This window comes from Melanerpes formicivorus, unplaced genomic scaffold (assembly GCF_026170545.1).
Source record: "Melanerpes formicivorus ecotype bairdi unplaced genomic scaffold, bMelFor1.0.p_v2 SCAF_11, whole genome shotgun sequence".
NCBI lineage: Eukaryota > Metazoa > Chordata > Aves > Piciformes > Picidae > Melanerpes > Melanerpes formicivorus.
The window spans coordinates 17,860,702-18,112,347 of NW_027142363.1; the positions used below are offsets into that span (position 1 = coordinate 17,860,702).

The 251,646-nt window shown below is 51.9% G+C and overlaps 2 protein-coding genes across 10 annotated transcripts; one reads left to right on the plus strand and one right to left on the minus strand.

The window, feature by feature from the left end:
- Nucleotides 1–94,021: 94,021 nt before the first annotated feature.
- On the plus strand, nt 94,022–149,443 carry RAI2 (retinoic acid induced 2). The gene is made up of 2 exons (XM_068144730.1): nt 94,022–94,146; nt 147,623–149,443. The coding sequence occupies exon 2, from the start codon at nt 147,732–147,734 to the stop codon at nt 149,397–149,399; it is 1,668 nt and encodes a 555-aa protein (XP_068000831.1). The 5' UTR covers nt 94,022–94,146; nt 147,623–147,731; the 3' UTR covers nt 149,400–149,443.
- Nucleotides 103,108–235,476, minus strand: LOC137444239 (sex comb on midleg-like protein 2). Of its 9 annotated transcripts, none has more exons than XM_068144722.1 (15): nt 235,281–235,476; nt 220,564–220,659; nt 211,079–211,149; nt 207,177–207,411; nt 201,608–201,696; nt 198,223–198,466; nt 182,661–182,911; nt 179,851–179,986; nt 178,081–178,284; nt 175,565–175,747; nt 173,380–173,493; nt 167,519–167,800; nt 165,072–165,235; nt 162,810–162,958; nt 103,108–103,300 (listed from the first exon to the last, which is right to left on the minus strand). In XM_068144722.1, the coding sequence occupies exons 2-14, from the start codon at nt 220,583–220,585 to the stop codon at nt 162,833–162,835; spliced, it is 2,121 nt and encodes a 706-aa protein (XP_068000823.1). In that variant the 5' UTR covers nt 220,586–220,659; nt 235,281–235,476; the 3' UTR covers nt 103,108–103,300; nt 162,810–162,832. The 9 variants fall into 9 exon arrangements, 8 of the variants coding, with proteins under 8 accessions (XP_068000823.1, XP_068000822.1, XP_068000829.1 ...); XR_010988100.1 differs by lacking the exon at nt 103,108–103,300 and adding an exon at nt 159,327–160,938 and having other exon boundaries at nt 162,421–162,958; XM_068144721.1 differs by lacking the exon at nt 103,108–103,300 and having other exon boundaries at nt 162,240–162,958.
- Nucleotides 235,477–251,646: the final 16,170 nt, after the last annotated feature.

Below are 251,646 nucleotides of genomic sequence, written 5' to 3' on the forward strand. Positions count from 1 at the left end.
AGTGACTGCAAAGAAAGTGACTGAAGCTATCCTGATGTTTTTATGGGCTCATTAAAGGTCTTATTCATTTTTCTCTGTATTGGGGGGAAAAATAGGGGGGGGGGGGGGGAATCTAATTTTTGCCTTGTGCCACACTCCAAAGCAGTCCCTGGGTTCTCAGGGGTGAAGCAGTCACATTAACCTTTCTCCTGCTTTCTGCAGTCCTCCTGGTGAACTTAGAATCATAGAATTGTCAGGGTTGGAAAGGACCTCAAGTTCCAACCCCCCTGCCATGACCAGGGACACCTCACACTCCAGCACGTTGCTCACAGCCACAGCCAGCCTGGATGCAAACACCTCCAGGCAGGAGGCTTCCACCACCTCCCTGGGCAACCTCTGCCAGGCTCTCACCACCCTCATGGGAACAACTTCTTCCTCACATCCAATCTCAATCTCCCCACTTCTACTTTTGCTCCATCCCCCCAGTCCTATCACTCCCTGACACCCTCAAAAGTCCCTCCCCAGCTATCTTGGAGCTCCCCTTCAGATCCTGGAAGGCCACAAGAAGGTCTTCTGGGAGCCTTCTCCTCTCCAGGCTGAACAACCCCAATTAGCTGAACTAGAACTCCAAGGAAGGCTTTTAAAGGAGCCTCTTCTCTTCCCAACTGTGCTTCCACCCTCCCTTCACACTTGGAAACTGTTCATTTATGGATATGAGGTGACTTATGGAGAGGTGTAAGGCTAACAGCACTATACTCTGCCCTGCTGAGACCACTCCTGCAATCCTGTATCCAGTGCTGGGCTCCCCAGTTTGAGAGACAGAGACCTGATGGAGAGAGTCCAGCAGAGAGCCAGGAGGATGATTAGTGGACTTGAGCATCTCCCTTATGGAGAGAGACTGAGAGCCCTGGGGCTGTTTAGTCTGGAGAAGAGAAGGCTGAGAGGGGATCTGATCAATGCCTATCAATAGCTGAGGGCTGGGGGTCAAGTGGAGGGGGCCAAGCTCTTTTGGGTGGTGCACAGGGAACAAGGGTGACAAACTGGAACAGAGAAGGTTTCAGCTCAACATGAGGAGAAACTTCTTGTCAGTGAGGGTGTGAGAGGGCTGGAGCAGGCTGCCCAGAGAGGTTGTGGAGTCTCCTTGTGTGGAGGCATTGCAAAGCCAGCTGGATGTGTTGCTTTGTGAGCTGCCCTGGGTGCTCCTGCTCTGGCAGAGGGCTTGGACTGAATGCTCTCATTTCAACCCTTACATCCTCTAACACTCTATGATTGTATGATTCTGTGATTCTATACTCCCACTGACCCTGGGCTCCCTGTGTCCTGGATGGTCCCCTATGCCACCATGGGGCATTGCTATCAGAGCCATGACTGCTCACCAACGTCTGTGAGGCTCATATCCAGCTGCTGCTCCTTACTTGCTGGTGTGTTTTGCTTTCTGCTCGCTCTGGCAAGGTGGCAGCAGCCAGAAATAGGCTCTGGGCTGTACCCAGGGCTCAGAGTATCCTCAAAGGCGACATCTTGGAGTGTCCAGAGGAGGTCACAAAGATGATGCAAGGGCTGGAGCTGTGAGGACAGGCTGAGGGAGCTGGGGGTGTTCAGCCTGGAGAAGAGAAGGCTCCAGGGGCACCTCAGAGCTGCCTGCCAGGAGCTGAAGGCATCCTGCAGGAAGGCTGCAGAGAGACTTTTGCTGAGGGGGTCTGGAGCCAGGCCAAGGGGGAATGGTTTGGAGCTGAGGCAGAGCAGGGTCAGAGTGGAGCTGAGGCAGAAGTTGTTGAGTGTGAGGGTGGCGAGAGTCTGGCCCAGGCTGCCCAGGGAGGCTGTGGCTGCCTCCTTGCTGGGGGTGTTCAAAGCCAAGTTGGTGCAGCCTTGAGCAGCTGAGTGTAGCTGAGAGATGTCCCTGGGCACGGTGGGGAGGTTCAATTAAGATGATGTCTGAGGTCCCTTCTAAGTGAAGCTGTTCTGTGATCCCTCTCTCACCTGCTGCTCATTCAAGCAAGAATAATATAAATAAAATGAAGATTAAAAATATCTCTCATCTAAAACAAAACAAACCCCAACCAAAACAACAGACAGGATGAAAAGTGAGACAAGGACAAAGCAGGGCTAAAAGGAAGGATAGGGCTAAAAGGAAGGATAAACATTAGAGGGGGTGAGTGCAGAGGAGGCTACATTCCACTTAGGCTATTATGGAGGGCTTTAATTTCCTGCAAACGTTTTATTTAGGCCAGGCAGAGGCAGGAGTGGAAGGCAAATCACATTATCAGGCCTCTTATCAGTGGTGATTTTGCTCAGTCTTCCCTCAATGGATTATTCCCCCTCCCCCCCCCCCCCCCCCCCCAATAATTCAGTAACTAAATTAAAAATGAAAATAAACAAAGAATATAAACCCACCCCAAGCACACTTTGGCTGAGGGTGATGCCTTGTGTCAGGATTTCTCAGCTCAAGTGGATTTTAGAACAAAAAGAATCTGGGGTCAGAGCTGGGACCAGAGCTGTTCAACCAAGGACCTGGATGAGGGCAGAGAGGGCACTGCCAGCAAGTTTGGTGATGGCACCAAACACCTGATGGCTGAAACACCTGAAGGCTGTGCTGCCATTCAGTGAGACTTGGACAGGCTGAGAGTTGGGTGGGAAGAAATGGAGTGAAATTCAATAGGGTCTGGCACCTGGGAAAGAGCAACCCCATGGAGCAGGAGAGGCTGGGGACTGAGCAGTTGGAAAGCAGTGAAGGGGAAGGGGACCTGGGGGTGCTGGTGGGCAGGAGAATGCCCCTGAGCCAGCAATGTGCCCTGGTGGCCAAGAAGGCCAAGGGCATCCTGGGCTGCATTAGAAGGGCTGTGCTCAGGAGGTCAGAGAGGTTCTCCTGCCCCTCTGCTCTGCCCTGGGGAGGCCACAGCTGGAATCTTGGGTCCAGGTCTGGGCCCCTCAGGTCAAGAAGGAGCTGAGGGAAGTGCTGGAGAGAGTCGATGGCAGAGCCCCCAGGCTGCTGCAGGCAGTGGAAGATCTCCCTGTGAGGCCAGGCTGAGGCAGCTGGGGCTTGGAGCTTGGAGCAGAGGAGCCTGAGGGCTGCCCTCAGTGCTGGGGCTGAAGATGTGCAGGGCAGTGTGGGGAGGAGGCAGCCAGGCTCTGCTGAGGGATGGGCAAGGCCAGCCCAAGGGGCACTGGGTGTCAGCTGGAGCAGAGGAGGTGCCAGGGGAAGAGGAGGGAAAACTTTTTGGCTGTGAGGGCGTTGAGAGGGCTGGAGCAGGTTGCCCAGAGAGGTTGTGGAGTCTCCTTGTGTGGAGGCATTGCAAAGCCAGCTGGCTGTGTTGCTGTGTGAGCTGCCCTGGGTGCTCCTGCTCTGGCAGGGGGCTTGGCCTGGCTGCTCTCTGCAGCTCCCTTCCATCTCCCTGGCACTTTGTGATGATTTATTGTGAATCTTTCCAAACAAAACACCAAGGAAATACTGAGAAAGATCTCCATCCTCCATTTCTCTTCATTTCTCCCTTTAATCTCACTCCAGGCAGTGCAGAGTCCTCCCTGCAAAGTGAATTTTTCATCTGTTCTCCTTGCTATTCATAAAATCAAATCTTGCCTGCTTCTATTGTAGTTATTTAATACTCCCTGCCCTGCCATGGTGTCGCTGCAGTGATAAATCTTTCATCCTCTTTTATGGTGGCTCCTTAGGGGCCAGCAAGATACAAAAACAGTTGGGGTTTTGGTGTGGGTTTATGCTTGGTTTTGTTTTGTTTTGTTTTGTTTTGTTTTGTTTTGTTTTGTTTTGTTTTGAGGACCACTGTGAGGTGAATTTCTTGGGGGGTGTCAGGATGTGGAGGCTGAGGTCACTTAGGTGATGTTCACCTGGGAGTGCTGGACAGTAGCAGTGACATTGGCAGTGTTGCTGGAGGGACCAGCAGCAGCAGCTGCCTGCTTCTCACAGAGCCATTGAGGCTGAGACCTTTAAGATCATTGAGTCCAACCCTAACTCAGTTCCCATGGCCACTAAACCATATCCTGAAGCACCACAGCTACAGCTTCTTGAGCAACTCCAGGCATGGGGACTCCACCACCTCCCTGGGCAGCCTGTTCCAACCCCTCACCACTCTCTCACTGAAGTTTTTCTTCATGTCCAACCTGACCCTCCCCTGGCACAGCTTCAACTCATTGCCCCTCTCCAGTTACTTGAGACAAGAGACCAACCCCAGCCTCACTCCAGCCTCCTTTCCAGGAGCTGTGGAGAGCAGTAAGCTCTGCCCTCAGCCTTCTCTCCTCCACACTGAACACCCCCAGCTCTCTCAGCTGCTCCTTATATGATGCCCTCCTCTCCTGGCACCCTGCAAAGGCAGGGCTGGAGGGTGGGATCTGTGCCACTAGGGAGGGGTTTGCAGTATGGGACATGTGGAGGTGATGTACCAGGCACTGTTCATGGCTTCCACCCAGTTTCTATTAAAACACAGAATCATAGAGAGGCTTAGGTTGGAAGGGACCTCAGAGATCATCTACTCCAACCTCTTGCCATGAGCAGGGAGATCTCTCAGCTTTCAGCTGCTCAAGGCTGCACCCAACTTGGCTTTGAACACCCCCAGCAAGGAGGCAGCCACAGCCTCCCTGGGCAGCCTGGGCCAGACTCTCACCACCCTCACACTCAACAACTTCTGCCTCAGCTCCACTCTGACCCTGCTCTGCCTCAGCTCCAAACCATTGCCCCTTGGCCTGGCTCCAGACCCCCTCAGCAAAAGTCTCTCTGCAGCCTTCCTGCAGGATGCCTTCAGCTCCTGGCAGGCAGCTCTGAGGTGCCCCTGGAGCCTTCTCTTCTCCAGGCCGAGAACACTGCAGCTTTTCCAGGGAGAGATTTCACATTGCAGTAAAATCCACCTGGGGCTGTCTTCCTGGCCTGCTCTGTACTTTGTACCAGGCTTCAGCAATCAATAACCAGTTTTCACCAATGCTTCTTTTTCACACCCTTCCTCCCCCCCACCTCCTTTTACTTTTTGTTCCTTCTCCCCTTTCCCTTTCCCCAATCATTGCTGTGCCATCACCAGCTAACAGACCTAAATGATTGCTCTCCCTCCTGCTCTGATTTATGTCTAGGAGCAAACAGGGAGGGGGAAAAGGAAGGGAAGGAAGGGAGGAAGGGAGGAAGGGAGGAAGGGAGGAAGGGAGGAAGGAAGGAAGGAAGGAAGGAAGGAAGGAAGGAAGGAAGGAAGGAAGGAAGGAAGGAAGGAAGGAAGGAAGGAAGGAAGGAAGGAAGGAAGGAAGGAAGGAAGGAAGGAAGGAAGAAAGGAAGGAAGGAAGGAAGGAAGGAAGGAAGGGAGGAAGGAAGGAAGGGAGGAAGGAAGGAAGGGAGGAAGGAAGGAAGGGAGGAAGGAAGGAAGGAAGGAAGGAAGGAAGGGAAGGAAGGAAGGAAGGGAAGGAAGGAAGGGAGGGAAGGAAGGAAGGGAGGGAAGGAAGGAAGGGAAGGAAGGAAGGGAGGGAAGGAAGGAAGGGAGGAAGGCAGGGAGGGAGGGAGGGAAGGAAGGCAGGGAGGGAGGGAAGGAAGAGAGGGAAGGAAGGGAGGCAGGGAGGGAGGGAAGGAAGGAAGGCAGGGAGGGAGGGAAGGAAGGAAGGAAGGAAGGAAGGAAGTGAGGCAGGGAGGGAGGGAAGGAAGGAAGGAAGGAAGGAAGGAAGGAAGGAAGGAAGGAAGGAAGGAAGGAAGGAAGGAAGGAAGGAAGGAAGGAAGGAAGGAAGGAAGGAAGGAAGGAAGGAAGGAAGGAAGGAAGGAAGGAAGGAAGGAAGGAAGGAAGGAAGGAAGGAAGGGAAGAAGGAAGGAAGCCCCCCTTGAAGTCGCGGCCCTGCAGGAGTTATCCTTTCTCTTTGTTTCTTTTCTCTCGTTGTTATTTGTTTTTTCTTCCCTGCATTTGAAAGCAGGGAGCAGGAAAATAAACAAATAAATGGCAGTATATCTATCTTCAAAGTGTTGGGTGGGGGCGTGGAGGGATGATGGAGGGGTGTGGGGGGGGGTTTGTTTTTCTTTCACATGACTCACGTCGGCGCTAATGGGAGTCACACGCTCGGAAAGCTTTAAAGCACCAAAGCTTTGCGCAAGAGCCCCGCAAAGGACCAGCAACCGCCAAAAACAAAGCTGCTTGGTGTTTGCCTGCTTCCACAGGACTGCTTTGTGCAAATCACAGCCCCCCCACACCATTGGCAATGAGCCAGGACAGGGAAAACCCCGATCCTGCTGTTGGAAGGTGCCCTTGAATCCTGCCTGGCAGCTTGCCCCACCTGCTAGCAGGGCAGACAGGTGGAAGTGATGCTGCATCAGTGCTTGGCCTGAAAAACACAGGGGCAGGAGGAAGAGAGGTCTGGCATGGCGGTAATCACAGGGTCACAGCTTGTTAGAGGTCGGAAGGGAGCTGCAGAGAGCATCCAGGCCAAGCCCCCTGCCAGAGCAGGAGCACCCAGGGCAGCTCACAAAGGAACACATCCAGCTGGCTTTGCAATGCCTCCACACAAGGAGACTCCACAACCTCTCTGGGCAGCCTGCTCCAGCCCTCTCACACCCTCACTGACAAGAAGTTTCTCCTCATGTTGAGCTGAAACCTTCTCTGTTCCAGTTTGTCACCCTTGTTCCTTGTGCACTACCCAAAAGAGCTTGGCCCCCTCCACTTGACCCCCAGCCCTCAGCTATTGATAGGCATTGATCAGATCCCCTCTCAGCCTTCTCTTCTCCACACTAAACAGCCCCAGGGCTCTCAGTGTCTCTTCACAGGGGAGATGCTCAAGTCCCCTAATCACCCTCGTGGCTTGTCATCTGCTGTTACTCACTGCTGCCAGTTACCTTCCCTCTGTTTTGCAGGGTTACACAGGTTTTCAGTGGTGTCTGTCTCTCCCCTGATAGTTCCCACTGAAGTGTCTTCCCACTGAAGTGTCTCATTATGAATCACAGAATTGTCAGGGTTGGAAGGGACGCCCCCTCCCCTCCTGTACCACGTTAAACCCTGAGCAGAAGTTAATCTGCCTAACCCTAAGGGCATGAGGCAGGATGGCTTTGAATAACAGCAGCAAACACTCAACTATAACCCACCACAGCCCCCCAAGGTTTCATCCCTGCTAGAAGCAACTCTGCATGTCCAGGTCATAGAATCACAGAACTGTCAGGGTTGGAAGGGACCTCAAGGAGCAGCCAGTCCCAACCCCCTGCCATGGCCAGGGACACCTCACACTACAGCAGGTTGCTCACAGCCACAGCCAGCCTGGCTGCAAACACCTCCAGGCAGGAGGCTTCCACCACCTCCCTGGGCAACCTCTGCCAGGCTCTCACCACCCTCATGGCCAACAACTTCTTCCTCCAAGCTCAATCTCCCCACTTCTAGTTTGCTCCATTCCCCCCAGTCCTATCACTCCCTGACACCCTCAAAAGTCCCTCCCCAGCTTTCTTGGAGCCCCCTTCAGATCCTGGAAGGCCACAAGAAGGTCTCCTGGGAGCCTTCTCCTCTCCACACTGCACAACCCCAACTCCCTCAGTCTGTCCTCACAGCAGAGCAGCTCCAGCCCTCTGTTCATCCTCATGGCCCTTCTCCGGGCACCTTCCAGCACCTCCAGATCCCTCTTGGATGAAGGCCATCACCTTGGCATCCGAAAATCCAACAACTGCTGGGAAGGAATGGAACAAACACAAAGAAAAAAATTCCCCACAAGGGAAAAAAACACAAATGAAAACAAACACACACACACAAACCCCAAACCCAGCACTAGAACAAGAGGACACAGTCTCAAGATGTGCCAGAGGAAGTGTTTAGGCTGGAGGTGAGGAGAAAGTTCTTCCCAGAGAGAGTAATTGGCCATTGGGATGTGCTGCCCAGGGAGGTGGTGGAGTCACCATCCCTGGAGGTGTTCAAGAGGGGATTGGATGTGGCACTTGGAGCCATGCTTTAGTTGTCAGGAGGTGTTAGGTATTAGGTCATAGGTTGGACTTGATGATCTCTGAGGTCTTTTCCAACTTGGTTGATTCTGTGATTCTAAGGATTTGCTGCAGCAAGATGCAGGTAGAGTGGTTTTAGGGTTGGTTTGTTTGCCTGCCTGTGGGGTTTTGTTTGGTTTGGCTTTTTTGGTTGTGGCTTTCTTGTTGTTGCTGTTGGGGTTTTATTGGTTGCTTTAGCTGTTGTTTGGGTGGGGGGTTGGTTGCGTTTTGTTGTTGCGTTGTTTGGGCTTTTTTGGTCTTTTTGTTGTTGTTTGTTTGGGGGTTTTCTTTGGTGTGGTTTTTTGTTGGCTTTGTTTGGGGTGGGGTTGTGTTATTTGTAGTTGTTTGGTTTGGGGGTTTTGTGTGGTTTGTTGGTGTGGTTTTGTTGTTTGGGGGGGTTGTGTGGTTTGTTGGTGTGGTTTTGTTGTTTGGGGGGGTTGTGTGGTTTGTTGGTGTGGTTTTGTTGTTTGGGGGGGTTGTGTGGTTTGTTGGTGTGGTTTTGTTATTTGGGGGGTGTGTGGTTTGTTGGTGTGGTTTTGTTGTTGCTTAGGGGTTTTGTGTGGTTTGTTGGTGTGGTTTTGTTGTTGCTTGGGGGGTTGTGTGGTTTGTTGGTGTGGTTTTGTTGTTTGGGGGGTTGTGTGGTTTGTTGGTGTGGTTCTGTTGTTGCTTGGGGGGGTTATGTGGTTTGTTGGTGTGGTTTTGTTGTTTGGGGGGTTGTGTGGTTTGTTGGTGTGGTTTTGTTGTTGTTTGGGGGGTTGTGTGGTTTGTTGGTGTGGTTCTGTTGTTGCTTGGGGGGGTTGTGTGGTTTGTTGGTGTGGTTTGTTGGTGTGGTTTTGTTGTTGCTTGGGGGGTTGTGTGGTTTGTTGGTGTGGTTTTGTTGTTGCTTGGGGGTTTTGTGTGGTTTGTTGGTGTGGTTTTGTTGTTGCTTGGGGGGGTTGTGTGGTTTGTTGGTGTGGTTTTGTTGTTGTTTGGGGGTTTTGTGTGGTTTGTTGGTGTGGTTTTGTTGTTGTTTGGGGGGGTTGTGTGGTTTGTTGGTGTGGTGGTGTTTGGGGGGTTGTGTGGTTTGCTGGTGTGGTTTTGTTGTTGCTTGGGGGGTTGTGTGGTTTGTTGGTGTGGTTTTGTTGTTGTTTGGGGGGGTTGTGTGGTTTGTTGGTGTGGTTTTGTTGTTTGGTTTTTTTTTGGGGGGGGTTGTGTGATTTTTTGTTGTTTGTTTTGTTTTTTTTTTTGTGTGGGTTTTTGTTGCTGTTTGTTTTGGAGGGTTTGTGTTTTGTTGTCATTGCTGTTTCGGGGATGTGGGGTGCAGATTTCGTTGTTGGTTTGGTTTGGGGTTTTCTTTAATGTTCTGATGGAAGGGGGGGACAAAAAGGGCAAAATCTCCTTCCCTTCCCCACCCTTCACTCCCTAAACCAGGTCAGATCTTAGCCTGCTGTCAGGTCAAACGGTCGAGGCTGATTTAGAGAGAGGAAAAACCACGTCGAAGCCAAGCGAGAGCAGCCTGCCCCCAGCGAGCAAGCGGCTCAGCCAAGCTTAGGGAGCAGGCAGGTTGGGCACAGCCGGGAGGGAGGATTTTCCCCCCACCCCCGGCTTGCTTTGAAGTCAGAGCAAGTCTGTTATAAAGTGCGGGAGGAAAGCGCCGGCTCCTTCAGGTGGTGATTTGTGTTTATGGGCTGCGAGTTTTACGAGGCGGGGAGAGGAGGCGAGAAACGCCGGCCCCCGGTAATTGAAACGAACAGGGCTGGGTGGAAGAGGCTGTTTCAGCATCAAGGGAAGGTGAGAAAGCCCTTTCAGAGGAGTGGTTTGGTCTCCCTCCTTCCCCCCCCCCTCCCCCCGCACCTCCCAGCCTTCTCTAATGTTGCTGCGTAAAGGGTCCTGAGCGCTAATGCTGCTCTTAATGGGGTAAGTGCCGAGCCGTGAATCATCGGCCCCGGCGACTGCAGATCGCAATACATCCTCGGCCGCTCGGAGCCAGCACCCTGCAGCACTTTCAAACGCTTGCTTTGAAAACCCTTTCAGTGCTCCTCCCAAGCTCAGGTGCCACTGCTGCCTGCCAGGGCTCCCCCAGCCTGCTCCGTAATCTTGGGGGGGGTTGCCTGGTCCCAGTTAGGGAGGGAGGCAGAAGGCATGAGGAGGATAAAATCACAGAATTGTCAGGGTTGGAAGGGACCTCAAGGAGCAGCCAGTTCCAACCCCCCTGCCGTGGCCAGGGACACCTCACACTACAGCAGGTTGCTCACAGCCACAGCCAGCCTGGCTGCAAACACCTCCAGGCAGGAGGCTTCCACCACCTCCCTGGGCAACCTCTGCCAGGCTCTCACCACCCTCGTGGCCAACAACTTCTTCCTCACATCCAAGCTCAATCTCCCCACTTCTAGTTCTGCTCCATCCCCCCCAGTCCTATCACTCCCTGACACCCTCAGAAGTCCCTCCCCAGCATTCTTGGAGCCCCCTTCACATCCTGGAAGGCCACAATTAAGTCTCTTGGGAGCCTTCTCCTCTCCAGACTGCACAACCCCAACTCCCTCAGTCTGTCCTCACAGCAGAGCAGCTGCAGCCCTCTACTCATCCTTGTGGCTCTTCTCTGGACACCTTCCAGCACCTCCAGATCCTTCCTGGCACAGAGGCTCCAGACCTGGACCCAGAGCTGCAGCTGTGGTCTCAGCAGAGTGGAGCAGAGGGGCAGAATCCCCTCCCCGGCCCTGCTGGCCACATTTCTCTTGCTGCAGCCCAGGCTCTGCTTGGCTCTCTGGGCTGCAAGTGCTCACTGCTGGCTCCTGTTGAGCTTCTCCTCAGGGCTGCTCAGCAGCCAGTCCCTGCCCAGCCTGTATCAGTGTTTGGGATTGCCCCAACCCAGCTGCAGGAGTAAGAGCTGCCTGACCTTCTCAAGCCACCCTCACTAGTAAGTTATGCATGCCCTGGGCTGGGAAAGACAAAGCACATGGGATGTAAACCCAGCACGGAGGGACTCCAGTGAGGTCCCTCTGTAGCCTCCACAAGCCATTTATGCAAGCAGGAGATGTCAGAGTGGGTCCCTGCCACGCACCCTAGGGATGCAGGTGACAGCAGCACTGCAGTGGCTTTCCCTGCCTCTGCCTATTTTCCTGCCTGGAAGTGTTGCCTAGGTAGAACTGAAGCTTCTGGATGTTTTCTTCTTTCTCTGGCAGCCCTGCTGGCATGAGGTCTCTGCTGGGCATCCAGAGATGCTGGACAAAGTGCTGCTTGGCTGCAGATCAATCATCTCCAAGGTGCAGATGCAGCGAGGCCAGCGTGGCCAGGATGTTTATCACACAGGCACTCTCCTAGCCTGCAGATGGCCTGGGCAGATGCAGTAAATCAGCCCCATCCTGACGTGCCCCCATGCAGCACATCTGGGCAGCGCATGCTGGGAAGCCCAGCCCGGGAGCAGCCCCTCCCCACAGGTCACACACAGGCAGCCCCCACACATGCTGCTGGCCTGGCCAGCCCAGGGTTCAGCCTCACCCTCGAGGAAGCTGAGAGGAAGCTGCAAATCTCTTCACAGGATGTTAGGGGTTGGAAGTGACCTCTGAAGACCATCAAGTCCAACCCTCCTGCCAGAGCAGGAGCAGAGAATCCAGCACAGGTCACACAGGAACACATCAGATGGGGCTGGAAAGGCTCCAGAGAAGGAGACTCCACAACCTCTCTGGGGAGCCTGGGCTGCATCCAAAGCAGTGTGGCCAGAGCTGGAGAGAGGGGATCCTGCCCCTCTGCTCTGCTCTGCTCTGCTCTGGGGAGACCTCACCTGCAGGGCTGGGGCCAGCTCTAGAGCCCTAGCTCTAGAGCCCTCAGCATAGGAAGGGCATGGACCTGATGGAGAGGGTCTAGAGGAGGCCATGAAAATGATCAGGGGCTGGGGAAGCTCTGCTTTGAGCACAGGCTGAGGGAGCTGGGGGTGTTCAACCTGCAGAAGAGAAGGCTCCAGGCAGACCTCACAGCAGCCTGCCAGGACCTGAAGGGGCTCCAAGAAGGCTGCAGAGGAACTGTGCCCAAAGGCCTGCAGGGACAGCACCAGGGACAAGGGTTTGAAAGGAGAGCAGAGCAGATGGAGATTGGCTGTGAGGAACAAGTTCTGCCCCAGGAGGCTACTGCAACAGGTTGCCCAGGGAGGGAGCTGAGGCTCCATGGCTGGAGCTGTTGAAGGTGAGGCTGGAGAAGGCTGTGAGCAAGCTGCTCTGGTGGAGGATGTCCCTGCTGAGTGCGGGGGGATAGACTGGAGGAGCTTTGGAGCTCCCTTCCAATCCAAACCATTCTGTGATTCTATGAACAGGGGGTGGAGGGGGGGAAGTCATTACTCTTCTGTTGGTCACACCTAGTACCCTCCCAAGAGATATTTCCACGTGAGAGCAGAAGCTCCTTGGCTCAGCAGGGCTGTTTATGTCCCTTGCATAATGAAGCCATCAGTCAGCGTGGGAAGGGGCGAGAGGGAGAGGAGAGCCAAGTGCCTGGGAGAGAATTGATGTGTGGACAGTGCTGCATGGGGTTCATTTCGTTTTTCAGCATTGGCTGGAGTGTGAGGGCCACCAAGATACAGGCAGCCCCCACAGCCATCCACATGTGCTCTGATAATGCAGCCATTCATCCCAGCAGGCTGGCAGTGCTTGAGGGTGGCAGATTTATTGTGTGTACCTCAGGTTAAGGATCAGAGGTCAGTGTGCAAATATCCTTTTCAGGTGTCTGTAAATCCCTGTGAAAACACACACAAAGTGCAAGAACCCTCAGAAGAGCTGGCTGGTTTTATTTGATTTTGCCTTTTTATGAGCTGCCTGACTCAGAGCCCCAAATGACAGCAAGATAAAGGTGTCCTTACTGGGAACACTGGGAGCAAGGTAACCTCTCAAGGTGTGAGGGCTCTGCTGGCCTCCATGACTGCTACACCTGAAGCTGTCTCTTCCTTTAACTCTCTTTGACAAAATCACAGGCTCACAGGATGTTAGGGGTTGGAAGGGACCTCTGGAGAGCTTCCAGTCCAACCCCCTGCCAGAGCAGGACCACAGAATCCAGCACAGGTCACACAGGAACACATCCAGACAGGGATGGAAAGGCTCCAGGGAAGGAGACTCCACAACCTCTCTGGGCAGCCTGCTCCAGGGCTCTGGGAGCCTCACAGGGAAGAAGTTCCTCCTCATGTTGAGCTGGAACCTCCTGTGCTGGAGTTTATACCCATGGCCCCTTGGCCTATCCCAGGGTGCAACTGAGCAGAGCCTGTCCCTGTCCCCTCCCTCCTGCCCCCCAGCCTCAGCTATTGATAGACATTGATCAGATCTCCTCTCAGCCTTCTCCTCTCCAGACTAACCACCCCCAGGGCTCTCAGCCTCTCCTCAGCAGGCAGTCTCCAGTCCCTTCAGCATCCTCACAGCCCTCCCTTGGACCCTCTCCAGCAGATCCCTGTCCCTCCTGAACTGGGGAGCCCAGATCTGGATGCAATATTCCAGTGGAGATCTCAGCAGATCAGTGTAGAGGGGGAGGAGAACCTCCCTGGATCTGCTGGCCACACTCCTCCTAATGCCCCCCAGGACCCTATTGGCCTTCTTGACCCCCAGGGCACATTGCTGTCCCATGCAGAACTTGCTGCCCACCAGCACTCCCAGCTCCTTCTCCCTGGGGCTGCTCTCCAGCAGATCCCCTCCCAGCCTGTGCTGCTGCAGTTTGTTCTTCCTTCCCAGCTGCAGGACTCTGCACTCATCCTTGTTGGAGCTCATTAGGTTCCTGCTGCCCAGCTCTCAGCCTGTCCAAGTCTCTGAATGGCCTGATGCAGTGTTTCCCAGTGGCGTTCCCACTGCAATCCATTTGACAACTCCCAGTTCCTTTGCCAGTGCCATTCCCTCTCTGATTCCTACTGCCATCCACTTGGCAGCTCCCAGTTCCTTCACCATTGTCATTCCCACTGCAATCCACTTGGCAGCTCCCACTTCATTTGCCAGTGCTGTTCCCTCTGTGACTCTCACTGCAATCTACTTGGCAACTCCCAGTTCCTTCAACAGTGCCATTCCCACTGTGATTCCCACTGCCATCCGGTGCCATTCCCACTGCAATCCTCTTGGCAGCTCCCAGTTCCTTTGCCAGTGCCATTCCCACTGCAACCCAGTCACCAATTCCCACTGTGGCTCCTCAGTGTCATTCCCTCTGCAAGCGCCAGCAGGAGCTCGGGGCTGGCCCAGCCCCAGGCACGGAGCTGCCCTCAGCCTCTGCCAGCCCTGAGAGCCGACAGGGACCTGGTGACTTTGGAGTTTATTTTTCTTTATTATTATTATTATTTATTCCCTGTCAGCTTTGGCAGAGGAGGCAGCCAGGGGCATTCGTGGCACCCCATGAATAACAGCTTGTGACAGAAGGAGGTCACCCAGCCCCTTCCAGCCTCTCCACCCACGTGGGGGGAAAGCAGCAATGAGGAGGCAGGAATCCTGAGCTCTTGTCTGAGTGTTCCAGCTGTTAGCCACTGGAGATGCTCTGGAAGCCTCTCCATGTTCAGGTCATCTTCAGCACCACAGCTGGGAAGAGAGATTTTTTTCATTTTAACTGGTAAAATATGTTCCTTCTGCTTTAACCTAAAGGTGAATTTTTTAGTGTGGAGAGGAGAAGGCTGAGAAGGGAGCTGATCAATGTCTATCAATAGCTGAGGGGTGGGGTTCAGTTCTGGGCTCCCCAGTTCAGGAGGGACAGGGATCTGCTGCAGGGAGTCCAAGGGAGGGCTGCAAGGATACTGAAGGGACTGGAGACTGCCTGCTGAGGAGAGGCTGAGAGCCCTGGGGGTGGTTAGTCTGGAGAGGAGAAGGCTGAGAGGGGATCTGATCAACGTCTATCGATAGCTGAGGGCTGGGGGTCAGGAGGGAGGGGACAGGGACAGGCTCTGCTCAGTTGCACCCTGGGATAGGCCAAGGGGCCATGGGTATAAACTCCAGCACAGGAGGTTCCAGCTCAACATGAGGAGGAACTTCTTCCCTATGAGGCTGCCAGAGCCCTGGAGCAGGCTGCCCAGAGAGGTTGTGGAGTCTCCTTCTCTGGAGCCTTTCCAGCCCTGTCTGGATGTGTTCCTGTGTGACCTGTGCTGGATTCTGTGCTCCTGCTCTGGCAGGGGGGGCTTGGACTGGAAGCTCTCCAGAGGTCCCTTCCAACCCCTAACATCCTGTGGACCTAAGAAGGTGTCTCAGCTCCTTTCCAATATAAATTTTGGCTGTAATTGTGGAAATTCTCTCCTTTTATTTTTTTGAAGTAATTTGGATGCTACAAGAAATTATGAACAGCTCCATTTGAATTGTATTTATTCTGTTTATTACTATTTATTTGTGTATTCAGTTAGTTAATCACAGAATGGCTCAGGTTTGAAAGGACCTCAGAACTCCTCTGCTCCAACCTCCCCACCATGGGCAGGGACACCTCTAAGCTGAACTCAGCTGCCCAAGTCCTCAAATCAAAGTCCCAGCTTAGTTTCCCTCACTGGTATGGCTCTAGATTCAGCAGGAGCAATGGTGTTGGGCAATGACTTGCATTAACCATCAGTTAGATCATAGAGTCACAGAATGAGTTGGAAGGGAGCTCCAATGCTCCTCCAGTCCAACCCCCTGCACTCAGCAGGGACATCCTCCACCACAGCAGCTTGCTCACAGCCTTCTCCAGCCTCACCTTCAACAGCTCCAGCCAGGGAGCCTCAGCTCCCTCCCTGGGCAACCTGTTGCAGTCTTGAAACAGCCTCCTGGTGCAGAACTTGTTCCTCACAGCCAATCTCCATCTGCTCTGCTCTCCTTTCAAACCCTTGCCCCTGCTGCTGTCCCTGCAGGCCTTTGGGCACAGTCCCTCTGCAGCCTTCTTTTAGCCCCTTCAGGTCCTGGCAGGCTGCTGTGAGGTCTGCCTGGAGCCTTCTCTTCTGCAGGCTGAACACCTCCAGCTCCTTCAGCCTGTCCCTGTAGCAGAGGTTCTCCAGCCCTCTGATCATCTTTTGGTACCCTCCTCTGGACCTGCTCTATCAGTTTCACATCCCTCTTCTGCTGGGAGCACCAGAAGTGGATACAGTGCTCCAGGTGGAGGCTGCTCTGAGATCTGTCTAGAGCCTTCTCTTCTGCAGGCTGAACACCCCCAGCTCCCTCAGCCTGTCCTCTTTTACCATCTTTGAGCCCTGATCTCCCTGCACAAGGGCAGGGCTGTGAGTGGGAGGCAGCAAAGGGCATTTTCCTAACAGATGTGTGAGCATTGCCCCCTTCCCTGTTGCCCTGAAGCACTGCAAAGGGAGTTTGGAACATTGGAGTTCAGCATTAATGGCTGCACAATGTTCAGGAGAGTGGAAAAACCTTTCAGTGGAGAGAACCACTTCACTGCTCATCATTTATAAGACTTTCTATGTCAAAGCCTAAGGCCTAAGTGTACTTAGGAACAGGAATATTTGAGTCCTCTCACTCCATTCAGAATGAATCCTTGTTTCTAAAGGAAAATCCCTGCTGCAGCCAGGCTTCAGCATGTCCAATTCCATAGCTTGTTCCCACTTCTGCCACTCTTGGAGGAACAAGAAAGAGAGGTTGGGTTCTCAGAGTCTTGCTGTGATTCAGAATCTCCAGACTCTTAGAAAACACTCTTTATTTGCTGCTCCACTTCCTGCACTCCAGAAACAAACCAAACCAAGCAAAACCAAACCAAGTAAAACCAGACCCAAACCAAACCAAGCAAACCAAGCAAAACCAAACCAAACCAAACAAAGCAAAACCGAACTATACCAAGCAAAACCAAACCAACCAAGCAAAACCAAAACAAACCAACCAAGCAAAACCAAAGCAAGACCAAACCAAACCAACCAACACCGAACCAACCAAGCAAAACCAAACCAACCAAGACCAAACCAACCAAGCAAAACCAAACCAAACCAAACCAAATCAAGCAAACCAACCAAGCAAAACCAAACAAAGCAAGACCAAACCAACCAACCAACACCAAACCAAACCAAGCAAAACCAAATCAAATCAAGCAAACCAACCAAGCAAAACCAAACCAAACCAAATCAAACCAACCAAACCAATGAACCAAACCAAACTAAGTAAACCAAACCAAGCAAAACTAAACCAAGCAAAACCAAACCAAATCAAACCAACCAAACCAAACCAAGGAAACCAAACCAAACCAAGCAAAACCAACCAAGCCAATCCAACCAAACCAAACCAAGCAAAATCAAACCAACCAAGCAAAACCAAACCAAACCAAATCAAGCAAACCAACCAAGCAAAACCAAAACAATCAAGACCAAACCAACCAAGCAAAACCAAAACAAACCAAATCAAGAAACCAACCAAGCAAAACCAAAACAAACCAAACCAAATCAAACCAATCAAACCAACGAAGCAAACCAAACTAAGCAAACCAAACCAAGCAAAACCAAACCAAACCAAGCAAACCAAACCAAGCAAAACCAAACCAAACCAAGCAAACCAAACCAAATCAAACTAAACAAACCAAACCAAGCAAGACCAAACCAAATCAAACCAACCAAACCAAATAAAACTAAACAAACCAAAACAAATCAAACAAACCAAGCCAAACCAAGCAAAACCAAAGCAAACCAAGCAAAACCAAACCAAATCAAACTAAACCAAGCAAAACCAAACCAAACCAATAAAACCAAGCCATATCAAACAAAAACCAAATTAAACCAAACCAACCAACCATACCAAACCAAACCAACCATACCAAACCAAACCAAACCAAACCAAATCAACCAACCAAACCAAAAAGAACCAAAAACAACCCCTCCAACCACCCACCCAAAAACCCAAACCCACATCTCATTCATCTTCCTTTGCAGCTCTGTGCCTGCTTTCCCTTGGCAAGGAGGCAAGCACAGCCTGGCTCTCCCCACTCCAAAGTGATGCAGCAGTTTCTCAGCGCTCAGCATGTCCTTGGATTCACTTTGCCTGAGCAGCAGCCATTCCTCAGCCCAACTGCACCTCCTGGCACGGCAGAAAAAGAGTCAGGCTGGGAAAGAGCAAAGCCAAGGGAAGATCCTGCCTGCAGCCAGCACAGTGCCTGTTTCCCTAGCTACCAACGAGGAGGTGCCAGAAACCCGCGGCTGAAGTGAGAATTTTGTGGCTCAGCACCGAGGTCACTGTGACCTTCACAAAGATTACTTCATGCATTTTCATTTCAGGAGGTGTCAACGACTGACTCCGTGCTGAGAGAGCTCGGCTTGTGCCGCAGCCTGGAGAGGGGAGGGGGAAACCAGACACTTTGCCTTGGCTGGGGTTTTCAACGGGGAAAAAAGTCCTGCTGGCTTTTTGTTTGCTCAGCCTAAAGCAAACCTCCTCTTGCTTTTTATCTTCGTGTGACATTCCAATTCCAGAGCAGAGCAGAGGAGCTCAGGAGAGCAGCACTGCCTGAGTAGACTTCCATTTGCAACCTTCTGAGACTGCCCTGTCACTGCTGCCTCTTGGGTTTCGTCTAATAAATACACCCCCACACATACCCCCCAGGGTGCTTGTGGCAGCTCAGCCAGGGCATGGCTTTGCCCTCATCCTGGGCACCCCAGCCCAGCCAGCCCCTCCCCAATACACAGAATGAGAGAATGTCAGGGGCTGGAAGGGACTTCCAGAGAGCATCCAGTCCAACCCCCCTGCCAGAGCAGGAGCACCCAGGGCAGTTCACACTGCAACACATCCAGCTGGCTTTGCAATGGCTCCAGTGAGGGAGACTCCACAACCTCTCTGGGTAGCCTCACACTCCTCTGCCACCCTCACAGTGAAGAGATTTTCCCTTCTGATTCCATGGAACTTCCTCTGCCTCAGCTTCCACCACTGCCCCTGGTGCTGGCATTGGGCAGCACCCAGCAGAGCCTGGCTCCAGCTTCTGGGCACTCACCCTGCACATCTTTAACGACAGCAATGAGGTCACCCTCAGGCTCCTCTTCAAGCTACAGAGCCCTCAGCTCCCTCAGGCTCTCCTCATGAAGAAGATGTTGCACATCATCTTTGTGGCTCTGTGCTAGCCTCTTTCAAGTAGTTCTCTGAGGGGCCCAGGACTGGACACAGTACCCCTCCTGGCCACAGGATTCAGCACATGGATTCCCCAGCACTGATCTGCATCCTCCACAGAGGCAGAGGGGACATCCTAGGACCTGAAAGGACATTCCTGCTCTGGCAGGGGGCTTGGACTGGAAGCTCTCCAGAGGTCCCTTCCAACCCCTAGCACCCTATGAGCAAGCTCACCCTGAGTTATTTTTACAGTGATGCTGCAAGAGAGGGAAGCATCTGGTCCCTTTATCCTCCTTCATTTAAAGCAGAGCCTCTGATGGCTTCCCTGCCCCAGCCACAGTGCCAGGGTGCCAGGTGCTGTGGCTGATTGCCCCTCATTTTCCTTTCCCTGCAGAGGCAAACAGGCTCAGGGCTGCAGGATTCACAGGTAGGACATTAATCAAATCCACAGTGGGGGTCCAACAGCAGTTGCAGGAGCAGGAAAGCACTCACACAGTGTGCAAGATGCTGATGTTACCTCCTTGCTCAGTAAACACACCTGCAGGTGAGGACTTGGCAAGGAGGAAACCAGCACCAGGTTAACCAAACCCTAATGGTCACAGCAGCTCTCCATGAGAACTATGTTCCCTTGGGTTTGGCTGCTGTCCCCTTCTCTGCCAAGGCCAGGGGCTAAGCAAAGTGCCATGGACAGAGCTGTCAGGCACGTGGGCAGTAGCATTGAGAGCATCCTCAGAACGTTTGACAATGACACCCAGCTGTGAGCTGCCATAGACTCACTTGAGGGCAGGGATGGCATCCAGAGGGTCTTGACAGGCTTGAGAAGTGAGACAGAGCCAGCTGCATGAGGTGCAACAAGTCACAGTGCAAGGTCCTGCAGCTGGGCTGGGCCAGTCCCAGGCACAAATCCAGGCTGGGTGCAGAATGGGTTGAGAGCAGCTCTGAAGAGAGACCATGGGGGTGCTGTCTGCTGAGCAGCTCCCCAGGAGCCAGCAGTGCCCTCCTGCAGCCCAGCAGGCAGAGGAGTGTGTGCAGCAGGGTAGGAGAGGGGATTCTGGCCCTGGGCTCTGCTCTGCTCAGACCTCACCTCCAATCCTGCCTCCAGCTCTGGGGTCCCCAGCAGGAGAAGGACACAGAGCTGCTGGAGGGAGGCCAGAGGAGGCCACAAAGATGCTGCAAGGGCTGGAGCAGCTCTGCTGGGAGCACAGGCTGAGGGAGCTGGGGGTGTGCAGCCTGCAGAAGAGAAGGCTCCAGGGGCACCTCAGAGCTGCCTGCCAGGAGCTGAAGGCATCCTGCAGGAAGGCTGCAGAGAGACTTTTGCTGAGGGGGTCTGGAGCCAGGCCAAGGGGGAATGGTTTGGAGCTGAGGCAGAGCAGGGTCAGAGTGGAGCTGAGGAAGAAGTTGGTGAGTGTGAGGGTGGTGAGAGTGTGGCCCAGGCTGCCCAGGGAGGCTGTGGCTGCCTCCTTGCTGGGGGTGTTGAAGGCCAGGCTGGATGAGGCCTTGAGCAGCTGAGTGGAGCTGAGAGGTGTCCCTGGGCATGGTGAAGATGATCTGTGAGGTCCCTTCCATCCTGAGCCATTCTAGGATTCCAGGGAATAAAAAAACTCCTCACTGTCCACTCTGTGTTACTGCCTCCACAGTGTGCAGTGCAATGTGCTGTGTGCAATGCAAGCACAGACAGCAGCAACCCTTTACAAATGTATCCTTCCTGAGGCTCCCTAAACACCTTGGTGTGAGATGAAACATTTTCTTTAAGCCCTCATTTAAAAGGCTGCTCCTCCCCTGGGACCATTTCTTTTATTGTCCCAGCTCAGCCCACACTTCACTTCAGCCTGGAAACTCATTGAGCTTACTTTGTGGCTCCCAGCCAGAAAAGGGAACTCAGTAATTTGCAGTTCATTTGCCCTGGCTAATTCTTGGAAAGGCTGTCTGAGGTTGTCCCAGTCCTTTGCATTTGGGGACTGTGTGGAGCAGGAGCTGCAGTCAGGTCAAGCCTGGCAGATTTTGCCAGGGAAAGGATCTTAGAATCACAGAATCAACCAGCTTGGAAAAGACCTCAGAGATCATCAAGTCCAACCTATGACCTAATTACCTAACACCTCCTGACAACTAAAGCATGGCTCCAAGTGCCACATCCAATCCCCTCTTGAACACCTCCAGGGATGGGGACTCCACCACCTCCCTGGGCAGCACATCCCAATGGCCAATCTCTCTTGCTGGGAAGAACTTTCTCCTCACCTCCAGGCTAAACCTCCCCTGGCACAGATTGAGACTGTGTCCTCTTGTTCTGGTGCTGGGTACCTGGAAGAAGAGACCAACCCCCACCTGGCTACAACCTCCCTTCAGGGAGTTGGAGACAGCAAGAAGGTCTCCCCTGAGCCTCCTCTTCTCCAGGCTAAGCAACCCCAGCTCCCTCAGCCTCTCCTCACAGGGCTGTGCTCCAGACCCCTCCCCAGCTTTCTTGCCCTTCTCTGGACACCTTCCAGCAGCTCAACATCTTTCCTAAACTGAGGTGCCCAGAACTGGACACAGGACTCAAGGTGAGGCCTAAGCAGTGCTGAGCACAGGGCACAATGACCTCCCTGCTCCTGCTGGCCACACTCTTCATGATCTTGGGGGTGGTGGTTTTGCAGGCATGCAGTTTTGGGGATAATTGCTCCAGCCCCACAGAAGGGCTGCTGAGCACTCTGCAGCTCCAGGCTGGGGATGAGTTTAGTGAGAAGCCCATTTCCCAAGGAGGGGTTTAACCTGACTTAATTAGGGCACTGCCTTTATCCCATCCCAGACAAAGCCTGCCTCAGAGAAAGCATCTCTGAGATGAAGAGCATGCAAGGTCCTGCAGCTGGGTCAGGGCAATCCCAGGCACTGATATAGGCTGGGCAAGGACTGCATTGAGAGCAGCCCTGAAGGAAAGGCCTTGGGGGTGCTGGGGGAGGAGAAGCTCAACAGGAGCCAGCAGTGAGCACTTGCAGCCCAGAGAGCCAAGCAGAGCCTGGGCTGCAGCAAGAGAAGTGTGGTCAGCAGGGCCAGGGAGGGGATTCTGCCCCTCTGCTCCACTCTGCTGAGACCACAGCTGCAGCTCTGTGTCCAGGTCTGGAGCCTCTGTGCCAGGAAGGATCTGGAGGTGCTGGAAGGTGTCCAGAGAAGGGCCAGGAAGATGAGCAGAGGGCTGGAGCTGCTCTGCTGTGAGGACAGACTGAGGGAGTTGGAGTTGTGCAGTCTGGAGAGGAGAAGGCTCCCAGGAGACCTTCTTGTGGCCTTCCAGGATCTGCAGGGGGCTCCAAGAGAGCTGGGGAGGGACTTTTGAGGGTGTCAGGGAGTGATAGGACTGGGGGGGATGGAGCAAAAGTAGAAGTGGGGAGATTGAGCTTGGATGTGAGGAAGAAGTTGTTGGCCATGAGGGTGGTGAGAGCCTGGCAGAGGTTGCCCAGGGAGGTGGTGGAAGCCTCCTGCCTGGAGGTGTTTGCAGCCAGGCTGGATGTGGCTGTGAGCAAGCTGCTGTAGTGTGAGGTGTCCCTGGCCATGGCAGGGGGCTTGGAACTGGCTGAGCCTTGAGGTCCCTTCCAACCCTGACAATTCTGTGATTCTATGACCTGGACATGCAGAGTTGCTTCTAGCAGGGATGAAACCTTGGGGGGCTGTGGTGGGTTATAGTTGAGTGTTTGCTGCTGTTATTCAAAGCCATCCTGCCTCATGCCCTTAGGGTTAGGCAGATTAATTTCTGCTCAGGGTTTAACGTGGTACAGGAGGGGAGGGGGGGTGGAAAAGGAGTAAAAGATGTACAAGAATGACCTTCCTAACCTCCCCAGCTGCTAACAAGACGTGAGCCAGGTGTAAGCAGCATCTCTTACAAGCATTATATGCATTCCAGTGAGGGTGTCTAGGGACAAGGGGGAATGGTTTGGAGCTGAGGCAGAGCAGGGTTAGAGTGGAGCTGAGGAAGAAGTTGTTGAGTGTGAGGCTGGTGAGACTCTGGCCCAGGCTGCCCAGGGAGGCTGTGGCTGCCTCCTGCCTGGGGGTGTTGAAGGCCAGGCTGGCTGAGGTCTTGAGCAGCTGAGTGCAGCTGGGAGGTGTCCCTGGGCATGGTGGGGAGCTTGGAGGAGATATCTCTAAGGTTTCTTCCAAGACTTTCTAGGGTTCTATGATTCTTCCCTTGGGGAGCAGACTGAAGGGGGAGCATAGCAGGACTCCCTTAGAGCCCCGAGATCCCCATCCCAAAGCCTGGGAGCTGGGATGCAAGGAGCCAGGCCAGCCTGGCCCCAGCATCTTCCAAAGACCTGCCCTCTACCCCCCCATTGCATAGTTTGAGGCTGCTGTGGGCCCTTCCCACACCTCTACCCCCAGGCAAGTGTCTGCAAACAAGCACAGCCATCAGGGCAGATTTAAGTGGCCTCTGGGCAACCATCAGCTCTGCTCTGTTCTGCTCTTCGTGGGACCCACCCTGCCACTGCTCCAGTTCTGTCTCTCTATTCCTGGATAAATCATCCTTATTATTGGGCCTTGCAGGAATGATGAGAGGGGAGAGAGCTTTCACTTAGAAACCCAGCTCCAGCCCTAATGAAAGGGAGGAGATAAACCAGCCCTGTACAAATGAGATCTGAACACTAATGGCTTGTAACCAACCGACTGTAATTGGCCAGAAGGCAAATCACAGCCTGGGCTGCCTCAAAAGCTGCACTGCCAGCAGAGCCAGAGAGGTGATTCTGCCACTCTGCTCTGCTCTGCTCCGCTGAGCCCTCACCTGGAGTGCTGTGTGCAGATCTGCAGCCCTCAATACAGGAAGGACATGGACCTGATGCAGCAGGTCCAGAGGAGAGGCATGAGAAGGATCCGCTCTGCTACAAGGGCAGGCTGAGGCAGCTGAGGGTGTTAAGCCCAGAGGAGAGAAGGTTCTGGGGAGACCTAAATCTGCCCTTCTCTAGTTTGAGGTCATTGCCCCTGGTCCTGTCCCTGCAGACCTTTGGGCACAGTCCCTCTGCAGCCTCCTTGTAGCCCCTTCACATCCTGGCAGGCTGCTGTGAGGTGTCCCTGAGTCAGAAACCCGAGAGGAAACCCTTGTGGCCAAGGGAACTGTATCCCAGGGCAGAGGAAACATTCCTGTTGTCATCTGGCCAGAGCTTTTGCACAGGGGCAGCTGCCTGAACAAGGACCCGGTGGGGTCACCTGCTTAGGTTACCTGCTCAGCTTCTCCTAGCAATGTGCCTTGGCAGATAGGTATCTGATCTGCTCCAGCAGGAGGGTTTCTAGTTGCATGGCAAAGCACCAAGGGTGATGATACTGAACTGGGAGGCTTAGCTGAGATGCCTGCAGGCTGTGAGGCCATTCAGAGACTTGGACAGGCTGAGAGCTGGGCAGAGAGGAACCTAATGAGCTCCAACAAGGATGAGTGCAGAGTCCTGCAGCTGCGCAGGAAGAACAAACTGCAGCAGCACAGGCTGGGAGGGGATCTGCTGGAGAGCAGCCCCAGGGAGAAGGAGCTGGGAGTGCTGGTGGGCAGCAAGTTCTGCATGGGACAGCAATGTGCCCTGGGGGCCAAGAAGGCCAATGAGGTCCTGGGGGGAATTGGGAGGAGTGTGTCCAGCAGAGCTAGGTAGGTTCTGCTCCCCCTCTACACTGATCTGCTGAGATCTCCCCTGGAATATTGCATCCAGTTCTGGGCTCCCCAGTTCAGGAGGGACAGGGATCTGCTGCAGAGAGTCCAAGGGAGGGCTACAAGGATGCTGAAGGGACTGGAGACTGCCTGGTGAGGAGAGGCTGAGAGCCCTGGGGGTGGTTAGTCTGGAGAGGAGAAGGCTGAGAGGGGATCTGATCAATGTCTATCAATAGCTGAGGGCTGGGGGTCAGGAGGGAGGGGACAGGGACAGGCTCTGCTCAGCTGCACCCTGGGATAGGCCAAGGGGCAATGGCTATAAACTCCAGCACAGGAGATTCCAGCTCAACATGAGGAGGAACTTCTTCCCTGTGAGGCTCCCAGAGCCCTGGAGCAGGCTGCCCAGAGAGGTTGTGGAGTCTCCTTCTCTGGAGCCTTTCCAGCCCTGTCTGGATGTGTTGCTGTGTGACCTGTGCTGGATTCTGTGCTCCTGCTCTGGCAGGGGGCTTGGACTGGAAGCTCTCCAGAGGTCCCCTCCCACCCCTAACATCCTGTGAGCCTGTGTGTCCCTGTGATTTACATGCTCCTGACACATCCTCCAGCAGGAAATCTACTTTCTCTCAGCCTTCCTCTTTGCTGCCCTTAGTGCACCAGTGCTTCCCCTCAGGATTAATGTGCTGTGCACCTGTGCAACAAGGAATGGCTAAAGCTCAGTGGGTAGCAAGAGGTTCCAGGGTAATGCTGCACAGAGGATGAGCAAGAGGCCAGGAGCTTGTGGTGCTGAGCTACCAGAATTGCCTCCCTCCTTTTGACCTACCTTGTGTGACTGCCTGGGGAAAACCAAAACCAAACACCTAAAAGGTTCTTTTCCCTCTTAGGTGGATGGTGAGAGCACTGCAGTGCTTTGGCCACTTAAGGCAGGTGCTGACTGCTGCCTTCTCTTCATTTATGCTGACTTGCAGGAAACCTCAGCCTGCACATCTCCAGGCTCTGCTGGGATCAGGCCAAGAGCCATGTGTGCTCTCATGCCGCCCTGCATGCCATCTCCAAAGAGTAAGCACCCCCTGGGGAGCAGCAGCAGGCCTTGTTCCTTGGCACTGAGCGGGGAGCTGTGGCAGGAGGAGTATCTATTGCACTCATGCAGCACCCAGAGGAGGGTAAGAGGGGATTCAGTTTCTGACTTACATGCCCAGAAATTGCTCCCAGTGTGGGTGGCTGCTGGTGATCCTGGAGTTCAAGCTCCTGTGGCAGGCAAAGAGTACAGCTAGAGGATTATGGAACTAACCAGGTTGGAAAAGACTTTGGAGATCACCAAGCCAAAATTATCACCCAACACCTTCCAACCAACTAAACCATGGCACCAAGTGCCTCATCCAGGCTCTTCCTAAACACCTCCAGGCATGGTGACTCCACCACCTCCCTGGGCAGCACATTCCAGTGGCCAATCTCTCTTGCTGGGAAGAATTTCATCCTAACATCCAGCCTAAACCTCCCCTGGCACAGCTTGAGACTGTGTCCTCTTGTTCTGGTGCTGGGTGCCTGGCAGAAGAGACCAACCCCCACCTGGCTACAACCTCCCTTCAGGGAGTTGGAGACAGCAATGAGGTCTCCCCTGAGCCTCCTCTTCTCCAGACTAAGCAACCCCAGCTCCCTCAGCCTCTCCTCACAGGGCTGTGCTCTGGAGATTCTCTCCAGAGAATCACAGTCATAGAATCACCACTGTGGAGCTCAGTGATGGATTCAGCTGATTCATAGAATGGTTTAGGTTGGAAGGGACCCTGAAGATCATCCAGTTCCAGCCACCTGCCATGGGCAGAACACCTCCCACCAGCCCAGCTTGCTCAAAGCCTCATCCAGCTTGGCCTTGAACACCTCCAGGCAGGAGGCAGCCACAGCCTCCCTGGGCAACCTGTGCCAGTGTCACACCAGTGCACAAGCCACTGGGGTTCTTCGGTGGTGTGTTGCCTGTCTGCAGACCCCTGGAGTGCTCAGAGCTGCAGCAGGATGTCTCACCAAGGCACAACTCTCCCCCAACCCAGCTGCACAGCTGGCACAGCTGGCAGCCCAGCAGAGCACCCTCAGTGGCACCAGTGGGGCAGCTGCTTCTCCACACCCCCCTACTCCTTCCTCAAGTGCCTGACCTCAGCTCTGCAAATGTTGCCCCAGCCTGATCTTAAGGAGCAAAACTCTCAGGCTGCTGTTCAGAGGCTGCCACCTGACCTCTGTAGGCACTCTTTCTGTGCTGGCATATCATAAGCTACACACACTCCCCCCAAATAATTCATGAAGTGCCTTCCTTACCAAACTATTCCCTTACTCAGCAGTCTGCCTTGAAACTCAAGAGCTTGGGGATGGCCAAGGTGAGCCTCACACCCGCACACCATGACTTCTCCTACATCATTGATTGCAATGTGATGTTTTTTTTCCCTCTGTGGAGACAGAAAAAGCAAAAACTATTTGCTGCCTGGGTGCCTCAACTTGTGCAGTAAGGGCCAGTAAGGGGAGGGACTAGAGCTGGAGCTGCTCTGCTACAAGGACAGACTGAGAGAGTTTGGGCTGCTCAGTCTGGAGAGGGGAACGCTCTGAGGAGACCTAATTGTGGCTTGCAGTATCTGCAGGGTATCTGAAGTGTCTGATACTGGCTTCCAGTATCAAAAAGCATCTCTGAGATGAAGAGCATGCAAGGTCCTGCAGCTGGGTCAGGGCAATCCCAGGCACTGATACAGGCTGGGCAAGGACTGCATTGAGAGCAGCCCTGAAGGAAAGGCCTTGGGGGGGCTGGAGGAGGAGAAGCTCCACGGAAGTCAGCAGTGAGCATTTGCAGCCCAGAGAGCCAAGCAGAGCCTGGGCTGCAGCAAGAGAAGTGTGGCCAGCAGGGCCAGGGAGGGGATTCTGCCCCTCTGCTCCACTCTGCTGAGACCACAGCTGCAGCTCTGTGTCCAGGTCTGGAGTCTCTGTGCCAGGAAGGATCTGGAGGTGCTGGAAGGTGTCCAGAGAAGGGCCAGGAGGATGAGCAGAGAGCTGGAGCTGCTCTGCTGTGAGGAGAGACTGAGGGAGTTGGGGTTGTGCAGTCTGGAGAGGGGAAGGCTCTGAGGAGACCTTCTTGTGGCCTTCCAGGATGTGAAGGGGGCTCCAAGAAAGCTGGGGAGGGACTTTTGAGGGTGTCAGGGAGTGATAGGACTGGGGGGGATGGAGCAAAAGTAGAAGTGGGGAGATTGAGATTGGATGTGAGAGCCTGGCAGAGGTTGCCCAGGGAGGTGGTGGAAGCCTCCTGCCTGGAGGTTTTTGCAGCCAGGCTGGATGTGGCTGTGAGCAACCTGCTGTAGTGTGAGGTGTCCCTGGCCATGGCAGGGGGGTTGGGACTGGCTGCTCCCTGAGGTCCCTTCCAGACCTGACAATTCCAGCTGCTTGCTTTCCCTGTTGCAATTAACTGCCAGGCTTTAATGAGCTCAGGCAGTGCACTGTTATGAGGCTCAGAAGGTTTTACAAGAGGTCGGTGGCCTTAGCTGTTGGCGCTGTTACTCTTAGAGCTGACTTCGACATCACCCCAGACAAACACTCGGGCTGCTTTACTCAGGCCGGGACGGGGGCTGGGCAAGCTGCGCTGCTCTCCGATCTGGAGGCTGTCAGCTCAGCCTCTGCTGCCATCCTCTTCCACTCTTTCTTGTGGTGGTGTTTCCGCCCCCCCTCCCCCTGCGTGGTGCTGAAAGACAGCGTTTTGTTACCTCTTGGAGTGTCACTCTCGGCGGTGTTGTGAGGCGATTAAATTCTGCCGGCTCATCCTTTTGTGAGCCAGAGGGTGCTGACAGAGCCACGGCCCCATCCCTTCAGCTATTAGCTGCTGCTCAGTGTCCTCCAATTAGCATGCACAATAAATCCAGCCCCAGCCCCCCCACTGCTTTATGTCATTTCTGTATTAACCTCCCTGCTTCCCAACGTGTTCCTATTATTAAGCCATTTAAAGGCTTCCCTTCCCTCACTTCCCAGAGCCGCAGCTCCTTTGCCTTCTTCCATCGATTTGCATACATTTCCCAGGTGCAGCTCTCAGGACTTCACTTGGGTTGTTTTGGTTTGTTTCGTTTTATTTTGGTTTATTCTATTAAGTTTTATTTTATTTTGTTTTATTTTATTTTGTTTTGTTTTATTTTATTTTATTTTATTTTATTTTATTTTATTTTATTTTATTTTATTTTATTTTATTTTATTTTGTTTCATTTTGCTTTATTTTAATTTGGTTTGGCTTTGGTTTATTTTGGTTTATTTTGTTTTGGTTTGGTTTAATTTTTTTTATTATTTAATTTAATTTAATTTAATTTTGTTTTGTTTTATTTTATTTTGGGTTTTTTAAGTTTTATTTTGTTTTGTTTATTTTATTTTGGGTTATTTTATTTTATTTTGTTTTGTTTTATTTTATTTTATTTTACTTTATTTTGTTTTATTTCATTTTGGTTTTGTTTTATTTTATTTTGTTTCAATTTATTTTATTTAATTTGGTCTATTCTATTCTATTCTATTCTATTCTACCCTACCCTATCCTATGCTATCCTATGCTATTCTATGCTATCCTATCCTACTCTATCCTATCCTATCCTACCCTACCCTACCCTACCCTACCCTACCCTACCCTACCCTACCCTACCCTACCCTACCCTACCCTACCCTACCCTATCCTATCCTACCCTATTCTATTCTATTCTACTTTTAATTCAATATTATCACCAACATCTTTTCTTTCCTCCACCCCTCCATAGGTGTGTGTGATCCTCCTTACCTCTGAGAGGTGATGGTGCCATGGACAGTGGCACTGAGTGCACCCTCAGCTGGTTTGCTGATGGCACCAAGCTGTGTGGTGCAGCAGACAGGCAGGAGGGAAGGGATCCATCCAGAGGGACCTTGACAGGCTGCAGAGCTGGGCTCATGACAGCCTCATGAGGTTCAACAAGACCAAGGGCAAGGTCCTACATCTGAAACAGGGCAATCTCAGGCACTGATATAGGCTGGGCAGGGACTGGCTGGAGGGTAGCCCTGAAGAAAAGGACCTGGGGGTGCTGGGGGAGGAGAAGCTCCACAGGAGCCAGCAGTGAGCACTTGCAGCCCAGAGAGCCAAGCAGAGCCTGGGCTGCAGCAAGAGAAGTGTGGCCAGCAGGGCCAGGGAGGGGATTCTGCCCCTCTGCTCCACTCTGCTGAGACCACAGCTGCAGCTCTGTGTCCAGGTCTGGAGCCTCTGTGCCAGGCAGGATCTGGAGGTGCTGGAAGGTGTCCAGAGAAGGGCCACGAGGATGAGCAGAGGGCTGGAGCTGCTCTGCTGTGAGGAGAGACTGAGGGAGTTGGGGTTGTGCAGTGTGGAGAGGAGAAGGCTCCCAGGAGACCTTCTTGTGGCCTTCCAAGATGTGAAGGGGGCTCCAAGAAAGCTGGGGAGGGACTTTTGAGGGTGTCAGGGAGTGATAGGAGTGGGGGGGATGGAGCAAAAGTAGAAGTGGGGAGATTGAGCTTGGATGTGAGGAAGAAGTTGTTGCCCATGCAATCTCATTGCAGTAACACTACATGTCAGGCTACCACCTAAAAATATAGCAGTCCTCTCTGTATCTGGAAGCTGCAACTATCCCCCCTCCCAAATGTATTTGGGATTTATCTGTTATAAATTTATTGTCCTTTCACAGAAGCTCTCTGTGTGTGTTGCCTCCACCAAACACTGCCAGGCTGACTCTCAGCATCTCTTTCTGACAGCATAAATCCCTGTCTGTGCAGGTTGGATCCTGTTTGATCACAGAATTGTCAGGGTTGGAAGGGACCTCAAGGAGCAGCCAGTCCCAACCCCCCTGCCAAGGCCAGGGACACCTCACACTACAGCAGGTTGCTCACAGCCACATCCAGCCCGGCTGCAAAAACCTCCAGGGATGGACAGGAGCCTTACAGAGGAGCAAAGAAAAGCAAACCAGATGTCACAGCTGTTAGCCACAGTGCTGACTGCACCCCTGGCAGGAGGTCTGCCCAAAGGGCAGCCAGAGAACCTCTGCTGCAGGCAATGGTGATGCTCCATGCTGCTGGCCCATAGACAACTTGCAATTGTTAATTCTTCTGCTGTCAATCACAGTGTCACATCACAGTAGAGGCTGGAAAGGACCTCCAGAGAGCATTCAGGCCAAGCCCCCTGCCAGAGCAGGAGCACCCAGGGCAGCTCACACAGCAACACAGCCAGCTGGCTTTGCAATGCCTCCACACAAGGAGACTCCACAGCCTCTCTGGGCAGCCTGCTCCAGCCCTCTCACACCCTCACTCTAAGGAAGTTTCTCTTCATGTTCAGCTGAAAGCTTCTCTGTTCAAGTTTGTCTCCATTGTTCCTTGACTTATTGCTGTGCACCACCCAAAAGAGCTTGGCCCCCTCCACTTGACAACCACCCCTCAGCTATTGATAGACATTGATCAGATCCCCTCTCAGCCTTCTCTTCTCCAGACTAAACAGCCCCAGGGCTCTCAGTCTCTCTTCACAGGGGAGATGCTCAAGTCCCCTAAGCATCCTCCTGGCTCTCTTCTGGACTCTTTCCAACAGGTCTCTGTCTCTCTTGACCTGGGCAGCCCAGAACTGGACACAGCATTGCAGGAGTGGTCTCCATGTAAAGAGGAATTGATTTTCCAGATGATTATGATCATATTTCTGGGCAGAACCTCCTGCTTTTAGGTAGTACTCAGTCACTGGCTTGAGCACTCTCTGGCCACTGCCAGCAGGGTGCTTTTGTGCTGTGTGCCACACAGGGCCAGCAGTTTCCTGCCTTGCCTGATAACTCTGTGCAGGGAGGGCTGGATTTTGGTTGCTGCTGCTCTGTCAGGCTAATGCCACTGTTGCTATGGCAATGGGGAGGTTTGAGTCTGCTTTGTCACCTTTGTCCTGCTGGGTTGTTTTGGGGTTTTGTTCTTTTTTTTTTTAAGCACAAATTCGGGCTGCAGAGGCCTGAAAAACACAACCCAGAAGCAGTCAGAGGGTTTGGTGTGGGAGCTCAGCCTCATCTCCTGCTTGGTTATTTATTTATAACAGACTATAAAGCACAGATGAAGCAAGGTTAGGGCCAGCAGAGCTCATCAGATTTGCCCAACCAAGCTCCCAGATGGATGTCACTGGGTTATCCCTGGGTGGCAGACTGGGGTATCCAGGCTGGGAAAGACAGCAAAGCATCCTGGCTTCATTCAAAGACATCCAGAAGCATAGAACCATAGAAAGAGAGATTGGCCATTGGAATGTGCTGCCCTGGGAGGTGGTGGAGTCCCCATCCCTGGAGGAGTTTAGGAAGAGCCTGGATGAGGCACTTGGTGCCATGGGTTAGTTGATTAGATGGTGTTGGGTGATAAGTTGGGCTTGATGATCTCTGAGGTCTTTTCCAACCTGGTTTATTCTATTCTATTCTATTCTATTCTATTCTATTCTATTCTATTCTATTCTATTCTATTCTATTCTATTCTACTCTACTCTACTCTACTCTACTCTACTCTACTCTACTCTACTCTACTCTATAGATTTTGATCTGCTGGTTGATAGTAGGCTGATGCTGGTTGATGGTAGGCTGAACATGAGCCTGCAGTGTGCCCAGGCAGCCAAGAGGGCGAATGGCATCCTGGCCTGCATCAAGAACAGTGTGGCCAGCAGGAGCAGGGAGGTCATTCTGCCCCTGTACACTGCACTGGTTAGGCCACACCTCGAGTACTGTGTCCAGTTCTGGGCCCCTCAGTTTAGGAAGGAGGTTGACTTGCTGGAACGAGTCCAGAGAAGAGCAACAAAGTTGGTGAGGGGTTTGGAACACAAGCCCTATGAGGAGAGGCTGAGGGAGCTGGGGCTGCTTAGCCTGGGGAAGAGGAGACTCAGGGGTGACCTTATCACTCTCTACAACTACCTGAAGGGAGGTTGTAGACAGGCTGATGATGGTCTCTTCTCCCAGGCACCCAGCACCAGAACAAGAGGACACAGTCTCAGGCTGCGCCAGGGGAGGTTCAGGTTGGATGTTAGGAAGAAGTTCCATGCAGAAAGAGTGATTGCCCATTGGAATGGGCTGCCCGGGGAGGTGGTGGAGTCGCCGCCATTGAAGGTGTTCAGGAGGAGACTTGATGGGGTGCTTGGTGCCATGGGTTAGCTGTTTGGGTGGGTTGGATTGGTTGATGGGTTGGACACGATGATCTTGAAGGTCTCTTCCAACCTGGTTTGGTTTATTCTAATAAAGGTTTATTCTAATTTATTCTATCAGCATCACCATGGCCTCCAGCACTTCTTCAAAGTCATGTTTCCTGCCATACCTCCAGAGAGCATCCAGTCCAAGCCCCCTGCCAGAGGAGGAGCACCCAGGGCAGCTCACACAGGAACACATCCAGCTGGGTCTTGAATATCTCCAGAGAGGGAGACTCCACAACCCCCCTGGGCAGCCTGCTCCAGGGCTCTGGCACCCTCACAGGGAAAAAATTTTTCCTCCTCTTTCCATGGAACTTCCACTCCTTTCATCATTTTTGTGATTCTGTGCTGGAGTCTCCCAAGCAGTTCCCTGAGGTCCTTTTTGACCTGAGAGGCCCAGAACTGGACACAGTATCCCAGATGTGGCCTCAGCAGGGCAGAGCGGAGGGGCAGGAGGATGACTTTGTGGCAGAGGGTCAGGGTCTCCTATCCAGACTCTGCACCAGCAGGACCAAGCTGATTATGAGAGAGTCTTTATCATCCCTGAACAGTTGGTTTGGGGTGGATTGCACAACACAGCAATTACCCTGGAGGTGCCCAGGGACCATCCACTGCCTCTGGTGTGCACAGGATACAATAAAACCATTTAGGGCCAGGGGGAGTGGGGGGGGTGGGGGTGGGGGGAGTGAAGAGTATTTCCATCCCTTGCTATCACCAGGTCTTCTCTCTATCTCCAGGCTGCCTGGTTGCAGAGGTCTTTGATGTCTGCTGCAGGTGCACCAGCAGCACTGGAGGTGCTTGCTTCTACAGCACCAATACAATATTAACTGCAGCCACTTAAGGTAGCCTGGAAAGACATCTTGCACAACTGCTGATGTCTAGAGACAGTTCCCCTTGTTGCCTGATATCCTGTCCTACTGAGTTCAAGGCCATCCACTTGCTGTCTGATATTCTAATGGGATCAAGGCCAGGGTCTGAAATCTTCCTTGCCCCTTCCTACAATGCAGTTGGCAGATTTGAAGCAGGATTTGTTCTTCAAGGACACAAGAAGTCACCTTTGAAGAAGGGGAAAGACACAAAGCTTCTCCAGTCATTTCTGTGCCTTTTTAAAGCCTTCCAAGAAAAATCCTAAGAATCAATGAAAAATTCAGCAGCCCATCTAGGATCTGCTGAAACCTTCACCAACCCATCTAGGATCAGCTGAAACCTTCACCAACCCATCTGAAACATTCACCAAGCCATCTAGGATCAGCTGAAACCTTCACCAACCCATCTGAAACATTCACCAAGCCATATAGGATTTGCTGAAGCCTTCAGCAACCCATCTAGGTTCTGCTGAAACTTTCACCAACCCATCTAGGATCTGATGAAGCCTTCAGCAACCCATCCAGCCAGTCAGGAACTGGCTGGAGGGCCGGGCCCAGAGAGTGGTAGTGAACGGTGCCACATCCAGCTGGAGGCCAGTCACCAGTGGTGTCCCCCAGGGATCAGTGCTGGGCCCTGTCCTCTTCAACATATTCGTTGATGATCTGGATGAAGGGGTAGAGTCAGTCATCAGCAAGTTTGCAGATGACACAAAGTTAGGGGCAGATGTTAGTCATTTAGAGGGTAGAAAGGCTCTGCAGAGGGACCTCGACCGACTGGACAGATGGGCAGAGTCCAATGGGATGGCATTCAACAAGTCCAAGTGCCGAGTGCTGCACTTTGGCTACAGCAACCCCATGCAGAGCTACAGGCTGGGGTCGGAGTGGCTGTAGAGCTCCCAAACAGAGAGGGACCTGGGGGTGCTGATCGACAGCCACCTGAATATGAGCCAGCAGTGTGCCCAGGTGGCCAGGAGGGCCAATAGCATCCTGGCCTGCATTAGGAATAGTGTGGCCAGCAGGAGCAGGGAGGTCATTGTGCCCCTGTACTCTGCTTTGGTTAGGCTGCACCTTGAGTACTGTGTCCAGTTCTGGGCCCCTCAGTTTAAGAAGGACATTGAAACACTTGAGCGTGTCCAGAGAAGGGCAACAAGGCTGGGGAGAGGCCTTGAACACAAGCCCTATGAGGAGAGGCTGAGGGAGCTGGGATTGTTTAGCCTGGAGAAGAGGAGGCTCAGGGGTGACCTCATTGCCCTCTACAACTACCTGAAGGGTGGTTGTAGCCAGGAAGGGGTTGGCCTCTTCTCCCAGGCAACCAGCACCAGAACAAGGGGACACAGTTTCAAGCTGCGCCAGGGGAGGTTCAGACTCGAGGTGAGGAGGAAGTTCTTCACCGAGCGAGTCATTCGGCATTGGAATGTGCTGCCCAGGGAGGTGGTTGAGTCATCGACCCTGGAGGCGTTCAAGGGGAGATTGGACGTGGCACTTGGTGCCATGGTCTAGGCATGGGGTCTGTGTTGATAGGTTGGACTCGATGATCCTCGAGGTCCTTTCCAACCTAAGTGATACTGTGATACTGTGATCTGAAACCTTCAGCAATCCATCTAGGATCAGCTGAAACCTTCACCAACCCATCTAGGATCAGCCCAAACCTTCACCAACCCATCTAGGGTCTGCTGAAAGCTTCCCCATCCTTTTCCAAGCTTCAGGAACCAGGCAAGGCAGGAAAGACGCAAAACCAAAACCCAAAACCCCAAAAAGCCTCCCTGTCAGCCATGGCTTCAGCACTGCACACATGCCAAATATGTCAGCTCTGGTTTGTCTTCTCTGCCATTTCTGGAGAGCTGCCAGGCTCAGGAATATCAGAGCTGTTAATGCCACTACAGCCTTTGTTAGCTGCAGGCTGCCTGCATCTGAAAATCAGCATCATCTTCAAGAGAGAAACAACAAACAAATCTCCCTAAAATCCAGCAGGATGCTGCAGGATGCTGGGCTGCAGCCAGAGCAGTGTGTGCAGCAGGGCAGGAGAGAGGATTCTGCCCCTGGGCTCTGCTCTGCTCAGACCTCACCTCCAATCCTGCCTCCAGCTCTGGGGTCCCCAGCAGGAGAAGGACACAGAGCTGCTGGAGGGAGGCCAGAGGAGGCCACAAAGATGATCCAAAGGCTGGAGCAGCTCTGTTATGAGCACAGGCTGAAGGAGCTGGGGGTGTTCAGCCTGCAGAAGAGAAGGCTCCAGGGGCACCTCAGAGCTGCCTGCCAGGAGCTGAAGGCATCCTGCAGGAAGGCTGCAGAGAGACTTTTGCTGAGGGGGGCTGGAGCCAGGCCAAGGGGGAATGGTTTGGAGCTGAGGCAGAGCAGGGTCAGAGTGGAGCTGAGGCAGAAGTTGTTGAGTGTGAGGGTGGTGAGAGTCTGGCCCAGGCTGCCCAGGGAGGCTATGGCTGCCTCCTTGCTGGGGGTGTTGAAGGCCAGGCTGGATGAGGCCCTGAGCAGCTGAGTGGAGCTGAGAGGTGTCCCTGGGCATGGTAGGGAGCTTGGAGGAGATGAGCTCTGAGGTGCCTTCCACCCTGAGGCACTCTGTGATTCTATGACAACCCTCTGGGGAGCTTTCTCCCTACCCCAGCTGCAGCTGCCTCCTGGTCCAGCATAATCAGTGCAGACCTTGATTTCTCTGGATGGTTTGTTGAGGGTACAGAGCACCATCAGTGAGCAGAGCCTTCCAACCCTCCCAGCTGCACTGGTGCTGCTGGAAGTGTGCAGACTCCACGTCGGACAGGAGAAGGTGGCAGGGAAGGCCATGCTGAGAGCACTTTTCCACCAGACACATTGCAGCTGGTCACCCACCTCTGACCAGGTCCTCCTGAGCTGCCTTTCTCCAGCAGGGTTGGCAGGAGCAGAGGAGGCAGACATGCTGCCTGCAGACCATGCAACCACAAACCAGCATCCCTTTTGTCTCCAGGCTCCTGTTGCTGTCCATGTTTTTCAGATCCAGGAAGGAATAAGTCATAGTGGTTATTTAGTTCAGCTGTTCCTCCCTTACAAAGCAAACCAAAGAAAGGTCAATGATGTGATCTCACCCAGCTTGCTGCCATAGCACTGAAGTGGCCTTTTCCTGGCCTGGCATCCAGAGCAGCTCCCTGAGAGGTAGCCAAGAGTTTTTCTCCTGGAGGTTAGATGTGCTCTTGTCTACTGCAATGCTGTGTCCAGTTCTGGGCTCCCCAGGTCAAGAGAGACAGAGACCTGATGGAGAGAGTCCAGCAGAGAGCCAGGAGGATGCTTAGGGGACTTGAGCATCTCTCCTGTGAAGAAAGACTGAGAGCCCTGAGGCTGTTTAGTCTGGAGAAGAGAAGGCTGAGAGGGGATCTGATCAATGTCTATCAATAGCTGAGGGGTGGGGGTCAAGTGGAGGGGGCCAAGCTCTTTTGGGTGGTGCACAGCAATAAGCCAAGGAGCAATGGAGACAAACTTGAACAGAGAAGATTTCAGCTCAACATGAGGAGAAACTTCCTTAGAGTGAGGGTGTGAGAGGGCTGGAGCAGGCTGCCCAGGGAGGTTGTGGAGTGTCCTTGTGTGGAGGCATTGCAAAGCCAGCTGGCTGTGTTGCTGTGTGAGCTGCCCTGGGTGCTCCTGCTCTGGCAGGGGGCTTGGCCTGGCTGCTCTCTGGAGCTCCCTTCTAACCTCTGATGTGCTCTGATGCTCCCCTCTAATTTTTTTTTTTTTGGGGGGGGGCTGGGGGGTTATCATTTTTTCCTTCTCTTTCCAGAAGGGTGAGGGAATTCATTGTTTCCTTCCTTCCTTCCCTCCTTCCCTCCTTCCCTCCTTCCCTCCTTCCCTCCTTCCTTCCTTCCTTCCTTCCTTCCTTCCTTCCTTCCTTCCTTCCTTCCTTCCTTCCTTCCTTCCTTCCTTCCTTCCTTCCTTCCTTCCTTCCTTCCTTCCTTCCTTCCTTCCTTCCTTCCTTCCTTCCTTCCTTCCTTCCTTCCTTCCTTCCTTCCTTCCTTCCTTCCTTCCTTCCTTCCCTCCTCCCTTCCTCCCCTCCTCCCTTCCTCCCTTCCTTCCCTTTCCCTTCCTCCCTTCCTTCCCTTTCCCTTCCTCCCTTCCTTCCCTCCTTCCTTCCTCCCTCCCTCCTCTTCTCCTCCTCTTCCAAAGGCCATCTCAACCTTGCCCTCCCACTTGTGCATCCCAGACACTCCCAGGCAGGCTCTGAGTGGCAAAGGAGGTTTCCAAAGGCAGGGAGAGATTACAGTATTTTTCTTTTCCTTTTTAAATATGTCTTTTTTTCAGAGCCCATTGAATAGGTTGCAAATAGATGGTAATCAACAAACCTGTGGCTAGAGGGAAAGGGTAGGGTGGGGGGGTTAAAAAATATCCCTTTAACTTCCATTTTACTTCAATTACACCCAGGACAAAGCAGCCCCATTGCAGCCTGGGCATGAATAGCTGCTTTATTATTCCCAAGCAAGCTTCAAAGAGCAGTGCTTCCCCTATAGAAAATATGCAATCAGTGCTTAATTCAGCGGTGGGGGGATGCAAATGCCAAATTCCCATAAGGCAGAGGCTGTTAATGCCATTTAAATTGGTTGTAAATTACAGCTAATACACTTGAGAGCCGAATACAGATTAGCAGAGTGTTTGCTGCACTTCCACCCACCCCCCTCGGCTTGCTGGGGGTTTGTTTGTGGGCAGCAAGACAATGCAGCCTTGCTCACACCTTGGTTTTCTTATCAGCTGACACCCACAAGGCACATGGCACACGTGGGGGTATGTGTGATGGGTTAGGTGATGAGGTGGTGTTGGGCGGGAGGTTGGACTTGATGATCTCCAAGGTCTTTTCCAACCTGGTTAGTTCTGTATTCTGTAGCATGCAGGGGAGGAAAAAACAGCCCAAAAAACCCCAAAACAACAACAAAAACAACAACAAAGGAAAGAGTTTCATAGAACCATAGAACTGTTAGGGTTGGAAGGGACCTCAAGGCTCATCCAGTCCCAACCCCCCTGCCATGGCCAGGGACACCTCACACTACAGCAGGTTGCTCACAGCCACAGCCAGCCTGGCTGCAAACACCTCCAGGCAGGAGGCTTCCACCACCTCCCTGGGCAACCTCTGCCAGGCTCTCACCACCCTCATGGCCAACAACTTCTTCCTCACATCCAAGCTCAATCTCCCCACTTCTACTTTTGCTCCATCCCCCCCCCGCCCCAGTCCTATCACTCCCTGACCCCCTCAGAAGTCCCTCCCCAGCTTTCTTGGAGCCCCCTGCAGATCCTGGAAGGCCACAAGAAAGTCTCCTGGGAGCCTTCTCCTCTCCAGACAGAACAACCCCAACTCCCTCAGTCTGTCCTCACAGCAGAGCAGCTCCAGCCCTCTGCTCATCCTCGTGGCCCTTCTCTGGACACCTTCCAGCACCTCCAGATCCTTCCTGGCACAGAGGCTCCAGACCTGGACCCAGAGCTGCAGCTGTGGTCTCAGCAGAGTGGAGCAGAGGGGCAGAATCCCCTCCCTGGCCCTGCTGGCCACACTTCTCTTGCTGCAGCCCAGGCTCTGCTTGGCTCTCTGGGCTGCAAGTGCTCACTGCTGGCTCCTGTGGAGCTTCTCCTCCCCCAGCACCCCCAGGTCCTTTTCTTCAGGGCTGCTCTCAAGCCAGTTGCTTGCTGGAGAGGTGTGGGGGATACTGAAGCATACCCTTATGACCCTCAGCTGCCACACTGGGAAGGTGTCCCTCAGTGTATTTAAGGTCCCTTCCAACCCAAACCATTCTCTGAATCCACTCAACACTTCCTCTTGTGGAAGTGAGCGACTGTGAGCTCTAATTGGATGGTCCTGGGGAGGTGCTCTTCAGCTGCAACCATGGCTACTCCCCTCCTCGGTCCTCTCCAGCCTTGTGTTTCATTTGGAATCAGGCAGGAATTAGAGGAGAGGAATGGAAAATCCTGGCTCTGGAGTCTAAAGCCATCAATTACCAGATGCTTGCAGGGCCTGGGGGCTGCCACTCTCTTTGCTGGCTTTGGTACCTTGGGTGGGTGTTATTTTTTTTTCACTGCCTCTCTCCCCAAGCTCTCAGTAAGATATTTTTTTGGGGGGGAAGGATTTTTTCTGGCTGTTTGCAGAATAAATAAGGTTCTGTGGCTTCCCTCCTCTGAGCACCAAAAGCAGCATGAGAAGCAAAGGCTGCATGTGAAGCCCAGAGTGTTTTAAAGCAAGTTGGCATCAACCTCTGGCTGCTGTTACTTTGGGGCAGCCTATTTCTTGCCCATTCTTTCTCTTGGTGTTTTTTTGTTGGTGTTTTTTTGTTTTTTTTTTTGGGGGGGGAGGGGTTGTGTGGGTTTTTTTCTTCTTTATGTACAAGACAATAACTTGTAAACCCAAGAATTTGTGTTTTGTGAAAGGCAACCAAGAGAAGTCATGCAAGAAGCAGCTCTGCAAACCACTGCTGGCACGAAGGAGCCCCTCTGGGATGGATCCCATTAAGGCCAGGCCAGAAGTGCTTTCACAGAATCACGCAGAATCAACCAGGTTGGAAAAGACCTCAGAGATCATCAAGTCCAACCTCTGACCTAATACCTAACACCTCCTGACAGCTAAATCATGGCTCCAAGTGCCACATCGGGGGTCAGAGTGGCTGGAGAGCAGCCAGGCAGAAAGGAACCTGGGAGGAGCATGATCCTTAAGGTCCCTTCCAACACTGACCATTCTGTGATTCTGTTATTCTACTCCCTGGAACTCAGCTCTGCACTGAGCTCAACAGGAGTTGAGTCCTGGAATCATAGAATATAATCATCTGAACATGAGGCAGCAGTGTGCCCAGGGGCCCAAGAAGGCCAAGGGCATCCTGGCCTGCATCAGGAAGAGTGTGGCCAGCAGGAGCAGGGAAGTCATTGTGCCCTGTGCTCAGCACTGCTTAGGACACACCTGGAGTCCTGTGTCCAGTTCTGGGCTCCTCAGTTTAGGAAAGATGTTGAGCTGCTGGAAGGTGTCCAGAGAAGGGCAACAAAGCTGGGGAGGGGTCTGGAGCACAGCCCTGTGAGGAGAGGCTGAGGGAGCTGGGCTTGCTTAGCCTGGAGAGGAGGAGGCTCAGGGGAGACCTTCTTGCTGTCTCCAACTCCCTGAAGGGAGGTTGTAACCAGGTGGGGATTAGTCTCTTCTCCCAGGCAGCCAGCACCAGAACAAGAGGACACAGTCTCAAGCTGCACCAGGAGAGGCTTAGGCTGGATGTTAGGAAGAAATTCTACAGAGAGAGAGAGATTGGCCATTGGGATGTGCTGCCCAGGGAGGTGGTGGAGTCACCATCCCTGGAGGTGATTAGGAAGAGCCTGGATGAGGCACTTGGTGCCATGGTTTAGTTGATCAGATGGTGCTGGGTGCTGGGTTGGACCTGATGATCTCCAAGGTCTCTTCCAACCTGGTTAATTCTATTCTATTCTATTCTATTCTATTCTATTCTATTCTATTCTATTCTATTCTATTCTATTCTGTTCTGTTCTGTTCTGTTCTGTTCAATCCTTTTCTGAACACCTCCAGGGATGGTGACTCCTCCACCTCCCTGGGCAGCCCAACCCTTTGCTAGGCTTTTTGGAGCACATTTCTACAGACCCAGAGTGCCTTTTGGAAGCTCCCCCCCAGGTGTGTTTGGTATTACACCAGCACAGTGCAAGCTGAGGGAAGATGTTTCCCTGTAGCAAAAGCACCACACAGAACCACAGAGTGCTAGGAAGGGACCTCTGGAGAGTCACAGATACTGGAATGGCTTAGGCTGGAAGGGACCTTGAAAATCATCCAGATCCAACCCCCCTGACATAGGCAAGGACACCTTCCATTAGCCCAGGGTGCTCAAGGCCTCATCTCCTTCCCCCTTAGATATTTATAGATGTTGATATCGTCCCCTACCAGCCTTCTTCTTCCCACACTAAACAGCCTCAGGGCTCTCAGTCTGTCTTCACAGGGGAGATGCTCAAGTCCCCTAAGCATCCTCCTGGCTCTTTCCCTTGGACTCTCTCCATCAGGTTTCTGTCTCTCTTGAACTGGGGAGCCCAGAACTGGACACAGGATTGCAGGTATGGTCTCAGCAGGGCAGAGTAGAAGGGGAGAAGAACCTCCCTAGCCCTGCTGGCCACACTTTTCTTGATGCTCCCCAGGATGCCCCTGGCCCTCTTGGCACATTGCTGTTCCAGTAGATCAGGTGTAGACTCCACTCCAACCACTCTGTATGGAATCACCTCTCCTTTTTCCCAGATTATGTTTTTTTCAACCTTAAATTTCACTGGTTTGTAATCTTCTTAAAATGGGATCTGTATTGGTTTTGTTTAGTGGTTTTGTCTTTCCCTCCCCTCCCTCCAAACACAAAACTGTGCGTATGTTATGGCAATGCAGTCACAGGATCACAGGCTCACAGGAGGTGAGGCTAGGGGTGGGAAGGGACCCCTGCAGATCATCCAGTCCTACCCCCTGCCAGAGCAGGAGCAGAGAATCCAGCACAGGTCACACAGCAACACATCCAGACAGGGATGGAAAGGCTCCAGAGAAGGAGACTCCACAACCTCTCTGGGCAGCCTGCTCCAGGGCTCTGGCAGCCTCACAGGGAAGAAGTTCCTCCTCATGTTCAGCTGGAGCCTCCTGTGATGGAGTTTATAGCCATTGCCCCTTGGCCTATCCCAGGGTGCAACTGAGCAGAGCCTGTCCCTGTCCCCTCCCTCCTGCCCCCCAGCCCTCAGCTATTGATAGACATTGATCAGATCCCCTCTCAGCCTTCTCCTCTCCAGACTAACCACCCCCAGGGCTCTCAGCCTCTCCTCAGCAGGCAGTCTCCAGTCCCTTCAGCATCCTTGCAGCCCTCCCTTGGACTCTCTGCAGCAGATCCCTGTCCCTCCTGAACTGGGGAGCCCAGAACTGGATGCAATATTCCAGGGGAGGACTCAGCAGGGCAGAGGGGGGTGGATAACCTCCCTGTCCTTTTGTCCCCTGGTGCCTCATGTTTTTTTTAACAGCAAATCCATTTTGCAAAAGCTGCTCTCCACAAGGTGCTGTTGGGTGACTCTAATCTTTTCTGTTCCCCTCAAACATGCCTAGGATCAGTGCCAGGCTAACTGCTTCAGTATCTCCTGCATCATTCCCTTGCCTTTCAAAACATTGTCCCAAGGCTTTTCTTTCAGGGCTCTCCTCATCTTCTTCTCATTTGCTTTCCATTCCCTCCTCCCTCTGAGAAGATTTTCCTGGGCCTTAAAGATTGAGTCCAGAGGACTACTCTGATGGTTCTTGTGTTTACTCTGGGTTGCAAGATGCTTAGATCTGAATAGTTACAGCTTATGAATAACCACAGGCTAGGATTTCAGATCCATGTATGATGTGGAGAGGGAAGGCAAGTTGATGAGGTGCAGATATGTATCTAGGTCACATTCTGGCCTCTTCCACCGCTTCCAAAGGCCACCACAGCTTTTGCTTCCTATTTTTCATGCTGTTTTGCACCAGTTCAGCCTAGGCAGAGGCAGGATACTGAATCAGCCTGACATTTATCACTGCACCTTCAGGGCTGCCATCTCCAGCCTGACTGCCTTGATTGAAGTAATTTGGTTTGGAAATAGGCAACATTAGCATTAAAAGCAGGCTCTGGAAAGGAGGAGGCTCTGAGGAGACCTTCTTGTGGCCTTCCAGGATCTGAAGGGGGCTCCAAGAAAGCTGGGGAGGGACTTCTGAGGGTGTCAGGGAGTGATAGGACTGGGGGGGATGGAGCAAAACTAGAAGTGGGGAGATTGGATGTGAGGAAGTTGTTGGCCATGAGGGTGGTGAGAGCCTGACAGAGGTTGCCCAGGGAGGTGGTGGAAGCCTCCTGCCTGGAGGTGTTTGCAGCCAGGCTGGCTGTGGCTGTGAGCAACCTGCTGTAGTGTGAGGTGTCCCTGGCCATGGCAGGGGGGTTGGAACTGGCTGCTCCTTGAGGTCCCTTCCAACCCTGACAATTCTATGATTCTATGAAAGCAGGCAAGCCAATGCAAGCTGCTGCCTTGCTTCTGCTCTGTCTATAAATATCTGAAGGCTGGGAGTTGGGAGGGAGGGGACAGGGACAGGGACAGGGACAAGCTCTGCTCAGTTACACCTAGGGATAGGCCAAGAGGCAGAGCAGAGCAGCTCCAGCCCTCTGCTCATCTCATGGCCCTTCTCTGGACACCTTCCAGCACCTCCAGATCCTTGCTGGCACAGAGGCTCCAGACCTGGACCCAGAGCTGCAGCTGTGGTCTCAGCAGAGTGGAGCAGAGGGGCAGAATCCCCTCCCTGGCCCTGCTGTCTGTGCTTGTCTTTCACTGGCTGTGCTTCTTCCTTCACTTGCTCCAGGCAAATAAGGAAAAGGCAATCAATACATCTTTGGAAAGGTCAGGATGTCCTGAACAGTCCCTGCATGTGCAGTGGGATTTGTTGATGTTGCCTCAGTTGACCTTTCTCCTTTCAGATTTCAGGCAAGCTGGGGGAAAAAAAAAAAAATATATATATATATAAGGAATAAGGATTTGTAAGCAATCCAACCACAGATGGATGGAAGCACAACCCCACAAACCAGAGGCATTTAGCAATGCAGAAGAGGGGCTGTGTTCTAAAGGCACTTTGCCTGGAATGTTCACTGAAGGAATTGATAACATTCCCCCATTGGGACTGAAATGAAATGGAGTTCAGGAGGACAAAGTTGTGCTCCATAAAAAGCCTCTGATTCTGAGCCAGCAGCTTAATGAAAGCTTTACAGCTGGGAGAACAGGAAGCTTTGGGTTGTTTGCTTGGGTTTGTTTTATTTTCTTTCTATTAAGAGCAGGAGTTTGAGGAAGAGGGGAAAAAGGTGGAGGTAATTCCCCAATGACCACCTGCAAGCCTCCTGAACACCCCCAATTCTTGCAGCCTGTCCCCACAGGAGAGGTTCTCCAGCCCTTTGTGGCATCCTCTGGACCCTCTGCAGCAGCTCCAGGTCCCTCTTGTGCTTGGGGGCCCCAGAACTGGAGGCAGTGCTGCAGGTGGGGTCTGAGCAGAGCAGAGGGGCAGAATCCCCTCCCTGTGCTGCTGCTCTCCCTGCTCTGGATGCAGCTCAGCACACAGCTGCCTGCTGGGCTGCCAGGGACCACTGCTGGCTCCTGGGGAGTTTGTCACCACCTGACACCCCCAAGGCCTTCTCCTTGAGAGCCAGAGTGAGTGACCTTGCTGTCCACACAGCCAGAGAGTGGTGAGGGGTTAGAACAGTCTGCCTAGGGAGGTGGTGGAGTCACCATGCCTGGAGGTGTTCGAGAAGCTGTAGCTGTGGTGCTTCAGGATATGGTTTAGTAGTCATGGGAGATAGGTTAGGGTTGGACTTGATGATCTTAAATGTCTTTTCCAGCCTTAGTTAATTAAAAAATCAACAGAGTTAGATGAGAAGCTTGGAATGCACTGAGCAGGAGGTTGGAACCAGTGCTTGCATGACAATGGCTGTGACCTCAAGCCACAGAGGTTGGGCTGCCACTAGGATGGGTATTGGCAGTTGTCCTCCCTGGTAAGGACCAAAGAGGACTGGAGGGACAGGTTGCCCAGGGAGGCTGTGGCTGCCTCCTCCTTGAAGGTGTTCAAGGCCAGGCTGGATGAGGCCTTGAGCAACCTGGGCTGGTGGGAGGTGTCCCTGCTCATGGCAGGGGGTTAGAACTGGATGATCTTCAAGCTCCCTTCCAACCCAAACCATTCTGTGATCTCCTTAGCACTGGGACCTTCAGTGTCCTTGGAGAAGGGCTGAGATTTACTTCTGACATCTTTAGTACAAGAAAATGATGCTCAGCCCTTCTCCAGGCAAGAGCCTTTAAATACTTCTGTGTCTGCTGGCTTTTAAAACAGGGACCTCAGCCAGAACATCCCAGGCTGTCATTTTAGGCCCTTTTTATCATCTCATCTCCCAGCTCTGGTACCAAAAGAAGATAAAGCTCTCACTTGAAATAATATTTAACACTGGACTGGTGTAACAGAGGCCAGGTTCATTATTTGGTCCAAAAAATGGACTTCAAACTCTCAGTACCTCCTGGCTGGGTTTGAAAACCAGCTAAGCTCTTAGGAGTTTCAGCTCTTTCCCCTCCTCAACATCACAGGAAGCAAAATTACTGGAGTATGAGGAGTGGAGTAAGATTCCAGCAAGGGTTTAAGCAGCTGGTTATTAGACCCCAGTAGTGCCTATTCCCCAGGAGAGTGGAGGATGAAGACCTCTCATGGCTCTGAGGTTAAATTATCACAAAGGCTTTGCCTGCTCCTCCAGGGTCTGGCCCTGAAGCAGCTGTTCATACTTCACCTCCATGTGTGAGAGAAGGAGAAGAATAGAATAGAATAGAATAGAATAGAATAGAATAGAATAGAATAGAATAGAATAGAATAGAATAGAATAGAATAGAATAGAATAGAATAGAATTAACCAGGTTGGAAGAGACCTTGGAGATCATCCAGTCCAACCTATCACCCAACACCATCTGATCAACTAAGCCATGGCACCGAGTGCCTCATCCAGGCTCTTCCTAAACACCTCCAGGGATGGTGACTCCACCACCTCCCTGGGCAGCACATTCCAAAGGCCAGTCTCTCTTCTGGGAAGAATTTCTTCCTCACCTCCAGCCTGAACCTCCCCTGGCACAGCTTGAGACTGTGTCCTCTTATTCTGGTGCTGGGTGCCTGGGAGAAGAGACCAACCCCCACCTGGCTACAACCTCCCTCCAGGGAGTTGTAGAGAGCAAGAAGGTCTCCCCTGAGCCTCCTCTTCTCCAGGCTAAGCAACCCCAGCTCCCTCAGCCTCTCCTCACAGGGCTGTGCGCCAGAAGGGACCTCAAGGAGCAGCCAGTTCCAACCCCTCTGCCATGGCCAGGGACACCTCACACTACAGCAGGTTGCTCACAGCCACAGCCAGCCTGGCTGCAAACACCTCCAGGCAGGAGGCTTCCACCACCTCCCTGGGCAACCTCTGCCAGGCTCTCAACACCCTCATGGCCAACAACTTCTTCCTCACATCCAATCTCAATCTCCCCACTTCTACTTTTGCTCCATCCCCCCCAGTCCTATCACTCCCTGACACCCTCAAAAGTCCCTCCCCAGCTTTCTTGGAGCCCCCTTCACATCCTGGAAGGCCACAAGAAGGTCTCCTCAGAGCCTTCTCCTCTCCACACTGCACAACCCCAACTCCCTCAGTCTGTCCTCACAGCAGAGCAGCTCCAGCCCTCTGCTCATCCTCATGGCCCTTCTCTGGACACACTCCAGCACATCCTTCAGCAGCTGAGTCTAGCTGAGAACTGTCCCTGCCCATAGAGGGGAGGTTGGAGGAGAAGAGCTCTGAGATCCCTCCCAACCTGAGCCATTCTGTGATTCTCTGAAGTATTTTCCCAGATCATTTTGATGGGCAAGTGACAAAACCTCTGCCCCCCTTGCCCCCTCCCCCCTGCATCTCCACCCATGTGTGCTGTGCACAGAGGTTGGGCTCCTTGCCTGTGGTGCCCTTTTGAGGTCTCCACCAGGAAATAGTGATGCTCTCATCAAATCTCCCTCCCCAGCACAGATGTAAAAACCCTGATTCCAGACTAATTATGGCAAAGTAATTATTTCTGAGCCATGATGGCAGGCAGTCCCAATTAGCTCTAAATAGGATCTAAGTAGCAGGGGGGAGGTGGGGGGTGGAGGAAACCTTCTGTCATGGAAATGGAAGCTGGAAAGGGCTGAGGAGAGCCCAGATGCAAGCAAAACAAACAGGAATCTTTTTTTCAAGCCGAGGATTAGGGTTGTGTTGCTGCTTCTCAGTTTCCAGTAACTCCAAGTCCTGGAGAGAAGGCAAGCAGAAGGTTGGAGTTTCACTGCTGATGGGGAATGGTCTGGCAGCATCCCCTGCCACATTAAAAACATAATAAATTGACTTTATCACAGCATCACAGTACAGTAGAGGTTGGAAGGGAGCTGCAGAGAGCAGCCAGGCCAAGCCCCCTGCCAGAGCAGGAGCACCCAGGGCAGCTCACACAGCAACACAGCCAGCTGGCTTTGCAATGCCTCCACACAAGGAGACTCCACAACCTCTCTGGGCAGCCTGCTCCAGCCCTCTCACACCCTCACTGTCAAGAAGTTTCTCCTCATGTTGAGCTGAAATCTTCTCTGTTCAAGTTTGTCTCCATTATTCCTTGGCTTATTGCTGTGCACCACCCAAAAGAGCTTGGCCCCCTCTGCTTGACCCCCACCCCTCAGCTATTGATAGACATTGATCAGATCCCCTCTCAGCCTTCTCTTCTCCAGACTAAACAGCCCCAGGGCTCTCAGCCTTTCTTCACAGGAGAGATGCTCAAGTCTCCTAATCATCCTCCTGGCTCTCTGCTGGACTCTCTCCAGCAGGTCTCTGTCTCTCTTGACCTGTGCAGCCCAGAACTGGACACAGGATTGCAAGAGTGCAAGAGTGCAAGAGTCTCAGCAAGGCAGAACAGAGGGGCAGCAGAGCCTTCCTAGCCCTGCTGGCCACACTTTGCTTGCTTCACCCCAGGTTCCCATTGGGTCTCTTGGCCCCCAGGGCATATTGCTGTCCCATGCAGAACCTTCTGCTCACTAGGACTCCATGGAGCTGCAATTATCAGGGCAGATTTCCAAACAGCAGCTTTGTATTCAGCAGTCATATCCTAGTAGCCATCCTGGTGTTTAAGGGAAGATTGGATGTGGCACTCAGTGCCATGGTCTGGTTGCTGTGGTGGTGGTAGGACACAGAATCACAGAACTGTCAGGGTTGGAAAGGACCTCAAGGAGCAGCCAGTTCCAACCCCCCTGCCATGGCCAGGGACACCTCACACTACAGCAGGTTGCTCACAGCCACAGCCAGCCTGGATGCAAACACCTCCAGGCAGGAGGCTTCCACCACCTCCCTGGGCAACCTCTGCCAGGCTCTCACCACCCTCATGGCCAACAACTTCTTCCTCACATCCAAGCTCAATCTCCCCACTTCTACTTTTGCTCCATCCCCCCCAGTCCTATCACTCCCTGACACCCTCAAAAGTCCCTCCCCAGCTTTCTTGGAGCCCCCTGCAGATCCTGGAAGGCCACAAGAAGGTCTCCTGGGAGCCTTCTCCTCTCCAGACTGCACAACCCCAACTCCCTCAGTCTGTCCTCACAGCAGAGCAGCTCCAGCCCTCTGCTCATCCTCGTGGCCCTTCTCTGGACACCTTCCAGCACCTCCAGATCCTTCCTGGCACAGAGGCTCCAGAGCTGGACCCAGAGCTGCAGCTGTGTTCTCAGCAGAGTGGAGCAGAGGGGCAGAATCCCCTCCCTCAGAGGTCTATTCCAGCCTCAGTCACTCTGAGATTATGCTCTCCACAGCTTTTCAGGTTCAGCACATTTCATGTGCTCAACAGAAACTCAGCAGAGAGCATTTCCTTCAGCAGGCCAAAGGAAATCCTGATTGATTCCTCCCCTCTTTGCTCTGGGCACAGCACCTCATGCCTTTGCATTTCCTCCCAGGCAATAGACTTGGGCTGCCTGGCAGCTGTGTTTTCAGGAGCTAAAAATAAAGGGATATGCAAGAGGATGTCACATTCACTACTAATGTTTCAAACATTATGACATTGATGAGGGGACAGACAATCTGTTCAGCAAGTTTGCTGATGATACCAACCTGGGAGGCTTGGCTGAGATACCTGCATCCTGTGAGGCCTTTCAGAGACTTGGACAGGCTGAGAGCTGGGCAGAGAGGAACCTAATGAGCTACAACAAGGATGAGTGCAGAGTCCTGCAGTGGGGAAGGAAGAACAAACTGCAGCAGCACAGGCTGGGAGGGGATCTGCTGGAGAGAAGCCCCAAGGAGAAGGAGCTGGGAGTGCTGGTGGGCAGCAAGTTCTGCATGGGACAGCAATGTGCCCTGGGGGCCAAGAAGGCCAATGGGGTCCTGGGGGGCATCAGGAGGAGTGTGGCCAGCAGAGCCAGGGAGCTCCTCCTCCCCCTCTACTCTGCCCTGCTGAGACCTCCCCTGGAATATTGCATCCAGCTCTGGGCTCCTCAATTCAGGAGGGACAGGGATCTGCTGGAGAGAGTCCAAGGGAGGGCTGCAAGGATGCTGAAGGGACTGGAGACTGCCTGGTGAGGAGAGGCTGAGTGCCCTGGGGGTGGTTAGTCTGGAGAGGAGAAGGCTGAGAGGGGATCTGATCAATGTCTATCAATAGCTGAGGGCTGGGGGTCAGGAGGGAGGGGACAGGGACAGGCTCTGCTCAGCTGTACCCTTGGATAGGCCAAGGGGCAATGGCTATACACTCCAGCACAGGAAGTTCCAGCTCAACATGAGGAGGAACTTCTTCCCTGTGAGGCTCCCAGAGCCCTGGAGCAGGCTGCCCAGAGAGGTTGTGGAGTCTCCTTCTCTGGAGCCTTTCCAGCCCTGTCTGGATGTGTTGCTGTGTGACCTGTGCTGGATTCTGTGCTCCTGCTCTGTCAGGGGGTAGGACTGGATGATCTGCAGAGGTCCCTTCCCACCCCTAACATCCTGTGAGCCTGTGAAATGTTTTACAGGGTTACCTAAATATCTACCCCTATATATTTACACTTTCCCTAAACAGCACAACCAACTTTCTGACTTCAACACACATTTGTCCCAAGGGTTTCCCACCCATTAGGACAGATTAAGTGGCTCTCCTAATGTACAGCAGCAGATTTCTTTTTGCCCTGTGGTTTAGTGGCTGGCTGTGGTTGACTGCTACCCAGCCCTCTGAATCCCTGCTGAGCATCTCAGCTCTCTGAGCGGCACTGAATGCATTTAATCTACATAAAAAGAACACAAATTGCATGGTAGCCTCTTGCAAGCTCAGTAATCAGTTTCCCAGTTTACTTCCTATGCTCCTCTGCAGCTCCTGGAGGCTCCAAGGATCCTTCCTCTATTTTTTCCTTCCCCCCCGCCAACCTTCCCCATCTCACACAGAAGGAAAGTGTTTGCATTTTGATTGTGCTCACTCCCTGACCCCTGTAATTTAACCATTGTTCATCTTTAGTGCCGACTTGGAGTCCCTGCAGGGCAGCTGATAACAATAATTTGTCCTAAAGGACGGGGAGGCTCCGTTTCTTTTCAGCCTTGTTTCCCCCCTCCCCCTCCAGGCCAGCCCCTCCCCCCCCTTCCCCCCCCCCCCAAATAATGCACAATTAAATTTGTTAATTAAAACCAGATGGAATCAAATAAGGATTCTGGGGCTAAAAAAAAGGAAGGAAAAAATTACAGGGGGATTATCCTGGCCTCACACTTAGGGTGATTACCACATTGGGTATATAGGTGGCATTTCAAAGTGGCATCACTGTTAATCCTCACCCTGCCACCCCTCTGGAGTGTGTGGCTCCTCCTCAGTTTGCAGGCGAGGATGCCCAAGCCAAGAGGTGAACACCAGAATTAGGCAAAGCTGCTGCAGGCACAAGGGGCTTGCTGCAGCCCCAACACCCACAAACTGGGTTTGGATGCTTGGGAGAGCACCAGAGGAGTCCATAGGTCTCCCATGAAGTTCTCCAGTGTGAGGGTCCTGAGGCTCTGGCACAGGCTGCCCAAGGAGGCTGTGGCTGCCTCCTGCCTGGGGGTGTTGAAGGCCAGGCTAGATGATGCCATGAGCAGCTGAGTGGAGCTGAGAGGTGTCCCTGGGCATGGTGGGGAGCTTGGAGGAGATGAGCTCTGAGCTCCCTTCCAACCTAAGCCACCCTCTGATTCTGTCATCCTGGGCTGCAGCAAGAGAAGTGTGGCCAGCAGGGCCAGGGAGGGGATTCTGCCCCTCTGCTCCACTCTGCTGAGACCACAGCTGCAGCTCTGTGTCCAGGTCTGGAGCCTCTGTGCCAGGAAGGATCTGGAGGTGCTGGAAGGTGTCCAGAGAAGGGCCATGAGGATGAGCAGAGGGCTGGAGCTGCTCTGCTGTGAGGACAGACTGAGGGAGTTGGGGTTGTGCAGTCTGGAGAGGAGAAGGCTCCCAGGAGACCTTCTTGTGGCCTTCCAGGACTTGAAGGGGGCTCCAAGAAAGAAAGCTGGGGAGGGACTTTTGAGGGTGTCAGGGAGTGATAGGACTGGGGAGGGATGGAGCAAAAGTAGAAGTGGGGAGATTGAGCTTGGATGTGAGGAAGAAGTTGTTGGCCATGAGGGTGGTGAGAGCCTGGCAGAGGTTGCCCAGGGAGGTGGTGGAAGCCTCCTGCCTGGAGGTGTTTGCAGCCAGGCTGGCTGTGGCTGTGAGCAACCTGCTGTAGTGTGAGGTGTCCCTGGCCATGGCAGGGGGGTTGGAACTGGCTGCTCCTTGAGGTGCCTTCCAACCCTGACAATTCTCTGAATCCACCCTCCCCTCTCTGATTCCAAGGCAACATTCCAAAAGAGGGCTGGGAAGCTGAGGGTTCAATCAGTGCACCCCAGGCCATAGGCACAGGGCTCATCCTGCTGGTCCTGTCACAGCAGCACCACGTGTAAATGATGAGCTGAAAACTCAGTTGCTCTTCTGCCAGCTGCGCTGCCCAGCCTGGCAGGCAGACAAGAACCTTGTCCCAAAGTTATTAGCATCCCAAACACTTGGGAGGGACCACAAAAAACCTCCAAAACTAAACTAACAACTAAAGGGGAGGGGAAGAATCATTTTAAATCCCCTTTAGCCCAACCAGCTCTCTGGGAAAATGCAGCTTCAGCTAAATGCTTTTGTGGGGTGATGCTGATGCTGGTGCTGGCAGAGGAGGAAAACAGTTTAACCTTCCAGCTCCACTCAGTTCCAGCTCAGGTCACTCTGCTGGGGTTTGTGTTGCTGTTTTCATCCACAAATGTCCTTTGGTGTGCAAGTGAAAACAAAAAAGGAAATGAAACACACCAAAACAGGAGGTCTTGGCAGCCCTGGGATTTATTTTGGAGGAGAGCTGGGCTGGGGCACTGCAGGCTCGCAGCAGCGCTGGCTGCTAGGGCTCAGTGCTGCTCCCTCCTGCTCTGCAAATTCCTGGAGAGCAAAACCCTGGCTCCTGAGCAGGACAAGCAGCCTAAGAGGAGCCAGCAGGGTGACCAGGGGGCCAAGAAAGCCAAAGGCATCCTGGCTGGGATCAGCAATGCTGAGAGGGGATCTGATCAATGCCTATCAATATCTGAGGGGTGGGTGTCAAGTGGAGGGGGCCAAGCTCTTTTGGGTGATGCACAGCAATAAGCCAAGGAACAATGGAGACAAACTTGAACAGAGAAGGTTTCAGCTCAACAGGAGGAGAAACTTCCTTAGAGTGAGGGTGCCAGAGCCCTGGAGCAGGCTGCCCAGAGAGGTTGTGGAGTCTCTTTCTCTGGAGAATTTCCAACCCAACCTGGATGCATTGCTGTGCAGACTACCCTGGGTGCTCCTGCTCTGGCAGGGGGGTTTGGGCTGGATGCTCTCTGGAGGTCCCTTCCAACCTCTACTGTCCTGTGATGCTGTGAAATCCCTCCCTGACATGAGCTAATGAGGAACACGATGAGGAGTGAGAAGCTGAGGTTGGCTAGTAACAGATGAAGCTGATGAGGCTGGGAACACCTCCTGTGGCTAGGAAAGTGGCTTGTAGCCTCTCAGCTGTGAGTGGCAGGGTTAAAAGGATCACCTCCACGTTCTCCCCCCCCCAAAACCAAGGCCCTCCAGCAGTCCCCTTGCGCACCTTCGACGGCAAACTCTGGCAGCTGAAGAGCTGAACTCTGCAGGCTGAAATCAGCAGCAGATCAGATCTCTTTTGTTTCCTCAGAGGAAATCTCCAGGACATCTGGAGGACAGCTATAAAATCTTCCTATTTTATGCTTTAATTACATGTTTGAGGGGGTGAGGCTGAGCAGCCTGGGCTTTTCGCACAGAGGGAGCCCCAGGCTCAAAGTACACAGAGAACGGCAGAGCTCTGCCCGGGGCTGGAGCTGGGTTTTGTTAGTTGTCACTTGGAACCCGGTGGCTTGTAAATAATTGGAAGGGGGAACACTCAGACATGAGCTCCAAGAGTTCCTCACCAAAAATCCAGCAAAGGAAGGGACCCTAGGTGTTGACAAGGGTTGCTTGGTGGGGAGTGCTGCCGCACGCTGCACAGGGCCTGTGAACATCAGCTTTACATAAACTTCTGCCACATGAGAGGTTAATCAGGGGAGAGGACTGAAGGATCTGAAAGCAATCAACAGTTCCCCTTTCATGCCTGATGTTCAGTGTGAGGAGTTCATGAACGCTGGGAATGCAGGAGGGTCTAGGGCTGGTTGGAGGTGGGCTTCAGGGAGACCTTAGAGCAGCCTTCCAGTACATGAAGAGGAGCTACAGGGAAGCCAGGAAGGGACTTTTGCCAAGGGCTGGGAGTGATAGGATGAGAGGGAATGGGTTGAAGCGTGAGGAGGGCAGATTGAGACTGGAGAGTAGACAGAAATTGGTTCCAGTGAGGGTGGTCAGACACAATTATCTCTGTCCACATCACTGCTGTTGGTCTCTTCTCCCAAGTAACCAAGAGGCAATGAGGTGAAGTTGTGCCAGGGGAGGCTTAGGTTGGGAAAACTTCTTGAGTGAGAGAGTGGTGAGGGGTTGGAACAGGCTGCCCAGGGAGGTGGTGGAGTCCCCATGTCGGGAGGTGTTCAAGAAGCTGTGGTGCTTCAGGATATGTTGTAGTAGTCTTGGGAGATGGGTTAGGGTTGGACTCAATGATCTTAAAAGTCTTTTCCAGACATAGTTAGTTAAGAAAAAACAAACCCAGAGTTAGAAGAGATGCTTGGAATGCACTGAGCAGGAGGTTGGAACCATCTCTTGCATGACAATGGCTGTGACCTCAAGCCACAGAGGTTGGGCTGCCACTAGGATGGGTATTGGCAGTTGTCCTCCCTGGTATGGACCAAAGAGGACTGGAGGGACAGGTTGCCGAGGGAGGCTGTGGATGTTTCCTCCCTGGAGGTGTTCAAGGCCAGGCTGGATGAGGCCTTGAGCAAGCTGGGCTGGTGGGAGGTGTCCCTGCCCATGGCAAGGGGGTTGGAACTGGATGATCTTCAAGCTCCCTTGCAGCCCAAACCATTCTATGAATTTCTCTATCCTGAGGTGTGTTAAGCAGAGCCTGACCCCAGCCCTCTGAGCCAGCCCAAGGCAGTGGCTTCCTTGGAGGTAGAAATGTCAGAATAAAATAGAATAAACCAGGTTGGAAGAGACCTCAGAGATCATCACATCCAACCTATCACCCAACACCATTTAATCAACTAAACCATGGCACCAAGGGCCTCAGCCAGGCTCTTCCTAAACACCTCCAGGGATGGTGACTCCACCACCTCCCTGGGCAGCACATCCCAATGGCCAATCTCTCTTGCTGGGAAGAACTTCTTCCTAACATCCAGTCGAAACCTCCCCTGGCACAGCCTGAGACTGTGTCCTCTTGTTCTGGTGCTGGGTGCCTGGGAGAAGAGACCAACCCCCACCTGGCTACAACCTCCCTTCAGGGAGTTGGAGAGAGCAAGAAGGTCTCCCCTGAGCCTCCTCTTCTCCAGGCTAAGCAACCCCAGCTCCCTCAGCCTCTCCTCACAGGGCTGTGCTCCAGACCCCTCCCCAGCTTTCTTGCCCTTCTCTGGACACCTTCCAGCAGCTCAACATCTTTCCTAAACTGAGGTGCCCAGAACTGGACACAGGACTCAAGGTGTGGCCTAACCAGTGCAGTGTACAGGGGCAGAATGACCTCCCTGCTACTGCTGGCCACTGCTCCTGATACAGGCCAGGATGCCATTGGCCCATTAGTCAAACTTCTGAGCTAGGGAGAACCAGACCTGAACAGACTAGACTAGACTAGACTAGAATAGTATAGAACAGAACAGAACAGGTTGCAAGAGACCTTTGAGATCATTGAGTCCAACCTATCATCCAACACCATCTAATCAACTAAACCATGGCACCAAGCACCCCATCAAGACTCCATGAGACTGGGACACCTCTGGCAGCAGGAAAAATGAATAAAAGGAAGAATGAAAAGTGCCTGAAAAGTTTAGAAGCACAAATGGAAGGGGAAAGCCAGCAGCAAAGGAGACAGAGCTGCTGCCACCCAGATGTGGCTCAGAGAGAGAGAGATGGATTGCTGCAGCTCCTGCTAATTAACTTGGCTGATAAAGTATTGACAAAGTTAATGTAAGAGCTGTTTGCCAATTAGCAGCACAGCTTCACACAGGCTGAGATGAAGATATTTCATCTGTCCCTCAAAATGCTCTTAGGAGATATCTGTGGAGACTTAAAATGATATCTTCTTTATTTAAAAGAAGGGTTTTTTTCCCCCTGAAAAATGAATCAGAAAGATTAAAGCAAAGCCAAGCACCCTCCTTTTGCTTAAACAAAGTCACTCTCACATCTACTTTCCCTCCTCACCTCTTGGGGAGGGAAATATTTATACACTGCATTCTGCAATAATAATTCAACTTCAGCCAGACTGAGAGTTGGGCAGGGAGACATGGAATGAAATCCAGCAAGGGCAAGGGTTGAGCCTGGCACCTGGGAAAGAACAACTCCATGGAGCAGGAGTGGTTGAGGGCTGACCTGTTGGAGAGCAGCACAGGGGGAAAGGGACCTGGGGGTCTTGGTGGATGAGAGGTTGACCATGAGCCAGCAATGTGCCCTGGTGGCCAAGAAGGCCAAGGGCATCCTGGGCTGCATTAGAAGGGCTGTGGTCAGGAGGTCAGAGAGGTTCTCCTCCCCCTCTGCCCTGCCCTGGGGAGGCCACAGATGGAATCTTGTGTCCAGGTCTGGGCCATTCAGGTCAAGAAGTACCTCAGGGAGCTGCTTGAGAGAGTCCAGCACAGAGCCACAAAAATGATGAAGAGGAACAACTTCCTTATGAGGACAGCCTGAGGGAGCTGAGGGCTCTGTAGCTTGGAGAAGAGAAGCCTGAGAGGTGACCTCATTCATGTTGGTAAAGATGTGCAGGGTGAGAGCCAAGGGGATGGAGCCAGGCTCTGCTGGGTGCTGCCCAATGCCAGCACCAGGGGCAGTGGTGGAAGCTGAGGCAGAGGAAGTTCCATGGAAACAGGAGGAAGAATTTTTTTGCCTGTAATGAGAGTGGCAGAGCCCTGGAGCAGGCTGCCCAGGGAGGGTATCTTGAGATATTCAAAACCAGCCTGGATGCATTCCTGTGTGAGCTGCCCTAGGTGCCCCTGCTGTGGCAGGGGGCTTGGCCTGGATGCTCTCGGGAGCTCCCTTCCAACCCCCTAACATGCTGTGATTCTGTAGCTCTGGTGTGCCCACTGCCTGCCTGTGATGCCAGTGCTAACCTGGTGCATTTGGGACTTCAAGAGACTGAAATTAGAACTCTTCCCCAAACTGGAGCCTTTAATCCCACAAATAACTACCCAGAGCCAGGCAGGAGAGCCTTAGGAGAGCTGCAAGTGCCTGTGCTCGGCAAGATGAGGCTCAGGGTCAGAAAGAGAAGAGAAAACCTCTTGGGAGAGTGCCCATATTCCCTTCTCCCACTCGTAGAGTCTGTCACTATGTAGCCTCAGCTCAGGGTCTCTCTCGTCCTGCATGGCCACAGGGATGTGCCTCAGCCTCTGGTCTTGGCAGCCCTTCTACATACCAGGCTCTAACTCCCCCCCTAAAAGTCTAAACTAAGCTTCCCTTCCCTTGACCTTTGGCCAACGCTCACTGTCCTGCCATAAATAATCCTCCACCTTTGTTTAAACTGTGAAACTGAAGGTATTTATTGCTTGGCAGCTTGTTCCCCAGGATTCTCCTCTCTCCGCTTAAAGAAGCTGATGATCTGCAGTCACCCCTTCATAAGTCTTACCCTCCTGTCTGACTGTCCTTCCATCCCTCCCTCACTCCCTCCTGACCTGACCCCACAAGCAACACACTTTCAGCCAGCCTCCAGGGGATCACAGGAGGTTAGGTGTTGGAAGAGACCTCTGCACAGCTTTGAGACTGACCCTGCAGGAGCAGGAGCAAAGAATCCAGCACAGGTCACACAGCAACACATCCAGACAGGGATGGAAAGGCTCCAGAGAAGGAGACTCCACAACCTCTCTGGGCAGCCTGTTCCAGGGCTCTGGGAGCCTCACAGGGAAGAAGTTCCTCCTCATGTTGAGCTGGAACCTCCTGTGCTGGAGTTTATAGCCATTGCCCCTTGGCCTATCCCAGGGTGCAGCTGAGCAGAACCTGTCCCTGTCCTTTTCTTCCTGACTCCCAGCCCTCAGCTATTGATTGACATTGATTGATCAGATCCCCTCTCAGCCTTCTCCTCTCCAGACTAACCACCCTCAGGGCTCTCAGCCTCTCCTCAGCAAGCAGTGCTCCAGTGCCTCAATCATCCTTGTAGCCCTCCCTTGGACTCTCTCCAGCAGATTCCTGTCCCTCCTGAACTGGGGAGCCCAGAACTGGATGCAATATTCCAGGGGAGGACTCAGCAGGGCAGAGTAGAGGGGGAGGAGAACCTCCCTGGACCTGCTGGCCACACTCCTCCTAATGCCCCCCAGGACCCCATTGACCTTCTTGGCCCTCAGGCCACACTGTTGTCCCATGCAGAACTTGTTGCCCACCAGCACTCCCAGGTCCTTCTCCTTGGGGCTGCTCTCCAGCAGATCCCTTCCCAACCTGTAATGCTGCAGTTTGTTCTTCCTTCCCCACTGCAGGACTCTGCACTCATCCTTGTTGGAGCTCATTAGGTTCCTCTCTGCCCATCTGGGTGGTGGAGCAAATGCCCAGAAGCCGTTTTGGTGCAGAGCGGTCTGCAGGTGCTTGCAACCCTGCTCCCAAACAGAAAGCTGCCAGGACAGTCAAATTGCATTATCCCTTCTGCAAAACATATGGAGGGAACCAAATATATTGGAGGTTACTCCAGTGACAGCTAATGACATTACTGAAATGGCTATAAATATCATCTCTAATCTAATCAAAACCACTCTATCAAAGGCATTAAAGCTGCAGATGCTGACTGTGCCAGGGGGGGTTTGAGGGGGGGGATCCAAATGAAGCCTTACAGATGTGTCATACTGTGAAGCTAGATTTGCATAATAGGAAATGAATGCTGCCTGTAGCTTGGATTTGTGCTGCTTTTTAAACCAGGAGGGGGGGTGGGATCTGGGTGTTAGATTGAAGGGAAGAGCTTTTTAGGTAGCCCAAAGTTCATGCAGACAAACAAAAATATCAGGGATGGGATCTGGATGTTAAATTGAAATAAAGATCTTGCAGGTAGCTCAAGGTTTGTGCAGACAAACCACAGGCCTGGGAGGGGGGGATCTGGATGTTGCATTGAAGGAAAGAGCTTTTTAGGTAGCCCAAGCAAACAAAAATCCAGGCATCTGGATGTTAAATGGAATTAGAGATCTTTTAGGTAGCCCAAGGTTTGTGCAGACAAACAAGAATATCAGGGGTGGGATCTGGATGTTAAATTGAAGTAAAATTGATTGAATCACAAAAACATTCAGGTTGGAACAGACCCTCAGGGTCACCAAGTCCAACCATTCACCCTGCTCTGCAAGGGTCACCCCTAAACCAGAGCCCCAAGCACCACATGCAAACAACCTTGAAACACAGCCAGGCTTGAAGGGAAGATCTTTTTAAGTAGCCCAAGGTTTGTGCAGGCAAAAATGCTGAGGGGATATGGATGTTTAGATTGAATCACAGAAACATTCAGGTTGGAGCAGACCCTCAGGGTCACCAAGTCCAACCATTCACCCTGCTCTGCAAGGGTCTCCCCTAAATCAGAGCCCCAAGCACCACATCCAAACCACCTTGAAACACATCCAAGGTTGGAGGGAAGATATTTTTAGGTAGCTCAAGGTTTGTGCAGACAAACAAGAATATCAGGGGTGGGATCTGGATGTTAAATTGAAGTAAAATTGATTGAATCACAGAATCATTCAGGTTGGAACAGACCCTCAGGATCACCAAGTGCAACCATTCACCCTGCTCTGCAAGGGTCACTCCTAAACCATAGCCCCAAGCACCACAGCAAACCACCCTGAAACACATCTAGGGTTGAAGGGAGGATCTTTTTAAGTAGCTCAAGGGTTTGTGCAAACAAAAATGCTGGGGGTGGATCTGGATGTTATATTGAAGGGAAGATCTTTTTAGGTAGCCCAAGGTTTGTGCAGGCAAACAAAAATCCGGGGGGGCATCTGGATGTTAAATTGAATTAAAGATCTCTTTAGGTAGCTCAAGGTTTGTGCAGACAAACAAAACCCACAAATCAGCCGCAGGCATGACCAAAGGGAAAAAGCAACCCTAAACCATAGTCCCAGTGAATGGTGAATTTATCCCTTGCTAATTATTACCTGGGCTCCTCTGTCATCTCTTTAATTAGCATCATTTCTCTTGCCAGCACATTTGGCTGAACTGATGCTGGGTGTAGGCTGAGCAGCAGCAGCAAAAGTAACATCAATCAGTTCATGAAGTGGTTAACACATTTCCTTCCTTGCTCTGTTTCTGCCTCTTTGTTTTTATTTAGCTGCTTTTTAGGCTCTGTTGTTGGTTTTTTTTTTCAGGAGGTTTGTTCCTGGGCAAACCAGAGGTAGTGATGGGTAAGAGAGTGCCCTGTGGACGTGACCTTTGTGATACTGGTTTGCTGTTGGAGGCCAGGGGATGCACTGGTGCACTCCTGGGGTCTCCAGCAACCACAGTGAACACTCCTGGGAAATAAAACAACAGGTGTACAATTATTAAACACAGAAACCATCCTATTCACTGCTGCTGAAATGAGCAGAAGGAGCACAGCTCCCACCACTGGGCTCAGCTTTGCCTCTCTGGTGCACAGCAGAGCTCCCAGACTTGGCACAGTGCTGCTGCCTGGGCTGGAATATTTCAAAGAGCAGAGCTGCAACGAATTTGACCTTCTGTGAGCCTGAAAGGAGGTTGAAGTGAGGCTGGGGTTGGCCTCTTCTCCCAAGTAACCAATGATAGGATGAGAGGCAATGAGTTGAAGCTGTGCCAGGGGAGGGTTAGGTTGGGCATGAGGAAAAACATCTGTAGTGAGACAGAAATTCCTCAGCATTTTAGTGTCTTCCACTCTTAATCCCAAGAACCAGATGATGCCAAAAATATGATGCAGAAACCTGCAGCAGCTTGCACCATTGCTCACAAGGCACTCTGAACAAAAGATGTTGGCAGCTGACAGGATGTTAGGGGTTGGAAAGGACCCCTGCAGATCATCCAGTCCAACCCTCTGACAGAGAAGGAGCAGAGAATCCAGCACAGGTCACACAGGAACACATCCAGACAGAGCTGGAAAGGCTCCAGGGAAGGAGACTCCACAACCTCTCTGGGCAGCCTGCTCCAGGGCTCTGGGAGCCTCACAGGGAAGAAGTTCCTCCTCATGTTGAGCTGGAACCTCCTGTGCTGGAGTTTATAGCCATTGCCCCTTGGCCTATCCCAAGGTACAGCTGAGCAGAGCCTGTCCCTGTCCCTTCCTTCCTGACTCCCAGCCCTCAGCTATTGATAGACATTGATCAGATCCTCTCTCAGTCTTCTCTCCAGACTAACCACCCCCAGGGCTCTCAGCCTCTCCTCAGCAGGCAGTCTCCAGTCCCTTCAGCATCCTTGCAGCCCTCCCTTGGACTCTCTCCAGCAGATCCCTGTCCCTCCTGAGCTGGGGAGCCCAGAACCGGATGCAATATTCCAGGGGAGGTCTCAGCAGGGCAGAGTAGAGGGGGAGGAGAACCTCCCTGGACCTGCTGGCCACACTCCTCCTAATGGCCCCCAGGACCCCATTCTTCTTGGCCCTCAGGGCACATTGCTGTCCCATGCAGAACTTGCTGCCCACCAGCACTCCCAGGTCCTTCTCCTTGGGGCTTCTCTCCAGCAGATCCCCTCCCAGCCTGTGCTGCTGCAGTTTGCTCTTCCTTCCCCACTGCAGGACTCAGTCCGCAGCACTGCTGTTGGTCTCTTCTCCCAAGTACCTGGAGAGGGGCAATGAGTTGAAGCTGTGCCAGGGGAGGGTCAAGTTGGGCATGAGGAAAAACTTCTTGATTGAGAGAGTGGTGAGGGGTTGGAACAGGCTGCCCAGGGAGGTGGTGGAGTCCCCATGCCTGGAGGTGCTCAGGAAGCTGTAGCTGTGGTGCCTCAGGATATGGTTTAGTGGCCATGGGAGCTGGGTTAGGGTTGGACTCAATGACCTTAAAGCTCTTTTCCAGCCTCAATCACTCTATGATTCTATAAACCAAGACACATCACCCAGCCTGGGTAAGGAGCTGCCTTCCCTCATGCTGTGCTCTCCTGTGCCCTAACAAAATGGATTTTGCCCTAAAAGAAATAGCTTTTTGCCCTAATTGCCAAAATTGATTTGACCCTAAAAAAACAGGAAGGATTTTACCCTAAAAAAAAAATGGATTTTGCACTAAGAAAATGGATTTTGACCTAAAAGAACTTTATTTTGCCCTGAAAAATATGGATTTTGCCCTAAAAAAAATGGAGTTTGACCTAAAATAAGTGGATTTTGCAGTAAAAAAAAATTATTTTGACCTAAAATAAATGGATTTTGCCCTGAAAAATATGGATTTTGCCCTAAAAAAAAATGAATTGGCCCCTAAGAAACATGGATTTTGACCTAAAAAAATGGATTTTGCCCTGAAAAATATGGATTTTGCCCTAAAAAAATGGAGTTTGACCTAAAATAAATGGATTTTGCCCTGAAGAATATGGATTTTGCCCCCCCAAAAATGGAGTTTGTCCCTAAAAAACATGGATTTTGACCTAAAAAATTGATTTTGCCCTGAAAAATATGGATTTTGCCATAGAGAAATGGAGTTTGCCCCTAAAACACATGTGTTTTGCCCTAAAAAAAAATCGATTTTGACCTAAAATAAATGGATTTTGCACTAAAAAAGTGGATTTTGACCTAAAATAAATGGATTTTGCTGTAGTAAAATGGACTTTGACCTAATAAATATGGATTTTGCTCTAAAAAGATGGATTTTGCCCTCAAAAATAGATTTTGCCCTAAAGAAAAAATGGATTCTGCCCTGAAATTTGGATTTTGTCCCCCCCCAAAAAATGGATTTTTACCTAAAAGCTTGGATTTTACACTAAAAAAAATTGATTTGGCCCTCAAAAAGGGATTATGCCCTGGAAAAAAATGGATTTTTCCTTTAAAAAAAATGGATTTTGACCTAAAATAAATGGATTTTGTAGTAAAAAGATGGATTTGGCCTAAAAAAGATGGATTTTGCCCTCAAAAATGGATTTTGCCCTCAAGAAAAAATGGATTCTGCCCTAAAATTTGGATTTTGTCTGCCCCAAAAAATGGATTTTTACCTAAAAGCTTGGATTTTGCCCTAAAAAAAATGGATTTGGCCCTAAAAAAGGGATTATGCCCTGAAAAAAAAATGGATTTTGACCTAAAATAAATGGATTTTGCAGGAAAAAGATGGATTTGGCCTAAAAAGATGGATTTTGTTCTTAAAAAATGGATTTTGACCTAAAATAAATGGATTTTGACCTAAAATAAATGGATTTTGCAGTAAAAAAAATGGATGTTGCCCTAAAAAAAATTGGATTTTGTCCCCCCAAAATGGATTTTTCCCCAAAAACTTGGGGTTTGCCCTTAAAAAAAGGATTTTTTCCCCTAAAAAAAGATATTTAGACCTAAAATAAATAGATTTTGCAGTGGGAAAAAAAAAAAAAAAGACTTTTCCCTAAAAAATGGATTATGCCATGAAAAATAAAAAAGAAGGATTTTGCCCTAAAAAAATGGATTTTGCCCTAAAATAAATGGATTTTGCCCTAAAATTTGGATTCTCCCCCCAAAGAATGGACTTTGCCCTAAAAAAAATTGAGTTTTGCCCTAAAAAAAATGGATTATGCCCTGAAAAAAAATTGGCTTTTTCTTTAAAAATATGGATTTTTCCCCTAAAAAAAAAATAATAAATGGCTTTTGCCCTAAAATAAAAGAAAAGGAAATGTCTGGATTTATTTAGAGCTGCAATTTGCATGCAGATGTGAATTCTCAAACGATTGTCCCCCTCAAAACCCCAGGAAAAAGAGGCTGCCTGGACCAAAAACAAACCACCAAAGGATTTTCCCTTCAGCCTTAGTTTGAAGTGGAAACTAATGTTTGGTCCTTTTGCACAGCCAATGTATTGGAAGGGATGGTAGCTGATGGCAGGGAGGAGGTTTAATGGCATTTTCCTCATCGAATCTGCTGCTGAGTTCTGATTTTCAGCAACCATCTTCCTCTGCCCCTGCTCCCACGGCCTTTGTGCTGCCATCAGACTGAGGGAGGGTCTAGGGTGCAAAGCTCAGCGCTTTAAATTCTCCACGCTGCTAAGTGCTGAGGGCTTAAGAGCAGGGAGTGACTGCAGGGGAGAGCCTGTCACACGCCAGGACTTCAGCATCCATATCCACCCTGGAGATTTGCACCCCCAGCCCCCAAAGGTTGCTGACTCCTTCGCAGCAGTGCTCACCGGGAGTGCCTGCAGGCTCCTGCTCCTGCTCTGCTCTCTCCCCACAGGGGCAGGACACAGCAGCAGGGTTTGGGCTTTTAAACATAGCTCATTTCCTGCTCTTCCTCTTCTTCCCCAGGAGGGTGGTGAGATACTGGCACAGGTTGCCCAGGGTGGTGGTGGAAGCCTCATCTGTGGAGGTTTTTAAGGCCAGGCTGGAGCTGGGTCAGGGCAATCCCAAACACTGATATAGGCTAAGAAGGGACTGGATTGAGAGCAGCCCTGAAGAAAAGGACCTGGGGGTGCTGGTGGATGAGAAGCTCAACAGGAGCCAGCAGTGAGCACTTGCAGCCCAGAGAGCCAAGCAGAGCCTGGGCTGCAGCAAGAGAAGTGTGGCCAGCAGGGCCAGGGAGGGGATTCTGCCCCTCTGCTCCACTCTGCTGAGACCACAGCTGCAGCTCTGTGTCCAGCTCTGGAGCCTCTGTTCCAGGAAGGGTCTGGAGGTGCTGGAAGGTGTCCAGAGAAGGGCCAGGAGGATGAGCAGAGGGCTGGAGCTGCTCTGCTGTGAGGACAGACTGAGGGAGTTGGGGTTGTTCAGCCTGGAGAGGAGAAGGCTGCCAGGAGACCTTCTTGTGCTTTCCAGTATGTGAAGGGAGCTCCAAGAAAGCTGGGAAGGGGCTTTTGAGGGTGTCAGGGAGGGATAGGTCTGGGGGGTTTGGAAATAAAACTAGAAGTGGGGAGATTGAGCTTGGATGTGAGGAAGAAATTGTTGCCCATGAGGGTGGTGAGAGCCTGGCAGAGGTTGCCCAGGGAGGTGGTGGAAGCCTCCTACCTGGAGGTGTTTGCATCCAGGCTGGCTGTGGCTGTGAGCAACCTGCTGTAGTGTGAGGTGTCCCTGGCCATGGCAGGGGGGTTGGAACTGGATGCTCTTTGAGGTCCCTTCCAACTCTGACAATTCTGTGGTTCTATGATTCTTTCAGTGGACAAATAGCAGTTCAAAAGTCAAGCCCCAGAAATGCAGGACACACTGTGTGCAGCTCCTGGGCACCATGGGCTGGCAGCAGGCAAATCCCTCCAGGATCCCATTTGGTCAGGAGAGGATGGCAAACAGAGGAGATCTGCTGGTGTGAGGCTGCTGGTGTGAGGCTGCTGGTGTGGAGCTGCTGGTGTGGGGCTGCTGGTGTGGGGCTGCTGGTGTGGAGCTGCTGGTGTGGGGCTGCTGGTGTGGGGCTGCTGGTGGGGATCTGCTGGTGTGGGGCTGCTGGTGTGGAGCTGCTGGTGTGGAGCTGCTGGTGTGGAGCTGCTGGTGTGAGGCTGCTGGTGGGGATCTGCTGGTGTGGGGCTGCTGGTGGGGATCTGCTGGTGTGGGGCTGCTGGTGTGGAGCTGCTGGTGTGAGGCTGCTGGTGTGAAGCTGCTGGTTTCGAGCTGCTGGTTTGGAGCTGCTGGTGTGAGGCTGCTGGTGTGGGGCTGCTGGTGTGAAGCTGCTGGTGTGAGGCTGCTGGTGTGGGGCTGCTGGTGTGAAGCTGCTGGTGTGAGGCTGCTGGTGTGGGGCTGCTGGTGAGGAGCTGCTGGTGGGGAGCTGCTGGTGTGAGGCTGCTGGTGGGGAGCTGCTGGTGTGGGGCTGCTGGTGTGGGGCTGCTGGTGTGAAGCTGCTGGTGAGGAGCTGCTGGTGTGAAGCTGGTGGTGTAGGGCTGCTGGTGTGAGGCTGCTGGTGGGGAGCTGCTGGTGTGAGGCTGCTGGTGTGAGGCTGCTGGTGAGGAGCTGGTGGTGGGGAGCTGCTGATGGGGATCTGCTGGTGTGGAGCTGCTGGTGTGAGGCTGCTGGTGGGGAGCTGGTGGTGTGGAGCTGCTGGTGTGAGGCTGCTGGTGGGGAGCTGGTGGTGTGGAGCTGCTGGTGTGAGGCTGCTGGTGTGGAGCTGCTGGTGTGAGGCTGCTGGTGTAGGGCTGCTGATGTGGGGCTGCTGGTGGGGGCCCTCAGGACATGAGTCTGCCCCATCAGCATGGCTGGCAGGCTGGTGTGCTATATAAAAAACAAAGGGCTGCTGAGCAGGTTGTGCTCCATTAGGAGCAGACCTGAGGTGCAGAAGCCTGGTGCCAGGTTGGGGTTTTTCCAGCTGCATCTCTTAAACGATGCTCTCAGCTCAGCTCCAGTGAAAACATCGACAGACACAACGTGGGCTTAGTGCTTTGAGACTTATGGGGAAAGACTGGGGAAGGAGGAGGAGGAGGAAGGGGAGGGGGATGCCCAACTGTTTAGAAGGGGAATGTTTAAGGAAGATGCAGAAGGAGAAGCAGTCAGGGACTGGTTCGCCCTAACCTACAAATGTCAGCTGTGCAGAGCGAGTCAGGCTAAAAATAACCTCCAATTGTCTCCCAGCTACTCCAGCAGCAGCACAGCAAAAAGCACAAGTGGTTGAGGAAGGAAAATCACCAGAGGGGAGGGGAAAGGGGGGGGAGGAAAGAAGGATTCTCTGCCTGCATTTAGTTCATTTTTTTTCGACATGCTTTCAGGAATCTCTGGTTGAAAAGGGAAAACAAAACCTAGCCAAACCCGAAGCGAATATCAGGCTCTGAGTTAACCTGGTGTAATTGTGTTGACTCTGTTTATTTTGCCTATGTTCCCTGGGTGTTTTTTTACCACTGAAAAGGCAGGGTAGGCTGGAGTCCAGATTATTTCCTGGAACACAGCAAATGCAAAACATGAGGATCCTTTGTAGGATTGCATGAGAACGTGTTCCCCCCCCCCTACCGCCCCCCCCCACTCCCTCCATCCAGGCCAGGCTGGCTTCTCTAGACTCAATATTTGAAGTGAGAGGATTGAATATCCCTGCCTCTAATTTGCAAGCTTTCTGGTTTTTAGCAGCCTCTCACTGTGCTCTCACAGCCTGGGGAACTACTCCTTCCTCTTCTCAGGGATCACTGAAACGCAGCCTGGCTCTGGCGGCGTCACATTAATCCCTGATAATATTTCAGCATCGTTTTGAGGGCGTGCTCCAGAAAGCTGGAGATGAATCCTTCTTCCCTACCTCCTCCCACCCTCATCCCTGTCTGAAGCTGTTGCTCTACAACAGGTTTATGCTGGCTCTAAGTGTAATAAGAGCCAGAAGAATCATAGAATGGTCCAGGCTGGAAGGGACCCCCAAAGGTTGTCCGGTCCAACCCCCTCTGCACTCAGCAGGGACATCTCCAACCCCATCAGGTTGCCCAAAGCCCTGTCCAGCCTCACCTTGAATATCTCCAGGGAAGGGGTACCAACTACCTCCTTGATCAACCTGTTGCAGTGTTCCACCACCCTCATGGTGAAGAACTTCTTCCTGATATCCAATCTCAATCTGCCCTTCTCCAGTTTGAAGCCATTGCCCCTCGTCCTGTCCCTGCAGGCCTTTATAAATAGTCCCTCTGCAACCTTCTTGTAGCCCCTTCAGGTACTGGAAGGCTGCTCTTAGATCTCCCCAGAGCCTTCTCTTCTCCAGGCTGAACACCCCCAGCTCCCTCATTGTGTCCTCAGAGCAGAGCTGCTCCAACCCCCTGTTTATGGCTCTCCTCTGGACCCACTCCATCAGGTCCATGTTGTTCCTATATTGAGGGCTCCAGAGCTGGACACAGCACTCCAGGTGAGGTCTCTCCAGAGTGAAGTGGTAATGCCAGCACAATCCCACCTCTGTGCACATTGGCCACAGCAACCCCATGCAGTGCTACAGGCTGGGGTCAGAATGGCTGGAGAGCAGCCAGACAGAGAGGGACCTGGGGGTACTGGTTGATGGTAGGCTGAATATGAGCCTGCAGTGTGCCCAGGGGGCCAACAGGACCAATGGCATCCTGGCCTGCATCTATTCTATTTTGTATAACAAACCAAACCACCCCAAAAATGAGAGACCTGAGAGACTTGAGGCTTGTAAGCAAATCAGCAACAAAATGCTTCTGAAAGGGAGAGGCGAGGCGAGGCGAGGCGAGGCGAGGCGAGGCGAGGCGAGGCGAGGCGAGGCGAGGCGAGGCGAGAAGAGAAGAGAAGAGAAGAGAAGAGAAGAGAAGAGAAGAGAAGAGAAGAGAAGAGAAGAGAAGAGAAGAGAAGAGAAGAGAAGAGAAGAGAAGAGAAGAGAAGAGAAGAGAAGAGAAGAGAAGAGGAGAATTAACTAGGTTGGAAAAGACCTTGGAGATCATGAAGTCTAACCTATCACCCAACACCATCTGATCAACTAAACCATGGCACCAAGTGCCTCATCCAGGCTCTTCCTAAACACCTCCAGGGATGGTGACTCCACCACCTCCCTGGGCAGCACATTCCAATGGCCAATCTCTCTTGCTGGCAAGAACTTTCTCCTCACCTCCAGCCTAAACTTCCCCTGGCACAGCTTGAGACTGTGTCCTCTTGTTCTGGTGCTGGGTGCCTGGGAGAAGAGACCAACCCCCACCTGGCTCAGGTCTCCCCTGAGCCTCCTCTTCTCCAGGCTAAGCAACCCCAGCTCCCTCAGCCTCTCCTCACAGGGCTGTGCTCCAGACCCCTCCCCAGCTTTGTTGCCCTTCTCTGGACACCTTCCAGCAACTCAACATCAAGAGTCTCAATGTCCTTCTTAAACTGAGGAGCCCAGAACTGGACACAGGACTCCAGGTGTGGCCTAAGCAGTGCTGAGCACAGGGCACAATGACTTCCCTGCTCCTGCTGGCCACACTCTTCCTGATGCAGGCCAGGATGCCCTTGGCCTTCTTGGTCCCCTGGGCACACTGCTGCCTCATGTTCAGCCTACTCTCAACCAGTACCCCCTGGTCCCTTTCTGCCTGGCAAGTACCATTTGTAGACTTAAGTAATTCCTCAGCTATTCTGTTTTGTTCCCCTTTCCAATGGAAAACAAGGAAGTCCCCCTGGGGTTCCTGATGTACAGTCCCAATGTCTTGTGGACCCTGATGGTATCCATCCACAGCAGGAGCAGACTCAAAAGGGCCAAGCTTGCTACTGCTGCTGCTCAGGAAAGAGCAGCTTCAAGGAAGTGGAGGAGTATGTGATGAGGGAGGCAAGACACCAGGAGGGGGAACATTGCACTGGAAATTCTCTGTGCCCAGGGTGGGACAAGGTGTCCCCACAGGACCATTTCCTCAGCTGCTGTGGCATCAGGACTGCTACTCCATACTGGGTTTGCAGCAGTGGTCAGCAAGGTCCCTCTCCTCCTTACACCGTGTTGGGAGGTCAGGTAAGGAGGACAGTGTCACATGAGTGACTCTTCCTCATGGGTAAGCAGGGTTAGGCTCCTTCATACATCATCAACCCAGGCTAGGGGGATGAGGTGAAAGCAGCCCTGCAGAGATGACCTGGGGGTGCTGGTGGGGGAGAAGCTGGGCAGGAGGCAGCAATGGGCACTGGCAGCACAGAAGGCCAAGGGCAGCCTGGGCTGCATCCAAAGCAGTGTGGCCAGAGCTGGAGAGAGAGGATCCTGCCCCTCTGCTCTGCTGAGACCTCACCTGCAGGGATGGGGCCAGCTCTGGAGCCCTCAGCACAGGAAGGACATGGACCTGATGGAGGGGCTCCAGAGGAGGCCATGAAGATGATCAGGGGCTGGAACAGCTCTGCTCTGAGCTCAGGCTGAGGGAGCTGGGGGTCTTCAGCCTGGAGAAGAGAAGGCTCCAGGCAGACCTCACAGCTGCCTGCCAAGACCTGAAGGGACTACAAGAAGGCTGCAGAGGGACTGTGCCCAAAGATCTGCAGGGACAGCAGCAGGGGCAAGGGTTTGAAAGGAGAGCAGAGCAGATGGAGATTGGCTGTGAGGAACAAGTTCTGCCCCAGGAGGCTGCTGCAACACTGCCACAGGTTGCCCAGGGAGGGAGCTGAGGCTCCCTGGCTGGAGCTGTTGAAGGTGAGGCTGGAGAAGGCTGTGAGCAAGCTGCTGTGGTGGAGGATGTCCCTGCTGAGTGCAGGGGGTTAGACTGGAGGAGCTTTGGAGCTCCCTTCCGACCCAACCCATTCTGTGAGTCTCTTCACCCTTAGCTGGGCTGTTCCAGGCTGTAACACCCATGGCAGCACAGGGAGTGCATCAGCCTGAGTCTGCAAGGGCAGTGCAGAACTGGTGGGAGTAAACATGGGCACGTTGGAAAGGGCACACCTGGGCACATTGAAAAGGAGTGGCACAAAGCACTGCTAAGCTGCTAATTAGCTCTCTGAATTTTTCATGGATTCACTGCAATTGGCCCCAGAAGTGGACTCATGGCAATAATGGGTTAGACTTGGCCAGGCCACCAGGTTTGGGCTTGAGTCCTTCCAACGTTTCTGTGCTGCAGGAGCTCCATATGTGGCTCAGCCAGGCCAGATGGCCTCAGCCACGCATTGGCCTCAGCACTGCAGCACCTCTCCTCACTCTGCAAAGCCACCCAGCAGCAGGCACACACAGGAAGCACAGAAATGGACCCCCTCAGATGCTTGCTGGTGACAGCAAAACCGAGCAGCTCAGGGCTCCAGCTGCTGTGGCTAATCCATTTGTTTGACTCACCGATGCCCACTTCCCCTGTTCAGGAAGAGAACACCACTCTGGGAGGACTGATAGCAGGAGGCTGTGGGGACTGCCAGCCAGAGCAGTTTATATTTACACCATTGGTCTGGATCCAACAGAGGCTGATAAATATGAGCCATCTGCCCAGGGCTGAACAGCCTCGATAGCAGTAAAGTGAAGAACAGATCAGATGCAGAGGTTGTCTGAATAAGATCAGGGTTGGAAGGGACCTCAAGGAGCAGCCACTTCCAACCCCCCTGCCATGGCCAGGGACACCTCACACTACAGCAGGTTGCTCACAGCCACAGCCAGCCTGGCTGCAAACACCTCCAGGCAGGAGGCTTCCACCTCCTCCCTGGGCAACCTCTGCCAGGCTCTCAGCACCCTCATGGCCAACAGCTTCTTCCTCACATCCAAGCTCAATCTCCCCACTTCTAGTTTTGTTCCATCCCCCCCAGTCCTATCACTCCCTGACACCCTCAAAAGTCCCTCCCCAGCTTTCTTGGAGCCCCCTTCACATCCTGGAAGGCCACAAGAAGGTCTCCTGGCAGCCTTCTCCTCTCCAATCTGAACAGCCCCAACTCTCTAAGCCTGTCCTCATAGCAAGAGAGGAAGCACTCCTCAGAGATGTTGTAGGAGCAGTGTACCCAGTTCCCTAAAGATATTGGCTTGAATGCTGTCTTTTGAGATGGGAAGATATAGAATCATAGAATCATAGAATTGTCAGGGCTGGAAGGGACCTCAAGGAGCAGCCAGTTCCAACCCCCCCTGCCATGGCCAGGGACACCTCACACTACAGCAGGTTGCTCACAGCCACAGCCAGCCTGGCTGCAAACACCTCCAGGCAGGAGGCTTCCACCACCTCCCTGGGCAACCTCTGCCAGGCTCTCACCACCCTCATGGCCAACAACTTCTTCCCAACATCCAATCTGAGTCTCCCCTTGCTAGGTTTGGCCTTCCAGCTTGGAGAGGCTCTTCCTTGCCAAGGAGGAGCTGTCAGCCCCCCCCCCCCACACACACATTTACTAGACCATCAGGAAGCTGCGGCAGCCTCCAGCAGCAACTCAGCTTCAATGAACAGCAATTTGTGACAAACACTGAAGGAAAAATACTGAAGAGGGGATGGGGGTGGGAAAAAAGGGCTCCTGGTGATGCATCACAGTGCTTATGAACCAACAAGTGCCACACAATGTGCACTGTTTATGGCAGCACTTCCACAGGCACAGTTGGAAGGTAGGACCTTGCCAAAACACAGTCCTGTATTTTAGAGTCACAAAACCTCAGAGTCACAGAATGGTTTGGGTTGGAAGGGACCTTAAAAATCATCCAGTTCCAACCTTCCTGCCATGAGCAGGGACACCTCCCACCAGCCCAGGTTGCTCAAGGCCTCATCCAGCCTGGCTTTGAACACTGCCAGCCTTGCAGCCTCCACTTCTCTGAGCAACCTGTCCTAGTGCCTCACCACCCTGATGGGGAAGAATTTCCTCCTAATGTCTCATCTCAATCCAGCTTCTTCCAGTTGCAAGTCCTTGCCCCTTGTGCTGTCACTTCATGCCTTTGTAAAAAGTCCCTCCCCAGTTCTTCTGTAGCCCTTTCCAACACTGGAAGGCTGCTTTGAGGTCTCCCTGGAGCCCCCTTCCCTTCCCTTCCCTTCCCTTCCCTTCCCTTCCCTTCCCTTCCCTTCCCTTCCCTTCCCTTCCCTTCCCTTCCCTTCCCTTCCCTTCCCTTCCCTTCCCTTCCCTTCCCTTCCCTTCCCTTCCCTTCCCTTCCCTTCCCTTCCCTTCCCTTCCCTTCCCTTCCCTTCCCTTCCCTTCCCTTCCCTTCCCTTCCCTTCCCTTCCCTTCCCTTCCCTCCTCCTCCCTCTTTTCTCCTCTACAAACCTCTCCCTCTCCCTCTCCCCTCCCCAGCTGATGGGTGCCACCATACAGGGAGCTACAAGAGGGCTGCAGAGGGACTGTGCCCAAAGGCCTGCAGGGACAGCAGCAGGGGCAAGGGTTTGAAAGGAGAGCAGAGCAGATGGAGATTGGCTGTGAGGAACAAGTTCTGCCCCAGGAGGCTGCTGCAACACTGCCACAGGTTGCCCAGGGAGGGAGCTGAGGCTCCATGGCTGGAGCTGTTGAAGGTGAGGCTGGAGAAGGCTGTGAGCAAGCTACTCTGGTGGAGGATGTCCCTGTTGGGTGCAGGGGGTTGGGCTGGATGCCCTTTGGAGCTTCCTTCTCTGCTGGCCTGGGCCAGTGCATTTCAACAACAATTATCCCCTGTGCTTCTCACACAAAACATCTCCACCACCTTCCTCTCACCACAAAGGAAGGACTCCCAGCCTGCTGCCCACACTTGAGCACAAGAAGGCAATAATAGATGCTTGGAGGAGCAGCATGCCTCAGGACAGCTCAGGCACCGTGCAAAGGTCACTCTCCTCAGCCCCTCATGGCTCAGCAGAAGTGACATTTAAGATGCACAGCATTAAAACCACAACAATTTTTTTTCCCCTCCTCCCTTACTGGGCTCAGTTTTGCATCCATGACACATCTGAAGTGCTTTGTGCAGCGGAGCCCAGGGTGAGTTTGCATCATGGAATGGATGTCTGGGGGGAATGAGAGTGACACAGAGTGCCAGGCTCCAAATCTTGCTCCTGCACTGGCTGCTCTTTGGAGGAGCTGTCACAGAGTCCCAACAATGGAATCATTTATGGTGGAAAAAAACCTTCAGGATCATCAAGTCCAACCATTAACCCTACTCTACCAAGTCCACCACTAAGCCATATCCTCAAGCACCACATCTACAAAGCTTTGGAACACCTTCAGGGATGGTGACTCCAGCACCTCCCTGGGCAGCCTGTCCCTGTGCCTGACAACCCTTTCATGGGGGAAAACAATCCTAATGTCCAGCCTGAACCTCTCTTGGTGCAGCTTAAGGCACGGTCACCAGTCACCTGGGAGAAGAGACCAACACACACCTCATGACAACCTCCCTTCAGGTAGCTGTAGAGCCTCCATCTCATCCCAAACACAGACTGTTGATGGACAGCCAAGAGCTGACACAGAGTACATCACAGAATTTCAGGGGCTGGAAGGGACCTCCAAAGATCATCTGGAACTCCTGACCATCGTTCAGAGCTCAACCATTTCCACCCAGGTGGAACACAGACCTTTCAGTGACCTGCTGAGGCCAGACACCAAAACAGGCAGAAGAGAGCTTTTTGAAACCTCTTCCCTGGAGGTGCTCAAGGCCAGGCTTGGGCAGCCTGGGCTGGTGGGAGGTGTCCCTGCCCATGGCAGGGGGGTTGGAGTTGCATGATCTTTAAGGATGGTCTTTAAGGTCTCTTCCACTGCTTCTCTTGGGAGGTGATTCCAGTGTCACACTGTTCTCAATGCTTCCTGAGCTTTGCAGGAGGGCATTGTGGTGGCTGCTTGAAGCAGGGCAGGGAGTGCTGAACTCACAGTGGGCAAACAACAGAAGGGAACTCTTCTGGGCAGTGGAAAGAGAGGTGCAAGAAGCAGCACTGACAAACCTGTGCATGGCTGACTCAGTGCTGAACCAATTCTCCAGTGCCAGCATTGAGAGACCTGTGTGTGCATAACACAGATTCATGGATGCATAGAATGGGTTGGGTTGGAAGAGAGCTTGAAGGTCATCTAGCTCCAACCCCCCCTGCCATGGGCAGGGACACCTCCCACCAGCCCAGGTTGCTCAAGGCCTCATCCAGGCTGGAGTCACCATCCCTGGAGGTGTTTAGGAAGAGTCTGGATAGGTTGGACTTGATGATCTCAAAGATCTCTTACAACCTGGTTTGGTTCTGTTCTGTTCTGTTCTGTTCTATTCTAGTCTAGTCTAGTCTAGTCTAGTCTATTCTATTCTATTTTATTCTACCCTACCCTACCCTACCCTACCCTATCCTATCCTATCCTATCCTATCCTATCCTATCCTATCCTATCCTATCCTATCCTATTCTTTGTCCTGTTTCTAGATACCCTCAGGAAAAGTCTCTCTGCAGCCTTCCTGCAGGATCCCTTCAGGTATGGGATGAGATGGGAGGAAGCCCTATGAGGAGAGGCTGAGGGAGCTGGGGTTGCTTAGCCTGGAGAAGAGGAGGCTCAGAGGAGACCTTCTTGCTCTCTCCAACTCCCTGAAGGGAGGTTGTAGCCAGGTGGGGGTTGGTCTCTTCTCCCAGGCAGCCAGCACCAGCACAAGAGGACACAGTCTCAAGCTGTGCCAGGGGAGGTTTAGGCTGGAGGTGAGGAGAAAGTTCTTCCCAGAAAGAGAGATTGGCCATTGGGATGTGCTGCCCAGGGAGGTGGTGGAGTCACCATCCCTGGAGGTGTTCAGAAAAAGGCTTGGATGTGGCACTTGGAGCCATGGTTTAGTTGTCAGGAGGTGTTAGGTATTAGGTCATAGGTTGGACTTGATGATCTCTGAGGTCTCTTCCAACCTGGTTGATTCTGTGATTCTATGAAATAAATCTACCCAGGTCTCTCTCCATGTCTTTAGCTCCCTTCTTCTGTGCACACTGTGGAGGCCCAAGGAGTCCTGCATTCTCCTAAAGCATGCCTGAACCAAAGCCTGCTGGAGCCTTTCCAGTCCATTCAATTTTGATGTTTGTCTTTTTCCTTTCTTTCTTGCTATTAAAGCTGGAAGAATGTTTTCAGCAAATAACAAAATTTGACCCAATAAAAGTAATTTTGAAGCAGCAGCAACTGGCAGAGCCTGAGCCCAACTTGGGAAACAGATTTTAGCTGGGACAGAGGCAGGAACCATTCGGAAGAACACAACTGAGATTTTCCATGGCCCCCTTTGAAGATTGGAGATTTTTTCCACGTGTGACATCGTGTGAAAGCTACCCAAAAAAAGGCTTTAAGCTGCTTAGACCCTGTAGAAAAATCTCTTTGATTTCTCTTCCTTTCACCACTAAACAGCTGTGTCCTGAGTGAGTTTCCTTCTCTCTCCCATCCCTCCTTCTTTGTTCATAGCACTTTTTGCTTTCTTCTTGTTGGCTGCCTTCATCATTTCCAATGTAGCTCCCCACCACAGATTTAGAATCACAGAATTGTCAAGGTTGGAAGGGACCTCAAGGAGCAGCCAGTCCCAACCCCCTGCCATGGCCAGGGACACCTCACACTACAGCAGGTTGCTCACAGCCACAGCCAGCCTGGCTGCAAACACCTCCAGGCAGGAGGCTTCCACCACCTCCCTGGGCAACCTCTGCCAGGCTCTCACCACCCTCATGGCCAACAACTTCTTCCTCACATCCAAGCTCAATCTCCCCACTTCTACTTTTGTTTCATTCCCCCCATCCTATCACTCCCTGACACCCTCAGAAGTCCCTCCCCAGCATTCTTGGAGCCCCCTTCAGATCCTGGAAGGCCACAAGAAGGTCTCCTGGGAGCCTTCTCCTCTCCAGACTGCACAACTCCAACTCCCTCAGTCTGTCCTCACAGCAGAGCAGCTCCAGTCCTCTGCTCATCCTCGTGGCCCTTCTCTGGACACCTTCCAGCACCTCCAGATCCTTCCTGGCACAGAGGCTCCAGACCTGGACACAGAGCTGCAGCTGTGGTCCCAGCAGAGTGGAGGAGAGGGGCAGAATCCCCTCCCTGGCCCTGCTGACCACACTTCTCTTGCTGCAGCCCAGGCTCTGCTTGGCTCTCTGGGCTGCAAGTGCTCACTGCTGGCTCCTGTTGAGCTTCTCCTCCCCCAGCACCCCAGGTCCTTTTCTTCAGGGCTGCTCTCAATCCAGTCCCTTCCCAGCCTATATCAGTGCTTAGGATTGCCCTGACCCAGCTGCAGCACCTTGTGTTTGGTACACATATATGCATGAGGCAGAAATAAGGAAGGATCTGCTACAGGAAGGATCTGGAGGTGCTGGAAGGTGTCCAGAGAGGGCCACGAGGATGAGCAGAGGGCTGGAGCTGCTCTGCTGTGAGGACAGACTGAGGGAGTTGGGGTTGTGCAGTCTGAAAAGGAGAGGGCTCCAGCAGGCATGCAGGCTGGCACCCTCCTCCCAGCCCAGCTGCACACTGCTGGCATGGCCAGAGGACGATGCCAGTTTGCACTCCAGCGCTGCACGGGTGATGGGAGCCCAGGAGCAGCTGCCCGTGGGGCGGCTTCGGCTTGTGCTGCACACCGGGAGCTGTCTGCCCTGCTGGTTTTGATTGCCTGCAGCTGCTGGCTTGCTCTCCTCACGGCTGCCTCTGCAGAGCCTGTCCGTTTGACCTGGCTGCCTCCCCCCTGACTGCCGAGCTGCTTCTCGGCTGCCTCATTTCCTCCCTGCAGAGCCCGACAGAGGCAGCCTGAAATCCCTTTGCCCCTTGGGCTTCCAAGGGACTTTCCATCTATTTAATCTGTCATTAAAACTTAATGCAAGGACTTCCTCTCAGAGCAAAACGAAAAGAACATAAATGGCAAAACTCAAGGAGCAGAGCAAGGAACAGAGCATTCCTTCCCCTCTGTGATGCTGCCTGATGTGCAGCAGCCACATCCAGGTGTTTGTTTGCCAGCTATAAGAAGAGGCTCTGGGGAGACCTTCTTGTTCTCTCCAACTCCCTGAAGGGAGGTTGTAGCCAGGTGAGGGTTGGTCTCTTCTCCCAGGCAACCAGCACCAGAACAAGAGGACACAGTCTCAAGCTGTGCCAGGGGAGGTTTAGGCTGGAGGTGAGGAGAAAGTTCTTCCCAGCAAGAGAGATTGGCCATTGGAATGTGCTGCCCAGGGAGGTGGTGGAGTCACCATCCCTGGAGGTGTTTAGGAAGAGCCTGGATGAGGCACTTGGTGCCATGGTTTAGTTGATCAGATGGTGCTGGGTGTAGGTTGGACTTGATGATCTCAAAGGTCTATTCTATTCTATTCTATTCTATTCTATTCTATTCTATTCTATTCTATTCTATTCTATTCTATTCTATTCTATTCTATACTATTCTATTCCATTCCATTCCATTCCATTCCATTCCATTCCATTCCATTCCATTCCATTCCATATCAGGAACTCCACCAAATGCCCACACCAGCCCTGGGCAGGAGTTTCCCTGGGACATTCTCTCTCTTTCTTTCCTTTTTGGTTCCTTTTTTTTTCTGCTTGCTTGCTTTTTTCCCCCCTGCCTGCCTGCCTGCCTGGGGGGAGGGAACAGCACAGCAGTGGCTATTGGAAATAAGCTCTTGAGCAGTGGAAGGGTCATCATTAGTGCTGGCAAAAGCACCTCTGGAGGCTGAGCCAGTGTCAGATCAGTGAGAAGTGGTAGAAGTTGTGGCTGTGAACATCTTGTGAAGGGGAGGCTGAGGGTGGATCACTTTGGTTGGATCAATTAACCTTTGTGGCACTCTGTGTAGGTGACTCTAAGCTGAGGGGGGGTCTCTCTGCTTCCAGCAGAGGCACCTTGGTCCTAAGTTATCAATTATCTCTCCTCAGCTGGAATTAGGGCTTCCCCTAACTGTCTCCCAAGCTGTTGAGCTTCAGTCACCACTGGCTTTTCCCTCCCTTCTTTCACAGCTCTCCCACACCCAGGCTTCCCCACTGGAGGTCCCTGGCAGCCCAACCTCCCCCCAGGAGGAGGAGAACATACTTATTTCCCTGCAAAAACAAGAGAGGAAGGAGCTGGGCTGCTCATTTGCAGAGGGGATTTACCATGATAGCCACTGCCTCCAGAGCCCAAATGTGTGCTGGCCACCAGGACTCTGCCTTCACCTGCAGCCAGGGAAGAATTGCATTGATCTTTCCAACAGCTTAGCCTAGGGGAGAGAACACTCCAGGGGGGAGCTGCCTTCCAATAGCTGAAGGCATCCTGCAGGAAGGCTGCAGAGAGACTTTTGCCGAGGGGGTCTGGAGCCAGGCCAAGGGGGAATGGTTTGGAGCTGAAGCAGAGCAGGGTTAGAGTGGAGCTGAGGAAGAAGTTGTTGAGTGTGAGGGTGGTGAGAGTCTGGCCCAGGCTGCCCAGGGAGGCTGTGGCTGCCTCCTTGCTGGGGGTGTTGAAGGCCAGGCTGGATGAGGCCTTGAGCAGCTGAGTGGAGCTGAGAGATGCCCCCAGGACATGGTGTGGAGGTTGGAGGAGCTGAGCTCTGAGGTCCCTTTCACCCTGAGCCAATCTATGATTCTATGATTTCCTGAAGAGAAAGAAAGAAAAAGAAAAAGTTAATTTCCAGAGGTAATTACCAGCCACTGAATGAGACTGAAGGGTTTTCATCCAAATTACCAATCAGTCCACATTTGAAGAGATGCTCTCTCCTCCTCATTGCTTCATCATCTCATTCAGCCAGTCCTACTGAACGAGTGCCTAATAGACTCTCAGACATATTCATATCCTGTCCCATTCCCACCCTGCCAAGGATCTGTCCCTTTCAGATGGAAATGTGGAGGGTGGATGCTGCTGTTTGGGATTTCACAGCTGGCTGCATGGCACCGGGTGGGGAGGGGGAGCTGTGCAAGCTCTGACAAGGGATTGTGTGTGTGTGCGCCTGGGTGAGTGTAAACCTGTGTGTGTCAGCATCTCCTCTCCTGCAGGTGACAGCCTTTAGCTTAAATGATGCTCTCTTTGTAACTCTTTGCAAGCTAATCCTCAACAAGAGCCAGCAGTGAGCACTTGCAGCCCAGAGAGCTAAGCAGAGCCTGGGCTGCAGCAAGAGAAGTGTGGCCAGCAGGGCCAGGGAGGGGATTCTGCCCCTCTGCTCCACTCTGCTGAGACCACAGCTGCAGCTCTGTGTCCAGGTCTGGAGCCTCTGTGCCAGGAAGGATCTGGAGGTGCTGGAAGGTGTCCAGAGAAGGGCCATGAGGATGAGCAGAGGGCTGGAGCTGCTCTGCTGTGAGGAGAGACTGAGGGAGTTGGGGTTGTGCAGTCTGGAGAGGAGAAGGCTCTGAGGAGACCTTCTTGTGGCCTTGCAGGATGTGAAGGGGCTCCAAGAATGCTGGGGAGGGACTTTTGAGGAGGTCAGGGAGTGATAGGACTGGGGGGGATGGAGCAAAACTGGAAGTGGGGAGATTGAGCTTGGATGTGAGGAAGAAGTTGTTGGCCATGAGGGTGGTGAGAGCCTGGCAGAGGTTGCCCAGGGAGGTGGTGGAAGCCTCCTGCCTGGAGGTGTTTGCAGCCAGGCTGGCTGTGGCTGTGAGCAACCTGCTGTAGTGTGAGGTGTCCCTGGCCATGGCAGGGGGGTTGGAAGTGGCTGCTCCTTGAGGTCCCTTCCAACCCTGACAATTCTATGATTCTTTCCAGGCCACCCCAACAGCCAAAGGAGAGAGCAATGCAACTTTGCAGCCATCCAGAGCATGGTCTCACCACAGGACTCAGCTGTGCAACTCCTATCTCAAACAGGCTCCCACTCAGCACATGACTAGGGCCATCAGCAGTGCTGGGAAGCTGGTGGCCCTCATCACGACCTAAGGGTTTAAGAAAGGCTCTCTTCAGACTATCCTCATCTTGGCCAAGTGTAGGACAACTCCAGGAGGTTGTTCAGCATTACACAGCTTCAGATGTAGACAGAGAAGCTCAGAGCATCATTAAGTCTGGTAAAGACCTTCAAGATCATTGAGTCCAACCCTAGCCCAACTCCCATGGCCACTAAACCATGTCCTGGAGCAGCACTGCTACAGCTTCTTGAGCACCTCCAGGCATGGGGACTCCACCACCTCCCTGGGCAGCCCATTCCAACCCCTCACCACTCTCTCAATCAAGAAGTTTTTCCTCATGCCCAGCCTGACCCTCCCCTGGCACAGCTTCACCTTATTGCCCCTCTCCAGTTACTTGGGAGAAGAGACCAACCCCAGTCTCACTCCAGCCTCCTTTCAGGAAGCTGCAGAGAGCAATAAGCTCTGCCCTCAGCCTTCTCTTCTCCACACTGAACACCCCCAGCTCCCTCAGCTGCTCCTCATATGATGCCCTCCAAACCCCTCCCCAGCCTGGTTGCTCTTCTCTGGACACTCCCCAGCCCCTCAATGTTTTTCCTCTCCTGTGGCACCCAGAACTGAACTCAGTGCTCAAGCTGTGGCCTCACCAGGGCTGAGTCCAGAGACACCATCACTGCCCTGCTCCTGCTGGCCACATACACATTGTAGTGACTGGGTGAAGGGCTGGATGGTCTCAGGGATGGTGTCCACAGAGGAGCATGAGGACAGAAAGTAAGAGTCATAGAATCAATAAGGTTGGAAGAGACCTCAAAGATCATCAAGTCCAACCTGTCACCCAACACCTCATGGAACCATGGCTCCAAGTGCCACATCCAATCCCCTCTTGAACACCTCCAGGGATGGTGACTCCACCACCTCCCTGGGCAGCACATCCCAATGGCAAAAACTCTCTGGGAAGAACTTTCTCCTCACCACCAGCCTAAACCTCCCCTGGCACAGCTTGAGACTGTGTCCTCTTGTTCTGGTGCTGGGTGCCTGGGAGAAGAGACCAACCCCCACCTGGCTACAACCTCCCTTCAGGGAGTTGCAGAGAGCAAGAAGGTCTCCCCTGAGCCTCCTCTTCTCCAGGCTAAGCAACCCCAGCTCCCTCAGCCTCTCCTCACAGGGCTGTGCTCCAGACCCCTCCCCAGCTTTGTTGCCCTTCTCTGGACACCTTCCAGCAGCTCAACATCTTTCCTAAACTGAGGGGCCCAGAACTGGACACAGGACTCCAGGTGTGAGCTAACCAGTGCTGAGTACAGTCTACCCAGGTCAGTGTAATAGGTAAGGTTCCTTCCGTCTGCTTTGCTAATCTTCTCTGAGCCAAACATCTGTGGTGTTCACAGGGGCACTTCCAGCAGCTCCAGTTGGATTTGGCCTTGTAGTATGGAGATCATGGGGGGGCCCAGACTGCCAACCAACAAGGAGTGAAATCTTTCTGTGTGCTGCACCAGGCCACTGCTGGAGACAGTGGGCACAGAGCTTGACCTCCATGGGCAACACCGGCCAGATGAAAGGCAGCAGTTCTGGCTACAGCATAGTCAAAGGAGGATGCTTGAAGCAAAACTAATGCATTATTCACTGCTTCTTGGGAACACAAGAACATGGAGATGGACATCTGAGCCCTGGGCTGCTTCTGAGAGGTGCTGCGCAGGGGATCATGGGCTCAGGGCAGCACAGTGACTCTCTGACAGTATTTAAAGCCCTGCCCTCTGATCAAATAAAGCCCAAAATGTGTGGATTCAGTTCTGCTTGCCAGCCATAAACAGTGATGGGAGGGTGTTCTGATGTTGTATTCATTCCCTTGGTGTGAGACAGGTCCTTCAAAGAATGTGAGGGGTTGGAAAGGACCCCCAGAGAGCAGCCAGGCCAAGCCCCCTGCCAAAGCAGGAGCACCCAGGGCAGCTCACACAGCAACACAGCCAGCTGGCTTTACAATGCCTCCACACAAGGAGACTCCACAACCTCTCTGGGCAGCCTGCTCCAGCCCTCTCACACCCTCACTGTCAAGAAGTTTCTCCTCATGTTGAGCTGAAACCTTCTCTGTTCAAGTTTGTCTCCATTATTCCTTGGCTTATTGCTGTGCACCACCCAAAAGAGCTTGCCCCCTCCGCTTGACCCCTGAGCTCCTTCTTGACCTGAGGGTCCCCAGAACCGGACACAAGATTGCAGCTGTGGCCTCCCCAGGGCAGAGTAGAGGGGGGTTCCACTTCTCCTCACAGATGATTAGTGACAGAACAAGAGGGAATGACCTCAAGCTGTGACTGGGCAGGGTTAGACTGGACAGTAGGAAACATTTTTCCCAGCAAGTGTGGTCAAGGACTGGCAGAGGCTGCCCAGGGAGGTGGTGGAGTCCCCAGGGCTGGCTGTGTTTCAGGTTTGGATCTGGTGTTTGGGGACATGGTTTAGAGGTGACCCTTGCAGAGTAGGGTTAAGGGTTGGGCTTGGTGATGCTGAGGGTCTGCTCCAACCTGAACGTTTCTGTGGTTCTGTGAAACATTTGGCACAAAGTCACAAAGTGAAGCAGTGCAAAATATCATCAATTTCTCAGCAGGTAGCTGCCAGCAGCTCTGAGCAGAGCACCACCATGTTCAACTCCAGCAGAGCATGCAGGCCTGCTGACATCATGCTTCTGCAAAATAAGGGCAGAGCAGGGAGGAGAATCACAGAATTGTCAGGGCTGGAAGGGACCTCAAGGAGCATACAGCTCCAACCCCCCTGCCATGGCCAGGGACACCTCACACTACAGCAGGTTGCTCACAGCCACAGCCAGCCTGGCTGCAAACACCTCCAGGCAGGAGGCTTCCACCACCTCCCTGGGTAGAAGAAGAGGAAATAAGGAGAAGATACAGAGCCCCAAATCCTTGCAGAGCACTTCAGCAGCCTCTGGGAGAGCAGCATTGCAGAAAAATCAGTTTGAGATTTGCCTCACTGCATGCAGGCAGCCTGCAGCACAGGCACCTGCCTCTGAACTCATCACTTCCCCGTCCTTGCGTGGCCAACAGAGAGAGACACAGACAATTGGAAGGGTGATTTATCTCTTCCTGAAGCAGATGGTTGGGAAAGGGTCAAATGAATTGCCTCCTAAAAGTGCCTGCCTCTCTCCACTGACCAGAAAGGTTGCAGAGTGACCTGTTCACAGATAAATTAATACACTGCAGACATAGGATTATAGAATACTTAGGGTTGGAAGGGACCTCCAGGAGCAGCCAGTCCCAACCCCCTGCCATGGCCAGGGACACCTCACACTACAGCAGGTTGCTCACAGCTACATCCAGCCTGGCTGCAAAAACCTCCAGGCAGGAGGCTTCCACCACCTCCCTGGGCAACCTCTGCCAGCCTCTCACCACCCTCATGGCCAACAACTTCTTCCTCACATCCAAGCTCAATCTCCCCACTTCTACTTTTGCTCCATCCCCCCCAGTCCTATCACTCCCTGACCCCCTCAAAAGTCCCTCCCCAGCTTTCTTGGAGCCCCCTTCAGATCCTGGAAGGCCACAAGAAGGTCTCTTGGGAGCCTTCTCCTCTGCAGACTGCACAACCCCAACTCTCTCAGTCTGCCCTCACAGCAGAGCAGCTCCAGCCCTCTGCTCATCCTCATGACCATTCTCTGGACACCTTCCAGCACCTCCAGATCCTTCCTGGCACAGAGGCTCCAGACCTGGACACAGAGCTGCAGCTGTGGTCTCAGCAGAGTGGAGCAGAGGGGCAGAATCCCCTCCCTGGCCCTGCTGGCCACACTTCTCTTGCTGCAGCCCAGGCTCTGCTTGGCTCTCTGGGCTGCAAGTGCTCACTGCTGGCTCCTGTTGAGCTTCTCCTCCCCCAGCACCCCCAGGTCCTTTTTTTCAGGGCTGCTTTCAAGCCAGTCACTGCCTGTGGCTTGCTTTAGAGGTGTGGGGGATGCTGAAGTGTACCCCCATGGCCCCCAGCTGCCACACTGGAAGGTCTATAGGATAAAAGCAAATAACTCCTCATCTTCCTCAAAGAAAGGGTTCCAGGCTCTCACCAGATGAGATCTTCTTTTGGTTCAAGGTGTTTTGCTGTGCATCACTTGCAACACTGTGGTGTGCCAAGACCTGCCCCGCCATACCATGCCAGGCAGAGAATTGTCTTTTGCAGGTGCTGCTGCAAAGAAGGATCTCAGGCAGCTTTGGAGCACAGCAGTTCCTGCAAGCAAGCCTCATTTACATCATGGGGGCAACCTTCCTGGAGCCAATAGCAGCTTCAATGGATCATACGATCAGAGAATCAGAGAATCATGGAATGGGTTGGGTTGGGTGGGACCTCCAAAGCTCATCCAATCCACCCCACCTGCACTCAGCAGGGACATCCTCCACCAGAGCAGCTTGCTCACAGCCTTCTCCAGCCTCACCTTCAACAGCTCCAGGGATGGATCCACAATCACCTCCCTGGCAACCTGTTGCAGTGTTCCACCACCCTCATAGTAAAGAAAATCTTCCTGATATCCAAGCTCAATCTGCTCTTCTCTACTTTGAAGCTATTGACCCTGGTGCTGTCCCTGCAGGGCTTTGGGCACAGTCCCTCTGCAGCCTTCTTTTAGCCCCTTCAGGTACTGGAAAGCTGCTCTTAGGTCTGCCTGGAGCCTTCTCTTCTCCAGGCTGAACACCCCTGGGATGTGATTGAGGTTCTGTCCCTGAAGACGTTCAAGATATGTGTCCCTGGGCAGCCTGCTCTAGTTGGAGGTGTCCCTGCTACCTGCAGGTGGGTTGGGCAAGATGACCTCTGAGGGTCCCTTCCAACCCAAAGCAAGCTGTGAAGCTGTGAAGAAGAAACAATTAGAACCACAGAATTGTCAGGGTTGGAAGAGACCTCAAGGCTTATCCAGTTCCAACCCCCCTGCCATGGCCAGGGACACCTCACACAACGTCAGGTGAGAATGATGTTACCTGAAGTCACTGTGCTTGATTTCAGTGTCCTTGAGTTTGTATTTTAAATGTTTGATCCCAGCCACATCTGCTCCTGTGCTCAGCACTGGTTAGACCACATCTTGAGTCCTGTGTCCAGTTCTGGGCTCCTCAGTTTAGGAAAGATGTTGAGCTGCTGGAAGGTGTCCAGAGAAGGGCAACAAAGCTGGGGAGGGGTCTGGAGCACAGCCCTGTGAGGAGAGGCTGAGGGAGCTGGGGTTGCTTAGCCTGGAGAAGAGGAGGCTCAGGGGAGACCTTCTTGCTCTCTTCAACTCCCTGAAGGGAGGTTGTAGCCAGGTGGGGGTTGGTCTCTTCTGCCAGGCACCCAGCACCAGAACAAGAGGACACAGTCTCTAACTGTGCCAGGGGAGGTTTAGGCTGGTGGTGAGGAGAAGGTTCTTCACAGAGCAAGCTGTTAGCCATTGGAATGTGCTGCCCAGGGAGGTGGTGGAGTCACTATGCCTGGAGGCGTTTAGGAAGAGCCTGGATGAGGCACTTGGTGCCATGGTTTAGTTGATTAGATGGTGCTGGGTGATAGGTTGGACCTGATGATCTCAAAGGTCTTTTTCAACCTGGTTAATTCTATTCTATTCTAGTCTAGTCTAGTCTAGTCTATTCCATTCCATTCCATTCCATTCCATTCCATTCCATTCTAAAAGACAGCACCTGATGAGACCTCACCTGGATTATTGTGTGCAGGTCTGGAGCATTCAGTGTAGGAAGGACATGAACCTGATGGTGCAGGTCCAGAGGGAGGCCATGAAGATGATCAGGGGGTTGGAGCATCTCTGCTATGAGGCTGAGCTGGGGGTGCTCAGCCTGCAGAAGAGGAGGCTCCATGGAGACCTAAGAGCAACCTTCCAGTACCTGAAAGGGGCTACAGGAAAGATGAGAGAGACTGAAGAGTCCTGCAGGCTGAAGTTCAGAGGACATCAGGGAAAAAAAAAAGGCAATTTTGAAGTGTGAAAGGAAAGCCACAACCTGGTCACATCTGTCAGTGTGTGCTCTGAGCAGCAAGGCACTTTAAAACCACCACCACCAGGTCAGGCTGGCCATCAAAAACCAGCAGGTGCCATGGCCACGTTGCAAGCAACAAAGCTGAGCTGAGTGATTTATGATAATATCACTGAAAACCTCCTGATGTATTTAGCAAGTGGTAATGGTAAAGGTTATAATTCCTCTGAGGGACAATAGTGCTGAAATAAACCACCAGGGTCAAGTGGATGATGACCTCGTGAAAACTCAAATAATGGAGATGGAGCTTTATAAACTTCCTGACAATAGATAATGCCTTAAACAATTTTCAGGCTGCTTAGCACTCAATTCAGGCTTGCCACGGGCCTGCTATGGCCTATATATTGTTGGAGGGGAGGGGAAATAAACACCAAAAACCACCCCACACCAAAAAAACCAACAAAGCAGAGCAAAGCAAACCAAAAGCAAAGCAGAGCAAACCAAATCCAAACCAAATCCAAACCAAACCAAACCAAACCAAACCAAAACCAAACCAAAACCAAACCAAACCAAACCAGACTAAACCAAACCAAACCAAACCAAAACCAAACCCAAACCCAAACCAAACCAAAACCAAACCCAAAACAAAACCTAACTAAACCCAAACCAAACCAAAACCAAACCAAAACCAAAACCAAACCCAAACAAAACCAAACCAAAACCAAACCAAAACCAAAACCAAAACCAAACCAAACCCAAACCAAACCCAAACCAAAACAAATCTCACAGGGAGAAATTTACTTCCATCACTACAATTCTTCCATCTACTCAGGACTCCCATTCAAGGTGTGATGGGCAGCCTTGCTCTGATCTGAAAGTTCACAGCAGATACAATTGTCAGGGTTGGACCTCAAGGAGCAACCAGTCCCAACCCCCCTGCCATGGCCAGGGACACCTCACACTACAGCAGGTTGCTCACAGCCACAGCCAGCCTGGCTGCAAACACCTCCAGGCAGGAGGCTTCCACCACCTCCCTGGGCAACCTCTGCCAGGCTCTCACCACCCTCATGGCCAACAACTTCTTCCTCACATCCAAGCTCAATCTCCCCACTTCTACTTTTGCTCCATCCCCCCCAGTCCTATCACTCCCTGACCCCCTCAAAAGTCTCTCCCCAGCTTTCTTGTAGCCCTCTTCAGATCCTGGAAGGCCACAAGAAGGTCTCTCTTGGGAGCCTTCTCTTCTCCACATTGAACACCCCCAACTCCCTCAGTCTGTTCTCACAGCAGAGCAGCTCCAGCCCTTCTCTGGACACCTTTCAGCACCTCCAGACCCTTCCTGGCACAGAGGCTCCAGACCTGGACACAGTTCTGCAGGTGGAGTCTCACCTGGCACTTCTCCTCACTTCACTGCATTTGCAGTGCAGGTGCTTAGAGAGAATTTGTGATGCCAGCTTCAATGTTTGCAGTGTGGCCACATAAAAACCCACACCTGGCAGCATTAATTTTGCTACCCTATAGGTCTGTCACCAGATCAAAGCCTTTCCATCAGGCCAAGAAGAATGACCCTGCTGACTGCTTTCCATGCTTTGCAAAAGGCAAGAGCGACAGCCCCTTGGGGTAGCTTATCAGCACAGGCAACAGGTAAAGTTCATGCAAATCCTCCCCCGAAGCTACCTTGGCCACTTGACTGCAGAACAAAGCCTGTGCAGGAGTTCAGGAGTGCCACAAACATGAGCCTCTGGTGAGATTCAGGTGGAGGTGGAGCAATCTGGCAGGAAAACAGTGATCCTCCTGATCTTACCTCAATATGGTTTTGTGCATAAAGACTGTAAAAAGAGTTTATCAGTCACAGAAGGGATTATCTGCATGAGTCACTTGGCTAAGGTCACTTACATGCATATTTTAGGCTCCTTCATTTTAATTCATTTAAGCAGATCCCCAGCAGCCAGCAGTGCCCTCATGAAGCTCAGGAGGCAGCTGTTTGCTGGGCTGCAGCCACAGGAGTGTGGGCAGAGGGCCCTTGGCTCTGCTCTGCTCAGACCTCACCTCCAATCCTGCCTCCAGTCCTGGTGTCCCCAGCAGGAGAAGAACACAGAGCTGCTGGAGGGAGGCCAGAGGAGGCTACAAAGATGCTCCAAGGGCTGGAGCAGCTCTGCTGTGAGCACAGGCTGAGGGAGCTGGGGGTGTTCAGCCTGCAGAGGAGAAGGCTCCAGGGGCACCTCAGAGCTGCCTGCCAGGAGCTGAAGGCATCCTGCAGGAAGGCTGCAGAGAGACTTTTGCTGAGGGGGTCTGGAGCCAGGCCAAGGGGGAATGGTTTGGAGCTGAAGCAGAGCAGGGTTAGAGGCTGAGGAAGAAGTTGTTGAGTGTGAGGGTGGTGAGAGTGTGGCACAGGTTGCCCAGGGAGGCTGTGGCTGCCTCCTGCCTGAGGGTGTTCAAAGCCAAGTTGGGTGCAGCCTTGAGCAGCTGAGTGTAGCTGAGAGATGTCCCTGGGCATGTTAGAGAGGTTGGAGGAGATGAGTTCTGAGGTCCCTTCCAACCTGAGCCATTCTGTGATTCCTGCTGTCCTTTGCCTCCCGTGTGTCAACTCACCTGAGCAGAGCAAGTTTTAGTCCCGGCTTTGTAGCAAGGTACAGACCACTGAACTGTAATTTCTGGACAAGCTGCATGGCTAAAGCTGAGGCACACATGAACAGCTTTGTGAACTATGGCACAGAAAACCTGCAGAGGCACCTGCCTCTCAACCCTCTGGCCCTTTTGTGGCCAGCAGAGATACACAGACCCTTTTCTTAAAGCAGAAATCCTCTCCAGAAAGAAAAAAACCCTTCACTGTGTCAGGAACAGAAGTTCTTGAGGCCACTCCTGGCTTAACTTCAGAGGTATGGAAGGAGAGGGGAGATGAGAAGGCAAACACAGTGCTTAGCCACTTTGGTTATGAGCACTGATGGTGGAGGGACAAGGATGATGAAGAGAGTGGAGCACTGCCCTGTGAGGAGAGGCTGAGAGCACTAGGACTGTTTAGTCTGGAGAAGAGAAGACTGAGAGGGCATCTGATCAATGTCTATCAATAGCTGAGGGCTGGGGGTCAGGAGGGAGGAGACAGGGAAAGGCTCTGCTCAGCTGCACCCTGGGACAGGCCAAGGGGCAATAGAGATAAACTCCAGCACAGGAGGTTCCAGCTCAACATGAGGAGGAACTTCTTCCCTGTGAGGCTCCCAGAGCCCTGGAGCAGGCTGCCCAGAGAGGTTGTGGAGTCTCCTTCTCTGGAGCCTTTCCAGCCCTGTCTGGATGTGTTCCTGTGTGACCTGTGCTAGATTTTCTGCTCCTGCTCTGGCAGGGGGGGATTGGACTGGAAGCTCTCCAGAGGTCTCTTCCAACCCCTCACATCCTGTGGGCCTGTGATCCTGTGGCAGGCACGGGAGAGAGAGCATCAGTCTGATCAGCTGCCATTGACAGAGGGATTTCTGATTGATATTAAATTAAGGTCACTATCCCCAGGCCACAGCTAGACTTCATTATCACTGTCACATTTTGGAAGGGTGAGAGGAACTTGTTTGTGAGCAGCAACTCCTCCTCTTCAGTGAGTCAATGCACAGTGACGGTTTCTCCAGTGGGCTTTGACATCTGCAGCATCTGGGTCACAGCATCTCCACTCTCCCACTGAAGGGAGCAGACATCTTCAAGAACTGAATCATAGAATCATAGAATGGTCCAGGCCAGAAGAGACAACCAAAGCTCACTTAGTCCAACCCCCCTGCAGTGAGCAGGGACATCCTCAGCTAGGTCAGGTTTTCCAGAGCCCTGTCCAGCCCTGACCTTGAATATCTCCAGGGAAGGAGCCTCAACCACCTCCCTGGGCAACCTGTTGCAGTGTTCCACCACCTTCATAGTAAAGAACTTCTTCCTGATATCCAATCTCAGTCTGCCCTTCTCTCATTTGAAGCCATTGCCCAAATTTTAGGTCTACCCTATTGAGAGCTTGTGACATCAGCACTGGCATCATACTTTCCACTCCTACCCAAGAGCATAAACCCACAGGCTCATTTTATCCCTACCTGTACAAAACCCATCCTATGTGTGATGTCACACAGTTCATTCACCCCTTAACTAATTAAGATTCCCAACACCCTTTCCTGTTCCTGATGGAAAGGTGGTAATATAATCCAAGCTGACAGTCCTGGAACACTAACCCCTCCATTCCTCCAAACTAGAACCTTTTTTCTCACTGTTAAATACAACTGTTTGAAATCAATTTGCTGTTGTGCATTTCAGTGACCACCTCCTCCTCAGGTTTCAGAGCCTGCACTTGGGTCACAACAACCCCAAGCAAGGCTACAGGCTTGCAGCAGTGTAGCTGGAAAGCTGCTGGCAGAAAGGGGCCTGAGGGTGCTAATGGACAAGCAGCTGAAGAGGAGCCAGCAGGGTGACCAGGGGGCCAAGAAAGCCAAAGGCATCCTGGCTGGGGTCAGAAATGCTGTGTCCAGCAGGGGCAGGGAGGGGATTGTCCCCTGGCACTCAGCTCTGGTGAGGCCACACCTCGAGTGCTGTGTCCAGTTTTGGGCACCTCAGTACAAGAGAGATGTGGAGGTGCTGGAGCCAGGGCAGAGGAGGGCAAGGAAGCTGTGAAGGGCCTGGAGAATAAATCTGATGGAGAGAGACTGAAGGAGCTGGGGATGGTCAGTGTGAAACAGAGGAGGCTGAGGGGAGAGAGACCTCATGGCTGTCTACAGCTACCTGCAAGGAGGTTGTGGAGAGGATGGTGCTGGTCTCTTCTCACAGGTGATTAGTGTCAGAACAAGAGGGAATGGCCTCAAGCTGTGGCTGGGTAGAGTTAGACTGGACAGTAGAAAACATTTTTCCCAGCAAGAGTCCCCAAGCCTGGATGTGTTTCAAGGTGGTTTGGATGTGATGCTTGGGGCTATGATTTAGGGGTAACCCTTGTGGAGTAGGGTGAATGGTTGGGCTTGGTGATCCTGAGGGTCTGCTCCAACCTGAATGTTTCTGTGACTCTGTGATTCCTCACTGCTGTCCCAGGTGTGCCTCTCAGCTGACATTCAGCTGCCTCTCTGTTTGTTTACAAGACTCCTTCACCTTCCTATCCTGATACCTACCAGAAAGCCACTCATCCCTGTCAGCACTTAACTCTATTGATTAAGAAAGCTATGGGCAGCAGGAAACTAACCCAAATCTGAGAGCTGTGCTCACAGCACACAGGTAAATGGTGGCTGTCCATGGAGAACCTAGAGGAGAGGGAAAGAACAGAGCAAGCCTGGCTGCCCTCCATCTGTAAGTTCCTTCCTCTATCTGTAAGTTCATTCATCCTCTCCTCAAAATGACATCAGCTGCCTGCTGTCAGATGTCAAGAAGCTCTTCAGTCGTGTTTGTATGAAGAATCACCTCTGACTGGTGAGGTGAAGTGGCTGTCTGCTCCCTTCATTGAACGGCCTCTGCTTCTTGTGCTGGAAGCCAGAGCCAGCAGGCCCTGCTCGCTCTCTCCAGACCACTCGAGACTTGGCAAACCTCTGTCACATCTCTCCTCAGCTGCCTCTTGCCAGGCTGCATGAACCAGCAGAGCTAGGGAGGTTCTTCTCCCCCTCTACTCTGCCCTGCTGAGACCACTCCTGCAATACTCTGTCCAGTTCTGGGCTCCCCAGTTCAAGAGAGACAGAGACCTGTTGGAGAGAGTCCAAGGGAGATCCAGGAGGATGATTAGGGAACTTGAGCATCTCCCCTGTGAAGAGAGACTGAGAGCCCTGGGGCTGTTTAGTGTGGAGAAGAGAAGGCTGAGAGGGGATCTGATCAATGTCTATCAATATCTGAGGGGTGGGGGTCAAGTGGAGGGGGCCAAGCTCTTTTGGGTGGTGCACAGCAATAAGCCAATGAACAGTGGACACAAACTTGAACAGAAAAGGTTTCAGCTCAACATGAGGAGAAACTTCTTGACAGTGAGGGTGAGGGAGCCCTGGAGTAGGCTGCCCAGAGAGGTTGTGGAGTCTCCTTCTCTGGAGACTTTCCAAACCCACCTGGATGCATTCCTGTGCAGACTACCCTGAGTGCTCCTGCTCTGGCAGGGCACTTGGACTGGATGCTCTCTGGAGGTCCCTTCCAACCTTTAATGTACTGTGATAGTGTGAACCTACCAGGAAAGGCATTTCAGACCATGGATCATCACTGCTGACCTGCTCCAGAACTCCTCCAATCCTGCAGTGTACCTTCTGAGCTGGTGAGAGCAGAGCCTCAACAGCATTCAAGGTGCAGAAGCACCACGGATTTACAGACCTGTATAAATCTGCTTTCCTCTCTACTGCACTCCTGACAAGTCCTGACATTTGGCCCACTTCTTGGCCCTAGTGAGCATGGAGATGACATTGCCCCACCTGTGCTTCTCCTTAGACTCTCAACCTGTGGAAAACCATGGCCAAGATCTTTCCGTGATGATGGGCAAGAAGGAAACATCAACTGCAATTGTACAGGTGTGCTATCCAGGGGCAAGCCAAACCAAACCAAACTAAACCAATCAAACCAAACTAAACCAAATCAAACCAAACTAAACCAAATCAAATCAAACTAAACTAAACCAAATCTAACAAAACCAAACCCAACCCAACCAAACTAAATCCAACCCAAACCAAATCAAATCAAACTAAACTAAACTAAACCAAACCAAACTAAACCAAATCAAACAAAACCAAACTCAAACTAAACCAAATCAAACAAAACCAAACTCAAACTAAGCCCTACCCAAATCAAATCAAACTAAACTAAACCAAACCATACAAAACCCAACTTAATAAACCAAAGCAAACCCAAACCCAACCCAAACCAAATACAATCAAACTAAACTAAACCAAATCAAATCAAACCAAACCAAAACCAAACCAAAACCAAACCCAACCCAAACCAAACCAAATCAAACTGCACTAAATCAAACCCAAACCCAAACCAAACCCAAACCAAATAAAATCAAACTAAGCTAAACCAAATCAAACCAAACCAAAACCAAACCCAGCCCAAAGCAAACCCAAACCAAACCAACCAAACCCAACCAAATCAAACTAAACTAAACCAAATAAAACCAAAGCAAACCCCAAGCCAAACCCAACCCAACCAAGCCAAACCCAAACCAACCAAACTAAACTAAATCGAACCAAACCAGACCAAACCAAACTCAACCGAACTGAACCGAAGCAAATCAAACCAAACCAAATCAAACAAAGCAAACTAAACCAAACCAAACCAAACTGAAGCAAACTGAATAAAACCAAACTACATCAAAACCAAATCAAACCAAACCAAAACCAAACCAACCCAACACCAACCCAACCCAAGATGGGATAACATGAGTGGATGCTAAATCCTGAGGTGTTAGAAAATTCCCTCTCATGCAGCATGACCTAAATTCCTCCAAGCAACGAGGAAGTCACATATTTGGTGCATTTGAGAGAGAGGGAGACAAATGCCCATAAATTAAATTATCCTATTGGTGGGGGAAGAGGGGAGGGGAGGGGGGGAACATTCCTACTCTGGTTTGGAAGATGGATTAGGCAGATGACCTACTAAATATTCTGGGGTGTTTTTTTTCCACACCCTCCCCCTTTCTTTCACTAATTCCTAGCATGTCATGGCTGTGTGTGCTTTCCCCCCTTTCTTAAACCATAATCTGTTTGATCCAGCACCAGGCAAAAGGGGTTTTATTTTGTGTGTGTGTGTGTGTGCAATGCCCATTAAACAGCCAGAGGAACTCTCGAGTGGTTTGCTAATATCAACAGAAATCCAGATGGAATTACAATCATCTTTTATGGACATTTGAGGGCACATTATGTAACGCCAGCCATGGATTTAGTTTAATGCACCTTCCACCCAGCATCCAGCGACACTAAGAGCGATTTGAAACCCAGGAAAACAAACAAAACCTACCTCTTTTGCCCCCTCCACAAAACCATTTAAAGAAAAAAAAAAAATAAAGCCCAGAGGTGGTGGTGAAGGGGCTTGGGATGTTCAGAGTCTTTGTGGGGAAATGGGGACAAGGGAGATTAGGGGTGGGAAAGACAGAGGAAAAGGTGTTAAAAAAAAAGGGAAGGGGGAAGGGGAAAGGAAAAGGGAAAAGGGAAAAGGGTAAAGGGAAAGAGAAAGCGGAAAGGGGAAAGGGAAAGGGGAAAAGGGAAAGGGGAAAGGGGAAAGGGGAAAGGGAAAGGGAAAGGGAAAGGGAAAGGGAAAGGGAAAGGGAAAGGGGAAAGGGGAAAGGGAAAGGGGAGCAGCAGAGGAGACAAGGTCAAAACTTCCAACAAGCGGGCTGCAAACAATCCATGAGATTTACGAGCCAAGGATGCCGCTGCCTGCCGCAGCATCCTCCGGGGCTCCGCGGTTGTTCCCGCGGGGGCTGTGCGGGACCCTCAGTGCTCCCGAACCCAAGCATTCCCCTCTTCGCGGCCCGCCGCCCCCCCGGCTCCGATACTGGCGTGTGTAAGGGGGGGTTGGGGGGAGCAGAAGCGGTGGCGGGGGGCGGGGCCGAGTGGCGGTGGGCGCGGTTCAGGGTGGGACAGCCCCGGCTCTCGCCCCGCCTGGCGCCGGGGGGGAGCGGGACGCGGGTACCGGGCAGGGCGGCGCGTCCCCGGCGGCGGCGGCGGGGTTGACAGAGGCGGGCGGCGGCTGCGGCCCCCATGGATCCCAGCTAGCGGCTGCCGCACCCTTCGCCGGAGGTAGGAGCCGCTGGGCGGCTGCGCGGCGACAAGCCCGGGGGAAGGGTCGGGGAGCGGTGACAGGTTGGCCGGGGCGGTGGCGGCGGCGTTGTGCGGGGCTCTCTCCGCTGCATCGCTCCTTTCCCCTAGCCGCTGGCCGGGCTCTGCGGTGCCCCGGTGGGGAAGGGAGGCGGTGGTGGTTCCGCCGTCCCCCGCCGCGGCCCGTGACTATTGTTAATGGTGGCGCCGAGCGGGCGCAGCCAGACCCCGGCGCTTAGCGGCGGCTTTGTGCGGGGTCGTCCCGCCGGTGGGGCGGGGGAATGAGGGGCGCGGAGGGCCGAGGCGGGGAGAGGGACGGGGCGAGACCGTAACCACACGGTGGCCAGAGCCACCCTCTCCACCCTCCTCCACCCTCCTTCTTCTTCCTCCTCCTCCTTCGGCTGCTGCCTGCGCAACTTCTCCAAAACCACGCTCGTGGGTGCACCAGGGAGGCATCCTCCCCCCCGCTTCCCCACGGCTCGGGGCTGCTGCCCCCACGGGGGACAAAACACGGCGGCTTCGAAGCGCCCTCCGGTCCGCACGGGTTTAAAAATATAAGGGTGGGTTTCAAGATGGGCGATAACGGGATGCTGTAGGGGTCCCTCTCGTTGCCGGTCACAAGCGAGGAGGAGGAGATCGGGGCAGAAATTCCTCCTGGATGCTCGGCGAAGGCTGCCAGGAGGCTGAACTGTCACCTGCGTGTGTCGTGTGTCGTCCCCCCTTCCCCCATCCTTAATGGCTTAAGGTTGTCGCGGGGCGTGGGGCAATCTGCGCCGGCGTGGCCGCGGCGCTTCGGGCTGCGAGGCGGTGGGCGCCTGGGTGAAGGTGCCAGGTGCCAGCTCCGCAAGTTCCCACATCCCCTCCTAGGGGGGGAGAGATGCTGCAGGGTGTCCCCCTCCATCCCCCCGTGCGGGAGTTGCAGGGCGGTTGTTTGCTTTCTCTCGTTTCCCCCCCACCCCCCTTCCTTCTTGTTTTTAGGAGGTGGGTTTGGTTTTGGTCGAGTCGCTGTTGTTGACGTTTTAGTTTTCTCGCGTGTGGCTTCTCCAGCAGAAGTCTGGTTTGAAAACAATGCTTAAAACGCAGGATTTGGGGACAAATCGTCTATTTACAGATAGCCTGGGGCGGGCGGGGGCGGGGGGGGGAGGGAGGGGAGATGTATTTTTAAAGAGGAAAGAGGACCTGGCTGCCCATTAATTCTTCAGGTATTTTCCGTTGAGACTTGATGAGGAAATGCTCTTTATTCCCCCGCTCCATTCCCCCCCCCCCCCCCCCCCCCCTTAAGTAACCTTTCATGCCAGTTATCCCTGGCAAAATCGGCTTAAGGTTTAAAGTCAAGATTCCCTCCCAAACATGCTGCTGATTGGAGTGTTTCAGGCGTAGCACTAAATAGAGGATGGAAAACCGAGCACACTCCCATCATTTTGGTTTGGTTTCCAATATGTATATCGGGAAGAGCTTTGCCTTGCCCTTCTTGTTTTGTTTTCTCTTCATCGGCTTGTAAGTGGCGCTGGTGAATCAGGTGTTAGCGACAGGAACTGTCCTGCTGCTATCCTCTGCACATTTATTTCCCTGCACAGCTCTCTGCTTGGAGCAGCCTCTTCCATTCGTGCACCCTCCTCGCTGTTTTGTCCTCGGTGTCCCCTGGTGGATTTTGTAGCCTTTACAGAATCACAGAACTGTCAGGGTTGGAAGGGACCTGAAGGAGCATCCAGTTCCAACCCCCCTTGCTATGGCCAGGGACACCTCACACTACGGTTGCTCATAGCCACATCCAGCCTGGATGCAAAAACCTCAAGGGTTGTTTTTTTTATCGCTTTCTGCGATAAGCTCCAATGGGACTCTCCTGGAGATGCTGAGATCTCTCTCTCACCTCGGGAGATGACCTGAAGCCCAATTAGAAGAGGGGCTACCCGCAGGCTGATGCTGATTTTCCGTGTGCGCGTTAAATTCTGGAGGTGTTCCAGCAGTCGCAGCTCTCTGGAATCCCCCCCGCTCCGAGTGATGGGTTTTGCCGGGTCCCGATCGCTCCCTACCCAAAAGTGCCATTGATGGATGAGGTTTTGCTGCTCGCCTGGGGCTGCGTTGCAGGCCGGGGGCTGGAGGACGGAGCCAGTCACGCAGCGGGCACGCCGTGTGCCAGGGCAGGGCGCGCTGAACGCCCTGCAACTTCAGGAAGCTTGGCATTGGCTGGGCACATCCTGCAGCAGCGTGAATTACAGGGAAGAGAATGTGCGTGCGTGGAACAAAGGCGGCTGGCTCCCCTCTCGTGGTGTGTGCGTGGGGCTGGCTCCCCTCGTGTGCGTGGCGCTGGCCCCTCTCCTGATCTGTGCGTGGAACTTCCCCCCTTCCCCCCCTCCCCTTTAGACAATCTGGCTCCCGTTTCTGCCTCTGCCACACACTGCCAGTGTGTAGCTTTGGGCAAACAATTTACTGCCTCCCTGCCTCCCCTCCCCTTTGCCCGCGCCCCACCGCGGGATTGCCTGCCCTGGGCTGTCAGTTCCGACTCTAACTCCAAGCCTTCCCCTTCCCCAGCCGCCTTGGGCATGGCGGTTTGAAGCCTCAGAGAGAGAGAGGTGGTACCTGGCAGCTGCCAGGGGATGGAGCTTGACATTCAGATGCTGCTGCCGGAGCCGACGAGACAGAGGCTGCAGCCTTGCTGCGATTCATCAATGCCTAATCCTGGCCCTCTTCTGATCCAGTCGTCCTCTGCTCGGGCTGTGCTTGGCTGCCTGCTGGCCTTCCTGCCCCCTAAGCCTAGGTCAGGGCAGTCAGAGATGGGCTGGGTGTCACCCAGACCTTCTGCCACTTGAGGTTGGTAGGATCCGTGGCACAGGAGAGGGAGGGGGGCCCTGGTGTGATTTAGAAACATAGCTGGGGGGGGGGGGGGGGGAAATCGCAGCAACATCACAGGGGGGAAAAATAATGGCCAGAAAATGGCACCTGGGGCGTTCCTGCGCAGCCAGCTGTGTGCACATCGGGAGGGAAGGGAGGTGGGAAGGGTGCAGCTCCCTTGGCATGACAACGGCGCTCTTATTTTTAGTTGTGGAAGGCAGCCAAAGAGATAAGGAGTGGTTGTCATCCGGCTGCCTGAAGCCTTGGAAATAAAAGAAGGGGGGAAAAAGCCAAAGGAAAAAAAAATAAGAAAAAAAAATTGAAAGGGGGGGGGAGAAAAAAAAAATTAAGGGGGGGAAAATAAAAATTAAAAAAGGGGGAAAACAGAAAATAGGGGGAAAAAAAAGGAAAAGGGAAAAAGGGAATAAAAGAAGGAAAAAAAGGAGAAAAGAAAAAAAGGAGAGAAGAAAAAAAGAAAAAAAGGAGAGAAGAAAAAAAGAAAAAAGGACAGAAGAAAAAGGAAAAAAAGGAAAAAAAAAAGAATAAAAGGAGAAAAGAAAAAAGAAAAAAGGAGAAAAGAAAAAAAGAAAAAAGGAGAAAAGAAAAAAGAAAAAAGGAGAAAAGAAAAAAGAAAAAAGGAGAAAAGAAAAATAAAATAAAGGAGAAAAGAAAAAAGAAAGGCGAGGAAAAGAAAAAAAAAGAAAAAAGAAGGAAAAAAATTAAAAATTAAAAAAGGGGGGAAGGAATAAAGAAAAAAAGGAGAAAAGAAAAAAGGGAAAAGGGGAAAAAGGAAAAAAGAAGGAAAAAATGAAAAAAGAGGGGAAGGAAAAAAAGAAAAAAGGAAAAATATAAGGGAAAAAATGTGAAAAAGGGAAAAATAAGAAAAAAAAACGAGAAAAAGGGAAAAAGAAGGAAAGAAAAAAGGGGGGAAAAAAGGGAAAAGGAAAAAATAATAAAGATAAAAGATAAGGATAAAAGAATAAAAGAGAAAAAAAAAGAGAAAAGGGGGGAAAAAGAAAAAAAGAGAAAAGGGAAAAAAGAAGGAAAGGAAAAAGTAAAGGGGGGAAAAGGAGAAAGGAGAAAACAGAAAAGAGGGGGGAAAAAGAAGGAAAGGAAAATGGGGGGGGGGCGAAGGAAAAAGGAGAAAAAGGAAAAGAGAGGAAAAAAAGACAAAAGGGGGGGAAAGCTCTGTGAAAACAATAGAAATATTTTGCTGTAGGAACTAAAAGGGGAGGGGGGGGGATAATAAAAAAATAATAATGAAAAATAAAGGCAGATAACCTTGCAAGCCACATCAAGCTGGCAAGGACAAGATTTCTGCCTGCCCCCCCCCCCCCCCCCCAAAATATAATAATCACATAAAAAAATAAATCCAGAATGATCCTAATTAAGGCCAGAGCCTTTGTCAATGACTGCATGGCTTTATTTATCTCAGATGTTTCTAAGGTCCCCAAAGATGGGGCCAAATGTGAAGAGTTTGATGTGGCAGAGAGGTTGACCCCAATTACTTCGCTGTAAATCACAGGGTGGCTGTGGGAGCTGAGGGCATCAGATGGGTGCCCCACAGCTACTGATTAAAAACAAACCACCCAGATATATATTTTAAACAAACAAAAAAACCCACCCATAAATCCCTGGCAGTGTGAGCAAGGGTTTGGGGGAAGAGCAGTGGGCAGCAGGCAGGAGGAAGGGTGAGGGTGCAGGGAGCTGCGGTGGTGCGAGGTGCCCAAGGGGCTGCGTGCGCTGGCAGCTGAAATGGTGGCTTTGAAGCAGGCAGCTGGGGAAAGGGAAGCAAAATGGGAGCTGGTAAATGTTCTCCTTAAGAAGAGAGAGGAGGAGAGACCTTATTGGGGAAAGGGAAGCAAAAAGGGAGCTGGTAAATATTCTTAAGAGAGAGGAGGAGAGACCTCATTGCTCTCTACAACTATCTGAAAGGAGGTTGTAGCCAGGTGGGGTTGGTCTCTTCTCCCAGGCAAGAAGTGACAGAAGGAGAGGACACAGTCTCAAGCTGTGCCAGGGGAGGTTTAGGCTAGATGTGAGGAAGAAATTCTTCCCAGAAAGAGAGATTGGCCATTGGGATGTGCTGCCCAGGGAGGTGGTGGAGTCACCGTCCCTGGAGGTGTTCGGAAAAGGATTGGATGTGGCACTTGAAGCCATGGTTTAGTTGTCAGGAGGTGTTAGGTATTAGGTAATAAGTTGGACTTGATGATCTCTGAGGTCTCTTCCAACCTGGTTGACTCTATGATTTCATAAACTGGGATGGATGGAAGGTGAGTTTATTCTGAGTCAGTTGGTGATGTGGTGCTAGCCATAAATGGCTTTGGTTTAGGATCAGGCTGCGCTGGGTCACGCCTCTAGAGGTGGCATCTACAGTCCCAACACTTTTCACCCTTGTTTGGGTTCCACAGATTGTCCTCAGGAATACAGAAGTTTTCCTTATTTGTTGTTCAGAGCTGTAGGCCTAAGCTTTCCAGTGGCCTCTAGAATTCAGGAAGCTGCTGGTAGCTGCTGTGTGAAGTCCTGGCCCCTTCCCTGGCGATATTCAAGGTGAGGCTCTGGGCAACCTCATCTAGTTGAGGACGTCCCTGCTGACTGCAGAGGGGGTTGGACTGGGTGACTTTTGGAGGTCACTTCCATCCCAGAATATTCTGTGATTCCATGATTCTGAGTCTCCTACACCACCTCACTGAGCTTTGGTGGGGCCACCGAGGGCAAGCACCCCCCTGAACATCCTTTGCTGTGGCTTCAAATACCCTTGGCCAGGCTGGTTTGGAAGACTTAATTGCTCCTCCAAACACCTCTCTGTGATTCACAGCCTTTTAATTATTTCTCTCCTTTTCACGGGAACAAAGAGGTGGGAGAAGTGCAGCGGCCACCAGGAGAGCCAAGAGGAGGAGGGCTCTTGCCTGCCCTGGCAGATGGTGTGCCAGGTTATTTGGAGGAGTGCAGCTCTTGCATTCCAGCGAAAAATAGTTCGTTAATGGCCAGAGAATAATCACTTTTAAAAGCCTCTCCAGCTGCATTGCACCAACTGTTCTTTTTCAGCCTCTGAATCCTTAATGACAGTAGCAGCTAATTTCTCTGTCTGTGGTGTGCCTTTTTTTTCCTCCTTTCCCCCCTAGCTTCAGTGTCCTCGGGGTTTTTTTTTGCTGAGTTTATTGGGAAAATAATAGAAGTCATTACATAGCTACTTGTCACCTTTTCAGAGGAGAAAACTTCTCCCTGCTTGAGTGGCCAAGTTAGTTACTTGGTGACTGGCTCAGGCAGCAGCAGCAGCAGCAGCTTTTTGTAGCTCCTCAGTTAATCAGCTCTGCTTGGTGGATAAACTAAGTGGGCCAGAGGGGCGTTACTTTACTTCATGAATCACAGAATGGGCTGGAAGGGACCTCGAAAGGGCATCCAGTCCACCCTCCCTGCTCTCAGCAGGGACATCCTTCCACTCTGAGCAAGTAGCTCAGAGCATTGAATATCTCCAAGGACGGAGCCTTAACTACCTTCCTCATGCAGTGTTGCAGCAGCCTCCTGGTGCAGAACTTGTTCCTCACAGCCAATCTCCATCTGCTCTGCTCTTCTTTCAAACCCTTGCCCCGGGTGCTGTCCCTGCAGGCCTTTGGGAACAGTCCCTCTGCAGCCTTCTTGGAGCCCCTTCAGGTCCTGGCAGGGCTGCTATGAGGTCTGCCTGGAGCCTTCTCTTCTCCAGGCTGAACACCCCCAGCTCCCTCAAGCCTGTCCTTGTAGCAGAGCTGCTCCAGCCCCACAATCCTCTCCACGGCCCTCCTCTGGACCCTCTCCCTCCCTCAGGTCCATCCTATATCCCATAACCCAAAGCTGGAGGCTGTAGGTTGTCTTTTAGCATATATTTTGGCTGCCACCACAGCTTTCTGTCTCCTAAAGAGGGTTGTTAAATGGATGGAGGGAGGCCTGGGTGCCATCAGATGGTACAGCACAGAAAGTGGAAGCACCTTATGGCTGCGAGCTGTGGATCCCTGCACTCACAGAGCTGTGCAGAGGCTGGAGGGGAGAATAAATCTGATGAAGAGCAACTGAAGGAGCTGGGGATGGTTGGTTTGGAAATGAGGAGAATGAGGGGAGACCTCATTGCTGTCTACAGCTACCTGACAGGAGGTTGTGGAGAGGTTGGTGCTGGTCTCTTCTCACAGGTCATTAGTGATAGAGCAAGAGGGAATGGCCTCAGTCTGTGACTGGGCAGGGTTAGACTGGACAGTAGGAAACATTTTTCCCAGCAAGAGTGGTCAGGGATTGGAATGTGCTGCCCAGGGAGGTGGTGGAGTCCCCAGACCTAGATGTGTTTCCAGGTGGTCAGGATGTGGTGCTCAGGGCTCTGGTTTAGGGGTGACCCTTGCAGAGTTGGTTTAAGGATTGGACTTGGTGATCCTGAGGGTCTGCTCCAACCTGAATGTTGATTTCTGAGCTCCTGTAGTGCACTGAAATGGTTAAGCCAACAGACAAGGTGCACGCCCTTGGTCATGGAGAGGCTCCAGGCATCTCAGATTTGCTTTGATTACTGGAGGGCTGGCTCAAGCCTCCAGCTTCCTATTTGCTTTTTGGTGAAACTCAAGAGCTTTTCACTTTGAAGCATGAAGTCTCAATGCATTTTGGGGCCACTTTAGAGACCAGCTTTGTTGAGAAGAGGCACTGCTGCTTTTCCAAGAAGCTGAAGCTCTCAGGATGGCAGCATCTTAGCCTTTAAAGAGGAAGGACATGTTTCTATCAGAGTTTCCTGTTTTGAACCCTGTAGGTTAAGGAGTAAGAAGTGGTCAGAGGTGGGAGAGGTATCATTTAGGTCAAGGTTGTCTCCTTGTGTTTTGATCTTTGTGTGTATGTGGTGCACACCAATGAATTATTTTCATGTTTCTATTACAGCTTTGCATGTCTGCATTATTGTTCCCCCCTCCCACCCCTCCTCAGTTCTATTTAAGGCTGCTAACTTTAAGGAAGTCTAAACAAGGTTTCCTGTCAAGAATGGTTCAGATGATTTGCCTTCTCCAGCCCAGAAGGCAAATCATATCCTGGGCAGCAGCCAGAGGAGTGGAGGCAGCAGGGCAGGAGAGAGGATTCTGCCCTGTGACTCTGCTCTGCTCAGACCTCAGCTACAATCCTGCCTCCAGCCCTGGTGTCCCTAGCAGGAGAAGGACACAGAGCTGCTGGAGTGAGGCCACAAAGATGCTCCAAGGGCTGGAGCAACTCTGCTGTGAGCACAGGCTGAGGGAGCTGGGGGTGTGCAGCCTGCAGAAGAGAAGGCTCCAGGGGCACCTCAGAGCTGCCTGCCAGGAGCTGAAGGCATCCTGCAGGAAGGCTGCAGAGAGACTTTTGCTGAGGGGGTCTGGAGCCAGGCCAAGGGGGAATGGTTTGGAGCTGAGGCAGAGCAGGGTTAGAGTGGAGCTGAGGAAGTTGTTGAGTGTGAGGCTGGTGAGAGTCTGGCCCAGGCTGCCCAGGGAGGCTGTGGCTGCCTCCTTGCTGGGGCTGTTGAAGGCCAGGCTGGATGAGGCCTTGAGCAACTGAGTGGAGCTGAGAGGTGTCCCTGGGCATGGTGGGGAGCTTGGAGGAGCTGAGCTCTGAGCTCCCTTCCAACCTAAGCTCTTCTGTGAGATACAGCTAGTCCTGCCTGGGGCAGATGGTGAGGTTAGGAGGCTTCTCAAGGTCCTTTTTCAGGACATTTTCTGTGGCTCTGGGCTAATTTCATTTTGTAGGAGGCTGTGGTCGTTATGCTGATAGAGTTTTGCTGTAGCGTTTCAGGTGGATATTTATTGGAGGAGCAAATAATAGCTAATTGTAGCGCAATTACTGCTGCTGCTTTGGACAAATGTCTCTGAAAATTCAAGAGGAAGCCATCTGATGTTCCATTTCTTTTCAGCCCAGCATTGTGCTATGGCTGTGATGAATTTTTTCCAGGAGCTTTGTGGGTTTTGGTTGATTCCCCCCCCCCAATCTGTTTAAGTATATTAACGTTTTCAGAGGTCAAAGGTAAGCTTTAAAATGGATGCCAAATGAAGATGGATGGGAGGAAAATGACATTTACTTCTTGTTACTGCACATTGTTTGAATTTGACCAAAGGCAAAACAAAGAGCAACCTTCCCTCCACCTCCCCATGCACACAGAGGCACAGAACAGACAGACAGACACCTTCCCATCACCTGCTTCCCCTGCACACCTGGCCTGGGAAAACCTCCTTTGTGTAAGCAAAGCATCATCCTGACACAGTCAGGAGTCCAGTGGCTTCCATGTCCAGACAGCTGAAGTTTCCCTTTGCAGAGCATCTCCTCTAGCTGGTGTGAGTGGACTCTGTAAATAAAAGGAGATCAAATATTTATATTAGGAAAACACAGCTAATGGGAACCAGAACCATGTTATCATTTCCTGTCCTGGCTGGGTTTGGAGCTGATGATTTTTATCAGGGGAAGGGACTGTACCCTCCTCCCTGTTCACACACTTCTGGCACACTTGAGGCCCTGTGAAAACATCAATGTGGTGGGAATGGAGCCTCTCTCCTTCCAGTGGGAACAGTGGCCAGCCCCAGGCTTCAACAGCAGAGCAGTGTGCAACAGCTTTGGGTTCAGAGCAAGCAGCACAGCTCCAGGCAAGGACTGAACTTGATTTATGCCCATGATCTCCACTCTTGCCCCCAAATGATGATGGGAACCCAGGCCAGCAATGTGCCTCAGCAATCACAGCCACTCTCTGCTTTGAGGCACCCAGCCTGGCCTTGTGCTTGTTGTTTCACAAGACAGGGTCATGGATCATAGCACTCTCAGGGTTGGAAGGGACCTCAAGGATCATCCAGTTCCAACCCCACTGCCATGGCCAGGGTGTGGTGGGTTGAAATCCCCCCCCCCCCCCAACGTCAAATTCGCCAGAGCAGCTCAGCTGGAAGCAAATGAAAGCTGTATTTACATGCAGAACTACCATCTACAATGGAATGCAATGGATAGGTACAAAATAGACAGGATTTACAGTATCTACAGGTATTTACAGCTCATAAACAGCAAAAGGACCCTCCCTGTCCACCCCTTACACCCTTGTACACAAAAGGGACAAGGGAAAGGAGCAGAGAGAGATTTTGTTAGACTTAGCCAAAACAATGCAGCCAAGGGCAAGCAGAAGCCAGTTGGTATCTTTCCCAGAGCAAAGAAGAGAGGGAGTGTTTTGGTACAACTAGTTTAAGTCCCTTATCTCTCCACTGGGATTGTGTACAGCTGTCATTGTTTTCTTCTTTACACCCAATAGTGACTTACTTACATTTTACTACTTTCTGTTCAAGATCTGTGGAAAATTTTTAAAGGCCATAGCCTAAAACTACCACACAGGGACACCTCACACTACAGCAGGTTGATCACAGCCACAGCCAGCCTGGCTGCAAAAACCTCCAGGCAGGAGGCTTCCACCACCTCCCTGGGCAACCTCTGCCAGGCTCTCACCACCCTCATGGCCAACAACTTCTTCCTCACATCCAAGCTCAATCTCCCCACTTCTAGTTTTGTTCCATCCCCCCCAGTCCTATCAAGCCCTGACACCCTCAAAAGTCCCTCCCCAGCTCTCTTGTAGCCCCCTTCAGATACTGGAAGGCCACATTAAGGTCTCACCAGCCTCACTTGAAATTTCTTCCTCCTCTCCAGCCTCAATCTGCCCTCCTCAAGCTTCAATCCATTCCTTCTCATCCTATCACTCCCAGCCCTTGACTAAAGTCTCTTCCCAGCTTCCTTGCAGCCCCTTCAGGTACTGGAAGGCTGCTCTAAGGTCTCCATGGAGCCTTCTCTTCTCCAGGCTCAACAGCCCCAACTCTCTCAGCCAAGGGAGGTTCTGCAGCCCTCTGATCATCTTGGTGGCTCCCTCTGGACCCTCTCCAGCAGCTCCAGGTCCCTCTTGTGCTGGAGGCCCCAGAACTGGAGGCAGTGCTGCAGGTGGGGTCTGAGCAGAGCAGAGGGGCAGACTGGTTGTTAGGAAGAAGTTCTTCACAGAGAGATTGGCTATTGGAATGTACTGCCCAGGGAGGTGGTGAAGTCACCATTACTGGAGGTGTTTAGGAAGAGCCTGGATGGGGTGCTTGGTGCCATGGTTTAGTTGATGAGATGGTGTTGGATGATAGGTTGGACTTGATGATCTCAAAGGTCTCTTCCAACCTGATTAATTCTATTCTATTCTATTCCTTGTCTGGCTGCTCACACCTCACATCCTTCTGAATCCCCCTCAGGGTCCCCACTCGGGGGCTGCCCAGAGCAGAGCATCACAGCAGAGAAACCAAAAGCTGGTGGTGGCTTCCTCAAGGGAGAAAGCTTTGGTGCTCAGCCCTGCAACTGTCCATAGGCTCAGGATGTGTCTGAGATTAGGAGAAGGGATGGTAGAATCCTTTCCTCCCTTCCCCAGAGAGCCAGAAGCTCTCCAAAGGATCAATTTCTGGGTGCTGGAAATGCTTCTCTGACCAGAAAAGAAAAGGAGGGAGGAGGGAACAATGTCAGCTGCTCCAATACTTTGTTCCAGGGTGAAAATGTAGCCTTCATTTCAAACTGAATGGATTCCTCTTCCAAGGCTTTGCTGCCCTCCAAGTGGAACAAACAAAACAGTTGGATTTTTTTTTATTGTTGTTGTTGTTTTCTTTTTACATTTTCCCAAAAAGAGGGGAAAAAAGAAACCCTAACCCCAAAACCAGTTCTTTCAATTGCTCAACCCAAACACTTCTCTTTAATGTTGTTTTCCCCCCCCCCCCCCATCCTGCCTGGCCACCACAGCAAACAATTTCATTATTTGCCTGGCTCTAATGGCAGTGATTAAACAAACACAGCAAATGCTGGGCCCTTCCCAGAGCCTCCTCACACCCCACAGCCAGCTTGCTCTGTATTTGGTTAGCAGGGAGAGGGTTTGGGACTAGGCTGACTGCCTTGGGTTATTATTTTAATTCCAACCAGAGGCATTATCATAGAAGCAGAGAATGGTTTGGGTTGGGAGGGAGCTCCAAAGCTCATCCAGTCCAACCCCCCTGCACCCAGCAGGGACATCCTCCACTAGAGCAGCTTGCTCACAGCCTTCTCCAGCCTCACCTTCAACAGCTCCAGCCATGGAGCCTCAGCTCCCTCCCTGGGCAACCTGTTGCAGTGTTGCAGCAGCCTCCTGGGGCAGAACTTGTTCCTCACAGCCAATCTCCATCTGCTCTGCTCTCCTTTCAAACCACTACCTCTGGTGCTGTCCCTGCAGGCCTTTGGGCACAGTCCCTCTGCAGCCTTCTTGGAGCCCCTTTGGGGACTGGAAGTCTGCTTCGAGGTCTGCCTGGAGCCTTCTCCTCTGCAGGCTGAACCCTCAGCTCCCTCAGCCTGTGTTCATAGCAGAGGTTCTCCAACCCCTTGTTCATCTTTGTGGCCTCCTCTAGACCTGCTTCATCAGGTCCAAGTCATAGAATTGTTAGGGTTGGAAGGGACCTCAAGGATCATCCAGTTCCAACCTCCCTGCCATGGGCAGGGACACCTCACTCTACAGCAGGTTGCTCACAGCCACATCCAGCCTGGATGAAAAAACCTCCAGGGATGAAGCTTCCACCACCTCCCTGGGCAGCCTGTGCCAGAGTCTCACTACCCTCGCTGGAAAGAATTTCTTCCTCCTCTCCAGTCTCAATCTGCCCTCCTCAAGCTTCAGTCCATTCCCTCTCATCCTATCACTCCCAGCCCTTGGCAAAAGACCCTTCCCAGCTCTCCTGTAGCTTCCTTCAGGTACTGAAAGGCTGCTCTGAGGTCTCCCTGCAGCCTTCTGAACAACCCCAACTCTCTCTGTCCCCACAGGGGAGGTTTTCCAGCCCTTTGTGGCCTCCTCTGGACCCTCTGCAGCAGCTCCAGGTCCCTCTTGTGCTGCAGAGGCAGTGCTGCAGGTGGGGTCTGAGCAGAGCAGAGGGGCAGAATCCCCTCCCTGTGCTGCTGCTCTCCCTGCTCTGGATGCAGCTCAGCACACAGCTGCCTGCTGGGCTGCCAGGGACCACTGCTGGCTCCTGGGGAGTTTGTCACCAGCTGACACCCCCAAGGCCTTCTCCTCCAGGCTGCTCTCAGACCACTCCTCACCCAGCCTGGATTTGTGCTTGGGGAAGGAACAAGCCAATTTTGTGGCCATTTGCAGTGCCATTTATTTGTAGCAGGTAGCACCCAGGCCGCTGCTGTTCCCCAGCCTGCAGGAAGAGTGTTCTCCAGATGGTGCTGACTGTTGATGCTTTTATTCCCTTTGCTTGCACACAGCAGCACTCTGCCCAAAACATGGGGAACTGGCAAATAAAAACACTTCTGCTTTTACAAGGTGCCATGTGATTTGCTGACATGTCTTAGCAGGCTGATGAGCAGTGCTTGGGGGTGGGGGGTACTGGATGAAGCCCAGCACCCCAGCTTCCCCAGATCACAGCCAGTATGGCCCCAGCTTGGGAGGGACTTTGCCTTCTCAATCACATCAGGAGAAGTGTGGCCAGCAGGGCCAGGGAAGTGATTCTCCCCCTCTGCTCCACTCTACTGAGACCAGACTCAAGGAGAGGAGACTCAAGGAGCCTCCAGGTAAAAACAGTGTAATTAGCATAATATCATCAGCTCCTGCCCCACCACCACCAATACTGCACCCATCTCAGAGCTGGGGGCAAGACCCTCACCAGCCAAGATCATAGAATCAACCAGGTTGGAAGGGACCTCATTGGGTCCAACCTACTACCTAACACCTTATGACTAACTAGGGCCATGGCTCTGGGTGCCACATGTAGTCCTTTGTTGAACACCTAAGAGAGACCACCCAGAGGAGCTCAGCCCCAGGAAAGATGCCCTGCCACACACTGTAGTGTGAGGGGTCCATGCCCATGGCAGGGGGGTTGGAGCTGGATGGTACTTGGGGTCCCTTCCAGCCCCAGCAATTCTATGATTCTAGAACAATTTTGCAGTTTAGGCTGGATGTTAGGAAGAAGTTCTTCCCAGCAAGAGATACTGGCCACTGGAATATGCTGCCCAGGGAGGTGGTGGAGTCCCCATCACTGGAGGTGTTTAAAATAAGACTGGATGAGGCACTTGGTGCATGGGTTAGCTGATTAGATAATGTTGGGTGATAGGTTGGACTTGATCTCTCAGGTCTTTTCCAACCTGTTTAATTCTGTGATTCTGTGACCACACCTCGAGCACTGTGTCCAGTTCTGGAGTCTCTGTTCCAGGAAGGATCTGGAGGTGCTGGAGTGTGTCCAGAGAAGCGCCATGAGGATGAGCAGAGGGCTGGAGCTGCTCTGCTATGAGGACAGATGAGGGAGTTGGGGTTGTTCAGTCTGGAGAGGAGAAGCTGGGGAGGGACTTTTGAGGGTGTCAGGGAGTGATAGGACTGGGGGGGATGGAGCAAAACTAGAAGTGGGGACATTCAGATTGGATGTTAGGAAGAAGTTGTTGCCCATGAGGGTGGTGAGAGACTGGCAGAGGTTGCCCAGGGAGGTGGTGGAAGCCTCATCCCTGAATGTTTTTGCAGCCAGGCTGGATGTGGCTCTGGGTAACCTGATCTAATGTGAGGGGTCCCTCCCCAGCTTTCTTGTAGCCCCCTTCAGACACTGGAAGGCCACATTTAGGTCTCCTTGGAGCCTTCCCCTCTCCAGACCAAACAGCCCCAACTCTCTTAGCCTGTCCTCATAGCAGAGGAGCTCCAGCCCTCTGCTCACCCTCGTGGCCCTGCTCACTGGCAGGTTTGCTGTTTCCTGGAACTGCAGAGACAAACCCTTAGCTGTGGTCTGGGCACAGGGCAGCCAGGAAGAGAAACCCATTCCATGAATTCAAACAGCATCAGGAGGATAAATTGAGTCAAGTGGAGAGAAGCAGGCACGGGGCTGGGGTGGGGCTTGCTTGGCTGCTTCTTCCTTCCATGTCTCTGGCTTGGGGTGATAGATCTATTTTTTTTTTTTTTAATTAAAACTTGAATTATGTGGCTTTGCTTCCCACCTCTGAGCAGTATTTCACAGCAAATTCCTCCCTAATAGCAAGCAGTCAAGGGTAAGGAATGGCTTGCTGAGCCACGGGCACTGTTAATTACGCAGAGGAAACCTCTGGGTTTAAAACAAATTAGACCTCGTTAAACCTGGGTCTGTTTCCACACAGACCAGCTCCCAGGGTGGGAAACTGCGCTTCTCAGCTGAGAAATCCCTGGCAGGGATGTGGCCAGGCTGGCACAGGTGCACTCACTCGTTTGGTTCGTGTCAGAGATCCACAGCCACTGCGCTCAAGTCAAAATCTGTGACTGAAGAGGGAAGTTTAGGCTTGAGCTTAGCAAGCAGCTCTTCACAGACAGAGAGGCTGGCCTTTGGGATGGGCTGCCCAGGGAGGTGGTGGGGTCAGCATCCCTGGAGGTGTTTAAGAAAGGTCTGGATGAGGCTCTCAGTGCCATGGTCTGGTTGATTAGTTAGGGTTGGGTGATTGGTTGGACTTGATGATCTTGGAGGTCTCTTCCAACCTGGCTGATTCTGTGATTCTGTGACTTCCTTGCATCCTTCCTATTTTCCTTGCATCCTTCCTATTTTCCTTGCGTCCTTCCTATTTTCCTTGCATCTCTGCTACCCCACCAGGGTGGTACCCAAGCCTCTGTGCCCACGGGGGTCCCATCTCGCTCCTGGAGGTGGTTGATGGCCACCAGCAGCTGGAGTCCAGCAGGCTGGCTTGCAGGGTGAGCCAGCTCCTGGTCAGTCTTGGTGCTCGGCCCATCTGAACAGCTTGGCTGCTGCAGGGTTAGCAGTAGGGGAAAAGAGGAAAATATCCTTTTTCTTCCTTGCTTTTGGAGAGGAAGGAGACCTTTGACTGTCTCCTTGGACTCAGCTCTGGGGAGGCCACACCTCGAGTGCTGTGTCCAGTTTTGAGCTCCTCCATACAAGAGAGATGTGGAGGTGCTGGAGCCAGGGCAGAGGAGGGCAAGGAAGCTGTGAAGGGCCTGGGGAATAAATCTGATGGAGAGAGACTGAAGGAGCTGGGGATGGTTAGTGTGAAACAGAGGAGGCTGAGGGGAGAGAGACCTCATGGCTGTCTACAGCTACCTGAAAGGAGGTTGTGGAGAGGTTGGTGCTGGTCTCTTCTCCCAGGTATTTAGTGATAGAACAAGAGGGAACAGCCTCAAGCTGTGACTGGGTAGGGTTAGACTGGACAGTAGGAAACATTTTTCCCAGCAAGAGTCAGGCACTGGCAGAAGCTGTCCAGGGAGGTGGTAGAGTCCCCAAGCATGGCTGTGTTTCAAGGTAGTTTGGATGTGGTGCTTGGGGCTCTGTTTTAGGGGTGATCCTTGCAAAGCAGGGTGAATGGTTGGGCTTGGTGATCCTGAGGGTCTGCTCCAACCTGAATGTTTCTATGACTTCTGCCACAGGGCTTTTGCCATGGCTGGGCTGGCAGGAGGGATCTGCTTGTTCTCATGGACAGAGTCTGGGCTCTGCTTGTTTGCTTGGTCTACTTTGTTATCAAAACTTGGCTGTGGCTCTGAAGTTGTTTTACTTGGAGGCCTTCTGTAGGGTACTTCACAGTCAGCCCAAAGGGCTGAAGTGGTTGCTGGAGACCAAACACTGAAGCCTGTGCAAACTGTGGCATGTTTGAAGATGCTTTCCTGAATTCTTTTGGAGGCACTGGAGGGGTGAATCCACAGGAGAATCCTAGTAAGGAGAGTGAAATGTGGCCTATAATGAGCATTTTAATTGTATGGTTTAATTGGAACCGGTTGCCCAGGGAGGTGGTGGAAGCCTCCTGCCTGGAGGTGTTTGCAGCCAGGCTGGATGTGGCTGTGAGCAACCTGCTGTAGTGTGAGGTGTCCCTGGCCATGGCATGGGGGGTGGAACTGGCTGCTCCTTGAGGTCCCTTCCAGCCTTTGCAATTCTGTGTTCAGAGCCATGCCATGTATGGGCCCTGCTGCCTTGCTGAGACACCTCCCAGATCTTTCCTGGTATTAAAGGCATTGACACTCTTATACCAGGAGCAGAAACCCCCATTCAGCTGGCTAGAAATCAGCAATAACATTTTGACATCTGTGCAACAGTTTAAGATGAATTATTCAGCACATAGATTGGTGCTGTTTGAGCAGCCAGCACATCTCTGCCCATTTGCTGCTGTCAGGCCCTGCTGGAGGTATCATTGATGCCAGTGGGAGCTGAGCACATGGGCTGGGAGTAGGTTTTGGCCCATAGCCTGGAAGAGCATTTGACAGCACCCCTGCAGAATATGATAGGAATAATCTGCTTTGCTTCCAGCAAAAGACAGAAAGACAATGCCAGGGCTCCTTCTCTTAGAGTATTTGAAGCCTGTGTGGAAAAAATACCTCAAGAATAAAAGAAATCATGAATTGTTTCAGTGATTCAGTGCTGCTTTAAAGAGTGAAGCTTGCATGTGATGTAAATGATCTCAATGTATTGCATATGAGCCTCCAGGAGCCCTCAGCATCTACTCCCTACTGGGAGCAGACCTGGAGTACAAACAGGCAGCAGGTCTAGGCCAGTCCCCAGCTTCTGCCAGGTCAGAGGGTGAGAGTAAAGCAGTCACTCATTGCTGTCAGCAACAGAAAATTCATGAGAGTCACAAATTAAGCAGCATCTGATTTGGAAAAACAAAGCAAACTGTTCTTTAAGGACTGTGCTCACAGAATCAGAGAACCATTAAGGCTGGAAAAGACCTTTAAGATCATCAAACCCAACCCTAACCCAACTGCCATGACCACTAAACCATGTCCTGAAGCCCCACATCTACAGCTTCTTGAACACCTCCAAGGCATGGGGACTCCACCACCTCCCTGGGCAGCCTGTTCCAACCCCTCACCACTCTCTCAATCAAGAAGTTTTTCCTCATGTCCAACCTAAGCCTCCCCTGGCACAGCTTCATCTCATTGTCTTTCATCCTGTCCTTGGAAGAAGAGACCAACGCCAGCCTCACTCCAGCCTGCTTTCAGGGAGCTGCAGAGAGCAATAAGCTCTGCCCTCAGCCTTCTCTTCTCCACACTGAACACCCCCAGCTCCCTCAGCTGCCCCTTATATGATACCCCCAATCCCCTCCCCAGCCTGGTTGCTCTTCTCTGGACACTCTCCAGCCCCTCAATGTCTTTCCTGTGCTGTGGCACCCAGAACTGAACCCAGTGCTCAAGCTGTGGCCTCAACAGTGCCGAGCACAGAGGCACCAGCACTGCCCTGCTCCTGCTGCCACACTGGGTTTGATGCAGGCCAGGATGCCCTTTGCCTTGGCTTGTTATAGTTGTCCACTGCTGTTTATCTATCAGGCATAAAATTGGGAGCAGTGAGTGAAGAGCAGAGTGAGCAGCAACATCAGCTGCTCTAGTTAGGTGGTGTCCCTGCCCATGGCAGGGAGGTTGGAGCAGATGGTCTCTGAGGTCCCTTCCAACCTGAGCTATTCTCTGATTCTAAACAGCATGCAGCTCTGGAGGCTCAGGTGCAGTGCTCCAGAAGGAGGTGGGACCTGGCTTGCTCAGCCAGCCCTTGCCAAGGTGATTTGTGCAGCTGGGGGCAACCCTGGAGCTTGCAGTTGCAGTGGCTGTGCAGTGAGCACCACTCAGGTTGTGGTACCCTTGAGTGGCATTGTCAAAGGGACTTCAACTCTGTGTCTGAACTCCCCTGCTGCCTTTAATCTGATCACTGCCCACTGTGCCTCCCTCTGGGACAGGAGGAGATTATCCCTCCAGGGAGGGAAAGAGGCACAGAGAGATGCCAGGCCCAATGTTAACAGTGATTTTCATCTCTGCATAGATGCACATATCTCTGGGGGAGTGCTGTCCAAACCTCCTGTCTGGGTAGTTTGTCCCCTGCCTGCCATTACAAAACTGGCTTGGAGAGACTCACTGCCTCAGGTGGGAAACTCCTGAGTGGGGACAAGAACTGAATCCTGGATCAGAGGAAGAGACCTTACTAGTCTAGGGCTGGGGTGGGGAGGGGGTGTGTGCAGGAGACCAAAAAGACCCAGGGAGGGGAGTTTGGAGGACATGGCATATGAGGAGTGGCTGAGGGAGCTGGGCTTGGTCATTCTGGAGAAGAGAAGGGAGACCTTATTGCTCACTACAGCTCCCTGAAAGGAGGCTGGAGTGAGGCTGGGATTGGTCTCTTCTCCCAACTAGAGAGAGGCAATGAGGTGAAGCTGTGCCAGAGGAAGGTTAGGTTGGACAGAAGGAAAAACTTCTTGAGTGAGAGAGTGGTGAAAGGTTGGAACAGGCTGCCCAGGGAGGTGGTGGAGCCCCCATGCCTGGAGGTGTTCAGGAAGCTGTAGCTGTGGTGCTCCAGGACATGGCTTAGTGGCCATGGCAATTGGGTTAGGGTTGGACTTGATGATCTTGAAGGCCTTTTCCAGCCTTAGTGATTCTCTGATTCTATGAAACAGTCAAAGTAATAAATGCATGAGGAAGGAGAAGGCTTCCTGGGTTTATTGCTGCTGGCTTGGAGGGCTGTGTGCAGCTTGTGAGCATCCCTTAATGAGTGATGCAGCAGCTCTGTGCCGGTCTCAATAAAACCTTCTGGTGCACGATGCCAGCTCGTGATTGCTCCCATGCCCAAGAAGCCCCTGTGGGGCTGTCAGTGCAGCTGTGCACTGCACACAGTGTGTCTGCCTGCAGGAGAGCCAGACACTGAAATCATTTAGCAGCTTTCCTTACCTCCCATCTGATGATTTTATTTTACAGAATTAGCCAGGTTGGAAGAGACCTCAGAGATCATGAAGTCCAACCTATCACCCAGCACCATCTGATCAACTAAACCATGGCACCAAGTGCCTCAGCCAGGCTCTTCCTAAACACCTCCAGGGATGGGGACTCCACCACCTCCCTGGGCAGCACATCCCAATGGCCAATCTCTCTTGCTGGCAAGAACTTTCCCCTAATCTCCAGCCTGAACCTCCCCTGGCACAGCTTGAGACTGTGTCCTCTTGTTCTGGTGCTGGCTGCCTGGGAGAAGAGACCAACCCCCACCTGGCTACAACCTCCCTTCAGGGAGTTGGAGAGAGCAAGAAGGTCTCCCCTGAGCCTCCTCTTCTCCAGGCTAAGCAGCCCCAGCTCCCTCAGCCTCTCCTCACAGGGCTGTGCTCCAGACCCCTCCCCAGCTTTGTTGCCCTTCTCTGGACACCTTCCAGCAACTCAACATCTTTCCTAAACTGAGGAGCCCAGAACTGGACACAGGACTCAAGGTGTGGCTTAACCAGTGCTGAGTATAGGGGCACAATGACTTCCCTGCTCCTGCTGCCCACACTCTTCCTGATGCAGGCCAGGATGCCCTTGGCCTTCTTGGTCCCCTGGGCACACTGCTGGCTCATGTTCAGCTGCTGTCCACCAGTTCCCACAGGTCCCTTTCTGCCTGGCTGCCCTCCAGCCACTCTGACCCCAGCCTGGAGCACTGCCCTCCCCTCACGTCCACAGCATCCCTGACCTTGGGTTTCTTCCATTTAGCTGAGATGTGAAGCCCTCAAATGGCTCCTGGGCAGGCACTGCTAGGTGTGGGGAGAGGCTGAAGGGTGAGGTGTGGGGAGAGCTGATGGGTGAGGTGTGGGGAGAGGCTGATGGGTTAACAGCAAGAACAACAAGAGCAGGACCAGCGCTCTCCTTCATTTCCTTTCTGTGCAGCTTTCCAAACAGTGCATCAAAACACTGCTGCCTGGAAATTTCCAGGCCCATTTCCTGCCTGCTGCATGCTCATAAAGCAAGATTGGCTGTACAGCCCAGAGCTGCAGGACTGCAAGAAAGTCAATAAAGAGCTGACCACCTCCCTTGCCTCTGTCAGCAGCAGTTGTTCAGAAGCTTTTGCCTCATCTGCCTTATTAAAACCCACACTTGGCTCCCACACAAAAAGCTACCCAGGAACCATGAAGAGGAGGGATGAAGAAAAAAAGGAGAAGGCTGAAAAAGAAGAGAAAGAAGAGAAGGCTCTGAGGAGACCTTCTTTTGGCCTTCCAGGATATGAAGAGGGCTACAAGAAAGCTGGGGAGGGACTTTTGAGGGGGTCAGGGAGTGATAGGTCTGGGGGGGATGGAGCAAAACTAGAAGTGGGGAGATTGATGCCAGGAAGAAGTTGTTGGCCATGAGGGTGGTGAGAGCCTGGCAGAGGTTGCCCAGGGAGGTGGTGGAAGCCTCCTGCCTGGAGGTGTTTGCAGCCAGGCTGGCTGTGGCTGTGAGCAACCTGCTGTAGTGTGAGGTGTCCCTGGCCATGGCAGGGGGGTTGGAACTGGCTGCTCCTTGAGGTCCCTTCCAACCCTGACAATTCTGTGCAACAGCAGTGAGCATCCTCCTGCTAGGTCTTGCAGGAAGCTTAAAGAGTGCTTGTAGTGAAAAAAGAAGCCCAAAAAGAAGGAAAATGCCTGCATTGGATGCAGTCAACTTCTGGCTCTGCCACCTACAGCACAGCACAGAGGCAAGATGATGATGCAGGTGATGATTAGTTTCGTGCAGCAATGAGCAGATTTAAGGAGCTCCCTCATGGATTGGGGGTTTGAATATTTAAACATCTCTATGGATAGGTTTCTGCATGTGTGTACAGACCTCACCTCTGCAAGAAAAAGGCAGGGTGAGGAGGATAGAGTTTTGCCTGGGGGAGCTGGGATTGCTTATTCTGGAGAAGAGGAGGCTCAGGGGAGACCTTCTTGCTCTCTCCAGCTCTCTGAAGGGAGGTTGTAGCCAGGTGGGGATTGGTCTCTTCTCCCAGGTAATCAGCACCAGAACATGAGGACACAGTCTCAGCCTGTGCCAGGGGAGGTTTAGGCTGGATGTGAGGAGAAAGTTCTTCCCAGAGAGAGTTGTTAGCCATTGGAATGTGCTGCCCAGGGAGGTGGTGGAGTCACCATCCCTGGAGGTGTTCAAGAGGGGATTGGATGTGGCACTTGAAGCCATGGTTTAGTCATGAGGTGTTGGGTGACAGGTTGGACTTGATGATTCTTGAGGTCTTTTCCAACCTTATTGATTCCATGATTCTGTACTGCAAAGCAGATCTGAGTGTGTGGTTGAAAGGATGCTCTTTGTTGGTTGTTATATTCCCATTATGTAAGAGGAAATGATGGGATGTTTGCCAAGCTTTGAGGGGCATCCATCAGGGATCCCTACCCACCCCCACACACACACCTTCCTCATGCCTACTCACCTTTAAATGGGGGAGGGGTAGGGGGAAACCAAAGAGAGAGAACTTTAACAGCAAGATCATTGCTTTAGCTTAATATTGTGAGATTTCAGAGATTGGATTTTCTGAGAGTAATGAAATGAACCCTGAGTTGAGCCATGAATTTGATTGCAGTTAATTTGATTTTGGAGCTGCTCCACAAAGCTGAGCCATTAGCTTTAGCCTCACACACTTTGGGTTTGTCCAAAGTGATGGTTTTTAAGATGTATGTATATATATATACTTACAGAAGATGAAAATCTCTTGCTAGGATCACAGGCCCACAGGATGTTAGGGGTTGGAAGGGACCTCTGGAGAGCTTCCAGTCCAATCCCCCCCTGCCAGAGCAGGAGCAGAGAATCCAGCACAGGTCACACAGGAACACATCCAGACAGGGTGGAAATGCTCCAGAGAAGGAGACTCCACAACCTCTCTGGGCAGCCTGCTCCAGGGCTCTGGCAGCCTCACAGGGAAGAAGTTCCTCCTCATGTTGAGCTGGAACCTCCTGTGCTGCAGTTTATAGCCATTGCCCCTTGGCCTGTCCCAGGGTGCAGCTGAGCAGAGCCTGTCCCTGTCCCCTCCCTCCTGCCCCCCAGCCCTCAGCTATTGATAGACATTGATCAGATCCCCTCTCAGTCTTCTCCTCTCCAGACTAACCACCCCCAGGGCTCTCAGCCTCTCCTCACCAGGCAGTCTCCAGTCCCTTCAGCATCCTTGCAGCCCTCCCTTGGACTCTCTGCAGCAGATCCCTGTCCCTCCTGAGCTGGGGAGCCCAGAACTGGATGCAATATTCCAGGTGAGGTCTCAGCAGGGCACAGTAGAGGGGGAGGATAACCTCCCTGGCTCTGCTGGCCACACTCTTGTGGAGAAGTGGAAAAGGAAGGCCATGGTGGTAGCACCAAGATTCTTTCAAGTTCTCACAGAGCTTAATGAGACTGGTCATGGATTCACATATTCATTGAATGGTTTGGTTGGAAGTGAGCTTAAAGATCATCCAGTTCCAACCCTGACAATTCTGTGATTCTATGATGCCAGCCATGTGAGATCTGTAGGCAGGATGGGATCTGTATCAGCCTTGGTTATGGCCTGGGGCAGCCTGAATCCTCTCCAAAAAGGATGATACAGATCCCACACTGCCACCAGCTTCTCAGAGGCAGTACCTCAGAGGTTTCTGAGCCAGCCCTTGCTGGAAAGGAAACAATTTTACATATCAGCAATTTTTTGGGGTTGTTTGGGGTTTTTTTTAATGATTAGTAATATTATCTTGCCCTAATTGAAAAATGGACTGGTGCCCTTCAGACAAAAATGAAGGTGCAGGAATTAGTCTCCAAGCTCTGTGTGATGGATGTGTGTTTTTCCACACTGCAAAAAGCATTGCCATAAAAAATTGTCCCCTGTTGTTTGCAGCTGTGTGGCACCATCCTGTCTGGCCTGGCTCGGCTCTGAGAGCCTGGGAAGAGGCAGGGTGAGGATGCTGGAATCCTTTTAGAGAGAATTTATACACAAACAGGAGGAGAAGGAGGAACACAGAAATATCAGGGTTGGAAGGGAGCTCAAGGAGCAGCCAGTTCCAACCCCCCTGCCATGGGTAGGGACACCTCACACTACAGCAGGTTGCTCACAGCCACAGCCAGCCTGGCTGCAAACACCTCCAGGCAGGAGGCTTCCACCACCTCCCTGGGCAACCTGTGCCAGGCTCTCACCACCCTCATGGCCAACAACTTCTTCCTCACATCCAAGCTCAATCTTCCCACTTCTAGTTTTGCTCCATCCCCCCCAGTCCTATCACTCCCTGACCCCCTCAAAAGTCCCTCCCCAGCTTTCTTGAAGCCAACTTCAGATCCTGGAAGGCCACAAGAAGGTCTCCTCAGAGCCTTCTCCTCTCCAGACTGAACAGCCCCAACTCTCTCAGTCTGTCCTCATAGGAGAGAGGATGAAGATGATGACGATGATGTGTAGGCTCTGAGCTCTGCTCTCAGCTGTTACTGCTGAGAGAGCCTCACAGGCTGTCAGTGCCAGTCGCAGCATTAGCGATTGCCAGGCTGGGTGCCAGGGTGGGCAGCTGGCCATAAAGTCCTCCAGGGGTTGAAACCCCTTGGAGGGGTTTAAACAGCTGTGAATCATCTGATGGAGTAAAATTAGTTGGTGGTGCACAGGGTTTATGCAGAGGGCTTGGTGAACCACTTTCTCTGGGCCTGGAGCACAGCCCTGTGAAGAGAGGCTGAGGCATCTGGGGTTGCTTAGCCTGGAGAAGAGGAGGCTCAGGGGAGACCTTCTTGCTCTCTCCAACTCCCTGAAGGGAGGTTGTAGCCAGGTGGGGGTTGGTCTCTTCTCCCAGGCAAGCAGTGACAGAAGAGAGGACACAGTCTCAAGCTGTGCCAGAGGAGGTTTGGGCTGCATGTGAAGAAGCAACTCTTCCCAGCAAGAGAGATTGGCCATTGGAATGTGCTGCCCAGGGAGGTGGTGGAGTCACCATCCCTGGAGGTGTTTAGGAAGAGCCTGGATGAGGCACTTGGTGCCATGGTTTAGTTGATTAGATGGTGCTGGGTGATAGGTTGGACTTGATGATCTCTCAGGTCTTTTCCAACGTGGTTAATTCTGTGATTCTGTGAAGGTGAGGTGTGGGTCTCTGATGTGAACAGCTGGGACGACAAAAAAAAGTCATACAGATGCCTTTCAGCCATACTACTCTCCTGGCATTGTCCAGGCCTAAGAGAAGGTTTCTGGTACCTGGAGGGGCTACAAGAGGGCTGCAGAGGGACTGTGCCCAAAGGCCTGCAGGGACAGCACCAGGGGCAAGGGTTTGAAAGGAGAGCAGAGCAGATGGAGATTGGCTGTGAGGAACAAGTTCTGCCCCAGGAGGCTGCTGCAACACTGCAACAGGTTGCCCAGAGAGGGAGCTGAGGCTCCATGGCTGGAGCTGTTGAAGGTGAGGCTGGAGAAGGCTGTGAGCAACCTGCTCTGGTGGAGGATGTCCCTGCTGGGTGCAGGGAGTTGGACTGGATGAGCTTTGGAGCTCCCTTCCAGCCCAAACCATTCTGTGATTCTCTGATCTCCTTGCAGGCTCCATGGAGCAGCCTGGCTTCTGCAGCAGGCTCAGGGTGAGACCATGTACACATTGGGGGGTGTGAATGGGACAGTCTATAAATGCTTTATGGACCTCACCTGGAGCTTTTGAATGCCCTCATCAAGTGAACTCTGGCTCACCTAGACGTTTGAGCAGTGCAAGTCAGCTCTCCCTGAAGACACGCAGTGAGAAACATGCCAGAGGGGTTGTGGAGTCTTCTCTGGAGCCTTTCCAACTCCATCTGGACGTGTTCCTGTGTGACCTGTGCTGGATCCTATGCTCCTGCTCTGGCAGGGGGTTGGACTGGAAGCTCTGCAGAGGTCACTTCCAATCCCTGACATCCTGTGAGCCTGTTCACTGGCCAGCAAGGTGTGAGGAGCCTCCTCCTCTCCTCCTTCCTAGGAGAGCAGAAGGGTCTTGATGGGGAAAGCAATGCTGTGATGGTGCCATCTTTCTTGGAGGACAACCTGCCCAGTTTGGGGTTGGGGAAGGGAGAGGATCTGGGGAGGGAGCCAAGAGTGCTCTCAGATGGGGAAGGGCACACTAGCTTTGGGGGGTCTTGTGGAAGCAGCAGGGGGGAAGCTGCCCTTCCATATGTCTTCTGCTTGCCAGAGTGGCCTTAGCCACAGCACTCTGGTCTGTGCATGCCCAGAGAGGACCCTGGGATCCTCCCTAGCTCCGCTGGTGAGGCAGCAGTGAGTGGCATCGGGGGTAGTAGCAAAGGCTGCTGGCATTGCCCTGCTGTTGTGCCACATCCCTTGTCGCTGCCTGCATCGGCTGGCCCGGGGGCACCCTCCACCCCTTCTCTGGCATCTCTAAACTTGTGGCAAAGGTCCTTTGAGCTACCCTTCGCCTTTGTATTTCAGCCTATTAAGGCAGACAATGAGGAAGTCTGCATTAAAATGCTTCCTTCCATGCCTCCTCCCCGCTGCCGCCCCTGCTCCCAGCCTCATCCTCCCGCTCCCTGGAGGAAACGCTGAGCTCTGCCAAGATCCTGCCTCCCAAAAGTAAACAACGTGAGATTTACAATCAAATGTTTTGATTTGCTGGGCCTGACAGGCAGGAGCTGCACCACACAGGCTGAGGAAAAGCAGCTTCTAGAGAGAGCCAGCGTGAGAGGAAGCAAAACATGCACCCAAGGAGCCCAACAATCATCTCTCATTTTAGGTCTGCTTGGAATCCCAGGGTCAGGGCAGAGCAGATCACAGAGTCATAGCGTCAGAGAATTGTCAGGGTTGGAAGGGACCTCAAGGAGCAGCCAGTCCCAACCCCCCTGCCATGGCCAGGGACACCTCACACTACAGCAGGTTGCTCACAGCCACAGCCAGCCTGGCTGCAAAAACCTCCAGGCAGGAGGCTTCCACCACCTCCCTGGGCAACCTCTGCCAGGCTCTCACCACCCTCATGGCCAACAACTTCTTCCTCACATCCAAGCTCAATCTCCCCACTTCTAGTTTTGCTCCATCCCCCCCAGTCCTATCACTCCCTGACACCCTCAAAAGTCCCTCCCCAGCTTCATCACAGAATGGTAGAGGTTGGAAGTGACTTCTGGAGATCATCCAGTCCAAGCCCCCTGCCAGAGCAGGCTGACCTAGAACAGGTTGCATAGGGACAGCATCAAGGCAAGCTTTGAATGACTCCAGAGAGAGAGATTCCAGCACCACCTCCTCTCTGAGCAGCATGTTCCAGTGCTGGAAGGTGTCCAGAGAAGGGCCACGAGGATGAGCAGAGGGCTGGAGCTGCTCTGCTGTGAGGATAGACTGAGAGAGTTGGGGTTGTGCAGTCTGGAGAGGAGAAGGCTCTGAGGAGACCTTAATGTCTGGGGAGGGACTTTTGAGGGGGTCAGGGAGTGATAGGACTGGGGCAGATGGAGCAAAACTGGAAGTGGGGAGATTGAGCTTGGATGTGAGGAAGTTGTTGGCCATGAGGGTGGTGAGAGCCTGGCAGAGGTTGCCCAGGGAGGTGGTGGAAGCCTCCTGCCTGGAGGTTTTTGCAGCCAGGCTGGATGTGGCTGTGAGCAACCTGCTGTGGTGTGAGGTGTCCCTGGCCATGGCAGGGGGGTTGGGACTGGCTGCTCCTTCAGGTCCCTTCCAGCCCTGACAATTCTGTGATTCTAGGATTCCTTGGGCAGGTGGCCAGCTGAGCAGCCTGTGGGATCTGCAGGGTCATCAAGATGTGGGGATTAGCTGCAGTGAGCTTAGCTGGCTTTGACATTTCATTAGGGAAGTTTGATGGAGTTCTCCACCACCCTCCCCCCACCCAAGTCTTTACCCTGTGAAATATGAATGGTGATGGAGCTTCGTTAGCCTTATGCCTTCTTTACTCTGCTCTGGGGAGACCTTATCTGGAGTACTGTGTGCAGCCCTCAATATAGGAAGGACGTGGACCTGATGGAGCAGGTCCAGAGGAGAGCCATAAGAATGATCAGGGGGTTGGAGCAGCTCTGCTGTAAGGACAAGCTGAGGGAGCTGGGGGCATTCAGCCTGGGGAAGAGAAGGCTCCAGGCAGGCCTAAGAGCAACCTTCCAGTACCTGAAGGGGACTATAAGAAGGATGGAGAGAGACTGAAGAGGCCTGCAGGGACAGGACAAGAGGCAATGGCTTTAAACTGGAGAAGAGCAGATTGAGATTGGATGTTAAGAACAAGTTCTTTACCATGAGGGTGGTGGAACTATAGAACAGGTTGCCCAGGGAGGTGGTTGAGGCTCCTTCCCTGGAGATATTCAGGGTCAGGTTCAAGAGGGCTCTGGGCAGCCTGCTCTAGTGGAGGATGTCCCTGCTGACTGCAGAAGGAATTGGACTGGAGGAGCTTTGGAGCTCCCTTCCAGCCCAGACAATTCTGTGCTTCTGGGATTCTAGGATTGGGGATTCCAGGATTCTGTGCTTCTAGGATTGTGGGATTCAGGATTCTGTGTTTCTGGGATTCTAGGATTGGGGATTCCAGGATTCTGTGCTTCTAGGATTGTGGGATTCCATGATTCTGTGTTTCTGGGATTCTAGGATTGGGGGATTCCAGGATTCTGGCATTCTGGGATTGGGGATTCCAGGATTGTGGGATTCAGGATTCTGTGCTTCTAGGATTGTGGGATTCCAGGATTGTGGGATTCCTGGATTCTGTGCTTCTGGGATTCTAGGATTGTGGGATTCCAGGATTCTGTGCTTCTGGGGCTCCAGGATTCCTGACTCTACTGCTCGTGCAAGTCGCTGCTGGAGCTGCAGCCATCCCTCAGCCACTGAGGCTCTCTTTGACTCACAGCTTGTTTATGGAAGGGCTAACTGGGTCAGAGGCTCATTTTGGAAAGTTTCTGCTTTTCCTCCCCCTGCCCCAGAGCTCCTCCAATAAATTTTCCCCTGGCTAATGTAAGTCACCAGGCTGTTATCTCCCGCAGAAGGGATGAGAGCAAACACCATTTATCCTCTCATCTGCAAACATTTTGAAAACAGAGCTGGGCTATCACCCCCAGGGCTTATCACCAAGGCCTTGAGAGAGCTCCAGAGGACGTTGCTGTAGCAATCAGACTGGTAAAACTTGGGAGGCCAGGGCCGTGCCGAGGAGAGAGGAGCAGGGACAAGTGACAGCACTGTGAGAACGTCTCAGAGGAAGGGGGGGTTCAAGGGACCAGGGAAGGACACTGTGTCCTGAAGTCACTCCTGCTCAGACATGTCTCTGCAGATCAGAGCCAAGTTGTTGTTGCTGGTGAGAGTGATGGAGGGGGACAAGGCAGAAGCTCACCCTGTGGACTCCTAGGGCAGCCTGAGTGATTTATCATGGCTGGAGGTGCCCTCGCCCTGCTGCCTGCCACCTGCCCTTGGGGAGTCTGCTGCCCTCTCCACAGTCCCCTCCTGTGGGAGGAGGCTGGAAGAGGATGTGATCAATATCTATCAATCTCTGAGGGGTGGGGGTCAGGAGGCAGGTGCTAGGCTCTGCTTGGTGGTGCCCAGTGCCAGGGCAAGGAGCAGCAGGGAGAAGCTGGAGCCCAGGAGGTGCCACCTCAGCAGGAAGAGACACTTCTGTGTGGTGAGGGTGCTGGAGCCCTGGAGCAGGCTGCCCAGAGAGGTTGTGGAGTCTCCTTGTGTGGAGGCATTGCAAAGCCAGCTGGCTGTGTTGCTGTGTGAGTGTCCCTGGGTGCTCCTGCTCTGGCAGGGGGCTTGGCCTGGGCTGCTCTCTGGAGCTCCCTTCTAACCCCTCACATTCTGTGATTCTCTGAATAGCCAAACAGCAACTCTGGTGCAGGTTGATTGTCCCCCCTCCCCATCAGGCACCTCACCTCTGCTTGCTGCCTCAGGGACCAGGGGACACAGGCAGTGGGAGCCAGCTGGGAAGGACAAGGCTCTCAGGCCAGCCCAGTGCTGTCTGTGCCACGGAGGAGAGCTGTTTGCCCCCCAGACCAGCAGTGTGTGCCAGCCTTTATGGGTCTGCATGCCAGAGGGCTGTCTGCATTGCTGTCATTCCCATGTGAAATGCCTGCTGTGGGGCCTTGACTCCCCTGGCCACCTCAAGTGGCCATCCTGAAGCCTAACCTATGGGGAGGCAGAGAAGAATGACCAGGGCAGGACTTCTGGGGACAGCAGGATGGATGCATGGCATAAGGTGTGCAAAAGGCATCAGCCAGGCCCCACCTTGCAGAGGGACATCCTTGTACTTCTCTGGCTATGCTGCCTCCTCACTTCTTCCTTCCTCTCCTTCACTGATGTTGTCTTGTGCCCCTCACTTCCCTGCCAACCTCTTGCCCTGTGGATGCTGGATTGAGGGGCACGTTGGCACTGCTGCCTGGGATCTGCCTGACCATGCTGCTTTGTTCTTCTGTTGCAAAACAGTTAAGAGGAAAAGTAGTTTGGGTTTAATAAAAAATGATGTACCATGCTCTACTCTGAAAAATGGAAAGAGTTGACCTAAGTGTTGGGCTGCAGGTTGGAAGGCTTCACTGGTTTCCACATCACCATTGTGAACTGAAAGGGAAGTTCATGGATTCAGAAATTCATAGAATGGTTTAGATTGGAAGGGATCTTGAAGATCAGCCAGTTCCAACTCCCCTGCCATGGCCAGGAACACCTCCCACCAGCACAGGTTGATCAAGGTCTCATCCAGCCTGGCCTTCAACACCCCCAGGCAGGAGGCAGCCACAGCCTCCCTGGGCAACCTGTGCCAGTGGCTCACCAGCCTCTCTGGAAAGAATTTCTTCCTCCTCTCCAGTCTCAATCTGCCCTCCTCAAGCTTCAATCCATTCCCTCTCATCCTATCACTCCCAGCCCTTGCCAAAAGTCCCTTCCTGGCTTTCTTGTAGCCCACTTCATGTACTGGGAGGCTGCTCTGAGGTCTCCCTAGAGAATTCTCCAGGCTGAACAGCCCCAACTCTCTCAGCCAGTCCCCACAGGGGAGGTTCTGCAGCCCTTTGATCATCTTGGTGGCCTCCTCTGGACCCTCTCCAGCAGCTCCAGGTCCCTCTTGTGATGGGGGCCCCAGAACTGGAGGCAGTGCTGCAGGTGGGGTCTGAGCAGAGCAGAGGGGCAGAATCCCCTCCCTGTGCTGCTGCTCTCCCTGCTCTGGATGCAGCTCAGCACACAGCTGCCTGCTGGGCTGCCAGGGACCACTGCTGGCTCCTGGGGAGTTTGTCACCAACTGACACCCCCAAGGCCTTCTCCTCCAGGCTGCTCTCACAGGTCTGGAATAACCAATGGCTGAGCTGAACTTCAGCTGGGTATTGTTTGTACTTGAATGCATCTTAGCAGAGATGTCCTTTGTGAAGGGTTGGGCACCTTGCAGCCGCAGAGCTGTTGGTTTGGGATGAAGCAGCAGTTCCTGCAGCATTCCTTCCTGTGCTGGGCAAGCTGGGGCAGCATGAAGTAGCTCAGCATGTGTGGGCTCACACAGACACACACACACAGAGTGCTCTTCTGCAGAAGGTAAATATCAGTTCTGATGATCTGAATATTGATGGAGCAGTTCAGAAATAGCTTTAGCAGAGAAGGTGCCTGGACTGCTCTCTTTCCCAGTACAATGAAACCAGGCAGCCCCTTCAGTCCATAAATCACAGCCCAGGGTTTGCCATTCCCCATTGGATGCTGGAATTGAGCAAGCAACACTGTCCAAAGGATTTGATTGAATCAAGATAATAGACCTGAAAAATCTGTTTTGACTCCTCTCTGGCTTTTTCAGGGCCTTTTGTGTTTTGGCCTGAGAAGATATTTTGGTTTTGAAGGCTCCATTTTGTTTCCTTCAGTTTTTGGTTTGTTATTTTTCCCTCCCTGCTCTCAGATTGGAGGCCATCTGATAAGTCCTGGTGACCTTTTGTTATAAAGCTCAGGATGTTCTTCCTGGTATTTATTGCCTGTAGCATAACACATTTTCTGAGCAGAGATTCATGGAATGGTTTAGGTTGGGAGGGACCTTGAAGATCATCCAGTTCCAACCCTCCTTGCCATGGGCAGGGACACCTCCCACCAGCCCAGGTGGCTCAAGGCCTCATCCAGCCTGGCCTTGAACACCTCCAGGCAGGAGGCAGCCACAGCCTCCCTGGGCAACCTGTGCCAGAGTCTCCCCAGCCTCACTGCAAAGAATTTCTCCCTCATCTCCAGTCTCAATCTGCCCTCCTCAAGCTTCAATCCATTCCCTCTCATCCTATCCCCTCCAAGGAGGGAGCATCCACGACCTCCCTGGGCAACCTGTTCCAGTGTCTCACCATATAAAGCAGTAGCTTTACCACTTCAGTCAGCAGCTCTTAAGTTTTCCTCCTTCACTCTCCTCTCTCTTCAGCTTCCCTGCAGCAGTCATACCCTTTGTCATTTTTTTAGTGTTTCCCCCCCCGCCCAGATTGCCAGAGCTCTGGGTCTTGTACCCTGCAGCACCTCCACATTTTGCAGTAGCACCCCCAGAACTCCATCCCCCAAAATCTCTCCCTGCTTGGTGCAAGGTCTCCACGTGCTGCTGCTGCTTCCTTTCCTTTGCAGCTGCTCCTGGGAATAAATCATGCAGCTTGTCAGCTGCTGGGAAGCTCTGCAGAGGGTGAGTAAATGGTGATTTTTTTTCTGCTAGAAGACAGTGGGTGACTGCTATGAAGTGATCAGAATTGCCAGGGTTGGAAGGGACCTCAAGGAGCAGCCAGTTCCAACCCCCCTGCCATGGCCACTACACACTACAGCAGGTTGCTCACAGCCACATCCAGCCTGGCTGCAAAAACCTCCAGGCAGGAGGCTTCTCTGGACACAACCCAGAGGTCCCTGTAGTTCTGCAATACAGGTGCCAGGAGCTCTGCATTCTGATCTCCTTTCCTCTCCTTTTTGCCTCTTGCCTAAGGTTATTTCTGGAGCTGGGGGAGGGGGCATGCTCCTGGTCTCTGCAGGATTGGTGTCTAACCTCCTTCCAGAGGCATCTTCTGCATTGCTGGGGTTGATGCAATACTTGGAAGCTGTTGCACCAACACACCCACCCCCCCCCCCACACATGGAATCCAGGGCTTCACAACCTGCAGGACCTCATCTTAGGGCTAAAGGCACTTATCTGTAAAGACCAAGGGTAGGCTTCCAGGGCTCTTGAGGAGGAAGTGCTCCTGCCTAGGAGCACAGCCCCCCTGGCTGACTTTGAATTGCTTCTTACAGCCATATTTTGATGGCAAGAGGTTGCAGGGATCTCAGATCGTCTGAAGAATGAGGAGGGAATGCTCCTGCCTGGGAGCACAGCCTCCAAAGAGGGGGAGAAGCTCCTGGTTGGTACACAGTCCCCAAAGCTGACTTTGAATTGCTTCTTACAGCCATATTTTGATGGCAAGAGGTTGCAGGGATCTCAGATCGTCTGAAGAATGAGGAGGGAATGCTCCTGCCCAGGAGCACAGCCCCCAAAGAGGGGGAAAGGCTCCTGGTTGGTACACAGCCCCCCAAGCTGACTTTGAGTTGCTTCTTACAGCCATAATTTTGATGGCAAGAGGTTGCAGGGATCTCAGCTCATCTGAAGGATGACTTGGCAGCCTGACTTTGTCAGTATGCTGACCCCCACTTGCATTCATCCACTTCTGCTCACTCATCAGTGTGGGGATTGTCTCTGGTTTAAAAATAACCCCTTCCACCCCCTCTTCATTTATACCCTCCCCCCCCAAATTTGCTCTCTGATGGAAACCCTGCCTGTCACATGTTTAGAACAGATTTCCTTCCCTGTGAGTATGGATGAAGGCAAAGGAAGTGATAAATCTATAAGAGCAATATGATAAAACCACTCCAGCCTAACTAAGGGGCCAGCCCTTCAGCAGCTTCACTCTTTCAGGGCCTGGAAGACAACTCCTGCTGCAGCAGGGCTGGGAGTGGCACTCAAATGGGAGCCCCAAGGACTGAAGCTGAGGGAAATGCAAGGGGGGGAGGGAAATAAAGGACAAAAAGCAACCCCCAAAACCAGGGGAGGAAAACCCCCAATCTGCTGTGTTTGGAAAAGCTTGATAAAAAGCTTGGAGAATTGATGACTTTCCTTTTGCTGTGCCCCAACCACCTGAAGAAAAAATCCATCATCCTTCCTGGCTGCTTCTCACACAGGAAATGTTTTGCAGTTAGTTTATTCCTCTCTGGTAGCATTCAGTCAATAACAGGATCAAACCACTGGCTGCCTGCCTGCTCAGCCCTTTCCTCCCCAGTGCTGCTGCCCTTTGGAGCTAGGGAGTAATCAACTGTGGCTCAAGGTGGTGCAGCTGCTGGGACCTAAGGTTGCCATCACACCAGCACCCTGCTGATGGATGGGACAGGTGTTGGTCTTTCTGTCATAGGCATGTGGGGCACGTTGGGAAGGTGCTGAGCATCTCATCTTCACAGAAAGAGAGAGTGGCCATGGGAACGTGCTGCCCAGGGAGGTGGTGGAGTCCCCATCCCTGGAGGTGTTCAAGAAAGGACTGGATGTGGCACCTGGAGCCATGGTTTAGTTGTCAGGAGGTGTTAGGTAATAGGTTGGACTTGATGATCTCTGAGGTCTTTTCCAGCCTGGTTGATTCTGTGATTCTATGAGGTCCAAGCCAGCACTGCCAGGTCCCCACTAAACCCTTGCCCCTCAGCACCACATCTTCATGGTCATTCAATCCCTCCAGGGAAGGGAGACTCCACCACTGCCCTGGACTGCCCTATCCCAGGGTGCAGGGAAACAAGGAGGAGCAACAACACAACCTGCTCCCCCCCACCACCACACTTCCTCTTCCCAAAGTAGCTCCTGCTGCCTCTACACAATCCTCCCCCCTGCCTAAAGAGCTCCTGCTCCACCACCACCATTTTTGCACCCATCCCAGAGCCTGGAGCAAGACCCTCAACTAGCCAAGATACCACCCAGAGGAGCTCAGCCCCAGTAAGGAAGCCCAGGCAGCACCCGTGGATGATATTGGAGTAGTCATCAATCATTGCCCTAACAACCGGGGGGCCACCAGGCCCCCCGGCCTTTGTTGTCACCACCACCATCACCCAGTGTGCACCAGGGGCACTCACCTGTGATCAGAGGAGGATCCTCAGCCCAGAAGGGCTCAGCTTGGGGCTGTTGCCTTTCCTGAGGGGATTAAATAGGGGAGTGGGTGGGGAGGGCAAAGTGGCCACACCTGGGGTGGGAGGAGACTCCACCAGAGCCCAGGTGCTCTGGGATTTGAGGGGGAAAATGGGGTGGGTAGGGGGGGAAAGGGGCAAATATGGTGGGAAAGAAGAGGTGGTGGTGAAAGGAGAGGAGCTAAAAATAACTTTATTTTCCATAAATCTTCCATAATGCACAACTGCAGCTCCTGGTTGGCTTTGCCTCCATGCAAAAGGAACAAAGCCACCAGTGCTTCATAAAATAGAGCACAGTGGTGGCCAGTGCAATGAAATCTTTCCATCATGATCAATTTGCTGGGTGGGGAAAATCTGTGCTTTGCAGATCAAAATAACATGTTTCAACAACAACAACCCTAACCCTAATTTTTTCCCTGGATACCAGCAGAGAACACCAGGATGATTGAGGGACTGGAGCACTGCCCTATGAGGAGGAGCTGAGAGCCCTGGGAGTGGTTAGTCTGGAGAGGAGAAGCCTGAGAGAGATCTGATCAATGTCTATCAATAGCTGAGGGCTGGGGGGCAGGAGGGAGGGGACAGGGACAGGCTCTGCTCAGCTGCACCCTGGGATAGGCCAAGGGGCCATGGGTATAAACTCCAGCACAGGAGGTTCCAGCTCAACATGAGGAGGAACTTCTTCTCTGTGAGGCTGCCAGAGCCCTGGAGCAGGCTGCCCAGAGAGGTTGTGGAGTCTCCTTCCCTGGAGCCTTTCCATCCCTGTCTGGATGTGTTCCTGTGTGACCTGTGCTGGATTCTCTGCTCCTGCTCTGACAGGAGCATTGGACTTGATAATCTTCAAAGGTCCCTTCCAACCCCTAACATCCTGTGAGCCTGTGATCTCATCTCATCTCAATCTCACCTCATCTCACTTGACTGCAGCATCAGGGCTCTGCTGACTGTGGTCACTGAGGGCTATTTCATAGAATGGTTTGGATTGGAAGGCACCTTAAAGATCATCCAGTTCCAACCTCCCTGCCATGGGCAGGGACACCTCCCACCAGCCCAGGTTGCTCAAGGTGCCCTCTTCTAATCTACACCTACCCTCCACTCACCCTTCCCCACCTGCCCTCCTACAATGACCAGAATCAGGGCAGAGAGGAGGAAGGCTTTTGTTGCCCCGGCAGTGACTGCAGGATGTGGAGCGGATGCTCTCTGCTTATGGTCCTCCCTGCTCTGCCACAGATGGGCCTGAGCTAACACAAACCAGTATTCCATGAGCCTTTGAAGTGTTCCCATCTCCTGAGTCACTTCCCTGCCACCCAAAGGGCAGTGTGATGCTGAGGGATGTTGTTGTGGCGTCCCTCGGGCTCGCTCCGGCTTTCATCCTGCGCTGGCAGCTCAGCCTCCCAGGTGGCTTCCCGTGGGTAGCAGCCTGGCCCTTCCTGAACATCTTCCTTTCTCCTGCCATTTTCTGAGATAGTGGAAAGCTGGGGCCACTGGAGACTCTGTTAGGTGCCTCTCCTGGCTTCTGAATATCCCCCCTTTGTTTTCTTCCATCTGCAGATCACAGCATCACAGGACATTAGAGGTTGGAAGGGACTGCCAGAGAGCAGCCAGTCCAACCCCCCCCTCCCTCCCAGAGCAGGAGCACCCAGGGTAGTCTGCACAGGAATGCATGCAGGTGGCTTTGGAATGTGTTCCACAACCTCTCTGGGCAGCCTGCTCCAGCCCTCTGCCGCTCTCACTGTCAAGAAGTTTCTCCTCATGCTGAGCTGAAACCTTCTCTGTTCAAGTTTGTCTCCATTGCTCCTTGGCTTATTGCTGTGCACCACCCAAAAGAGCTTGGCCCCCTCCACTTGACCCCACCCCTCAGCTATTGATAGACACTGATCAGATCTCCTCTCAGCCTTCTCTTCTCCAGACTAAACAGCCCCAGGGCTCTCAGTCTCCCTTCACAGGGGAGATGCTCAAGACCCCTAATCACCCTCATGGCTCTCCCTCAGACTCTCTCCAGCAGGTCTCTGTCTCTCTTGAACTGGGGAGCCCCAAACTGGACACAGTCTTGCAGGTGTGGTCTCAGCAGGGCAGAGTAGATGGGGAGAGGAACGTCCCTAGCCCTGCTGGCCACACTTTTCAGGATCCTATTGGCTCTCTTAGCCACCAGGACACATTGCTGTCCCATCCTGCCCACTAGATTCCTTGCATCGTGGTGGGAGAATCTGGGAGCAGTGCCTGTTGCTTCCTCCCCCATCTCACATAGTGGCAAAGAAGCGTGGCCTCTCAGGGCAAGCTGTGACATACATCAGCAGTGCTCCAAAAGCATCACATTGGGAATCAACATTTGAGTGCTGTGTCCAGTTTGGGGCACCTCAGTGCAGGAGAGATGTGGAGGTGCTGGAGCCAGGGCAGAGGAGGGCAAGGAAGCTGTGAAGGGCCTGGAGAATAGATCTGATGGAGAGAGACTGAAGGAGCTGGGGATGGTTAGTGTGAAACAGAGGAGGCTGAGGGGAGACCTCCTTGCTGTCTACAGCTACCTGCAAGGAGGTTGTGGAGAGGCTGCTGCTGGTCTCTTCTCCCAAGTGATTAGTGCCAGAACAAGAGGGAATGGCCTCAAGCTGTGACTGGGCAGGGTTAGACTGGACAGTAGGAAACATTTTTCCCAGCAAGAGTGGTCAGGCACTGGCAGAGGCTGCCCAGGGAGGTGGTGGAGTCGCCAAGCCTGGATGGTTTGGATGTGGTGCCTGGGGCTCTGGTTTAGGGGTGACCCTTGCAGAGCAGGGTGAATGGTTGGGCTTGGTAATGCTGAGGGTCTGTTCCAACCTGTATGTTTCTGTGATTCCATTACTCATGATTTTATATCACAGCACTCAAGGCAATCCTGGTGCTGTAATGCTGCCCTTGATTCCCTTTCCTATACCTGAAATTGCCAATTACATTACATAATTTGTGAGGGGCACAAAAAATACCAACACCAACACCAACCCCCACCCCCCCAGTGCCTTTGGAATGACATTGCCCAGAGGCCTATTTCCTTCTCCAATCAATCCAAAGGCTTAATTGGAAAATGTTTGAGATCTTTACCCTTCAAACAATACAATTCTTTTTGGCCTTAATTAGAGAAGATCTCTTTTTCTTCTTCTTCTTGCTTTGGCACATGGCTGATGCTGAACTGACTGCACTAAATCTTCTTATGCTGTGTAAGTAGCAGTGACCCAGATAAACAGGTTTGCAAATGCACCTCCTGGAACTACAGCTCAGTGCCTTTGTAAGAGACACAGCAAGAGAGAGGCTGAAACCATTCTGTGCATTTCCAGGGGTTGTGGTTTGACACTGGAGCAGGGCAGATTGGACATCAGGGAGAAGTTCTGCACCATGGGAGTGGTGGAACACTGAAACAGGCTGCCCAGGGATGTTCTTGAGCTTCCTGAGGACATTCAAGGTCAGGCTGAATGTGGTCCTATGCAGCCTGATTTAGTTGGAGGTGTCTCTGCTGACTGCAGGAGGGGTAGGACAAGATGACCTTGGAGGGTCCCTTCCCACCCAATGCAAGCTGTGAACTAAAAGCAGATTATTTTAGACCATTCTGTGTTCTTTAGAATCACAGAACTGTCAGGGCTGGAAGGGACCTCAAGGAGCAGCCAGTTCCAACCCCCCTGCCATGGCCAGGGACACCTCACACTACAGCAGGTTGCTCACAGCCACAGCCAGCCTGGCTGCAAAAACCTCCAGGCAGGAGGCTTCCACCACCTCCCTGGGCAACCTCTGCCAGGCTCTCACCACCCTCATGGCCAACAACTTCTTCCTCACATCCAAGCTCAATCTCCCCATTTCTATTTTGTTTCCATCCCCCCCCAGTCCTACCACTCCCTGACACCCTCAAAAGTCCCTTCCCAGCTTTCTTGTGGCCCCCTTCAGATACTGGAAGGCCACATGAAGGTCTCCTGGCAGCCTTCTCATGGAGGGAGGTGAGACAATCCAGGTGAGATGAGACTCAGCAGTAATTGTGGCTGGCAAAGTTAGAGTTGTGCTTCCCATGTCAGGTCTCATGCATCAGAAATCTGTGTACTGCCTCCACCCTGGCCTGAGGGTTCAGCCAGCTGCAGGCTGCACACTGCTGCTCCTTGGGCTTTTCTCTACCAGGACAAGGGGAAAAAACCCTAAACCCCTCAAAAGTCCCTCCCCAGCTTTCTTAGAGCCCCCTTCAGATACTGGGAGGTCACAAGAAGGTCTCCTGGGAGCCTTCTCCTCTCCAGACTGAACAACCCCAACCCTTTCAATCTGCCTTTAGATTGCACAATACAAATCTGTGTGGAGAAAAAAAAAAAGCCCAAGCAACCAAACCCAAACCCAAGTGTGACTTAGTTTGGAGTCAGAAGGTTAGAAGCTGGAGAGATGCCTATGAACAAAAATCTCTTTTCTCCTTGTGGGTGTGCCCTTTGCAGCACAGCAAGGCCTGTGGGGACAGAGGGGATGGATGTGTGCTGAAGATTCTGTCATTAAGCAGCCTAGAGGCAACCAGAATTGAATGTCTCTTCTCCTCGGTGCCTGAGTTTGCAGCTTCCAGTGGCTTTTTAATGTACAGGCTGGGCTTTAGACCCAGTCAAACCCACGTGGTGCCCACTAAAGCCAAGCCCTGAGGAGGCACCCAAGTGGCACACACAAGACAACCACGTCCAGTCACAAGGGTTTATGAAAGGCAGGTCCTGCCTGGCTGGTCTGATCTCCTTCTACAACCAGGTGAGCTGCCTGGGGGAGTGAGGGAAGTGCTGTGGCCATTGTCTGCCTGGACTGCAGCAAAGCCTTTGGTGATGCCTCCCCCAGCATTCTCCTGCAGAAACTCCTGGCACAAGGCTTGGCTCAGTGCCCTCTGCACTGGGTAAGAAGCTGGCTGATGGCTGGGGGCAAAGAGTGGTGGGGAATGGAGCTGAACCTGGCTGGTACCCAGGCACCAGTAGTGTCCCCCAGGGCTCCCTCAGGCTCTCTCTGTGCTGGACTTTCTCAAGCAGTTCCCTGAGGTTCTTCCTGAACTGAGGGGCCCAGAACTGGACACAAGATTCCAGATGTGGCCTCCCCAGGGCAGAGCATAGGGGCAGGAGAACCTCTCTGGACCTTCTAACCACAGCCTTTCAGATGCGCCCCCCAGGATGGGGCCTTCATGGCCCCAAGGGCACATTGCTCTTGTGGATGGAGCTCAGGATTCCCCTCCACACCAAACAGCTGTGAGCTCTCATTCCTGTGCCTGCTGGCTTGGGGGCACAGCTAGGTGCTGGCAGAGCATGCTGCAGGGTTACCAGTAGGCTGAACATGAGCCAGCAGTGTGCCCAGGGGACCAAGAAGGCCAAGGGCATCCTGGCCTGCATCAGGAAGAGTGTGGCCAGCAGGAGCAGGGAAGTCATTGTGCCCTGTGCTCAGCACTGCTGAGGCCACACCTTGAGTTCTGTGTCCAGTTCTGGGCTCCTCAGTTTAGGAAAGATGTTGAGCTGCTGGAAGGTGTCCAGAGAAGGGCAACAAAGCTGGGGAGGGGTCTGGAGCACAGCCCTGTGAGGAGAGGCTGAGGGAGCTGGGGTTGCTCAGCCTGGAGAAGAGGAGGCTCAGGGGAGACCTTCTTGCTGTCTCCACTTCCCTGAAGGGAGGTTGTAGCCAGGTGGGGGTTGGTCTCTTCTGCCAGGCACCCAGCACCAGAACAAGAGGACACAGTCTCAGGCTGTGCCAGGGGAGGTTTGGGCTGGATGTGAGGAAAAAAATCATCCCAGAAAGAGTAATTACCCATTGGAATGTGCTGTCCAGGGAGGTGGTGGAGTCCCCATCCCTGGAGGTGTTTAGGAAGAGCCTGAATGGGGCACTTGGTGCCATGGTTTAGTTGATCAGATGGTGTTGGGTGATAGGTTGGACTTGATGGTCTCCAGGGTCTTTTCCAACCTGGTTATTTCTGTGATTCTTGCACCCCCTGACTTGCTCCAGTGTGGTTTTTTCCCTCTCCTTTTGGTTTTGGAGGGTTTGTGAGATGCTGGTGTGGGCTGTGTTTACGCAGGGAAAAGCTGGGATAATAAACACAGCCTTTAATTAGTGCTGAGGATGCAGAGGGCCCTAATCCCTCAGTGCCTGTTTAGACAGCTAAAGCCAAACAGCACTCTGCCTGCTGCTGCTGCTGCTGCTTCTCTTGGCTCAGTGGCTTTGGTGCCACCACCGTGGGGGGTGGTGAGTACTCCCTGCACCCTGAGGCTGCTCCTTTCCCCACCCCTTGGCCTCTGCTCTGGTTGGGTCCTGATGAAAGCTTTGCCCAGAGTGAAGACTGAATTGTCCGTGGTGGCTGCAAGGACAGGGCAGGGTGTGCCAGGCATGCATTGTGCTGGGTGACTTTGGGCATCTTTGAAGAGCCTCAAATAGAAGTGGGGAGATTGAGCTTGGATGTGAGGAAGAAGTTGTTGCCCATGAGGGTGGTGAGAGCCTGGCAGAGGTTGCCCAGGGAGGTGGTGGAAGCCTCCTGCCTGGAGGTGTTTGCAGCCAGGCTGGCTGTGGCTGTGAGCAACCTGCTGTAGTGTGAGGTGTCCCTGGCCATGGCAGGGGGGTTGGGACTGGATGATCCTTGAGGTCCCTTCCAAACCCTAATTCTATGATTCTGTGATTCTGTGATTCTATGATTCTATGGTTCTATGGTTCCCTGGTTCTGTGGTTCCCTGGTTCCATGGTTCCATGTTTCTATGTTCCTATGATTCTATGAAGGTGCAGCAGCCCTTCTGTCTGGCATCTGCTTTGCTCAGGGCCAGTGGCAGAGCCCTGCTGCTGTCTGCCTGGCTGGCAGAGGGGTGGCGGAGAGCTTTAGCAGGAGGCAGGGGCTGGGTGCACTCCTGTGCCTCCCCTGCCAGCAGCAGGCTCTGAAATGAGCAGAGTTGTTTTCCCTAACACCTCACCCAGGAGTGGCTGAGTGTTTGGTACTGCCTGGCTGCTCTTGCTGTTCCTCCCTGCAGGGAAGGGCACCGTTGTGCAGCTGAGCTCTGTCTCCCAGCATATGGATTTGCCCGAGGCAAGCTGAGTCTGGGCTGCTTTCTCACGGCTTGCACAGCCCTATAGGCAGCTTGGATTCCCTGGAAGCAGTGTGGAGTTAAAACACTACTTCCCCCTTCGTTTTCCTCATCTCCCAAGCTCCAGTGGGTGTCCTTCTGGTTGCCATCAGGCTGCTTGCAGCTGCAGAAGCTGCAGAAGTCAGAGCTGTGTGTCCCCAGCCCTGCTCCTCTGGCCAAACCCAATGTGCCCACACTGATGAAGAGGAAGCCTGAGGACAAGGAGCTCAGGGGCTGGCATGTGGGGATGAGAGGACTTGGACAGGCACAGACAGCGTCGCAGCAGCCTCCTGGTGCAGAACTTGTTCCTCACAGCCAATCTCCATCTGCTCTGCTCTCCTTTCAAACCCTTGCCCCTGGTGCTGTCCCTGCAGGCCTTTGTGCACAGTCCCTCTGCAGCCTTTTTGTAGCCCCTTCAGCTACTGGAAGGCTGCTCCTAGGTGGCTGCCTGGCCATGATCTGGGTCAGCTGGTTTTAGGTGACTCTGCTTGATCAGTGGCATTAGACCAGGGAGGCCTAAGAGAAGCCTTCCAGTACCTGAAGGGGCTATAAGAAGGATGCAGAGAGACTGTTTGCAAAGGCCTGCAGGGACAGCACCAGGTGCAAGGGTTTGAAAGGAGAGCAGAGCAGCTGGAGATTGGCTGTGAGGAACAAGTTCTGCCCCAGGAGGGCGGTGGAATACTGGAACAGGTTGCCCAGGGAGGTAGTTGAGGCCTCTTCCCTGCAGATATTCAAGGTGAGGCCCAGTGAGACCCTGGGCAACCTGATCTAGTGGGGGATGTCCCCACTAGACTGGACTGGATGAGCTTTGGAGGTCCCTCCTGGCCCAGACCATTCTGTGATTCTCTGATTGATTTGTGGTCAGTAGGCAGCCAAAGAACTCCAAACCACGTGGCTGTGATGGGATAAAGTCAGATGTTTCACCTTCAAAAGTGCTTTAGCAGTTGGAAAACTGATTTTTACCTTCACCTCCCCACCCCCTGGGCTGAGACTTGGTGACTGCTCCAGGAGGGGATCAAGGAACACAGTGATGTAAGCGAGAAGAGGCAGGCAGTGGCCAGTGGCCTTGGCCGCTCCGATACCAATCTTCACCTGGCTGCTGGAAAAGACCAGATGAAGGCAGGGAAATAAAAACAGTATCTGAGCTTGGGATCAGTGGAGAGGGTCAGGCCAAAACAGGGAGCTGAGTGTCTCTGAGCAAAGAACAAAACCTCTGCCGGGCAGCTAATGAGGGCTTTGAAGTCCTTCCGCTGCCCATCCGACTTGGAGGGACCCTTAGTAAGAGCTTCAAGGGCTGTTTAATAAAGCACTTGACTGGGGAAGGAGCAAATCTGTCATCAGGCTGACACAGAGTGCTTTTTGTTCCAGGTTTTTTGGGGGGTCAGCAGGGCTGGCAGCTCCCTTTTAATTGGCATGCTGTGCCTCTGGGTTCTCGGCGCTCCATCGATTGCTGGGGGAGCAAAACGCAGGGGCTTGGAAATTCCCTGTACAGCAACCGCTCTCTGGTTCTGTTTTGTTTAGCCCTGTGCTCTCCAAACAGATCATTTTTCTTTGCTCTGCTGGCAAATAGAATGTTTTGATTGAAAATTATACCAAATAATCACTTAAATGGGATCTTTAATGACAGGGAAGTTGGGGGGGGGGGGGGAGGGGGAAGAGGAGAAGGGGCAAAAAAGAGGTTGAAAGTATTTTTTTCCCATAGGAAAATCCTGCACTTTCCTCTTGGAGCCTAAGAAGGCTTTTAATGCTAGCACGAGGCTGCATTCTTCCTCCAGCCTCACTCCAAAAGTCAACACAGGGGTGGCACCCACGTGTGTGAGAGCCGTGGAGGTCGAGGTAGAGTGAGGCCCCAGGAGCTGTGATGCAAGAGAGATGCTCAGAGTAAGGACACTTCCCCTTGGTGCCATTGCAGTACAGGCTTTTCTCAGGCTCTCAGCCCTGCTGGAAGTTTGCAGGGTTAGACTGGAGAGTAGGAAACATTTTTCCCAGCAACAGTGGTCAGGCACTGGCTCAGGCTGCCCAGGGAGGTGGTGGAGTCCCCAAGCCTGGCTGTGTTTCAAGGTGGTTTGGATGTGGTGCTTGGGGCTCTGGTTTAGGGGTGAATCTTGCAGAGTAGGGTGAATGGTTGGGCTTGGTGATCCTGAGGGGCTTTGCCAACCTGAATGATTCTGATCCTGTGATTCCCTGTGGGGAGCTGACCTACTGGATGAGAAGCAAGCCTGGTGGGTGAGGTTGGACTTCATCACCAGCAGCACCCCACTGGCAGCTCCACACCAGGAGCTCCACACCAGCAGCTCTCCCCTGTTTGCCATCCTCTCCTGAGCAAATGGGCACCCAGAGGGACTTGCCTGCTGGCAGCCCATGGTGCTGCATGCAATGTGTCCTGCACTTCTAGGGCTTGACTTTTGACCTACTATTTGTCCACTGAAAGAATCAGAGAATTGTCAGGGCTGGAAGGGACCTCAAGGAGCAGCCAGTTCCACCCCACCTCCCATGGCCAGGGACACTTCACACTACAGCAGGTTGCTCACAGCCACAGCCAGCCTGGCTGCAAACACCTCCAGGCAGGAGGCTTCCACCACCTCCCTGGGCAACCTCTGCCAGGCTCTCACCACCCTCATGGGGAACAATTTCTTCCTCACATCCAATCTCAATCTCCCCACTTCTAGTTTTGTTCCATTCCCCCCAGTCCTATCACTCCCTGACTGCATCCAAAGCAGTGTGGCCAGAGCTGGAGAGAGGATCCTGCCCCTCTGCTCTGCTCTGGGGAGACCTCACCTGCGGGGCTGTGCCCAACTCTGGAGCCCTCAGCACAGAAACAACATGGACATGATGGAGCAGGTCAGAGGAGGCCACAAAGATGATCAGGGGATGGAGAACCTCTGCTATGAGGGAGCTGGGGGTGTTCAGCCTGAAGAAGAGAAGGCTCCAGGCAGACCTCACAGCAGCCTGCCAGGACCTGAACGGGCTGCATGAAGGCTGCAGAGGGACTGTGTCCAAAGGCATACAGGGACAGCAGCAGGGGCAAGGGTTTGAAAGGAGAGCAGAGCAGATGGAGATTAGCTGTGAGGAACAAGTTCTGCCCCAGGAGGCTGCTGCAACACTGCAAGAGGTTGCCCAGGGAGGGAGCTGAGGCTCCATGGCTGAAGCTGTTGAAGGTGAGGCTGGAGAAGGCTGTGAGCAACCTGCTGTGGTGGAGGATGTCCCTGCTGAGTGCAGGGGGTTGGGCTGGATGCCCTTTGGAAGTCCCTTCCATCCCAGACCATCCTATGTTTCTGTGAGTTCTCTCCTGCCTGGCAAGGATGGCTAACCACAGAATGTTGCCAACAGTACAGTCAGCAGATCTTAGGCTGTGAGGCAGCTCTTTTCAGCCTGGGCAATGGGCAGCCCACTGGGGTAGCTCTCATCTGGGCCATTTAAAAGAGCAGAGCAAGAGGAGGCAGTGAGGCCGCTGAGTCTGAGCAGCTTGGTGCTGTGTGCTGCAGCTGTCTGCACGCTGCCTCTCTCCCATCTATAATAGCCCAGTTTGCACTGCCATCCTGATTGACTTTCCCTCTTCTTCCCTCAGGGCTTCACAGCCTGGATGAGAGCCTTGACACAAATAGGTTTGCTTCCCAGAAGGATCCATCATGCAGGGATGGGAGATGAAAGAGGACCTGTTACAGGAGCTGTGTCAGAGCCTTGTTTGTCCTCCGGCGTCTTCGAGAGTTCATAGATTCACAAAATGGTTTAGGGTGGAAGGGATCCCAAAGATCATCCAGTTCCAACCCCATTGCCATGGGCAGGGACACCTCCCACCAGCCCAGGCTGCTCAAGGCCTCATCCAGCCTGGCCTTGAACACCTCCAGGGAGGAGGCAGCCACAGCCTCCCTAGGGAACCTGTGCACATGTCTCACCAGCCTCACTGGAAAGAATTTCTTCCTCATCTCCAGTCTCAGTCTGCCCTCCTCAAGTTTCAGTCCATGCTTCAGCCCTTGTTCTCACAGCCTGTCCCCACAGGGGAGGTTCTCCAGCCTTCTGCCCAGCAGGGCAGGGAGGGGATCCTGCCTCTCTGCTCTGCCCTGCTCAGACCCCACCTGCAGCACTGCCTCCAGTTCTGGGGCCCCCAGCACAAGAGGGACCTGGAGCTGCTGGAGAGGGTCCAGAGGAGGCCACAAAGGTGATCAGAGGGCTGCAGAACCTCCCCTGTGGGGACAGGCTGAGAGTTGGGGTTGTTCAGCCTGCAGAAGAGAAGTCTCTAGGGAGACTTCAGAGCAGCCTCCCAGTACCTGAAGGGAGCTACAAGAAAGCCAGGAAGGGACTTTTGCCAAGGGCTGGGAGTGATAGGATGAGAGGGAATGGATTGAAGCTTGAGGAGGGCAGATTGAGACTGGAGAGGAGGAAGAAGTTCTACAATGTGAGGCTGGTGAGATGTGAACAGGTTCCCTAGGGAGGCTGTGGCTGCCTCCTCCCTGGAGGTGTTCCAGACCAGGCTGGATGAGGCCTTGAGCAGCCTGGGCTGGTGTGAGGTGTCCCTGCCCATGGCAGGGGGGTTGGAACAAATGATCCTTGTGGTCCCTTCCAACCCTGGCTGATACTATGATCTTGAAGGTCCTTTCCAACCTAAACCATTCTATGAATCTATGAGTCCCCAGCAGGGATGCTCCCAGCACAGCCCTTGGTAATAGGCTTCTGTAGAGCAGAACTCAGAGGTTGCTTCTGGCAGTGACAGCAAGCAGGGAGCTCTGGCAAAACACAGACATCCAAATCCATCCCTGACTCTGTCACATCCAGCCAAGTTTTCTAAAGGCAGGGAAACTTTCCTCTTCCAGGAGATACTGAGCAGGGAATCCCACAAAGGGAGCATCTCAGTCCCCTCCCATAGTGTGCAGGGGATGATGTGAACTCTGGGTGGGTGACCAGGTGCAGGTTGCAGCAGGGAAGAGCTGCAGGACACAGGGATAGCGGCACAGTGCTGCAGTCCCAGAGGAAGGCTTGCAAGAGCCCTGGGAAGAGCCTGCTGCAGAGCCAGCAAGAGCCCTGGGAAGAGCCTGCTGCAGAGCCAGCAAGAGCAGATTAAACAAATAAGCTTGGAGTTATCAGCAGCCTTTGCATGGCCTTTCTGTGGAGCTAACAGAGCATTTCCTGCCCAGTTAGCCACAGCTCTGCAGAGTACCCTGAACTTGGCTCTTATCAGCACCCTGCTCTAGACAATAGGGCTCCTGTCACTGCTTCAGGCCTCCTTGCAATTAAAACAAACAGTAAATTAAATATTAAACACAGAAGTAGGGGAAAGGAAATTAATTGATTTTCCTAGAATCATAAAATGGTTTAGGTTGGAAGGGAGCTCAGAGCTCATCTCCTCCAAGCTCCCCACCATAAGCAAGGACACCTCTCAGCTCCACTCAGCTGCTCAAGGCCTCATCCAGCCTGGCCTTCAACAGCCCCAGCAAGGAGGCAGCCACAGCCTCCCTGGGCAGCCTGGGCCAGACTCTCACCACCCTCACACTCAACAACTTCTTCCTCAGCTCCACTCTAACCCTGCTCTGCCTCAGCTCCAAACCATTCCCCCTTGGCCTGGCTCCAGACCCCCTCAGCAAAAGTCTCTCTGCAGCCTTCCTGCAGGATGCCTTCAGCTCCTGGCAGGCAGCTCTGAGGTGCCCCTGGAGCCTTCTCTTCTGCATGCTGAACACCCCCAGCTCCCTCAGCCTGTGCTCACAGCAGAGCTGCTCCAGCCCTTGGAGCATCTTTGGGGCCCTCCTCTGGAGCCCCTCCATCAGATCCATGTCCTTTCTGTGTTGAGGGCTCCAGAGCTGGATGCAGTGCTCCAGGTAAGCTCTCACGTTGGTGGCAGAATCCCCTCTCTCAACCTGCTCGCCACTGGATTTCTACTTTAACAACAATCAGTCTCAAGTATGTGATGGTTTGGGGTCCTCCTAGGAGGCCACAAAAATGATCAGGGTCTGGAGTTGCTCTGCTCTGAGCACAGGGTGAAGGAGCTGGGGCTGTTCAACCTGCAGAAGAGAAGGCTCCAGGCAGACCTCACAGCAGCCTGCCAGGACCTGAAGGGGCTCCAAGAAGGCTGCAGAGGGACTGTGCCCAAAGGCCTGCAGGGACAGCACCAGGGGCAAGGGTTTGAAAGGAGAGCAGAGCAGATGGAGATTGGCTGTGAGGAACAAGTTCTGCCCCAGGAGGCTGTTGCAACACTGCAATAGGTTGCCCAGGGAGGGAGCTGAGGCTCCATGGCTGGAGCTGTTGAAGGTGAGGCTGGAGAAGGCTGTAAGCAAGCTGCTCTGGTGGAGGATGTCCCTGCTGAGTGCAGGGGGTTGGACTGGATGCCCTTTGGAGCTCCCTTCCAACCCAAGCCACTCCATGAGTGTAGCTATCACTGTTCCTATCAGCACTGAAAAATGAGCTTAGTTTCAGTTGTCTCCTCAGTGCCTGTAACTTTGTGCTGTGTATTTGCAGGGCTCCAGAAACCACTCAACACTTATTTGGACAACTTCAGGCTGCCTCTTGGTCTCAGATCTTCAAATGTTTCCTCTTTGGAGGCTTGGGGACTTGGATCCTTTCCCCTCTGTCTGCTTACTGACCTTGCTAATTAGGTGTTTAGTGCCATGCAAGCTTAGCAGCTGTGGGTTTGCCTCCTGGGTGAAACTGAGAACTGCTATGCAGGGCACAGGAGGCAGCTGAGCTGGGACTGCTCTGTACCTGGCAGCCAGTTTCCACCAAGCTGCAGGCTGTGGGCAGCACTGGGAACTACTTTTAAGTATCTATATACATGTTGGGTCACATGCTGAAGAAGCAGGTGGGCTGAGGTATGGAATGCTGAACTTCCACATGGGAATGATGAGGGGCAAAAAAACCTCCCCCCAAACCCAGAAACTTGAGTCAAGGGCTGCACCTCTCCTTAAACAGTCAGAGATTCCTGGACTGGTGTAGGTTGGAATGTTGGGAGGGACCTTGAAGATTATCTGGTTCCAGCCCCAGTGCGGGGCTGGGATCCTCTGTCTTAACTAGTGGTGTCCCCCAGGGATCAGTGCAGGGTCCAATCCTGTTCAGTATCTTTACTGAGGATCTGGATGAGGGGATTGAGTCCATCATCAGTAAATTTGCAGATGACACCAAGTTGGGAGGAGGAGTTGATCTGTTAGAGGGTAGAAGGGCCCTGACAGGCTGGACAGATGGGTAGAGTCCAACAGGATGGCATTCAACAAGTCCAAGTGCCAGGTGCTGCACTTTGGCCACAACAACCCTATGCAGAGCTACAGGCTGGGGTCAGAGTGGCTGGAGAGCAGCCAGGCAGATAGGAACCTGGGAGTACTGGTTGACAGCTGGCTGAACATGAGCCAGCAGTGTGCCCAGGTGGACAAGAAGGCCAATGGCATCCTGGCCTGCATAAAGAATAGTGTGGCCAGCAGGAGCAGGGAAGTCATTCTGCTAGGCCACACCTTGAGTCCTGTGTCCAGTTCTGGGCCCCTCAGTTTAAGAAGGATATTGAGACTCCTCTCCAGCAGCTCCAGGTCCCTCTTGTGCTGGAGGCCCCAGAACTGGAGGCAGTGCTGCAGGTGGAGTCTGAGCAGAGCAGAGAGACAGAATCCTTCTCTTCTCCAGGCTGAACAGTCCCAACTCTCTCAGCCTGTCCCCACAGGGGAGGTTCTGCAGCCCTCTGATCATCTCCATGTCCCTCCTCTGGCCCTGCTTGCCCTCTGATGGTGAGGCCCTCCTGGAGGCAGTGCAGAGCTGTGAGTTCAAGCATAGACATTTTTAGATCCCAGAAGCCATCAGATTCAGTGTGGAAAACAACATTTGCCTATGCTTTAAAACCAAACAAACCCAACCGAGCCCACAGGCACTTCTTCAAGGTGTCTGATGGTGATAGCTGAGCTCTTCCTTCCCCCATCCAGGCTATTCCACTGCCTCCAGGCCTTTTTCCCCTTTAAAATGGGATTTGGTTGTGTTTTCCACTTTCATCTTTGTGGATGGGTCCCTGTCTCAGGGTCCAGACAGGATGCTAATCCTTCAGCTCTCTCATGGCAGCATCATTCTCCTCTCAGTTTTTCTATTTCTCAGCATTAAATAGGTTTGCCAAGGGCTCATTTCCTGCCCCACCTTCCCCCTCCTCCACCCCCCCCCAGACCATTCATTCTCTAGGAGAACACCAGGAGCTCAGCAAGCTTCTAGAGCAAGACAGAAACATCACCAGAAAAGAGCCAGTGGCAAACCCTTGGCTGTGCTGCAGCAGCTGGAGAAGCAAACGTGCTGGGTTGTGGTACAGACCACGAGGCTTGAGAGCAGCCCTGAAGAAAAGGCTTTGGGGGTGCTGGGGGAGGAGAAGCTCCACAGGAGCCAGCAGTGAGCACTTGCAGCCCGGAGAGCCAAGCAGAGCCTGGGCTGCAGCAAGAGAAGTGTGGCCAGCAGGGCCAGGGAGGGGATTCTGCCCCTCTGCTCCACTCTGCTGAGACCACAGCTGCAGCTCTGTGTCCAGGTCTGGAGCCTCTGTGCCAGGAAGGATCTGGAGGTGCTGGAAGGTGTCCAGAGAAGGGCCACGAGGAGGAGCAGAGGGCTGGAGCTGCTCTGCTGTGAGGACAGACTGAGAGAGTTGAGATTGTGCAGTGTGGAGAGGAGAAGGCTCCCAGGAGACCTTCTTGTGGCCTTCCAGGATCTGCAGGGGGCTGCAAGAAAGCTGGGGAGGGACTTTTGAGGGTGTCAGGGAGTGATAGGACTGGGGGGGATGGAGCAAAACTAGAAGTGGGGAGATTGAGCTTAGATGTGAGGAAGAAGTTGTTGGCCATGAGGGTGGTGAGAGACTGGCAGAGGTTGCCCAGGGAGGTGGTGGAAGCCTCCTGCCTGGAGGTGTTTGCAGCCAGGCTGGCTGTGGCTGTGAGCAACCTGCTGTAGTGTGAGGTGTCCCTGGCCATGGCAGGGGGGTTGGAACTGTATGCTCCTTGAGGTCCCTTCCAGCCCTGACAATTCTCTGGTTCTATAAATGGCCATTTTGAAAAGAAGGAAGGAGGAATTCTAGAAAAGCAGTTAAAAAAAAAATTACTTTTTCTTATTCCTTACCAGAAACAATGCCTATTTTTTTAATTCCCCCCAGCCTGAATCTGCTGAGCAGGCTCCTCATTGTCTTTTATTTTTAGAAACAATTACTCTTAATTTCTTTTATGTTTGTTTGTTTGATTGTTGTTTTTTTTTAAGGCTGGCTTAATTTTAGGGTTTTTTGCTGTTGTTGCTGTTTTTTAATACAAATCCTTCTCACTTTCTGCCTCAGGGATTTGATTTTGGTACAGGCCTCCTGCCTGGAGGTGTTTGCAGCCAGGCTGGCTGTGGCTGTGAGCAACCTGCTGTAGTGTGAGGTGTCCCTGGCCATGGCAGGGGGGGTGGGACTGGATGAGCCTTGAGGTCCCTTCCAGCCCTGACAATTCTCTGACTCTATGGTATTTTGCTCCTCTCTTTTTTGATGCTTGGCCATGCTCTGCCTGCCTGTAATCTGTCTTCAGCTGAGGCTAGGAAAAGGAAACAAACCAAATACAAACACAAACCCTTCGGCCCTGCCCTTGTAAAGGATTTTCTGCACCAAGATTTCACAAGATGAGTGAAAATGAAACCCCCAATAACTCCAGAATGCTTCTCCTGAAGGCAGCAGCAGGAGGGGAAAGGCAATGACTCATCTGTTTACTTTAACAAAAAAAAAATAAGAGTCCTTTTTAAGAACTCCAATGCTGCTGATAAATGATTAGCATTTTGCTCCCCCCCACCCCCCTGCTCCAGCCTCCACTCTTAACTGCTGGCATGTCTGTAGCCTTGTGCTTGCTGTAGCATCTTGCTGCCAAATCCAGGGATTTACAGGTCTCAGGAGACCCTTGGGAGATTTTCTGCTTCCTTGCCTTGCCCATTTTTTAGCCTTTGTTTGTGGTGAGGGTTTTTTCTTTCCCTTCCCTTTTCTTCTGCCCCCTTTGCAGCTCTGTCAGGCCCACAAATTGTTGTTTTCTGTGTGAGCAAATCGTTTGTGCTGAATGCCAAAGCCAGCAGAGCTTTTGGTGTGCTCCCAGGCACAGACAGGTCCCCAGGCTGGGGTTCCTCACCCATTCCAGTCCTGCAGTGGTGCTGCTCTTCCTGACACCCTCACGCTGTCCCTGCATAGAATGGTCTGGGTTGGAAGGGAGCTCCAAAGGGCATCCAGTCCAACCCCCTGCACTCAGCAGGGACATCCTCCACCAGAGCAGCTTGCTCACAGCCTTCTCCAGACTCACCTTCAACAGCTCCAGCCATGGAGCCTCAACCACCACCATGGGCAACCTGTTGCAGTGTTGCAGCAGCCTCCTGGGGCAGAACTTGTTCCTCACAGCCAATCTCCATCTGCTCTGCTCTCCTTTCAAACCCTTGCCCCTGGTGCTGTCCCTGCAGGCCTTTGAGCACTCTGCAGCCTTCTTGTAGCCCCTTTGGGGACTGGAAGTCTGCTCTGAGATCTGCTGGGAGCCTTCTCTTCTGCAGGCTGAACACCCCCAGCTCCCTCAGCCTGTCCTTGTAAGAGAGATGTGTTCCAGTACCCCAATCATCTTCGTGGCCCTCTTCTGGCCCTTTCCATCACATACCCCAGGATGCCCTTGGCCGCCTTTGCCACAAGACCACATTGCTGGCTCAGGGGCATCCTTCTGTCCAGCAATACTCCCAGGTCCCTTTCCCCTGTGCTGCTCTCCAATAGGTCAGATGTGGGGAACTGACTCCCTCCCTACTGGCCAGGCCAGCTGGGCAGGAGCACTGCAACGGGTTTTGCTTGCAGGGGAAGAGGAATGAACTGCGTGCAGGTGAAAAAAGCTGTGGATTTGGGGTGTGCTGGTGCTTTCCCATGGTAACAGAGTTGCCACTGGAGGGGTTTCCATGGTGATGATTGCCATGGCAGGATGCACAGCACGTTCCCTGAGCGGCACAGGCGGTGCCAGGCAGAGCGGGCAGCCCCCAGCCCAAGTCTGCTGGCAGCAGAGATGTCTTTATCCTTGGAGATAAAGACGTTGGCACAGCACCAGTCATTTGCTGCCCTTCTCTGTTTCAGCTGGGGCAGGATGTGAGTCTTTGTATTTTAGGAAGCAGGCTGCAGATTTCAGCATGGTCCCTCACTGAAACCATCTCTGCCCCTTTTCAGTTGCCACTTGCTTGGTGGCTCTCAAGGGTTGTGCTGTCCAAGTCCATTGGAAGTGGCTTTGATATTTATTGATTTATTTATTTAACTGTTGCTATCCTTCAGGTCTTTAGTGACTCCAGTGGCTGCTTCCCATCACTGCCTGTGTGGGCAGGGATTTGGGGTTTGCTCTGCTGTTGCCTGCACGCAGCTGGTTTCGGAGGGTGCTTGCCTCCGAGTCAGTCCCACCAGGGTGAGAAGGGGCCAAGCACTGCAGAGGGACCAGGACCCATTTGCCCACACGGCAGAGCAGCATTTCTTAGCTGTGATATTTTTAGCAGTGTTTGTTTAGGGCCTTTTGTTGTTGTTGTTGAGTGAAACCAGCAACACAGTCGCTCAGGCTCTGCTGCACGCTGTGGGTAGATGAAGCTTTGTTTAAAAACGTGAAATGGATGGCCTGAAGTCCTCCTTTCAGCCTGTGTACTGCTGAAGGGTTTAAGGGAGGGTTTGGGTGGTGTGATTTTTTTTTGTGTATGGCTGCAGAGAGTCTTTGAGGCCTTTTAAATTATCTGTGTTTACTGCTAAATAGAAGTCCCTCCAAACTCTTCGTCCAGCACTTGCAGCTGTGTGTGTGCAGCTCTGCCTCTCCCTTGCACACTATCACAGAGCCCTTAGGGCTGATGCCTGCAAGTTGTTTAACAGCTTTTGGGGTGCTGCTGGGGGCGGGGAGGGGGAATATTTTTAAAGGGCAAATATTATTGTAAGGAGGTGATTGATGTGGTGCCTAAACCAACAAAAACCCAAAGCATCTTTCTGGCTTGCAGGCCGAATAATGTGGGTGCCGGCGCCGCTGGCAGCCCGGAGCCACCGCGGGTCCCGCTGACGGCGATGTGAAAGGCGGCAGCCCTGGCCGAGCCCCGGAAGCCCTGCGAGATGGAGGAGCTCTACAAGGACACCCCCAACCTCCCCATGGACGTCACCAGCCCGCCCTCGGCCATGGCCAACAACAAGCTGGAGAACGGAGTGGCGCAGCTGATAACGGCCGAAGCCTGGAACATCAACTCCGCCGACCTGATGAAGAAGGCTCTGTCGCCGCTGGTGACGGTGCCCGCGCCCTCCATCCTGACGCCGCCGGCCGAGTCGCAGAGCGGGGTGGCCCTGAAGGTGGCCGCCACGGTGCTGCAGCCCATTTGCCTGGGGGACAGCCCCGTGGTGCTGCCCATCCACCTGCAGGTGGCCGGCAGCGCCGCCCCCCCGCAGATGCCAGCCGCCGGCACCTCCACCCCCTACGTGATGACCACCCAGGGCCCCGTCCCGTTGCCCGTCCTCCTGGAACAGCACGTCTTCCAGCACCTCAATTCGCCCCTGGGGCTGCCCCCGGGGGCTGCCTGCCCCGCCAGCCCCCTGCACGCCGGCCTCTTCCCGGGGGCCGCCACCCCCGTCGGGCAGCCCCAGCTCCTAGACCCCAAGCCCTCCGGCCAAGCGCAGGAGCCGGTCCTGCCCCCTGTCTTTCAAACGCCGGGCTTCGCCGCCGTCCTTCAGGACCTCTTTCCCTCGCAGGGCAGCCTGGGCTCTGCCGCCCCTTGCCAGCCTCCCCCCGACTACGCCGGCCTCCCGCCGCAGGCCTTCGGGTCGCCCCTCTCCCCTCTGGTGCCCCCCGCCACGCTGCTGGTGCCCTACCCGGTCATCGTGCCCCTGCCCGTCCCCGTCCCCATCCCCATCCCCGTCCCCATCCCCGTGCCTCACGGCACAGAGACCAAGGCGGCCCCCGACCCGCCCAAGCCGCCGCTCTTCACCCCCCACCCCTGCAAGGGGACCCAGACCCCCCTGGAGAAAGAAGAGACGAAACCCCTGGAGCTGCCGCAGCCCCGGGAGTTGCCGCAGCTGAGCCGTCACACCGTCATCAAGATGGGCGGCGAGAACGAAGCGCTGGACCTCTCCATGAAGGGGCCGCCCGCGCCCCGTGCCCCCGAACCTGCCCTGCCGCCGCCCGACGACGGAGCCCTGGACCTGTCCCTCACCTCCTGCCGCAAGCCGGGGGGACCCCACGGGGAGGCGGCCGGCAGCGGCCCCAGCGCCGCCGCCGAGGCCGGGGCGCACCCTGCGCCGGACAAGCTCTCGGTCCCGGCCGCTCCCTTCGTCCCCTGCAAGCCTCAGGAGGCTGCGGGCAAAGCGGAGGGCAGGGGTCCAGGCGGGGGCCAGGCGGAGCTGCTGCGGCAGCCGCAGAAGTGGCTGATGGAGCAGGCGGGCAGGGCGAGCTGCGAGCCCAAGGCCGGCAACAACATCGAGATCGTCAGCACCTCGCAGACCGCCAAAGTCATCGTCTCCGTCAAGGACGCCGTGCCCACCATCTTCTGCGGCAAGATCAAGGGCCTCTCGGGGGTGTCCACCAAAAACTTTTCTTTCAAAAGGGACCTGCCCCAGGACTCGGTGCTGCAGTGCTACGACGTGAAGAGCCCCCCGGAGCCCCGGGACGGCGCCGAGGCCCTCAGGAAACCGGTCAAAAACAGGAGCGTTAAGCTAAAGAAAATGAACTCCCCGGAGATCCACATCCTGCCGATCAAGAAGCAGCGGCTCGCGGCCTTTTTTCCAAGGAAGTAAATTATGGCTTTTTAGAATTTTAAGATTATTATGAGAAAGAAAAAGAGGGAAAAAAAATCCACAAACAATAATAAATAATAAAAAAATGCACTTGGGTTTGAAACTCAGTTAAAAACTTTTAAACTTATCTTTGTAAGTTATTTTTTGGGAAGGGGAGAAGGGGGGAGGGCAAAAAAAAAAACTGGGGAGAAAAGGATGGGATGGAGAGGGCCGGGGTTGGTTGGTTGGTTTGAGTTGGGTTTTCCCCTCCGTGTTGGTTGGTTTGGTACTAAATTTTGACCTTGTTCGGTCTTGTGTAGGTTTTTTTCCTCCTCCTTGGTATTTTTTGTTACCAAATTTTGACCTTGTTTGGTTTTGGTTTGGTTTTTTTCCCTCATCCTTGGTATTTTTTGTTACCAAATGTTGACCTTGTTTGGTTTTGGTTTTTCCCCCTCCTTGTTAATTTTTTGTTTGTTACCAAATTTTGACCTTGTTTTGTTTGGGTTTGGTTTTTTCCCCCCTCATTTTTTGGTGTGTTACCAAATTTTGACCTTGTTTTGTTTGGATTTGGTTTTTTCTCCCCTAATTTTTTGGTTTGTTACCAAATTTTGACCTTGTTTTGGTTTTTTTCCCCCTCCTTGTTATTTTTTGTTACCAAATTTTTACCTTGTTTGGTTTTGGTTTTTCCCCCTCCTTGTTAGTTTTTTGTTTGTTACCAAATTTTGACCTTGTTTGGTTTTGGTTTGGTTTTTTTCCCTCATCCTTGGTATTTTTTGTTACCAAATTTTTACCTTGTTTGGTTTTGGTTTTTCCCCCTCCTTGTTAGTTTTTTGTTTGTTACCAAATTTTGACCTTGTTTTATTTGGATTTGTTTTTTTCCCCCCTCATTTTTTGGTTTGTTACTAAATTTTGACCTTGTTTTGGTTTTTTCCCCTCCTTGTTATTTATTGTTACCAAATTTTGACCTTGTTTTGGTTTTTCCCCCTCCTTGTTATTTATTGTTACCAAATTTTGACCTTGTTTTGGTTTCTTCCCCCCTCCTTGTTATTTTTTGCTACCAAATTATGACCTCATTTGGTTTTGTTTTTTCCCCTCCTTGCTATTTTTTATCACCAAATTTTGACCTTGTTTGGCTTTATTTTTTTCCCCTCTTTGTTGTGTTTTGTTACCAAATCTTGACCTTGTTTGGTTTGTTTTTTTCCCCTCCTGGTTATTTTTATTACCAAATCTTGACCTTGTTTGGCTTTAGTTTTTTCCCCTCTTTGTTATGTTTTGTTACCACATCTTGACCTTGTTTGGTTTGGTTTTTTCCCCTCCTGGTTATTTTTTATTACCAAATCTTGATCCTGTTTGGTTTGGTTTTTCCACTCCTTGTTATTTTTTATCACCAAATTTTGACCTTCTTTGGGTTTGGTTTTTTTTCCCCTCCTGGTTATTTTTTTAATCACCATTTTGACCTTCTTTGCTTTTACTTTTTTCCCCCTCCTTGTTATTTTTTGTTTTGTTTCTTTTCTTACCAAATTCTGACCCTGTGTGTGCGTGTGTGTTTTGTTTGGGTTTGGGATTTTTTTTATTTCGTGGGAAAATGAATTAAAAAGAGAGGGGAGAAAAAAAAAAGAAAAGCAAAGCTATTTTTCAAGCAGATTGCACATTTTGCAGCTTTAACGGGAAGCAAAGGGATGAGCCAGAAGGGTAAGAGCTATTTTCACTGCCGTCAAGTGCTTTGATGATGTAATTCCTTCATACTGGTCAGAATGGAAGTTTCAGAAATAAATGTTTGTATGTGCTAATTGCAGCTTCTTTTTGGGGGAGGGAGGGTGGGGTGCCGGGGGGGGGGAGGTCAGTTTTGAAACTGGCAAAAAGTCAGCTTGGAAAGCACCAGCGGCTGACGCGGGAGGGATGGGCCCGAAGTGGTTAAAGCAAGAAGCAGCAGGAGGCTGAGGAAGATCAAATAGCTCCCACAGCAGGACGCCAGAGCTGCTAAAGAGGTGCCCACTGCAGGAGTGAGAAGGAGCAAGCGGCGCAGCCTGCTGCACACCTGAGGCCACCTGCACCCTGAGAGAGCCGGCTTAGAATATTCAGTAATGGTATCGGGCACTGAAAGGAGAGAAGCCTGCAAATCATAGCAGCACAGAACAGCTTAGGCTGGAAGACACCTTCGAGATCACAGCGTCACAGTACAGGAGAGGTTGGAAGGGACCTCCAGAGATCATTCAGTCCAACCCCTGCCCGAGCAGGAGCACCCAGGGTAATCCACACAGGAATGCATCCAGGTGGGGTTTGAATGTGTCCAGAGAAGGAGACTCCACAACCTCTCTGGGCAGCCTGCTCCAATGCTACTGTTCCATCTACTCCAGAGTTACTGTTCCATCTACTCCAGAGCTACTGTTCCAGGGCTACTGTTCCATCTACTCCAGAGCTACTGTTCCAGGGCTACTGTTCCATCTACTCCAGAGCTACTGTTCCATCTACTCCAGAGCTACTGTTCCAGAGCTACTGTTCCATCTACTCCAGAGCTACTGTTCCAGAGCTACTGTTCCATCTACTCCAGAGCTGCTGTTCCAGAGCTACTGTTCCATCTACTCCAGAGCTACTGTTCCAGGGCTACTGTTCCATCTACTCCAGAGCTACTGTTCCAGGGCTACTGTTCCATCTACTCCAGAGCTACTGTTCCAGGGCTACTGTTCCATCTACTCCAGAGCTACTGTTCCAGATCTACTGTTCCATCTACTCCAGAGCTACTGTTCCAGGGCTACTGTTCCATCTACTCCAGAGCTACTGTTCCATCTACTCCAGAGCTACTGTTCCAGGGCTACTGTTCCATCTACTCCAGAGCTACTGTTCCAGAGCTACTTTTCCATCTACTCCAGAGCTACTGTTCCAGAGCTACTGTTCCATCTACTCCAACCTCCCTGCCAGGGGCAAGGACACCTCACTTAGACAATCAGCAGAAGTCACTTGTGTGGGTGGCAGTGGAAGGCAAATCCCATTTCCCCCCCATCCTGACACAAAACCAAGCTGTTGCTGGTGTCTCTGATGGCTGAAACCACCCCAGATAAAAGAGCAGAACCTGTGGAACATCATCCCTCAGCAGTGTATGAGCTGCCCACACAATGGGAATGGACCATGGAAACCAAAGCTCTGGCAGGTGACAGCTTTGCACTCGGTGCATGGAAAGGACCTGGAGATGCATTTCTGGCTGGTGGCTTCTCAAGTACCCACAGCTGGCTTGCACAAAGCCATCCCAACAGGAGGAGGGACCTGAGAGCAGTTTGTGGTGGGTGCTGCGTGCTTTGTGGCTGTCCCTGGTTAGAGGGAAAAACTCATTTTGGGTTACTGTTGCAAATGATTTGTTCCCATCCCTACTCCACTGCTGTCTGAATAAACATAGCCATTGTCAACCCATCAGCTGGGTGCCCCATGCATGCTAACTCTACCATCCTTTACCTAGCTGCAGCCAAGCCACTTCCAAGTCTCCTCTTGGACAGCTTTGGGAAGTTTCTGCAGTTGTTCATGGCCAGCAGGTTGAGAGAGATGATTCTGCCACTTTGCTTTGGTTAAGACCTCACCTGGGGTGCTGTGTCCAGCTCTGAAGCACTCAACACAGGAAGAATATGGACCTGATGGAGGAGGTCCAGAGGGGGCCATGAAGATGATCAAAGGATAAAGCAGCTCTGCTATGAGGACAGGCTGAGGGAGCTGGGGGTGTGCAGCCTGGAGAAGAGAAGGCTCCAGGCAGACCTCACAGCAGCCTTCCAGTACCTGAAGGAGCTACAAGAAGGCTGCAGAGGGACTGTGCCCAAAGGCTTGCAGGGACAGCACCAGGGGCAAGGGTTTGAAAGGAGAGCAGAGCAGATGGAGATTGGCTGTGAGGAACAAGTTCTGCCCCAGGAGGCTGCTGCAAGACTGCAACAGGTTGCCCAGGGAGGGAGCTGAGGCTCCACGGCTGGAGCTGTTGAAGGTGAGGCTGGAGAAGGCTGTGAGCAAGCTGCTCTAGTGGAGGATGTCCCTGCTGAGTGCAGGGGGTTGGACTGGATGCCCTCTGGAGCTCCCTTCCAGCCCAAGCCATTCTAAATGAGCAGCTGTGCAGAGAGGCAGCTGTAGGGCTAGCAGTGTTATCCCATCCTCAGGCACTGCTACCATGCCAACATCTCTTGAAACTTTTGGTGCCAACAGACACCAATTTGGTCTTTAGCAAATGCAGCTGCAGGAGGTGGTCAACAAAGGCATTTCTTGGGCTTAGGTAGCAGACAGGGGCCTTGCACAGAAGCACAGCACCAGATGCAGTCAGAGCCTTGCTTTTAAAGCTTTCTTTCCTCCCCCCTCAGCTGGCAGCACTGACACTGCTCAGAGGAGTGTGAAGTGGTGATGGCTTCATTCAGCTTTAGTTCTCTGCCTCTGCTTCTGACAAGAGTTCCTTCTTCAACTGAAAATCCTCTCTGCTGCTTTGGTTTTTGCTCCTTCCAAGAAGCAGTGCTGCTGAAATGTGGCAGACTCTGCTGGGTGCACTGCAGAGGCTCAGGGTTTCAGCATCCCTTGGGAGCACTGCCCCACTCTGCTTCAGCTGAGCCCCTTCCAGACTGTCAAAAAAAGCCCCAACAAAAGCCAAACAACCTGCTGAAAACCATCCTTTCCCCCAGGGCTACCCCAGATGATTTAAGAAGGAGGAGGTCACCCCCTTAGCTGCTGTCATTTTCACTTTGTGGCTGACAGAAACCTTCAAAAGAAGTTTCTGGGATTAGGTTTTTTGGTTTAGTTTGAGGGGTTTTTTAATTTAAGAAAACCACAACATGTGCTTCTCACACTGCTGGGTGCTCTTCCTGCCACCCTTTGTGCAAGCATCTTCCCCCACAGCAGCCTCAGCAGCGGTGGGGAGGGCACCCAGCCTCTGCAGACCTCTCCTGCCAGCACCCACAACAGGCCTGGCAGTGATGCTGGCTGCAGCTTGAGGAGGTTTGCTCCTCCTCTCCTGCCTCAGCTTTGGTGCTCCCAGGTTAACTTCAGCACCCAGGCTACCTCCCAGCCTGCTCTGGGCTGGTGGAACTGAATTTAGGCCACAGAAAGCCCAAGCACAGATGAGGCTCAATCAGCTCAATGCCACTACAAAGCCATACGAGCACTTTCCAAACCCCCAGTGCCTAGGGGTAACTCATTCACTTTCAAGCTAACTGGTACCAGTTGCAAAGGCAGAGCAGAGCAGCAGCCATACAGAGCCCTCTTCCCCCCAGGCCACAAGAAGATTAACTGCAACTTCCTCTCTCTGAAACAATGTTGAAGAAAACCAGAGCAGGCACCAAATATCCTAGCATCCCCCTTTGCCTTGCCCACAGCTGGTCCTCCCCTGGCTTTGTGGGGCTGCCTACAGAAGGACCAAGCTGCACAGTGCTGCTGATCACCACAAGGCTGAAGACACCCCACTAGAATTACAGAATTGTCAAGAGTTGGAAGGGACCTCAAGGATCATCCAGTTCCAAGCCCAGGAACCCCAGGGACACCTCACACTACAGCAGGTTGCTCACAGCCACATCCAGCCTGGCTGCAAAAACCTCCAGGCAGGAGGCTGCCACCACCTCCCTGGGCAACCTCTGACAGACACTCACCACTCTCATGGGGAACAACTTCTTCCTACCATCCAATCTGAATCTACTCATTTCTATTTGTGTTCTTTTCCCCCTACAGACTGAGCTCACCTGCCCACCAGCTACAGGGCTTCCCACTGCTTAAACTACAGTGGCAAGAGAGGTATTCACAGAATCAGCCAGGTTGGAATAGACCTCAGAGATCATCAAGTCCAACCCTATCTATCAACCCAACCCTATCTAATCAACCAGACCATGTCACTGAGTGCTTCTTCCAGGCTCTTCCTGAACACCTCCAGGGACACTGACCCCACCACCTCCCTGGAGGCCCATCCCAATGGCCAATCTCTCCAATCTCTCTTTCTGGAAAGAACAACTTGCTCAGATCCAGCCCAAACCTCCCCTGGCACAGCTTGAGACTGTGTCCTCTTGTTCTGGTACTGGGTGCCTGGGAGAAGAGACCAACCCCCTCCTGGCTACAACCTTCCTTCAGGGAGTTGGAGAGAGCAAGAAGGTCTCCCCTGAGCCTCCTCTTCTCCAGGCTAAGCAACCCCAGCTCCCTCAGCCTCTCCTCACAGGGCTGTGCTCCAGACCCCTCCCCAGCTTTGTTGCCCTTCTCTGGACACCTTCCAGCAGCTCAACATCTTTCCTAAAGTGAGGGGCCCAGAACTGGACACAGGACTCAAGGTGTGGCCTCAGCAGTGCTGAGCACAGGGCACAATGACTTCCCTGCTCCTGCTGGCCACACTCTTCCTGATGCAGGACAGGATGCCATTGGCCTTCTTGGCCACCTGGGCACACTGCTGGCTCCTGTTCAGCCTGCTCTCAACCAGTCCCCCCAGGTCCCTTTCTGCCTGGCTGCTCTCCAGCCACTCTGACCCCAGCCTGCAGCACTGCATGGGGTTGTTGTGGCCAATGTCTAGAACCTGGCATTTGGATGTGTTCAATCTCCTGCCCTTGGACTCTGCCCATCTGTCCAGCCTGGCAAGGTCCTTCTGCAGAGCTCTCCTGCCCTCTAACAGATTGACTCCTGCTCCAGCTTGGTGTCATCTGGAAACCCTGCTACCCTTTCATGTCAACCCAGCCTCCCCAGCTGTGCCATGCAAGGAGGAGCCACACCCTGGCACCTCTCCTGAGGCTTAATCCTGTAGGGCAATTGACACTAAGCAGAAGCTGTTTGCCTCCCACCCTCCCTTGCATGTCCCTACATCCCCTTGGCATGGGGGAGAAGCAACCACAGAGCAAGGCACTTAATTACACCAAGGCTGAGGACTTCCACCCTCTCCTCCTCCTTGCCCCTAGCAGCAATTAGAGATTTTGTACCTTGGGCCATTAATTTTCTACAGGGCTACATCTGAACTGCTCCTGAAACTTGTGTGTGAGGAAAAAGGCAGAGCAGCAGCCCTGATAGATGGAGCTTCCCTTGCTGCTGGCTGTTAATGGAGACATTAATACCCTCCTGTGAAGCTGAAGGGAAAGGCATTAAGCCATAATGGTGGGAGGAAGATATTTTACACTGATGGGGACATGCGAGGCAGAGGAGCAGAGAGAGAGAGCTCCTGCAGACCCTCAGGGGCACCCCTTGTTGACTCCAAGCTTTGACTTGCACTTTGGGAGTGGGCTTTGATCAGGGGAGGTGGGGGAGAGTTGTATAAGTGGATTACCCTTTCCCTCTGCACTCTTTCCCCACATCAGGCCTACAGGGCCTTTGCAGAAAGGCAGACACTGAATCCAAAGAGGGGAGGAACAGGGCTACAGACCACAGGTACATGGTAGCTTCAGGGGTAGGAGAGCTCAGATGCACCAGCCCAGAGCTTTCCTCCAGGGGACAGCCTTCCCCCTCTGCTGCCCAAGGCATGGCCCTGGGCTCCAGGGGACAGCCTTCCCCCTCTGCTGCCCATGGCATGGCCCTGGGCTCCAGGGGAGCACAGCTAAGGCTTTGGCACATGAATAAATCCCAGAGAAGAAGGAGCAGATTCTCAGCCAGAGAGCTCACCTGGGCTGTGCAGGCTTGAGGCTGGGAACAGAGAAGCAGTTAGGCAAGACACAGACAATTGTGAGTATGAGGAAAAGGGGAAGATGAAAGTTGGCAGTGGAAGCCAGGAGCCAGCCAGAGAATGAAAAGGAGAACCAAAGCTGTGGCCCTTGGCCATCAGACAGAGGACAGGAAGATGCTGGCCTCAAGGACAAGGCTCCAGAGAAGGTGGAAAGAAAGGTGAAAAGAAAGGTGAGCAGAGAGTGCTGGGAGGGGAAAGCTTTCTGGAGCTGAAGGCAGCTGAGGAGTGAGAGCAGGGGGAGACCATGCATCAAACCCCAACATGCAGAGCACACAGGGCAGTGTGTGCTGATACTGCTGTCCTGGCACAGCAGGTGATGGGGGAGAGCAGCAGCACAGCCAGCCTGGCAGGAAGTGGAAGGGGAACAGCCCAGGCATCCATTTCTGCACAGCACACACCTGGGCAGGCATGGCCCAGGCTCTCCCACCACCCATGCTCCTCTAACGGTGACACACCAACATGCTCCTGATCACAGACTCATGCAGTCATGCAGGTTGGGAAAGACCCTCAGGATCACCAAGTCAAACCATCAACCCTGCTCTGCCAAGGTCACCACTAAACCATATCCCCAAACACCACATCTGAACCACCTTTAAACACCTCCAGGGATGGTGACTCCACCACCTCCCTGGGCAGCCTCTGCCAGTCCTTGACCACTCTTGCAGGGCAAAATACTTTTCCTCATGTCCAGGTTAAATCTCCCCTGGTGCAATCTGAGGCTGTTCCCTCTTGTTCTCTCACTAATTCCCTATGAGAAGAGCACCAACCTCTCTACATTGTCCTTTCAGGTAGTTGTAGAGGGCAGTGAGGTCTCCCATCAGCCACCTCCTCCTCACACTAAACATCCCCAGTTCCCTCAGCTGCTCTTCATCAGGCTCATTCTCTGGGCTCTACACCAGCTTAGCTGCACTTCTCTGTGCCCACCCCAGCCCCTCAGTGCCAACTTTTCCTTTTTAACCACTCCTGCCCATTTCCTGCCCAACCCCTACCCTGGAGCCAGCATTACGTTTTCAGCTCCTCACACATCCTGGCAAAGGTCTGCCCCCTCTTGCATGCAAAAAGTCTTCAGGGGCAAGTGGATGGCACAGAAAGTGGCCCCTGAGCAGCAGAGGCAGCGATTCAGAGCAAGTCTGCATCCCCCTGGCTGGCAGAGGCACCTCAGGACAGCGATCTGCCGGCAGCAGAGGAGCCGTTAGCAGAAGAGCCCTGCTGAAGGCTCCCAGACAATGCAAACAGCATAAACCAACATTGCACAATATCCTGCTGCCAGATGGTTTCGTTCCTTGGCTTGTTTTATTTTCCTGCTCAAGTTTATAAAAACATGCTGCAGGGCCCCCAGCCCTCCTCCTGCTCTGCCCGGGATCAGCTCCTGCCCTCCCCCTGAGCAGCCAGCCTGCCACCACCGCAGCCACTGCCTTACCACCTTCCTTGCTGCAGTTCTCTTTGCCTCTCACCTTTCACTTTTCTTCCCCCCTCCTCCTATTTGCAGCTACATTTTCCTTCGACTCTACCACAGGCTCTAAACGCTAAAGTCTGCAGTTCAGAGCACTCTGGGGCAGTCATGGCATGGCTCAGGCTGGAAGGGGCCTCGGAGATCATCTCCTCCAAGCTCCCCACCATGCCCAGGGACACCTCTCAGCTCCACTCAGCTGCTCAAGGCCTCATCCAGCCTGGCCTTCAACACCCCCAGGCAGGAGGCAGCCACAGCCTCCCTGGGCAGCCTGTGCCAGACTCACACTCAACAACTTCTTCCTCAGATCCAGTCTGAGCTTACTCTCCCTCAGCTTCAAACCATTCCCCCTCGGCCTGGCTCCAGATACCCTCAGGAAAAGTCTCTCTGCAGCCTTCCTGCAGGATCCCTTCAGCTACTGACAGGCAGCTCTGGAGCTGAAGGCAGCTGAGGAGAGCAGGGGGAGACCATGCATCAAACCCCAACATGCAGAGCACACAGGGCAGTGTGGCCCTGATGCTGCTGTCCTGGTACAGCAAGTGATGGGAGAGAGCAGCAGCACAGCCAGGTCCCCCTGGAGACTTCTCTTCTCCAGGCTGAACACTCCCAGCTCCCTCAGCCTATCTTCATAGCAGAGGTGCTCCAGCCCTTTGATCATCTTTGTGACCTCCTCTGGACTCACTCCAGCAGCTCTGTGTCAAACCATTCTGCTTAGTCCTACCACTGGAACCCCTTCAATCCTGTTCCAACTCAGCAGACAGAAGGAGATGCTCCTATCTTTTGGACCAGGTTCACACATCTAATGTTGGAATCCAATGCTCATTCAATGTTCATTTCACTCTGTGACAGCCACCCAAGCTTCTGCAAGCTGTCAAAAGCTGCCACATGCCAGGTGAGAGCTCCCCTTGCCTCCACAAATGGCATTCACACAGGTACACAACACCAAAAAGGGACAGCCACAGCCATGAACCAACTCTTTTATTTGCTGCTGACAGATGAGAACATCCCATAAGAAAATAAAGCACAACATCCCCCCCCCCATCTGCCTGCTACAACACTGGCAACCCTTGGACCTCAGGCTGTAGCACCCAGTGAAATCCTGGTGCTGCCAGACATCACAGTGGCTGCACAGAAAGCCTGCAACAGATCTGTTGATGCCCATCACAGTGTGCCATGGACAACAGCAACAAAAGGACAGGAATTTAAGCCTCTCTGGTTTTAGCTCTGCCAATGGTTAAGGTGAAAAATGAGAACCTTTCCCAGTCAATTGCTTCCACTTCAAGCATAAGAGATCATTTGGGGGTTTTTTATGCCCCAGCAATCCAGCATAATAAAATGTGGAAGAAGCAAGGTACAGAGAAGACACTGAGCATGTGGGGCATGATGTTTTCCTTCTTATAGAGCTGCTTGCCCCAGCAATCCAGCATAATAAAATGTGGAAGTAAGGTACAGAGAAGACACTGAGCATGTGGGGCATGATGCTTTCCTTCTTATAGAGCTGTTTGCCCCAGCAATCCAGCATAATAAAATGTGGAAGAAGCAAGGTACAGAGAAGACACTGAGCATGTGGGGCATGATGCTTTCTTCCTTATGCAGGTAACTGTTTGCCCCAGCAATCCAGCCAGGATTTTCCTCACACAAAGAGAAAAAATCTTCAGCTCCTCCACTTTTCCTACCAGCCAGAGCACCCTTGTGGCATTCACCCAAGCACAAGATGCACCACAAAATATGTGCCAACCAAACTAAAAGGAGGTGACTCTGAGCATCCAAGGCCTGATGGTGCCACAACAAAAGCAACCCTCCAGGTCCCAGTGACTTGCTGAATTCAAATGGCATCACAGTCCCTTGGAGCCACACCAGAATGATTGTGCAGCGGCATCTCAGTGCTGGCACCTGAGGAGCAGCAGACTACTGGGAAAGGAATTTGTGTGGGGGGGAAAAATACATTTGGACTGTTATGTTTTCCTATCAAAAGGCTATTAAGAAATACAATAAACTATTTTAGGGCTCCACCTTCCCATAGCACCACCTTCCCTTTTTACCACCTGGCTGTTACAGTACATTCAGTTTCCTACACACAAAGTAGAGTTGCTTGTCCCTGATGCACATCACACTTGGCAGTGACAATAAACTGCTTCACTATCACTACTAAGGCTTGCAGCTGATGCAAAGAGCAACAATTTTACACCCCACTCCTTACCCCCCCCACCCTTTAAAAAGCACCAAACAACTTATTGGTTCCACAGAAGCACTTTCTTACTGACAATGTAAGCTCCCAAACCTCATCAGAACCAAAGGTTCTGAGGCTCAGGGTTAAGGGATGAAGAACCAAGAGTATTGCATAGGTACAGGGATCTCAGCTGCAGGAAGAAATCCACTCTTTGATTGCTTGTCATATTCTGACTCTCCATGGATGGTCAACCAATCCAGCAGGTGCTAATGAAGATGGAAGCAGTGCACTAAACTACACTGACCTGGTTAAAAACAAAACACCAAGGAATTGTGCAGCTCTCTCTCTGGCACAGTGCAAAGTCCACATCAAAACCACTGAACACACCAAGGGCAGGGTCTGTGGGTTTCTGTCTCTAGCTGGTATGTTGATTTCCCCTGCACATCCACATGGAGACAGAAAGAGGAGGAGTGCTCAGAGCCCTGCCAAACTCAGCCAGAAACAATGGAATGTTTAAAATGTGGCTGTGTTGTTCCAGTTTAATCAGTTTGGCCCAGAAATCATGGCTGTTTGTACAGCCAGTGTGTCCTTCCATGAAACAGGAACCACAGGATCACAGAGTGTGAGGGGCTGGAAGGGAGCTCCAGAGAGCATCCAGGCCAAGCCCCCTGCCACAGCAGGAGCACCCAGGGCAGCTCACACAGCAACACAGCCAGCTGGCTTTGCAATGCCTCCACACAAGGAGACTCCACAACCTCTCTGGGCAGCCTGCTCCAGCCCTCTGCCACACTCACAGGGAAAAACATTTCCCTTCTGTTCCCCTGGCACCTGCTCTGCTCCAGCTGCCACCCAGTGCCCCTTGTGCTGTCCTTGCACATCCCTGAGCAGAGCCTGGCTCCCTCCTCCCCACACTGCCCTGCACATCTTCAGCCCCAGCACTGAGGGCAGCCCTCAGGCTCCTCTGCTCCAAGCCCCAGCTCCCTCAGCCTGGCCTCACAGGGAGATCTTCCACTACCTGCAGCAGCCTGGGGGCTCTGGGATGGACTCTCTCAAGCATTTCCTTGCGGTCCTTCTTGACCTAAGGGCCCCATACCTGGACACAAGATTGCAGCTGTGGCCTCCCCAGGGCAGAGCAGAGGGGCAGGAGAACCTCTCTGACCTCCTGACCACAGCCCTTCTAATGCAGCCCAGGATGCCCTTGGCCTTCTTGGCCACCAGGGCACATTGCTGGCTCAGGGGTATCCTTCTGTCCACCAAGACTCCCAGGTCCTTTTCCAATGTGCTGCTCTCCAACAGTTCAGTCCCCAACCCACCCTGCTCCATGGGGTTGCTCTTTCCAGATGCTAGACTCTACCCTTGGCATTGTTGGATTTCACAGAGTTTCTCCCTGCCCAACTCTGCAGCCTGTCCAGGTCTCACTGAATGGCAGCACAGTCTGAAACATTTATTGCTTGCATAAACTGACAATAGAGTGGGCATCTGCCCCCACAACTCACCAAGGGCCTGAGAACCACACTTTATAAAAGATTATATTTGTATTCAGCCCTCTCCTCCATAACCCTTCCCTCCAGCCCCCCCTCCCTCCCACCCCTATTCCATATGGCTATTCCCCTTTCTGGAAATCTAGGAAGAAAAAATCTAGAGTAACATCCCAGAGTCCCAGACCCAGACCCAGGCTTCACTACAGAGCTGATATCATCTATTTTTCAGTTTTCTTACAGTAAGAAGAGTTCCAGCCACACTCCACCCCCACCCACCCCCCAAAAAACCAATCCATTATTAACACCTGATGCTGGTTTGTTGGATTCTTTGTTTTTCCTTTGGGATTCAGCTGTTTTGGTTCTGAACAGGAGCACCTTGGCTGAAGCCTGTACCAGGAGCACACTTCTCAGGATTCAGAGAGCTTTGGTATCCAACCTCCAGGTGGATCTTCCACCCCCAGTGTGATGAACTGTCCTTCAGTGCACACCTGGCTGAGACAGTTTGCAAACCAGCAGAATCTAACACAGATTTCTTTCCCTTCCCCCCTCCCCCCCTCAGAAAAAAAAAATCTTTATCTTTTTACATGTTGAGAGCACTTTCAAAAAAATAAAGATGATTTAGATCAGCAAAATACTTTCAGACAAAGGCAATGGCTGTGAACCTGAGAGCTTAAGTAGTGTGGTACCCACACACCTGTTTGTGGTCTCCCCCCTTGGTCAGTACTTTCCTTGTTTCAGTCTTTCAATGTGGTAGCACAGCTTGAGGGCAGGCCCCAGCTTCAGTCCCATGTATTTCATGATCATGTCACTCCTCAGCAAGAGCAGTGCCTTCCCATCAATCTCCTGCAGGGGGAAGAGAACAAACAAAACAACAACACACAACTGCTTTAACAAGCTGCAGGGCAGACCTGGAAAATCAATTCTATTTCTTTATATCAGGGTAAAAAAATTATCTGTTACAGATAGATTCACAGAATGGTTTAGGTTGGAAGGAAACCCAAGGATCACCTAGTGCCAACCCCCCTGCCATGGGGAGAGACACCTTCCAACCAGCCCAGGCTGCTCAAAGCCTCATCCCACCTTGCCTTGAACAGCCCCAGGGAGGAGGAATGCAGAGCCTCCTTGGGCAACTTGTTCCAGTGTCTCACTATATAAAGCAGTAGCTTTGTATATTTGACCCCCCCACACCTCTGTATCTTTCCACCTTTGATGCTCCCACCTTTGTATCTTTCCACCTTTGATCCCTCTACCTCTGAATCTTTCCACCTTTGATCTCCCTACCTCTGTATATCTCCACATTTGATCCCTACAACTCTCTCTATTCCTGTATTTGATCCCTCTAACTCTGTATATTTACATATGTCATCCCTACAACTCTGTACATTTCTGTATTTGATCCCTGAGGGCCAGTGAAAATGAGTGCAGTTTAGGCTTATGGTTTAGAGTTTAGTTTAGTATCCTGAAGGCAGGATTAAAATATTGAAGGTGCTAAAATATATATATATATAGAGAGAGAGAGAGACTAAAAAGAAATTGACCAAACAGCCCTCAAAATTAGCTACTAGCAGGAGAAAAATGAAGTTAATGGGACAAGGGGGGGAGAAAAGGAAGCTGCAAAGGAAGGTTGGGGCAGTTAGAGATGAAATGATCCAAGCACTGAGGCCCTGCACTGAACCTTGACCACAGCACAGTCACACAGAGGAAGGGACTCCAGACCACATACATCTGTGAAATAAGAGAGGTGTGTGTGCAGGTTACACCAGACAAGATTGCCAGGAGCTAGAGCAAGGCCAAAGGAATCACAGAATCATCAGGGCTGGAAGGAACCCCAAGGCCCTAGCCTGGGGGGCTTGGAACTGGATGATCCTTGAGGCTCCTTCCAGCCCTGACAATTCTAAGGAAGAGGGGAGACCAAGCCCAACAGAGAGAAACTGGCCAGGGTTTATGTCTCCAGAGTTAGACCTTAGGAAATTACAAGAGTGTTTTCCAAGCAGATTAATTCAACATTCCAATTGATTTTTAGTCTTTAATAGTCAAGTGTAAAGCTAATGAGGCACAGCAGCACCTCCTCTTTGGGATAATCAATCTCCAAACCAGACTGCATGAGAGACAGGTCATCTATGTAGGCCACGTACCCCACACTCTACAAAAGAACTCCACCTCCTCCAGAGGTACCAGGGATGATGGAGACACAAGGGATGATGACCATCAGAAGTTGGATGCTTCCAGTAGTGCATTATTCCAGGTAAGGTGGCAAGCAGTGGGTGGTTGCCTCAGTATAACATAACTGTTATAGAAAGGACATGGACCTGATGGAGGGGATCCAGAGGAGGGTCACAAAGATGATCAGGGGGTTGAAGCACCTCTGCTACAAGTATAGGCTGAGGGAGCTGGGGGTGTTCAGCCTGCAGAAGAGAAAGCTCCAGGGGGACCTCAGAGCAGCCTTCCTGTACCTGAAGGGGCTACAAGAAAGCTGCAGAGGGACTACTCCCAAAGGCCTGCAGGGACAGCACCAGGGGCAATGGTTTGAAAGGAGAGCAGAGCAGCTGGAGATTGGCTGTGAGGAACAAGTTCTGCTCCAGGAGGCTGCTGCAACACTGCAACAGGTTGCCCAGGGAGGTGGTTGAGGCTCCATCCCTGGAGATATTCAAGGTAAGGCTCAGTGAGGCCCTGGGCAACCTGCTCTAGTGGAGGATGCCACTGCTGACTGCAGAGGGTGTTGGACTGGATGCCCTTTGGAGGTCCCTTCCAGGCCAGACCATTCTATGATTCTAAGACAGGAACAGAGAGAATATAAACTGCAGAAGACTTTCAGGAGGAAACCCAATTCTCAGTCTCCCTCTGACACACAAGCAGAGTCTATTCTACCTTCAGTTCCAGAGTGACAGACACAAAAGCTGTATTTGGACGAAGACAAGCCACAATCTACCAGCAGAGAATGGATTATGCATCATACATGTCTCCTGAAGAGTTCTGCATGTGGAGCCAGGGCCTGGGGATCAGCTTCTTTCACAAAACGCATCACCTCCTCGATGGACCAGGTGGAAGGATCCTTAGTCAGTGTCCTCGAAGGTTCCCTCTTCAGTGAAGTCAGATCTGGCCCAGTCGTGGAACTAGCAGCTTGCAGCAGGGAAAAAAAACATATGGTGGAAAGAAGAAGCATCACTAGACAGGGACAGCACACTGCATTTTACATCACCACTGAATGCTGACAGGAGGGATTTCATGAGGCATTCACTGCAATATGTTAACAGAATAATAGAATAGAATAAACCAGGTTGGAAGAGACCTTCAAGATCGAGTCCAACCTATCATCCAACACCACCTAATCAACTAAACCATGGCACCAAGCACCCTATCAAGTCTCCTCCTGAACACCTCCAATGATGGTCACTCCACCACCTCCCTGGGCAGAACATTCCAATGGCAAATCACTCTCTCTGTGGAACGTCTTCCTAACCTCAGAACATCTTCCTAACCTCCAGCCTAAACCTCCCCTGGCACAGCTTGAGACTGTGTCCTCTTGTTCTGGTGCTGGGTGCCTGGGAGAAGAGACCAACCCCCACCTGGCTACAACCTCCCTTCAGGGAGTTGGAGAGAGCAATAATCTGGACATATTCCAGCAAGTTAACATCCTTCCTAAACTGAGGGGCCCAGAACTGGACACAGGACTCAAGGTGTGGCCTCAGCAGTGCTGAGCACAGGGCACAATGACTTCCCTGCTCCTGCTGGCCACACTCTTCCTGATGCAGGACAGGATGCCCTTGGCCTTCTTGGCCACCTGGGCACACTGCTGGCTCCTGTTCAGCCTACTCTCAACCACTACCCCCAGGTCCCTCTGCCTGGCTGCTCTCAGCCACTCTGACCCCAGCCTGGAGCACTGCATGGGGTTGTTGTGGCCAATGTGCAGAACCTGGCACTTGGATGTGTTCAATCTCCTGCCCTTGGACTCTGCCCATCTGTCCAGCCTGTCGAGGTCCCTCTGCAGAGCCTCTCTACCCTCCAGCAGTTCAACTCCTGCCCCCAGCTTGGTGTCGTCCACAGATTTACTGATGATGGACTCAATGCCCTCATCCAGATCATCAATAAAAAGCATGGAGCTAGGATTATTTGCTTTCAGTTTTTTCCCCTCCAAGAAACACTGAATCCTGCCATTTGCCTTTAAATACCTCACACAACTGTAAATGTTTACACAGCAGCATAAACATCAGCACTGTGGCATGTCTGGAGGGAGCAGCTCCACTCCTACCCGGCCTCTGGGTCCCAAGGTGCCATTAACTGGGGATGTGGTAAAGGCAAATTAAGCTGCTGTGCAGACAGAGGAGGGACAGGAGGAAACTCTATCCCCCATATTCCAGCAGCAGAGTAATAGATGATAACACAATCAGGAAGTGAGCTGCAGCAAAACACCCCCTCCATTCTGGCCTGCTGCAAGCTCCAGAACAGCAGGGAGAGGAATGTGCAGCAAGCAAGATCCCTGCCCTCCCTGCTTCAGTTCTGCACTTGCAGCTACAGATTCAAAGAATGCATTCATGGAATGGTTTGGGTTGTAAGGAACCATGAATGTCATCCAGTTCCAACCCCCTGCCATGAGCACAGACACATCCCACCAGCCCAGGTTGATCAAGGCCTCATCCAGCCTGGCCTTCAACACCCCGAGGCAGGAGGCAGCCACAGCGTCCCTAGGCAGCCTGTGCCAGAGTCTCACCAGCCTCACTCCAAAGAATTTCTTCCTCCTCTCTGGTCCAAATCTGCCCTCCTCAAGTTTCAATCCATTCCCTCTCACCCTATCACTCCCAGCTCTTGGCAAAAGTCCCTTCCCTGCCTTCTTGTGGCCCCCTTCAGATACTGGAAGGCTGCTATGAGGTCTCCCTGGAGAATTCTCCAGGCTCAACAGCCCCAACTCTCTCAGCCTGTCCCCATAGGGGAGGTTCTGCAGCCCTCTGAGCATCTTGGTGGCCTTTCCAGCAGCTCGAGGTCCCTCTTGTGCTGGGGGCCCCAGAACTGGAGGCAGTGCTGCAGGTGGGGTCTGAGCAGAGCAGAGGGGCAGAATCCCCTCCCTGTGCTGCTGCTCTCCCTGCTCTGGATGCAGCTCAGCACACAGCTGCCTGCTGGGCTGCCAGGGACCATCGCTGGCTCCTGGGGAGCTTGTCACCAACTGATACCCTCAAGGCCTTCTCCTCCAGGTGGCTCTCCAGCCTCTCCTTGCCCAGCCTGGATTTGTGCTTGGGATTTCCCCGACCCAGGTGTAGGAGCTTGCACCAGGCCTTGTGTCAGCAGCACAACAACCCACTCCCTCTACAAGCTTTCCTACAGCAAAGACCTTCATTTTTCACAGCTGTTGGGTTGTGTGAGATAACAAAAGCAGTCAGGTAGTTGGGAAAGTGCAGTGCCACAGCATACCTTCAATCCTCCTCTGTATTCGACTCCTGCTGACTTCATAGTAGCCACTGCTGCCAGCAGAGCTCAAGGAGAGCCTGCGCAGGAGTGGGGCTGAGCTTGAGGTAGCAGTCCCTGAGTGCAGGGAGTTCCTGTAGCCTGCTGTGCTCCCTGCTGCACGGAATTCCACAGAGTTGCGGCGGGTCGGGCTGGAAGGGTTGGCAGAGCTGAGTGCAGAGTCCAGAGAGTCCTCAGGAAATCGGTGTCCTTTGGAAGTGCTGTGCTCTTCCCCAGGCAATGTTTCTGCTGCAGGAAAAAAGCCAAGCAGGAAAATGTTCCCAGGGACAGGAACTATACCTTTGCTGTTCAGAATCACAGAAGTGTCAGGGTTGGAAGGGACCTGAAGGAGCATCCGGTTCCAACCCCCCTGCCATGGCCAGGGACACCTCACACTACAGCAGGTTGCTCACAGCCTGTAACAGGTTAGGCTGTGCCTTTAAGAAAAGGATAGCTGCAGAATTCTCTAGCTGAATGTTTGGGTGTAAAAAGGAAAACAAAGGTTAATTCTAAACGAGTTTCACTGGTCAGATGTGAGATGTACTGTAGCAAATATCACTAACATTCTTTCTCTCACTCACTCCAGCTTCAGTTTGTCTGACTCTTGGCTTCTTGGCCATAGAGCATGCAACTGACCCTGGACTACAATTGATAAGGTAAGAGAAACTAATTTTCTTAACAACTGCTTTGAGCTAACAAATTTCCCTTAATATCCTTTTCTCTCTCTTTCTCCTTTTTCGCCTACTTACCTACTAGGGGAAAGGGGAGGAGGGGAAGAGAGGTCTGGGGGGAACCCGAGGGGGAATTCTCCTCAGGAGGATCGGTGTTTGTGTTCTGTCCTGTAAATTCTTGTATAATACTGTAAATTCTTGTGTAATATTGTAAATACTGTATATTCTGTACATATTCATGGCATTTCATGATTGCTTGTAAAATAGAGCTTTCCAGTCGCTCCTCTGGCTGAGTTTGGCTGTGCTTTATCACTGCTGTGTGTGGGCAAGAGCATCACACCGCTGCATAGCCACAGCCAGCCTGGCTGCAAAAACCTCCAGGCAGGAGGCTTCCACCACCTCCCTGGGCAACCTCTGCCACTCTCTCACCACCCTCATGGGCAACAACTTCTTCCTAATGTCTAATCTAAACCTCCTCTCCTCTAGCTTGGATCCATCCCTCCCCCAGTCCTTTCACTCCCTGACACCCTCAAAAGTCTGTACTGCACCCCAGGCTGCTCTTACAGCATTGAGCCTACACATGACTGCAGCCCCTCAGCAGCAGCATCATCGTCTCATGAATAACAAAGAAAATAACACAGAACCATAGAATTGTCAGGGTTGGAAGGGACCTCAAGGAGCAGCCACTTCCAACCCCCCTGCCATGGCCAGGGACACCTCACACTACAGCAGGCTGCTCACAGCCACAGCCAGCGTGGCTGCAAACACCTCCAGGCAGGAGGCTTCCACCACCTCCCTGGGCAACCTCTGCCAGGCTCTCACCACCCTCATGGCCAACAACTTCTTCCTCACATCCAATCTCAATCTCCCCATTTCTAGTTTTGCTCCATCCCCCCCCAGTCTTGTCACTCCCTGACACCCTCAAAAGTCCCTCACCAGCTTTCTTGGAGCCCCCTTCAGATACTGGAAGGCCACAAGAAGGTCTCCTCAGAGCCTTCTCCTCTCCAGAATGAACAACTCCAACTCTCTCAGCCTGTCCTCATAGCAGATTTGCTCCAGCCCTCTGCTCATCCTCGTGGCTCTTGCTACCTTCTCTTCAAGATACTGAGAGATTGGAAACTTCTTAACAGGCTTAATGCCAGGCCACCGCTGCTGCTAAATGCTTGTCCCTTCTCCTCAAGTCCTCTCTGGGCTCTTGCTGGACTTGGAAAGCAAATTTTTGGTAGCAAAATATTTACACTATAAGCTTGATACAGTCTTCCAGAAATCACCTCCCCTGTACTTGCTGAATGCTGAGCACAGGGAAGGGACTCTCATGCTGGCTGGCTGCTGTTTCATTTGTCCTTAACAGCAGAGGGAGTCACTAATGTCAGGAACAAAAGGAGGGGACAGTTTTATCTAGATGTCAGTGAAAGAAGGGAACAGTTATCTCTAGATGCTCGTAAATTCATCATTAAAGGCTGCTCAGGTTGCAAGCAAAGCCAGAGAAGGCTGTGAGTGTGAGCTGGGGGGAGAGGGGGGAGAAGGGGGGGAAGTAAAAAAAAAAAAAGAGATAAAAAAGGAAACAAAAATGAAGAAAGAGCAAAGGGGCAAAAAAATCAGGTGTGAGGAAGAGAGTATACAGCAGCATTCCACTTTCCAGTTCTTATCACCTCTCAGTTAATTTCCACTGTGCAGAACACAACCAAGGCTGCTCAAATCTCTAGAGCCTGCCAAGAGCCTTTCCATGCCAGCTGAGCATTGCTCAGCAGTTCCCTTTCCCTGTGCCATGACACAGGAGCCAGGCTCCCCTGAGGGCTGCAACTGCCACTCTCATAGAACCAAACTCAGGTCTGACTGACACACACTATGTGAGTGGAATAAAACCCCCACTTCAGAGTGAACCCCACTGCATTCTCTAGCAAGCAGAGGTATTCTGTGTGCACCAGGCCAGCACCTAGCCTGAAGGAGAAGCTGGAAGAAGGATGATCAGAGGGCTGGAGCTCCTCTGCTATGGAGACAGCCTGAGAGAGTTGAGGCTTCAGGTATTGAAAGGCTGCTTGAAGGTCTCCCCAGAGCTTTCTCCAGGATGAACAGCCCCAACTCTCTCAGCCTGTCCCCACAGGGGAGGTTCTCCAGCCTTCTAATCACCTTTGTGGCCTCCTCTGGACCCTCTCCAGCAGCTCCAGGTCCCACTTCTGCTGGGGGCCTCAGAACTGGAGGCAGTGCTGCAGGTGGGGTCTGAGCTGAGCAGAGCAGAGGGGCAGAATCCCCTCCCTGTGCTGCTGCTCTCCCTGCTCTGGATGCAGCTCAGCACACAGCTGCCTGCTGGGCTGTGCTCTCACGAGAGACTGCAGATCTCCTCAAACATTTCTTTCCCTCCAACTGGAACACCATAATTTGAGCATAATTAAGTGCTCTGCCCTGATTAAGTTACCTCTCTGAGAGATCTGACATTGGTGCCCAATATCTCTGGGAAAAGAAGGCAGCACTTCTTTTGAGAAGAGACAGAAATCAATAATCAATGCAGAGCTGCATTTCCTGCTGCTCTTCTTACACACAGGGAAGTGAACATGCTCTGTATGTATAAAAGAATAAGATGTACCATCTGAAATGAGGTGGAACATTTAAATTTGATGTCCTTTGCTGGTTTGATTGCAGCCCTAGGAGCTGTTAATCTGCACAGAAGAAAGGATCCTGCTGCTCTCACTGATGTTAACAGGCAAAATAACGACCCTGGGATCAGAGAATCACAGGGTTTGGAAGGGACCTCAAAAGATCATCTGAGCCACCCAATAATATAAAAGGATAACTAATCCCCACCACATTTCCAATCCCCACCACATTTGGAAATGTTGTGCAAATGTCTTGCAGCCAGAGCAAGTATGCAGCAGATTGGATGAGTCAACACCAACGAGCTGGTTCCCACGGCTTAACAAGTAGCAAATGCAGAGTAAAACAACCTTAGATTTTGCTAGGTTTCTCTCCCTGAATCACAGAGTTGTCAGGGTTGGAAGGGACCTCGAGGAGCAGCCAGTTCCAACCCCCCTGCCATGGCCAGGGACACCTCACACTACAGCAGGTTGCTCACAGCCACAGCCAGCCTGGCTGCAAACACCTCCAGGCAGGAGGCTTCCACCACCTCCCTGGGCAACCTCTGCCAGGCTCTCACCACCCTCATGGACAAGAACTTCTTCCTCACATCCAAGCTCAATCTCCCCACTTCTACTTTTGCTCCATCCCCCCCAGTCCTATCACTCCCTGACACCCTCAAAAGTCCCTCCCCAGCTTTGTTGCAGCCCCCTTCAGATCCTGGAAGGCCACAAGAAGGTCTCCTCAGAGCCTTCTCCTCTCCAGACAGAACAACCCCAACACCCTCAGTCTGTCCTCACAGCAGAGCAGCTCCAGCCCTCTGCTCATCCTCATGGCCTTTCTCTGGACACCTTCCAGCACCTCCAGATCCTTCCTGGCACAGAGGCTCCAGACCTGGACACAGAGCTGCAGCTGTGGTCTCAGCAGAGTGGAGCAGAGGGGGAGAATCCCCTCCCTGGCCCTGCTGGCCACACTTCTCTTGCTGCAGCCCAGGCCCTGCTTGGCTCTCTGGGCTGCAAGTGCTCACTGCTGGCTCCTGTTGAGCTTCTCTTCCACCAGCACCCCTAAGTCCTGAGATGCTTTACTTCTCGTCTGAGGCAGATTGAAGGTAGCCATGTGCTCAATTACTGCTGTTCATTAGTAGCTAAATCAGCCTGCAAGGGAGCTGGCACAGGGAGGCTTTGCTGCTCCCACAGCTGCATTTGACTCAACCCTTCCCTGCACACATCCAAGTTTTTGGTGAGTCAAAGCCAGAGAAATAAACTGCAAACTGCTCTTCACCAAAATGTCTTCTGTGCTTTTACTCACTAGTTCAGCTCCACAACTCAGCTGGGCAAAGAATAACCTAAAGAGGTCCAACAGGGATAAGTGCAGAGTCCTGAACCTGGAAGGAAGAATAAACTGCAGCAGTACAGGCTGGGAGGGGATCTGCTGGAGAGCAGCCCCAAGGAGAAGGACCTGGGAGTGCTGGTGGGCAGCAAGTTCTGCACAGAACAGCAATGTGCCCTGGGGGCCAAGAAGGCCAATGGGGTCCTGGGGTGTATTAAGAAGAGTGTGTCCAGCAGATCCAGGGAGGCTTTCCTCCCCCTCTACTGTACCCTGCTGAGACCTCATCTTGAGTATTGCACTCAGTTTTGGGCTCCCCAGTTCAAGAGGGACAGGGATCTGCTGGAGAGAGTCCAAGGGAGGGCTGCAAGGATGCTGAAGGGACTGGAGACTGCCTGCTGAGGAGAGGCTGAGAGCCCTGGGGGTGGTTAGTTTGGAAAGGAGAAGGCTGAGAAGGGATCTGATCAATGTCTATCAATAGCTGAGGGCTGGGGGTCAGGAGGGAGGGGACAGGGACAGGCTCTGCTCAGTTGCACCCTGGGACAGGACAAGGGGTAATAGAGAAACTCCAGCACAGGAGGTTCCACCTCAACATGAGGAGGGACTTCTTCGGTCTAAGGCTCCCTGAGCCCTGGAGCAGGCTGCCCAGAGAGGTTGTGGAATCTCCTTCTCTGGAGCCTTTCCAGCCCTGTCTGGATGTGTTCCTGTGTGACCTGTCCTGGATTCTCTGCTCCTGCTCTGGCAGGGTTGTTGGACTGGAATCTCTCCAGAGGTCCCTTCCAACCCTGTGACCCACTGCAGGGGCAAGGAAAACAAGAGCAGCATAACTTTAAGTGGCAGCTAGCCAGAAACTCAGCTGAATTGTCTCATTGAGCTACACCCTTACTCCACGGCCTCAGCCCAGAGTCATTAAGAGGTGCTTCCAACTTATCTCCTCTTCCATTTCAAGGCAATTGGTTTTCTGCTAAAGAGCCAGATATGAAGCAGGAGCCTTCATCCATCACTTATGTGCCTGAGGTCTTTCACAAATGCAGGCTAGCAGGTTTCAGGAGGAGGACTGCTGGAACTTGCAGTAGATCTTCCCTAAGCGCAAAGCCTGCGCCAGGGATCAATAATTAACACCATTTCCACCCTGACCTGTCAAAGGCTAGAGACAAGCCAGACACATACCTTGAACTTGGTCCTTTATTCCTTTTTTTGATTGGAAGCACTGAAACCATAAATAACCCTCAGATAGAAGCCTGACATCAATGTAATTACCTTCAGATGGATGAGCATCGTTTCGGGGAAGCTTAGGGGAAAGAGGAGCAGGATACGGCGGAGAGTCCTGAGAGCAGCGTTTGGCCCTCCTGTTCTCAGGGCTTTCTTCTTTTGCTGTCAAGAGGAAAGCCACCAGCTATTACTCTAGCAGAAAGCTGCTGTTGGGGGAAAAGCCCAGGGACAAAAGCAAAGCCACACATCAGCCATTCACCAGGTTCTCAGCCATTTTAAGGCGGGCTTTCAAAGCCGAAGCACAGCTTAGTTCGTGCTGTCAGCACCTAAATGACCTCCACCTTGGCTCCTTCTCTACAAGGAGTTAAACCTAATGGCTTTCACTGACAGGTTATAAAGATCATTCCTCAGACTCTTTGACTTCCTAAAGGAACTCCTGGAAGAGAAGGCTCAGCTATCATCAGACAGCTGTGAAGAAGCAGCCTACAAGAAATCTGGGGAGGGACTTTTGAGGGTGTCAGGGAGTGATAGGACTGGGGGGGACGGAGCACAACTAGAAGTGAGGAGATTGAGATTGGATGTCAGGAAGAAGTTGTTCCCCATGAGGGTGGTGAGAGCCTGGCAGAGGTTGCCCAGGGAGGTGGTGGAAGCCTCCTGCCTGGAGGTGTTTGCAGCCACACTGGCTGTGGCTGTGAGCAACCTGCTGTAGTGTGAGGTGTCCCTGGCCATGGCAGGGGGGTTGGAACTGGCTGCTCCTTGAGGTCTCTTCCAGCCCTGACAATTCTGTGATTCTAAGTTCCACAGCCAATATGAACCTCACCAACCTGCTCTGACAGGATCACAGAATCATTGAGGCTGGAATGGACCTCTGTGGTCATCCAGTCCAGGTATGACCTAACACCACCACATGGACCAGATATCAAAGTGTGCTCAGCTAGGGCCCCTCCTAACCCTGGGAATTGTAATACCAGGCTCTCCAAACAACCTGATGGGGTATCTTGTGCAGGTTATGTTTTCCCCTCACCCTGCACTCTGTGTTCCACAAAGATATTGGTCTCACACAAAATATATCACAAGCAGCAAGCCAAACCTTTCCTTCTAGGAGACTGAAATGTCCAATTTTTGGAGCTCCCCCCCCCCCAACTCACTGAGGTGAATAAAGAGGGAGGAAAGGACCTTTTACTGGTCTGGGAAGGGCTTGACTGAGCTCCCTTGCCAGGCAAGCTCCTTTCCATGAGGCAGCATGCTTATTTTATAGGTTTATTTTATGGTCCCAACATCAATGTAACAACTGAATGGTGTAGTTCTGAGCTTGTCATTCGAGCAGGATCACAGTTGTACAAGACATATGTTTCCTGGCTTGACTCCAAGGAGTCTTCTGAACAAAATGATTTCTGCACATGTGGCATGAGCTAGCCCCATCCTGTCAGAGCACTGCTGCACTGGAACCAATCCAGGGGGAACTGAAGAAAGAGACTTGGGTGGAAAGACTGATGGGAAGCTCACCATGAGCTGGCAGTGCCCTCATGAAACCCAGCAGGCAGCTGTGTGCTGGGCTGCAGCCACAGGAGTGTGGGCAGAGGGCAAGAGAGGGGATTCTGCCCCTTGGCTCTGCTCTGCTGAGAGCTCACCTCCAATCCTGCCTCCAGCTCTGGGGTCCCCAGCAGGAGAAGAACACAGAGCTGCTGGAGTGAGGCCAGAGGAGACCACAAAGATGATCCAAAGGCTGGAGAAGCTCTGTTATGAGGACAGGCTGAAGGAGCTGGGGGTGTTCAGCCTGCAGAAGAGAAGGCTCCAGGGGCACCTCAGAGCTACCTGCCAGGAGCTGAAGGCATCCTGCAGGAAGGCTGCAGAGAGACTTTTGCTGAGGGGGTCTAGAGCCAGGCCAAGGGGGAATGGTTTGGAGCTGAGAAAGAGCAGGGTCAGAGTGGATGGAGCTGAGGAAGAAGTTGTTGACTGTGAGGGTGGTGAGAGTCTGGCACAGGCTGCCCAGGGAGGCTGTGGATAGACATCCACAACCTCCCTGGGGGTGCTGAAAGCCAGGCTGGATGAGGCCTTAGAGCAGCTGAGTCTAGCTGAGGTGTGTCCCTGGGCATGGTAGGGAGGTTGGAGGAGATGACCTCTGAGGTCCCTTCCAACCTGAGCCATTCTAGGATCCTCTGAAGAAGATTCACCTCAGGCAGCTCAGCTCACAGGCAGATTACACCTACAAAGAAGAGCTATGTACCAGTACCTGGTTTGCTCCTGTCATAGTCAGTGGGACTGTGTGCACAGCCCATGTAAGGGCTGAAAGGTTGGCTGCTGAAGAGGTTATCACACTGCAGGCTGTGGCAGAGCTTCTCCAAGAAGCGCAGGACGAACGAGGCGCTGTTCACGGCAGGGAGGTTGATGGAGTGCTTCTCCCCATCAAAGGCAGCTGGGAAGAAGAAGAGGATGTCAAATACCACCCAGGCACCATGAAGCACAGCAAAACACCATCCTTAACTTAAACAGGTTAGTAAGTTAATAAATAAAGTTACAAACCTGATGGCTCAGCTTGGCTCTTCTCACTGAGTGCCTCCATCCCACCCTACCTACCCCACTGCCACTGGGGACCTCCTTTTCTTGTTGTTTCCACCCAAAAAGTCATGGGAGGATGGGTGGTAGACCTCCATTTGGGCACCTCCTACTCCAACCCACATGGAGTATCCTTGCTATCAATACAGACTGGGGGATGAGGTGTCAGAAAGCAGCCCTGTGGAAAAGGACTTGGGGGTGCTGGTGGATGAGAAGCTGGACAGGAGCAGGAAGTGTGAGTTTGCAGCACAGAAGGCAAATCACATCCTGGGCTGCAGCCAAAGCAGTGTTGCCAGCAGATCCAGAGAGGTGGTTCTGACACTCTGCTCTGGGGAGACCTCATCTGGGGTACTGTGTTATGGTCACCTGGCAAGCTTCTCTTCCTCAGGTAAAAAGGATCCAAACAAACTTATGTTATGTCCTTCTGTTTCCATGGCCCTTCCTCTGCTCCAGCTGGCAATTAAGTTTTTCTTCACATCCAACCTAACCCTCCCCTGGCACAGCTTCAACCAATTGCCTCTCATCCTGTTGCTGGTTACTTGGGAGAAGAGACCAACCCCAGCCTCATTCCAGTCTCCTTTCAGGGAGCTGCAGAGAGCAATAAGCTCTGCCCTCAGCCTTCTCTTCTCCACATAAACACCCCCAGCTCCCTCAGGTGCTCCTCATATGATACCCTCCAAACCCCTCCCCAGCCTGGTTGCTCTTCTCTGGACACTCTCCAGCCCCTCAATGTCTTTCTATGCTGTGGCACCCAGAATTGACCCAGTGCTCAAGTTGTGGCCTCACCAGGGCTGAGTCCAGGGGCACCAGCACTGCCCTGCTCCTGCTGGCCACACTGGTTTGATCCAGGCCAGGATGCTGTTGGCCTTCTTGGCCACCTGTGTACACTGCTGGCTCATGTTCAGCTGCTGTCCACCAGCACCCCCAGATCCTTTTCCCCCAGGCTGCTTTCCAACCACTCTGCCCCGAGCCTGTAGCTGCTTGGGGTTGTTGTGACCAAAGTGCAGGACCCAGCCCTTGGCCTTGTTAAACCTCACTGCACTGAGCTCAGCCCATGGGTTTAACCGGCCCAGATCTCTCTGCAAAGCCTTTTTCCTACCCTTGAGCAGATCAACACTTGATGCTGGCTGCAAATCTGCTGCTGGTGCACTCTTGAATCACTAAAGCTGGTATTTCCCTTGTACTAAGTTTACTCCACAAGTACTTGGCTGCAGGTGCTGAATGAGGTTGCAGAGGCTCTGTTTAGTACAAGAATCCAACTGTACTGTGCAGATACCACTTGACACTGCTGGTGCTGAATTCTGGAGAGCAGCCCTATGGAGAGGGACCTGGGAGTGCTGGTGGGCAGCAAGTTCTGCACAGAACAGCAATGTGCCCTGGCGGCCAAGAAGGCCAATGGGGCCCTGGGGTGTATTAAGAAGAGTGTGTCCAGCAGATCCAGGGAGGTTCTCCTCCCCCTCTACTCTACCCTGCTGAGGCCTCATCTTGAGTATTGCACTCAGTTTGGGGCTCCCCAGTTCAAGAGGGACAGGGATCTGCCAGAGAGGGTCCAGTAGAGGGCTATGAGGATGACTAGGGGACTGGAGCACTGCCTGGTGAGGAGAGGCTGAGGGACCTGGGGCTTTTTAGGCTGGAAAAGAGAAGACTGAGAGGGGATTTGGTAAATGTTTATAAATATCTGAGGGTTGGGGCTCAGGAAGGAGGGGACAGGCTCTGCTCAGCTGCACCCTGGGATAGGACAAGGGGTAATGGAGATAAACTGCTGCACAGGAGGTTCCAGTTCAACATGAGGAGGAACTTCTTCCCTGTGAGGCTCACAGAGCACTGGAACAGGCTGCCCAGAGAGGTTGTGGAGTCTCCTTCTCTGGAGCCTTTCAAGGCCTGTCTGGATGTGTTCCTGTGTGACCTGTCCTGGATTCTATGCTCCTGCTCTGGCAGGGGGGTTGGGATGGATGATCTCTTTGGGTCCCTTCCAACCCCTAGCATCCTGTGATCTGTGATCCTGTGAAGTGTTCAACGCATTCCTCTCCCCAGGGAGATGGACTACACACCACCAATGCTCTCTTCCCAAAGAAATTCACATCTGTGCTTAAATAATCACAAAACCTCATTGCAGACACTTCAGTTCTTCTGCCCTAACTCAAATCCATTGCCCATGTGAAGACCCAGAAGAAAGCAAGCATCCCCACATACCAGTTATCATTTCCCCTCCATGATGGCCAGACTTCAGAAACCCAAAGACTGTTTTGGATTGATAGGCACAATCCACACAGGCCTGCACAGCCTGCTGAAGCACCACATTGACAGGACCTGGGCCAAAGTGATCAGGAAGCTGCTGAACCTTCTTCTTCTCCAGGTGTGGCCCAGAATTTCCATGCTTGTTGACATAAACACACACTGAAAAACATGCAAACAAATAAACCAAAGCTCTGTTGACTGATGAGGAACTAAACCAGATCTCCAGTGGAAGGACAGCAAACTATCTTTTTAGGTTTAACTTTGACTGTGTCTAGCTCTGCAGCCCTGGACCTGATGGAGCAAGTCCAGAGGAGGCCATGAAAATAATCAGGGGTTTGGAACACCTCTGCTACGAGGACAGCCTGAGGGAGCTGGGGTTGTGAAGCCTGCAGAAGAGAAGGCTCCAGGCAGACCTCACAGCAGCCTGCCAGCACCTGAAGGGGCTACAAGAAGGCTGCAGAGGGACTGTGCCCAAAGGCCTGCAGGGACAGCATCAGGGGCAATGGCTTGAAATGAGAGCAGAGAAGATTGAGATTGGCTGTGAGGAACAAGTTCTGCACCAGGAGGCTGCTGCAACACTACAACAGTTTGCCCAGGGAGGTAAGTTGAGGCCTCATCCCTGCAGAAACTCAACATCAGGCATCCACAGCCTCCCTGCGCAACCTGTGCCAGAGTCTCACCAGCCTCACTCCAAATAATTTTTTCCTACTTTCCAGCCTCAATCTGCCCTCCTCAAGCTTCAATCTATTCCTCTCATCCTATCACTCCCAGCCCTTGGCACAAGTCCCTTCCCAGATTTCTTGTAGACCACTTCAGGTACTGGAAGGGTGCTCCAAGGTGTCACTAGAGCCTTCTCTTCTCCAGACTCAACAGCCCCAACTCTCTCAGCCTGTCCCCACAGCAGAGGTTCTGCAGTCCTCTGAGCATCTTTGTGGCCTCCTCTGGACCCTCTCCAGCAGCTCCAGGTCCCTCTTGTGCTGGGGGCCCCAGAACTGGAGGCAGTGCTGCAGGTGGGGTCTGAGCAGAGCAGAGGGGCAGAATCCCCTCCCTGTGCTGCTGCTCTCCCTGCTCTGGATGCAGCTCAGCACACAGCTGCCTGCTGGGCTGCCAGGGACCACTGCTGGCTCCTGGGGAGTTTGTCACCAACTGACACCCCCAAGGCCTTCTCCTCCAGGCTGCTCTCAGCCACTCCTCACCCAGCCTGGATTTGTGCTTGGGATTGCCCTGACCCAGCTGCAGGAACCTTGCCCTTGGCCTTCTTGAGCTTCATGAGGTTGGTTTGGGCTCACCTCTGTAGCCTGCTCAAGTCCCTCTGGATGTCATCCCTTCCCTCCAGCATGTGAAATGGACCAGAGAGCTGGGTACCTGACCTATCAGAAGCCCCAGCTATAATGCAGACATTAAAATACTGTCTCTGCAAGGTAAAGCTGTCACACCTACAAGGAGCTTTAACAAAATAAGGCAGCTGGATAATGATTTATAGCACTAAGTTTGGAGCACATTTCCCATCAAGTGACACAAGCAGCTTGCTTGAAGCTTGGGAGGGGAACAGGCTTCAAAATAGACAGAACCAGGTAAAAACAGGAGAAGAAGAAAAGTTCTAATTGAATAATCACTATAGAGAGAAGGAGATGGAAGGTATAAAGCAGGGCATCAAGTACCTCACACTGCTAGTTTGCTTTGAAGCCATTTCCATGTAATTCAGTTTTGTTCTTTGTCTTTTACCTGTGGATATAACTGCTGCAGTTGCCCCAGGCAAACTCACTCCATCTTTAACTATCTGTGTAGTGCCACTGTCCCCCTCAGGAGAAGAATGAGGAGCAGGAGATGCAGGAGTCTGTTCTTCTGGCAAGATTTTTTTCTGGTTAGAGAGGAAAACAGAACAAGAAACAAACAAAGGCAAAATTGGTTAGCATTTTCTAACAGGCAAAACCTTCTGCTCTCAGTTATCATCTTACTGAATGTCAGTAGCTCACACAGAAAAGATGAAGTCCAGGAAAGGAAGACCAGGAACTGCTAGTTTGTGTCTATAGCTACTCAAATAAGGCAGTGAAAGACCAATGCCTTAAAAAGGAAGCCATTTCTATCTAAAGAGGGTGAAAAGAATGAGCTTTGTATACTAATTTATGACCCTAATACATCTTGGAAAGCACTGAAGAAGCATTTTGGATGATGTTCCTTTCCATACCCTTCCCATCACTTGGGTTACACAGAGTGAGCTCATGGAATGGCTCAGGCTGGAAAGGAGCTCAGAGCTCATCTCCTCCAAGCTCCCCATCATGCCCAGGGACACCTCTCAGCTACGCTCAGCTGCTCAAGGACTCATCCAGCCTGGCCTTCAACACCCCCAGGCAGGAGGCAGCCACAGCCTCCCTGGGCAGCCTGTGCCAGACTCTTACCTCCCTCACACTGAAGAACTTCTTCAGCTCCACTCACCTTTGGAAGAGAGGGGAGGCAACCCACAGAATGTTTAAGGATGTTGTTAGGTGCTGTAGGAAGAAAATTCGGGAGGCAAAAGCACACTTGGAGCTCACTGGCGAGGTCCCAGAGGACTGGAAGCTGGCCAACATGGTGCCCATCCATAAGAAGGGCCGGTTGGATGAGCCAGGGAATTACAGGCCTGTCAGCCTGACCTCAGTGTCAGGCAGGATCATGGAACAGGTCATCCTGAGTTCAATAACACAGCACTTACAGGATGGCCAAGGGATCAGGCCTAGCCAGCATGGATTTAGGAAGGGCAGGTCCTGCCTGACCAACCTGATCTCCTTCTATGATCAGGTGACCCGCCTGGTGGATGTGGGGAGGCCTGTGGATGTAGTCTACCTGGACCTCAGCAAGGCCTTTGACACCGTCCCCCATAGCAAACTGCTGGCCAAGCTGTCAGCCCCTGGCTTGGACGGGAGCACACTGCGATGGGTTAGGAACTGGCTGGAGGGCCGAGCCCAGAGAGTGGTGGTGAATGGTGCCACATCCAGCTGGTGGCCAGTCACCAGTGGTGTGCCCCAGGGATCAGTGCTGGGCCCTGTGCTCTTTAACATCTTTACTGATGATCTGGATGAGGGCATTGAGTCCATCATCAGTAAATTTGCTGACGACACCAAGCTGGGGGCAGGAGTTGATCTGCTGGAGGGTAGAGAGGCTCTGCAGAGGGACCTCGACAGGCTGGACAGATGGGCAGAGTCCAACGGCATGAGATTTAACGCATCCAAGTGCCGGGTTCTGCACATTGGCCACAACAACCCCATGCAGTGCTACAGGCTGGGGTCAGAGTGGCTGGAGAGCAGCCAGGCAGAGAGGGACCTGGGGGTGCTGGTTGATGGTAGGCTGAACATGAGCCTGCAGTGTGCCCAGGCAGCCAAGAGGGCCAATGGCATCCTGGCCTGCATTAAGAACAGTGTGGCCAGCAGGAGCAGGGAGGTCATTCTGCCCCTGTACACTGCACTGGTTAGGCCACACCTCGAGTACTGTGTCCAGTTCTGGGCCCCTCAGTTTAGGAAGGATGTTGACTTGCTGGAACGAGTCCAGAGAAGAGCAACAAAGTTGGTGAGGGGTTTGGAACACAAGCCCTATGAGGAGAGGCTGAGGGAGCTGGGGTTGCTCAGCCTGGAGAAGAGGAGACTCAGGGGAGACCTTATCACTCTCTACAACTACCTGAAGGGAGGTTGTAGACAGGCTGATGATGGTCTCTTCTCCCAGGCAGCCATTACCAGAACAAGAGGACACAGTCTCAGGCTGCGCCAGGGGAGGTTCAGGTTGGATGTTAGGAAGAAGTTCTATACAGAAAGAGTGATTGCACTATGGAATGGGCTGCCCGGGGAGGTGGTGGAGTCGCTGTCATTGAAGGTGTTCAGGAGGAGACTTGATGGGGTGCTTGGTGCCATGGGTTAGCTGTTTGGGTGGGTTGGATTGGTTGATGGGCTGGACACGATGATCTTGAAGGTCTTTTCCAACCTGGTTTGGTTTATTCTAATAAAGGTTTATTCTAACCCTGCTCTGCCTCAGCTCCAAACCATTCCCCGTTGGCCTGGCTTCAGGCGCCCTCAGCAAAAGTCTCTCTGCAGCCTTCCTGCAGGATGCCTTCAGCTCCTGGCAGGCAGCTCTGAGGTGCCCCTGGAGCCTTCTCTTCTCCAGGCTGAACACCTCCAGCTCCCTCAGCCTGTCCTCATAGCAGAGATTCTCCAGCTCCCTGATCATCTTCATGGCCTCCTCTGGACCCTCCATCAGCACCACTGGCTTTCCTGTGTTGAGGTCTCCAGAGCTAGATGCAGTACTCCAGGTGAGGTCTCAGCAGAGCAGAGGGGTGCTCCTGCTCTGGCAGGGAGCTTGGCCTGGCTGCTCTCTGCAGCTCCCTTCCAACCCCTCACATTCAGTGATTCTGTGCAATCTAACCATGCCTAAATTCTGCAGCAAAGCCCTGACAATTACTAATCCTTTGTTTCTAAACAACAACACAAACCAGGAGAGGGAGGACAGGAGAGAAGTTATCTCACTAGAAAATGTTGCAATACAAGGTGAAGCAGTAGAGGTGAACCAACCTTTTTTCCAGGTTTTAAACTTTTTTTCCTTGTTTTAAGATTTTCAGTGTGAGAGCTGCTTTTTGTCAGGGGGTTAGTTTTAGGAGACCTGCCCTTCTTGGGAGCTGCAGGCTGGCCAAGGGGTTTGCCCTTGCCTGCCTTCCTGCCCCGTGGCGCCGGTACTGGAGCAGCTTTCTGTGGAGACTGCATTGAACGTCTGGTCACTTTGGAAGGGGAGGACTGGATTTTGGCACTGCTCTTTGGGATGGGAACTGAGGAAAAAAACAAAACAAAAAGGAAAAAAAAATGGGAAAAACAAAACAAAACAACCCAACCAACCTCAAACCCACCCCACACCCAACCCACCCTAAACCAAACCAAACCAAACCAACCCAAACCAAACAAAAACCCAAACCAAACAAAAACCCCAAACAAACCCAAAACAAATAAAAAACCCTCCCAGCCCAAACCAAACCCACCCAGACCAACAAAACCCAACCCAACACCAAAGCAAATAAAAAGAAGGGGTGGGGGGGAGAGGAAAGAGGAGGTAAAAAAGCAAACCACCCCCAAATGAATGCTGGAAAGCAAACTTTCTAACAAAGGCTTCAAGAAAAAACCCCAAAATAGAATTGAAATGCAGTGTACAATTTCCATTGTAAGATAAACAGATTTGGATGTTTTGAACTGCAGTGGATGTCAGGAAACAACTTCATTAAAAGCAAGAAGAGATCTTTATACCTTCGTACTCCTTCTCCTCCCTGTACTCCTCCTCCCTGTACCTTTATACTCTTTCAGAAGGCCTTTCCTAAGAGAATGGCATCCCAATAAACATTAAGAAGAATTAATGCACTCACCTCACAGATGCTTCCCATCAGTCAGTTACAGTAAGATATTGATGAAGTGCTGTTCATCAAGACCACCTCCAAAACTAGTTCACAGGTTCTACAGCCCAGAGCAGTTTGCCCAGTTACAAGAGATGCTAACTGCTTCTAGGGAGCTACAAAGCCAGTTCTGAGTGGTGAATAAAATCATCCAGCTAAAGAGCAGAAACTGACAGACTCAATGATCTCCAGAGGTCCCTTCCAACCACAAACATCATCCTGTGATCCTCTGATAACAGGCAAGGTATCATGGCTACAGCAAAAGCAATGTGGCCAGGAGGCTGATTCAGGTGATTCTGCCATTCACCCTCCTCTGTGAGACCTCAAGTGGAGTACTGAGTCCAGCTCTGGAGCCCTCAACACAGGAAGGACATGGACCTGATGGAGCAGTTCCAGAGGAGGGACACAAAAATGATCAGGGGGCTGGAGAACCTCTGCTATGAGGACAGGCTGAGGGAGCTGGGGATGTTCAGCCTGCAGAAAAGAGAACTCCAGTGAGATGGAGCTGAGGCTCCATGGCTGGAGCTGTTGAAGGTGAGACTGGAGAAGGCTGTGAGCAACCTGCTGTGGTGGAGGATGTCCCTGCTGGGTGCAGGGGGTTGGGCTGGATGACCTCTGGAGGTTCCCTCCAACCCAAACCATTCTATGATTCCATGTGCCTGATTTAACTCCTGTGACCTGCTGGCTGCACTGAGAGCAAAATAAAACCTCCAACAGCAGGGAATTGTAGCTGGGCAGCATTTGGGTTTCTTCTGTAATGAAGCTTGAGAATGCCAACACTTAACTGATTTATTCTGGCTACTTTCAACAACTCAAGAGTCTTTGTTCACAGACCCTCAGCCCACTTCTCCATCCTCTCCAGGTCCCTCTGGATTGCATCCGATCCCATCCTGGTGTTAGCCATCAGTGCCTGAGCCAAACCACTTTAGCAGACCAGCGGAGCACAGCAGGCTGCTAACAGTTAGTTTCCTGTATCTTTTATGAATTTGGAATATTGGTAAGCAAATAAAACACAAAAGTAAAACTTCCAGATACATGGATTCATTGTTTTGGAAAAGACCTCCAAAGCTCATCCAGCCCAACCCCCTGCACCCAGCAGGGACATCCTCCACCACAGCAGCTTGCTCACAGCCTTCTCCAGCCTCACCTTCAACAGCTCCAGCCAGGGAGCCTCAGCTCCCTCCCTGGGCAACCTGTTGCAGTCTTGCAGCAGCCTCCTGGGGCAGAACTTGTTCCTCACAGCCAATCTCCATCTGCTCTGCTCTCCTTTCAAATCCTTGCCCCTGGGGCAAGCCCTGCAGGCCTTTGGGCACAGTCCCTCTGCAGCCTTCTTGTACCCCTTCAGGTGCTGGCAGGCTGCTGTGAGGTCTGCCTGGAACCTTCTCCTCTCCAGGCTGAACACTCCCAGCTCCCTCAGCCTGTTCTCATAGCCCCCTGATCAAAGCAGATCTTGAGAGAAGAACATACTTAAAGATTGTGTAACAATTTTCATGCCCAGCTCTACAAATGCCACTCACCTTAACACCCCAGCACTTAGCTTTACCACTGCTACTTTAACTCTGAATTTTGATTCAGGAGTTAACTGTTTCTAAGCATTTGCAGTAGAAATGTCAACAGTAAGATGAAATGCAGCCTGCAAACAGGCTTCTTACAAAAGAGGAGCACTGCTGAGACAGTTGGAAGGCTGCAGGAGCATTTCCATCCCTTGCTGTTTGTCTGATTTGGTTGCTAATCCAGTATCAGAAGAAATCTCTTCATTAGGGCTGGTTGCCATCCTGAACCATCAAAGAGAGACATCCTATCCCTAGGTATCTGAAAAGGACCTTCCTGGCTGTGAGTTAATCACTTGCCCTTTTATTATGCATGCCAAAAGTTCTTCTCTCATGCAATGACATCTTACAAATAAGATGAACAGGATTTTAACCCAGTGCTGGCACTGCACTATTCTGATGCTTCCAAATTCCAGAATGCTAAACTTTGCCTGCCTGGAAAGCAAAGCAGTATCAACTGGATGCTGCCACTGCACCTTGTGTCCTGTATTACAGAATACAGAATTACACAGGTTGGAAAAGACTTCAGAGATCATCAAGTCCAACCTATCACCCAACACCATCTAATCAACTAAACCATGGCCATCCAGTCTCTTTTTAAACACCTCCAGGGATGGTGACTCCACCACCTCCCTGGGCAGCACATCCCAATGGCCAATCTCTCTGACAGTGAAGAATTTCTTCCTCATATCCAGCCCAAACCTCCCCTGGTGCAGCTTGAGCCTACATCCTCTCCTTCTGTCACTGCTTGCCTGGGAGAAGAGACCAACTCCCACCTGGCTGCAACCTCCCTTCAGGGAGTTGGAGACAGCAAGAAGGTCTCCCCTGAGCCTCCTCTTCTCCAGGCTAAGCAACCCCAGCTCCCTCAGCCTCTCCTCACAGGGCTGTGCTCCAGACCCCTCCCCAGCTTTGTTGCCCTTCTCTGGACACCTTCCAGCATCTCAACATCTTTCCTAAACTGAGGAGCCCAGAACTGGACACAGGACTCAAGGTGTGGCCTCAGCAGTGCTGAGCACAGGGCACAATGACTTCCCTGCTCCTGCTGGCCACACTCTTCCTGATGCAGGCCAGGATACCATTACACTTCTAAAATGAAGCTGTTTGTACTGATCTGGTGCCACACAACTCTGTGTTTAACTACACTACCACTGCCTGATAAACAAATGCTGGCTTCACCAATTCTTTGTGCCTCCTGCCCATGCTGAAACCTACCAAATGCATTTCCATCCTCACACAGCAGAATCACAGAAACATTCAGGCTGGAGAAGACCCTCAGGATCACTAAGCCCAACCACTCACCCTGCTCTGCAAGGGTCACCCCTAAACCACATCCTCAAGCACCAATCCAAATCACCTTATAATACATCCATGGTTGGTGATTCCACCACCTCCCTGGGCAGCACATTCCAGTCCCTGACTACTCTTGCTGGGAAAAATGTTTCCTACTGTCCAATCTAACCCTACCCAGTCACAGTTTGAGACCATTCCCTCTTATTCTATCACTAATGACCTGTGAGAAGAGACCAGCACCAACCTCTTCACAAGGTCTTTCAGGTAGCTGTAGACAGCAGTGAGGTCTCCCCTCAGCCTCTTCTGTTTCACACTAACTATCCCCTGCTCCTTCAGCTCATCAGATCTATTCTCCAGGCCCTTCACAGCTTCCTTGCCCTCCTCTGCCCTGGCTCCAACACAGCTAAGGTTAAACTCACAACTAAATGCAATGCCAACAGGTTCTCAGGAACACAGGTATGAATTTCAGGACACTTGGGCTGCTCCCTGCTCCCTTCCAGAAGGTCATTCAGCAGACAAAGAGTATCAACCCCAAACAGCTCCAACCACTTCAGGCTGCCCTCTTGAACCACACACATCATCCAGTCCCCTTTAGCTCAGCATCTTCCTACCTGTGCACGCCAGTGGACCAAATATTAGCAGCCTTAACCATTAAGGGGGGAAAGGGGTTGTCAGGTCTCATTTGGTATTGTTTGTCCCCTTCAGCCTAGAGCTCAAGCAGCTGTTTTCAATAGGCAGGCCTGCAACAAAAGCCCACGCTGCCCGGGCAGCCTCTGGGAGATAGCAGCAAATGAGGAGGCTGCTATTTGCATTTGTTGATTTAAAGAGAGGGAATGGGGAGGGGGGAAGCAGGAGGGAGTGGGAAGACTGCTAAAGTAATTCCCCATATTGTCTGCAGGCTGTATTGACAGTGATCATCAGTCACCTGCTCATGCTTCCTTCACCCCAGCCTTCAGAGGGAGACCAAAGGTTACGCTGGGTCAGAGGATCTGGAGGGAAATGAAAAGCCAGGCAAAAGGAAAACAAAAAACTAGGGGGAAAGAAAGAAGGGGAAAACAGAGCTGCCAACCCCACTGCATCTGCAGACAGAGTTTATCCCCACCAGGCCACATGCTCCAAAAACTGAGAGGTTCTAAAAGCCTCCTGAGAACTTGTTAGAAGGATGAAGAGAAGAGGGAGGGGGGAAAAGCTGAGCTCTGCTGGCAAGCACTGTAGTATTTAGCTGGGGATGTTTACAACCAAAAAACACCTCAAAAAAACCCCAACAAAACCCCCCAAAACGGCACATTTGCCTTTTCAGGATGCTGCTTTGCATCACAAAGAGCTTCTCATTTGCACAAACAAAATCAAGCTGTTTAGGGCTGTTGCTCTTCTACACACATGCACTGCTCCCATTTGAGGAGTGGGATGCACTGCATGGCACCACCTTCCCCAGGCTCTTACCCCCCAAAGCTGCAGCAGCAGCAGCTGAATGGCAAGGATCATGGTGAGCAAAGAGCCTTCACCACAGCGAGGTTAGCAACTGAAGTGCTGTTTTTCAAAGCTCACAGAGCATTAGTTAGAGTCATGCCAGTGAGGGCTGGGGGTGACCACAGAATCAGGTTGGCAAAGCCCCTCAGGATCACCAAGCCCAACCATTCACCCTACTCTGCAAAGGTCACCCCTAAACCAGAGCCCCAAGCACCACATCCAAACCACCCTGAAATACATCCAGCCTTGGGGACTCCACCACCTCCCTGGGCAGCACATTCCAGTGCCTGACTCTTGCTGGGAAAAATGTTTCCTCCTACTGCCCCGTCTAACCCTACCCAATCACAGCTTGAGGCCAATCCCTCTTGTTCTGGCACTAATCACCTGTGAGAAGAGACCAGCAGCAGCCTCTCCACAACCTCCTTTCAGGTAATCTCTGACAGCAATGAGGTCTCCCCTCAGCCTCCTCTTCCTCAAACTAAACAGCCCAACACACAAACAGCTTTCAGACTTCCACTTACTTCTCATTGAAAACATTCTCTTCTTCCCCTTCCTTTTTCTTTTTAACTCCCTTCACCCCCCAGCCATTCTGTGAGAATCCCTACAAACTCTGTATCCAACACATGTAAGAGAAAGCCCAAAGGCAGTACCTTGGAACTCACGGCCTAAAGATGCTGAGTCCTCATTCCCAGCAAGCAGAGCCCACTGCAGTCAGCTGAGCTCATTTGCATGAGAAGGACATGAAAGATTAGACTTTAGAGATGAGAGACAAATTCTGCTTGCAGAGGCAGAAAAACTGCCCAGGCACATGCCAGGACTGCAAAATTGCACCCCAGAAGGTTATGCCCAAGATCTCCTGCCAGAGCAAGTTGGATATTTAAGGCAACTGCAAAATTGGAAGCCACTGAAAACCTCTGCTCTTGGGTAGGGGATGGGACAGATGACAGCTCAGGAGCCTGAATTCTCTCATGCAATTCTAATCAGTAAAATTCCCTCAAAATAATCCACAGTGACAGTCTTGCTCCGTGTTCTTATGGGAAGCAAGAGGCGGGGGGGAAAGAAGTTCAGTGATATTCAAACATTAGCAACCTACCATTCAAGTTAGTGTCAGAGAGCAGCAATCACAAGGCAAGACCTATAAAAGCTGAAGTGAAATGACAGGAAGCAAGGCAGGGGGTGCCTTACACTCCCTGAACACAGCACTGCAACCTGAAGGTGCTGCTTGAGACAGCACAAACAGCAATTCAGGGTTTTAAACAGCATTTACAATCTGGAATGGCTTGGGTTGGAAGGCACCTCAGAGAACATCTAATCCAACCCCTCTGGGACACCTCTCTACTAGCCTTGCCTCTCATCCTGTGCCTGCAGGCCAGTCTCTCTCCATCCTTCTTGTAGCCCCCCTTCAGGTACTGGAAGCTAGCTCTGAAATCACACCCTGCAGTCTTCTCTTCTCCAGGCTGAACACCCCCAGCTCCCTCAGCCTGGCCTTGTAGCAGAGCTGCTCCAACCCCATGATCATTTTCCTGGCCCTCCTCTGGAGCCTCTCCATCAGGTCCATGTCCTTCCTGTGCTGAGGGCTCCAGACCTGCACACAGTACTCCAGGTGAGGTCTCCCCAGAGCAGAGTGGAAGAATCACTTCTCTGGATCTGCTGGAAACGCTGCTTTGGATGCAGCCCAGGCTGCCATTGGCCTTCTGTGCTGCAGGCTCACACTGCCTGCTCCTGTCCAGCTTCTCATCCAGCAGCACCTCCAAGTCCTTTTCCACAGGGCTGCTTTCTAACACCTCATCCCCCAGTCTGTACTGGCAGTGAGGATTGTTCTGGCCCACGGATGGCCCCAGACACCCACCCTTGAAGCCCAAGTGGACAGCAAGGCACAGAGGAAGAAACACATGGCCAGCTTGACGGAGAGGCAGCAGCCAAGGCAGAGCCAGAAGGGGACTTGCTCCTCTCCTTCCTATTGCTCTGCTCCTCCCATCTGCTTTCCTGGGCTGATCCATTTTGGTGTTTGCTTTCTTCTTTTCTCTTTTCATTTTGCTTTTCAGGCCCTGGATCTGGTGATGGGGGCAGATGTGTGCTAGACAGCACCATGATGGGTAGGACAGCAGCACCTGAGCAACCAGACTGGAGGCTTCAGGATGCCTTTCCAGACAGAAATGATTCTGTTTGTACTGTGGTACTCCTCCTATGCCCCTCCTGAAATGCAACCTGAGTTTTCTTCTGAGAACAGCAAAACCTGTCCCACCCCTAGATAAAAAGAAAACCATGAAGCAAAGAGGTTGAACAATTCACCCTAAATCCATGGGAGCATTCCACAGCAGACCTAATGGAAATACACCTCCTGAGCTCCAGCCTGGGATTTCAACTAGAAAATTAACCTTTTGGAATACAGCAAGATATTACCATGACAGTTTTGACAACTGGCAATGGAGGTGGAAAAGATTAGCAATTTTTCACAACAGCTTACTGCCAAGGATTATAAAAATTTATGTCCTTATGTCTCCATTCAACAAGAGAGCCACACAAAAGCTCCAGGATCTGTACTACACCACCAGCTCTGCCCAGCAATGATGCCATCACTTCTGCTTCAAAGGTAGCTGTGAGATACTAACTGGTGAGACCTCACCTGCAGGGCTGTGTCCAGCTCTGGAGCCCTCAGCACAGTAAGGACATGGACCTGAAGGAGCAGGTCCAGAGGAGGGACATGAAGATGATCCAAGGGCTGGAAAACCTCTAATATGAGCACAGGCTGTGGGAAGCTGGGGGTGTGCAGCCTGCAGAAGAGAAGGCTCCAGGCAGACCTCACAGCAGCCTGCCAGCACCTGAAGAAGCTCCAAGAAGGCTGCAGAGGGACTGTGCCCAAAGGCCTGCAGGGACAGCACCAGGGGCAAGGGTTTGAAAGGAGAGCAGAGCAGATGGAGATTGGCTGTGAGGAACAAGTTCTGCCCCAGGAGGCTGCTGCAAGACTGCAACAGGTTGCCCAGGGAGGGAGCTGAGGCTCCATGGCTGGAGCTGTTGAAGGTGAGGCTGGAGAAGGCTGTGAGCAAGCTGCTCTGGTGGTGGAGGATGTCCCTGCTGAGTGCAGGGGGTTGGACTGGAGGAGCTTTGGAGCTCCCTTCGAGCCCAAAGCACTCTAGGATTCTATGATTTCACCTGATTTAACTCCTGTGACCTGCTCATGAACAGAAGCTGGCACTGACAGCAAAATGAAACTTCCAACAGCAAGGCATTGTAGCAGAACAGCACTTGTGGCCTTTTCTGTAATGAAACTTAAGAATTCTGATGTTTATCTGAGCAACCTGAGCTAGTGTGAGGTGTCCCTGGCCAAGGCAGGGAGGTTGGAACTGGATGATCCTTGAGGTCCCTTCCAGCCCTGACAATCCTATGACTCTATCTGATTTCTTTTGGGCTACTCTCATGGACACAGAATCTCTTTGCAGATCCAACCAGACCTCTGCCTAAAGTTCCAACACTTCCTTTGTTTCATCAGCAAATGCAGAAAGCAGCCCTTAATTTTATGTTAATGTGGCAGTTTTGTGTACAACCAAGATGAAAATACAGCACAGGAAGCTTGACACAATGCCATCATCCACAACAGAAAAGTGCATCTCCAGCAGCCAGCCTGGCAAAACAAAAGCTGCACAAAGGAAGTATGGACTGGATCTTAGGAAGGTCCAGTAAGAGGGTGGTGAGACTCTGGAAGAGGTTGCCCAGAGAGGTTGTGGATGATTCCTCCCTGGGGGTGCTCAATGACAGGCTGGATGAGGCCTTGAGCAGCTGAGTCTGGTGGGAGGTGTCCCTGCCCATGGCAGGGAGGTTGGAGGAGATGATCTCCAGGGTCCCTTCCAACTGAAGCCATTCTATGATAGCTGTGAGTCTTTTGTGAGTCACATTGCTGGAGCCATGTCCTGAAACACTGTATGTGCAACTGTGGGTAAACAACCTGAGGTACTAAATTTGACCAGAAAATGCAGTTCAGGCAATCACAGCAGAATAAAAACCACAAACATGTATAAAGCCTTGGTTGTATCACTACCCTGGTAAGCAGAGTCTGGAAAACCATAGTGGCTTTTGTTCAGCATGTTGCCAGCTTCTCTCTTAGATTCTAAGATGTTTGTGCCTGTAGAATTTCCTCCTGATCTTGGTAGAGTTTTCTGCATGAGCAAGGACTGCAATATAGGATTCTCCTAATGTCTGTACCTTTTGAGATGCATCACTGCTTCATTCTGAGGGGATTCTGTGATCTTGAAGGTCCTTTCTGGCCTGGATGATGCTGTGATTCTCATAGAATTGTTAAGGTTGGAAGGGACCTCAAGGAGCATCCAGTCCCAACCCCCCTGCCATGGCCAGGGACACCTCACACTACAGCAGGTTGCTCACAGCCAGCCTGGCTGCAAAAACCTCCAGGCAGGAGGCTTCCACCACCTCCCTGGGCAACCTCTGCCAGCCTCTCACCACCCTCATGGCCAACAACTTCTTCCTCACACCCAAGCTCAATCTCCCCACTTCTACTTTTGCTCCATTCCCCCCAGTCCTATCACTCCCTGACACCCTCAAAAGTCCCTCCCCAGCTTTCTTGGAGCCCCCTTCACAAACTGGAAGGCCACAAGAAGGTCTCCTGGGAGCCTTCTCCTCTCCACACTGCACAACCCCAACTCTCTCAGTCTGTCCTCACAGCAGAGCAGCTCCAGCCCTCTGCTCATCCTCATGGCCCTTCTCTGGACACCTTCCAGCACCTCCAGATCCTGCCTGGCACAGAGGCTCCAGACCTGGACACAGAGCTGCATCTGTGGTCTCAGCAGAGTGGAGCAGAGGGGCAGAATCCCCTCCCTGGCCCTGCTGGCCACACTTCTCTTGCTGCAGCCCAGGCTCTGCTTGGCTCTCTGGGCTGCAAGTGTTCACTGCTGGCTCCTGTTGAGCTTCTCATCCCCCAGCACCCCCAGGTCCTTTTCTTCAGGGCTGCTCTCCAGCCAGTCCCTGCTAAGCCTGTATCCATGCTTGGGATTGCCCTGACCCAACTGCATGACCTTGCACTTGCTCATGTTGAATCTCCTGAGGCTGTCATGGGCTCACCTCTCCAGCCTGTCAAGATCCCTCTGGATGGCCATTCTGGATAGATTCTGTGAAAAGCAGTGTGACCAAAGTGACCAAAGCCAGACCTCATGAACATCAGGTACCTGCTCAAAAGGAGTTTCCATCTGAACTACAGATGAATTTAAAGCCAGTGCATTGGACACAGATACTGACACCCCCACAGGTCTGGCTGAAGAGAAGTGTAGGAGCTGTGTTTGCCATGGTGCAGACACAGGGGCCTGTCCTAGGTGTGACCCTGGCTGTATTTTTAAAGTGCATTTGCAGGTGGAGAGTGTCTCTGGCTGGGTTTGTACACCTTCCCTTGAGGAGTCCTTCCTTCCTGCAGGTGGGGGTGAAGAACTGCTTTAGCTCCAGAAGAAGCTGGTGGACATGGTCTAGTGTTGACCCTTCACTGCTGGGTCAAGGGTTGGACTGGATGATCTCTGAGGTCTCTTCCAACCGTATACATTCTGTGAGAACACATCTGAAAATTCAACTAACTAACATAACTCCTAAACCAGACAAGTAAGAGACTCTGGAGTCTCTGCTTGAGCCTGGACTGCTCTTACTGCTGCAGACAGCATTTGAAGGAGACCTTCAGCAGCAGGGGCTGATTAGTGTAATGAGAGATGATTGCTCTCCCTGACAGTAAATGTACTGAATGGGGAGAGAAGCAATGAGGGAACACAGTGCGGAAGGGCACAGGCAGAGGAAAAGAGGAAGAAGACTGAGGATAAAAGCCACAGGGTGTCACTTTTTATTCAGGTTGCTACATCAGGTCCCTTTGGTCACCCAAATTCTCTCCTGAGCAGTACAAAGAGAAGCTCACTCTTCATGAGTTCTTGCATCACCTTTATCCATCAAAGATATCTCAGTCTGGAGGAGAGGAGGCTGAGGGAGACCTCATTGCTCTCTACAGCTCCCTGAAGGGAGGTTGGAGTGAGGAGGGGGCAGTCTCTGCTCCTTGGTGGCAAGGGACAGGAGCAGAGGAAATGGTTCCAAGCTGCAGCAGGGGAGGTTCAGGCTGGATGTTAGGAAATATTTCTTCCCTGGAAGGGCTCTCAACCATTGGAATGTTCTGCCCAGGGCAGTGCTGGAGTCACCATCCCTGAGGGGTATTGCAGCAGTGTGTGGAGCTGGTGCTTAGGGACATGGTTTGGTGCTGACCCTGCAGTGCTGGGTTGAGGGCTGGACTGGATGAGCTTGGAGCTCTCTTCCAGCCAGACAGATTTTGTGATTCTGTGAGAGAAAATGGCCTTTAGTTGCACCAGTGGAGGCTTAGATTGGATATTAGAGGAAACTTCTTCACTAAAGGCATTCTCAAACAGTAAAACAATTCCCCAGAGAGGTGGCTGAATTCCAATCCCTATCCCTGGAGGTGTTCAGAAGCAGCACAGATGTGGTGTTAAGGGACATGGTTTAGCACCAGACTTGGCATAGTTAGAGAATGGATGGACTCTTAAAGATCTTAAAGGCCTTTTCCAACCAAAACAGTTCTGTGATCCAAGCCTGTGGGGATCAGGGATATACAGAAACTGATCCCTCTCCAGATGCTGCCCACATCTGGATAATAGATGGTACTTCATTCTGAAAGCAGCCTTTGCAGGTGGAACTACTTCTCCTTGTCCCCAGTTGTTCCTTTGGCTTTCTGGTTTTTATGGGCCAGGTTTTACTTCTATTATCAATAAAATATAAAGTGAGTTGCCTAAGTAACTGCTGCTGACTGAACAGTAAAATGAATATGCAGAGAAGCAGCAGCGCTGACAATCTCCAGTCAGCTGCTGTCTACTTTAAGACATCAGCCTCAGCCACGAGTGGCTACAGTGCAACACAAGAATATTCTTAGGCACAGCAACAGCTTTCTTCTGTTGTCCAACTGAGGCAAATCAAAATTACAGCCTGTGAAAGTTAAACAGCAAGCACAAGGTTTGGCCTAGAAAGAGAGCCAACAGCAAAACAGCCAAAAGACATCAAACTTTAAAGCCTTTTTTAAAAGCATATTAAAAAAGCTTTAAGTTAGGTGGGCCCAGGAGATGATCAAAATCAGGAGGGCTGCAAGGATGCTGAAGGGACTGGAGACTGCCTGCTGAGGAGAGGCTGAGAGCCCTGGGGGTGGTTAGTCTGGAGAGGAGAAGGCTGAGAGGGGATCTGATTAATGTCTATCAATAGCTGAGGGCTGGGGGTCAGGAGGGAGGGGACAGGGACAGGCTCTGCTCAGCTGCACCCTGGGATAGGCCAAGGGGCAATGGAGATAAACTCCAGCACAGGAGGTTCCAGCTCAGCATGAGGAGGAACTTCTTCCCTGTGAGGCTCACAGAGTACTGGAGCAGACTGCCCAGAGAGGTTGTGGAATCTCCTTCTCTGGAGCCTTTCAAGGCCTGTCTGGATGTGTTCCTCTCTGACCTGAGTTAGATTGTATGGTCCTGCTCTGGCAGGGGGCTTGGACTGGAAGCTCTCCAGAGGTCACTTCCAACCCCTCACACCCTGTGATCCACTAGGAAATGCTGGAGAAAGCCTGCTAGAGCAGATGGTCCTTCAGGTTGATCCAGCACAGACATTATCATGCCAGCTTCTTCTCCCAGAGCAATGATCCCTGAGTGCCAAGTTACCTCTAAAAGCACTTCAGCGACCAAGAGACACAGCAAAACTCAAACTACTGGATGCTTGAAATAGGAAGCCTGGGCCAGCAGGCCTGGGCAGCACCAAGCACTTCTGTCCAATCCCACAGCACACAAATTACTATCAGCAGAGAGATTTCTAAGGAAGCAAACCACAGTATGGGCTAGGCACAGCTTCTGCTACTATAATTCCACTGCACACATACCCTGGCATCCAGCCAGGCCCACTCAAGTCACATTTTCTGATAAGGACCCAAAGACAAAACAACAACATGGAGATTAAAGCCTAAATACTGCAAACATTGGTCCAAGCCAACTTTTTGCCTACCTTCTCCATTTTATCTTCTCTAAACTGTGTCTCAGTTCCTGAGCTTATCTGCCTGAACCCAAAGTGAGTTCCAGAAGATATGGCTATAAAGAGTAAATGTACCAAGTAATTCAGGCCGAGTACATTCACCCCTATCTAAGCAGCCTGTGTTTAGACAGCTCTTGAAAACCTCCCATGACACAGGTCCTGCATTCTTGCTGGGCATCCTAAATAGCTAAGCCATGAAATGGTTGAAATGAAATCACAGAATGCTCTGAATGCAATTCCGCTGCTGCTCTGGGGATTCTCTCTTTCTGTGGAGTAAGACTTCTCTGTCAAACTGTTTGAGCTCTTGGGTCCTCACTGCCTTCACATTTGACAGGATCCAAGGAATCATGGAATGGTTTGGGTTGGAAGGGACCTCCTAAGCTCATCCAGTCCAAACCCCCTGCACTCAGCAATGGCATCCCCACCTAGATCAGGTTGCTCAGAGCACCGTCAAGCCTGAGCTTCAATACTTCCAGGGAGGGGCCAACAGTACTGTCGCAGTGTTGCAGCAGCCTCCTGGGGCAGAACTTGTTCCTCACAGCCAGTCTCCATCTGCTCTGCTCTCCTTTCAAACCCTTGCCCCTGGGCCTGTCCTTGCAGGCCTTTGGGCACAGTCCCTCTGCAGCCTTCTTGTAGCTCCTTCAGGTACTGGCAGGCTGTTCTTAGGTCTGCCTGGAGCCTTCTCTTCTGCAGGCTGAACACCCCCAGCTCCCTAGGCCTGTGCTCACAGCAGAGCTGCTCCAGCCCTCTGGACCTGGCTCTCCTCTGGGCCTGCCCCATCAGGTCCATGTCCTTCCTGTGTTGAGGACTCTAGATCTGGACCCATCCCTGCAGGTGAGGTCTCCCCAGAGCAGAGGGGCAGGATCCCCTCTCTCCACCTCTGGCCACACTGCTTTGGCCTTCTGAGCTGCAAGTGCCCGTTGCCAGCTCACATCCAGCTTCTTGCCCACCACTCAGCAGGGACATCCTCCACCAGAGCAGCTTGCTCACAGCATTCTCCAGCCTCACCTTGAACAGCTCCAGGCTTGAGGCCTCAACCACCTCCCTGGGCAACCTGTTGCAGTGGCCTTAGTCTGAATGTTAGGAACAAATCCTTTACCATTAATGAGGGTGGTGGAACACTGCCACAGGTTGCCCGGGGAGGGAGCTGAGGCCCCATCCCTGGAGATCTTCAAGGTGAGACTTGAGAAGGGTCTGAGAAGCCTGTTCTAGTGGAGGATGTCCCTGCTGAGTGCAGGGAGGTTGGCCTAGATGACCTTTGGAGGTCCCTTCTGATCCAACCCATTCTATGACCCAAGGAACAGAGGGAAACAAAGAGTTGGATTTTCTCCAAGGACCATTTCCTAGAAAGACAAACAAGGCAACACAAGCAGCCAGCTGCAGATGTAGCCAGGAGGAAAACCACACTGTGAGAGAGGCTCTTTGATCCCAGCCATCAAAAACTCCTCCATCAACCATTCAAGGTGAAGCTGGAGAAGGCTGTAAGCAACCTGCTCTAGTGGAGGATGTCCCTGCTGAGTGCAGGGGGTTTGGACTGGATGACTTTTGGAGGTCCCTTCCAACCCAAACCAGTCTATGTTGCCATGATTCCTGTCAAATGTGAAGGCAGTGAGGACCCAAGAGCTCAAGCAGTTTGACAGAGAAGTCTTACTCCACAGAAAGAGAGAATGCCCAGAGCAGCAGGGGGATTACATTTAGGGCTATCCCTCTTCATTCCATTTCTCTTCTCTGCTAGCAAGCTGTACATTATAAAGCACAGTGGCTCTCAGTTAAAGGGACTCTCTACCCCCTATATACAACCATCCTTTAAAGGATGATGAAGCATTCAGAACAGGCAGCTTCAAGGCAGAATGTTGTATGAAGGAAGAAACACTAACCACAGCTTGAGCATTACAGAAGCAAAGACTCCTTTGCTTTCTCAGTAGTTAGCTTAATACAGAAGTGCTGCTACCACCAGTATCTCCCTGTCCTTAAACAGCAGCATCTCACCATCTGTAACACAAACAGCAGATCTGGCTGCACTTGAAGCCTCTTCACAAACACCCCAAACACACAGAAATTAGACATGATCAAAAGCCTTCCTAATAGCATTAAATAAAACACATCCACAGAGCTCCTGTGAGCAGGCACAAACTGTTGGCCAGACACTATTCTGTTAGCTTTAAACTGCAGAGAGAACCCTGAGCAGCATTTCATCCTCCTCAGCTCCTCACAAATCAAATCTCCAGCCCCTTATCTGCATGCAGCCAGCTGGGGTTTTAAAATCCTGCTGTAATTGAGGGGAGGAGGGGGTGGGTGGGTGGGGGGTGGAAAATAATGAAGCAATATTATTAGTCATCTTACCATTGTTCCCTGGTGGCTGTAATGCATCTCCTGTCAAGCTACACCATCCAACAGGGAAAATATCTCGAGAGTCACATCTGCACCAGTAGTCAAATGCTCCTCTCCAGCCATCAAAGGTCACAAAAACTTCATCTCCTTTCACATCTCCAATGGTTGCTGGGCAAATCATGTAGGGGTTCTTTCTGTCTATAGCTTCCAGCTTCATTCCAACCTTAAAGCAGTTTGGCACAGGTTTTGGGGGTTCCTAGGAAAGGCAGAGGGGCAGAATGTTGTTTGCTATCACCTCTTAAAACACACAAAGAAAAACCTCTGTCCTCAACATCACAGCATCGCAGGACACTAGAGGTTGGAAGAGACCTCCAGAGGTCATCCAGTCCAATGCAATCCCCCTACCAGAGCAGGAACACCCAGGGTAGTCTGCACAGGAATGCATCCCCAGAGAAGGAGACTCCACAACCGCCCTGGGCAGCCTGTTCCAGGGCTCTGGCACCCTCACTGTCAAGAAGTTTCTGCTCCTGTTGAGCTGAAACCTTCTCTGTTCAAGTTTGTCTCCATTGTTCCTTGGCTTATTAATGTGCACCACCCAAAAGAGCTTGGCCCCCTCCACTTGACCCCCACCCCTCAGATATTGATAGGCATTGATCAGATCCCTCTCAGCCTTCTCCTCTCCAGACTAAACAGCCCCAGGGCTCTCAGTCTCTCTTCACAGGGGAGATGCTCAAGTCCCCTAATCATCCTCATGGCTCTCTGTTGGACTCTCTCTAGCAGGTCTCTGTCTCTCTTGACCTGGGGAGCCTAAAACTGGGCACAGCATTGCAGGTGTGGTCTCAGCAGGGCAGAGCAGAGGGGGAGAAGAACCTCCCTAGCCCTGCTGGCCACACTTTGCTTGATACATCTCATTGGCTCTCTTGGCCACAAGGGCACATTGCTGTCCCATGCAGAACTTGCTGTCCACTAGCATTCCAAGGTTTTTCTCCATGGAGCTGCTCTCCAGCAGCACAGCTCCTAACTTGTCCTGGTGCCTGCTTTTATTCCTGCCCAGATGCAGGACCCTGCACTTGTCCTTACTGAATTCCATGAGGTTTGCCTGCACCCAGCTCTCAGCCTGTCCAGATCCTTACTGCTCCTACTAACCACCCTCAAAGAAGTTATAGTAGAGAGCGAAGGAAACTTCCTCCTCTTTCAAATGTGATTTTCTCTTCTGTGATATAAAAGTTCTGCACCATAAAAACCCTCTTCCCACCAACAGAGCTGTGCTAATTAGCAGAACTCTCCACTGACTGTAAGACCCAGCTAGGAGTATTTACATCAGGCAGTGGTTGCACCCCATCCATTAGTGTCTGGGCAGCAAGACAGCAGGAGGCACTAAAATGAAATTATTACCTGCTAATAAAGGAAGGGCAGGCTTGCAGGCAACAGATATTTCTGGGGACTGATAACTGTCTGGTAAAAGCTTCACACACACACACCCCCAATTAATCCATGAAAAATTCATTAGCATTGGACATTATTTACAGGCTTCTGTTAACTCAGACTGGGCTGAGCCCAAGTCCAAGGGGACAAAAGTAAAACCAAAACTCAAGGCAATGCAACCAGCAGCAGGGTAGCCACAGAGAAGCAGCTGAGAGCAAGTGAAGGCCAAATTACCACCTCAGCCTCTGGAGGTTCTGCATCATAAGGGTGCTGCAACACTACAACAGGTTGCCCACAGAAGTGGTTGAAACCTCATCCCTGGAGATATTCAAGGTGAGGCTTGACAGGGATATGGGCAACCTGATCTAGAGAAGAGCAATGAGGCTAGGGAGAGGTCTGGAACACAGCCCTGTGAGGAAAGGCTGAGGGAGCTGGGGTTGCTTAGCTTGGAGAAGAGGAGGATCAGGAGAGACCTTCTTGCTCTCTCCAACTCCCTGAAGGGAGGTGGTAGCCAGGTGGGGATCGGTCTCTTCTCTCAGGCAACCAGCAAGAGAACATGAGGACACAGTCTCAAGCTGTGCCAGGGGAAGTTTAGGCTGAAGGTGAGGAGAAAGTTCTTCCCAGAAAGAGGAATTTGCCCAGGAAGGTGGTGGAGTCCCCATCCCTGGAGGTGTTCAAGAAAGGCTTGGATGTGGCACTTGGAGCCATGGTTTGGTTGTCAGGAGGTGTTAGGTAAGAGGTTGGACTTGATGATCTCTGAGGTCTTTTCCAACCTGGTTGATTCTATGATTCTAGTGGAGGATGTCCCTGTTGACTGCAGGGGGGTTGGGGCGGATGAGCTTGGGAGGTCCCTTCCAACCCAAACCATTATACGGTTCTATGAAGCTCACTGTGTCATCTCAGCTGTGCTGGGAGGCTGGCACAGGGAAGTGTGACTCATCATGCCCCACAATTTATAGAATCTTAGAGAACAAAATTATACAATAAAGTTAGCAGGCAAGCAATGTGATTGTAAGGCTGAACCCAACTGTCTGATTTGCTGACAAGCCTGTCAGTGTCCTACAAGGACAGGCTGAGGGAGCTGGGGCTGTGCAGCCTGCAGAAGAGAAGGCTCCAGGCAGACCTCACAGCAGCCTGCCAGCACCTGAAGGGCCTACAAGAAGGTTGCAGAGGGACTGTGCCCAAAGGCCTGCAGGGACAGCACCAGGGGCAAGGGTTTGAAAGGAGAGCAGAGCAGATGGAGATTGGCTGTGAGGAACAAGTTCTGCCCCAGGAGGCTGCTGCAACACTGCCACAGGTTGCCCAGGGAGGGAGCTGAGGCTCCATGGCTGGAGCTGTTGAAGGTGAGGCTGGAGAAGGCTGTGAGCAAGCTGCTGTGGTGGAGGATGTCCCTGCTGAGTGCAGGGGGTTGGACTGAATGAGCTTTGGAGCTCCCTTCCACCCCAAACCATTCTATGACTCCACTATTCTCGGTATCAAAAATGAAGCCACTCAGTGTGCAGCCAGGAGGGCTTTACCCCCTTGACAAGAGAATTGAAGCAAGAAGTCATTTTACTCTCACTGCTGCCTTTATCTCATTTCCCATGTTTCACAGGTACTCCCTCAAGAACCATGTTGAAAACACTCAGCAGCTTCTCTGCTGCTTTCAATACTTTCTCACTACACTTATATCAATAGCACAGCAGACACAGAAGTCTCAACTCTGCTTCTAGTCTATCTGAATGGACTAGAAGCAGATCACTCCCTGCCTGCCTTTGCAGCTTGCCAGAAGCAGATCACTCCCTGCCTGCCTTTGCAGCTTGCCAGAAGCAGATCACTCCCTGCCTGTCTTTGCAGCTTGCTCAAAGTCATCTTAAGTACCAGCCTTGCTTCCTGCTGATGCAGAGCACACGGTGAAATCTTGGCCTCCTCATTAAGCAATGTACCCAGGCACCAGCTGAGAATTGGTCACCAGCAGTCCCTTTCTTCTTACCTTCTTGAAGAATGCTGTAGGTGCCATTTCTGCTCCATTCAGAGTTCTTAACAGAAACATTGGCCAAGAAGAGGCATTCATCTGGAACCCTGAGCAACAAACAAACATCAGGTTCAAAGTGGCAAAATGCAAGGTCCTGCAGCTAGATCAGGGCAACCCTAGATATCAGTTCAGGCTGGGGGGGATGATGAGATTGAGAGCAGCCCAGAAGAAAAGGACCTGGGAGTGCTGGTGGATGAGAAGCTGGACATGAGCCAGCAGTGAGCACTTGCAACCCAATAGGCCAACGGCAGCCTGGGGCTGCATCAAAAGAAGCACAGCCAGCAGGTCAAGACAGGTGATTCTGCCACTCTGCTCTGGTGAGAGCTCACCTGCAGTGCTGTGTCCAGCTCTGAGGCCCCTAACACAAGAGAGGGGCATGGAGCTGCTGGAGCAGGTCCAGAGGAGGGCCACAAAGATGACAGTAAGGCTGGAGAATCTTCCCAGTGAATACAGACTGAAAGAATTGGGGCTGTTCAGACTGGAGAAGAGAAGGCTCCAGAGGAATCTTAAAGCTACATTTCAATATCTAAAGAGGACCTACAGGAAGGCTGGGGAGGGACTGTACAGAAGGACTTGGAGTGGTAGGACAAGGGACAATGATTTGAAAATGGAGCAGGGCAGATTTAGGTTGGACATAAGGAAGAAGTTCTGCACAATGAGAGCACAAAACAGGATACCCAGGGAGGTGGTGGAGTCACCATCACTGGAGATGTACAAGAAGCTGTAGCTGTGGTGCTTCAGGATATGGTTTAGTCATCATGGTAGTTGGGTTAGGGTTGGACTCAATGATCTTGAAGTCTCTTTCCAGCCTCAATTACTCTATGATTCTATGAATATAAATAAACAACCTTAAAACTATTTTAATAAAAGCAGGGAACATATTAGAAGACATAAAGTGGATGATCATAGAATCATAGAGTGGGTTGAGTTGGAAGGGAGCTCCAAAGCTCATCCAGTCCAACACCCTGCACTCAGCAGGGACATCCTCCACCAGAGCAGCTTGCTCACAGCCTTCTCCAGCCTCACCTTCAACAGCTCCAGCCATGGAGCCTCAGCTCCCTCCCTGGGCAACCTGTTGCAGTGTTGCAACAGCCTCCTGGGGCAGAACTTGTTCCTCACAGCCAATCTCCATCTGCTCTGCTCTCCTTTCAAACCCTTGCCCCTGGTGCTGTCCCTGCAGGCCTTTGGGAACAGTCCCTCTGCAGCCTTCTTGTAGACTCTTCAGGTACTGGAAGGTCAACATCCTTCATTAATAAGTGAGTGAAAAGCACAAATGAGAGTGAAAAGCACAAATGATCATCAGATTTTTAGATGAACTACCCCATTCAAACAGAACAAGGGTTTGGCTGCCAACAGACTCATTCCAGATTAATCTTTCCTCAGAATGAAATATTTTCTATTGAAAAAGAAACCAAAATGAAAACAACAACAAAAATAACCAAGAGCAAACCCTCAACTTTTTCCTTTCTGTGCTTTCCAAAGAATGTTTCAAATTACTGAGTAAGGTAACAGAATACAGAATTAAGCAGGATGGAAAAGATCTCAGAATTCATTGAGTCCAATCTACCACCCAACACCATCTAATCAACTAAACCATGGAACCAAGTGCCTCATCCAGGCTCTTCCTAAACACCTCCAGGGATGGGGACTCCACCACCTCCCTGGGAGGCTCATCCCAATGACCAATCTCTTTCCATGAAGAATTTCTTCCTAACATCCAGCCTAAACCTCCCCTGGCACAGCTTGAGACTGTGTCCTCCTATTCTGGTGCTGGTTGCCTGGGAGAAGAGACCAACCCCCACCTGGCTACAACCTCCCTTCAGGGAGTTGCAGAGAGCAAGAAGGTCTCCCCTGAGTCTTCTCTTCTCCAGGCTAAGCAACCCCAGCTCCCTCAGCCTCTCCTCACAGGGCTGTGCTCCAGACCCCTCCCCAGCTTTGTTGCCCTTCTCTGGACACCTTCCAGCAGCTCAACATCTTTCCTAAACTGACAGAGTGGAACATGATGGGTCTAACAGGATGGCATTCAACAAGACCAAGTTCCAGGTACTGCACTTTGGCCACAACAACCCCAGGCAGTGCTACAGGCTGGGGTCAGAGTGGCTGAGAGCAGCCAGGCAGAGAGGGACCTGGGGGGAGTGGTTGAGAGTAGACTGAACAGGAGCCATCAGTGTGCCCAGGGGGCCAAGAGGGCCAATAGCATCCTGGCCTGCATCAGGAACAGTGTGGCCAGCAGGAGCAGGGAAGTCATTGTGCCCTGTGCTCAGCACTGCTGAGGCCACACCTTGAGTCCTGTGTCCAGTTCTCGGCCTCTCAGTTTACAAAAGATGTTGAGCTGCTGGAAGGTGTCCAGAGAAGGGCAACAAAGCTGGGGAGAGGTCTGGAGCACAGCTCTGTGAGGAGAGGCTGAGAGAGCTGGGGTTGCTTAGCCTGGAGAAGAGGAGGCTCAGGGGAGACCTTCTTGCTGTTTACAACTCCCTGAAGGGTGGTTAGTCGTAGCCAGGTGGGGGTTGGTCTCTTCTCCCAGACAGCAGCACCAGAACAAGAGGACACAGTCTCAAGCTGTGCCAGCAGAGGTTTAGGCTGGAGGTGAGGAGAAAGTTCTTCCCAGGAAGAGGAATTGGCCATTGGAATGTGCTGCCCAGGGAGGTGGTGGATTCACCATCCCTGGAGGTGTTCAAGGAAGATTTGGATGTGGCACTTGGAGCCACATCAGGAGGTGTTAGGGATTAGGTCATAGGTTGGACTTGATGATCTCTGAGGTCTTTTCCAACCTGGTTGATTCCATGATTCTATGAACTCTTTTATGTGTCTTTAGTAGTTCTATGTGTGGCAAAGTACTACAGAAAAAAACCCACAACAACAACACCTCCCCAAAAAAGCCCAACACTCCAAAAAAAACCCCAACAGCAAAATAAAACATAATAGAGCAAACTGGAAAATTCTCCACACAGCAAGCAGCATCAGAATCTGCCAGGAGCTGTAAAGTTCCCTCAGAACTGAGTCTCAACAACTCTCCTTGAAAAAAGTAAGTAGGAAAAGTGGAGCATATCTGCAGTCCTGGATCAGTTAAATCATGAAGTCATCCAAAACTGGATTGTGTGTGCTCTAATAGTTCTTCAAGTGGTAGCTTTAAGCTATCTGCAGCTGAAGAAGCAGGCTGCAGGTTGGAACTAGCTTTGCGCCACCTAGAGCTCCTCCTCAATAAATGGTGTCATCAGTGGGGGCACTCTAGAGGGATTGTTCAAGCCTGGAGAAGAGAAGGCTCCAGGGAGAGCAGCCTTCCAGTACCTGAAGGGGGCTGCAAGAAAGCCAGGAAGGGACTTTTGCCAAAGCCTGGGAGTGATAGGATGAGAGGGAATGGATTGAAGCTTGAGGAGAGGAGATTTAGAGTGGATATTGGGATGAACTTCTTTAGAGTGAGGCTGGTGAGACCCTGGAATAGGTTGCCCAGGGAGGCTGTGGCTGCTTAACACCAGGCTGGATGAGGCCTTGAGCAACTTGGGCTGGTGGGAGGTGTCCCTGCCCATGGCAGGGGGGTTGGAATTAGATGGTCTTTGGGGTCTCTTCCAACCTAAAGCATTCTGTGAATCTATGAACCTATGAAATCTTTTGCAAAGGAAACATGTAGGCAGATGCAGCTTTTAAATTCTTGTCTGCCTAACAGATCCTTTTCCCACACTAACTTAGCCTGACAATTCTATTTTTCTATGATTCTACTCATTAAAATAGGTTTTAAGATCAATAGATGATGTTTAAGATGATGTTTGGGATCCCTTCCAACCTAAACCATTCTATGAACCTATGAAATCCATGAGCTGATTACTACTCCTGGTCTTTCTACAACCTGTCCACATGTGGTGACTCAAACACAAGATAGATTTGCCAGACAGAGGAATGACAACTCAACAACAGTTTGAATTAACTTCATTTGGCCTTGTACTCACCCTGGCAAAACCAGAGAGAAAGGTTATCCTCAGTGTAATCTGTTGAGGACACTAAGGTCTCAAACCTCCCCCTCTACTCTGCCCTTTTGAGGCCCCTTGGAATATTACATCTAGTTCTGGGCTCCCCAGGTCAAGAGGGACAGGGATCTGCTGAAGAGAGTCCAAGGGAGGGCTGCAAGGATGCTGGAGGGACTGGAGACTGCCTGGTGAGGAGAGGCTGAGAGCCCTGGGGGTGGTTAGTCTGGAGAGGAGAAGGCTGAGAGGGGATCTGATCAATGTCTATCAATAGCTGAGGGCTGGGGGTCAGGAGGGAGGGGACAGGGACAGGCTCTGCTCAGCTGCACCCTGGGATAGGCCAAGGGGCAATGGATATAAACTCCAGCACAGGAGGTTCTACCTCATCATAAGGAGGAACTTCTTAACTGTGAGGGTCCCAGAGCCCTGGAGCAGACTGCCCAGAGAGGTTGTGGAATCTCCTTCTCTGGAGCCTTTCCACCCTGTCTGGATGTGTTCCTGTGTGACCTGTGCTGGATTTTCTGCTCCTGCTCTGGCAGGGGTTTGGACTGGAAGCTCTCCAGAGGTCCCTTCCAGCCCCTAAGATCCTGAGAGCCTATGAACTATGAGAAATTGAGGCTGGAACAAGAACCCTTTGCTGTATTAATTACTTTCTCAAACCACTTACGCCACATACATAATTCCATCTAGGTAAAAATCAGGTAGGAGGGACTGTCTCAGCTGGTTATTAGGACAGAAGCAGAACATTAACATTCAAAAGGTTCCCTACTACTCAGGAGAGGAAAAAAAATAGGGAAAAAAAGAAAAGAAAAGGAAAAATCAGTTGCTTAAATGTCTTAACAGGAGGTAATTACACACCCAATTAGCTCCCAGCTCTGCCCAGGAACAGGATGCTGTACCAGTGCCAAAAAGGCTTTCTCAGAAATGTACCTAGGTGTGCCAGAATGTTTGATTGCTGGAATTCAGCCTAGCTCTAGAAAAATATAAGGCAGGAGGGACAAAATAATGGCACTGGAATTCTGGGAGCCTTAAAGATCAACCAGTTCCAACCCCCTGCCATGGGTAGGGACACCTCACACCAGACCAGCGTGCTCAGGGCCTCATCCAGCCGGGCCTTGAACACCTCCAGGCAGGAGGCAGCCACAGCCTCCCTGGGCAGCCTGTGCCAGAGTCTCCCCAGCCTCACTCTAAAGAATTTCTTCCTCCTCTCCAGTCTCAATCTGCCCTCCTCAAGCTTCAGTCCATTCCCTCTCATCCTATCACTCCCACCCCCAGTAAAAGTCCCCTCCCAGCCTTCTTGCAGTCCCTTTCAGGTACTGGAAGGCTGCTCTAAGGTGTTCTTGGAGCCTTCACTTCTCTAGGCTGAACAGCTCAAATTCTTTCAGCCTGTCCCCACAGGGGAGGTTCTCCATCCCTCTGCTCAGCTTTGTGGCATACTCTGGACAGCCCCAACTCCCTCTCTGCTCCTCAACAGTGAAGGAATCACCTGTGTAAAACATTCTTTGGCCAACAAAGTGACCTGCGTAACCCCCCCTAAGGAACCCCCACACAGAAGCTCTGCTGCTTACCCAGGGGAGGCTGGAGCATGCCCCCTTTCTTTTCACAGGTCCCGATGGGCTGTATGTCTGAGGAATCCACCAGCCTCCAGAAATCATTTTTGTTGTCACTGCCATCCAGCCTCAGCCTGAGCCTGGCCCCCGAGGTGCCAATGACCGTGGCGATGCAGACCGAGGTGACGTTGCGAGGGTCTCGAGCCTCCAGCTTCATGCCCACCTTGAAATCGTTGCTAGGGGGAACTCTGGACTGCAAGGGAAGGCAAAGGAAAGGACTCTCTCAAGGGGCTGTCAGCGGTGCCACACCGCCCAGCCCGCCTCAGCCCACAGCTTTCAGCCATCCAAGCAAGGGAAGGCAAAGGAAAGGACTCTCTCAAGGGGCTGTCAGCGGTGCCACACCGCCCAGCCCGCCTCAGCCCACAGCTTTCAGCCATCCAAGCAAGGGAAGGCAAAGGAAAGGACTCTCTCAAGGGGCTGTCAGCGGTGCCACACCGCCCAGCCCGCCTCAGCCCACAGCTTTCAGCCATCCAAGCAAGGGAAGGCAAAGGAAAGGACTCTCTCAAGGGGCTGTCAGCGGTGCCACACCGCCCAGCCCACTTCAGCCCACAGCTTTCAGCCATCCAAGCAAGGGAAGGCAAAGGAAAGGACTCTCTCAAGGGGCTGTCAGCAGTGCCACATTGCCCAGCCCGCTTCAGCACACAGCTTTCAGCCATCCAAGCAAGGGAAGGCAAAGGAAAGGACTCTCTCGAGTGGCTGTCAGCGGTGCCACATTGCCCAGCCCGCTTCAGCCCACAGCTTTCAGCCATCCAAGCAAGGGAAGGCAAAGGAAAGGACTCTCTCGAGTGGCTGTCAGCGGTGCCACATTGCCCAGCCCGCTTCAGCCCACAGCTTTCAGCCATCCAAGCAAGGGAAGGCAAAGGAAAGGACTCTCTCGAGTGGCTGTCAGCGGTGCCACATTGCCCAGCCCGCTTCAGCACACAGCTTTCAGCCATCCAAGCAAGGGAAGGCAAAGGAAAGGACTCTCTCGAGTGGCTGTCAGCGGTGCCACATTGCCCAGCCCGCTTCAGCACACAGCTTTCAGCCATCCAAGCAAGGGAAGGCAAAGGAAAGGACTCTCTCGAGTGGCTGTCAGCAGTGCCACATTGCCCAGCCCGCTTCAGCACACAGCTTTCAGCCATCCAAGCAAGGGAAGGCAAAGGAAAGGATTCTCTCGAGTGGCTGTCAGAGGTGCCACACCGCCCAGCCCGCTTCAGCACACAGCTTTCAGCCATCCCAGCATGTCACAGAAATGGCCAAAGAGAAGCTGCTGAACTTCCAAGCCCTACCAGGACAGGCTGAGGCAGCTGAACCACAGGCATGCTACCTGAGTCCACTTTGACTAGGGCTCTTCTCACACTGCAGAAGAGGGAAGACAAGACACAAATGCGCTTTCTTGCCCCACCTTGAAGTATCACAGTATCACCAAGGTTGGAAGAGACCTCAAAGATCATCAAGTCCAACCTGTCACCACAGACCCCATGACTAGACCATGGCACCAAGTGCCACATCCAATCCCCTCTAGAACCCCTCCAGGGACGGTGACTCCACCACCTCCCTGGGCAGCGCATTCCAATGGCAAACGACTCTCACAGAACAAGAGGGGATTCTGCCACTTTCCCCTGCTCTCATGAGACCTCAGCTAGAACACTGTGTCCAGTTCTGGGACCCCCAGCAGAAGAGGGATATGGAGCTGCTGGAACAGGTCCAGAGGAGGCCACCAAGATGATTAAAGGGCTGGAGAACCTCCCCTGTAGGGACAGGCTGAGAGAGTTGGGGCTGTTCAGCCTGGAGAAGAGAAGACTCCAGGCAGACCTAAGAGCAGCCTACCCCCAGATCGTTTCTTCTCTTTTGATCCCCACTGGAGGCCAATATCATTCACAGTACCATCCAGCTACTAAGAACCCCTGGAGGACACCTTTCTGAAAGTGCCCAATCCACTGCTTGCCACACCTGTTACAGTTCTGTCATTCTGAACTACCCAGCTCCTTCAGAGGAGGCTCAGGGAAGACCTTCTTGCTCTCTACAACTACCTCAAGGGAGGTTGTAGTAGACAGGTGGGGGTTGGTCTCTTCTCCCAGGCAACCAGCACCAGAACAAGAAGACACAGTCTCAAACTGCACCAGGGGAGGTTTAGGCTGGAGGTTAGGAAGAAATTCTTCATAGAAAGACAGATTGGCCATCGGGATGTGCTGCCCAGGGAGGTGGTGGAGTCACCAACACTGGAGGTGTTTAGGAAGAGCCTGGATGAGGCACTTGGTGCCATGGTTTAGATGACTAGATAGTGTTGGGTGATAGGTTGGACTTGATGACCTCTGAGGTCTCTTCCAAGCTGGTTTATTCTATTCTATTCTATTGGCAGGACACCCAAGGACACACCAAGTCTGATTTTGAATGTCTCCAAGGACCTCAAACCACATCGCTGGGCAGCCTGTTCCAGAATTTCACCGTTCTCAGTGTGCAGAACTTCCTCCTGATGTCCAGCCTAAACCTCCCCTGTTCCAGTTTCAAGCCTTTGCCCCTTGGTGGATGTAAACCTCATCTGCAAGCACAGAGCAAGCCATCAGCTGTGGGCAAATCCAACTTGTAGGGCACAATATGAAATGTGAAGCAGTACATTAAACTCCCTTCATTATACATCCAGTGCTGCCTTTGTATTCCCAAATGTGCCCTTTGATTTATTTACCTTTTAACTTCAGTATCTCTTACTCCTTAGTTAAAAGTCCAGAAAATGACAAAATTAACCATATTTGATAGATCCAGGGGAAAAAAAAAAGTGATTAATTAATTCTACTACACACACACAGATCTTGCAGCTAAGTTGAAATGACCCTTTCAGGAGTGGAGCAGCAGAAAGGCTTCTCTGATGATCAGCCAAACCTGAATTCTCACTCAAGGCACTGCAGCCCTGAGACTGCTGAATAACAAACAGAAAACACTGCTGAACTCTGATAAAACTACCTGCTTGCATGACTTCTTGTTTTTAAAAGGATCACACAGGCTCACAGGATGTCAGGGGTTGGGAAGGGACCTATGAAGATCATCCAGTCCAACCATTGCTCTGGGAGAAGCAGCTGGCATGATAATGTCTGTACTGGATCAACCTGAAGGACCATCTGCTCTAGCAGGCTTTCTCCAGTCTTTCTTTATGGATCTCAGGATGTGAGAGGTTGGAAGGGACCTCTGAAGATCATCAAGTCCAACTCTCCTGCCAGAGTAGGAGCAGAGAATCCAGCACAGGTCACACAGCAACACATCCAGATAGGGATGGAAAGGCTCCAGAGAAGGAGACTCCACAACCTCTCTGGGCAGCCTGCTCCAGGGCTCTGGGAGCCTCACAGGGAAGAAGTTCCTCCTCATGTTCAGCTGGAACCTCCTGTGCTGGAGTTTATATCCATTGCCCCTTGGCCTATCCCAGGGTGCAGCTGAGCAGAGCCTGTCCCTGTCCCTTCCCTCCTGACCCCCAGCCCTCAGCTATTGATAGACATTGATCAGATCCCCTCTCAGTCTTCTCCTCTCCAGATTAACCACCCCCAGGGCTCTCAGCCTCTCCTCATAGGGCAGTGCTCCAGTCCTTCAATCATCCTTGTAGCCCTCCCTTGGACTCTCTCCAGCAGGTCCTTGTCCCTAAAGGACAAACAGAGTCCAAGACTACAGTTGTAATGAAACCCTCAACACTTGGCTTGAGGCACAAACCAAGAATGAAAGACTTCCATGAGCTCACATTTGCCAAAAACTGCAAGCTGCTGATAACCAGAGATCAAAAGAAGTCAAATGCAAAGCTTGCAAGCAGTCTGAAACAGCACAGTTCCTCTAGCATCATCACCCTGGGACATGCATCCACAGACACACACACACTTGCAAAAGAGCATCTGCCATACCTGTCTGAAACAATGCAGAGGGGCAGCTACTGATTCAGTCTCTTTCAGATAATCATCCCAATTAAACTGTTCTGCAAGACACAAGATAAGAAACAAAAAAGACCACACAGGCAGTTTTTAAAGGGAACTTCAATGAAAAGGGGGATAGGGAAAAGAAAGGGACACAAAGTCCCCTCCAGCAGTCTTGTAGAGGGCTTCATTTACTTCAGGAACGTGGCAGTCATAGGGATGGCTCAGGTTGGAAAGGACCTCCTCATAGTTCATCTGCTCCAACCTCCCCACCATGGCCTCTCAGCTAGACTCAGCTTCTGGAGGCCTCCTCCAACCTGGCCTTGAACAACCCCCCAGGGAGGAGACCTTTGGAAAACACACAACCCTTGAAGGAGTGTTAAGAAATAGCATCAATTGCCAGGGGTGATGAGGCAAAAGGCAGAAATCAATACAAACCTTCCCCCAGTGATTTGGTTTGGTTGTTGCTGTGCTGCTCCACGTACAAAGAGACAAACCAGGATCTATCCAGATTCAATTCTCTGCACAAGGACCTCCCAGGCCTCCTCACACCAAATCTCTTTCTGTAGTTCCCCTAAGGGCAGGGCAGGTGTGAGAGTCTCCTAAGAGCACTGAGGTGGCACATGTTGTACACACAGACATCTAGGTGCTGCTGAATATAACATCCAGAGCCCACTGAAAGCAACAGATCTCAGCCTTCCAGCTGCAGCCTTCTCTCTTTGAAGCCTGATGAAGTTTCTCTGCAGTATAAGGAAGCTACAGACTTGGGGATGTGTGGTTGGAAAGGTGCTACTTGGAGAGGGATCTGGGGATGTTGGCTGGCAGTTACTGAACAAGAGCCAGCAGTGCCCAGGTGGCCAGGAAGGCCAAGGGCATCCTGGCTTGGGTCAGAAACACTGAGGGAAGCAGGAACAGGAGGTGCCACCCCCTGTGCTCAGCACTGCTGAGGCCACACCTTGAGTGTTGTTCAGCTCTGGGGTCCTCACTGCAGGAAGGACACTGAGGGGCTGGACACTGTCCAGAGAAGGGCCTGGAGCCCCTGGGCTAGAGGAGGGGCTGAGGGAGCTGGGGATGTTCAGGCTGGAGAAGAGGAGGCTGAGGGAGACCTCATTGCTCTCTACAGCTCCCTGAAGGGAGGTTGGAGTGAGGAGGGGGCGGCCTCTGCTCCTGGGTGCCAGGAGAGGTTCAGGCTGGATCTCAGGAAATATTTCTTCCCTGGAAGGGCTCTCAACCATTGGAGTGTTCTGCCCAGGGCAGTGCTGGAGTCACCATCCCTGGGGGTGTTGCAGCAGTGTGTGGAGCTGGTGCTTGGGGACATGGTTTGGTGCTGACCCCTGCAGTGCTGGGTTGAGGGCTGGACTGAATGAGCTTAGAGCTCTCTTCCAGCCAGACACATTCTGTGGTTCTGGGAACATTCAGCAACAGGATCAAGATCTTTTTTCCAGTGCTAGCCTTGGCATTGCTTATGGGTGAGTGTAGTCTGCATTTGAGTGAGTCAGTGCCATCACTTCTGCAGGAATGGAAGAGCATGAAGCACTACCATCCAAGAAAAGCAAGCATTACTTCAATTAATAGAAAGCACAAGAGAAAAACCACAGCTAATATCTTTGTTCCTGCACTCACTGAGTCAGCTCTTTTGCTTATTTTCCTTGGTTGGGCAGCTGGCATCTTTCTGATGTTGCTGAAGAGTAAAACCACCCCAGAACGCTGCAGTGATGCCACCCAGAGGCTCAGCAGTGGCCACTCACACAGCCTCTACTAAAACTCACCCTGATGATGGAAAGGTTGCACCAAATCTATCACTAATCCTTCCCCCAAAAAAACTCTGGCCACTGGTAAACTTCTCTCTGCAATTTCCAGGAGTGGAGAAGCAAACAGGCAGAGAATGGAAGCATTTCCAGCACTTGCCACAGCACAGCCTTCAGAGCAGCGGTGCTCAGCCCCAGGGTCTGCCTGCATGGGCACTGCATGGAGATGAAAACACACACAGTGCCTCCAAGCAGAAGAGAATCAACCCCTTGACCTCCTCAGAGCCTCTATTTTTGGGCACAGCAGACTCAGAAGAGTAGAAGTGGTTTGTCCTTGGCACTGCAGAGGCCATGGAGCTGGCTTTGCTATGTAACAAGTCCAGAAAATCCCCAAAGCTGTTAATGTGGCAGTCTGCAGGCAGGCTGGGAACAAAGAGCTTTCTACACAACCTCTTAGAAGTCTGCCTCTTCTGGAATGACAGTTTGATTTGCACATTTAGAGAGTTCCACCACAAAAGGCAGGACACACTAATTTAAGCATGGCCTGGAAATGGCTCTTCAGAGTTTTCTCCAGCAAGCAGCCTCCAGATCCATTCCTCTTTTCCATGGCCAGGCAGGCTGCAAAAAATCAAACATGATGAACTGCTGTGAAGAAGTTTTGTCCTGCAACAAATCTTCGAGTCTAATGATGACATAGTCACTTGAGGTTGACTTCTGATCTAAAAATCAGAGTTTGCCTTGCTAAACCAATTCAATAAAAACATGAAACATGGCCTCAAGCTTGGGATTGAGACTGGAGATGAGGAAGAAATTCTTTCCAGTGAGGGTGGTGAGACACTGGAACAGGCTACCCAGGGAGGCTGTGGATGTCTCCTCCCTGGAGGTGTTGGAAGCCTCCTCCCTGGAGGTGTTCAAGGCCAGGCTGGATGAGGCCTTGAGCAACCTGGGCTGGTGGGAGGTGTCCCTGCCCATGGCAGGGGGGCTGGAACTGGATGATCTTTAAGGTCCCTTCCAACCTGAATCATACTATGAATCTTTGAAATCTATCAGAAAGCAAATGCTAGCCACATCCCAGCTGTCTCAGATCCAACATGATGTAAAAGCTGTAATCATGACTGAGACCCTCACTGTCCTCAGGACCATATAAAGGTAGATACTTCAAAACCAGCACCTTTCACCAAGCGAAAGACCTACCCAGCTCCTCTGAACAAAATATCTCTATAGACCAGCACTGCCCAAATGAACCCAACTATTATAGCAGGAGTAGAAGTCTGCAGGGGATGAGGTGATAGAAAGCAGCACTCTGAAAAAGGACTTGGGAATTCTGGTGGATGTGATGAGCCAGCAGTGTGCACTTGCAGCCCAGAAAGCCAATGGCATCCTGGGCTGCATCCAAAGCAGTGTGGCCAGGAGGCTGAGAGAAGTGATTCTGCCACTTTGACCTGGTGAGACCTCACCTGCAGGGCTGCATCTATTGCTGGAGCCCTCAACACAGGAAGGACATGGACCTGATGGAGAGGGTCCAGAGGAGGGTCATGAAGATGAACAGGGGGTTGAAGAACTTCTGCTACAAAGCCAGGCTGAGGGAGCTGGGGGTGTGCAGCCTGCAGAAGAGAAGGCTCCAGGCAGACCTCACAGCAGCCTGCCAGGACCTGAAGGGGCCACAAGAAGGCTGCAGAGGGACTGTTCCCAAAGGCCTGCAGGGACAGCACCAGGGGCAATGGGTTGAAAGGAGAGCAGAGCAGATGGAGATTGGCTGTGAGGAACAAGTTCTGCCCCAGGAGGCTGCTGCAACACTGCCACAGGTTGCCCAGGGAGGGAGCTGAGGCTCCATGGCTGGAGCTGTTGAAGGTGAGGCTGGAGAAGGCTGTGAGCAAGCTGCTCTGGTGGAGGATGTCCCTGCTGAGTGCAGGGGGGTTGGCCTAGATGACCTTTGGAGCTCCCTTCTGACCTTGGAGGTCTTTTCTGACCCAAGCCATTCTATGACTCTATGACCCAAGGAACAGAGGGAAACAAAGAGCTGGATTTTCTCCAAGGACTATTTCCTAGAAAGACAAACAAGGCAACACAAGCAGCCAGCTGCACGTGAAGCCAGGAGGAAAACCACACTGTGAGAGAGGCTCTTTGATCCCAGCCATCAAAACCTCCTCCATCAAGCAGAAATGACCTGAAGTTTAAATTAGAACTTCTCCACCTGTGTAAGATTCACTGCATTAAAGTCAAGCTCTCTGAGATGGTGCTAATTAGCATTTAATTAGTGCAGCCATAGAAACAGGAGAGGAATGGATGCTTGTAATATGCAAGATGCATTGCACTGATGAAAAAAACCTCTCAAGGCCAAAAGCTTCTCTGTGTTCCCAGGGGGCACAGGTAAAGGAGGAGTTATTTTAGATCTGTTTCTACTTCTAAAGACCCTGAAGAAATGCACCAGAGAAAAGAGAGATCCTTCAGAAAATTAGCTTGTGCATTTCTCTTCCCATTCAAAGCTAAAGGCTGAATTAAATAACTTAAGAAAAAGAAGCCCACAACATTATGCAACAAAAGCACAACTTTAGAACCCAACAGCAGAGGGGGAAACTGCAAAGGATGCTTTACACTGAAGAACAAATCAGCACGGACTGGAAACAAGAAAACAAAGCCAAACCATCCAAATATACCAAAAGGTAACTAGAAGCTTTACTAAGAGATATTAAACAGCTTGCAATCAGCACAGCAGAGAGATGCTAACACAGTGCTTCAAGGCAAGCAGCATGGGGCAGCAGCCTGACTGATCTGTAAGTGGAGGAAATGTGTTCAGTCCACAGTGGCCTGCAGCACTGGTTCGGGAAATCACAGAGTGGTTTAGGTTGGAAGAGACCTTAAAAATTATTCAGTTCCGATCTTAAAACCTATTTTAATGAGTAGAATCATAGAAAAATTGAATTGTCAGGCTAAGTTAGTGCAGGAAAAGGATCTATTAGGCAGAGAAGGATTAAAAAGCTGCATCTGCCTGCATGTTTCCTTTGCAGAAGATTTCATAGGTTCATAGATTCACAGACTGCTTTAGGTTGGAAGAGACCCCAAAGAGCATCTAATTCCACCCACCTACCATGGCCAGGGACACCTCTCACCAGCCCAAGTTGCTCAAGGCCTCATCCAGCCTGGCCTTGAGCACCTACAGGGAGGAGGCAGCCACAGCCTCCCTGGGCAACCTGTGCCAGAGTCTCCCCAGCCTCACTGGGAAGAATCTCTTCCTCCTCTCCAGTCTTAATCGGCCCTCCTCAAGCTTCAATCCATTCCCTCTCATCCTATCACTCCCAGCCCTTGGCAAAAGTTCCTTCCTGGCTTTCTTGTAGACTTCTTCAGGTACTGGAAGGCTGCACTGAGGTCTTTCTGGAGCCTCCTCTACTCCAGGCTGAACAGCCCCAACTCTCTCAGCCTGTCCCACAGGGGAGGTTCTCTAGGCCTCTAATTATCTTTGTGGCATCCTCTGGACCCTCTCCAGCAGCTCCAGGTCCCTCTTGTGCTGGGGGCCCCAGAACTGGAGGCAGTGCTGCAGGTGGGGTCTGAGCAGAGCAGAGGGGCAGAATCCCCTCCCTGTGCTGCTGCTCTCCCTGCTCTGGATGCAGCTCAGCACACAGCTGCCTGCTGGGCTGCCAGGGACCATTGCTGGCTCCTGGGGAGTTTGTCACTAACTGACACCCCCAAGGCCTTCTCCTCCAGGCTGCTCTCAGCCACTCCTCACCCAGCCCGAATTTGTGCTTGGGATTGCCCTGACCCAGGTGTAAGAGCTTTTTTTTCCCTCCATTTTGTTTCTTCTCACCCTTCCACTGCACCTCAGAGAAGAGCCTGGCTCTGTCCCCTCTCCAGCCACCTGTCAGGTAGCTGAAGACATGACCTTTCTCCTCTTTCAGCTGAAGAAACAGCTTCTCTGCTTTCAGCCTGGGTACTCTGGTTACACAGCAGCACAGAATGGTTTGGGTTCTTACATCCCAGCTCCTTCCTTTTTTTGCTGGACTGCAGCCAGCTTGCTGGGGAGCTCCTAACTGAGCACAGCAGTCCAGAGACAGTCTCACCAGTTCTCCAGAGCAGCAAATCCCTTTTCTCAGCCTGCTGCCTACAGCCTGGATGGAATTCCATATGCACTTCAGGTCTCTCACCGCAAGAGCTCACTGCTGCCCCACGCTCAGCTTGCTGCCTACCACCACTCCAGAGCCTCTCCGCTCTCCAGGCAGCCTGGGCTGCTGCTGGACTGCCAAGGTGCCAGAGGAAATCTCTTATTTGTCTTTGATTCTTATGGGACTCCATTCAATTTAAATAATGAGTTAAAAAAAAATAAAATTAAAAAATTGAACATAAAGAAAGAAATAATAAAATTAAAATTCAATTACCAATAAAATTCAATTCAAAAGAATTAAACAAAATAACAAACCAAGCCCAAACAGCCTCAGGAGCCAGCACCATCCAGACCCCACTCCTTCCTGCAGGGTCCCTTAGCTACCACCCTGCCAGCTGCAGTGCCTAGCACTTTTTAAGTGCTGGTTGTTTGCCTGCTGCTTCTGTCCATCTTTCTCTTTTTTTAATAGTCTTTGAATCTCAAAGAGAAGATCCCATCACAAAATAAATGTAACATTCACAGCAGAGCCAGGGCCGGCATCACGCAGGCGGCGTGCGCCCAGCACAGAACGTTTCCCGCCAAATATCCACTGCCTTGCATTGGCGTCAGGGCACCCCCAAGGTGGGGCTGGTACTACAAAGGGAATCACTGAGCTCTTCTTCTTCCAAAGCAGATGGAGAAGTACAGCATGAGGCTCTGCACTGCTTTGTGTTACGTTATCTGAACACAGCTAAGGGCAGAAAACACCCATGGGATTAGCTCCACAGAGAGCAACCCTCTCACACAGTCAGAGACATAGAGCCAGAAAGCCAGAAAGCCCATAGGGACATAGAGACTTAGAGTCACAGAGCCATACAGCCATAAAGTCACACAGACACAGATCACAGAATCCTAGATCACAGAGACACAGGGCCATAAAGTCATGGAGAGTTTGAACACCTCCAGGGAGGAGGCATCCACAACCTCCCTGGGCAACCTGTGCCAGTGTCTCACCAGCCTCACTAGGAAGAATTTCTTCCTCATCTCCAGTCTCAATCTGCCCTCCTCAAGCTTCAATCCATTCCCTCTCATCCTATCACTCCCAGCCCTTGGCAAAAATCCCTTCCTGGCTTCCCTGTATCTCCCTTCAGGTACTGGAAGGCTGCTCTGAGGTCTCCCTGCAGCCTTTTCTTCTCCAGGCTCAACAGAACCAACTCTCTCAGCCTGTCCGCACAGGGGAGGTTCTGCAGCCCTCTGAGCATCTTGGTGGCCTCCTCTGGACCCTCTCCAGCAGCTCCAGGTCCCTCTTGTGCTGGGGGCCCCAGAACTGGAGGCAGTGCTGCAGGTGGGGGCTGAGAAGAGCAGAGAGGCAGAATCCCCTGCCTGTGCTGCTGCTCTCCCTGCTCTGGATGCAGCTCAGCACACAGCTGCCTGCTGGGCTGCCAGGGACCACTGCTGCCTCCTGGGGAGTTTGTCACCAACTGACACCCCCAAGGCCTCCTCCTCCAGGCTGCTCTCAAGCCATTGCTCACCCAGCCTGGATGTGTGCCACATATACAGATGTAGCCTGTATGACATACAGACCAAACACTTCTTTTCAAAACCCATGAAAGACTGATTTTTTTTCCTCAAGATTACACAGCATAGACTAAAATTACAAAAGCAGCAAATTCTGTTGGTCACCAACTTTTCCTTCAGTGCACTTCTTCAACTAAAGCTGCAGATGCAAGACAATATTAGAGGAAGAATAGATTTAACGTAGAGCTTTCTGTTTACTGCTCCCAAATTCCACCTGCTTCCACTGCTGCCACCCCCTATCTGCAACCACAGAATTCTTCTGCTGATAAGATTACTCAGCACAAGACAGGCAAAAGGAACCACATCGATCATGCAAGAGAAATGGAAGACAAGGAAGAAAAAGGACAAAGCTATCCTGAGTGACACCAAACAAACAACCAAGCAACAGCAAAGCTGATCAGTAAGGGCACCTTTAGAATCCAAGGTCTGCTAAAGATATGTGCTTGCTGCCCAGTGTGGAGGGGAAAGTAATTCACAGCCACGCTGCTTTAGAGGTCTCTGCAGCTATTTCTTAACCACCTTAAAGTCTTCAGCTCCATCAGGTGTTCAAAACACGGCAGGAGACTACTTGTGTCAAAGAACCACAGAATGGCTTAGGTTGGAAGGGACCTCAGAGATCACCTGCTTCATGGGCAGGGACACCTCTCAACTAGATTCAAGCTGTTCAAGGTCTCATCCAACCTGGCCTTGAATACCCCCAGGGAGGAGGCAGCCACAGCCACCCTGAGCAACCTGTTCTAGAGTCTCACCACCCTCTCTAAAGAACTTCTTCCTAATTTTCAGTCTAAATCTCTGCTCCTCAACAGTGAATGAAGCCTTTGGGATAAGATTAAGTCTAACCCTGCTCTCCCTCAGCTTCAAACCATTCCTCCTTGTCCTATTTGTAGACACCCTTATGAAAACCATTTGTCTCTACCTGATAGAGGGGAAATAACCTTTGGGTGACACAAACAGATGAAGCTTACTAAGACAAGCACAAGACTAAGCCTTGCTCAGGGAAGGGCCTTCTTCACTCCCTATCACACTGGGGTTTGAGCACCTTTTAGCTAGCCTTCACCAAATCTCAGGGGACATAGTTGAGGATATCAAGGCAGAGTGATCGTGAAATGTCTCCTTTCCCTTCCATTTGAGGATATCAAGGCAGAGTGATCATGAAATGTCTCCTTTCCCTTCCTTTTGAGGATATCAAGGCAGAGTGATCATGAAATGTCTCCTTTCCCTCCTTTTTTGCTCCCCTAAGGGGATTCTTATCTTATCTGCCCAGAACTGGGTGTCTCTTTTAGTATACTCAGACAACAGCCATGCAGAAAACCTACAGGAGAAGGGAGCAGACTTCCTCCATAAACCCTTGGTGGAACAATTAAACAGATGACTTCTGCCACTGCAGAAACTCTCTTACAGCAAAAGACAATCATTTACCAAGCTCATAAAGCAGCTTAGGCTGAAGGTGGAAGGCTCAAGGAAAGCACAGAAGTGCCAGCAGCCTTTACTTGAGGTGGGGGCTACTCATCTGAAAGCTCTGAAAAGCAACAACCCGGTTTCAGAGGGATGGCCTTTGCCTCTTCACGTTCTTTTTGCTTCACCAAGCCAACCATTCTTGTTTCTTCTGAAGTCTCACTCTTTATTTCCACAGTTAACTTCTCAGCTGTGCTCTGGTGGATGTGTTTCCTTAAGAAATGTTCATTTTCTCTTGAGGAAGGCAGCTGCCAGTGCCATTGGCAGTGATGAAATCTGACTCCTCATGCTACTTCAGTTACTGTCCTGCTCTATGCAGTTCCAGTCGATTTCACATCACAGCTGGACACACACTGCCATTTTAGAGCACTTCAGTGGCTTCAAGGCTGGCACAGGACAAAATTGCTTTGCCTGAATTTGTAGAACTCCCAAGATAAGCCAAATTCAGCCTGCTCACTCCAACCCAATGTGAAGTTTGGTCTTACCTGTACTCAGAGCATATCACAAGCTGTCTTCTTTAATCTAACAGCACAGTCAAGCTATATCCCACTACCTTCTAAAAGCAAATGCAGCAGGTTCTCTATTTTCTTGCCTCTTGGATAAAAGCTACCAGGCCTTACCTTTAGTCGCTGTCCTCCCCATGGTAACACTTCTGTGATCTTCCCTCTCCCAATACAAAGGCTGAAGTTGAAAGACCACTTAATTCTTCCTGTTTCCTGTGGAGTAGCAACACAACAAAAGTTAGGGGGGGGGCAGGCTGTTGTCAGGCTTTGAGTTTGGTTGGGGTTTTTTTTTGGAAAGGAGGATTGGGGCTGTTTTGGGGTATTGCTGCATCATTGTCTTGCTGGTTCCAGTGGCAAATGTTTGACAAGCTCTGTGTTGAAGAAGCACCTAAACAGCATGTAAACAACAGATATATCCAAGCAGCAAGGGTAAAGAACCCAAACCTTTATTTCATTGCTTTAAGACAGTTCACTACTGTCAAATGCCTTAGGATGATCTCTTCCTACCTCAGCCATTAGGTTGGAAGACAAAACCTAAGCCAGTAGGTCCCTTCCACGAAAATCAGGTGGTTTTTCACTCCACAGCAGCATTGCTAGCATCAGTGGGAGCAGGAGTAAGACCAGCAATTCCCTTTTTAAGCCACCAAATCAATTTTCAATCCCTGATACTTTATTTCATTGATTCCTGCATGCAATAAAAAACCCTAATAAAACAAAATAATACATTCCAAGCTTTTCTGCTGCAAGTGATAAACTGTGAAAGAAGAAACTGTTTATACAAATCACTTTTTCTTTACCTTTTGGGGTTTTTTTTTTATGTTCCAAGGACCAGATTGCACTTGGGGCCGCAATAAAGATTCCAACCCCGCGGTGATGGTCATCAAGTTTAGCACAAGAGGAGCGTCTGTCAGGACATGAAAAGGATTCCAGCTTTTCATGAGCCTGTGTTCTACCAGAGAGGCTATTTTATAGCATGCCCAACCACTGTCTGAAAGATAGAAGGCAGCTGAAAAGTTCTCCCAAGGTGCTGGTTGAAAAGGGGCAAGACCAGCTGCAGCAGCACAATGTGTCGCTGTGGTGAAGAGGTGCTGCTTCCAACTCAGTTACTTCTCAATGTTGGATTCAGAGCTGCTAGTAACTGAGCTTGTAGATAATGCTGTTTGTCACAGAAAACATGCAGCCACAGTGCCTCTGAGCTCCTCTCTGACAGCCACTACGTGCTGCTGGATTGCAGCAAAAGCTGCATTTCAATATGTGAAGGGGACCTACAGGAAGGCTGGGGAAGGACTGTGTAGAAGGACTTGGAGTGATAGGACCAGGGGTAATGGTTTGAAACTGGAGCAGGGCAGAGTTAGGTTGGACATCAGGAGGAAGTTCTGCACAATGAGAGTGGTGAGACACTGGCACAGGCTGCCCAGGTAGCTGCAGAGAGCAACAAGCTCTCCTCTCAGCCGTCTCTTCTGCACACTAAACACCTCCAGCTCCCTCAGCTGCTCCTTGTATGATGCCTCCAAACCCCTCCCCAACCTGGCTACTCTTCTCTGGACACTCTCCAGGACCTCAATGTCTTTCCTGTGCTGTGGCACCCAGAACTTAACCCAATGCTCAAGTTGTGGCCTCACCAGGGCTGAATACAGAAGCACTGTTTTGCCTGCTACACATCTCCATTATCCTTCTCAGTGTAAGCAAGGCATTCAAGCAAGCCAAATGTCCTGAAGAAACCATTTAGGGTGTATTTAGGACTTCCCAGTGCAAGCTTATCTTGATAGCACATCTGCTTATGAAAATACACAGCATAGAATTATCATAGAATGGCTCAGACTGGAAGGGAGCTCAGAGCTCATCTCCTCCAACCTCCCCACCATAAGCAGGGACACCTCTCAGCTCCACTCAGCTGCTCAGGGCCTCAGCCAGCCTGGCCTTTAACACCCCCAGCAAGGAGGCAGCCAAAGCCTCCCTGGGCAGCCTGGGCCAGACTCTCACCACCCTCACACTCAACAACTTCTTCCTCAGCTCCACTCTGACCCTGCTCTGCCTCAGCTCCAAACCATTCCCCCTTAGCCTGGCTCCAGATACCCTCAGCAAAAGTCTCTCTGCAGCCTTCCTGCAGGATCCCTTCAGCTCCTGGCAGGCAGCTCTGAGGTGCCCCTGGAGCCTTCTCTTCTGCAGGCTGAACACCCCCAGCTCCTTCAGCCTATCCTCACAGCAGAGCTGCTCCAGCCCTTGGATCATCCTTGTGGCCTCCTCTGGACTCACTCCAACAGAGATTTGATCCAAGTTGGACTCCCTTTTAGTTCACTTTCTTTGTAACAAAACAAAACCCAAACACACACAGAAATTACTCCACCCAAACAAGAAAGGAAAAAAAAACACCAAAGGTCTAAGAAATAAAGAAATTCAAACAGAAACCATCAACAAATAAAACACAAGAAACTAAAAAGAAGCCAAAAGAGCAATCACAAGAAGAAAAGGCAATATTATTTCAAGGAAAGCAACTTCAGCTTCCACATTTTCATCCAGTGGAACTTTTAATGAGCTGCTAGCTGAACCCCTTTCTCTTCTAGCTGATAAACACAAAGCTGAGAGAGAGAAGGTTTCATCCAATGCCTGGGCTTTCAAAAGAGCAAATATTCGTTAAAATACTACAACTAGTTAAGTCTGAGCATTTCTGCAGTTGTTGAAGGAAAAGAGCAAGTCCTCAGACTTTATAAAACATAGAATCACAGAATTGTCAGGGTTGGAAGGGACCTCAAGGAGCAGCCAGTCCCAACCCCCCTGCCATGGCCAGGGACACCTCACACTACAGTAGGTTGCTCACAGCCACAGCCAGCCTGGCTGCAAACACCTCCAGGCAGGAGGCTTCCACCACCTCCCTGGGCAACCTCTGCCAGTCTCTCACCACCCTCATGGGCAACAGCTTCTTCCTCACATCCAATCTCAATCTCCCCACTTCTAGTTTTGCTCCATCAACTCCCCCCACCCCCGTCCTATCCCTCCCTGACCCCCTCAAAAGTCCCTCCCCAGCTTTCTTGGAGCCCCCTTCAGCTACTGGAAGGCCACAAGAAGGTCTCCTGGGAGCCTTCTCCTTTCCAGACAGAACAGCCCCAACTCTCTCAGTCTGTCCTCACAGCAGAGCGGCTCCAGCCCTCTGCTCATCCTCCAGGCTCTTTCTGTGCTTGTCAAAGCTCCTCAGCAAGTCACCAGGAGTGCTCATGCTCATTAGCATGAAGCAAAATACTGCCTGCCAGTGTCCTGCCCTCTCTCCAGGTGAGTTTACAACCTGCTCTGCACTGTAAGCAGCTGTAATTACAGTCAGTCAGGCATTCCAAGGCTACAGAAAGCTCCCTGAACTCTCAAAACCACACACTAAGTGGATTATTATTATTATTAGGTCCAGAGCTAGGCATTGTGTGTTTTAAAAAGCCACACTGGCTAGGTTGAGACCAGAGATCTGTCCCCAGAATTCCTGAAACAAATAAGGAAAAGCAGCTGAATTAAACAGCATCAACACACACCACAAACCATTCCTGGCATGGAGCTTCAACATTTTTACTGACTTGACAGTCAGGTTAAAAATTGAACTCCAGAGCTGCTCTCTGGCTACCAGCAGAAAATAAAAATAGCTTCTCTCCCCTTTCCCTCCCTCTCCATCCTGCTTTCAAAGTCAGAAGATGTGAGGTTGTAAAAACCTGAAAAAGGAAATGGGGATGTGTGAAGTCAGCAGTTCAGCAAAGCAAAGAGGGCTGGCCATTAACAGCTTTCAGTCTGCTGAAGATGCCAGCCTGCCCCACATGAAAGGGGATCTTAATGTGACATTCAAACAAATAAAAGGCCCGAGCTCGCAGCACTTCCATTGCCACCCTCAAAGTGCCAGCTCTAGTGGTTTCTCAGTACATATTTACAGTGGCACGAGAGCATGACAAATTGGTGAGGCACTCTGGTGAGCTTAAGCTCACAAAACCCTCTGTGCTCTTTCCCACTTCCCCCTTCAAGGCTGGAGGACTCTTCCTGCAAACATTCATCAGCCTGGCTTTATTCAGAAGCCCAACTCGGACTTCCTTCAGCACTAACTAAACTCCTTCAATGATGCACGCAAAAAAACCTCCAAAGATTTTTGGAGAGACCTAAGAGCTTTGCAAGAAATTCTCTCTACACCCAGATATCTCTCTCCTCTGCCTTCAGCTCAGCCTCCCTTGACACAGAAGAGAGCTCCCAAACTGTTTGTTCTGTGAGGCACCAAAGCATACTTTTAGCACAGTGTAAATACAGCAGGCAAGAGAGAAAAGAAATTGCTGGTGCAAACCTGGTAAGAGATGCCCAGATGCTAGAGATCCCTGCAGAGCTTTTCTGTGCTTGCCTCTAGCAGGCAACAAGCAGCATCACCAGCTTTAAAAGCAGCAGAGAGCCTAAGTGTGGACAAGGGAGAGGAGGACAAGCAGAAAAGAGATGGTGGGGAAAGGGTTTTACAATCTCTTAGGGATCCTTGGCTCCCTCTCATCTACTTTGCCTTCAGACTTGAAAAGGGCTGTGGAAGCTCAGTTCAGAAAGGATCTAACAAAGCCCTCTCCACATATCCCTGAGGTCCAGGGGTTTTATTCAGCCAACACAGCAGCCAGAGAAATGCAAACACCTTTAGTCTGATCATGAAATCAAAGAGAGAACAGACATGGGGCACTTCTGCACAGGATCAGCTTGCTGCCAGCACCTTAGCTGGAGTTAGCTTGTTTCAGAGCAATGCACTTTGTCTCCCCTGGCTTGCACTCGGTGCCAGCAGCAACACACTTCTGCTGCCATCCTCCTGTCAGTGCTTCAAGTATCTGTTTCAACTGGGACCACTTCTGTTTAACATCTTTATTGATGGCCTTGATGAAGACACACAGTGTGCCAGCAGTCAGTTTGCAAATGACACCAAGCTGGGTGGCAGTTTTGATCTTCATGAGGGTAGAGAGGCTCTACAGAGGAATTTGGATAGATTGGATCCACAGACAACGCTACCAAGATGAGCTTCAACAAAGCCAAGTGCCAGGGCCTGCACCTGGGGCACAACAACCCCAAGCAAGGCTACAGGCTTGCAGCAGTGTGGCTGGAAAGCTGCTGGCAGAAAGGGATCTGGGGGTGCTAATGGACAAGCAGCTGAAGAGGAGCCAGCAGGGTGACCAGGGGGCCAAGAAAGCCAAAGGCATCCTGGCTGGGATCAGCAATGCTGTGTCCAGCAGGGGCAGGGAGGGGATTGTTCCCTGGCACTCAGCTCTGGTGAGGCCACACCTTGAGTGCTGTGTCGAGTTTTGGGCACTTCAGCACAAGAGAGATGTGGAGGTGCTGGAGCCAGGGCAGAGGCAGGCAAGGAAGCTGTGAAGGACCTGGAGAATAAATCTGATGAAGAGCAACTGAAGGAGCTGGGGAGCTGAAAGGAGGTTGTGGAGAGGTTGGTGCTGGTCTCTTCTCACAGGTAATTAGTGATAGAACAAGAAGGAATGGCCTCAAGCTGTGAGTGGGTAGGTTTAGACTGGACATAAGGAAGAATTTTTTTCCCTGCATGAGTGGTCAGGGATTGGAATGTGCTGCCCAGGGAGGTGGCTGAGTCACCAACCCTGGGTGTGTTTAAAGGTGGTTGGGATGTGGTGCTTGGGGATATGGTTTAGGGCTGAAGCAAGCAGAGTTGGGTTCACAGTTGGACTTGGTGGTCCTGAGGGTCTTTTCCAACCTGAATGCTTCTGTGATTCTGTGAACTCCTGAGAATCTGAACACCAGGTTGCTGGCTGGGACTCCCTGCCACTCTGCATTAACCAAGCCAGAACTTGCCTCACTGCCCCTCTGCTGCTGCAAAACTCCACCGTGTATCCTGGCCTGCACAACTACACTGGTCCCACCTGCTCGTGTCTGATCAGGGCACAAAAACAAACCACCCACAACTGAACAAACCCTGAAGCAATTCCCTGAGAGCTCCCCCTCCCAGGGGATGTTTCTGCAGGGAGAAAACTCGAGGGAGCTGCTTGCAGTCTCTCTCCAGGCACAGCCACATCCCTGTGCTGGGCTCAACCTGCACTGCTGACATTGGTGGCTGTGCTGTTGGCCCAGTTTCTTATTTTTCTAGCTGAGAGAGAAAATCCTTCTTTTATCCCCTCACACAAGGGAGGGTATTCATCCTCCACACAGATGCCACCAAAAATATTTGTCCACCTCTTTGGACAAACATTCACAAGCACCGTTCAGCACTGCTAGACATTTCTGCAGCTAGCCAAGTGCTGCCAGCTCAGAAAAGCCAAAACAACTCTTAAGTGCTCAAAGGACATCTGCAAATACACAGCAGAAGACCCAAAGCATCAGGAATCACAGGATGTCAGGGGTTGGAAGGGACCCAGAGAGATCATCCAGTCCAACCCCCCTGCCAGAGCAGGACCATACAATCTAGCTCAGGTCACAGAGGAATGCATCCAGAAGGGCCTTGAAAGTCTCCAGAGAAGCAGACTCCACAACCTCTCTGGGCAGCCTGTTCCAGTGTTCTGTGACCCTTACAGCAAAGAAGTTCCCCCTTGTGTTGAGGTGGAACCTCCTGTGCTGCAGCTTATATCCATTGCTCCTTGTCCCGTCACAGGGTGCAACTGAGCAGAACCTATCCTTTCCTTCCTGACACCCAGCCCTCAGATAAACATTTATTAAATCCCCTCTAAATCTGCTCTCCACACTAAAAAGCCCCAGGTCCCTCAGCCTCTCCTCACCAGGCAGTCTCCAGTCCCCTAATCATCCTTGTTGCCCTCTGCACTCATTTCAAATCATTGTCCCTGGTCCTGTCCCTGCAGGCCTTTGGGAACAGCCTCTTTCCATCCTTCCTGTAGCCCCCTTCAGGTACTGGAAGGCTGCTATTAGGTCCCCTGAGAGCCTCCTCTTCTCCAGGCTGAACAGCCCCATCTCCCTCAGCCTGTCCTCATAGCAGAGGTGCTCCAGCCCTTGTTTCCCTTCTCTGGACCTCTCCATCAGGTCCATGTCCTTCCTGTGCTGAGGGCTCCAGAGCTGGATGCAGTACTCCACATGAGGCCTCCCCAGAGCACAGTGGCAGAATCACCTCTCTCTATCTCTGGCTGTTTAATCTCTAAGCCCCTTACGGGTAGCAATAATAACAGAGTTCCAGAGTTAACCTGCTAACAGAGTTAGCAGGTCTGATGCCCTTTCCCACTCCTCTGTGTACAAGACACTGTTCCAAACTCTGCCTTTTCAGAAAGCTTTCGAAGTGCCCCAAGAATTGCACTGCTTCCACTGACCCTTCCTGCACTCACCTCTGACAGATTCCATGCAGCACATCAATAATGGTGCAAGCTTTGTTTGAGGGAAGCCCCTCATGAAAATGCTGCTACCCTCCTGAAGGTTTCATAAACTTCAGATGCTCCCTCAACTGCTGTATGCTACAGATGAGGAAAGGATCAATCTCATCTATGCCCTATGCTCAAAGGACTATTAGATTAATCACTAAATCATTAGAGTTGGAAGGGACCTCAAGGATCAGCCAGTTCTAACCCTCCTGCCATGGGCAGGGACACCTCACACTACAGTAGGTTGCTCACAGCCACAGCCAGCCTGGCTGCAAACACCTCCAGGCAGGAGGCTTCCACCACCTCCCTGGGCAACCTCTGCCAGCCTCTCACCACCCTCATGGCCAACAACTTCTTCCTCACATCCAATCTCAACCTCCCCACTTCCAGTTTTGTTCCATCCCCCCCAGTCCTATCACTCCCTGACCCCCTCAAAAGTCCCTCCCCAGCTTTCTTGGAGCCCCCTTCAGATCCTGGAAGGCCACAAGAAGGTCTCCTCAGAGCCTTCTCCTCTCCAGACTAAACACCCCCAACTTTCTCAGTCTGTCCTCATAGGAGAGGTGCTCCAGCCCTCTGCTCATCCTCCTGGCTCTTTCTGTGCTTGTCAAAGCTCCTCAGCAAGTCACCAGGAATGCACTGCTCACTACTGATGAAGTCATTAGCATGAAGCAAAATACTGCCTGCCAGTGTCCAGCCCTCTCTAATCTAATCTAATAGCAGAGGAGCTCCAGCCTTTGAGGAGACAACAGACTTCAAACTTCCCTCAAGGAAGTTCATCCCTTTCATGCAGACTGAATTCCCTTGGTATCTTGAACAGAATGGGAGCTGATTTGTGAAGCTGAAAGCCTAGAATCAAATCAGTTCACCAGGAGATCTAAGTGTCATGAAATGGCTTTAGATGACAACATGCAGCTGGGGAGCTACACAGAAAAATATTTCATTTATAGCTTAGGAGGAAAAAAAAAACCACAATCCAAAAGACTCTTCATACTGAAGTTGGACACAGCACTGCTCTAACAAATCCAAAGCAGCAAAAGTACTTCAGGATGAATTTGGACACAAGACATCTAGACAGTATCTCACCCATTGAGCAGAAAAGCCACCCCCCTGCTGATGCAAATGGAGAAGCAGAGAAGCACATCCTGGGCTGCTTCCAAAGCAGCATTGCCAGCAGATACAGAGAGGTGATTCTGCCACTCTGCTCTGGTGAGACCTCACCTGAAGTACTGTGTACAGGTCTGGAGTTCTCAGCACAGGAAGGACATGGACCTGATGGAGCAGATCCAGAGGAGACCCATGAGAATGATCAGGGGATTGGAGCACCTCTGCTACAAAGTCAGGCTGAGGGAGCTGGGGGTGTTCAGCCTGCAGAAAAGAGAAGACTCCAAGCAGACCTATGGGCAGACTTTCAGTGTCCAAAGGGGCTGCAAGAAGGCTGCAGAGGGACTGTGCCCAAAGGCCTGCAGGGACAGCACCAGGGGCAAGGGTTTGAAATGAGAGCAGAGCAGATTGAGATTAGCTGTGAGGAACAAGTTCTGCACCAGCAGGCTGTTGCAACACTGCAACAGGTTGCCCAGGGAGGGAGCTGAGGCTCCATGGCTGGAGCTGTTGAAGGTGAGGCTGGAGAAGGCTGTGTGCAACCTGCTGTGGTGGAGGATGTCCCTGCTGAGTGCAGGGGGTTGGACTGGATGAGCTTTGGAGTTCCCTTCCAACTCAACCCACTCTATGATTCTAAGCACTAAAATTCTGTTCAAGGATTTTGTATTTCAGAAATACTTTGATACAAGGCTCTGAGCTGATTCAGAAAGGCAGGAAGAGAGCACACACTTAGTACTGCAATCATTTGGATCCAAAATGATCAACTACTACCCATACTGAAGGCATCTTTGTGGAAGTCCACAACTATCAATTAGTCTTGAATCTCCCCTGCTGAAATGAGAGCCATGCAACTTGCCTCCACGAAGCAGAAGTGCACACTGCTGCAGTTCATTTGGATCTAAGAAAAGCAAATACTCCACTTTTGGTCCTGTTCCAAGGACATAGAAATTAAAGCTCTGACTCTTTGTGACAGGGACCTTGAGAGGACAGTTGCTAAGGGTAGGAGGCAGCAGATGCTGTATCTAGTATATACCTGTGCTCAACAACCACTGCCTACAAGAGCAGGCATCAAAGCAAGCCCAAATAAGAAAGAAAAGGGCACAGCTGCTGCTTTCTGAATGGCTGTGACACAACTCCTGCCTTGCCCCCACACCTCAGTCTTTCTTGACCAAGGAAAGAGACACAAATGTGTCTGAGAGTCATCACCACCATTTTTGCATTGCTCACTCTTTGTCTGTGCACCTGCTGTGTCAAAAAGGGAAGACCTTAGGTAGGTAGCTAGGTAGGTATCTGAGCACTGTTGGCTCAGGTACCTGAAGCCATTCCTCCACCCCTGCAGGTCCCCTTCACCCATCCCAAAAGACAACAGCTAGACAGATTTGAGGAGATCACAGACACAAAATACAGGTTGTAGGCAATGTGAAGAGCTGACAGACACTCACCTGTGGGCTGGCCACTTACCACATCACCTCTTGCTACTCCCAGGAGCAAGAGGCAGCATTGCTGATCCATGGCCAAGCACTGCTAGAGTGGGCAAGAGCTGGGTACAGACCCATGAAGGTCAGCCCAGCTGGCAGGTGCTGAAGGCACAAAAATGGCACTCACACAGAAATGTACACTTCAAAGAAGCTACAACTCACTTAAGGACTTAACTGCTGCACTTTTTCGAGCCTTTAGCTCAAAGAAATGATTCACCTCTCCATCAGTAAAGCTGTTTACACACACCACATATGTTTCACCATTATCAGTCATCACCACAAAGCAAAAATAAACTCGACTGCATATAACTAACATTCAAGCTTGCTACCACTGCATAGAATCATAGAATCAACCTGGATGGAAAAGACCTTGGAGATCATCGAGTCCACCCTATTACCTAATACCTAACACCGCCTGACAACTCAACCATGGCTCCAAGTGCCACATCCAAGCCTTTTTTGAACACTTCCAGGGATGGTGACTCCACCACCTCCCTGGGCAGCACATTCCAATGGCCAATTACTCTTTCTGGGAAGAACTTTCTCCTCACCTCCAGCCTCACAGTTTGAGACTGTGTCCTCTTGTTCTGGTGCTGGGTGCCTGGGAGAAGAGACCAACCCCCACCTGGCTACAACCTCCTTTCAGGTAGTTGTAGAGAGCAAGGTCTCCCCTGAGCCTCCTCCTCTCCAGGCTAAGCAACCCCAGCTCCCTCAGCCTCTCCTCATAGGGCTGTGCTTCAGACCTCTCACCAGCCAAGCAGCCAGGCAGAAAGGGACCTGGGGTTACTGGTTGAGAGTAGGCTGAACATGAGCCAGCAGTGTGCCCAGGTGGCCAAGAGGCCCAATGACATCCTGGCCTGCATCAGGAACAGTGTGGCCAGCTGGAGCAGGGAAGTTGTGCCCCTGTGCTCAGCACTGGTTAGGCCACACCTTGAGTCCTGTGTCCAGTTCTGGGCCCTTCAATTTAAGAAGGACATTGAGACATTTGAATGTGTCCAGAGAAGGGCAACAAAGCTGGGGAGAGGCCTCGAGCACAGCCCTATGAGGAGAAGCTGAGGGAGCTGGGGTTGCATCCAGGTATCACTGCAAGTATAAAACACTGGGACCTTCAAAGAAGTCTTCAAAGAATCCAGGCAAATTTTATCAGTAAAAACAATTATTTTATTAGTTAAAAAAAAAAAAAAAGCATCCCAAAATGCATCCAATTGTATCAGAATGCTAACAACTACTCTGGGACTTGAAATTGCCTGGAGTCAAAGTGCAAACAAAAGCATTTGCAAAACCACCAGGACTAGCAGGGTGTAATGAAAACACCTGGAACACTCCAGCACTAATACTTTTCTATTTCACATCTCTTCTGCTGCTCTATTAAGCCTCAGCCACTTTCTGTTGGATTTTTCTGGCTCTTCTTTCACACAGCCTAGAAAAAATCCCCAAGGTTTTGTGCCATTTATGCTGCATGTCTTGCACTACAGAGAACACAAACGGGGAAGTCCTTCACGTTGAAGATTTTAATCTCTGGAAAGAGCAATCAGCACTAAGGCTGAGTGCCTAAGGCTATTTCTTTCAAACAGGAATAAACAGAAGTTTAAAAGCCCTACAGAGGCGGAGGTCAAGAAGTTGTTAACAGCCTGCCTTGTGTAGGCTTCTTGAAGCTGTGTCTTGCTCCCTACCTGCAATATGTTCTATGCTTACATTTAAGGAAATATTACAGTGGACTGTCAAATGGCATTTTCAAACTGTGAGCTTCACCCATCCTTATCTGAGGTAGCTGCAGCCAGACAAATATGAAAGCCAGCTGCAGCTCCTGGGCACTTGATGACAAATGTCATTTCCTGCTAAGGATGCTATTGAATATCAAGTGACAGTTACCCAGGACTTCATTTTCCCCCCATTCATTCCCATTATGGATCGACTGCAACAGTAAAGGGAGTGAACAGGGCTCATCCCATCCGAATGATAAGAAACAATGAGGCAAAATCCCGAGGAAGACACTCAAGCACACAGGGCAGAAGGGGCCAGGCGTTTGCTCCAGGCAAACGTTCTCCTTAAGCAAAGAAACGTCACCGGGTTTACATGCACAACTTTTAGAAGGGTAGTGGAATTAATGCTTCCTCAGTAACTGTGAATTTCATGCCAGAGCAAACAAAGTAGCGCTTGGTTTGTGAAGGAAACACTCTCCAGTGCCTCTTCTGAACACAAACAGCTACTTCAGAAGACAACGTCTCTCCCTTACCAGCATTTGGACACAGCAAAGGCAAATAAAAAAGGCTTCTGCACGTTGAAAGCAGGACTGCAAAGTCTGAGGAAACATCTTTTAGAGGACTGCCAACCCTGCTCATCAAGATCTACACTTCACATGAGTGAATTTTGAGAACAAATTAGAAAGTTATGTTTAGAATCAGAGAATTGTCAGGGTTGGAAGGGACCTCAAGGATCATCTGGTTCCAGCCCCCACCACGGGCAGGACACCTCACACTAGATCAGTTTGCTTACTACGTGACTTCTGATCAGTGTGAAAGTAGTTTGGACTTGCAGCTATAACCCATAACCAAACGTCAGCGTTTGCTTTTGCTCAGCCTGAAAACTACCCTGAAAATACACAATACCGAGTAACCCCAAAGATGCTACACAAATGTTACTAACTTATTGCACAAGTATTTCTAGAGACTTACGCCAAATAGTATACTAGAAGCATCACCCCATCAGCTGAGTCTCAAAGCCAGGAAACTTCGCTGCGATACTCACGATGAGGCTGTGTTAAAGGCCACCCAAGTGCATCCACATCTCAGCTTCGTTTTACCATTTGCTTTCCCGCTGCCCCCCGCTCGCGTTGCTGAGAAACCTCCCCCCATAAATAAAGTCCCGATGTGCTTTTTCTTGACACCAATTCACGTAGTACCATCCTTAAACGGGACTCGCATTTTACGACCCCCTTAGGGAGGAAACCCAGCCTGCTTGCGGGAGTGATTTCCGCGGACACGCCGCCAGCGAACCTTCCGCTTGCACGGGGGTGAGCCTTGCCGCGGGCTCCACGGTGGCCCGCGGAGAACTGGCGCACTGCCATCCATCCACTCCCCTTCTTTATGCCCTGATGTTAACGTGACAGCTTCAAACATATCCCTAACCCCGCGAATGCCTTCCTGCCGCTGCTCTGCCCCACCGCACAAGCCCCGCCGCGGTTGTTACCGCGCCCCTGCCTCGCCGACCGCTTTTCTCTGCCGCTTCCCGAGAGCGCAGCGTGAAAGCTTTAAAACCCCAAAGGTTTATGGCTGCTACTCTGAATAGTAACAAATTCACAGGCGGCCAGACCCGAAGAGCTGTTTGCAAGTCGGACATAGGTTCCTCTGAAAAGCCACCACCATCAAGTCTACAAAGTGTATGCTTTTAAAGATTTAATCACCAAGCCTACATCACTTGTCCCTGCCCATGGCAGGGGGGTTGGAACTGGACGATCCTTGAGGTCCCTTCCAACCCTAACAATTCTATGATTCTAAGACTTAGAATCATAACTGAGGTTTGCAGCATTCGAACTAAGATATCAGTATTTCACCTCCTCATTAAACCTTTCAGGCTTTAGGATTATTTTTGGCTATCTCCGGTAACCTAATTAATCAGCGAGAAATTGAAAAACAGCTGTAGGGCAAGGCATCAACTTATCAACTTCAAATTGCACTTAAGTAGCTCCTTAGAAATAAAAACAACAAAATCAAACCAAACACATTTGAAGCATCTATTGCTAAAACTAAGCATAAAAAATTCAACTCGGATATTAATTTAATAACTACAGCATTGCAATCTGCTTTTGCAGTTTGTCTCAGCAGCTAAAGGCAGCGATAATGAGTGCTACTGTAAGCACGGAACTTCTCATACCACGTTTAACTACTTTCTTCGGACCATGACACTTAAGGCGGAGAAGACGATTCCCCGTTCAGCTGTGAAGAAAACGGGACCGGTGCCGCTGCGCATCGCAAGCCGGCAAGTGCCCCCCAGCCAGCCGCTCCCTCCACCGCGCAGCCTTCCACAGCAGGACCTCTACCTCCACCTTACCGAGCACAAGGGCACGCTCCAAAGCGTTTTAATTTTTAACGCGTATCCGGTTCACCAAGTTAAGCATCGCTACCAAGCACCTCGCCAGCCTCAGCGCTCCTCAGGCGGTGCGGCAGCGAGGAGCGGGGCAGCGGCTGGCGCACTGCCCCCCGCCCCGGCCAGCAGGGCGGGCAGGGTGCGGAGCCGCGGCCGCCACCGGGGAGGCAGCCGGGTGGCAGCGGGGCGGCCCCGGGCAGGGGAGGCGTGTCCTCTCCGCGCTCCTGTCAAACGCCGCTTGTGGCCCCGGTAGGGAGCGGGGCCTCTGCCGGGTGCAGTCCCGCTACAGAGGCACTGGCATGGCGGGAAGCCAGCGGCTCAGGGGTCAGCGCCCCCCGGCACGGCTGCTCTGGGCCGTTCGCGGTCTTCTCCTGCCGCCCTTGCTCACCGGAGGTTCCGCCGCTTGGGCGCTGCGACCCTTCCTCCCCGCCCCCTCCCCGGAGAAGAGCTTTGTTGATGCCAGGAGCCGCCTGGGGACCGGCTCTCGTCGCGCCGCCCTCCCAGCTGCTCCCCCTGCCCCAGTGGCTGGCGGGCTCCGGCGATATGCAGCGCGCTGGGAGCGCAGCCCGCCGGGGAGAGAAGCGGGCAGCTCCAAGGAGCCCGGGGCAGCCCCGTCCAGAGCCGCTGCAGCCTACAGCGAGGCAGAGTTGGCGAGGGGAAGCAGCCGGAGGCACCCCAGAAAAGAAGGAAAAGAACAAGGATGAGGGGACGCGGCGGCTGCCGCTCTCCTTACACCGTGGCGGCCGGTCCGGCCACGGTGGGCAGAGGTCACGGTGGGAGCTCGGAGAGGGGGCGCAACCCCTGTCTCGCCTCCCTCTACTTCCCCGCTTCTCCCTCCGCCCTGGGAAGCACCGCCACCACTCACCGGAGAAAGGGGCGGTCGGGAAGCGGATTCTCAGCGTCCTGCGGAGGCTCCCGCGCCTGTCAAGCGGCTCCTGCCGTCGCCCGCCTCACGACGCCGCCATGTTCTGGGGGCAACGCGCATGCCCGGCAGCGGCACCGGGGGCGCCGGCCTCCCCCCGCCGACCCCTTCCGCCCGCCGCGGGGAGAAGCGGAGGCGCGGCCCGAGGTCCTGCGCTTCTCGTCAGTGTAGCCCACGCTGCACGGGTCCGGGGCTGCCGGTATCCTCCGCACCTCGCCTATGCCAGCTGGGGGCAGCCTCGCCCGAGCGGGCGCTATAGGGTCCGAGCACGGTGCGGCCGGCGTCGCCCTGCCCGTTGGCTTCTGCTGCCTCCCCAGAGAAGGCAGCGAATTCAAACCTGGCGCCGTCCCCTCGCGGGGAGAGAGACTGGCGGGGGACTCCCCGCTGCTCCGGAGCCATCTTGCGGCGGGGCGGGAAGCAGCCCGCCCGGGTCCGGCTGGTCGGGTCCGGCTGCCCTGCCCTTCGTCTCACCCACACCAGGGCAGAGTGGCGCCCGGGGCTGTAGGGGCTTCGGTGGAAGTGGGAGCAGTCGCCGCATCGGTCCTTGTCCCCTTGCTGCGATGGGAAGAAGCGAGAGTCGGGAAGGAGTGGTGTCGGCGGGCGCTACGCTGTCCTGCGCCCCGCAAGAGGGACCGCCATATGCGGGAGCAGGATCACCCGGCGGTAGATGTTTACGTGGGGGACTCCGGTGTGAGCTGCCTGGAAAATGCGCTAGGAACTGAAGGTCTCCGCTGGGAAGCGTCACGGCAGCCGCTGCAGCCACACCTGCCGCTGCTGGCGGTCCCCCGGCGGCTGGCGGCCGTGCGAAGGCAGCGCTGTAAGGACCCAGCCAGCTGCCGGCAGCAGCGCTGGGCACCCACGACTGATCACAGTGTAGAATCATAGAATCACAGAATTGTCAGGGTTGGAAGGGACCTCAAGGACCATTCAGTTTCAATCCCCTGCCATGGCCAGGGAGACTTCACACGACATCACGCTGCCCAGCGCCACATCCAGCCAGGCCTTAAAAACCTCCAGGGATGCGGCTTCCACCACCTCCCTGGGCAACCGGTGCCAGTGTCTCACCACCCTCATGGGCAACAACTTCTTCCTAACATCGAGTCTGAATCTTCCTACTTCTAGTGTTGCTCCATCCCCCCCAGTCCTATCAGGTAGTGATAGGACTACCCTAAAAGGTCCCTCCCCAGCTTTCTTGTAGGCCCCCTTCTGATACTGGAAGGCCACAATACATGTGAAGCATCAAGCAAATCATTGCTCCTGTATCAAGCAGAACTAGAAGGTTTTTGACAGCTAACGCTGAGAGCAAAGCTTCTTAATATTTTTGCATCTAATTTTGCTATTTAAATATTATTTTTGCTATCAGCCATTATTGATACTTGGAAAACAGAATGGATTTCAGATTTGCCTCTCAAAGGACAAAGTGAGAAATTATTCAGTCAAAATTTACTGCTTTCTTATCAGCTGGACTTGAAAGGACTGGCTGCTGAAATCTCAGTGAAAAGGGACAGGCAGCGCTGTTGAAAGGAAAAGAAACAATAGGAAGCTGCATCCCAGTCTCTTCAATTTCAGTGCCCAGACAAGGTATTGGAGCAAGTAAACTATTTTTAAGCACTCAAAACCAGCAACAGCCAACACAGCTCTGTCAAAACACAAAAGCTGTCAAACAAATCTAATCTCTTCTGCTACAACCACCAGAGGAGGAGAAACGTTGGATGTCACTTTAGGAAGATTTTTGACATTCTTTCTTGTGCTCTTCTTGAAGCAAACAAGGGAAACAATGTAGATGAAGATATTTAGGGAGGTAGTAGGAGCAGCTCCTTGTCAGAGGGATGTAAATGAACTCAGGGATGGTTCAGAAAAGATGTTTACATAACTGCAGATTATAGCAGGCTGGGAGGTTTTAGCAGGACAGATGTAGGATTAGCTCTGCTGTGAACACAGGTTCAAAGAATTGGGGTTGTTCAGCCTGGAGAAGAGAAGGCTCCAGGGAGACCTCAGAGCTACATTTTAGTATCTGAAGAGGACCTACAGGCAGGCTGGGGAGAGACTGTTTAGAAAGGCTTGGAGTGATAGAATAGAATAGAATAGAATAGAATAGAATAGAATAGAATAGAATAGAATAGAATAGAATAGAATAGAATAGACCAGGTTGGAAGAGACCTTCAAGATCATCGCGTCCAACCTATCACCCAACACCACCTAATCAACTAACCCATGTAACCAAGCACCCTGTCAAGTCTCCTCCTGAACACCTCCAGTGACGGCGACTCCACCACCTCCCCGGGCAGTCCATTCCAATGGGCAGTCACTCTCTCTGTGTAAAACTTCCTCCTGACCTCCAGCCTGAACTTCCCCTGGTGCAGCCTGAGACTGTGTCCTCTTGTTCTGGTGCTGGCTGCCTGGGAGAAGAGACCAACCCCCACCTGGCTACAACCTCCCTTCAGGGAGTTGGAGAGAGCAATAAGGTCACCCCTGAGTCTCCTCCTCTCCAGGCTAAGCAGCCCCAGCTCCCTCAGTCTCTCCTCATAGGGCTTGTGTTCCAAGCCCCTCACTAACTTCGTTGCCCTTCTCTGGACTCATTCCAGCAAGTCAACATCCTTCCTAAACTGAGGGGCCCAGAACTGGACACAGTACTCGAGGTGTGGCCTAACCAGTGCAGTGTACAGGGGCAGAATGACCTCCCTGCTCCTGCTGGCCACACTGTTCTTAATGCAGGCCAGGATGCCATTGGCCCTCCTGGCCACCTGGGAACACTGCAGGCTCATGTTCATCCTACCATCAACCAGCACCCCCAGGTCCCTCTCTGCCTGGCTGCTCTCCAGCCACTCTGACCCCAGCCTGTAGCACTGCATGGGGTTGTTGTGGCCAATGTGCAGAACCCGGCACTTGGATGTGTTAAATCTCATGCTGTTGGACTCTGCCCATCTGTCCAGCCTGTCGAGGTCTCTCTGCAAAGCCTCTCTACCCTCCAGCAGATCAACTCCTGTCCCCAGCTTGGTGTCATCAGCAAATTTACTGATAATAGACTCAATGCCCTCATCCAGATCATCAATAAAGATGTTAGGACAAGGGGCAACTGTTTGAAACTGGAACAGGGCAGATTTAGGTTGGACATAAGGAAGAAGTTCTGCACAGTGAGAGTGGTGAAATACTGGAACAGGCTGCCCAGGGATGTGGTTGAGGCCCTGTCCCTGCAAGGAAAAGAGCTGCAACACTGTGTGATACTGTAATGATGTGAAACAGGGGGGAAAAAGGGGCAAAAAATGCTATATGGTTATGTGAAGAACTTCTGCTATGAGGGCAGGCTGAGAGAGTTGGGGGTGTTCAGCCTGGAGAAGAGGGGAGGGGAAAGGAGGGAAGGAGAGAAGAGACTCTGGGGGCACCTTAGAGCTGACTTCCAATACCTGAAGAGGTCCTAGAGGAAGGACTTTTCATGAGGGTGACTAGCAATAGGACAAGGGGGAATGGTTTGAAGCTGAGGGAGAGTAGGTGCAGACTGGATCTTAGGAAGAAGTTCTTCAGGGCAAGGCTTCACATATCTATGAGCTCTAGAGGTCCCTTCTGACCCCTAACATACTGTGATTTTGAGAGTTAAAATATCCACCTTTTGAGGCTTTTTTGTTTTGTTTTCTGTCTAGGTCTAGGAATGGCAGAAAATCTATCCCTCTACTGGAGACTTATTTCACAGAAGCAGAACTACTTGTGTGAGTATAGTAGGAAGCTTTCCAACTAGTCTAAAACACATGAGTAAAATGGGAAGGAAAACCCCAAATGTTTTAGGGACTGGAAGTAAACATGGGACTTGAAATAAAGCAACAGCATCAGGAAACAAAACTTCTACCTCTGGGTCATAATCATCCAGCTCAGGGATTTGTATTGAGGGGGTGGGGGGCAAATGCAAAAGCTGCAGTGCACCCCCTGAGGCACCCAGCCCTAGGCATTAACAAATATTTTAGCAATGCCCTTGACTCAAATTCTTGCTAATTTTGCAACAGTTCAAATCCTTCATTGTTGTCTTTCAGTTGAGGTGCTCCACAACAGAGTATGGCAGGTGGCATCATTTCCCCCCTTCTGTTTTCTCTGCATGTTTAGGCAAGAATGAATCTCCTCAAGGGGTGTTGCAGGCATCATCCAACAGGAGGGTAACAAATGTGGTGATAGGATGAGGGACAACGACCTCAAACTAGAGCAGAGCAGAGAAAGATTGGATGTGAGGAACAAGTTCTGCACCAGGAGGCTGCTGCAATACTACAACAGGTTGCCCAGGAAGGTGCTTGAGGCCCCATGCCTGGAGATTTTCAGGGTCAGGCTGGACAAGCCTGTAAGCAACCTGATCTAGTGGAGGGTCACAGAAACATTCAGGTTGGAACAGACCCTCAGTATCACCAAGTCCAACTATGAACCCTACTCTACAAGGTTCTCCCCTAAACCAGAGCCCCAGGCACCACATCCAAACCACCTTGAAACACACCCAGGCTTGGTGACTCCACCATCTCCCTGGGCAGCCTCTGCCAACACCTGACCATGATGTCCCTGCTGACTGCAGAGGGGGTTGGATTGGATGACATTTGGAGATCCTTCCAACCCAGACCATTCCATGGTGATTCTATGATTCTACCACAGAGGAAGTATTCTGGCTCCAGGTTCACATTTTGACAAAGCAAAATCTCCTTTGACTTAGTGCCATTTCTCCTTTGGATGCTCTGTCGAAGTGCAGAGGAAATGCAAGCACCCTCTGCCCTGAGAGAGAGAGCAAACAAGATTGAATGCTCATAATCCCTGCTTTTGAATTCAGTGGTTGGTGCTAATGCTGCTGGGGCTTATCCAGCTGTCCCAGGGCATTGCTGGCCAGCACAGTCCCAGGCGTATGTTGGGGATGGCCATCTGGCAAGGCTTGACAGCTCTTGGGGTGCTTACCGATCCAGCTTTTCCAGCTGTGGGATAGCCTTGAGCAAATGCACTACTTGAAGGAAATGCACTGTCGTGTCTCAGTATTTTATGCACTGTCACAGTCACACAGACACCTGTGTGGCTTCAATTTCTCTCATACACAGCCCTTGGACCTCGTGATCCCACAGCTTCCAAATCCAGCTCTGTTTCTGTGATGCCACTGAGCCAAACACTTCTGCCATGGCATTTGCCAGGTTGATATCCTGACGTTTTCTTTTGTCTCCTTGCCCTGCTGGCACCTGCTGGCAGCTTCTCCTGGCCCCTCAGTTCTGCTGGTGCCAGGGGGAGGCAGAAGGGAGGCAGAAGGGAGCCAAGGCACTGAGTGCATGAGGTAGTGAGGGGGAGCCCAGCTGGTGAGCGGGGAGGGGAGTGAGCCAGAAGCAGAAGCTGGCACTGCCTGGGCTACCTTCAGGGCAGGGTGGCAGCTGTGGCCTGGAAGAGCCAGGGAAAGGAGCAGCTCCTGTTGGCAACAGGATCCAGGATTTGCCATCAGTCAGGCCTCTGAATTATGGCTATGTGAGTCCTGACTCTGCTCTACCCCACACCCCAGATGAAATGCAGGCAATAGGGAATGCCATGGGTGGGCGAGGGGCTGACTGCTAAACAAATGTGCTGCCTACATATGAAGCCAAAACTTGGCCTTTTCTTGAGGCTGGGCACTTCAGTGTGTTTGAATCACAGAATCACAGAATGTTAGGGGTTGGAAGGAACCTCCAAAGATCATCTAGTCCAATACCTTCCCTGCCAGAGCAGGAGCACCCAGGGCAGGTCACACAGGAGCAGATCCAGATAGTCTTGGATGTCTCCAGAGAGGGAGACTCCACAAGCCCCCTGGGCAGCCTGTTCCAGGCCTCTGCAAACCTCACAGTGAAAATTTTTTTCCTCATATTTCCATGGAACTTCCTATGCCTCAACTTCCACCACTGCCCCTTGTGCTAGCACTGGGCATCACCCAGCAGAGCCTGGCTCCAGCCTCTGGGTACTCACCCTGCACATCTTTATCAACATGAATGAGGTCATCCTTCAGGCTCCTCCTCTACAGGCTAAATAGCCCTCAGCTCCTTCAGTCTGTCCTCATACGAAAGATGTTCCACTCCCTTAATCATCTCTGTGGGTCTGTCCTAGACTCTCTCAAGCAGTTCCTTGAGGTCCTTCTTGAGCTGAGGGGCCCAGAACTGGACACAAGATTCCAGATGCAGCCTCACCAGGGCAGGGCAGAGGGGCAGGAGAACCTCTCTCAACCTACTCACCACAGCCCTTCTAATCCACCCCAGGATGCCAAGGGCACATTGCTGGCTCATGGTCAACCTCCCATCCACCAGGATCCCCAGGTCCCTTTCCCCTGTGCTGCTCTCCAGCAGGTCAGTCCCCAACCTATCCTGCTTCATGGGATTGTTCTTTCCCAGGTGCAAGACACTTGCTGAATTTCATCGAGCCAGACTGTTCTCACTTTCAATGAGTTCCCTAAGATCAAAAGGGGAATTAACTGCTAACAGCACTGTGAAAGCAGCCTGGCAAGTCGAGTTTCAGGCCATCAATTGTTGGGCATGATGTAACCAACCATGGACATCCTGCAAGGCCACTGCAGGCATGGAGAATCTGGCAGATGCCATTCTTTGTGCAAACAATGCTCACTGCCACCTCAGTGCGGTGAAACCTGAGATGCCAAAGTGCTTAATCCTATTCTGTGTTACCAGCCAGGCAGAGATCTGTCAGTGTGGTGTTTTCAGATGATGACAGAAGCAGTTTGCTTGCAGTTCACAGGATGTTAGGGGTTGGAAAGGACCCAAGGAGATCATTGAGTCCAACCCCCCCTGCCAGAGCAAGGACCATAGAATCCAGCACAGGTCACACAGGAACACATCCAGACAGGGCTGGAACGGCTCCAGAGAAGGAGACTCCACAACCTCTCTGGGCAGCCTGTTCCAGTGCTCTGTGACCCTCACAGTGAAGAAGTCCCTCCTCATGTTGAGGTAGAACCTCCTGTGCTGGAGTTTATACCCATTGCCCCTTGTCCTGTCCCAGGCTGCAACTGAGCAGAGCCTGTCCTTGTCACCTCCCTCTTGAACCCCAGCCCTCAGCTATTGATAGACATTGATCAAATCCCCACTCAGTCTTCTCCTCTTCAGACTAACCACCCCCAGGGCTCTCAGCCTCTCCTCACAGGGCAGTACTCCACTCCATCATCCTCATTACCATATTCTTGTAGGCAGGGGGGGAAAGGTAGAAAGATGACCTGAATGCAGTCATTCATAGCCACTCCTACCAGGAGAACTTCCATCCAAATCCCCACTGACACTCCTAATCTCAGGTCATTCCAGGAACAACCCAAATTCCCTCTTCAAATCCCTCATGGAAAAGGGAAGAGAGTTACTGAGCAGAGGAGGAATCCAGGCATCCATAATCCTGGCACCAGCTGCTGGTTTAGACTCTCAAATGTCCCCATGCTTACGAGCTTACAAACGCCAATGGCAGCTGCTGTCCTTTCAACACTGCTCTTTGGGAACACAAGAGCTTGGGTGAAACAGGATGCAGGAGGTGCTGGGTAATTGCTTCAGCTTCTCAAGCATTTATTTATTCATTTATTTACTGTTTAGTTTATTTGGCTCTGTTAGCAATAGCTGCTTCTGCAGGAGGGTGCTCAGCGTGGGTGCTGGTGGTGTGCAGGGGGCTCTGCCAGGCTATAGCCTGTCTCAGCTTTCCAGGGATAAAGCCCTGCCAAGCACAGAAGACCCCAGGGTGTAACCATTGCTGCTGGAGGGCATGGAGATGTTCTTACAGAGATAGAAACCCAATGTGCTTTTCCAAGAGAAGCATAGCCAGCAGGTCAAAGGAGAGGATTCTCTCCTTCTGCTCCACTCTGCTGAGACCACAGCTGCAGCTCTGTGTCCAGGTCTGGAGCCTCTGTGCCAGGAAGATCTGGAGGTGTTGGAAGGTGTCCAGAGAAGGGCCACGAGGATGAGCAGAGGGCTGGAGCTGCTCTGCTGTGAGGACAGACTGAGGGAGTTGGGGCTGTTCAGTCTGGAGAAGAGAAGGCTCCCAGAAGACCTTCTTGTGGCCTTCCAGGATCTGAAGGGGGCTCCAAGAAAGCTGGGGAGAGACTTTTGAGGGGGTCAGGGAATTACAGGACTGGGGGGGATGGAGCAAAACTAGAAATGGGGAGATTGAGATTGGATGTGAGGAAGAAGTTCTTGCCCATGAGGGCGGTGAGAGACTGGCAGAGGTTGCCCAGGGAGGTGGTGGAAGCCTCATGCCTGCTGTGGCTGTGAGCAACCTGCTGTAGTGTGAGGTGTCCCTGGCCATGGCAGGGGGGTTGGAACTGGCTGCTCCTTGAGGTCCCTTCCAACCCTGACAATTATGTGATTTCTATGATTCTAAAATGGAAAAATGATCATGGATTCAGAGTAAAGGAGGATATGAGCACAGAGAGGGAGAGAAAACCTTTCCAGATGAAGCCCTCTGTGCTTGCATCTGGTTATTGGTCCAAAGGTTGTTGTTCCCATCACAAGCAGAGTTTCTATAGCTGCAATAAGGATCTCTGTGCTTGGTGATATTCCCATCACAGAGTTTCTGTATGTGCAATAAGGATCTCTGAGCTCTGTTACTGACTTGCATGCATGGGTGGAGAATTTTTACAAGAGGAACAGCAGCAGTGCTATATAGGGATGTAGATATCAGATGTATGTATGCATGCACAGCATAACACATTTGGTGGCTTAGATGTGTAAATCACACTTAAAATTAGAGGGAGCTAGGAGAGATTGGAATTGGGAATGGCTGGGAAGTGACATGGAAACTAAGAAATGGAGAAAGTGTGGCGTGAGTACACCACATGACATGAAATGAGATGCAGAATGGTTTTGCAGTGCTAAATCTGCACCCAGCCCTGGTAGCATTACCTGGTGTGTGCAGTCTGTTGGAGCCTGCCAGCCACCTCTGCCTCTCATGGCAATATCTGTGAGCAAAGCACCCCCAGACTCTAACTACCTACTGGTCAGCACTCTCTCCTCCAGATAGGAGCTCCAGTTGGGATTTGGGCCCACTGATGAGGCATTTCTTTGTGTATAGCAGAGGAGGTTTGCTCCTTACCTGTTTACAGGACCCCAACCTCTTAGAAGGAATGTGAAGTATTAGCCCCTTGGCCACGAGCTGGTCAGAAATGCATTGGTCTCATCACTCTTGCCAACCATCTGTGTGAAACAGTCTCAGAGGGAGCTGAGCATGCCTGGACACAGTTTGGACATTTTTTTGTGCTAGGAATCGTCTGATCCACTCAAGAGGCAGTGCACCAAAGGGGTTCCCCCTAAGTCAAGCAGTAGGTGTGATCCTATACCTGATGAAGGTCTTTTCCTACCTCTGTGGAACGCAAGGAGTTAACTTCTGGAGGTCTTCACTCTCAGATTAACCTTAGCCACTAGCTAAGGAAAGAAAAATGACTTGCCTTCAAAGAGTTCAGCTGACCTTAGGCATTTATCACTTTACAGGATTTCATTTTTCAATGGACTCTATTGTTCCAACACCATTACCTCCACTTTTAGCAAAGACAGTTGCAGGGCCTTTATTTGTACACCAGAGACACATTGCTTGGATTCTTGCATTCTTTCCACCTCACATAGTTCTGTTACAAAACAGTTGTTTGTCTCAAGCAAACAGGTCTTCCCCTCTTCCCCCCTTCACCCCCCCAAGCTGTACTTAGAAATACTCAAATGTCTTTTCATTTGCACAAGACAAAGATTTTTTTCACTGTGACAAGTGGAGAACAAGTTTGGGTAATGCACTGACAAGACATGGATTGCTCAGTGAGTGGCAGAACCCTGCCTGGGCACACTGGGATGGAGACTTCGGGGTTTTTTCTCTCTTTGCTGGGCTAAAAAAATTCTCTGTCATAGAATCATAGAATCAATAAGGTTGGATAAGACCTCAAAGATCATCAAGTCCAACCTGTCACCCAAGACCTCATGACAGCTAAACCATGGCTCCAAGTGCCACATTCAATCCTTTTTTGTACACCTTCAGGGATGGTGACTCCACCACCTCCCTGGGCAGCACATTCCAATGGCCAATCTCTCTCTCTGTGAAGAACTTTCTCCTCACCTCCAGCCTAAACCTCCTCTGGCACAGCTTGAGACTGTGTCCTCTTGTTCTGGCCTGGGAGAAGAGACCAATCCCCACCTGGCTACAACCTCCCTTCAGGAGTTGGAGAGAGCAAGAAGGTCTCCCCTGAGCCTCCTCTTCTCCAGGCTAAGCAACCCCAACTCCCTCAGCCGCTCCTCACAGGGCTGTGCTCAAGGCCTCTCCCCAATCTCATTGCCCTTCTCTGGACATGTTCAAGTGTCTCAATATCTCTCTTAAATTGAGGAGCCCAGAAATGGACACAGCACTCAAGTACTTTCTACCAGACTGCTCTTGTAAATGAGTAGCAAATTCATGGATTCGTAGATTCATGCACTCGTAGATTCACAGATTCATAGGTTCATAGATTCATAGATTAGATTCACAGAATGGGTTGGGTTGGAAGGGACCCCAAAGATCAACCAGTTCCAACCCCCCTGCCATGGGTAGGGACACCTCCCACCAGCCCAGGCTGCTCAAGGCCTCATCCAGCCTGGCCTTGAACACCTCCAGGCAGGAGGCAGCCACAGCCTCCCTGGGCAACCTGTGCCAGAGTCTCACCAGCCTCACTCTAAAGAATTTCTTCCTCCTCTCCAGTCTCAATCTGCCCTCCTCAAGCTTCAGTCCATTCCTTCTCATCCTATCACTCCCAGCCCTTGTTAAATGTCCCTTCCTGGGTATCTTGCAGCCCCTTCAGGTAATGGCAGGCAGCTCTAAGGTCTCCCTGGAGCCTTCTCCAGGCTAAACAACCCCAGCTCCCTCAGACTGTCTTCATAACAGAGAAGCTTCAGCCGTCTGATCATCTTTGTGGCTCTCCTCTGAACCTCTGCTCCTGTCCCTTGGCACCCAGGAGCAGAGGCTGCCCCCTCCTCACTCCAACCTTCCTTCAGGGAGCTGTAGAGAGCAATGAGGTCTCCCTCAGCCTCCTCTTTGCCAGCCTGAACACCCCCAGCTCCTTCAGCCCCTCCTCTAGCTCACGTTGAGCCCAGGGAGTGGTGGTGAATGGTGCCACATCCAGCTGGCAGCCAGGCACCAGTGGTGTGCCCCAGGGATCAGTGCTGGGCCCCAGACTGTTCAATATCTTTATTGATGATCTGGAGGAGGGCATTGAGTCCATCAGCAGTAAATTTGCAGATGACAGCAAGCTGGGGACAGGAGTTGATCTGTTAGAGGGCAGAAGAGCTCTGCAGAGGGACCTTGCCAGGCTGGACAGATGGGCAGAGTCCAAGGGCAGGAGATTGAACACATCCAAGTGCCAGGTTCTACACATTGGCCACAACAACCCCAGGCAGTGCTCCAGGCTGGGGTCAGAGTGGCTGCAGAGCAGCCAGGCAGAGAGGGACCTGGGGGTAGTGGTTGAGAGTAGGCTGAACAGGAGCCAGCAGTGAGCCCAGGGGGCCAAGAAGGCCAAGGGCATCCTGGCCTGCATCAGGAAGAGTGTGGCCAGCAGGAGCAGGGAAGTCATTGTGCCCTGTACGCAGCACTGGTTAGGCCACACCTTGAGTCCTGTGTCCAGTTCTGGGCTCCTCAGTTTAGGAAAGATGTTGAGCTGCTGGAAGGTGTCCAGAGAAGGGCAACAAAGCTGGGGAGGGGTCTGGAGCACAGCCCTGTGAGGAGAGGCTGAGGGAGCTGGGGTTGCTTAGCCTGGAGAGAGGAAGCTCAGGGGAGACCTTCTTGCTCTCTCCAACTCCCTGAAGGGAGGTTGTAGCCAGGTGGGGGTTGGTCTCTTCTGCCAGGCAACCAGCACCAGAACAAGAGGACACAGTCTTAAGCTGTGCCAGGGGAGGTTTAGGCTGGAGGTGAGGAAGAAATTCTTCCCAGCAAGAGAGATTGCCCATTGGGATGTGCTGCCCAGGGAGGTGGTGGAGTCCCCATCCCTGGAGGTGTTTAGGAAGAGCCTGGATGAGGCACTTGGTGCCATGGGTTAGTTGATTAGATGGTGCTGGGTGATAGGTTGGACTTGATGATTTCTCAGGTCTTTTCCAGCCTGGTTAATTCTGTATGCTGTATAAAGGACTGCATTGAAAATCAGATACTGAATTAGATCCCAAAGATGTATGTATCCACAGGGAGGATAATTGGATCCAGCCCAAACCCATTTTCTCTCTCTTATAAAGCAGGACTGGGGTAATGTGGTCTCAAATAACACTGACTCTGAATCACATTGCTCTGAACAACTCCTACAGAATCTCAGTCCTGACAAGCATGGTACAGGTCCTGGTGACCTCACCTTCAGTCTAAGTAAACCCCTGAGAAAAAGAGATTTCTACCAGGAGGGGGTTTGTAACTGTAGCTGTATCAGAAATGGATGTGCCACAGTAGAGTTTAATTTCTATCAACCATTTCATTTCTTGGTATTTTTTACTGCATCCAGTTCTGGTGTCTCCATCACAAGAGGGACATAGATCTGTTAGAAGAAGCCCAGAGGAGGCTACAAAGATGCTCCAAGGGCTGGAGCAGCTCTGCTGTGAGCACAGGCTGAGGGAGCTGGGGGTGTTCAGCCTGCAGAAGGGAAGGCTTCAGGGGCACCTCAGAGCTGCCTTCCAATAGCAGAAAGGATCCTGAAGGAAGGCTGCAGAAGGACTTTCAACAAGAGTGTCCACTGATAGGATAAGGGGAAATGGATTTAAACTGAAGAAGAGGTTTAGACTGGATTTTAGAAGACATTCTTCACTATGAGGGTGGTGAGACACTGGAACAGGTTGCCCAGGGAGGCTGTGGATGCCTCCTCCCTGGAGATGTTCAAGACCAGGTTGAATGAGGCCTTGACTAACCTGTTCTAGTTGAGAGGTGTCGCTGCCCATGGCAGGGAGGTTGGATTAGATGATCTCTAAGGTCTCTTCCAGCCTAAGCCATTCTGTGACTGGGTTGGAAGGGACCCTGAAAGGTCATCTTGTCCAACCCCCTGCAGTCAGCAGGGACACATCCAGTGTGATCCTGAATGTCTCCAGGTACAGGACCTCAACCACATCCCTGGGCAACCTGTTCCAGTGTCTCACCACTCTCATTGTGCAGAACTTCCTCCTGATGTCCAACCTAACTCTGCCCTGCTCCAGTTTCAAACCATTGCCCTTGGTCCTATCACTCCAAGTCCTTCTACACAGTCCTTCCCCAGCCTTCCTGTAGGTCCCCTTCAGATACTGAAATGCAGCTTTTGCTGCAATCCACCAGCATGTAGTGGCTGTTAGAGGGGAGCTCAGAGGCACTGTGGCTGCATGTTTTCTGTGACAAACAGCATTATCTACAAGCTCAGTTACTAGCAGCTCTACACTGAATACAGCTCAAATTCTTTCACCCTGTCCTTATAGAAGAGGCTCTCCAGCCCTCTGATCATCTTGGCACCCCTCTTCTGAACCCAGTCCAGCAGGTCCTTGTCTCTCTTATGTTGAGAGCCCTAGAGCTGGATGCAGTACACCAGGTGAGGTCCACCAGAGCAGAGGGGCAGAATCCCCTCCCTCCATCTCTGGAATCACAGAACTGGTAAGGTTGGAAAAGACTTCAAAGATCATCAAGTCCAACCTGTCACCCCACACCTCATGACTACTAAACAATGGCTTCAAGTGCCACATCCAGTCCCCTCTTGAACACCTCCAGGGATGGTGACTCCACCACCTCCGTGGGCAGCACATTCCAATGGCCAACAACTCTCTCTGGGAAGATCTATCTCCTCACCTCCAGCCTAAATTTCCCCTGGTGCAGCTTGAGACTGTGTCCTCTTGTTCTGGGGCTGGTTGTGCTATTTGAGACCACATTACCCCAGTCCTGCTTTATAAGAGAGAGAAAATGGGTTTGGGCTGGATCCAATTATCCTCCCTGTGGATACATACATCTTTGGGATCTAATTCAGTATCTGATTTTCAATGCAGTCCTTTATACAGCATACAGAATTAACCAGGTTGGAAAAGACCTGAGAGATCATCGAGTCCAACCTATCACCCAGCACCATCTACTCAACTAAACCATGGCACCAAGTGCCTCATCCAGGCTCTTCCTAAACACCTCCAGGGATGGGGACTCCACCACCTCCCTGGGCAGCACATCCCAATGGCCAATCTCTCTTGCTGGGAAGAACTTTCTCCTCACCTCCAGCCTAAACCTCCCCTGGCACAGCTTGAGACTGTGTCCTCTTGTTCTGGTGCTGGTTGCCTGGCAGAAGAGACCAACCCCCACCTGGCTACAACCTCCCTTCAGGGAGTTGTAGACAGCAAGAAGGTCTCCCCTGAGCTTACTCTTCTCCAGGCTAAGCAACCCCAGCTCCCTCAGCCTCTCCTCACAGGGCTGTGCTCCAGACCCCTCCCCACCTTTATTGCCCTTCTCTGGACACCTTCAAGAGTCTCAATGTCCTTCTTAAATTGAGGGGCCCAGCACTGGACACAGGACTCAAGTTCAATGCAGCCCAGGCTGCTGTTAGCCTTCTAGGCTGTAAGTGTGGACTGTTGGCTTCTCATCAACCAGCTCCCCCAAGTCCTTTTCTGCAGTGCTGCTCTCAATTTCATCATCCCCCAGCCTCTATTGCTATCAAGTCCAACCCATTGCTTTCCATCAGAGGGGTGCCATCAAAAGAGACTTCATGACCCAGTAATGAACATGACTCCATAGGAAGAAAAGGAAAACAAAGAGAGGGTAACCTTGATTAAAAATATCCTTATCCAACAACACTTCTGTTTTCCTGCAGTGAAGGACAAGATGGCTCAGAAGTATTCATCCACCAGCATCTCTCTGGCATTCCTCCCAGAACTTTTCAGGGTCTGCTTGGCAGAAAATATGGAGCTGAATAATTTTAGTGTACTCCACAGCTCTTGCTCCATGCTTTGCAGTCATCTTCCCAGAAGCTTAAGATGTGGCAGCAACAGCAACCTCCATCTTTCAGCTTGCTCAGTGATGAGAAGGAGTCACTGACAGCCTCTGAGGCTATTACTTAATGTTGCAGGCTAAGTTAAGTGTTAGATAGCCTGAATCATGCATGTGTGGGTGCAAAGAGGAACGGATCCACATATGACAGAGCAGAGGCAGCAACCCTCATCACTTGGCATTGATAATCAGTTCTAGAGTGGGCAAGGGAGCAGGGTTAATGGTTGGATCTGATGATCTCAAGGGTCACAGAATCATTCAGGCTGGAACAGACCCTCAGGATCACCAAGTCCAACCCAGAAACCTACTCTGCAAGGTTCTCCCCTAAACCATAGCCCCAAGCACCACATCCAAACCACCTTGAAACACAGCCAGGGTTGGGGACTCCACCACCACCCTGGGCAGCCTGTGTCAATGTCTGACCACTCTTGCTAGGAGAAATATTTTCTTAATGTCCAGTCTAACCCTACCCAGTCACAGTTTGAGGCCATTCCCTCTTGTTCTGTCACTACTTACCTGTGAGAAGAGACCAGCACCAACCTCTCCGCAACCTTCTTTCAGGTAGTTGTAGACAGCCATGAGGTTTCCCCTCAGCCTCCTCTGTTTCACACTAACCATCCCCAGCTCCTTCAGTTGCTGTTCATCAGATTTATTCTCCAGGCCCTTCACAGCTTCCTTGCCCTCCTCTGCACTGGCTCCAGCACCTCCACATCTCTCTTGTATTGAGGAGCCCAAAACTGGACACAGCACTTGAGGTGTGGCCTCACCTGAGCTGAGTCCCAGGGGACAATCCCCTCCCTGCTCCTGCTGGACACAGCATTTCTGATCCCAGCCAGGATGCCTTTGGCTTTCTTGGCCACCTGGTCACCCTGCTGGCTCCTCTTCAGCTGCTTGCCCATTAGCACCCCAAAGTCTTTTCCAACCTGAGTGATTCTCTGCTTCTGTGATTCCATTGGTTGCAATCCCCAAGCCCCAGGCCAGCAATGGTTAACTCCCATGCCAAGGTCTATTTCCACATCTCACCCTTCAGGCTGCTACAAGGGGTGGAGGGCTGCATGTTGTTATTTCTTTCCACACCTTCACACCTGCTCCCTGCCAATTTAGGAGCTGTTAGTCTCAGTTCATAGCAATTGTGAGAAAAATAAAATTCCATCTGCTTCTGTCAGGAAAAGGAAAGATATGGAAGGGAATGAGAGAACCAACAGAAAATTCCACTTGCTAGACAGCCTTTGCTGCTAGCTAGTACTTTCCCATAGGATGCCTGGCTCAGCTGTACTGCACCAAGCACCTTGCACTTAGCCCATGCCCAGGATTTGAATTTTATGTATACCCTGAAATTCAACACTTCCAAGGCTGTCATGCCAAGCACTGTTCTTCCACTGCTCACCTCAATCCA

Coding starts and splice junctions, on each gene's coding strand:
- RAI2 (XM_068144730.1), top strand. CDS start 147,732: ATGGAGGAGCTCTACAAGGACACCCCCAACCTCCCCATGGACGTCACC.
- LOC137444239 (XM_068144722.1), bottom strand. CDS start 220,585: ATGGGGAGGACAGCGACTAAAG. Junction 211,150..220,563: donor GGGGAGGACAGCGACTAAAG/GTAAGGCCTGGT, acceptor TGTGTCTTGCAG/AACAGTTTAATTGGGATGAT. Junction 198,467..201,607: donor CTACAGCATTCTTCAAGAAG/GTAAGAAGAAAG, acceptor TGCCTTTCCTAG/GAACCCCCAAAACCTGTGCC.